The sequence below is a fragment of the Schistocerca serialis genome, chromosome 8 (genome assembly GCF_023864345.2).
Source record: "Schistocerca serialis cubense isolate TAMUIC-IGC-003099 chromosome 8, iqSchSeri2.2, whole genome shotgun sequence".
In the NCBI taxonomy this organism is placed as follows: Eukaryota; Metazoa; Arthropoda; class Insecta; order Orthoptera; family Acrididae; genus Schistocerca; species Schistocerca serialis.
In genome coordinates this window covers 263,509,201-263,797,558 of record NC_064645.1, presented here as the reverse complement: position 1 = coordinate 263,797,558, position 288,358 = coordinate 263,509,201, and positions in this window count along the sequence as shown.

Here is a 288,358-nt window from a genome sequence, read left to right as displayed (position 1 = left end):
CGGTGATCACATGGGGAAGACCGGAGATCTGCTGGTAAGACCGCGTTAGCCCATTTATTGAAAGTAATGAACTGGATACTGGATATCTTGTGCGTACAAAACGGCAGGTTCGTCCAGTGTAAATCAGACGTTCCCCACTGATCCCGTGCAACACAGCGTAGTAAGCAGACACCGTATTAAATTCCTTCTCATACAGAATCTCATCAAGATGGCGACTAGCTCAACAATACATACATACACATCTTCGTTCTTTCACGGCTAATCGGCAAGATCTCAATCATTCTTTTCATAAGAGAAAACATAGAGAGGAGAGAAGCTATTCCATGGAGTAAATGCACGCTCCAAGGAATAATAGGGCTTGAAACTACTTTGCATTGAGAATCATCGTATATTAAAGTTTAGGAATCAGTAAGATAAGAAGAGATATTTTGAGATATGTACTGAGTTATATAATTTATAAAATTTCTGAAAATATCGCGGAGAGACCGCTGCAAGAGACATTACAAGCGCATTTTGACATTGGACTGTTTACTTGACCAGTGGAAGTGCTACTGAGAAATCGGTGTACGTAAACTGGATTTTAGGTTCCTATATAAACGTAGTAACAGACGATTGAGTGTTGTTTTTCGAGGTATCACTACCAAAATCAATGCAGTTGGCTGTTGTCTGCTTTAAACGTAAGCAAACACATATGACCCGCCAGGTAAGCCGAGAGCGCTAACGTGCTGCTTCCTGGACTCGGGTAGGCGCGCTGGCCCCGGATCGAATCCGCCCGGCGGATTAATGACGAGGGCCGGTGTGCCGGGCAGCCTGGATGTGGTATTTAGGGTGTTTTCCACATCCCCTCAGGTGAATACCGGGCTGGTCCCCACGTCCCGCCTCAGGTACACGGCTCGCAGTCATCTGAACACTTTCGCACTATTCCATGGATTACACTAGTCACAGACAGTTGGGGTACACTAATTCCTTCCCGGGTGGTACGGGGTGGCGGCGGGAAGGGATTCCGGCCACCCCTTCAACTAACATTGCCACATCCGCTTAACCATGCCGACCCTGCGTATTCGCGGGGAAACAGGCACAAGCAAAAGAAAAAAGAAAGAAAGAAGTTTACAAACACATACCGCAAACTGCGCTTATGCTTTTATTTGGTTATTGCAAAAATCTATATAGCATTCATGATAACTTCGTGTTATTCTATTTTTAGTCGACAATTAACGTTAAAAATTATGATTACCATCCCAGGGCATTCTTCGTCAGAAAATAGCACGAGTTTAATTGTGCACCAACTGGGATTTTGGGGAAAACTGTGGCACATTCACGACATACGTTTTGACTGCAGAAATGTTTGAAATGAAAAAATGGTTCAAATGGCTCTGAGCACTATGGGACTTAACATCTGTGGTCATCAGTCCCCTAGAACTTAGAACTATTTAAACCTAACTAACCTAAGGACATCACACATCCATGCCCGCGGCAGGATTCGAATCTGCGACCGTAGCGGTCACGCGGTTCCAGACTGAAGCGCCTAGAAGCGCACGGCCACACCGGCCGGCGTTTGAAATGAATACGAGTACTTTACATGAGCAGCATACACAGAATTTACGTCGTTACGAGCACTGGAACTGCCGGTTTACCCATCTTCAGCAGCGTATCATTCGTTTTTTCGTGATCTATACGCTCTGATGTTAGATTAAGGTAGAAAGAATGGTGCGGATGGGCTATGTAACTAAGAAGTTTCTAGTGGTTCTTTAGCTTTGCTCAGCCTTTCGTGTGTTGCATCTGCCTTCCTTATACGCAGCTCACGAGCATTTTTCAGTGTTTCTCTTCGTCCTTCGTTTGCAATTCGATTAAATGAATCACACACAACGTGACTAAAAAGTGAAGCGCACAGAAGCCATGGCAGAATGTCAGAGTGACTTCATACACTTGCACAACATTGGCGAGTATGTAAATGATTAGAATATCAATTGTCTGTGACAGTTACTACGGCCAGCAGAGTGCATTGGTTATTGTTCGTGTTTAGTGTTGTTACCAATCCTAATAGAATATATAACGGGCATGAAGAGCGGCAGTTATTGAATGATTGCCATGAAGAACACTGAGATGCCGCGTTCGCGTGTGAGGCAGCGTTCGAAATGGACCTCATTAGAAGTCTCTATTTGACAGACTGCTCGAATCGTGCAATATTTAGATTGATGAGGCATTAGGATGTTACAGTGGCACGGTGCTGGACGGTATGGTAACCAGGTCTAATTAACTTGAGGGAAATGGTTCAAATGGCTCTGAGCACTATGGGACTTAACATCTGAGGTCATCAGTCCCCTAGAACTTAGAACTACTTAAACCTAACTAACCTAAACACATCACATACATCCATGCCCGAGGCACGATTCGAACTTGCGACCGTACCAGTCGCGCTGTTTCGGACTGAAGCGTCTAGAACCGCACGGCCACCAGCATCCGGCTAACTTGAGAGAGGATCACAGTATTGTGCCCCAAGTGCATGGTTGTCTCTTCACATCGGCGTTTGCCATTCTAGAATAAGTAATGAACTACCTGCAACACCGAGCGAGGTGGCGCAGTGGTTAGACACTGGACTCGCATTCGGGAGGACGACGGTTCAATCCCGCGTCCGGCCATCCTAATTTAGGTTTTCCGTGATTATCCTAAATCGCTTCAGGCAAATGCCGGGATGGTTCCTTTCAAAGGGCACGGCCGACTTCCTTCCCCGTCCTTCCCTAATCCGATGAGACCGATGACCTCGCTGTCTGGTCTCCTTCCCCAAACCAACCAACCAACCAACCTGCAACATTCTGTGTCATCTGCCCCATTCGCCAGCCTGGGGAATTATCGCCACATGCGTAGGCTGCCATCAACACCATATCTCAAACGACTACGTTTGGAGTGGTGCTGTGAGCGCGAAGCGTGCACTGATGACGAATGGTATGGAGTTTTACTCAGTGGATCATCGCCGCAAGTACTGCGGCCATCTAGAGAAAGGTCTTATTCTTCCAATGTTTTGCTGAGGCACAGCGGTCTTACTTCTGGCGTCATGGTGTGGAGAACTGTCTCTCACGCAGTAATACTGCGGTGCCATTTTTCAGCAGGATAATCCTCGTTCACAGATAACACGTGTCTCTGTTGAGGTACTACATCGGCAGGAAGATCAGCACATCTGTCCCTGACAGACATAGGTTGTCCGGTCCAGTGTCTATATCCTGGAAATCTAGGAACAGTTACGAAACTTACAGGCCAAGTTGCCTTAGGAGAGAATATAAAGGCTTAATGACACCCTTCCCAACGGAATCATGCACGCGTTCAGGCCAGAGAGGGCTGCAACGTCAAACTGAAAAGTGGGCTCATATTGCAAAGATCTTCGTAAATTTCACGATCTAAATTTTGTGATCACTGAAGTAACATCACATGCCCTCTCAACCTGCGAAGTTTCAATTCGTTACCTGCTCCAGTTCTGGATACTTCAGGGTTTGTTTGTCAGGTACTGTATGTAGCAAGTGTCTTTTTTTGTGACGTGGATAGACATATTAAAATTTTCGTTAAAACAATCTCTGTAAGTCCATCCCTTAATGACCCACAACTCTCTCTCTCTCTCTCTCTCTCTCTCTCTCTCTCTCTCTCTCTCTCTCTCTCTCTCTATATATATATATATATATATATATATATATATATATATATATATATATAGCTTGAAGGCTTGAAGGGGGAGGGGGGGGGGGGGAAACCAGATGGCGCTGTGGTTGGTCCTCCAGGTGGCGCTGCCATAGGTCAAACGGATATCAACAGCGTTTTTTTAAAATAGGAACCCCCATCTTTTATTACATATTCATGTAGTACGTAAAGAAATATGAATGTTTTAGTTGGACCACTTATTTCGCTTTGTGATAGATGGCGCTGTAATAGTCACAAACGTGTAAGTACGTGGTATCACGTAACATTCCGCCAGTGCGGACGGTATTTGCTTCGTGATACATTACCCGTGTTAAAATGTACCGTTTACCAATTGCGGTAAAGGTCGATATCGTGTTGATGTCTAGCTATTGTGAACAAAATGCCCAACGGGCGTGTGCTATATATATGCTGCTCGGTATCCTGGACGACATCATCCAAGTGTCCGGACCTTTCGCCTGATAGTTACGTTATTTAAGGAAACAGGAAGTGTGCAACCACATGTGAAACGTCAACCACGACCTGCAACGAATGATGATGCCCAAGCAGATGTTTTAGCTGCTGTCGCGGCTAATCCACATCAGTAGCAGACAAATTGCGCGAGAATCTGGAATCTCAAATACGTCGGTGTTGAGAATCCTACATCTACATCGATTGCACCCGTACCATATTTCTATGCACCAGGAATTGCACGGCGACGACTTTGAACGTCGTGTACAGTTCTGCCACTGGCCACAAGAGAAATTACGGAACGATGACAGATTTTTTGCACGTGTTCTATTTAGCCACGAAGCGTCATTCACCGACAGCGGTAAAGTAAACCGGTATAATATGCACTATTGGGCAACGGAAAATCCACGATGGCTGCGACAAGTGGAACATCAGCGACCTTGGCGGGTTAGTGTATGGTGCGGCATTATGGGAGGAAGGATAATTGGCTCCCATTTTATCGATGGCAATCGAAATGGTGCAATGTACGCTGATTTCCTACGTAACGTTCTACCGATATTACTACAAGATGTTTCACTGCATGACAGAATGGGATGTACTTCCAACATGATGGATGTCCGGCACATAGCTCGCGTGCGGTTGAAGCGGTATTGAATAGTACATTTCATGACAGATGGATTGGTCTTCGAAGCACCATACCATGGCCCGCACGTTCACCGGATATGACGTCTCCGGATTTCTTTCTGTGGGGAAAGTTGGAGGATATTTGCTATCGTGATCCACCAACAACGCCTGACAACATGCGTCAGCGCATTGTCAATGCATGTGTGAACATTACGGAAGGCGAACTACTCGCTGTTGAGAGGAATGCCGTTACACGTATTGCCAAATGCATTGAGGCTGATGGACATAATTTTGAGCATTTATTGCATTAATGTGATATTTACAGGTGAAATCTCCAGGACCTGACGGATTGCCCATTGAATTCTATAAACGATTTTGGACCCCTATTGGAGAAAAGTTCACCAAAATTGTCAGTGAAGTCTTACGGGGAAAGCCAGTGCAGGCAGAGTTCAAACAACGCAAAATTGTGTTGATCCCGGAGAACAGGGGCTGCAGAAAAATAAATAACTTACGGCCGATCTCGCTTTTAAATTCGGATTATAAAATTATAGCTCGAGAAATTAATCAGCGCTCTATACCATGCACTGCTGACATCATAGGCCAACAGCAGACCTGTACTTTTAGAAGGACGTTTCTACAAACTGCTGCTTCGTACCGCGATGTCATTGCGCCAACACAGACAAGTAACATAAAATGTGGACTGCTTTTCATAGACTTCCGTAAGGCATTTGATCAAATTAATCGCAAATACCTGATAGAGACAATGCGCCGAATGGACTTCCTGCCAAAGACCATCCACATCATTAAGAATATGGCAATGGGTGTTACTGCAGAAATCACCGTTAACTGTCAACTGACAAAACAAATTGAAATAAAGAAGGGCGTTACGCAAGGAAACCCCTTATCAATGCGTATGTTTGTTATATCTCTGGAACCTTTCCTGAGACAGCTACAGCTTAGACGGACAGGCATAACCGTTCACGGAACAAAGACCGTGGTAGGCGCCGATTCTAACGATGTAGGTGTAATCACCAGAGACCTTGCAGATGTGTTAGATCTAGAGACGGCACTTGCAAAATGTTGTCCCGCATTAGGTGCGACGGTAGATGAAAACAACCGTAAATTTCTGAATATAAAGAGGTTTGCTAACTTGTGCACTGAGTGGGCGAATCATATTAATGAACACAATGCTCTTGGAATAGCATTGACTACTTCCCTTTTAAAAATGATAGCAATAAACTGGCGGGAGGTGGCAAGGAAAATCAAGGGAGCTTTGACTGAAAATTGTCAACGTAGCATAGACCAATTCCAGAGAATACAATCAACACATATATTTTACCCAAGGTCTAGTACATAGCACAGATTCTCCCCAACTATCACTGGTGGAGAAGACGATCATGTCCACCTTAGCGAAGTTCTTATGGAAAGGAGAACCGTTTCGAGTGCCGATGAAAACGGCAGTGTTGGATCCAATCAATGGAGGAATGGGACTAACAGACATCAAGTCTAAGGCGGTGGCTCTGTATGTCAAACGAACATTGAGCATTACAGCAAAACCATACAACACTGTCAGGCCAGAAAGTGTAGAACCGCCGATGAATATACAAAAAATAAGTTTTAAATTGAAACGTATCAGGGAGCTTTATCTTGAACGAAGCTTCCTCAGCAAAAAGCTTTTAATATCCAAAAACATTACAGCAAAGGCGATTTTAGTACAAAGAAGGAAATATGAAAGGAAAAATAACATAGAAACTAAATATGCTGGAATAGCATGGAATGTAGTCTGGAAAAACGTCAGCAGTGATGTTCCTTCGTCTGACGTGAAACAGCGTAGTACAAGGTTGTCAGTAACATCATCAACGCTAATGAGCGCCTCTTTGCCGTCGGTTTAAGTGATACTAACCTCTGCAGTAAATGCAACCTTGTTGATACTGTGTCTCATCGGTACACACGTGGAGATCGGATAATCAACTGGAGGTGGACCAGCGAGAAAATTGCTCAAATAAAAAGTACTTCCGCGAACAATGTACCGACTAACATTTTCTTAGACCAGAACAAAGTCACTACCCTCAGGCAAAAAATAACGCAGTGGCTTGGTGAATGGGAAAATATACAAGTTGCATTTTTAACATTATTGAGAGTGATGCACGTATTGAATACAAGATGTACATGGAAAGTGTGTTCGAAAAAACACAAGTATCCGAACCAAAAAATAAATATGGCAATATGCTCCGAATTGTCTTCAGCAGAATAGGTATAGCTTTGGGACACGTGGTTTCCTCTTGGAAAGGGGATGGGTTGGTCCACGAGGCCCTAGCAGTATCGCGGAGAAGTCCCACTATTTCTGCGGCGCATTCCAGATCCTAACCTCCCCCCACAAGTCACACATGAAAAATAAATCAGTATTACGGCAGATACAACAATATGACGGCAGATATCTGGTGTCTGTTACAAAGGAAGATTTTAAACTCCCTAAGGAAACTGACAAAAATAACAAGGCAGTGAAGGGCTTTGCGATTTTGCTCTTCGGGACTGCCCTTCCATCCACATAATTTATCCTGGAGGAGACTTAGGGGCACACATCAAGGATTTACTGAATGGTTATGTTGGGTCTCGGAAGTGACGAAGAGGAACCTCAGGTTGGAGAAGAAGAAAATGTGCGTGGTGAACTGAAACCAGTTGAAGGTGACAGTGAAGATGCTAAATGTGTGCTGCTGTTAAAGACTGAATGTCATTCCTCATTCTGTGAGTGCTGTAATTTGTGACTGCAATTAGCTGTCACCTTATTTATGTCATTCCACTATAAGCTGGTCATTTTTATTATTGTTTTTCGGGAATAAAAAAAAGATTGTTTACTGAAAAGAAGTGGTTAACGTTCGAACTACGTAACACGAAGTTGTAAGAGGCGATGGTTCGCCTCCCGCTCGAACCTAATTTTTAATCAGTATTTCTTTCATCATTGGTCATATTGTTTAATTTATATGACATTTGAGAGGTATTATAGTTTTAAAAAACACATGTGTTTGCATGAAGTTTTAGTGAATTTCATGTTGTTTGACAACTTATTATTTTTAATTAAATTTAATTATTAGATCAAACATATTTACAACAATTGAAAAGTAAATAAATAAGTGCATAGAGTTTTTCGGAAAATGTATGCCTGTCGTGATTTGCGAAATCCCTCATACATGCAATCTGGTAAGGTATCCGGAACTACTTTGCACCTCGACGCTTCGAGCTGCAGACGCTGAAGCAGACCCCATTTGGTAGTTAACCTGCGTAGCAGTGAGACGTTGCTAATGTAGCAAGAACGAATAGTGTATTTTAGAATTTTTTGAATATCATAGAATTTAGACTTGTACTACAAAAATGAAGGTTTGAGTGGAAGTCCAACAGTTGCTTCAGACACGTTCGTCTTAAGAAGTTCGCACGCTAACAGCTTTTTTCTTTAATCACCTATACAACTGTATCCCGAACGTTACTCTTTTTTTTAGTATCAAAGTGACTTGGCACTATTGTGAACCTTCAGTATTCCATAGTCAAATCATCATGTAACATATAAGCTGCAAACGGGAGAAAAGATTAGTTACGGTAACAGAATAATAAATAAAAAGAGAAAGGAAAAAAACCCGAGAACATACCCGACAAACGTCTACCAAGCTCTCATGATATGTATCAACAATTTTTTATATTTTATTAATTTTTTATTTATTTTTTGTTTTTACACTTCTTTTTTCAGTTTTATTATAGAATCTAAAAGCAGAAGGATAGCGATATCAGATTATATTCTAAATCGCAAACTAAACCTTCCGTGTAGCGAAAAATTCCAATTTGATTGCAAGGATTGTGTACGCTCACGTGTATATATAGATCCAAACACATTTTACAATAGAAGTGGAGTGATAGTGAGACAAAACAAAATGTGCAGGGACAGAAAAAGCCGAAGCAAAACAGATGGGAACATACGTAACAACGAATACACCTATCATCAGGAAAATGCAATTAACCAACACCTTGGCGGCGGAAAACAAGATTCAACATGTTGGCGAAGAGGTCTCGATATCGAAGCATTTACAAGCATGTCCAATGAGCATTGATCATTTACTGCTTGAGGGCCAGGTGATCTTCCCCCTCACCTTCTACTGCAGAATGAACAAAGTGTCCCAGCAACCACATTACTGTATGGGTTTTCGACAGTGGAAAGAAGGAAGAATCTGGGCGTGATATGATGTCCGTAGTGTATACAGTCTCAGAACATCGAGTAAGGAAGGCCAGTTGTGTCCTTAATCCAAGACTAGTTTACCGTATGACGTCCACAAGTAAAGCGATGTGTCGTATCTGCAGACTACATAAATCCGTGTCGCTAAGCCCAATACGGAAAAGTCGCTCGTTCATTGGAATCAAGTTATTTACTGCCTTACACCACGAGGACGCTACGCGCATCGGCGAAATCGGAAGACTGATATTGAACCAAACTGTCATTCAGGTTGTTTGTGGCGATTCTCTTTCAGCGAGATTCGGGAAAGGGACTACTTCCGAACGAGTCTTTAGGAATTTCATGGTGAGGATGGGTCCCATTAAAATGTCAACCCCTAAACAGCTCACCGCAAGACAGAAGTCACGAATGTGTTTTAACGTATAATTTATACGAATAACATCAATAGGGGCTTCGACTAGCCGGACGGACACAGAGAAATTAACGAGACGTGAATGTGTGAATTTCTTGAGTCATCGTCAAAACAGTACGTCGCACATATAGTATCTGCATCTCCCTTCGCCGGCCGGTGTGGCCGAGCGGTTCTAGGCGCTACAGCCTGGAACCGCGCGACCGCTACGGTCGCAGGTTCGAATCCTGCCTTGGGCATGGATGTGTGTGATGTCCTTAGGTTAGTTAGCTTTAAGTAGTTCTAAGTTCTAGGGGACTGATGACCACAGCAGTTAAGTCCCATAGTGCTCAGAGCCATTTGAACCATCTTCCTTCGGATATCAGTCAGGCGCAACACCACTTCCCCACCATGAACTCTAAATTCTGGCACTAATGCACAGATTCATCAGTTACACAAAAGACGCGTAAAACTTCTCTTGTGATTTGCATCTTACTGCTTGCACATTATGTTGTTTTAAAGGCCTGCTGAAGATGTATAAAGTTTGGGGTAAATCCGTGATACCAATTTCGTGGCTTCCTTTGTCGTATTACATTTATCGCTTAAGCTGTCTCTGTTGAGACATCGCTGACATGTTTGCCAGTTGATAGTTACCCATCTCTTGTTAATCAAATAATCCAATTTTTTAAAAGTAAACTTTAAAAATCTCGATTACCTGAATTAAAGTCAGCATTTCGCCACACAGTTATTATCATCTCTATAGATCGTTAATGAACAATTTAGTGAGTTCGACAGTAGTCTTAATATATTAATTTATCAGTACAGTTGACAACAGACAGAAATTTTTTTGCAGCACCAAAATGATTTCTTAGACGCTTTTTCATTTGAAGTGTTTCTCTTGCCCTGATCTCGGAACTGATTACCCAACAAGTCAGTGGATGATACATAATTTAGTAGCGAAGCCGACTCACTGTGAATTCAGGAATTTTTCACATACGCAACGCATTGCCAGTCCATAAAAAGTCCTAAGAGCCACCAGAAATGCACCTCTGAGCTTAAAATTTAATGACTGGGAACTGCTTTGCGAAGCATAAAACCACCCATATCACTTGTAGTTAGTTTACTTAACTATGTGATGCAATTTCTAACAATTTACATTCAGATATTCTGGATACTAAATTTTGGAATACTGCGGACAGAATTTGTTGAAGATCCGGTTAAGAATATTGCCTGGATACTTAGTTCACCTCTGGCAATGATTTGTTAATTTGATAAAAGGCAAGTGGGTGGTTCAGAGTGCACGCACAACTAACCATAATGGCTACTAAAGCTGGCTCTGTAGAGCCCACCAATGTAGGATGCAGTAAACGAGAGAGAGAGAGAGAGAGAGAGAGAATAGCAGCACAAGGCTATCAGCAGGAAACGGCAAATGTGGCGCTGTGGGTGGCGGCCTCGGGAAGCACTTGAGGCCCTGGCTCCTGTAACAGTTCTCTGAATGACCACCCGACAGCGCTGCAATGATGAACTGCATGGAGCTGCTGAAACTGCCTGGCCACTTATTTATTGTTGTAGCACACTCGAACCCCTGTACTGTGACTGATACTCGTGCTTCTGTTTACTGGAAAACTGATAGTACCCCACTTCTTCTTTTTGGAAGAAACGAAGATCCCTTCTGTCCGTACAGGAATATATTTCTATGTTATTTATGACGAATCTGTGTAAAGGATAAAATAGTTTACAACATTACCGATGGGAGCGAATGCCTTTTATGAGGGAATAATTTCTATCTGCTGTATATATTGTCTGTTAAATAAGGTTTCACCCCTTTTCGCTTATCGACGTTGGAGCACTAATTTCTGTGGAGTCAGCATGTGGACTGCACATGCTGCCAACAGAAAATCGAATTAGTGACGTTGATATGACGTTGTTGTTTACATTTCGCGCTAAGACATACTTTAATATTAAATGACTACGCCCCTTTTTCAAACATTTATTTATTAGTAACAGCAATGGCGTTGAATTATGGCAGCTACAGATACAACAGGAAATTCGTCAAAGGAGGTAAAGTTACTTTTCACAGGTAAATGCTAAGAAGACTTAACTTAGATGTCATAATAGTAAGTGGAGCTTTACTTATTGATTAACATCGTGCACTGAAGGAATAAAATCTTAGGGCAGATTGTTATGGCTGTTGGGTTATTTATGAGACGAGTGATACATAAATTCGATTGCGTTTGTGAGTGCTGGCAGGCTACTCATCGAATGTATATGCATTTCAAGCAGTCTTCATCTGCAGCTAAGATTTCAGTATGACAATCTGAAGCATTTTCTCCATATTGTGCGTATTTCCAAACCAATACGCTTCTTTGAATGCATCAGTTACAGTAGGACGCTATCGTACTATAATTGTATGTTTGACGTGATGAACAATTAATGTTCTAGTTTCCTTACGAATGCATAAACATTGAAAATATCGTTCCGGAAACTAAAAATGGAAGTATTTCATCTCTGAAAATGTTTCAAATTGTAATAAATTACTAATTTTCTCCATGTTTTATTTCAAAATTCGGTTTTTTTTTGGGGGGGGGGGGGATAATTTGTTTGGAATATTAGAGAGCCATTTCGTGATATCACTGTAGCATTATATATCAAATACAAATTATAAGATGCCGATGAAAGGCATGTACCAAATCCAAAGTACTTTTGAACGGGGCGTGCCTGAAGTGACATTCAACATCTATAGAGAGCTTACAGAAAAACTTTTGGAGTCAATGAGTGTTAGCGAAAAACTTCCGTTCTGCGCGTCTGGATGCTCTCTCCACTGATATTTCTACTCCAGGTAACCAGCCTAAGGCACCGTCTCCGCTTCCAACGCGAACTTCTCGGACTTTCGTGATACTGAAAAGTACAGCGACTGTTTTTTACGAACGAAGATAAAAATAAGCTGCGACTGTTTCACAATATTCACTTTTCTCGATAGCACGTGGTCAGCTTAAAACATATCCTCAGATAAGACACAGTCATCTTAAAAACTGAACAGAGTTAAAAGTTTGTTTGCCCATCAATAAATGCGAAATTGTTCTACCAAGCCTTAAGTTCAGCTAGTGCTAATTCTGCATTTGTACTTTTATTAAAGAATAAACTTATTTACGGGTGTTACGGTTTGCAACTTGACTTAACTTCATCTACAGAGATAAACTTTTCTGACACTGAAATACGGAAAAGTAATACAGTAGAAGGCGAATGGATAGTTTTGAGGGATGAAATAGTGAAGTTATCAGAGGATGAAGTACTGGTACATAAAAATAAAAATGCCTAGTAGAAATGCGTGGGTAACATGTGCAGGGGGGCTTAATTAAATATAATGCAAATAATTTTAATTTTAGTAGCTGTTCAAATGGTTCAAATGGCTCTGAGCACTATGGGACTCAACTGCTGTGGTCATAAGTCCCCTTTAGTAGCTGTCTGTCCGGTTACGCAGTCTCGTAACCGGTTGACCCTTACTAGTATTACTCCGCAATCTGACTGCATAGAATAACAACAAAGAATGAAAGAAAATTTCCGTTAACACAATTAATTAATTAAGTCCCCAGCAACTATAAAAGCTACGAAACAAAAACTACGAAACAACAAAGCACAAGTGTAACTGTTCTGTGTGTGGAAGTGTGATTCAACGTACACATCTGGCACGGTTCTTCCTCAATAAGACAAGATATTTTAAGCTTCATTTACTCTGAAGTAATTAAAAAAACAGAAATACTATAATTCAAAAATAAAAGATAATATTAATAAGTAAACATCACATAACTGGATAAATTTTGGCTTTGCACTGACCCTTCAATAACCTAATATATAAAATACAGTAAGGAATACAAATGCTTGCATACATGTGATTTTACATAACAGTTTACACAAGTATCATGTGGTTAAACAGTTCAATCAATAGCGTCAGAAATGACGAATATGTGCAGGTAAGAGTCTCATAACATTTCATAAACAGTAAATACACTAGTTCAATAAACAAGTAGCACTCCTCAGAGTAGTTGACAGTTCCAGCAGTAGCACCCAGCAATGGTCAACAGGTGCAAATAGCAGTCTCATAACATTTCATCAGCAGTATTTAAACAGCTCCAACAATGGCACCCAGCAATGGCGAGCAGGCGCAGACACCAACAAGTGACATCATCTCAGTAGAAGCAGTTCCATCAGTGGCACCCAGCAATGTTGAACAGGTGCAGACACCAACAAGTGACATTATGTCAGTAGAAACAGTTCCATCAGTGGCACCCAGCAATGTTGAGCAGATGCAGACACCAACAAGTGACATTGTTTCAGTAGAAGCAGTTCCATCAGTGGCACCCTTAATGTTGACAGGTGCAGACACCAACAAGTGACATTATTTCAGTAGAAGCAGTTCCATCAGTGGCATCCAGCAATGTTGAACAGGTGCAGACACCAACAAGTGACATTATTTCAGTAGAAGCAGTTCCATCAGTGGCACCCAGCAATGTTGAACAGGTGCAGGTAACAGTCCATAATATTCACTATCACTAATCAGACAGTTCATCAGAGTTTATCAGCAGAAATTAAACATTTCCAAGTGGCACCCATCGTGTTGAACAAGTGCAGGTAACAGTCCATAATATTCACTATCACTAATTAGACAGTTAACCAGAGTTCATCAGCAGAAATTAAACATTTCCAAGTGGCACCCATCATGTTGAACAAGTGCAGGTAACAGTCCATAATATTCACTATCACTAATCAGACAGTTCATCAGAGTTCATTAGCAGAAATTAAACATTTCCATGTGGTACCCACCAATGTTAATACGTGTAAGCACGAACAACAGTTTGAATGCACACACAATTACTTTTACAAAATTATCTTCAATGCTCTTACACTAGACATACAAATAATAATGAACACACAATTGATATCAGATAATTGTCATATTAACTATTACAAATAAACAAATATCAGTAAACCTATAATATTTGTGGGTGTAAGTGCAAGCCACAACAAACAAGTAAAATAATATTTAGGATATAGGTCGGTACCAATTATTTGGGATTAGGAAATGAAAACACACAAAACACACTCACTCATCTTTCTAATTGAATAGTGTTAACTGTGTAAATGCAATTCTGTCTAAATTTGATGGTCAACATGTGTATCAAATAGTAGTGGCAGCAGTGTATAATAGTTAGTCAACGTCATAGTCATCATGTCAAGACCAATGTTTGCAAAGCAAAATCAAAATGTACGGTTGCTGAACAACTGTCAGTGTGCCAAGATACGCAAATACTTCCTCTCTCCAAAAAAAAAAAAAGAAAAAAAAAAAAAAAATCTTCCTTCTACTTGAGTGCTCTAGTCTGCCATCTTCATCCTCATTGTTGCATATAAACCAACAAAAAAATATGCTCCTCACTTAATTTACCTCTTATCCACCAAAACTCCAATAATCATCAGCATCACATAATCTTAATACTTCAATAATACCTCTTATGTCGATACATATAAACCTTATCATCAATACAATTTTCCTTACCTCCTGTCCACCAAAACTCCAATAATCATCAACTTCACACAATCTCAATACTTCAATAATACCTCTTCAATACGTCGACACATATAAACCTTATCGCCAATATCATCTCACTTCCATAACAACTCTTTCCTCTAGTCAGTCTCCTCGAACAATTACAGATAAAATCCTAGTGCAAACTTCAATTCATCATCCCATACAATCCGAAGACACAATGTCCACACACAACCTCTGTGTATTCCATCTGACCCAAATCTTCTACTCATTATGAATTATAAAATACATTTTGGTAACCTTGTCCATCATTAAATAAAAGAAATGCATACATGACCTCTAACAGCCTTTAGTTTGAATAACTCTCAGTAAGTAAATACGAGTACGGAGTGTGAATGATCGTAATATTTCACAGTGTGTACACCACTACAAGAATCATGGCAAAACGGAAGCAAACATGTGGAGTATTTCTTGTGTCAAGTGTCACTCGCTATTTCAATTGCTCACGATGAATGCAGTGTAATAACTGTCAATGGTCTAAACCTAGTGTTGGTATGTCATGTAGTTAGCTTCCTTCCTATTAGCATACATTTATACAGCTTCCATAAAACCTCCAGCTCATGTGACTTCAATGAAGTTTCTTGTACCAATGTCGTTCGTAGTATTACAGCAGTTCATTTTCTTATCTTAAAATATAAGGCACTGAGCGTAAGCAAAACATGCAATAGCCAGTAAATATACCAGTAGAGAACAGAATGTCAACAAGTGGATGCAGCACAATTCCTACAACGAGGCTCTGCCAAGCGAACAATCTATAATTAATACCATAGTGTGACCTAAACTCTATGTTCGTACACCGCATATCAGCATTTCTACATACCAAATTAAAGAGTAGTTATGACAACAACCAGAAATGTATAAATATGCAATCCATACGCAAAGCAGCAAATATGTATCTTACATAATAAACAGGTCATTAGCATCATATCAGCATAAGCAAATAAATGTTCATATGTAATCTTAATAAGTAAACATGAAGGCGCAAGCAGATAAATCACAAAGTATAACTTACATACATAACCACAGTCAGCACAGTTAATCAGGTGACAATTGTAATTTAAATAAATAAACACAGCAGGCACATAATAAAAAAATGTGACATCAGTGAAAAAGCAGTGCAGTCAAGCGATGCATAATATACATAAGTAACAACCCTGTTCATTAATCAATCAGTTTCAAAATCAGTAAACACAAAGTATAAATCACGTAATCGCGAGCAGCAAATTACGTCTAAAGTACGTATCTAAGTGAAAATTTGTTACCTGAAAAATAAACTCAATAAACAGTTACCTTTTTAGTTTATTACGTACATTCTTCCTGAAATATTCTCAATAGCAAGTCCTCCTAACGTCGGACACACACAGAATTTACCTGAAGTTCTTAAATATTTTATACAACCGTATCCTGAAAAATACTGAACGTTAATAACATAATTCATCAAGTCACTATAGCTTTATACTGAATTTAATCAGAGAAATTAAACTGTGTATTTGTTTACGGCTGTCAGTGCATTCGCACTGAGCGCTCGATCAGCTGTAGGTACGCGTGACGTAAGAAGGAATTGTTTGCGGTCAACGACTGCCTTGTGCGGCGCGCAGACTTGACTGTTGCTTTGAGTATGTGCCGCCGCCAGAACACGGCGCGGTATCCTTGCATTCTCCGTGTGTTTACGTATAACTGTTAGTTTCTCAAAAGTATGTCATTCCACAAAAATTTTAACGTTCGATATATGATATATTCCCGCAGAGCGTCGAGATTTAAGAGTTTCTACTTCGACAGTGTTATCATGAATAATTTTGCGAATCCTATATGGACCGTTATAAAGCAGAAAAAATTTGCGACACAAGCCTTTTCCTTTGTGAGACAAACGATGAGACTTAATTAACACCTTTTGCCCAACTGACAAGGTTTTTAAACGACCAGGACGTTTAGCTGATTTCTCTCTTCTAGCAGCCGCAGATGCAATATTTTGTAGAGCCAGGTTGACAACTTCAGAATGCCGCAGTTTTCGTGAAGGCGGAAAAGGAACGATTTCAGAAATGCGATTTGTCGGTGCTTTATTTTTTAATATCAATATAGGCGGTAAAGAAGTTGAATCATTAGGGAGTTCATTCAGAATGTTTTGAAAAGTATGAAGATACTGATCCCAAGTTCTGTGATTCTGATGACAATAAAGTCGACACAATTTATTGATTTCCTTCATCCATCTCTCTGAAGCGTTAGATTGAGGGTGAAAAAGTGAAATGAAAATTGGTTTAATCTTACGACGCCGTAGAGTACGAAGCCAAATTTTAGAGCGAAACTGTGATCCATTATCTGATATAACCTTATCAACATGACCCACTTCTTTAAGAAAATGTTTCATGAAAACATTAGATACTGAATGAGCTGTTGGTTTGCGTAAAGGTGTAAGACACACATATTTTGATGTCAATTCCACTGCTACCAAAATGTACGCAAAACCATTAGTAGAACGAACCACTGGACAGAACAAATCGACTATCGACTGCAGCCATCTCCTTTAATTTCGCTGGAATGATAGGAAACAACGGTGCTCTGTGAGAAATAGTTGGCGGCTTAGCCTTTTGACATAATTTGCATTTGGCAAGAACAGATCGAATACATTTTTCCATATTACTGAAGTAGCAATTTTCTCGTAATTTATGAAAGCATTTTCTGGGACCAAAGTGTGTATAACTGAAATGTGTATACCAAATCAATTTATTAACCCACTCATCAGGAATACAAACTAACCAAACAGAGTTGTCGACCGATTTTCGTTTAAAAAGAATATCATTGCGAACTAAATAATACTGTCTAATCGCTACGCTTTCCTTTCTCCTCCACTTCTCCTTAATGTCCTTCCAGATTGGATCCTTGTTTTCTCCTTAGCGATGTCCTGGAGCGAAGACGAAATAAAATTTTCAAACACAACACCTTGAATATACATAAAACAATAATTGTTTTCTTTGCAGTTCTCCTCAGCACTCTGTTTCAAACCCATAGGTGCACGTGATAAAGCATCGGCGATAATATTTGAAGAACCCTGTATGTAAACAATACTAAAATCAAATTCCTGTAGATACAGCGTCCATCGTGACAATCTTCCATGTGTTAATTTTGTTGACATAAGAAATTCCAGAGCTCGGTGATCGGTGTAAACCTTAGTATGTCTCCCATACAAAAATGTCCGAAATTTTGTGAAAGCCCAAACAACAGCCAAGGCTTCAAGTTCCGTAATCGAATAATTCTTTTCTGATTTCAGAGAACACGACTTCCAAATGCAATAGTTTTCTGTACTACAACGCCGTTTTCTTCTCTCTCTTGAAATAAGTGTGCACCTAGGCCTTTGTATGATGAGTCCGTCGCCAAACAAAAATCTTTAGATAAATCCGGATGTGAAAGAAGTGGAGCAGCAATTAAAGCATCACGAAGTTGTTGAAATTCTAATTGAGCTTCCTCATCCCAACACCAATTAGAATTCTTTCCAGATGGCTCACATAAATGAGGTGTGGCCAAATTGTCCAATCTAACAAAGCGTCTAAGAAAATTACAGACACCAAGGAAACTACGAACATCACGTTTTGTGGTAGGAACAGCATAATTACGAATAGCGTCTAGTTTCTCTGGATCAGGAAGAATACCTTCTGTAGAAATAATATGACCAAGAAATTTCACCTGAGAACGACCAAATTCAGATTTTTCAAATGGCTCTGAGCACTATGGGACTTAACATCTGTGGTCATCAGTCCCCGAGAACTTAGAACTACTTAAACCTAACTAACCTAAGGACATCACACACATCCATGCCCGAGGCAGGATTCGAACCTGCGACCGTAGCAGTCGCGCGGTTCCGAACTGAGCGCCTAGAAACGCTAGACCACCGCGGCCGGCTCAGATTTTTCCAAGTTCACTGTAAGGAATAGAAAAGCAACTGGAATCACTCACTGGAGGAAAGTCCACTGGACCTGACGGGATACCAATTCGATTCTACACAGAGTACGCGAAAGAACTTGCCCCCCTTCTAACAGCCGTGTACTGCAAGTCTCTAGAGCAACGGAGGGTTCCAAATGACTGGAAAAGAGCACAGGTAGTCCCAGTCTTCAAGAAGGGTCGTCGAGCAGATGCGCAAAACTATAGACCTATATCTCTGACGTCGATCTGTTGTAGAATTTTAGAACATGTTATTTGCTCGAGTATCATGTCGTTTTTGGAAACCCAGAATCTACTATGTAGGAATCAACATGGATTCCGGAAACAGCGATCGTGTGAGACCCAACTCGCTTTATTTGTTCATGAGACCCAGAAAATATTTGATACAGGCTCCCACGTAGATGCTATTTTTCTTGACTTCCGGAAGGCGTTCGATACAGTTCCGCACTGTCGCCTGATAAACAAAGTAAGAGCCTACGGAATATCAGACCAGCTGTGTGGCTGGATTGAAGAGTTTTTAGCAAACAGAACACAGCATGTTGTTATCAATGGAGAGACGTCTACAGACGTTAAAGTAACCTCTGGCGTGCCGCAGGGGAGTGTTATGGGACCATTGCTTTTCACAATATATATAAATGACCTAGTAGATAGTGTCGGAAGTTTCATGCGGCTTTTCGCGGATGATGCTGTAGTATACAGAGAAGTTGCAGCATTAGAAAATTGTAGCGAAATGCAGGAAGATCTGCAGCGGATAGGTACTTGGTGCAGGGAGTGGCAACTGTCCCTTAACATAGACAAATGTAATGTATTGCGAATACATAGAAAGAAGGATCCTTTATTGTATGATTATATGATAGCGGAACAAACACTGGTAGCAGTTACTTCTGTAAAATATCTGGGAGTATGCGTGCGGAACGATTTGAAGTGGAATGATCATATAAAATTAATTGTTGGTAAGGCGGGTACCAGGTTGAGATTCATTGGGAGAGTGCTTAGAAAATGTAGTCCATCAACAAAGGAGGTGGCTTACAAAACACTCGTTCGACCTATACTTGAGTATTGCTCATCAGTGTGGGATCCGTACCAGATCGGTTTGACGGAGGAGATAGAGAAGATCCAAAGAAGAGCGGCGCGTTTCGTCACGGGGTTATTTGGTAACCGTGATAGAGTTACGGAGATGTTTAATAAACTCAAGTGGCAGACTCTGCAAGAGAGGCGCTCTGCATCGCGGTGTAGATTGCTCGCCAGGTTTCGAGAGGGTGCGTTTCTGGATGAGGTAGAATATATTGCTCCCCCCTACTTATACCTCCCGAGGAGATCACGAATGTAAAATTAGAGAGATTAGAGCGCGCACGGAGGCTTTCAGACAGTCATTCTTCCCGCGAACCATACGCGACTGGAACAGGAAAGGGAGATAATGACAGTGGCACGCAAAGTGCCCTCCGCCACACACCGTTGGGTGGCTTGCGGAGTATAAATGTAGATGTAGATGTAGAATGCCAACTCTGGCAAAAACACGTAATAATGAATCCAAAATTTTGTTATGCTCACTCCAAGAACGTTTAGCAATAAGAATATCGTCAACATATGAAGTAATATTGTCACGAAGACAAACAGGTAAAATTTCGTTTAAACTACGAATGAATGCTGCAGAAGATACAGTAAGTCCAAACGGTAATTTCCGAAATCACTTTTGGGTAAAATAGTCATATCGGGTTATTCTTTACCGACTCTCTAGATAGATTGATAGTTGAAGAGTTGTTTTTATAGATACAAAGAATAGTAAAAGAGTAGGCAGCGGTGCAGAAAACTAAAAGGGAAATAGCACCACTACAGCTCGGGGCCCTGTGAACGCTACGGCACATATTCACTTAGTGTAGTGAGTCCCCTGAGGACTTCAATAGCCGCACATAAATTCCAGTTTGTGACTTAGTGGCCAATTTGGTGGAAGTGCGTACATAAATTGATCTAACCATGAACATGAATGTATGTCATTCTTAGAATTGCGAAAGATCTTAACTTTCCGAACAGTTAAAAAGTGTTTATAGTCAAAGTTTTCACCTCGTGGCGACAAAGACCTACCGCGTCTGTCCCATTCCCAATGTCGATTATTGTCAAGTTAGCGCGCCCGGCGCTATCTTGTTACTTCTCGTAAATGAAATAAATTATTTTCTTCAAAGCCCCCTGCTATCTGTGATTCTAATTTTCTTCTATTGTCCTGTCCTACGATTTCGGTTTCAATTTGTTTGACTTGCTTTCGTAATGCCTCAAATTCCCTTTTAACACGTTCATTAAATTTTCCCTGATTTTCAACATGCTTATTTATGTTCTGGTACTCTTCGGTTTCTGCAAATGGCAATGGAGCTGTAGCATCTGAATCTCTGTCCCCATTTCAACTAAGACTTGTCAGTTTATCTGAAATCTCCTCAACTCTTTCCGATAAGTCACCTATTTTTTCTTTCTGTTTATTTACGTCTTCCGTAAGTGTCGCGACTCGGGTTTCAGCATTGACACATTTAGTAGTTAACTGTTCATACTGTTGTGTTAGGTTATTTATTCTGTCATTTGGTACGGATTCCTCGATTCTTTCAAATATTTCTTCCTTATCGTGCGCACGTTGTAAATTTAGCTCTGAAAATTTTTATACTATCACGTGATCTCTTTCTTCCTGTTCTCTATCCTGTTCCTTTTGTCTGATTTCTATTGAAATTAATCTATTATTGTGAGCATTCAAAATCGGTTGCACTTCTTCTCTAATTTCTTTCTTTAATTCATCTTTCATGTTTTTAAAACATGTCCCTATTCGTGAGTCTAACCGTGTTTCCATTGTTCCCATATCAGTTTCTAAACGTGTTGCCAAAGTTCCCATCTCTGTTTTTAATTCAGATCCTATCTGTGATCCCAGTGAGTCTAACCGTGTTTCCATTGTTCCCATATCAGTTTATAACCGTGTTGCCAATTTTCCCATATCTGTTTTAATTGTTCCTATTTGTGAGTTAACCGTGATCCCAAATTTAATATTGCACTCATCAACTGCTCCATGTTAACTTGTTCGAAATTCTTTTCGCCCCTAACATTTCCCGTAAAACTAACTTCCTTCGTCATAGCAGTAAAGCTATCTGTGTTCGAAACTATTCCAGAATATTCTGTCGTTAATCTCGTATTCTGAAAATTTTTTGATCGTGAAAAATTTTGAACTGGTTCCGAACTATTTTCCCCGACTTATTAAATTGTTTTCTACTTCATTAATCATCATACTATTCTCCTGTGTTGGCGAGTTCGCCATGTTAACAATTTCGTCATTCTCACTATTCATCATTTTTGCCTTTTTCATCGATCGCGTAATCATTTACAAAACATACAAAACTCGTCACTATACGAAAATTACACACAATATAACACTTTATCACCAACAATACCATTCACACGAAATGCTTCTCGACAAACACGCCTAACGAACAATTAAAACCTTCACAATTGCACAAAATTGTCAAACCCGTATACGACTCATCAAAAATTAAATTCTGCAAAAATACCATTAGAAGAATGACAAGACGACTATAAATGTTCAATTACCAAATCTACACATGCAATATAGACTACAATTACTAAACTACAAATTACTACAACAATACTACTGTCTGCTGTTTTTACTATCAAAAGAATTCCAAGGAACGATCCGAAGCAGCGGTCGCCACGTGCATGGGGGCTTAATTATCTACAATGCAAATATTTTTAAATTTTAGTGACTGTCTGTCCAGTTACGCAGTCACGTAACCGGTTGGCCCTGACTGGTATTACTCCGCAATCTGACTGCATAGAATAACAACAAAGAATGAGAGAAAATTTCCGTTAACACAATTAATTAATTATGTCCCCAGCAACTATAAAAGCTGCGAAACAAAAACTAAGAAACAACAAAGCACAAGTGTAACTGTTCTGTGTGTGGAAGTGTGATTCAACGTACACATCTGGCACGGTTCTTCCTCAATAAGACAAGGTATTTTACGCATCATTTACTCTGAAGTAATTAAAAAAAACAGAAATACTATAATTGCACATAGAAAACAGAATTACACTCTAATACATGAACACAAGCCAGATGCTTTGTTGACTGAACCTGTGACCAAGAGACATTGTTAGTTAGGAAATTTGATATAAAAAAAACGTTTTTTTTACCTTCATATATATTGACGAAAAATACACTCTGATCATTACAACATCCCCATTCGAACAGCATCGGCTGTCTAGCCCATCAGAACAACTGCACACGACATGCTCACAACTAGTCACGGCAACTTCAGAACTGCTACTTCCCACAGCAACTTCTGAACAAGCACTGCCAGTGGAGGCGGCGGAATAAAACTCTTTGGCGCAATCTCTGGCGCTGTGACTCAGTGTAGCCACCTTTCATATGGCAGTATCTTACTCACAGGAATGAGAAGATAAAAATGCAGTAAATGAAGCAGGCGAAAGGGAAATGAGATTGACGTACAGTGCACAATGGCGACGTAATAATGGATAAAGGACAAATGCAATTCTGTAGACGTATACATAACTAGGGAAACGATAGCTGCCCCTTACAGGAAAATTAAATAATCTCGTAGAAAAGAGAAACAGCTGTATGAATGTTAACAGCTCAGATGATAAGCCAGTACTAAACAAAGAAAATAAAGCCGAAAGACAGAAGAACTTGAAGATAATATTACACAAAAGGAAGACTAGCTCGTGAGATAGGAGATATACTGCGAGAAGAATTTGACAAAGCACTGAAAGACCTCGGTCGGAACAAGGCCCTGGAGTAGACATTTCCTCAGAGGTATTGAGGTGCTTAGGACAAAGCTGTTCCACCTAGATATATGAGACTGGTGAAATACCATCAGATTTGAAGAAGACTATAGTAATTCCAATTCCAAAGAAGGCAGGCACTGACAAGTGTGAACATTACCAAACTATCAGTTGCAAGGTTGCAAAATACTGACAGGAATTGCTCTAAGAAAAATCGAGAATCTGACTGAAGCAGACCTTCGGGAAAATCAGTTTGTGTTCTGTTGGGCCAAACTGGCCCAACGAGTTACCTTAGAAGATAGGTTAAGGAAAAGCAAACCTACTTTCATAATATTTGTAGATTCAGTGAAAGGTTTTGACAATGTTGACTAGAATACCCTATTTGAAACTCGGGAGGTAGCTAGGTTTAAATACAAGAAGCGAAAGTTTATTTGCACCTCGTACAGAAGCAGACTGCATTTGAAGAGTCGAATAACGTGAAAGTGAGGCAGTGGTTGCGAAGGTAGTGAGATACAGTTGCAATCTATCCCCGATGTCATTCACTCTGTATGTAGACCACGCAATAATGGAAACGAAGGAAGACTCTGGAAAGGGAATTAAAGTTCAGAAGCAATATACAAAAATGTTGAATTTTGCCGATGACACTAATTCTGTCTTAAACAGCAAAGGACTTGAAAGAGCAGTTGAACGTAATGAATAGTGTATTGAAAACATGTTATAAAATATGAAAGTCAGCAAAAGTAAAACAAGGTAATGGAAAGTAATAGGATGTAGTTAAATCAGGCGATGCTGAGGAAATTAGACGAGGAAATGAGATAATAAAAGAAGATGAATTTTGCTATTTTGGCAGGAAAATAACTAATGATAGCTAAGATAGAGAGTGTATAACATAGAGTCTGACTATAGCAAAAAAGGCGTTTCTGAAAAAGAGAAATTCGTTAACATATGATTCACATTTAAGTGTCAGAAAATCTTGTCTGACGATATATATTTGAAATGTAGCCTGGTACTGAAAAGAAAAGTGAGCGATAAGCGGTTCAGATAAGAAGAGAAATAAAACTTTTGAAATGTGGTGCTACAGAAGAATGCTGAAGATTAGATGAGTAAACTGAGTACTAGTGAGAAGATACTAAATCAAATGAGGGAAAACGAAATTTATGACACAACTTGACGAAAAGAAGGGATTGGTTAACAGGATCCATCTTGAGATATCGAGGATTCTTCAGTTCGGTAATGGAGGAAACTATCGGAGATAAAAATTGAGGAGGGAGACTGAGGGATTAATACAGTAAGCAGGTTCAAATGGATTTAAGGTGCCGCAGTTAAGCAGAGAGAATGAGGATTGCACTGGGTTGACTAGCGTGGAGAGCTACATCAAACGAATCTACGGACTGAAGACTACAACTTGTACGTGTACCATCGATTTCAAGACAATATTGAGTCATCTTCAGGTACGTGTTGGGACAGCTTCATGAATCGAAAGCCGTAAATACTGTAAATGACCTTCCATCAAGGGAAGCGCCTATAATGCATCTGCCACATAGTTGGATAATTCCTAATGAATTGGAAAATTCCTAATTAATCGCAAGTCGTTAATGTTAATGAGACTTTGATTATTATTTCCAAAATATTGACCCAAAATTATACTTTTCTTTTAGACAATTTATTTCATATCCTTAGCTGATAGGTGAAGCAGCAATTTACAAGCGACTATAATTTTTATGTTTTATATTCTTTTTGATACATGTTTTCAGTCTCTTACAGCTTTAGGACTACATGCAATTTGAAATTTTGCATCAAGTTTTGTAAGCGTAGACCAGCAAAATAGACGTTTTAGGAAATCGAAACTCTCTGAACATAGCTGATTTCTAATTCGGCTGAGAAAGCTACCTAGAAGTAGTCTTTCCTTTTTGTATCAGTAACGATATTGTGAAATTCCGAGACTTACTTGTAGTCTATTTTACTAGGTTACTAGGTTTTCTGTGATGTGTTGGTCACCCATCGCCGTTCCCCAACTTGTAGAAAAGAAGTTTTTGATTTTGGGTTAACTTTCCTCTACATGACTTCCTTTCTCTAAAAACGTGAAAGGGTGAAGGTTAGATAGTGGGAAGATAGGTGTGAGACATACTTCGTCTGGTTCATCAACTAAGGCGTGTCCAACTTGGGTCCCTGCTAATACGTATGCTAACGCCGGCACAGCTCTTAGTGCCATGTGAACACGCAAATCTCTCGTCACGCACGGACAGTGCTACTTTAAGACACTTCCTCCCGGAGAGCAGAGAACATCACACATCTCCCATTTAACGACAGTATGGTCATGTTGTACAGATCTAACAAGAATAATGCGAATGAGCGGCAGCAAGCATGGTCGGTCTCCTTGTGAATGAATCGAAGACAGAGTATCTGGTGATGAGCAGGAATCAAGGCTATTTAAGAGATTCGCACCAGCCTCCAGTGGTCGGAGCACGATCCTATAAAAGGTTTCATAATTTTAAATGTCTGAAGTTAATCTTTACAATGGACGCATCGTGTCAGGCAGAAATTAAAGTGAGGATCCAAGTCGCAAACCGATCGCACTTCAGTGTGGGTCAGCTTTTTAAATCGTGCACTCTCTCAAGTAATTTCAAACTCCAACTGTACGAAACACTCATCCATTCCGCAGGCTATGTGCTTGCCAAACGTGGAGTGTCCAGGAAAAAGACTTAAATAATCATCTAGTTTTCGAGCGGAAAGTGATAAGGAAGGTCTACGATCCGTACAAGATGAGATCTCTGGGGAATTGATGAAAAAAAAAAAAAAAATGGTTCAAATGGCTCTGAGCTCTATGGGACTCAACATCTTAGGTCATAAGTCCCCTAGAACTTAGAACTACTGAAACCTAGCTAACCTAAGGACATCACACACACCCATGCCCGAGGCAGGATTCGAACCTGCGACCGTAGCAGTCCCGCGGTTCCGGACTGCAGCGCCAGAACCGCTAGACCACCGCGGCCGGCGGAATTGATGATCCGGCATAACTTAAGCTGGATGAGATCAACAACAGACCAAACATTGTCGGCCTCATGAGACCCAAATGGTAAAATGTAAATGTCGGGTGACGAGGGCCTCCCGTCGGGTAGACCGTTCGCTGGTTGCAAGTCTTTTGATTTGACGCCACTTCGGCGACTTGCGCGTTGATGGGGATGAAATGATGGTGATTAGGACAACACAACAACCAGTCCATGAGCGGAAAAAATCTCCGACCCAGCCGGGAATCGATCCCGGGCCCTTAGGATTGACATTCTGTCACGCTGACCACTCTTTTTTTTTGTTTCTTTTTTCCCGGCCTTTTTTCCCATTTTTGTTCGTTGTTGATCGTTGGGTTTGTTCGTTGCGGACATCACATGACATCCGTTCAAGTTCGTTGTGTTGATCCTTCCATCCAGTTTTTGTATTACAGAGGCCAACCATGTCTCTGACCGAACGCGCTAAGCTACCGTGCCGGCACCACTCAGCTACCGGGGGCGGACACCAAATGGTTTGTATGGGCAGGTTATGTCGTTCGGGTGGATAACCACCGATGGCCTTTGTAATCCACGAATTTTTCTCGAAGCGGAAGAAGAAGCGATGGAATCCAGAGGACTTGCTGAAGATTGGCGTAGGGAGTGACTGACGACAGAAAGTACGAAATAGAATCCAATGGAAGAGGAGCCTTCTAGCTGCACGCGGTCCTCTGGGCCTGATTGCGTAAGTAAGCAAGTAAATCAACATTAGTAACATTTACAGAAATTTCTTTCTTGTTCCAGTTTCAGTCGGTGCATCGTGCGGTAACATCGGGCTGCCCACAGTTTTTCGGAATCTTTCATCGCACTCATATCTGTAGTTACAGCCCCTGTAAATACCATGCTCATTCTTCAAAATGTATGGCCCACAACAGTAATAAAAGTTTAATTTTGTATGGTCATATGTTTTTGTAAACATTTATACTATCTGCTCCTGGCAGCAACGCATCAGAAACTGTTATTTCTTGTGAGACAGCTGCCTCCTGAAATCCGTATGCGTAAAAAATAAAATAAAATAAAATAAAAATTTAGACGTCCATGCTACAAATAGAAGCAATGTTTTTAAAAGTGCTACTACTATAATACTCTTAGAGGGACAACAGCCACCAAAGTTGAACGAGGTCATCCAGGAAACTATGGGAGTACTGGTACTACACTACTGGCCATTAAAATTGCTGCACCACGAAGATGGCGTGCTACAGACGCGAAACTTAACCGACAAATGATTAGCTTTTCAGAGCATTCACACAAGGTTGGCGCTGGTTGCGACACCTACAACGTGCTGACATGAGGAAAGTTTCCAACCGATTTCTCATACACAAACAGCAGTTGACCGGCGTTGCCTGGTGAAACGTTGTTGTGATGCCTCGTGTAAGGAGGAGAAATGCGCACCATCACATTTCAGACTTTGATAAAGGTCGAATTGTAGCCTATCGCGATTGCGGTTTATCGTAACGCGACATTGCTGCTCGCGTTGGTCGAGATCCAGTGACTATTAGCAGAAAATGGAATCGGTGGATTCAGGAGGGTAATACGGAACGCCGTGCTGGATCCCAACGGCGTCATATCACTAGCAGTCGAGATGACAGGCATGTTATCTGCATGGCTGTAATGGATCGTGCAGCCACGTCTCGATCCCAGAGTCAACAGATGGGGACGTTTGCAAGACAACAGGCATCTGAACGAACAGTTCGACGACGTTTGCAGGAGCATGGACTATCAGCTCGGAGACCATGGCTACGGTTACCCTTGACGCTGCATCACAGACAGGAGCGCAAGGGCGTACCCATGATCTGAACTACGGGAGGGGGGGGGGGGGGGCAGGTCATACTAGTCTCAGGAAACAAGGACTTGAGACAACATACAGCACTTCTTATTAAATCAAACAGTAAACCAGTGAAAAACTGCTTTTAATAATCATTTTAAATACAAGAATGCACTTGTACAATCCGAGAAAACATGCAGCATTTCTTATTGAAAAAAACAGTAAACTAGTGAAAAACTGCGAATATCTTCTAGGGGGAAGCTGCCCCTCGCTGGGTACGCCCATGCAGGTGAATGCCTGGAGAAAGTTACCTGCCATCGTGTATAGTGCCTACACAGGAAGTACGTATGAAGCGGTGTTACAGTATGGAGATGTTTTCCTCGGTTATGGTGTGGACTCCTTGTTGAGATCATGCCGAAGTATATGAAAGCATTTGGTGCAGCCCGTCACAAAAAAAAAAAAAAAAAAAAAAAAAAAAAAAAAAAAAAAAAAAAAAAAAAAAAAAAACGAAACTTTGAGGCACTCGTAGGCAATAACATTCCTCAAATGTACTGGCCGCCCACGGTCCCAACCTAAGCCCAGTGGAACAACTTTGGGATGAGTCAGAAAGTCGACTTCGCTCCAGATCTCGGCGTACAACATCGTTACCTGGTTTCAACTCTTGAGGGAGAATGGGCTGTCATTCCTTCACAGATACTGAAAGTGTCCGCAGTAGAGTCAAGCCGTCATAAAGGCGAATGGTGGTCACACCGCATGTTAATGTCCACTAGTAGGTGTCCAAATTCCTTTGCTCAGACAGACAATGTGAAACGTCACCTTAGAAAAATTATAAAAGACTGTGCTGATAAACCTCTTACGTTATTTGATTTTCAAACAGATGAGCAAAACTGAACATACTCAGACATTTCTCTGTTTGCTTATTCTGACCATCACTAAAGTGACACACAATATTTTTAGCGCAACGCAATCTGACTTTCAATAAGCCCTACAAAAGAATGGCCCCCCCTACAAAAGAATGGCCCTGACTAACAATAATATATACCTGTCATGAACCACTTACCTCACAAAAATCTTCGTTACTCGAACTACTGCAATACAGCGAGCGCCAATACTGCCAGCTAAATAAAAGATTCTAACTACTGAAGGCACTAACTACTGATAGGCATAGCTAGCAAATGAAAGATCTTGATAGAGAACAAAGAATGTATTTACCTCAATAGTGTTCAAAAGCCATACTATAAATATATATCAGTTCATGACATCCAGTATTACAAATTTACTCTTTCTGATGGACACACGTCCAGATCATCCACTCTCAAAACACTGCCATGTCTCTCCCCACATCCACCACTGCTGGCGGCTCACCTCCAACTGCGCAACGCTACGCGCTATTCACATCCAACTGCCCAACACCACAATAGCAAATATTCCAACAATGCAAACCAGCCACAGATTGCACACAGCACAGTCAGTGATTTTCATACAGGGCGCTACGTTGCGTTACCAACATAAAACCTAAACAGCTTACTTACAAATGTATCGTCAATGAATGAAATTCATTTTGATATAACTGTAATCAATAGACAGAGATCAGAATGATTAAATTCTGTATTTAAAAGGTATGCACGAATGGGGATACGACCATACCACTGTCTGACCACTGCGCACATTCGATATTCATTTTTCTTGCTTTATTTGTTTACTAGCATTTGGTCTCATTTCCTTGTAGCCAAACCATATTCGGTATTGAAACACAGTGAGTTGCTTAAAGTCAACGAGGTGCCAGACTTTACGGAATTTCCGTTTAATTTTGCACTGAATACGCTGAGGTATTAGCCTTTTTTTCTATTTCTTATCTGCCGTGAAACTTTTGCTTAGCAAATTGTCTCGCTTAACTGGAAAACAGCACCCCTGCGGAAATGGTAAAACAATGAATGCCCAGAATTACAGACCACTATAGTTCACATCCGCCTGTTACACAGTCCTATAGCATATTTGATGGTGGAACGTTATGATGCCCCTGAAGGAAAAGAAACCTTTGCCGAAGATTCAGTATGGATTCAGGAAAAAAAAAAAAATTGTGAAACGCAGTTTGCTTTATTCATGCATGAGGTTTTGCAAGCAGTAGATGCAGGTGACTTTTTGAATAATAGAATATGTTATGCTTTAATAAATGGTGATTGTTCATGATAAAAAAATTGGTAGGAATCTAATACAGGATGTCGATAAAGTCCTACAATCATTCCAACAATCATTTTACAAAATCATTACTTGGAAACTGTCTATATTACTAAATGGATAACTCGGTTCATAGTGCGCAGACCCAGCTGCAGATTGCATGTCTAAATGCTTCCGGGGGCAAGAAAAACTTCATTTAATACTTCGCCGAATTTAAAAATTTAAAATGCCTTCGTAATCTGCTCATTAAAGGGTATAACCGAAATTTTTGACCTTTTCAATGACCCATAAGGTAGGATACAAGGATATGGATGTAGAAAGCCACTGGGTTGGACTCATAAAATAACATTAAACACTTTCATTAGCCAACAACAATTCCAGATACAACACACGTTGGTACTTCTAGCACAAAACCAAACAACGTAAACTGATATTTTATAATTAAAATATTCAAGGAAGCAACAGCCATGCCTTTTAAAATTTTAAAAACTAAAATTCGGTCCGAACTGGCCATGAAGGCCCAATGGTACCGACGGGCCGCCGTGTCGTCCTAAGTCCACAGGTGGCACTGGATGTGGATATGGAGGGGCATGTGGTCAGTACACCGCTCTCCCGGCCGTATGTGAGTTTACCAGAGCGAAGCTGCTACTTCTCGATCAAGTAGCTCCTCAGTTTGCCTCACAAGTGCTAAGTGCAGCCCGCTTACCAACAGAGTTCGGCAGACCGGATGGTCACCTATCTAAGTGCTAGCCCAGCCCGACAGCGCTTAACTTCGGTGGTTTGACGGGAACTAGTGTTACCACTGCAGCAAGGCCGTGCACGTATGAAAAGATGCATCTTTGTGACAGTTAAGTGCACGTAAACTTGGCAGTAATTGACTCGTTAACAAACTCCACACAACTGACTGCAGAATGAAAAACCCTTAACAGGAAACGCAGCCGTCTTGGCCTGGCCTCACTAAACCCAAACGTGACAGGCATACGCCTACAGTCACACACAGATTTTTAAAACTATCGTACACTACCGTAGACCATCATAAGTAAGCCTTGTTCATTTAAAATCGTAACGCATTACCTTGTGTTAGTTGTTTTGCGTACCTATCAGGCATTACTTCATTTCGATTGCTTTGTTTGCATACGCTATAAGTCTCTTTTCCCCTAGAAACCTGAAGCGCGGAACCGTCTAGAAACTGAACAGGATATATGCAGAGCCGTGTAATCTACGGAACATTTTGGTTCCTCATAGTTATCTTCCTGTCTGTTGTTTAAACATAAACAGTGCTCATTATTCGAAAATTGTTCGTTTGTAGCATTAAACAGAGGAATGCTATACTAAAAATAAAAAAAAATACAGTTTTATCATATAGCGGTATAAAAACAAAATTTCCTAAAAAAAAGAACGCAAAACAAAAACATATCAAACATCGCTTTAATACTTTGTCGAGCTTATATAAAACATGTCTGTGGAAGTCATAAACGACTTTCGCACTTACCGATAATAACAGGAAACGCTTGCCTTTATTCATGATGAAGGACGTTCTATTGAGAACAAAATGAAAACAATAATTACATAATTTTTTGTGTTTGTGCATGTAAGTGTGGACTAACGATGTTTGGGTCTAATTATGTGCAAAACAAACAAACAACAAAGAGAAATTGTTGGCTCCCAGTTTTTGTTCACGCATTGATTTGTTCCTTTGTCTTCAAGCTACTGGTAATCTTACCATTTACTGCGTCATTTAAGAACTATACTAAGACTACCAAACCGTAGTTTTAGTAGAACACAACTCTATTCTCAGTACATGTGTTTAAATGCACATACGTTACTTTAGCAGAGCACGCACTGACATGTAATTTCTCAAAACACTACCAAGGTTCAAACAATACAATTCAGTACATTAGTTAAGAAAAAGGTTCCAGTAACAGTCGCAGTTAAGCTGATACAGTATCAATGACACCCTTTTGAGCTTAGCAAAATATACTGTAGCTCCTTTTAAAACAATCAGAAGCGGAAGTTCACCTGGGAAGGTGAAGGCAACAATGACAGATTCGCTGCACGATGCGGTACTTGCTCCCCCACCGCACTACCTTCCAGGGCAGCAGCAACACACCACGTCCTCCCACGTAACTAGTGCGCACCTCTCGCCCGTTCCATGTGGCGTCACAGCCATATTCAAAAATTTTTTCTGTTTTATCCAGATGAATATCTATGGAATGACAGCCTTGAGTACACGTAATTGAAATAATATTAATTTACTGCTAATTCGTTGTCTGTGAAATGCATCGATACGTGAAGTTTGTAACCATTGCCATTACAGTTTGTAAAAAACGAAGATATTAGTGTTAATTAATTAATTATACATACAGCGCATCAATACAGAAAGAAGAACTTCTTCTAGGGTCGTTTGGTCGATGCCTGCTGTCCCTGAGCTGTGTTATTTAATGTGAGTCCTATTTTCGACTGTAAATCAAATATGCGTTAAATAGTCTATTAAATATATCTTGCATTACAGTTACGTCATTTAAAAGACTTTTCATTTCCGATCAGAATAAAGTTAACTGTTTGCTGTAGAAGTGAAATAATTAAATACGGAAGCTTTTCGTTTGGTTCACGATCATTTCAAATGACATTTTGTGCACGCTGATCATTTGCTTGTTACATTCATTAGAAACTGCAATCATATATTTTCGCGAAGTTCGATAATATTTCTGAGTATAATTCTTCCGAAAGGAAACTTCATTTCTTTTCGCGGTCATTCAAAATACCAAATGAATTGTTTCCAATCTAACTGTGGGCCATAGCTACAGTTTTCAGTTTTAAAGTATATTGATATTTATTTTACGAAAACAATTAAAAATGAATCATAGATATATTTTGGTCCCAGTTTCCTTATAACGTTTCCCCTCATTGGAAGAGTTTCGATAATTAATTTTACGTGGTAGTAAATGCTTGTTATTACCAGATTTTCAAGTTAAAGCAATTTCAATACAGTCACAAGCGGTAATGTTCTATCCAGACTGCTAGTTTCGCTGTCTGTTCATACTCGTCAATGTCAACATGCACATGGCAGCGTTCACGTGGTCACGGATTCTCTCACCTCCCTTGATTGACATTCTCCAAGAGCCAAGTGCCTCCTTTTCGCCCACGGCCGTAAAATCGTCCCTTGCCGTGGCGCGCGTTCTTCCGCCACGCTAGCAGGATGCGCAGCCGCCGTGTCAGGTAATTCACAGCTCGCCATTCGCTCTGACTATTTCAGACAGCCTGTAGTGATCAAGAATACCAATGACACTTACATACGCTGGGAGCAAAAATGTTATGCATTAAGACACAAATGAGTTACAGGCATTGGTTGGGAGTAGGCATTGATTAAATCAACGGAGAAAGTTGAAAATTTGTGCCGGACCAGTATCTGATCCCGGGTCTTCTGCTTGCTCGGCAATTGCGCTGACCACTAAGCCATCGTGACACATTGGTCGTCGCACCTGCACGGGCTACCCAAGCACGCCTCCCGTCAGACCCAAATTCTCAACTTACCCACACACTATGAATGTAGTGTCCGCTGCCCATTCTGTAATTCATTTGTTTCTTAACTCATAGTCGCTGCTGGATCAAAAATCGTGGCACCAGATATATGTGGTGAATTGGTAATTCTTCTCTGCTCTCTGGTATGAAATGACATGTGAGGAACTAACGAGGTTTCCCCACGTTGGGCGCCAAATTATAGTGAACTGAGAATTTCTTTTCTCTGACATGAAATGACATTTAGATGACTAATGAGACTTTCGCACGTTGGCAGCCAGTAATTAAGTGACATCACTAATTATGTGAAACTAAAAAGCAAAAGTTTATGAGATTAATGTATTGATAAGTGAATGGAACAGATTGTCTGGATGAATAAAATAAGAAATGGATGCATTTATTGGACAAGGGAACCTCCCCATCGCACCCCCCTCAGATTTAGTTATAAGTTGGCACAGTGGATAGCCCTTGAAAAACTGAACACAGATCAATTGAGAAAACAGGAAGAAGTTGTGTGGAACTGTGAAAAAATAAGCAAAATATACAAACTGAGTAGTTCATGGGAAGATATGTAACATCAAGGACATTGAGAACGAAGGAGCGCCTTGGTCTCGTGGTAACGTGAGCAGCTGCGGAACGAAAGGTCCTTGCTTCAAATCTTCCATCGAGTGAGAAGTTTACTTTTTTATTTTCAGTTTATGTGACAAACTCTTATGTTTTCATCACTTTTTTGGGAGTGATTATCACATCTACAAGAAAACCTAAATCGGGCAAGGTAGAAGAATCTTTTTACACATTCGCCAAGTGTACGAGTTAGGTGGGTCGACAACATATTCCTGTCATGTGACGCACATGCCGTCACCAGTGTCGTATAGAATATATCAGATGTGTTTTCCTGTGGAGAAATCGGTTGACCTATGACCTTGCGATCAAATGTTTTCGGTTCCCATTGGAGAGGCACGTCCTTTCGTCTACTAATCGCACGGTTTTGCGATGCGGTCGCAAAACACAGACACTAAACTTATTACAGTGAACAAAGACGTCACTGAACGAACGGACAGATAATAACTATGCAAAAATAAAGAAAATAAAATTTTCACTCGAGAGAAGACTTGAACCAAGGACCTCTCGCTCAGCAGCTGCTCACGCTACCACGGGACCACGACCTCCTAAGCTCATCTGTCCATGATGTTGCCTATGCGACCCGTGGACTACTCAGTTTGTATATTTTGCTTATTTTTTCACAGTTCCACACAATTTCTTCCTGTTTTCTCAATTGATCTGTGTTCAGTTTATCAAGGCCTATCCACTGTGCCAACTTATAACTAAATCTGAGAGGGGTGCGATGGGGAGGTTCCCTTGTCAGTATCTTTTATACACGAGAAAATAATTACAAAATATCAGCGCCGATTTTACTGGTTGTGGACACGACTCAGTCGTTGAGTGGAAGGAGGCGGAATGAATCATCTCACCTTTATTCTTGATCATTCGCCATATAGTTCATCATGTAGTGCTGGTGGCGGCAGGTGTTGCGTGCGTACGGTGAGTCGCCTCGGAGCTGTGCGGCGCGAGTCAGCGGCTCTCATAGGCGCTCCCGGCTTTACGACGAGGCCCAGGTACAACCTCCGAGTTGTCTGCTCGTTGCTGGCTGCGTGGGCGAATCTGCGACATCGCTGTGTCAGAAGGAGGATGTTGGCGATGGATGGGGTAGCCCCCATGTTCTCCTGTCTCCACGCTGTCCCACCGACTCCCCTTCACCCCTCCTCTCTCTGTCTCTGCTCAACGACTTATCGAACATTTTCGCCTCTCTCGACATCACTACTGGCGGACCAAATTTGCAGTGCCGCCCAGTGACTGATGAGCGTTTCATGACCACGCCTCTCTGTGCAGGGTGGAAATTTCCTATCTTGCGTGGACTCGTATGTGACTCTGGTATTGGTGTCTTTCTCAGGATCTCATCAGCCTGGGTGGCACATTTGTAAGTAGGCTGTTTAGGTTTTTGTGTTGCTAACGCCACGTAGTGCTCTGTATGAAAATCGCTGACTGCGCTGCGTGCAGTCTGTGGCTAGTTGGGCTCATTGTTGGAATATTCACTAGTGTAGCGTTGGGCGGTTGGAGTTGAGACGCCAGCAGTGGTGGATGTGGGGAGAGAAAGGCCAGAGTTTTGAGAGTTTACTATGAGCGGACGATCTGGACGTGTGTCCGTCAGAAAAAGGAAATTTGTTTAATTGCATGTCACAAAATTATATATATATATATATATATATATATATATATATATATATAACGACTTTTGAACGCCATTAAGGTAAATTCATTGTTTGTTCTCTATCAAAATCTTTCATTTGCTAACTATGCCTATCAGTAGTTAGTGGCTTCAGTAGTTAGAATCTTTTATTTAGCTGGCAGTATTGGCGCTCGCTGTATTGCAGTAGTTCGAGTAACGAAGATTTTTGTGAGGTAAATGATTGATGAAAGGTATAGGTTATTGTTAGTCAGGGCCATTCTTTTGTAGGGATTCTTCGAAGTCAGACTGCGTTGCTCTAAAAATATTGTGTGTCAGTTTAGTTGGTTCAAATGGCTCTGAGCGCTATGGGACTTAACTTCTGAGGTTATCAGTCCCCTAGAACGTAGAACTACTTAAACCTAACTAATCTAAGAACATCACACACATCCTAGCGCCTAGAACCGCTCGGCCACCCCGGCCGGCGTCAGTTTAGTGATGATCAGAATAAGTAAAGCGAAAACTGTCTGAGTACGTTCAGTTTTGCTCAACTGTTTGAAAATCAAGTAACATAAGAGTTTTTCCAGCACTGTCATTATTTACATAGAAAGGGTAAGTTTCACATTCTTCCGATGTTTTTCTACATTTCTACGTTGCTGTGAAAGTCGACACGCAACTCTTCTTTGCAATGGCTCTCTCTGCATGAGACCTGGACAGTCTCATATTTGTATCTCGTCAAAGAACCAGCTGCTTTCGCGATTTATAAGGAACGTCCTAATGTTCATAAAACATCATTTTCAGCTGGCTGACGTTTTCCACGCGCCTCTCTGTGCGAATTCTTCTTGCTTTGTGTACACTCTTTCCAGTGCCTGTGGGGTGCTGCAATTATTGACACATTCTAGCTTTGTAAGGCAGGTATAACGGCTGCTGCCAGGGCAGAAGAGTTCACATACCATCACGTATGTATTCCTGATGTTCTGTTCTAATGGCTGCAGGAGTATATCAGTTCAAATGGTTCAAATGGATCTGAGCACTATGGGACTTAACATATGAGGTCATCAGTCCCTTGGAACTACTTAAACCCAACTAACCTAAGTACATCACATATATCCATGCCCGAGGCAGGATTCGAACCTGCGACCGTAGCGGTCGCGTGGCTTCAGACTGAAGCGCCTAGAAGCACTCGGCAACAACGGCCGGCAGTACATCAGTTTTCGGCACGCTTCTCATTGTCCGTCAGGGGCTTTGCAACGTGTCTATTCTTAGGCGAGGCGCTCTGTTACCCTCTGCATGGCTGCATAATGGCTCCATTGTACGCGTCTCGGGCGCTCGCTGCTTGGCGTCCGACCAGCTTTTTCATGCGCTGCTGGCGGTGTGAGTCAGCGAAGGTGGCCCCTGGTGGAGTTACCTGAAGTCTTTGACAATGAAAGCACTTAGCGACTTCCAACAAACTTTAAACATAATTTCAAACCTTTTATAAACTTCTCCTCCTTGCATGTTTAACGCCAGGTATTTCACACAGCAACTTATTTGTAAAGTAATCAGACACGTAAAGCTGTTTTACACATGGGAGTGCAATGATTTATGGAATCGGAGTAGGAAGAGGGGTTTACTAGTTAGAGACAGTGATCATGCTTTGTTATGAAACATTTAGCAGCTCTCAATTTTTTTTTTCTGTTACGCCAGAATGTCGATGTAGCACATCAGAATATATGTGAGTTCTGCCCATATACAGGGTGTTTCAAAAATGACCGGTATATTTGAAACGGCAATAAAAACTAAACGAGCAGCGATAGAAATACACCGTTTGTTGCAATATGCTTGGGACAACAGTACATTTTCAGGCAGACAAACTTTCGAAATTACAGTAGTTACAATTTTCAACAACAGATGGCGCTGCGGTCTGGGAAACTCTGTAGTACGATATTTTCCACATATCCACCATGCGTAGCAATAATATGGCGTAGTCTCTGAATGAAATTACCCGAAACCTTTGACAACGTGTCTGGCGGACTGGCTTCACGTGCAGATGAGATGTACTGCTTCAGCTGTTCAATTGTTTCTGGATTCTGGCGGTACACCTGGTCTTTCAAGTGTCCCCACAGAAAGAAGTCACAGGGGTTCATGTCTGGCGAATAGGGAGGCCAATCCACGCCGCCTCCTGTATGTTTCGGATAGCCCAAAGCAATCACACGATCATCGAAATATTCATTCAGGAAATTAAAGACGTCGGCCGTGCGATGTGGCTGGGCACCATCTTGCATAAACCACGAGGTGTTCGCAGTGTCGTCTAAGGCAGTTTGTACCGCCACAAATTCACGAAGAATGTCCAGATAGCGTGATGCAGTAATCGTTTCGGATCTGAAAAATGGGCTAATGATTCCTTTGGAAGAAATGGCGGCCCAGACCAGTACTTTTTGAGGATGCAGGGACGATGGGACTGCAACATGGGGCTTTTCGGTTCCCCATATGCGCCAGTTCTGTTTATTGATGAAGCCGTCCAGGTAAAAATAAGCTTCGTCAGTAAACCAAATGCTGCCCACACGCATATCGCCGTCATCAATCCTGTGCACTATATCGTTAGCGAATGTCTCTCGTGCAGCAATGGTAGCGGCGCTGAGGGGTTGCCGCGTTTGAATTTTGTATGGATAGAGGTGTAAACTCTGGCGCATGAGACGATACGTGGACGTTGGCGTCATTTGGACCGCAGCTGCAACACGACGAACGGAAACCCGAGGCCGCTGTTGGATCACCTGCTGCACTAGCTGCGCGTTGCCCTCTGTGGTTGCCGTACGCGGTCGCCCTACCTTTCCAGCACGTTCATCCGTCACGTTCCCAGTCCGTTGAAATTTTTCAAACAGATCCTTTATTGTATCGCTTTTTGGTCCTTTGGTTACATTAAACTTCGTCTTGTTGCAACAACACTGTGTTCTAGGCGGTGGAATTCCAACACCAGAAAAATCCTCTGTTCTAAGGAATAAACCATGTTGTCTACAGCACACTTGCACGTTGTGAACAGCACACGCTTACAGCAGAAAGACGACGTACAGAATGGCGCACCCACAGACTGCGTTGTCTTCTATATCTTTCACATCACTTACAGCGTCATCTGTTGTTAAAAATTGTAACTACTGTAATTTCGAAAGTTTGTCCGCCTGAAAATGTACTGTTGTCCCAAGCATATTGCAACAAACGGTGTATTTCTATCGCTGCTCGTTTAGTTTTTATTGCCGTTTCAAATATACCGGTCATTTTTGAAACACCCTGTATATGTCAGCATTGCAGCGTCAACAGTTCTGATTACTTCATGCTTTCATGCACGAAGCGTAGCAATGTGTAGACTCGATCCTTGATGTAATCCCTCAATTAGAACTTCAATGGCGTGGCATCAGGAGAGGGTGAGGACCATGTGCTGGTACCATCACTGCCCATCTGTCTCTCAGGAAATATGTTCGTCAGCGCGTCCCGTACATTCTAACTCCAATGCGTGGGTGCACTACCATGCTGGAAGACGCATCTCTTTGGTCTGTGCTAGCTGGAAGGGTTTGAGGATGTCCCCGTATAAGGAGACCTGGACATCATGAGAGTTCAAAATATTTACGGGGTTAGACAAAAATAAGGGGACTTCGGGAGAAATGCACAGTTAAACATAAATGCATATGCTAGCCAAGCCTGATGGTTGCGCTGTTGTATTTGTCCACGGACGGCATCTGCGCGATACCCTCAGTACGTTGCGAGTGCGGGTCGTGGCCAGAACACGTTCTGTGTGGTTGTGAGTTCATTATGTCGGAGCTAAGTGAATTTTAAGGTGGACAAATTTGTGTGGTGGGTGTTTTCGTAACCAAGGTAACTGAAATGCGCGGTGTTTGAGGGCGCGATATGTCGAGGATTTATACCGCATACAGGGAAAGCGAAAAAATAATGTCGCCAAGTCACAATACGGATACAAGTCTGTGTTAGGTGATCGTGACAGAAGGTCATGGAAAAGGAATGCGACGGAAAATAGTTGTACGACAGCTGCAAAGGTCACTACAGAACTGAATGTCACACTCTCAAACCCTGTGAGCACTAAAACAACACGAAGGGAGTTCCAGGAGCAGGGAAAACTAGAATTCCAAGATCACTCATCAGTGATTGAAATGCCAGTAAAAGGAAAACGTTGTGCCGAAGTCATGAAACCTGGACTATAGAGCAAAGGAGGAAAGTCATTTGGTCGGATGGGTCTACTTTCACAGTCTGGACAAGTGTATGTCCTAAGCGTTACATGGCGCGAGTTCGATGATGATCTGGGCAGCTATGTCGCGGTATTCCATGGGCAGCATGGTTACTCTGCAACGTCTCATTTCTGCCAAGGATTATGTGACCATTTTGATTTTTTGTTTCCGACGATGAGCCTGTGTTCCAAGGCGTCAGAGCTTCTGTTCACATAGCTCGCATAGGCCACTACTGATTTTATCAGCACTGGGATGAAGTGTCGCATCTCCCCTGGCCATGACGGTCGCGATATGTGAATGTTATTGAACTTCTGTCGTCTACTTTGGAGAGAAGGGTGCGTGATCGGTATTTACCTCCATGACCGTTACCTGAACTTTCCGCTATTTTGCAGAAATAATGGTGAAAGATTCTCTTGGAAACCGCACAGTACCTGTATTTACCAAATTCAAATGATTCAAATGGTTCTGAGCATTATGGGACTTAACATCTGAGGTCATCAGTCCCCTAGAACTTAGAACTACTTAAACCTAACTAACCTAAGGACGTCACAACACCCATGCCCGAGGCAGGATTCGAACCTGCGACCGTAGCAGTCGCGTGGTTCCGTCTGAAGGGCCTAGAACCGCTCGGCTACCGCGGCCGTCTGTATTTACCCATTCTGAGACGACTGTGTTTTTTGTGTTTCCATATTTCTGTCCATACCCTGCACATGTATACTAGCTGCAATACGAAATGGAAGAAACATGTAAAATCCGTAAGATGGAAGGCAAATGAAAACTTCAGTTGGTTAGAAGGGTTCTGGGAGAAACCAATAGGTCTGTACAGGAAACAGCATACAAAACGTTACTGTGGCTAGTTGTAGAATGTAGCTTCATGTTTACAATCTTTATCAAGTAGGCATGACAGCAGACATTGATAAAATGCGGAGATACACTGTTAGATTCGCAAAACTTTGAAATGGCCCATATGAAAGTGGAGTTATCTTTGTACTAACTGCATGCAGAACTCTGGTCCTGTAGCACAGAACTTCACGTAATTGCCGACTGTTATCGTCTGCGCCTTCTGCCGTGTTGCACTTAGGGAAAAATTTTCGATTGGTTTGCACCTAATTCAGAATGATTTACTTATTCCTTGTTCTGAACTGTACATTATTCGCTATACCAGTCTCTGAAAGAAGGAATGATCATCCAATGTAGCAACAACAGATTAGAAGTCACCCACATAACCAGTATAATTTAGTCCTTTACATAAGCTAAGAATTTTACAATCTGTCTTGTGCTTTGATCCTTTACTGTGAATATTCGGTAAGAAACTATCAACGCTGTTCCCAAAATCTGTTACATATCACGTTTTTAAATTTACCTCTGTTGTCAAAACATATCACTTGTAGTATCCAGAAGAACTGATAATCGTTCCTGACACCTTTGTTCAAAAAAATGTTCATATGTGTGTGAAATCTTATGGGACTTAACTGCTTAGGTCATCAGTCCCTAAGCTTACACACTACTTAACCGAAATTATCCTAAGGACAAACACACACACCCATGCCCGAGGGAGGACACGAACCTCCGCCGGGACCAGCTGCACAGTCCATGACTGCAGCGCCTAAAACCGCTCGGCTAATCCCGCGCGGTCTTAACACCTTTATAAAGGTCGCTTTTGCAGTACGTGTTTATAGGATGTTGAGTGGTAACATAAACGTCGGTGGACAGCGCCTCAATTCAAACACCAAGTATTAAAAAAAAACTGTAGATTGGAAAGTTTCTTGTTAACCTCATACAAGAGGCCACAATTGGCTGAAATACCACCTGAGCCATATTTAACTTCAACAGAATTGGAAGTTGCTATCAGTTCCTTGAAACCTACGAAGGTTGCGGGTCCCGATGACGTCATTAACGAATTTATACAGAACATAGGGCCCATAGCTAAGGAATGGCTCTTACAATTCTATAATTTCTGCTGGTCTGACAAGACGGTACCGAAGCTATGGTTTAAGGCCAAGGTAGTAGCTATCCCAAAGCCAGGTAAATTAAGAGATGATGACAAGAACTATCGTCCAATATCGCTGCTGTGTTGCCCCTTCAAACTATATGAACGTCTTACCTTGAATAAAATAGCGCCACAACTAGAAAGCCAAATCATTCCACAACAGGCAGGATTCAGACCTGGTAAGTCTTGCACTGCCGAGGTCCTCTGCCTAACACAATACACAGAGGACGGTTTTGAGAAGGGGGAAAAAACTGGTGTGGTGTTTGTCGACTTATCAGCAGCATACGACACGATAAACTACAAAATCCTCCTGGGAAAGCCAGTCGGAGTGGCCGAGCGGTACTAGGTGCTTCAGTCCGGAACCGCGTGACTGCTACGGTCGCAGGTTCGAATCCTGCCTCGGGCATGGATGTGTATGATGTCCTTAGATTAGTTAGGTTTAAGTAGTTCTAGGTTTTAGGGGACTGATGACCTTAGATGTTAAGTCCCATAGTGCTCAGACCCATTTGAACCATTTGAACCTCCTGGGAAAATGTTTCAAAATGGTGGGAAATTGCCATCTTACTGAAGTTGTGAGATCACTGATCTCCAACAGAAGATATTACGTGGAATTTCAAGAGCAAAGAAGTCGCTGGAGGAACCAGAAGAATGGGCTCCCACAACGTAATGTTTTTCCCCTCTACTTTTCAATCCGTATACATATAACCAACCAGTTGGACCAACGACAAGAAGTTTTACCTATGCTGATGATGTAGCCATTGCCTGCCAATCCAGATCAATCAAACAGATTGAGAGAAACCTAGCAGATGCCTTAGAAATACTGACTGAATATTATATATTACAACGGGAACCAACTCCGGACGAATCTAGCAAAGACGCAGACTTGTTTACTTCATCTGGACAATAAAGAAGCAAACAGGAAATTACAATTGGAATGGAACTCAGTTAAACTTAAACACTGCCCAAACTCAGTTTATCTTGGAGTCACGTTACATCGAACATTGTCTTACAAGAAAAAACTAGAGCGAAAGTCAACACACGGGACGGTATAATCCGCAAATTTACCAACTCACACTAGGGAGCAAATCCTGAAATTCTACGTGTATCACCCCTGGCATTGTGCTTTGCTCCAGCTGAATATGCTTCGCCCGTATGGAGAAGATCGTCACATGCCCAAAAGCTACATGCAGCACTGAATGACTCATGTCGATTAATTACGGGATGCCTGAAGCCTACAAACCCTGATCTCCCTTATATGCGTTCTGGAATAGCCCCCCCCTCCCCCCCCCCCCCCCCCCCCCGTCCAGTGGGGGCAAGACTTAAATCTAGAAAAGATTTCATAAAAGTTGAACGGCCACTAAACGAAAGTTAATCTACAACCAGAGAATCAATGTGGAAACAGAAATCGGATAAAGGCAGCCGGAAAAGTTGGAACATTAAAGAAAAACTTCCTTTGGGATCACAGCTAGAATGGAGAGTCTGTAAGAGCCTAAATAGACTTTGGTGTCAAATGGGAAGATCAGAGGATAACCTGGTTAAGTGCGGATACGCCGAAGAAGAGCCCTGCCGATGTGGAGGAAAACAAACGATGACACACCTATTGACCTGTCCATCCTTGCTGATCACATGCACTTTCCAAGACCTGTGGTTATCCATCGACGCTGCAGTGAAGTAGCCGAACACTGGAGAGAGATATGAGCCTTGATATACACAATAATGTCGACTTACGATATGTGAAGGCCATGAATATATATGTAAATGTGTAACTATTGTGTAGTTGAATTTGTAACCTAGTATATATAGCTTATTAATTAATTACAGATGTAGCTCAGACACGATTAAATAAATAAAGTGCGTCGTACCAGAATTTCGTGCCGGTCAGGATGCGCATCCAAAAAGCCATTAACAACTATGGGTGATAAAACAAGGAGAATATGTGTCTCTTGCCGTTACGAGTTTTGTACAGTAAACGTTTAGCATAGCATTGTCAACGCACAAGCTGATATTTGACTAAAACGCAATGTATGCAGCTAACGTGTAAACGAAAATTGTTAGCGAGATTGATGTGGGCGTGATTTAAAGAAGAGTTAGTAAATACAGAGTGTTTCACAATTTCTACTACATGCTTCTCGGGGGCTATGGAGAGGACTTAGCAGGTAAAGTTTTGGCAAGGAACTCTTGTCCGGAAATGTACCGTTTCGATACAAAATAAGTATGAAGATCGAATCATTTTCAAATCTCTCTGTTTATGGTACACACACAGCGGGGACAGTGAGCTCTGACCTGTGTGCTCTGCAGGAGTCTATGGAACGGGCAACGTTTCGAGTACTCGTCGTCAGGTTCTCTTTCACGTGACGAAGAACGTCCTCTTCAAGTTAGAAAGTAGCACGTCCATGTAGCACCACAGTCAGCCGTCCTAGTTGTGAACGTACCAGTTTCTCGTAACCATTGCTATACGCGCACAAAAATGTCTTGTGACGTCAGAATTACTACGGAAATCGGCGTTGGCGCTCCCTCCTCGGTTTTGTGCGATTTGTGAAGCTTGGCATTTGAAAGTGATCCGATCTTCAAACTTAATTTATATCCAAACAGTACATTTCTACAAAGTCCCCTCTACAGCCCCTAGAGGCTTTAAGTAGGAGTTGTAAAGCACAATGTACAGGGCTATTACAAATGATTGAAGCGATTTCATAAATTCACTGTAGCTCCGTTCATTGACATATGGTCACGACACACTACAGATACGTAGAAAAACTCATAAAGTTTTGTTCGGCTGAAGCCGCACTTCAGGTTTCTGCCGCCAGAGCGCTCGAGAGCGCAGTGAGACAAAATGGCGACAGGAGCCGAGAAAGCGTATGTCGTGCTTGAAATGCACTCACATCAGTCAGTCATAACAGTGCAACGACACTTCAGGACGAAGTTCAACAAAGATCCACCAACTGCTAACTCCATTCGGCGATGGTATGCGCAGTTTAAAGCTTCTGGATGCCTCTGTAAGGGGAAATCAAGGGGTTGGCCTGCAGTGAGCGAAGAAACGGTTGAACGCGTGCGGGCAAGTTTCACGCGTAGCCTGCGGAAGTCGACGAATAAAGCAAGCAGGGAGCTAAACGTTCCACAGCTGACGGTTTGGAAAATCTTACGGAAAAGGCTAAAGGAGAAGCCTTACCGTTTACAATTGCTACAAGCCCTGACACCCGATGACAAAGTCAAACGCTTTGAATTTTCGGCGCGGTTGCAACAGCTCATGGAAGAGGATGCGTTCAGTGCGAAACTTGTTTTCAGTGATGAAGCAACATTTTTTCTTAATGGTGAAGTGAACAGACACAATGTGCGAATCTGGGCGGTAGAGAATCCTCACGAATTCATGCAGCAAATTTGCAATTCACCAAAAGTTAACGTGTTTTGTGCAATCTCACGGTTTAAAGTTTATGGCCCCTTTTTCTTCTGCGAAAAAAAACGTTACAGGACACGTGTATCAGGACATGCTGGAAAATTGGCTCATGCCACAACTGGAGACCGACAGCGCCGACTTCATCTTTCAACAGGATGGTGCTCCACCGCACTTCCATCATGATGTTCGGCATTTCTTAAACAGGAGATTGGAAAATCGATGGATCGGTCGTAGTGGAGATCATGATCAGCAATTCATGTCATGGTCTCCACGCTCTCCCGACTTATCCCCATGCGATATCTTTCTGTAGGGTAATGTGAAAGATTCAGTGTTTAAACTCCTCTACCAAGAAACGTGCCAGAACTGCGAGCTCACATCAACGATGCTTTCGAACTCATTGATGGGGACAAGCTGCGCCGAGTGTGGGAGGAACTTGATTATTGGCTTGATGTCTGCCGAATCACTAAAGGGGCACATATCGAACATTTGTGAATGCCTAAAAAAACTTTTTGAGTTTTTGTATGTGTGTGCAAAGCATTGTGAAAATATCTCAAATAATAAAGTTATTGTAGAGCTGTGAAATCGCTTCAATAATTTGTAATAACCCTGTATATACAGGGTGATCATTGACCGTGACCAGGCCAAATATCTCACGAAATAAGCATCCAACGAAAAAACTACAAAGAATGAAAATTGTCTAGCTTGAAGGGGGAAACCAGGTGGCGCTATGGTTGGCCCGCGAGATGGCGCTGCCATAGGTCAAACGAATATCAACTGTGTTTTTTTAAAAATATGAACCCCCATTTTTTATTACATATTCGTGTAGTACGTAAAGAAATACGAATGTTTTAGTAGGACCACTTTTTTCGCTTTGTGATAGATGGCGCTGTAATAGTCGCAAACGTATAAGTACGTGGTATCACGTAACATTCCGCCAGTGCGGACGGTATTTACTTCGTGATACATTACCCGTGTTAAAATGGACCGTTTACCAGTTGTGGAAAAGGTCGATATCGTGCTGATGTATGGCTTTTGTGATCAAAATGCCCAACTGGCGTGTGCTGTTTATGCTGCTCGGTATACTCGACGACATCATCCAAGTGTCCGGACCTTTCGCCGGTTAGTTACGCTATTTAAGGAAACAGGAAGTGTTCAGCCACTTGTGAAACGCCAACCACGACCTGCAACAAATGATGATGCCCTAGTAGGTGTTTTAGCTGCTGTCGCGGCTAATCCGCACATCAGCAGCAGACAAATTGCGCGAGAATCGGAAATCTAAAAAACGTCGGTGTTGAGAATGCTACATCAACATCGATTGCACCCGTACCATATTTCTATGCACCAGGAATTGCATGGCGACGACTCTGAACGTCGTGTACAGTTCTGCCACTGACCACAAGAGAAATTACGGGACGATGACAGACATTTGCACGCGTTATATTAAGCGGCGAAGCGTCATTCACCAACAGCGGTAAGCCGGCATAATATGCACTATTGGGCAACGGAAAATCCACTATGGCTGCGACAAGTGGAACATCGGCGACCGTGTCGGGTTAATGTATGGTGCGGCATTATGGGAGGAAGGATAATTGGCCCCCATTTTATGGATAACAATCTAAATGGTGCAATGTATGCTGATTTCCTACGTAATGTTCTACAGATGTTACTACAAGATGTTCCACTGCATGACACAATGGCGATGTACTTCCAACATGATGGATGTCCAGCACATAGCTCTCGCACGTTCACCGGATCTGACGTCCCCGGATTTCTTTCTGTGGGGAAAGTTGAAAGATATTTGCTATCGTGATCCACCCACAACGCCTGACAATATGCGTCAGCGCATTGTCAATGCATGTTCGAACATTACGGAAGGCGAACTACTCGCTGTTGAGAGGAATGCCGTTACACGTATTGCCAAATGCATTGAGGTTGTCGGACATCATTTTGAGCATTTATTGCATTGATGTAGTATTTACAGGTATTCACGCCGTAACAACATGCGTTCTCAGAATTGATAAGTTCACAAAGGTACATGTATCACATTGGAACAACCGAAATAAAATGTTCAAACGTACCTACGTTCTGTATTTTAATATAAAAAAACCTACCTGTTACCAGCTGTTCGTCTAAAATTGTAAGCCATATCTGTTACTATTACAGAACCATCTACCACAAAGCGAAAAAAGTGGTCCAACTAAAACATTCATATTTCTTTTCGTACTACACGAACATGTAACAAAAAATGAGGGTTGCTATTTAAAAAAACGCAGTTGACATCCGTTTGACCTATGGCAGCGCCATCTAGCGGGCCAACCATAGCGCTATCTGGTTTCCCCCTTCAAGCTAGACAAGTTTCAGTCCTTGTAGTTTTCTCGTTTGACACTTATGTCGTGAGATATTTGGCCGGGTCACTATCAATAGACCACCCTGTATATGTACAGGAAGTCACACCAAAAACACAACACATTATTATGTCTGATACGGTGTAGAAATGCCGTTGGCACTCAAAACAGTTTCCACTCGAGTCGGAATGGATAGATAAAAGACGTGTGTGATTTTAAAGGGTATCTCACACCCATGTTGTTGCAAAACAGGGGCAAGTTACTTAACGATGATTGACGTGGGTAGCGATCACGCACACTTCGCTTCAAAACAGACCACAGAGGCTCAATAATATACAGATCTGGTGATGGGCGGTCAGGGGAGATGCTGCAATTCGTACTCGTGCTCACAAAACCAATCCTGTATGATACCACACGTGTGAACAGGGGACCTGTCGTCTTGGAACACAGCGTCAGTGTTGGGAAAGAAATATTGGACCGTGGCATGAACCTAAAAAGTCAAAATGGTAACGTAGTGCTCGGTAATAATGCGATCTTGCAGAGTAAAGATGGGACCCCTGGAATACCAAGACACAACATTGCTGCCCAAATCATCGCGGAACTCCCGCCAGGTTTCACTCTTGGAGTACAAACTCAGCCACAAGTTGACAACGGTGTGAAACAAGACTGATCCGACTTTCGATTGCTCCATAGGCGAGAATTATGGTTTCAGCACCGCGTTTTCTTGTTAAAGGCATTTGCATCACCGAGGTGTAGTTTTAGAATTTCAGCTCACCATGCAATTCCCTGCTTCTGGAGCCCTCTTCGTGTTGTTTTGATGCTGACAGGGTTCGCGAGTGCAACATTCAGTTCTGGAGTAACTTTTACAGTTGTCGTTCTCTTATTTTTCGTCAAAATCCTGTTCAATGATCCTTCTGTCACGATCGCTCAACACATACTTTCGTCCGCGTTGTGAGTTATCGTATGATGTTTTACCGCTTTTCCTGTATACGCTACAAATCTTCGATATGGTGCCTCCTGAAACACCAGACAGTTGGGCTACATTGGTCACAGAAAGACCCACCATATGAGCACCAACAGTCTGTCCACGTGCGAATTCACTTAGCTCCGACATACTGCCGTCACGACCACACAGAACACTGTTCTGTCCGCGACTGACGCTTGCAACGCACTGATGACACCGCACATTTGCCTTTCGTGGTCCAATACAACAGCGCAATCTGCAGCGTTGTCTAGCATCTGCACTTATGTTCAAGCATACAATACATGTGGTGTTTCCATGTTTTTGTCCAACATTTTATCCTGTTGGGCGATAGAAGCTTGGCTTGAGGACACTGCAGAACACAGTTTAGGTCAGAGCAAGTTGGCCACAGTTTAATAAAAAAATTATTATTGTAAATATAAAGAAAGCCGCGCTCCCATTAACGCATTGAGCAAAACCGAGGCAACGTAAAGAAACAAAATTTGTTCCAGCAGAAAAATTGTGGTCGTCATTAAGCAGAGTGGACAAGAGTTTGTAAGACGAATATAAAAAAAAGTTAAGCAATGGAATGTTTTCGAATATTTCTTGCTCTGCTAAGGGCTTTAGATTAGGAAACGAGACACTAAAAGCAGTAGGTAAGCAGCATAATAAATGCCGACGGCCAAAAGAGAGAGTATATGAAATTTTATTTACTCGAGTCAAAGGCATGCTAAATATATACAATTAAATGTAACGGGTATTCCAAAAATATAGGGAAATATATCAGCTCGAGTTTCAGCACATGTAGGAAGTGCAAAAAAAGTCATATTAACATAGGTCTGGAAATGGATATTTATTGAGATCTCAGACATGGACTTCGGTTTCTGCGTACGTCGGTTACTGCGTACTCGCTCGAGCGGTCTCGCAGTCGTGCAGGTACGTGGTTATACTGCAGTGCAAAAGAGGTCTCTATGGACCGTTGCAGACTGCTCTGGGAGAGAACATTGCACAGTCCTCTCAGAAAGTACGTCGCTACTGCTGTTGTAAGATGTGTTTTTCAGTACAAGTTATCCGTTACTGTAATGTTGTACTGTGACCGCTGATTACACAATAATCGTAGATTACAAAAAAATAAATTAACAAGACAAAGGAGTTGACCACTCCTACATTTCTCCAAAACTGAGCTACACTTTGGGCATTATCCCTGGCAGGGTAATAAATCTTGTTCTGAGAATGAAAATGGACAGAGAGGGCATCGGAACGCTGGACTGGCATTTGTTCTTGGGCACACTCGCACTTGCTGCGCTCTTATGTGAAGCTCCATGACTTAAGCGAAAACTTAGCCCTGCAGACGCCAGTGCTTATTTGGTTGAGAGACCACCAAACACCGCAGTTCTAGTTGTAGTCAGCCAGAAGATACTCACGGGGCTCCATCCAGCCTGGGTGCTTAGAGTTCCACAATGAAAGTCTTTCCTTATCTGGAGGTACTTCCAAAAATTTTGATGTTTGGAGAAAACGTTCCCTTGGTTTCAGCCTAGGTTGAGACTAGAATTATATATTAATACCGTCAGCATTGATATACATCAACGGGGACAGGTGAAAAAGTGTGCCACGACCAGGTCAGGAACCCAGGCTCTACTACTTACATGGCAGACGCTCTATCCAGCTGAGCCACCGAGGGCGGAGAGGACAGGGCAACTGTAGGGACTATCTCGCGCACGCCTCCCGCGAGACTCACATTCTCACCATATATATCCACACACTACAGTCGTAGTGTCCCTACCCAACACCCTCATTACTCGTGGAAGACATTCTTACTAAGTCCCGTAAGAGTTCGGGTAATATGTGTGCATCCGCACAGAAGAGAAAGGTCATGGCCATAGTGCTCAGCAGAAGCCGAGAGTCATAAGGCAGTTGTGTAACAGCACGGAAGTGGGCGCTCTCTCGTAGACACAGCGCTTGCAAGTGGAGATGGAGGCCGCGCCTGCCCCAGGGATCGGACCGGCCGACCTGTTGACTCGCACGTGCGCTGCCCGTGTCAGCCGCTCGATAACAGTACCGGACGCCCCGCACAACGGAAGAGCCTGTAGCCAGAGGTCTGCGCAGACGAGGGAAATGCTATCCATATGTGCACCTCATCTGCAAGTCCCTTACGTGCCGCGCCAAGTCTTTTATCCGCATACAGTGATATTAAAGTTTTATTAACCACGCTGTGCAACACAATTAAAGGATCACTTTACCGAAACCCCATAATTGTCTCCCACTGTTACGCAGAAGTTTGAAATTTGGCTTTAAGGTGCCTACGAGCTTCCTCTCCAACGGTGCTAGAGCGTGGCGCCCTGAGACGTCACTGTCGGGATGGGCGACGCTTCAAACAGCAAAGTCTACACTTGCGAAAAGTAAGGCCAGATCTCAGTGTGATTGTGAAGTGGATTAATGACGTCACATTGGCAACAAAATTCACGACAATTCTGCCCAACGCCACCATGGAGGTGTCACACGATGGAAAGGTGGCCCTCCCCCCCCATACAACAAAAACAGCAATAACAACAAGATTCACTCTCACCGTTCTCAGCAACCAACTCACGCTGGAGGCTGCTGATTATTTCTGCCCTCTAGGGTTGTCTTGCTGTCTCTTGTGCCAGAAAAATTTTGCCGTAGAAGCGCTCTAGCGCCCTCCTGGTAGTCCCTGCACCCACATTTGACGCCTCTGCGATGGAGATTAGAACCGCGACACACAGACTTGAAATGGGACTGTTTTTTATGGATGGCTGTGAACATATAACAGGGCATCGCGTCTCAGAATCAAATGGTTCAACTGGCTCTGAGCACTATGCGACTTAACTACTGAGGTCATCAGTCGCCTAGAACTTAGAACTAATTAAACCTAACTAACCTAAGGACATCACACACATCCATGCCCGAGGCAGGATTCGAACCTGCGACCGTAGCTGTCGCTCGGCTCCAGACTGCAGCGCCTAGAACCGCTTGGCCACTCCGGCCGGGAGGCATTTACACTGAAGCGCCATAGAAACTGGTATAGTCATGCATATTCAAATACAGAGATATGTAAACAGGCAGAATACGGCGCTGCGGTCGGCAACGCCTATATAAGACAACAAGTGTGTGGCGCAGTTGTTAGATCGATTACTGCTGATACAATGGCAGGTTATCAAGATTTAAGTGAGTCTGAACGTGGTGTTATAGTCGGCGCACAAGCGAGAGGACACAGCATCTCCGAGGTGGCGATGAAGTGGAGATTTTCCTGTACAACCATTTCGCGAGTGTACCATGAATATCAGGAGTCTTGTAAAACATCAAATATCCGACATCACTGTGGCCGGATAAAGATCCTGCGAGAACGGGACCAACGACGACTGAAGAGAATCGTTCAACGTGACAGAAGTGGAACCCTTCCACAAACTGCTGCAGATTTCAATGCTGGGCCATCAGCAAGTGTCATCGTGCGAACCACTCAACGAAACATCATCGATATAGGCTTTCGGAGCCAAAGACCCAATCGTGTACCCTTGATGACTGCACGACACAAAACTTTACGTCTCACCTGGGGCTGTCAACACCGACGTTGGACTGTTGATGACTGGAAACATGTTGCCTGGTCTCGTTTCAAATTGAATCTATCGGATGGACGTGTACGGGCGTGAAGACAACCTCAGGAATCCATGGACCCAGCATGTGAGCAGGGGATTGTTCAAGCTGGTAGAGGCTCTGCAATCGTGTGGTGAGTGTGCAGCTGGAGTGGTATGGAATCCCTGACAGCTATAGAAACAACTCTGACAGGTGACACGTACTTAAGGATCCTGTCTGATCACATGCATTCATTCACGTCCATTGGGCATTCCGACGGACTTGAGCAATTCCAGCAGGACAATGCAACACCCCACACGTCCAGCATTGCTACAAACTGGCTCCAGGAGCAGTCTTCTAAGTTTAAACACTTCCGCTGGCCACCAAACACCCCAACATCATTGAGCATATCTAAGATGCCTAGCAACGTACTGTTCAGAAGAGACCTCCACCCCGTTGTACTCTTACTAGTATATGGAGAGCACTGCAGGATTCATGGTGTCAGTTCCCTACAGCGTAACTTCAGACATTATTCGAGTCCATGCCACGTCGTGTTGCGGCACTTCTGTGTGCTCGCGGGGGCCCTACACGATGATAGCCAGGTGTACCAGTTTTCTTGGTTCCTCAGTGTATTTCGACACCCCTGAGCCGAGTGGCACTATGTATCTGAACCAACGCCTGCAGGCGGCGTGCGAAATCTAAAGACTGTCGACAGCACTTAGTAGTCAGTGGCTGTCTGTCTCTGTACATGTATATTTATAAAGTGCTCAATAAGGGTGCCCGGATGGCGCCGAGGGCGTTGCCGAATTGGGGAGCGAGACGGGGGGGGGGGGGGGGGGGGGAAGTGTAACAAGTGGAGGCAACAACACTGGGATCACGGATTTGTTTCAAACTTTGTACACCTTTAGCAGGTCATTAAAGCAACATAATGAGCAAGTAGTAAGATGCACTAGCCCGGCAATTCCGAAAAAATCACAAGAGAAGTTTTACGCATCTATTACGTGGCTGATGTATCTGTACGTAGGGACCGGACGTTAGAACTCACGTTGGTCAAATGATTGGCGTTCGAACTTTGTAAGACTAACGCGTGTGAGGCGAAAGTTCGACTGTCGCTCAGATTTAATTGTTTACGTCAGTGGTCATATTATTTATTTTATTTGTTATTTGACTATTTACTTTTTACAATTAAATTTTCTAGGACGAGGGAGAGACTTGAAAGCGCAATTCAAACCTCGATAAATAATGATGCAAAAGACTTTATTCACAGTCAGTAACATACTAAATCACAATGTGCAGACCACAAAAGCAATGTACAAATCAATCGTCGGATGTGCTTTCAACATCACACGTTGCAGGGGGCATTCGTCATACAAACATGGGAATCTTCATGCAAATACTTCATGCAAACACACTTGTTTTTTTTTATTATATTACCTCTCAAGTGTCATATAAATTAAACAATATGACCAGTGACGAAGAGAAATAGATTAATAATTAAGAGAGGGAGTCGAACTTCTCCTCGTGCATAATTGGCTTACAAAGTTCGAACGCTTATCACTTGACCGCCATGAACTCACAGCGTCCGGCACCTACGCACCTACGCACAGATACATAGCCTATATAATACACGCGTAAAAATTCTCTTGCGATTTTCCCGGAATTATTAGGATAGTGTACCTAAATATTTGCACGTTATGTTGTTTTAATAGCCTACTGAAGGTGTTCAACGTTTGAAGTAATTTAGTGATCCCAGCTTCGTGGCCTCCCCTTGTAAGAGGAAACTTTTGCTGTTTTATTCATGCATGTGTGACGCAACCGGAAAAGGTGGGCTGAAAAAGTATAAAAACCCTTCGCTACTTCAGATTCTTTCTAATACCGTCCAATGATTTTAACAGTTTCTAGCGGTCCCATGCTCAGTGGGGTTTCAGACCTGTGACGTTCTTAGAGAAGAGCCGAATCGAGTGGGTGTGCCAGCAGTGTCAAAGATTGTAGACAGCGCCGTTCAGTTGCTTACTGCATTGCGACAGGGCGTTTTCGACTGCTAAATGTGAGGGAATCAACGCCACAAGGGAAGGAGTGTTTTCATTGACGGCATTTATGTTACCCCGTGAGCTCTTTTCGTGTCGATAGAGTGGCGGTGTGTCTGAAATGCTTTATTCAGCCACTCATAAGAAAATAGTGTGATTTCAACGCTGGGTATCGCGATTGTGACCTATATTGCAGAGGAATCAAGAGAAGGGTTGTAACGACCTCCTCACCGTATGACAAGTCGGCGGTTACTTTGGCTAGAATTTTGGTGAAATTTGGTGCCAGTGTGACGTCATTAACCCACCTTAGACCTCACATGAACTTCTAAGCTCTTGCCTTGCTGTCTGAAGCATCGCCGAGCTCGAGAGAGAGATCCCAGGGCGCTTTTGCACCATTACAGAGGAATATCGTAGGCTCTTTTGATCCCGATTTGATACTTCAGCGTCGCAGTGAGGGACAATAAGTGTATTTTGAAAAAGTGACCGTTTAATTATGTTGAACTGTGTAAGAAGGCGCGCTGAAAAATGATTCTGTTCTCAACGTCACAACATATTACTCGGTTGAATTTCTCATTTCGATGACGCAAGTTGCAATCCTATTTCGCTAGAGGATTCCCGTGTAACATGGCGGTGTTTAAACTAATTGTGTCGATGCGTGAGAAACGGCATGTCGTTCGAGTTTCTAACTGCGGAAGAGGGGAACAATGACACTGTGGTATGATCAGATACAGAAAAGACCTTGATATCCGTGTGTAGCTGTTGTCGTTTATGTTATTTTATACTGCAGAGCTGTGTTTAAATTTTGACATGCAGTAGTTTTGTAATCGTATTAGTTGAAAACAGTCTTGGTTGCCATTTTAATTTTTTTATTTATCAACTACGCGTTTCACCTTATTTAGGCGTCTTCAGGCTGATCTTAATTCGGTATTTATTGGGATGATCCTCTATACAGTGTAGCTAAAGTGCATCGTCAAGTACATCAGGCCAACATAGCCTTCGTTAACCTCAGTAAATGGGCGCGAGTGACTCCAAGACCTTCACAGGAGGACATCATACTAACTACTTAAGCCCCGTCTTATTCTGTTACGTGCTCCTGTGGACGTGAATGCGTTATGCAGGTCTTGGAGTCACTCGCGCCCATCTAGAAAGTATTTACTGAGGTTAACGAAGGCGATGTTGGCCTGATGTACTCGACGATGCCCTTTAGCTATACTGTCTAAAGGACCGTCCTAAGAAATACCAACTTAAGATCAGCCTGAAAATGCCTAAATAAGGTGAAACGCGTAGTTGATAAATCCAAAAACAAAAACTGCAACCAAGACTGTTTTCAACTAAAGTTTTGCAATCTTTATGTATCTATTACCATAAGATAAATAAATAAAATAAATAAAGAGTCACAGAAGAATTTTCCCACACATGGAACACACTCTCCTTCAGCGTGACAAGGCCAGACCACAGACGAGCGCTGCAACATCGGCAACAATCGTTTAATGTGACTGGGTGTTGTGTGCTGTCCTTAGGTTAGTTAGGTTTAAGTAGTTCTAAGTTCTAGGGGACTGGTGACCATAGATGTTAAGTCCCAGGCCGGCCGGGGTGGCCGATCGGTTCTAGGCGCTTCAGTCCGGAACCGCGCGACCGCTACGGTCGCAGGTTCGAATCCTGCCTCGGGCATGGATGTGTGAGATGTCCTTAGGTTAGTTAGGTTTAAGTAGTTCTAAGTTCTAGGGGACTGATGACCTCAGACGTTAAGTCCCATAGTGCTCAGACCCATTTGAACCGTTTGAAGTGACGGTATCAACAAATTGGTCTCCCGGTGAGAAAAATGTGTTCGTCGGTAAGGTGACTATGTTGAGAAATAAATATGTAGGCATGAAGAATAAAGAAGTAGAATGTTAATAAAGTTGGTTTTATTTAAAAACTTTTAAGACTTTTCACATAAAAAATTCGGAGGCCATACTTTTCAGCATGTTCTCGTACTTAACATTGTATACTCCGCAGACCTCCTTATGGTGTGTAGCTGAGGACTCTTTGATTAACACTGTCACTTCACCCTTTCCTGTGTCCGTCGCGGAATAGTCTGCGGGAAGAACGATTGTTGGTAAGCCTCCGTACGACCTCGAATCTTAATTTTGCCCTCGTAGTCTTTTCGCGAGAAATACACAGGAGGAGGCAGAAGACAAAGTACTGGTTGACGGTTTTACGAACATATCAACGGCTTTGCCGCAGTTGTAACACCGGTTGCCGTCAGATCACTGAAGTTAAACGCTGTCGGGCTTGGCTAGCACTTGGTTGGATCGCTGTCAACCGAGTTCTGTTGGCGAGCTGGGCGCACTAGGCCTTTGAGGTTGATTAAGGAGCTACTTGGCTGAGAAGTAGCGACACCGGTCACCAAAAGTGCCCCCCCCCCCCCCCATGTATCCGCATCTCGTGACGTCTCAGGACTAAGGATGACAAGGCGGACGGTCGGTACCGTTGGGCCTTCAAGGCCTTTTCGGATAGTGTTTGTTGGCTTTCTCGTATTGTTTTTGTTTTACGAACGTACGCTCTCAGAACTTTAACAGTAAACCACACTTTGAGGCAGAACACCACTCTTGTAGCAACTAGAGTCTGCTGAGCATATCCGTGACGCTTTCTCGCTTAGTAAATGAACCTGTGACGAAACACGCTACTGTTGCGACTGCACTGTTCTGTCCTTTAATTAATATGTGCACTGGCTAACTTGAAAATATAAACGTAAAGTCGAAGTACTGAACTGAAGAAATGTCCTGGAAAGTCTACGTCTAATAGATCACTGAAAGAGCTCCGAGCCCCTAGCTGTTAGGCGCAGCTAGTTGCACACCATCACAGGCCACAGCGAAAGGCTGGATTTTTCTAAAGTATGGCTGCGTTAACTTCGAGGGACAACCATTCACTCGTCACACTTGCCCAAATTATTCAACAGAATGCAGGCAGGGATTTGTGTAAAGAAGTTCACATCTCACAATGGCTTGATTTTCACAAAGTTGTCAGATTTATTTTCCTTATGGCCCACAGAAAACCAGTTTAATCAGCTTCCAAGGATTAATGTTTATCCTACGCGAGAACGTAAATAACGAGACACTGTCTCAGCTATGTCACGACTTACTCCAAAGCCTCGAAAAATTCTAAGTCCAACTTGGTTCAGATTCAAGTTAAAGTTCTCAGATGGTAACTGGGAAAATCCACAAGTCCGAATTCACACTCTACGACGGCGGTAAAATTTCAGTTCGGAATGGTCCCCTGACGGAAAAAGGTCCACAGCTGGAAAACGTAAGTCCACACCTCGGCACTTAGGAAAATCTCAATACTTTCACGAGACGATCAACACGCTGCCCTTCATCTCACACAGAGGCTCCTCGCGAATACCGCCCAAACCTGCCTGACTGAACCAAGCTGACAGGTATTTGTATTCTCGTATAGGTCACATGTGTCGATTCAAGTATGTTTGACTCGTGATCATCTAATACTACAACTCTATTGATATACACAAGTATCACATACGAAATCACCTCCAGTTTTATCAGCTTTTCAGTGCTAAAATAGGTTTTTAGTACACACACTAGTTTTCTCATAAATTACATTTTAAATGTGAAAAGCGTTACCATTGGTGCTATTATTGTTAACAAGATATTTCTGCTTTCCTAGCTATTGTTATTCTTCAATGCTGCCGCTACTTTTACGACAAAAATCGATCTTGTTGCTAGATTTGCCGATTTTTCAGCACAGAATACACGTTCCGACCTGCGGGTCAATAACATTAATCTTTATCACAGTTTTAGTTTAATTCTCTGATAGGTCTCTATAAGACTTATCCATTGACACTCCGTTTATGGCCGGCCGGTGTGGCCGAGCGGTTCTAGGCGCTTCAGTCCGGAACCGTGCTGCTGCTACGGTCGCAGGTTCGAATCCTGCCTTGGGCATGGATGTGTGTGATGTCCTTAGATTAGTTAGGTTTAAGTAGTTCTAAGTTCTAGGGGACTGATGACCTCAGATGTTAAGTCCCATAGTGCTCAGAGCCATTTGCCAACTTCGTTTATGAAAATCGGCGTAATTGTCACCGAGTTACTATTTTTTGAAGTTCATACAACTAACAAGTTGTCTAACATAGAATAACTCAAAAATTATTCATCGCATCGAGAGCGCTCTTATATCCTCGTACTTGCTATAATATTCTCTCTATTCCTGTTGTAATGGTTTTCCAGTAGCTACCTTGGTTCACATTTTATTAGAACATATCTGATTTTTCGGTCTTTAACAAGATCCTTTAGTCTCTCACGGGGGCCCTTTCCACCATTTTTATCCCCAACGGTTTTCGAGCACAGAGTGTTTTCAGAGTGAGCCAGTCATCTGATACCATCAAAATTTCCCGTAAATGGTGTCCGCTCCAATAGCGCGCTCAAAGAGCGCCGACATCTAGCGGACGTAGTACAAAGCTGTTGCCGCTGTGGGCAGCCACACTCAGCGACCACGTGGACTCTTTTTACCCGTCAAAAGAGAGTTCGCGCGTCGACAACCGCCACAAAGAGGACATCAGACTCCGCGCTGTCGACTGCGTCCACTCTCAAATTTTATAAAGTGGCTTCTTGCAGGCTGCACCGTCACACTGCACTCTGAATCCTTTCAAAATCATATTTCAATCCTATCTGCTACAGATCGTAGAGTGAGGGGCAGTACTGAGATATCGGTCACACGAGGTTTTTGTAAGCTAACTCTTTCGTGGGTGGACTACATTGCCCGAGGATTATTCAAAAAAAAAAAAAAAATGGTTCAATGGCTCTGAGGACTATGGGACTTAACTTCTGAGGTCATCAGTCCCCTAGAACTTAGAACTACTTAAACCTAACTAACCTAAGGACATCACACACATCCATGCCCGAGGCAGGATTCGAACCTGCGACCGTAGCGGTCGCGCGGTTCCAGACTGTAGCGCCTAGAACCGCTCGGCCACCCCAGCCGGAAAGGATTATTCCAATGAATCTCAGTCTGGGATCTGCCTCCATTTTAAATCGCTCCGTACTCGTACTCTGAGGTATTTAATGGAGGCAACTGCTTTTACTGCTTGTTCGGTCATTGTCTGTAACTGGTCTTCTTGTCTTTTTATGCGCAATACATTCCATTTTCTTGTTTTGATGGTCAACTGCCAAGCCCTGTTCGAAGAGTCTGCATGTATTCTTGCATTTCATTACAAGTTTCTAGTCTTATGAGTTCTCTGTATAAGTAAGTTTGACTGTTATAAGCACAAAGGAAAGGGGTGAGTGGAAGACTACGAAAGAAGCAAATGACTCTAATAAACATAGGTCCACAAACCGCTGGTTTCCCAGCCAACTTATTACGCCTGAATACAGGAATAATAGAGTCCCTTAGAATCGAAACTGCAGTCGTACATTTGAGCACAAACACATACAAGAAGTATTTCACGTGACCACGGTTTATGAGGAGGTAGCTTCAACACCTCTCATATTGATGCCTGTACACGTTCAAAAATACAATATCCCTCCCACATCGCCGGCAATGCTCGAAGCTTGAGCTGTGGTTCATTACTTCAAAGTCACTCTTCGCTTCACACGAATGATACCAATTTACTCAACTAACCGACAGCCAGCAGCGAATCTGCAGCGTAAACGTAGCTTTAGACATTAACAGTGCTGTAACGTTGGCATGGTAGCATTTGTGCATACGTCATATCGGCTAAACCATTGGTTTCTGGATGTATGTTTATCCAGATTATTTGCTTGTTTCATTTCTCTATACTCGCCTCATTCCTTTGTCCCTATAATAGTCAAACATACTGAATGGCAGCAAGATGTGCAGACAGCGTGACGAACTTGCGACGCCATCCATTAGGTCATTCATATTTTATGAACAGTAGTGGTCTATTCGCTGCAGCAGGGTCTTGCCTTTAGGCTCACCATGGCTTCAATTTCGGTCTGCTGAAGTCTGATCGTCCCATAGACTAAGAAAACATATTACGATCATAACCACATTTCAGTGGGAAATTGCCTTTCATTTTCTTCATACATTCCTTTTCTGTGGAAAATTTCATCAAATGAGGTCGTTTTACAAGTCGTTTCATATTTTCCTTATTGTTACATGCAAGTCATTAGTTAGTTCGCCACTGTGTCCAATAAAGTTAGCGTCTACACGTATCAGCGTAATCGGCTATGCCTTGTACATTTACAAATAAATTCGAGAGAGTCATTTAGAGATTCACTGACTTTGTACTGAGTGTTATTTATTTCACATGTAATAGTCGAAAATGATTCGGATCACGAAGTAAACATTCCAGTGGAGAGCGCGTCCTAGAAAAACCTCTGTTTACTTTATTTGTTGGGTATAATTCAATCTTTGTCTTGACCTATAGTTTTTGCTCTCTACGGCTCCCGGTAGTTATTACCACATGTCATAACTAATGTCCTGTCATCCTGTGTCTTCTTCTAGTCAGTGTTTTATATTCCTTTTGTAACCGATTCTGCGGAGAAACTCTGCGTTTATTACATTACGAGCGTTTTAGCCACAGCTTCACTCGCATGTGGTTTCTATAGATATATTTCAAACAGCTACTTCTCCTCTCTCTCTGTGTGCACCTCTTCCTCCCACCGTTTCCGTCCACCTCACCCTCCCACTTATATCTGTCTATCTCCTCCTCTCCTTTCTCTTTGTCCATTTCCTCTGCCCCCGGTCGCTGACCATACCTTCCTTCCCCTTCCCTCTGCCAATCTCCTCCTCCCACTCGCTCTGTTTGTCTCCTCCTTCCCCTTCTTCCTTTTACACTGCCCCTCTTTGTGCATCACATTCTTCCCCCTATTTCTGTCCATCCACTCCTCCCCATCTCTTCATCCATCCACTCCTCGACTTTCTTTGTCTACCTTATCCTCCCTTCTCTCTCACGATCCATCTCCCTCCCCACTGTCTCTGCTCAGCCATGCTCGTCAGCATGTATGCCCCTGCAAGTCATGTCGATACTACAAACAAAACGCCCCCTCTCCACTCTCTCTCTTCTATCCATATCCTCCTCCCCTCTCACTTTACATCGCCTCCTGCCCCCTCTCTCTGTCCACTCACTCATGCTCCCATCTCTCCTTATCGGTCCATTCCTGCTCCTCTCTCCATACACCTTCTTCTCTGCCCATATCACCCTTTCCCAAGATCTGTCCATCCACACATGTAGCTCCTGCAAAACAGATCTTCAAGGCAGGCCAATACTTCTCCCGCAATGCACCTGTTGTGCAGGGCTGCCTACATACCAGCCCCTGAAAACAGTTTCTCTCCCCTGACATACAGACTGATAAACAAATCAAGTCGATAAAGCAGGTCTATACTGCTCTCACACAAGATGGCTCTGGCTCTAAGCACTATGGGACTTAACATCTGAGGTCATCATTCCCCTAGACTTAGGACTACTTAAGCCTAAATAACCTAAGGAAATTACACACACCCATGCCCGAGGCAGGATTAGAACCTGCGATCATAGCAGCAGCGCAGTTCCGGACTCAAGCGCCTAGACCCGCTCGACCACAGCGGCCGGTTCACACAACATGCCTGTCGTGCAGAGCACCCTATGTAGCAAGGGAGTGAAAAAAAAACGTGTTTCTGCCCAATCTCCACTCCACTAGCAGTTTATAAAAACCTGACAGTGTTCATAATAGAGAAGTTTGCGGTTTGTGTGCCAAATTTGGCTGAAATCGATCCATTGGCTAAGGAAAAGACTGTGGACGTACAACTTTATTTGCAGTATCCTTCTATGTATCACATGTCAAAAGTTTCTTTTTTGGTTTGCAGCAGTCCATGATTGACTTCAGTTATTCTGCACAGGAAGTAATGGATTGACGAGCAGTTAAAGTAGGGGAAGAGTCCTTTTTTACCAACGACTTCTAATTCTTTTAGTCGTTGCAGATCCAGACCATGCAGACTTTACTGACAAACCTCCTGTGATTTATATCTTTCTATTTAGCGTTGGCCACCAGTCAACATTGGTGACGATTCGTTCATCGTCATCATAACAATTGGCGGCGAAGTTAAAGGTACAGATTTTTTGGAAAGCGGAACAGTGGAAGCAGAGCTATTTGTATGTGTTTGTAGACTACATACCTGGTTGCGCCACCCTTTCTCTCCGCATGGTGTGATTCACGATTGCATGACATCGCTTTGAAATTTATAGAAAGCTTTCGCACTGCTTTATAGGCGATGTCTCTTGCCAACCCGCAAGCTGCTTGTGTTCTCATTGTTTACTACATGACTTGGCACCTTAGTTGGGGGTGGCTATAATTAAACTTGTACTACTTGAGTCATGTAGACAGGACCCAGCTTTATAGGAATAATGTTTGGACCGTGTGCTGCAGGGTTTGCGTTGTTAGAAGCGTTAGCGCCATGACTTGGACTTTTGCACCAATACTGGTGTGCGACCTACAGTTGAAGCGCAAGCATCAGTGGGCATTACAGTTGCGGACAATCAACACAGCCATGTATGAGGTGAGCAGAGCTTTATTCGTAAAGCTGTTTTGTCAACACAACAGCAATAGTGCTGAAGCTCTTCGCGAGAATCGACACATTAAAGCAATACGGAGAGGTCCTCTTTTCGCACCGAGGTTGAAAAACATGATTCGAAAGTACAAAATAAATTGCGATTTGGGAGTTGCTCCAAGAAGAGGCCGACGGTCAATTGCACCACAAACTGTTCAAGAAATTACTGTTGCCGTGGCTGAGAAAGCTGGACGCAGTGCGCTATCTTCTAGCACTGCACGAGGTGTGTCAAGACAGCCAACATTCCACCTGAGATGTTTCGGGGAGCGGTAGAGCTCTCTCTAGTGCTGTTACAGTCAGCCGTGGCTGCAGATGGTCGTCGTATTGAGCAATATTTGTAGCCCGTGACGTAAACATGGTAAAACTAAACTAAACCCCTCCCGATCAGGCCATGAAGGCCCAACGGCACCGACCGGCCACCGTGTCATCCTCAGCCCATAGGCGTCACTGGATGCGGATATGGAGGGGTATATGCTCAGCACACCGCTCTCCCGGCAGTACGTCAGTTTCCGAGACCGGAGACGCTACTTCTCAATCAAGTAGCTCCTCAGTTTGCCTCACAAGGGTTGACGTAAACATCGTACGCAATTAAAAAATATTACCCTCCATGTGGTATTTAAAATGTTTTCCTTTCAGTTACGCATTCGTTATTTGTCATCCACAGTCAGTTTAAATTTTTCCGCAAAGTTTCAGTGTCCTACGATCATTCGGTTTCATTTGGGGCCCTCGCAAGTAGTGAAACTTTAATTATAACCATCCTGTATTTGTGAACCGCAGATGCAAGGAAGGTTCTTCGTAGTCAGGCACATGTGATTAAATGAAGCTGCATTGAATTTTTGTTGTAAGATGTAAACAAGCAAGCAAAAATCTCATCAGAAACAGAGACTGACCGGGTGGCAGGAACTGCTGGCTTTCCTATTGTTCAATAAAGATGTCAAAGTAGGAGAGGGGAAAACATAACTACAAGTATTTTCCAAGACTTCACTACTTCGGAAAGAAAGAGACGAAAATTTTATTTGTAGATAATGTTGCTGAACACGTTACCAAGGGACTGATGCATAAGTTCTACATGGCATGTGTTCCTTATTTTACATTGTAAGTATTGTAGGAGCGACAAACTCTGCTGCATTACATTTGCTACCAGTTTGTTGTTTTATGAAGTTTTCTTCTGGTAGTGCTTGGAAGATCTTATTTTTTTGATTGATCCTTTGCTTGTGCGACAGTTTTTTCTGTATTCTTATGAGATACTGTTTTCTTGGAACGTTTACTTTTGTCGAATTATTGGTCGCACTGACATAACATCTTAATACGATCTTTGCAGGCTCGCTAACTGTTGCTTATAAGTTATGCGAATTTGTGCACAGGCTTCCGAGCAGTAGGCGCTCACAACGGAGCCCTGAGAACTAGCGTTGTCGCCTCTTCTACTGTGCCATATGCGCAGCTACTGGCAAGCTATTTCGTGCTTTTTCTACTTGTGCGAACACTACAGAAATGAGACGGTTCTTCGCACATGCAGATCAGCTGCTGCCTCTCTGGTCTTCCACCATTACTACAGTAGGTGGCTCACCCACTCACTCAGACACACGGTTTTAATTATGTATTGCATAACGCACAGCATTGTTCCAGAAGTAAATTAAATCTAGTTCAGATCGTCCGGCTCCGGCCAAGTTGTTGGAAAGTTTTCCTTCCTGGAAGTGCTAACCGCCGGTCACTTACTTCTAACTGGGAAACCCGCCGCCCACTCGCTAGCTCGCCTGGTAACCGGCTAAAAGAGAAGCAAAGCTCTACAATGGACAGCATGCCAAGTAGCCCGCTCTGACGCTTGGAGAAGAGCATGAAAATAATATAATTTAGGTGGAAGTTCTCTATTTCTGGTGATTTTATTAGCAGTTTCGCACTCAGAAATAGTGATGATAACCGAGACGTCAAGAATTAAAGAAAGGATGAATACTGTTATAGAGACGGAACTAGTGCTTATTGAATAACAATATAAGTGAATGATTGAAGCACTATGCTGTAAGACCGTAGCTGTGTACAAAATAAGGGCCGCTTGTCACGCGGAATAGAAACGCAACCAGTCGCTTACAATAATACCATATATTCAGATAAACAACGCCATTATCGGTTTCCAACCAAGTTCATCGTCAGACGGCTGGTGACGTTAAGATCCGTATTTATTGCTTACATTAAATGGATTCGCAATTGTGGCTGTGCGGTTCTAGGCGCTTCAGTCTGGAACTGCGAGACCGCTACGGTCGCAGTTTCGAATCCTGCCTCGGGCATGGATGTAGGTTTAAGTAGTTATAAGTTCTAGGAGACTGATGACCTCAGATGTTACCTCTCATAGTGCTCAGAGCCATTTTTTTTATTTGCAATTGCAAATATGGACAACCATCAGCTATAGAATGGAATCGTCAACCATGTGTCTTCAACCTCCACTCGCGCTTCCATTATGTATGTTCCAGTAAAGGCGAGACATTTTGTTTGAAAGTCGCTTGCCGGATGTCGGCGGATAAATGCGATATTGCAGTGCCTGTGCATATCCAAAGCGACATTGCATCGTAATTCGGAATAACACGGGCACTACAACATCGTATTTAATGCTGTTTACAATGCATGTATATCTTAACATGAACAGCCTTCTGATGATGAGTTGTCGTTTCGAAACAGGTATCGGCGCTATTTATGTGGGTAAATACAGTAGCATTATTATAAGTGGCTGGTTGTTGTTTTCTTTTCTGCTAAAATCAAACTGTAGATTGAACCACTACTGACAAAAAACTATTAACTTGAATTCTGTTTCCGATGTTACTACAGAATACTAGAGGAAAGAAGCTACCAGCCCCCAAGCTGTTAACTTGATGGACATGACGGGATTGCGTATTATTTTTATATAAACTATTATTGTTATTTTCTTAACTGAATGATCTTGTACATGAAATTAATCGGTGACAGATTCTATAGCACAGCTACTAAATTTCTGGGACGGGTGTATTGCAATGAAGTATTATCTGATCATTATGTTGATGCGATTTTGGGGCAGCAAACTGTTATGGAGGATGTCAGCGCTGTAACTCCTGTGGGTTTCAGCAAATTTTCTTGTAATGAATAGGTTCGCCCCGTAATCGGTTCGAATAGATCGTGGACGCTATCGTAACCAGGTGGTTGCAAAGTGTATGTACAACGTCCCCGACTTAGGAGTAACACACTTGATTACTTTGCGCTGCCTCAAAGCAATGTTACACAAATTCTCACAAATTTGCAGCTGCGTATACACTCCATGAGACACTTAAGTGTCTAGTAGAGTATTCATTGAATCATCTTCAAGCTATATCTCTATTGTTTCGTTCTCGAACAGCGTGTGGGAAACACGAACACTTAAAAGTTTCCGTGCAATCTGTGATTTTTATCATTATATTATGATGTTCATTTCTCCCTATGTAGGTGGGCGCCAAAAAATTATTTCTGAATTCAGAGGAGAAAGTTGATGATTGGAATTTAAAGACAAGTTCTTTCGCAACGAAAAACGCCTTAGTTTTAATGACTGCCACCCCAACTCGCGTATCAAATCCCTGGCGCTCTCTCCCCTATTTCGCAATAATACAAAATGAGCTGCCCTTCTTTGAACTTCGTCGATGTCCTCCATCAGTTCTATCTGATGTAGATCCCACACCGCGCAGCAATACTCCAGAAGAGGACGGACAAGCATAGTGTAGGTCGTCTAAGTGTTCCGCCAATAGCTGCGGGGGATTAGCCGAACGGTCTCAGGCGCTGGAGTCATGGACTGTGCGGTTGGTCCCGGCGGAGGTTCGAGTCCTCCCTCGGGCATCGGTGTGTTTGTTTGTCCTTAGGATAATTTAGGTTAATTAGTGTGTAAGCTTCGGGACTGATGACCTTAGCTGTTAAGTCCCACAAGATTTCACACACATTTGAACATTTTTTGTTCCGCCAATAAAGCAGTCTTTGCCTTCACTTTCCCCACAACATTATCTACGTGATCGTTTCAGTTTAAGTTATTCGTAACTGTGATTCCTAAGTATTTAGCTGAATTCACAGCCTGCTTTGCGTAATTTATCGTGTAACTGAGGTTTAGCGCACTCATTTTATTACTTATGTAGATCAGACTTTTCAATATTTAGAGTCAACTGCCACTTTTCTAAATTATTTTGCAATTAGTTTGGACTATCTAATGACTTAAGAAAACAGTAAATGACCGAATGAACTGCAAATAATCGCCGGCCGCTGTGGACGAGCGGTTCTAGGCGCTTCAGTCCGGTCGCAGGTTCGAACCCTGCCTCGGGCATGGATGTGTGTGATGTCCTTAGGTTAGTTGGGTTTAAGTAGTTCTAAGTTATAGGGGACTGATGACCTCAGATGTTAAGTCCCATAGTGCTTAGAGCCATTTGAACCATTTTTTTTGCAAACAATCTGAGAGGGCTTCTCAGATTGTCTCCTAAATTATTTATGTAAATCAGGAACTGCAGGGGGCCTGTAACACTTTCTTGGGGAACGCCAGTGTTACTTCGATGATTATAAATGGTGACCTTTCTGAAAGGAAATCACGCCTACTTGATGAACACCCCAAACATTGAAACAATACTCTACAATAAGCCACACTAATGTCTTATAAGCGATTTCCTTTAGAAATGAGTTGTTATACCCAGAACCCTTCCAATAAATTTAAGTTTTTTTAATCACCTTCTCTAATATTGTCCGCTCCGATAGCTAGTGGTCAGCGCGGCGGTCTGTCACGCCAAGGAGCCCGTGTACGATTCCGGGCTGGGTCGGAGATTTTCTCCTCTCAGGGACTGGGTGTTGTGTTGTCCTAATTATCATTTCATCATCATCAGTGGAAGGCAACGGGAAACCACAAACTGGAATCACTTCCCTAGACGCTCATGCGGAGGACCTCTCTGACGAGGCTTCACCCTTGACAAGACCTGCCGTAAGGCCTAACACAAAGTTTATCTGTAATATTGATCTTATGTGATCGTCACACTTCATACCGCTTCCTAGTATTATGTAATATAACATGCTAAATATGTTATTTTAGTTATAGGCATTATGTTATATTTATCGACATTTATTGAGCGATCCCATTCAACACACCCAGTGGAATTTTTTTCCAAGTGATACTGCTTTGTCTTTTAATTGTCACAGGACGATACTTTCCTGTACACAATCCAAGCCGGCCGGAGTGGCGGTGCGGTTCTAGGCGCTACAGTCCAGAACCGCGAGACCGCTACGGTCGCAGGTTCGAATCCTGCCTCGGGCATGGATGTGTGTGATGTCCTTAGGTTAGTTAGGTTTAAGTAGTTCTATGTTCTAGAGGACTGATGACCTCAGAAGTTGAGTCCCATAGTGCTCAGAGCCATTTGAATAATTTTGAACACAATCCAATAATCAGCAACCAGTCTTACAGTACAGCTGATACGTTTGAAAAATCGTTTACATCTGAAACTGGATTAGTGAATTTCTGTCAGAGAGATAACAGTTTGTTGTAACTGACGGAAAGTCATAGAGTAAAACAGAAGTGATTTCTGGGGTTCCCCAAGGTAGTGTTATAGGCCTTTTGAGTTCCTTATCTAGATAAACGATTTGGAAGACAATATGAGCAGCAGTCTTAAGTTGTCGTTTATCGACTAATAAAGTCATCAGAACATGAAAACGATTTAGGAAAGATATCCATACGGTGCAAAAATTGGCAACTGACCCTAAATAACGAAAAGTATGACGTCATCCACATGGGTACTAAAAGGAATCCGTTAAACTTCGATTACACTAAAACCAGTCAAATCTAAAGGCCGTAAATTCAATCAAATACTTAGGAAATACAGTTACGAACAATTTAAACGGGAAGGAACGCATATAAAATGTTGTGGGATAGGGGAGCCAAAGACTGCGTTTTTCGATAGCACACCTAGAAGATGGAACAGATCTACTAAAGAGACTGCCTACACTACGCTTGTCTGTCACTACGCTTGTCCGTCGTCTTTTGGACTACTGCTGCGCTGTGTGGGATCCTTACCAGATATGACTGAAGGAGTACATCGAGAAAGTCCAAAGAAGGACAGCACGTTTCGTATTAGCGCAAAATAGGGGAGAGAGTGTCATTGAAATGATACAGGGTTTGAGGTGGACATCATTAAAACAAAGGCGTTTTTCGTAGTGGCGGAATAGTCTCACGAAATTTCAATCACCAACTTTCTCCTGCGAATGTGAAAATATTTTGTTGACGTCGACCTAGAAAGGGAGAAACGATCATAATAAAATAAGGGAAATCAGCGCTCGCACGGAAAGATATAGGTGTTCCTTTTTTCCGTGGCCTGTACGAGATTGGAATAATAGAGAATTATTGTGGAGGTAGTTCGATGAACCCTGTAGCAGTCACTTAAGTGTGATTTTCAGAGTATCGACGTGGATGTAGATGCAGATGTCTGTTGAGTATAGAGTGGTTATAACTAAACTTCCTTTACTTGACAGTGCGCCTATGAAAAACGAGTCATCGTTGGTGAATGGAACTTCGTGTAAACTTTCTTAAGGACATGTGGAAGAGAAATAACAAACAAGCGATTACAGAGACTGATCTTAATTTGTAATTTTTGACAACATTTCTCTCAGAGAACATCGGTTTTTTATTACTTAGAAATAAAGATAAGCAGTCACAAGCGCAAGAAGCTTATTTTTTAATGAGGCTTCGGTCTATTTTAGACCATCTTCAGTGTGAGGTCTGAAGATAGTGTAAACAGACCGAAACCGGTAACGTCATCTAAAACAAAGTTTTTGTAGAACATTCGTCGTCCAGTATCACGTGCTGTTAGTGAAAAATTCCTCGAGCCGATCACTTATTTTCGGATATACTTAGTACGATTGTAGCACGCGTGAGGTATGACTGACAGTGACAGTCGTTCATCATCTACTTACCGTGTTCGATGTTAAATGATGCTTCTCAATATTACTCTCCACGAGCATGTGTATGACCAAATTTTTAAAACAAACGCCGCCGTTTGGATAGCAGTCCATTCCCCGAACTTTTGAAGCGCACCTTGTGTTTTACTTTGATAGCAATCTATTTTTTTTTTTTAAAGATGCGCCTCGCCGCAACAGGGGAAAGCTATTACGCAGCTGGTGTAATGCGCCTTCCCATCAGGCGACCCCCCCACAAAAGGCCATATTCACGTGAAAAATAAGTCCGGCGCCCGCTCTCGCTCGCGCGTGTGCGTAATTTGGAGAGGGGCGGCGGCAGAAGCGCCAAACACTGGCGGGAACCGCGCGCGCGCCCGGAATTTATTTCGCCATCGACGGCCTCATTACGACTGTGAATGGCCCGCAAATTGCGCGCGCCGTGGCCGCCTGCGGCCGCGCCGGCAATAACTCCTCGCGGCGAGGCGGGCCGCTCCGCGATCAAACGCGACGCGGCGCTGCCCGCTGCCTCGCTGCCACGCTATCGCTGCCGGCTCTCGCCTATCGATTCCCTCCTGGCAGATGGGCCGCCCCGAATAAACAACGCCCGCCCGCAAACCGGCGAGCCAGTCCTCCAGCCCATATGGACGAGTTTCGGCAGCCGTGCCGTTTATTGCAGTCGCTTCCTGCCACACATGAAACCGACCAGGGCTGCTCAGGCACATGACGCGCAGATTTTTCAATTATTCTGTTAATGGTTACTGTTATTATTATTGTCGTACGGTATTAAATAACATGTATATTTTTAAAGGTACTATTCAAAAGTTCCCGCAATACACTAACTAAAATTAATACATTTTGACTAAAGTTCAGTCTTGATCACACCATTTATGTTTCAATGACATAGGTAACCGGTTTCGGTTATTTTTACATAAACATCATCAGACCTATGGCTCCCTTAGGATGGTAGGCGGAGCCCTCCTCAGCTGCTACGAAGTCAACTGAGGAGGGCTCCGCCTACCATTCTAAGGGAGCCATAGGTATGATGATGGTTATGTAAAAATAACCGAAACCGGTTACCTATGTCATTGAAACATAAATGGTGTGATCAAGACTCAACTTTAGTCAAAATATAATAATCTATTGATCACTGTATTCCAAAAATGTTTACGAAAATTGTATAAAATTAATATGTCTTACCTAAATCGTATTCTGCACCATCAAAAAAATGGCTCTGAGCACTATGGGACTCAACAGCTGTGGTCATCAGTCCCCTAGAACTTAGAACTACTTAAACCTAACTAACCTAACGACATCACACACATCCATGCCCGAGGCAGGATTCGAACCTGCGACCGTAGCGGTCACGCAGTTCCAGACTGACGCGCCTAGAACCGCACGGCCACACCGGCCGGCTCTGCACCATCATATTCAAAGCAGTAGCCTGTAGAGAAAATTAAAACTAAACTAAAACTATATTCCTCCCGAACAGGTCATAAATACTCAACGGTACTGACCGACCGCCGTGTCATCCTCACCTCATAGGCGTCACTGGATTCGGATACGGAGGAGCATGTGGCCAGCACACCGCTCTCCCGGCTGTATGTCAGTTTCCGAGACCGGAGCCGCTACTTTTCAATCAAGTAGCTCCTCTGTTTGCCTCACAAGGGCTGAGTGTACCCCGCTTGCCAACAGCTCTGGGCAGACCGGATAGGCACCCATCCAAGTGCTAGCCCAGCCCAACAGCGCTTAAGTTCGGTGATCTGACGGGAACCGTTGTTACCACTGCGGCAAGGCCGTTGGTCGTAGAAACACTACATATACAAAAATAATCTGCGAGCCACTGTACAGTGAATGGCGGAGGATACATCATTCTGATATCTGCTCTCTTCCTTTTCCATACCGATGAGGAAATAGAAAACTGTTTTGAGAAAAAAAGATCAAATGTTTTGTGAAACAATTGTTTAAAAACAGGAAATTATAGGGATCCTGTCCCAGACTCCTACAATCATCAGGAGGGAGCCGGGTGGGACGCAGTGGTGAGGACACTGTTATGCTCGAGAGCGCTAAGAAAACATTATTGACAATAGTGCATTTATATATACTAAGATGGTATCTGTTCTTTCGGAAATGTCCGAAAGAACAGATACCATCTTAGTAAATATATAGTTAAGACTCACAGGCCACTTGACCATCTTCTTCTTCTGTGCACAACCAATGCCCGAACTCTTACGGGAATTGGCAACGCGCCGCGAATAATGAGTATAATGGGCGGGGCACTACGAATGTAATGTGGGACAATACGTTGAGAATGTGGGTTTCGCGGGAGGCGTGCCAGAGATAAATCCTTGCAGTCGCGCTATCCTCAGTGTCCTCGGCGGCTCAGATGGATAGAGCGTCTGCCATGTAAGCAGGAGATCCCGGTTTCTAGTCCCGGTCGGGGCACACATTTTCATCTGTCCCCGTTGACGTATGTCAACGCCTGTAAGCAGTTAAGGGTGTTCATTTCATTGTAATTTCAATAGTACATTTGTTAGGCAATGGACCCTAATACAGGATTGTCTTCCAAAGCATCGCGCCTCACCCAGTCAGGCGGAATAGCATCTTTTAGCAGTGGAAGGCCAGCTTATGCTCATCTTGCAGTACCTCCAGCACAGTGAACCGGCGGGCTGCAGCTGCTACGTCACGGGTGGTCGTCGGGCGGTGGAATCCGGTGACCTCGAACTCTGCATATCGATCTCCAAAGTTCTCTTGTGGAGGTCGAAGGCGAATGACGGACAGCATCTAGGTCACGCGGGTCAAGCTTTCAGCGGGCATGCAACGTAATGGCGGCCTCCACGCCCATTAGTATGGCCTCAAACGTTTGCAGTGCAGCTGTCAGAAGTAGCGTCTTTCCAGCCGGACGCTGGAAGACAGTTAGGCGTGCCGAGAGACACAAGGAGTATGTCCTGGGCAGTTGGCAATCAGCAATCAGCAGCGAAACATTTGTTAGGAAGGGTGGGGGTGTTTACGTAGGCGCTTCCCATGCACTCTGTGGAGGTGAGTGTGGCTATGACATCATGTGTCCTGGTTTTAACTCGCTTTCAGCTCTCCTACTAACTTCAGGCTCTCGCAACTTCACCTTTCAGAGGCTCTTCTCTGCTGGCTCGACACTTGAACACTTAAAGTTGCATCGTACCTACGCTTTCCGATGAAACTGTGCTTGGTTACTAGTATGACGGCAGCTCTCGGGGCTCCCACGATGTCATTATGCTTTCATTGGAGGCCTGAGTGCTCGGTCCCCCCCCCCCCCCCCCCCCCTCCGCCGTTGCAATAGCTTCAGTGTCTACCGCAACACGCTCCTTGCAGGAGCTGCCATGGTAGAATTTGAACAAAGTTTTAGTGTCCACTGAGGATGTTATCCCGGGGTGTAACAAAGTGAAATAGATTACAGAAACACTTGATGTGCATTTACATAACGCGCGAAATCATGTGCAGCAGCTGAGATGCTTACACGTTACAGACGTAAGGAAATCACTGACTGAAACTGCACAAGAAAAATATTTCCTAGTATTCTTTAAAATTCTAAGTTAAACATACAAATTTAAATTCTGGATCAGCACTTTATTTTCTGTACAAGATTTCGAGCACCATCCAAAAGCGTGTCAAATGTTTCTCTAATCTGTTTTAGTTTTTACTCCTAGAGAAGTCATTTCACAAAACTAACAAATTTCTCTTCAAAAGGTGTTTTTATTCTGAAACCTTGAAGTATAGAAATGAAATATAGATCAATATTTTATTGTTATTGAGAGTATTTGGGTCAGGATAAAGTGGAGGAGTTGCAATTTATGCTGTGATTAGATATATTGTTATACTTCATTTACACAGGTAGTAGTAGCTGTTCGAGAAATATTTTAATTTTCCCTTAAATCATTAAGTAAGTGTTTCTTAATTACTCTTATTACTTTTGAGCAATTATGCCCTTTTTTTCAGTTACGAAAAGCTGCATCTCTGTGTTAAACTCTCTTTAATCCGAGAGCTTCGTTCTTGGTGTTCCATTGTTATTGTCCGTCTTTCTCTACATTGTAAATTGTAAATTTGTGGTAAGACCTTATGGGGTCAAATTGCTTAGGTCATCGGTCCCTAAGCTTACACACTACTTAATCTCACTTAAACTAACTTACGCTATGGAAAACGCGTACACCCATGCCCGAGGGAGGACTCTCTGGCGTTAGGAACTTGCTTATTCTGTATAAGAAATAGTAGTAAATAATAATAGTGATGCTGTCACTGTTGGTTGGTAATATTTACTGGCAAAATGTAACCTAATACCAGATTGCGTACTTACGGCTATCCTGTGTGGCCGTTTTTCAGTACGACTTGAAAAGAGAAAGAGATTATTAATTGATCACCGATGAGTCGGTTCTCGATTGTGTTCTGGAGACATACAGACTGATTGCACGAATAATTGACCTTTTGACCCGGATTGGCTTCACGCAATCAGAATCTTCGATGAAACTACCTAAGGGACCTATTTGAATATAAAAATGGAAATGAAAGGAAATTAGTGGAATTTCGTAAGAGAAAGATTAATAGATCGGAAATTGAACACATTAGTGGTCACTCAAATACAATCGAGACACCGCGATAAAGAGCGAACCTGTAGCAAAGCTCATATACAATTTGAACATCATTTTTGGTTAGTGAAAGAAAAGAATAAGAAGAAAATTACTGCATCGTAAAATATTAATATATTTTGAACAAATTGGCTTTAAACTTCCAGACATTGACAAATAAACAATAAATGCATGACGTACATCTGATATTTCTTTTGTACATGGCGCAGTTCAATAATCGCTGCTTTGTCAGTCCTTTCCTTCTTAAAATTAAATATACTTGCGTGTGCGTAAGTACATTGTATCCACACCCGATTTACCGAAATGTTTGTTCGTCGTTTCATATAATTTTTACACAAAATAAAAATACAACTTGTAGCAATGCTATGTAGTACGTCTTAACATGTTGGCGACCAAAAGTACAAGGGATAATGAAGTCTCTAGAATATTTCTTAACAAAAGATAGATTGTTCGTTCTTCTGTTTCGCAGCTTCTTGCTATCAAGCGCTGCGACAGTGATTTTAAATATCTGCCCCCAGCGGGTCATAGTGTTTATTTAGAGTACTTAAACGCTGGCTGCGCGTCTTGGCATAGGCGCACATAAAAAAAAAATATTTCGACTCTTTATTCTCGCGCTGTGATGCTTAGCATTTTTACGAACTACAGCTCGTTGGCTGTCCTTTTCTTTTACGACAAATATCTCACATGCAAAGCATCCGAAATCCAATAATATTACAACTCGAACATCCGACGGGGACTTACTCTACAGCTTATGGCTCATTTTCTAACAGTTTCGAGTCTATTGCACCATTTTACATTGTCCAATGCTTTTTGTAGGTCGACAAATCCTCTGTTAGTCTCTTCATTTTTCTTTAGTCTTATCTCCGTTTTCAAATGAAACGGTCGCTACAGTACCTAGAGCTTTCTAAAGCCAAAGTGATCGTCATCTATCAGTTTCTCAGTTTTGTTTTCCATTTTTCTGTACGCAATTCTTGTCGGTAACTTTGGTGCTTGAGATGTTAAGATTGTATAGTACGAAAGTTTTCGCTTTTATTCGTCCTCGTTATTTTCTCGATTGCGTGGACAATATTTTTACTGTTAATGGTTTCTATTTTTCTGGTTATTATTCTTATTATTTTTATTATTATTATTACTGTTACGGAAGTCATTTACAGATCACGCTGTTGCAACTGTAATTTTCGTTTTCCTTGCAATTGAGCTTTAACTTTAGCCCAATGCTGGGGTAGCAGCACTTGATGTGAACTTAACTGTACCTCGATATAACCGAATGTGATGTATTATGCTTAAATACACGGAAAGATAAATCGCGTGAATCTGTGACAACCGTTTGATTTCAAGCCATCTGCAGAGATGTAAAGAGGAACTGTCTCTTAAACCTACACTGCGCAACACAATTAAATGATCACTTTTTGGAAACTCCGTAATTGCCTACCATTGCGACGTAGAAGTTTAAAACTTAGCTCAAAGGTGCCTGCAACCTTCCCCCGTAACGGTGCAAAGATGTGGTGCCCTCCGACGTTACTCTCGGGCTCGGTGATGCTTCCAACACAAAAGGAGAGGACATACGCCAAGGAAAGGCCAGAGCTCAGAAGTTCATGTGAAGTACATGGTGAGTTAATGGTATCACATTGGGACCAAATTTCAGCACAATTTTGCTCAGTGCCACCGTGGACGTTTCACACGATTACAAGGTTGTTACAGCCCCTCTTACCCGCATTCCACCAGTTTTTTTACGCCTTTGCGATGGAGGTCAGAAACGCTACACACAGCGTTGAAATCACGTGGTTTTCTTATAGGTGGCCGAGGTAAACATTCCAGAGATACCGAAGCTCACAATAGACACGAAAAGGCTGCAGGGAGTGGCGTAAAGGGTATCAGTGAAGCCAGATCTTTTTCTTTGGGCATTGATTCCCACACATACCGCGATTGAAAATGATAGTTCGCAGTACGATGAGCAAATGGACGATGCTCTTGACAAACTTGGCCCTACCGACACGACGATTAAAACCTTCTAGATACAAATTGTGGGCCAGCATCCCCACTCAACGTGATCGCACCTCTTTGGAATACAGTGGGACCGCCGTTTGCTCTAGTGTAGAGGTTGGAATCGCAAGGGACCAATCGAAACCATTCGCTAAAATTTGAGCCCGATCTGAAGCGTCACAGGTTGCTTACCTTCAGCTCTCCCGATTCGTGGCGTCCTGTGACCTTATCAAGCTGGGGTGGTGGAGGGTGGCGGGGTGTCTTTCGCACATGCATGATTAAAACGGCAAAGGACTCCTCTAGTTCCGTACCTCGGTGCCAGCCGCCTGCCTTTATTGAGCATTTAAAAAGTGTGTGGAGACAAACTGTGGTCCTAGGCGCCTGCAAGCTGAATACTCTGCTGCCTTTGCGCCCTCTACCAGCCATGAGGAATCGGGGTAGGGGGAATGCCAAGGGGTCGTCACGAATGTTGCCCTGTTGTTCACCGAACTCCGAACTATAGTTTTCGACCGCGAAATGTGTAGGAACCAACTCCATAAGGAAAGGGATGGTTTTATTTATGCCCTTTATGCTACTCGCTAAGGCCTTACCGTGACGATTATGAGCGGCTGATAGTCTGAAATGTTTTCTCTAGGGACCGATAAGAAAACCTCGTGATTTCAACGCTAGAGATCGTTTTTCTGACCTCAACCACAGAGAAATCAAAAGAAGCGTAACAGGGTGTAAAAGGACCTTCTCATCGTGTGACACGTGCATGGTAGCGTCGGGCAGAACTGTAGCGGAATTTGGTGCCAGTCTAACATCATTAATCCACCTTACAGCTCACGTGAACTTCTGAGCCCTTGCCGTTTGAAGCGTTGCCGAGACCCTGAGTAAAGTCGCAGCGCCCCATGCTTTTACACAAATACACAGGAACATTACAGGAACCTTAGAGCCAGATTTCTTCCAAATGCCCCCCCCCCCCCCCCCCCGCCGAACCGAGGACCTTGCCGTTGGTGGGGAGGCTTGCGTGCCTCAGCGAAACAGATGGCCGTACCGTAGGTGCAACCACAACGGAGGGGTATCTGTTGAGAGGCCAGACAAACGTGTGGTTCCTGAAGACGGGCAGCAGCCTTTTCAGTAGTTGCAGGGGCAACAATCTGGATGATTGACTGATCTGGCCTTGTAACACTAACCAAAACGGCCTTGCTGTGCTGGTACTGAGAACGGCTGAAAGCAAGGGGAAAGTACAGCTCTAATTTTTCCCGAGGGCATGCAGCTTTACTGTATGGTTAAATGATGATGGCGCCCTCTTGGGTAAAATATTCCGGAGGTAAAATAGTCCCCCATTCGGATCTCCGGGCGGGGACTACTCAAGAGGGTGTCGTTATCAGGAGAAAGAAAACTGGCGTTCTACGGATCGGAGCGTGGAATGTCAGATCCATTAATCGAGCAGAGGAGGAACAAGACTTTTGGTCAGGTGAATACATGATTATAAATACAAAATCAAATAGGGGTAATGCAGGAGTAGGTTTAATAATGAATAAAAAAATAGGAGTGCGGGTAAGCTACTACAAACAGCATAGTGAACGCATTATTGTGGCCAAGATAGACACGAAGCCCATGCCTACTACAGTAGTACAAATTTATATGCCAACCAGCTCTGCAGATGATGAAATTGATGAAGTGTATGATGAGATAAAAGAAATTATTCAGGTAGTGAAGGGAGACGACAATTTAATAGTCATGGGTGACTGGACTTCGAGAGTAGGAAAAGGGGAGAAGGAAACATAGTAGGTGAATATGGATTGGGGGTAAGAAATGAAAGAGGAAGTAGTTTGGTAGAATTTTGCGCAGAGTATAACTTAATCATAGCTAACATTTGGTTTAAGAATCATAAAAAAAGGTTGTATACGCGGAAGAATCCGTGATGCTAGAAGGTCTCAGATAGATTATAGAATGGTAAGACAGAGATTCAGGAACCAGGTTTTAAATTGGAAGACATTTTCAGGGGCGGATGTGGACTCTGACCACAATCTATTGGTTATGAACTGAAGACACTGCAAAAAGGTGGGAATTTAAGGAGATGGGACCTGGCTAAACTGACTAAACCAGAGGTTGTACAGAGTTTCAGGGCGTAATGGAACAAGTGACAGAAAAGGGGAAAGAAACAGAGTAGAAGAAGAATGGGTGGCTCTGAGGGATGAAGTAGTGAGGTAGCAGAAGATCAAGTAGGTAAAAAGACGAGGGCTAGTAAAAATCCTTGGGTAACAGAAGAAATATTGAATTTGATTGATGAAAGGAGAAAATATAAAAATGCAGTAAATGAAGCAGGCAAAAAGGAATACAAACGTCTCAAAAATGAGATCGACAGGAAGTGCAAAATAGCTAAGCAGGGATCGCTAGATGACAAATGTAAAGATGTAGAGGCTTATCTCACTAGGGGTAAGATAGATACTGCCTTCAGGAAAATTAAAGAGACCTTTGGAGAAAAGAGAGCCACTTGTATGAATATCAAGAGCTCAGATGGAAACTCAGTTCTAAGCAAAGAAGGGAAAGCAGAAAGGTGGAAGGAGTATGTAGAGGGTCTGTACAAGGGCGATCTACTTGAGGACAACATTATGGAAATGGAAGAGGATGTAGATGAAGATGAAATGGGAGATACGATACTGCGTGAAGAGTTTGACAGAGCACTGAAAGACCTGAGTCGAAACAAGGCCCCGGGAGTAGACAACATTCCATTAGAACTACTGACGGCCTTGGGAGAGCCAGTCCTGACAAAACTCTACCATCTGGTGAGCAAGATGTACGAGACAGGCGAAATACTCTCAGACTTCAAGGAGAATATTATAATTCCAATCCCAAAGAAAGCAGGTGCTGACAGATGTGAAAATTACCGAACTATCAGTTTAATAACTAACGCGAATTCTTTATAGACGAATGGAAAACTGGTAGAAGCCGACCTCGGGGAAGATCAGTTTGCTTTCAATAGAAATGTTGAAACACGTGGGGCAATACTAATCTTACGACTTATCTTAGAAGAAAGATTAAGGAAAGACAAACCTACGTTTCTAGCATTTGTAGACTTAGAGAAAGCTTTTGACAATGTTGACTGGAATACTCTCTTTCAAATTCTAAAGGTGGCAGGGGTAAAATACAGGGAGCGAAAGGCTATTTACAATTTGTGCAGAAACCAGATGGCAGTTATTAGAGTCGAGGGGCATGAAAGGGAAGCAGTGGTTGGGAAGGGAGTGAGACAGGGTTGTAGCCTCTCCCCGATGTTATTCGATCTGTATATTGAGCTAGCAGTAAAGGGAACAAAAGAAAAATTCGGAGTAGGTATTAAAATCCATGGAGAAGAAATAAAAACTTCGAAGTTCGTCGATGACATTGTAAATCTATCAGAGACAGCAAAGGACTTGGAAGAGCAGTTGAACGTAATCAGCGTTGTGGGTAAAATCTTCTCAGGTATTGTTGAAAGGAAAGTGCGAGTATTAGTTGAGGACCAATTGGATGAAAATCAGTGTGGGTTTAGGCCTCTTAGAGGCTGTCAGGACCAGATCTTTAGCTTACGGCAAATAATGGAGAAGTGTTATGAGTGGAACAGGGAATTGTATCTATGCTTTATAGATCTAGAAAAGGCATATGACCGGGTTCCTAGGTGGAAGTTATTGTCTGTTCTACAAGATTATGGAATAGGAGGCAAACTTTTGCAAGCAATTAAAGGTCTTTACATGGATAGTCAGGCAGCAGTTATAGTTGACGGTAAATTGAGTTCATGGTTCAGAGTAGTTTCAGGGGTAAGACAAGGCTGCAACCTGTCTCCACTGTTGTTCATATTATTTATGGATCATATGTTGAAAACAATAGACTGGCTGGGTGAGATTAAGATATGTGAACACAAAATACGCAGTCTTGCATATGCGGATGACTTAGTTGTGATGGCAGATTCGATTGAAAGTTTGAAAAGTAATATTTCAGAGCTAGATCAGAAATGTAAGGACTATGGTATGAAGATTAGCATCTCCAAAACGAAAGTAATGTCAGTGGGAAAGAAATATAAACGGATTGAGTGCCAAATAGGAGGAACAAAGTTAGAACAGGTGGACGGTTTCAAGTACTTAGGATGCATATTCTCACAGGGTGGCAACATAGTGAAGGGACTGGAAGCGAGGTGTAGCAAAGCTAATGCAGTGAGCGCTCAGCTACGATCTATTCTCTTCTGCAAGAAGGAAGTCAGTACCAAGACTAAGTTATCTGTGCACCGTTCAATCTTTCGACCAATTTTGTTGTATGGGAGCGAAAGCTGGGTGGATTCAGGTTACCTTATCAACAAGGTTGAGGTTACGGATATGAAAGTAGCTAGGATGATTGCAGGTACTAGTAGATGGGAACAATGGCAGGAGGGTGTCCACAATGAGGAAATCAAAGAAAAACTGGGAATGAACTCTATAGATGTAGCAGTCAGGGCGAACAGGCTTAGATGGTGAGGTCATGTTACACGCATGGGAGAAGCAAGGTTACCCAAGAGACTCATGGATTCAGCAGTAGAGGGTAAGAGGAGTTGGGGCAGACCGAGCAGAAGGTACCTGTATTCGGTTAAGAATGATTTTGAAGTAATAGGTTTAACATCAGAAGAGGCACCAATGTTAGCACTGAATAGGGGATCATGGAGGAACTGTATAAGGGGGGCTATGCTCCAGACTGAACGCTGAAAGGCATAATCAGTCTTAAATGATGATGATGATGATGATGATGATGAATGAGACACTTAAAGTAGTAAAGGAGTTTTGCTATTTGGGGAGCAAAATAACTGATGATGGTCGAAGTATAGAGGATATAAAATGTAGACTGGCAATGGCAAGGAAAGCGTTTCTGAAGAAGAGAAATTTGTTAACATCGTGTGTAGATTTAAGTGTCAGGAAGTCGTTCTGAAAGTATTTGTATGGAGTGTAGCCATGTATGGAAGTGAAACATTGACGATAAATAGTTTGGACAAGAAGAGAATAGAAGCTTTCGAAATGTGGTGCTATAGAACAATGCTGAAGATTAGATGGGTAGATCACATAACTAATGAGGAGGTATTGCATAGAATTGGGGAGAAGAGGAGTTTGTGGCACAACTTGACCAGAAAAAGGGACCGGTTGGTTGTACATGTTCTGAGGCATCAAGGGATCACAAATTTAGGATTGGAGGGCAGCGTGGAGGGTAAAAATCGTAGAGGAAGACCAAGAGATGAATATACTAAGCAGATTCAGAAGGATGGAGGTTGCAGTAAGTACTGGGAGATGAAGAAGTTTGCACAGGATAGAGTGGCATGGAGAGCTGCAGCAAACCAGTCTCAGGACTGAAGACCACAGCATCAACAACAACAGCTTCCAAATGGGAGGCAATTACGGCGTTGCGAAAAAGTAATCTTTTCATTGTTGTGCTCGGTGTAGTTGAAATAATCATAAAATAATCACAAGGGCGTGTAAAGCACCAACGTTGATGTTCCCAAAGAAAATTCTCGTCAAGTCGATTTTATAATGTGGTTCGTCATTCCCGGATATTGACCGTGTTGTATTAACGGTATAACCCTCCTCCAAAGTCAAGGTCGCTAACGCACGTCTGTACGTTGGCGCTCGATTCAGAAATACGCCGGTGCGAATCCTGATGGTGAAAAACATTGACTGCCAGTGAGGGGAGATGATGATGACGAGATGACGGTTGGTTTGTGGGGCGCTCAACTGCTCGGTCAACAGCGCCCGCACAAAGTCCCGTTTTTTGCACAGTCCAATTTTTTCTCAGTGCTATCTAGCCACTGTCACGAATGATGGTGATGAAGAAATGATGAGGACAACACAAACACCCAGACCCCCCTGGGAGGTGAGGTTGTAGCTTAAAGTACCTCATCACCAATCTTTGCACCAATGTCCCTGATTCCTCACCTATCCGCAGTGACTCGAGAAGTGAAGCCATGTGACACTTTTAATGGCGATCCATCCGTCGGATGCGAACTTGAAGCTCGGCTGTCTCCCTAGTGCTGTTGGAGTGGAGTGCGTTATGGACGGGCAACGGGTTCGCCATATCCCTTCTCCTTATCCGTAACAACATACACCCGATACTACGCATTCATCACAGTAATCCATACAAGAAAGACACACACTTGACAGCTCGCAACCATTCAGAGGAAGGCAACGACAAAACTATCTTCACTAGACCTTGCCCTGACTGGTGATGCAGGACCCCTGTATTGGTTGCCCTATGCTCATTTCCTGAGTGTGGGAATACTTTGACTTTGTCAAACGGAAGAGATGGATAATATTCAGAGAAAGGCTACGAAAGTGATCAGGGCTAGAGGGTCACACCTGTCAAAAGCCTTAATAACCACCTTTTGCAGTGCGGATCGCTTCGAGACGTGCAGGAACAGCGCCAGTGAGGTTCTAGAAGGTACCGAAAGTGTTTTGGAGCCATACTGATTATAGCGCCGTGGGCATCTGCGCTAGGTTTCTCGGGTGAGAATCCACGGCGCGAACAGCACGATCCAAAAGGGTCCGTAGATTAGGTTTAAATATGGGGAGTCTGGTGGCCAGGGGAGTACGGTGCACTCCTAGGGCTCTTCGAACCACGAGCTCTGTGACACGTTGCATCGTCCTGTTGGTAGATGACACCGTCCTGAGGATATACAAACTAAATATGCATGTGGACACAGCACCAAGGGTACATGCATATTTGATTTGATCCATTCCGCCTTACAGAATTACGAGATCACCCAGGAAACACCACAAAAATATCCACAGACCATAACGCTCCCTCCTCCGGCCTAGATCTACATCTACATCTACATACATACTCCGCAATCCACCATACGGTGCGTGGCGGAGGGTACCTCGTATCACAACTAGCATCTTCTCTCCCTGTTCCACTCCCAAACAGAACGAGGGAAAAATGACTGCCTATATGCCTCTGTACGAGCCCTAATCTCTCTTATCTTTGTGGTCTTCCCGCGAAACATATGTTGGCGGCAGTAAAGTTGTACTGCAGTCAGCCTCAAATGCTTGTTCTCTAAATTTCCTCAGTATCGATTCACGAAAAGAACGCCTCCTTTCCTCTAGAGACTCTCACCCGAGTTCCCGAAGCATTTCCGTAACACTCGCGTGATGATCAAACCTACCAGTAACAAATCTAGCAACCCACCTCTAACTGCTTCTATGTCCTCCCTCAATCCGACCTGGTAGGGAACAAAACGCTCGAGCAGTACTCAAGAATAGGTCCTATTAGTGTTTTATAAGCGGTCTCCTTTGTAGATGAACCACATCTTCTCAAAATTCTACCAATGAACCGAAGACGACTATCCGCCTTCCCCACAACTGCCAATACATGTTTGTCCTACTTCATATCACTCTGTAATGTTACGCCCAAATATTTAATCGACGTGACTGTGTCAAGCGCTACACTACCAATGGAGTATTCAAACATTACAGGATTCTTTTTCCTATTCATCTGCATTAATTTACATTTATCTATATTTAGAGTTAGCTGCCATTCTTTACACCAGTCACAAATCCTGTCCAAGTCATCTTGTATCCTCCTATAGTCACTCAACGTCGACACCTTCCCGTACATCACAGCATCATCAGTAAACAGCTGCACATTGCTATCCAACCTATTCAAAAGATCATTTATGTAGATAGAAAACAACAGCGGACCTACCACACTTCCCTAGGGCACTCCAGATGATACCCTAACCTCCGATGAACACTCACCATCTTACTAACGGTTGTTGCAGGATGTTTGCCTTCAGACGTTTCACGCCGAAGGGCCATCAAACGTGATTCTTCGGAAAAGGCCACCTGTCTCCAATCAGTGAATGCCAGTTACACTTCTGTAGTACAAATTCCAGTCATTGTCACCGACAAATAGCAGTCAGCATGGGTGCATGAACCAAGTCTGCTGTGAAGGCCCATACGCAGCAACGTTCGCTCAACGATCATTGAGGTGACACCGTTGGTAGCCCCTTGGTTCATATGGGAGGTCAGTTGCTCAACAGTTGGACGTCTATTTGTCTGTACACATCTCAGCAACCGTCGTTCACGCCTGTCTTTTACGGCACGTGGTGCACCACAGTTGTCTCGGCGCCACTTTTGGATGGTGCACTTTCGTCACGAACGGCAGGAGAACGTGAACAGTTTACATACTTTGCGTTTTCGGGAAAGCTTCCATCTTTTACCGAAAAGCCAGTGATTATGGCCTTTTCGACATAAGGCTCTGAGCACTATGGGACTCAACATCTGAGGTCATCAGTCCCCTAGAACTTAGAACTACTTAAACCTAACTAACCTAAGGACATCACACACATCCATGCCCGAGGCAGGATTCGAACCTGCGAACGTAGTGGTCGCGCGGTTCCAGACTGAAGCGCCTAAAACCAATCGGCCACATCGGCCGGCTCGACATAAGGAAAATCACTCCTTTTCCGCGTTACTACAAACACCCCCGCCACCGACATGCTTTATGTACCATTCACAGCTAGAGCTGCTACCCGCCGTCTGCGAGACGATATTGGTCGTTGACGTCGAACACAGGGGGTGGTCACATTAATGTGACTGGGCAAACGTAGAAACGCTAAAAAAAAAAAAAAAGACACCAGTGGGAGCTGCTATAAGAAAGAAGTCATGTATCATGAAACGGTTTGTAATATTAGTGATTTTCGCCTCACAAACATTAATATACGCTCAATAGTAAACGCCTGATGGCCTAAAGTTATCGAACAATTGTAAAATAAAAGAAATGAATCATCGCATAGCAGCGACAGAATCTATTATTCTTTATCTTTGCCGTTCTTGCGCGGTGCCAGTAAATCTCTATGTACATATATCGATTAATGGTATAAAAAAGAATTCTGTTGTTTCAAGACAAATGAGGCTTTTGGCGCCTCACCTTTTACTGTTTGTATTCCATGAGAGGCGGACGCGGACTTGCTGCGTTCCACAACTGTATTTTATATTTGATGTGAAAATATTGAGTGAATATGCTAATTGTTATTTTTTCCAATCACAAAAGATGTAGTTTCTTGTAACTGATATCGAACAGACAGAATCAAGAGGACATTTTGACTGTTATGTATAAAGTATTTAACCACAATGGTCATCTATTGTAATTTAATATGAAAAGGTACGTAGCATTAAAAAAAAAAAAACGTGTGTTAAAGATAAGTGTGCTTATTTTCGTAAATTAACCTTGATGATTCCATCTCCTGATTTAACTGAATGATAATTATTTTTGTGTTACTTCATCAGAAATTACGATCACGCTGATGGGCCGAACGCAGCATGAGGCAGAAGGAACATTATCGTTTTCCTATTATTTCTGAACCAACTTTTTTTAATTGTGTAGTGTTGCATTTCTTTTAAAGTCTATAAATCTTCTGGTCCCTTAGTGTTGATCCGGGTATGACTACATCGCGACTATAAAAATGCACAGAAATGATAATGTTTCTTCCGAGCGATCTCAAATATATATATATCAATATGCTGCTCTTATTCAGGTATTTAATGGTCAACGTATGTTATTATAATAGCGTAATAAATCCCTGATTCTGTTGCCAAGTGGCCCACCAAAATATTCACTTTTTCGACATTAAAAAAAAAGTAACAATTCTTTTTTATTTTTTGTCCCCCAAGAGCAACGCTACACTTGGCGCCCGAACAGGGACACGATAAAAAAATCATTTCATGTATTGTGTTTAAAAAATTTTCAGTTCTTGTTCTAATAATTGTTTCATTTTTCATGTGGATGCAATTCAACCGAGAAAGAGAAGTGGGAAAACCTTTTAATTAATTCAGAAGAACGATTGATGAAATTACCAAAAAACGCGAGTATCCAGCTGTATCATTATCAAGACAGCCATAGTAAGTCAAATTTTTATACGCAGTAGCCAAGCTTTCGTAGTGACGTAGCATCTTTCGAGTTGATCAGAACGTAAACCTGTCTTTCCTTGCCTTGAAACAGCTTTATTTCAATTTGTCCATAGTCCATTCTTATGTAGTTAAATTCAGTGAAAGTGTACCATTGTTGTCAGTGCGTAAAAAAAAAATTACGATATGGCGGATAACTACGCTCAAAACTGGTAAAACGTGTGATATTTCATTTGTTTGTGATTAGTAGGAACCATCTTGTCTTCTTGGCGTAAATGAACGTCAGTTGTTACCCAGAGTTAAAATTTTATCTTAGGTCCCAGTAAGCCATAGCACTACGTCACAGACAAACGACTGACGGCAGTGACAAACAATATCTGTAGCATTTTGACGTTTGACAAATAATTCATGAACATGGCTGACGGTAAACAGCGGACACAAACAAAACCAGACGACAGCGGTGATGCGAATGGACCTCACTATCCATTACGATCACGCGCGATAGGTACACGAGCGGAGGCAGAAGCAGCCTCGACCGAAGTTTTAGAAGCTGGTCCTAGTGTGCAAACTATTCCCGCTTTTGAAAAAAATGACTTGGCTGCAATGATCGAAGCAATAATGGAACGCAAGTTCGAAAGTCAAAGACAGAGAGAGGCGCAAAGACAGGAACGTGAAAAGCAGGAAAAATTAGATGAAAAGGCCCGCGAAGAAAAAGAGAAGGCCGAAAGACGGCATAATAAAAATCAGGTCCTTACAAATCTGTGCAACTCAGTAAAAGAAGACATAAATTCAGTAAAAACAAAAATAAATTCGGTAAAAACAGACATAAATTCAGTAAAAACAGATCTGCAAACGGAGATAAATGACCTAAATACACGGTTAAATTCGGTAAAGGCCGAACTAAAGGCAGACATAACAGCTGATTTAAATACCCTGTTGGGTAATGTCCAAAGCCAAATCAGCAGTCAGATCACGATCATGAGGCTAGAAATTGACACACAAGTAGAGTCAAAAATAGAGGATATTTCAAAACGGTTAGATGAAAAAATCGAAGCAGCCAAGGGAGAGATAAATTCAAAAGTGATAGAATATCAAAAACAAGCTGCGACCTTAAAAGAAGATTATACTGCAATCTCTGATGAGGTCAAAGGAGTTAAAACCGCAGTAGACACGATCGAGAATGTTGTTGATGATCTTTCGAAACAGATTGAGACTCTTAATGTAGAGGACCAAATAAAGAATACTGTTAAGGCACATGCTGAAGCATTGTCTGATCACTACCAAGAGTGGATTAAAAACAAAGACGGATTCATAGAAAACAAGGTCAAGAACGAACTCAGGGAAACTGTCAAAAACATGACCTTTGAAATATTGGCAGCCCCTGGAAAAACAGGAGACACGGTGATGTCAGAATTAGGCCAGATAAGACGAGCGTTAGCTCAAGATTTACCTGAATGGCGTCAACAGATAGTTGATGAAGTTCGTACACTAAAATGTCAAGTTGAAAATTCCCCACCTCCCGTGTCAGGAAACTGGAATAATTCACCACGAAGTAATGAACAACAGCAGGTACATTACCGTTCACCATTTGTTAACGCTCAAACTCATAGTTCTATAGAAGCACAAGTTAACCAGAGTACCAGCCCACCCACTTTTGTCAGTTTGATGCAGGAGGAAAGCGTGATCAAACATCGTATTTTTCCGACCTTTCACCCACAGAAAAGAGAAATTCATCCTATAGTGTTCCTCCGAAATTTTTCAGGAATTTTCCCGAGTAGCTGGAGTGACCGCCAGCGAATTCAATTTGTTAGTGGATTTATCGTAGGCGATGCTGCCTTATGGGGAACCGAAATGGTCGACTCTTGTAAAAGTTACAAAGAGTTTGAACAGATGTTTTTAGCTAAATTCTGGAGTTCTGGTGTGCAGCAGCGCCTGAGAAAAGAGGTTTACAACGCCGAAGTGTTTAACAGTAAGCGCGGTAGTTTGAGAAGATATTTTGAAAAGTATTTAGCGAAAATCAAGTTCTGGGATTCGCCGATCACCGCCAAAGACGTTATTATGATTCTAAAAACTAAGCTACCGATTGCGATCAGAGAAAAGTTAGTAAACGTGTCTGAGGACGATACGGACATTTTCCTATCTGTGTTAGACTCGTTAGATCTGATTTACGAGGACGCTAGAGTTGATGTTGGCAACGCCCACTTCAGTGCAGGCGGCCAGCACAATACAGAATACGCAGGCAACAATGGTGGCCGAGCGAAAGCGCGTCACAGCGACAACCAGTACCAACCCCACAACGGTTTCAAAAATAAACACACTACGTACTCCAACAGCAAATACAAAAATAAGTACAATAACGGCCAGAGATACAATCCAATATATAATTCGTCACCACCTCAGTACGAAAATACACATTATAGCACACAGCCCCAGCAATATGGAAACACGCAACCGATCAACGGTAATTATCAAAACGATCAGTCTTACGATTCGAATCGTCAGTGGAAAAGAAATAAATGGCATAATCAAGGTGGAGACCAATGTACACCTTTCAGTAACGGTTACAATCAACACAAGCCACAGCAAAATACCTTTCAGCCACAAAATATACACTTCACGCAACAAGCGAACGGACCTTCGGGAACTCTGAAGCCTAAACGCCCGCATAATACGCAAATTTATTATGCGCAAGCGAATACGCCAGGACAACAAGATCTGTTTCCAACCGAGTTCGTACCACAAAACCAACACCAGTTCCAGACGGAAGAAACATTAAGAAATATAAATCAGCAGGAAAGTAAGCGTCGAGCGGAAAATTAAAAGCAGCACCTTTGAGCCTCCTAGAGGATGCTGCAGGTTTGAATGGGGGCACCCTGTCCCTTAGTCCACACGAAATTAAAGCAATTAGGTATGACAAAGAGACAAACTTACGGGATGATCTAGTAGCAGACACTGAGACGAAAGACAATGATGACGTATGGGACGAACAAGTTCAAGCTTCCATAAGGGTATCAATTGCCAACATACCTGTAACAGCTATTGTAGATACAGGAGCTAATATAAATGTCTTATCTTTATGTTTATTTAAGCAAATATCCTCTGTATGCAAAGTTTTATCACTTCCAATTCAAGGTTGCACCATATCGGGAGCAATTGGTCCACTAACACAACGTGTAAATCTTCAGACTCAGCTTCAAATCCAGATAGAGTCTATTTCAGTAACGTGCATTTTTCTTATTGTTAAAAACCTATCAGTGCCATGTATCCTGAGTATGGAATTCTTGAGGCAGACGAAAGCTAAAATTGACATCGAGTGTGGAATCTGTACTCTAGTAGCGAGCCAGCAACAAGTAACTGTAAATTTGTTAAGAAGTAAGGTGAAGACAAACTTTGGGGTGCTTCAAACAGCAGTACGGCCATGGACTAAAAGACAACAGTACAGTCAGACAGAAGACATGACAGATCTTGAAAGTGTTAATGACGATGAGTATAAAGACCTAATTCCCGGTCAGAATGAATTATACGGTAAAGCTAGTGAGTCCATTGAATTATCCAAACAACAGGAGAATGAGCTTTACAATTTGTTAACAGATTACGTTCAAGTATTTTCTAAGAAACCTGGACTAATAAAAGGCTTTGAATATCGAATGGATGTCCTGCCCCATTCAACCTACTGTAGAACAAGCTATTCCATTCCATATGCGAGACGCGAAGCTGTCAAGTGCGAGATCAAGAAAATGTTACGCTGGAATGTGATAGAAGTATCTCATTCACCTTATTCGAGTCCTTTATTGTCTGTGCTAAAATCAGATGGTAGCGTAAGGCTAGTCCTAGATGCAAGATTAATCAATAAAATTATAGTACCCATAAGAACGAGACCAGAGGCTCTTGAAGAGCATCTGCAGAAGTTTCATGGAGTTAAGTATTTGAGTACCCTTGATTTGAAAAGCAGTTACTGGCAAGTAAAACTTGCGCAGGAGTCTAGGAAGTACACTGCGTTTATATTTGCAGGTAGATCTTACCATTTCAAAGTTGTACCGTTTGGACTAAATGTGAGTTCCGGAATTTTTATTTCTGCCCTTGACTATGTACTAGGTCCTGAACTTTTAGATGAGGTAACAGTCTATGTGGATGACGTTCTTGTAGCATCGAAAAATTGGGAAGATCATGTGGCCCTTCTGCAAAAGATATTTCAACGATTCAGAGAGTATGGTGTTACAGCAAATCTTAAGAAATCCAAGTTTGGAAAAAGTGAAATTAAATTTTTAGGGCACATCATCACCCCTGAAGGAATTAAACCCGACCCGGAAAAATTATCTGCTATAAAAAACTTTCCAACCCCTGTTACAAAAAGGCAACTGAGAGGATTTATCGGTCTTACGTCATTTTTCAGACGTTTTGTTCCCAATCAGGTATTGAACAATCCCGCTCTTCACAACCTTTTAAAAAAGAATTCACATTGGAATTGGATGCCGGAATGCCAAGACGGATTTAAGAAAATTAAAGACAGTCTGGTTAACAGTAACATTCTCCATCATCCTCAGATGGATAAGGAATTTTGTATTACTGCAGACGCTTCCTTTGTGGGTATCGGCGCTTGTCTTTTCCAGATTCAATTAGTAAATGGACACGAGCAAATCCAAGTGATTAGCTTTGCGAGTCGAGTGTTATCAGAGTGTGAGAAGTCTTATTCGGTTACGGAGTTGGAGGCACTTGCCGTAATATGGGCTTTTAGGCGATTTAACTATTATATCTATGGAAGAAAAATTAAAGTCTATTCAGACCATCAAGCCTTATCATTCCTCCTTACATGCAAGTTGCAACACCCTCGTCTTACTCGATGGTGCTTATTCCCGCAGGAATATGACTTTGACATTGTATACATAAAAGGTAAAGATAATGTTATAGCAGACGCACTTTCTCGCTCACCTGAGGGCTTACTAGAAACCAGCGAACTGGTGGAACAAATGTCTAATTATAAAGTCTTGTTAATGAAAGATCCAATTCACAGAAAGTATTTTCTTCAGTTATGTAGGCAGATTCAGATTCTTCAAAATACAGATCCAAAATGGAAAAAGGTTATACAAATTCTTCACGAAAATCCAGCCCACAAGTTGTCCAAGTTTTATAAAGTTCATAACCAAGTGCTATTTCATAAGACGTCTGAGTCATCTGAAAGGTGGTGTGTTTGCATCCCTCGAAATTTCATTGAACATCTTCTGTGGTACACTCACATTTCATGGGGTCACTACGGACCAGAAAAATGTAAAAGGAAAATCTCGACTTACTGTTATGTTCCGAATCTACACCAGAGAATTCATAAATTATTGAGAAACTGTGTCATCTGTCAAAAGGCAAAATCCTTAAACATTTCCACTTCAATTCCACTAAATCCAATAGTTGCTGAAAGGCCAAACCAGCTTCTTAGTATTGATTTAGCAGGTCCACTACCCACCGGTAGGGGAGGCGCTAAATACTTAGTAGCAATCCTGGACAATTTTTCTAAGCACATAAGACTGTACGCAGTAAAATCTTCTTGTGCAAATCCAATAATTCGTCGCATTGAAAATGATTATTTCCCACGATTCGGGGTTCCAGAATCAATTTTGTCTGATAATGCTTCAAATTTCACATCACGCCCGTGGCGTGCATTTCTTGCTCGCCATAGAATCAAACAAATTTTGATATCCCTGTTTCGACCGCAATCGAATCCGACAGAAAGAATCTTCAAAGAATTTAACAGATTTATAAGGACGTACATTCCGAATAAGCAGTCTAAGTGGGTAGACTTCGTAACACCATTCGAACAGATTGTAAACCACCTTCCTCATCTGTCGACCGGATTCACGCCACATGAGTTAATGTCAAGATCAAAAGAGAGGAATGAATGGATAGACCCCCTTCCAAAGTTACAAGACAACGAATTGGACCTAGACGCAAAAATCAGGCAAGCTCTCATATCATTGACAACGTATGCTAACCTCCGAAAAAAAGGCATTTGATAAGAAGGTAAACAGAGTTATAGATTTCAAAGAAGGAGAAAAGGTATTAGTCAGGACTCACTTTAAACCATCCCTGTTGTTAAAGAAGAATCGTAAGTGGCAACACATTTATGAAGGTCCCTTTGTGATAATGAGGAAACCACACATTGGTAGCTATTTGTTATCTGACCCTGCCACGAATAAAATCAAAGGGTTGTTCCACCATCAGGATTTAAGAAAATTTTATAACGCCAGGAATTAAGTTAATTTAAGCTGTAAGAAAATTCTAAGGTATTGGAGATCAGGATTAACCAATGGGTAACAAGAACGGAACTGAACTGACTACGGACGTTAGCCGGTGCTAAAAGGAAACCTTATGTATCAAAACAACGTGTCTGGAAAATAAAATACAGAATAAGTTGTAGACAAGTATTTACATGAATAATCTTTATGTAAACAGGAGGACATGTCCTAGAGGCGATTTTCAATTTTAGTTATAAGTTAGTATGTAAGGAAAATGATGTACTCGAGAGGTATTAATTAGCCCCGAGGTACTAAAATGAGGAAAGAGGAAGGAGCGAATAATGCACTTCTCTCGCTAAATAGTAATTTGAGAATGAGCAGGAAGGAGCGAATAATGCACTTCTCTCCCTAAATAGTAATATGAAAATGATGATTATATGTGCTTAGTATTAGTAAGTGAAATTTAATCGAGGACAAATTAATTACCTGTTTTAAAAGGAAATACTTAAACGTCCAAACAAAAGAGGAAAGTTGTGAGAAAGATTCGATTCCATGAGGTTATTCCCTATTTTCAAATGTGACGTAAATAAGGCACCACCTGTTAGCGTAAAACAGTCGGTAGATTTAACTTGTAAATTCCAGCACAGTGCTGTGCCAGCGATAAAATAACATCTCTTTGAAGTGAACAGATACCTAGGATTAAGCAGGAACAGATTGATAACGCAGTGCAATTGTTCTAAAAAGGCCTGACGTTAACCTTAAGTAAAAGCGTGATGGAATAAAAAGGAAGTTTATTGTATAACGCAAAGTAAGATGAGTCCAGACTATAAACAAGCTGAGTCAAAGAAGATATGAGTAACATGGTTTATTATGCCAACTTCACGGTACTATTGAGCATTAGCGATACTGCAAATTCACAAGCTAGCAGCACATATAATAAGGATCTCGCCCAAGCTTCACAGGTAGCGACAGCAGCAAAAAAAAAAAAAAAAAAAACAACACTCTAGTGAGAGGCTTATATATATATACAAATGATAATTAATACCCAAATGCGTAATGCATAAACTTGACTTAGTCTAAGAAATGAGCAAAGAGTAGTAAGCAAGCTGCAGCAAGATACATATTATATATACATGCTTGAAGTGATAGATTTTATTTTAAGTGTGCACTGCAATATTTATTGTTTTCTCTGTGATTATGTGATTATTGAATCCCTTTCCTAAGTGCAAATCCTTTAAGATCCTTGATCCTATCCACTCCTCAGGATCAACTTGTAAAGATGCACGTGTGCTTAGGAAGTGAGGCACTACATATAAAAATGAGTAGGTTCGCGACGCGCATATTGCTTTTGTAATGCGCAATGTAAATTAAATTTTCGACCTGGTTGAGGAGTAATTTAGATTCTGTCGACGATCCGCGAGTAGGCCCGCTTTTCCCATTTTTTTTTGACTGTTTGTATTTCTACACGAAACTCAGAGGCGGAATTGCTATTTTCAAATCTGTCCTCGAACTTTCTTTAAGTACAAGCACATACGAGAAAAACTTTTGACATAAATGAAGCTCCCCGCACAAGTCACTAAATAAGACGAGCACTAAAAAAAAATGTATTGGTCCTACGAAATGAATAAGCAAGCGTGATAAAGATTACTATGAATGAAATTAATTTGTAAAGGAGATTGGAATGGAGTTGGTCAAAGAAAAAGTACTTAAATAAAAAAAAGACTAATTAAGAAACAATTGTTTTGATTCAAAGTGGTCAATTAGATTATTTATCGATTTAAATGAACTCTTGTAAATATTAGTATGTAAATCAACTTGTAAACACCGTGTGATGTTATGACGCGAGAATTTCTGTTAATACACCGTTCACGCAGACGCTCACCACAGTGCAAGTGAAGTTTTAAAGTTCGACGATTTTCAGTGGCAGTATTCTACTGCACCATATGTGTGAACAATTTCGTTGATGTGTGCAGTGTGTAATAATCAGTGTCATTCCACACATGCAGTTGCAGCGGTAGCTACCACTTACCTGTGAATCCGTAACTGGATAGTGGACAGGAAGTGATGTGAGGCAGTTTCGGTAGCAGAAGCTCCCTCCAGCAATCTAAAAAGCACAAAGCCACGATCCGCCGAACAAAAGCGACGCACGGCACCTCAAGCGCGAAATCAACGCTCTGCAAGAAAGCTCCGGTCACGTGCGCGCGCACAGACTGAATTTCAAGATTGCTCGCAACAGTGGAGGCGGACAGCCACCACGTGACGAAATAATGTAAACGTTCAACCGACAACACAGTTGCTGTGCGCTACATTCTGTAGCAAAAACATTCACACCCAGTACTGAAAACATTTTGTATGTATCATAAACCTTCCGAGAGACTCTAAAATAGAGAAGTTAACGTAATTATTATAATGACTGATTGTACACAGAGACAAGTCACAAGGTCACCTCTGAACACTGTTGAAATGTAAACTTTGACGAGAGGTCACGATACGAATGAAAATAAGCACACGAAAATACGTCAAAGGATCCGATCCTTCCTATATCCCATCCCAATTGTATATCAAATTAGTTTTGTAAGCTATTCTAATATAAGACATTTTATCTGTTTCATATGTGAAATAATTCGGAGAGCCACACTCGAACCCTGAAAGTGAAAGATATGGACTTCCTTTTCGAAGCCATCACCAGTAGCCGCTCTACAATCCAAGTCTATCATAAATAGTGTATGTGCGACGAAAATAAATGTATAATTAAGTGCGACGACGGACAAGGCAATCAATCGACAAGACGATGACAATGTAATGAATACTGTCAAAACAGAAAGTTGTGTACCAGTTGTGATAGTCAAATTACTTTTGCAACGATGAAAAATGAAGTGTGACTCTATTTCCTTATAAATTTTGTAAATATGTGTACTTATAGCCTTAATTTTAAGAATCATCAAGATAGAATGAATCCATACAAACACTGATAGAAACACACAACAAATTCACAATGATCCACCGTCAGTAATTACAAATTGAGACGTTAATTCTTTTATTATGGAATGAATATGAAATGAGACTTTTAATAACCTGTATGTTACATCCGAAAATTACAAATATTTCAATGGGCATGAGGATGAAAGTAATACCTTCGGTATTCCTTCCCTCCTCATGGGAGGCAGTGTAATATTAGTAATTTTCGCCTCACAAACATTAATATACGCTCAATAGTAAACGCCTGATGGCCTAAAGTTATCGAACAATTGTAAAATAAAAGAAATGAATCATCGCATAGCAGCGACAGAATCTATTATTCTTTATCTTTGCCGTTCTTGCGCGGTGCCAGTAAATCTCTATGTACATATATCGATTAATGGTATAAAAAAGAATTCTGTTGTTTCAAGACAAATGAGGCTTTTGGCGCCTCACCTTTTACTGTTTGTATTCCATGAGAGGCGGACGCGGACTTGCTGCGTTCCACAACTGTATTTTATATTTGATGTGAAAATATTGAGTGAATATGCTAATTGTTATTTTTTCCAATCACAAAAGATGTAGTTTCTTGTAACTGATATCGAACAGACAGAATCAAGAGGACATTTTGACTGTTATGTATAAAGTATTTAACCACAATGGTCATCTATTGTAATTTAATATGAAAAGGTACGTAGCATTAAAAAAAAACGTGTGTTAAAGATAAGTGTGCTTATTTTCGTAAATTAACCTTGATGATTCCATCTCCTGATTTAACTGAATGATAATTATTTTTGTGTTACTTCATCAGAAATTACGATCACGCTGATGGGCCGAACGCAGCATGAGGCAGAAGGAACATTATCGTTTTCCTATTATTTCTGAACCAACTTTTTTTAATTGTGTAGTGTTGCATTTCTTTTAAAGTCTATAAATCTTCTGGTCCCTTAGTGTTGATCCGGGTATGACTACATCGCGACTATAAAAATGCACAGAAATGATAATGTTTCTTCCGAGCGATCTCAAATATATATATATCAATATGCTGCTCTTATTCAGGTATTTAATGGTCAACGTATGTTATTATAATAGCGTAATAAATCCCTGATTCTGTTGCCAAGTGGCCCACCAAAATATTCACTTTTTCGACATTAAAAAAAAAGTAACAATTCTTTTTTATTTTTTGTCCCCCAAGAGCAACGCTACAGGTTTACTCTTAAAAACACGGCGAGGAACCATTAAACATATTTGCTCTCATACATCTATCATTATTATTTTTGCCAACAGGACACTGAGTAGCCAAAAGTCATGGAAAGACACAGTGACAGGAATCGGCCTTCGGTTGCTAGAGCTTATGTGGTGCATTTCTCTCCATACAGTTCTAGTAGAAGCAGGTTCCTGACGCCCCATTGAAATCGCCGGCGTTCTAATTCGCAACAGATTGTCAATCCCTCTGTATGGCTCCGCGGAGGATATGTAACAGCCTATCATCAAATCTAGCTTCGAGAACCCAGCTTCGATTAATGCAAGGGCTGGTATGGTGTGCATTCAGCCTCGTGATGCCAATTGAGGAGCTGCTTGTTGCGAAGTAGTGGGTCCACATTCTGGAAAGTCTGCAATATGGCCGGGAGAGAGGTGTGCTGGCCACATCTGTCCCCATATGACATCCACATGATGCTGCAAGACAGAGGAGGACACAGCGACCGATAGACCACACTTGGGTCTACACGACCTGGAGAGGAGTTCGCCTTTTTTGCGAAGTGATTCATATGTGTGAAAACAGGGTCTCTGAGATACTGAAGATTGAGCCGTGTTACGGCTCGCGTTGGTGCCGTTGGCAGGTTGGCATCGTGTAATAGGGACAGTGGTGTTTCGTTTTCTTCTTGTGTTCACTGGCGCCACTATGTTTGCTAGCATTATCTGTCCACGAGTGGAAGTAGCAGCGGTTATCGATATCTAGTATGGTGGTACTATCTTTGGAGGGAGTGTGTCAGTTAGTGTCAGGTAGTTCGGTTGGGACGGAACAGCAGTGAGGTCCTGCGGCGCGAGAACATGCCAGGACCGGTGGCGGCACGTAGCCACTACCAGATCGAGGTCTGTGACAACGCTGACCCGTTGCCATATAGACTTTTAATAAATCACGTTACGTTTTTAGTAGAGGCAGGGATCAACTTACGCTGACTCAGCTATGGTTACAACATTATGGCGTCATACATGGCACATTTTCAAATGAGAAAACACTTTCGTTACTATTGGCCATCAGATTTCTCTTCTTTTCGTTTTTCCAGCTATGAACCATGCTACTTCAACTCTACTTTTCCTAGAGTATTCCTGCATTATTTACTTACACTATTATCACCTCGCTTGAATCCACATTTTTCCAGTGCGTAGTTTTGGATTTTCTTGTAATTTAAAATGCTTTGGGAATGTGTTTATGGATATCCTCCCATGTTACTCTCACTTCTTGCAGGTGTTTTTATACCTCGGTGAACTATGCATTCTTGATTTTCTTGTTGAGAAGGTAGTTGAAGATCCGATTATTCAAACTCGGCCAAAGAAAAGTACCTTATGCCACGAATGAGTTTGTGATCTTTTCTACATTGGTATAGCCTTCATGGTTGTGTCGTGTCTTGAATGAACAATTTTCTTTGATTGCCCTCAGGATTTTCCATAAGTTCTGTCTTACTCTTATTTACGCGTATAATTCCTTGATCAGACCTTTTCTTTTCACAGCAAGGCTATCTTCGGGTCTCTGGTCGTGATACTGTGCAGTATGCAAATGAAGAGACTATCCTACATGCTAATCGATGATTGCTTCAAATGAATCTGAGCGCTATGGGACTTAACTTCTGAGATCATCAGTCCCCTATAACTTAGAACTACTTAAACCTAACTTAACCTAATGACATCACACACATCCATGCCTGAGGCAGGATTCGGACCTGCGACCGTAGCGGTTGCGCGGTTCCAGACTGTAACGCCTAGAACCGCTCGTCCACCTCAGCCGGCGCTAATCGATCACTCTAGAACTCAGCCAGCCTATACTTTCTAAACTCCCTCCGGTCAGTTGGCCTTATGTCATCAATATCCTCTTCGATGTGATTGACAATTAGCCTATCCAGTAATTTATATGTAATACTGAGTTTAGCGTTTCTGAAGAAGAGAAATTTGTTAACATCCAGTATAGATTTAGGTGTCAGGAAGTCATTTCTGAAAGTATTCGTATGGAGTGTAGCCATGTATGGAAGTGAAACATGGACGATAAATAATTTGGACAAGAATAGAATAGAAGCTTTCGAAATGTGGTGCTACAGAAGAATGCTGAAGATTAGATGGGTAGATCACATAACTAATGAGGAAGTATTGAATAGGATTGGGGAGAAGAGAAGTTTGTGGCACAACTTGACCAGAAGAAGGGATCGGTTGGTAGGACATGTTCTGAGGCATCAAGGGATCACCAATTTAGTATTGGAGGGCAGCGTGGAGGGTAAAAATCGTAGAGGGAGACCAAGAGATGAATACACTAAGCAGATTCAGAAGGATGTAGGTTGCAGTAGGTACTGGGAGATGAAAAAGCTTGCACAGGATAGAGTAGCATGGAGAGCTGCATCAAACCAGTCTCAGGACTGAAGACAACAACAACAACAACTGAGTTTTCTGGTTTCAAAACCGGCGATTGTTCTAGCTTACTTATTGTGATGATGATGGAACTATCCTACTTGCTAATCGATGATTCTAGCATTCAGCCTAAAGTGATATTATATGTGTTGTGAATGTAGTAACTGAAGGCTACCATTAATTCAGCCGAAACATCCATATCAAATGGTTCAAATGGCTCTGAGCACTACGGGACTTAACTTCTGAGGTCATCAGTCCTCTGGAACTTAGAACTACTTAAACCTAACTAACCTAAGGACATCACACACATCCATGCCCGAGGCAGGATTCGAACCTGCGACCGTGGCGGTCACGCGGTTCCAGACTGTAGCGCCTAGAACCGCTCGGCCACCTCGGCCGGCCCATGGTATCATTTCCTTAACGATAACCATTGCACACTATGATTATTAAACACTTGCCTCACGGAGGTGGCACTGTAACATGAATGTGGCAACGCAATAAGAAGTAACAAGTAACATTTATTGAGAACACGTTTCAAAATGACACGTAACTTTGATACAATCTGACGTGTGACATTAGATGTCTTTTATTTAATACAATGATATGGCAAATAACTTTCCTGTCCCTTGGCAGCCTAAGAGATAGTCGCTACAACTCAGTATAAGTCTGCAAAACTCTGTTACCAGTCCTGCTGCTCCGCAAATAACGACTGCTAAGTTGGAAGATGGTCTTCAGAGCACTGTACTGAGCTGGCTGTAGGCGCCAAACTGAAATGTTTAATTTCTGGTGCCAAGTGTCTGCAGCGCGTCATATACTGTATCTGTCGGCGGAAGGACTTCCATGTCCACCAGTAAGACGCAGAAGCTTTGTTGTTCATAGTCGGAAGCACTATTTTTGGTGGCTGTCCACACTATCGGCGGACGTGTACGAAGGCTGGTGGAAGTGGTGTAGAATCAGGCAGAGATCTGGGTTTGTAAGAGCCATCTGGAGGCTGCTGTCCAAAACTAAGTGCCGCCTTGCGAGTGGTCGTGGTTGTCTGGTGGCGATCACTCTTGGTATCTGTTGTATACCTGTTGCTTGGTACAAAATAAGATGAGTGTGGTTAAATAAAAATATAAAAAATGGTGAACATTTCATCTAAGAGAGAGAGACGTAAAATACACACACACACACACACACACACACACACACACACACACTTACAACACCCCACATACGATATACTTGATACACTGGATGACTTACCCTCAATATTCCGTAAATAATTCATGATATGGAAACAAGAATGTGGAGAATTATAGTACCTTTGCATCTATATGTACTCGCCACCAGGAACTGTACTACATGGCGGAGAGTATTCATTTCAATATTTTCGATTTACTGTTCTATTCCAATCGCATATTAAATGAATAAGAATAATCTCTCTTATCGTATTCTCACGATCCTACACAAGATACAGAATCTGCTGAAATGATTCAGACGCCTTATATAATGCGGAATTGACCATTACATGCCTGGAGTGGGCGCTCAGTCCGGAACCGCGCTGCTGCTACGGTCGCAGGTTCGAATACTGCCTCGGGCATGGATATGTGTGATGTCCTTAGTTAGGTTTAAGTGTTTCTAAGTCTAGGGGACTGATGACCTCAGATGTTAAGTCTCATAGAGCTTAGAGCCCTCGAGTGGGAACCCACGCCGGCCACTGTGGTCGAGTGGCTCTAGGCGCTTCAGTCGGGAACCACGCGGCTGCTACGGTCGGAGGTTCGAATCCTGCCTCGGGCATGGATGTGTGTGATGTCCTTAGGTTAGTTAGGTTTAAGTAGTTCTAAGTCTAGGAGACTGATGACCTCAGATGTTAAGTCCCATAGTGCTTAGAGCCATTTTTTTTGGGAACCCACCAGTATAAAAATAGGCGGGGAGTATTGTTTGTACAGAAGTAGTAACATCAGAATGGGATGGTCAGCAGAGCACAGTGATTGGATTCGTCTGGGCAACAAACCCGTAAGTGATATTTCAACGCTTTTTAAGGTGTGCAAGTCGATGCCCAAGTCGACTGCGACTACTGTGATGTGACTGTGAAGTGGAATCGCGAGTGAAGAACCATAGCTAAACCAAGACTAGACAGACACTTTACACAGACGGAGAAGAAAATCGCATGAAATCAGCGGAAGGAATCACTCGTGACTTCAGAAGTGCCACCAGCAGCCAAACTACCACAATAATGGTGCGTATGGAGTTAATGACTGGAATATAATGATCGAGACCCTCTAATCCGCCTGTTTAGCTGGGTGGTAACGTGCTCGCCTCCCATGCAAGCGGACCCGGGTTCCATTCCCGGCCGGGTTGACGATTTTCTCTGCTCGTGGACTGTGTGTTGTGTTGTTCTCATCGTCATTGCATCCTCATCACTGGCGCGCAAGTCGCCGAAAGTGGCGTCGAAAGAAATAAGATTTACACTTGGCAGCCGAACTTCCCCGGATTGGGTCTCACGGTCAACGATGCCACACGGTCATTTAATTTTTTTCTGTAGGCTATCCTGAGTGATACCTGAGCTAAAGAGAGGCGTCACTAGACACTGGATGACTTGAAACTAACGATTCGGAGTGGTGAATCACACTACAAACTGAGACAATCCCATGGAAGAGTTTGGGCTTGGCGAACACTTCTGAACGATAGCTGGCATCTCGTATAGTGCCGACACTGTAGTACAGAGGACGTGGTGTAATGGCATGAGGGTGTTTTTTGTGGTTGTGGTGTAGTCCTATTATCGCACTTAAGAAAGTGCTAAATGCTGAAGGATATGAACACATATTATGTGCTGGGTACTAGAGGAAAAGTTCGGAGATGATAACTGCGCCAGCATGACAGTTCACTCTGTCATAATGTAGCAGTGTGCAGCAAAGGTTTGTGCATAATAATATTACTTTGGGATGTCTTAGAAAGTCGACCTCGCTCCAGACCAGAGTGTCCAACCTTCTTTAGTTTCGCCTCTTGAAGAAGAGTGGGCTGCCATTCCTCCAGAGACACTGAGCCGCCTCATTGGAAGCGTCCTCAATACAAATTGTCACTAAGTGAAGGGTGGATACACCCCACATTCATGTCTGTTACCAGGTGTCCGGATACATTAGATCAGGTGCAATCTGTATTAACGACGTGGAAGGGAGTGAAAGAGTGTCTGAGAAGTCCGAAAAATGCTACGCGCAGATGCTACGCATTGTTTTTTTAGGTTTTTACGAGTTATTGAGAATAGTTTTTCGTTTCATGATACAAAAAAGCTTGTCATCTGCTGCTAGGCAGCCTGTTATAAACAGATCTGTACCTTAATTTTCTACTTCTTAACAAAATTGTTCTGGCGTAACGATAAGCGACGGCACGGAGATGAAGAACGCAAGAGCAAAGAAGGCTGTGAGACGTCAGCCAATAGCCCGCTGACAAGGACCGCACCACGACACGAGCGCCCTCTAACCGAAGAGACTATAAGCGCCGCTCCTGCCAGCCTTGGCTGCACAGTGACCGAGACGCGCAGACCAGCGCAGTACCAGACAAGTCGGCTGCTCGTGATCTAGTGGCTAGCGTTGCTGCCTCTGGATCACGGAGTCCCTGGTTCGATTCCCGGCCAGGTTGGGGATTTCCTTTGCCGGGGGACTGGATGTTTGCGTTTTCCTCAACATTTCATCATCATCATTATCATCATTCGTGACAGTGGCTGGATTGGACTATGTAAGAAATTGGACTGCGAAAATGTTGGGCCTTTGTAGGGGCGCTGATGACAGCGCAGTTGAGCGCCCCACAAACCAAACATCATCAACAGTACCAGACCGGGACTCGCAGACCAGCACAGTATTAGCATAGTACTTTATTTCTGCCCCCCGTGGGGCAGTCCATTCGCCGGGTGTCGGTCTTTCAATGTGACGCCACTTCGGCGACCTGCAGTCGATGGGGATGAAAGGATGATAGTGAGAACAGCACAACATCGAGTTCCTGGGCGGAGAAAATTCCCCGACCCAGCCGGGAATCGAACCCAGGCCCAGAGGATTGACAATCTGTCACGCTGACCATTCCGCTACCGCTGGCGGACGCGCAGTACTAGATAGGCAGTACGATAGCAGTGACGTGTGATCCATATCCATTGCTTACATGGACATTGTCTATATCGAAGAACATTAATTGAGCCGCCTGCAGTGGCCGTGCGGTTCTAGGCACTTCAGTCCGGAACCGCGTGACTGCTACGGTCGCAGGTTCGAATCCTGTCTCGGGCATGGATGTGTGTGATGTTCTTAGGTTAGTTAGGTTTAAGTAGTTCTAAGTTATCGGGGACTGATGACCTCAGATGTTGAGTCCCATAGTGCTCAGAGCCATTTGACCCATTTGAACATTAATTGTTTGCATGTCGCCCATCTCTTGCGACACCGTTGTAAATTCAAAGTTTAGTATTGTCAATCTTCCTATTTGTAATAAAAATTATTAATGTGATTTGCTTGACTTGTTGTGTAGCTAGCAGCACCCTTTAGGCACCCTACAGGCGAAGAGTGGGCAGGACCCCACAAAAATGAAGAACGCAGTTCTTCTTATGTGTCGTAAGTGTACAGCCTGCAAGTACTGTATCACTTGATAGTTAACAGAATATGAAACTAACGATGAAATGAAGAGATGTTCCTACAGCCGAGATAAAGTTACTGGTATTTACTTTTATTTCTACTATCTTCGAAACCGTTGAAACAACGTGAATGAAAAGGAAGCATCATATTTTGTCGCGCAGTGAATTATCTTTGGAGAAAGGCAACTGAATCTCTGCGAAACAACTCACGTTAACAAGATTATTGGTCGTAAAACATCGGGGCTTAAACCTGTTTTCAAATCGCTGCGGAGATAAAAGGACTTCGACGCAAAGTAATGTAATAGTATCGCCGATTTATTGTCGCCCACTGGCGACAACATCTGGATTACACAGCAGAGTTCGACACGCGATACACATCGGGCAGTCTGCTGTTTGGCACTGACTAACAGCGCAAGCGCGGAAGTAAACAGCGGGAAAAAAACGGGAGTCGTTGATTTAGTGTATCTGCCGCGTCGTTGTTGCCGCGAGTGTCGGCACGGAACACATCAGGCAGACAAATTGACTGTTAAAGTTACGGCGCAGTGCTACAGAACTCGTCCGAAAATAATACGCGTAAAATTCCGAGGCACGCGAAAAGTGGTTTATGGGTACTGTTAAGGGCAATAAAGCGCATCAGTAGAGTGGATTGCCGTATTTGTAAGCAAGAAAGCTGAAACGGAGGGTAATACTTTAGGCGTAACAGATTGCGCTTGTAGCAGAATGTAACACACAAGTAAGTCACTGATGAATCGACAGTAGCGGCGTACGCGACGGCAGATATAGCACTAGCAGCGAAAAGGAGAGTCTGACAATATGAGGGTAATGTTTTTCGCTCCTAGAAACGTTATGAAGCTCGAATATAATAACTTTATTTGAGACAGGAAAGACACTATCTACAAATCAATGCCGATTTAGAGAACATCATCCGTGCAAAAAACAGCTTGTCTTTTCCTCGGACGATAATCTCCACACCATGGATCAAGGAAAAAAGGCGGATTCCACATTCCAAGTTTTCCGGAAAGCGTCTGTCCCAGTGCTAACGAAGGTCCAAGCATAAGGAATAGGTTGTCAGATATGTTAGCCACTCGAAGACTTAAAGTAATAGACTGCGAGCGTTTATCAGAGACAGACATATCGTCGGGAATGTTTAGGACCGTTCTTGTTTTCTATACTCATAAGCAATCTGAGAGATAAGTTGAGTAGCTGCTAAAAGGTCAAGGTGATTCTGGAGAAGGCATTGGGACCGTTGAAGGGTAGGAGTGAGGGCAAGGAGTGCGGTGTCATCGGCATACTGCAGGAGGTGTACTGGAGGGTGTACAGAAGGTAGAGGAGAGGGGAGAGGACAGAGCCCTGGGGCACACCTGCAGAGGGGTAGATGACACAGTCATGTCGTTTAAATATGTAGGCGCAAAAAGCGATATGAAATGGAACGAGCAGACTCACGAGTCCTTGTGGGGAAGGCGAGCGATTGCCTTCAGTTATTGACAGAATTTCAGGAAACGTAATTCATCTACAAAGGACACCACATATAGAACACTTGGGCGAACCATTCTTGCGTACTGCCTTAGTTGTTTGGGATCACCACCAGGTCGGATTAAAGCAGTGGTATTCAGCCTGTGCGTCCTGGTGTGCCATGAATGATCGCCTGCAGCGCCGTGGATTTGTTTCGTAGTGGCAAAGAAGGCAGTTGTGTGAAATTTCGTTTCTGGTGTCAGTCTACGTGGCCTCGGACGAAATTCATTTTAGATACAGGCCATTCTGCGTAAGTAGTTATAACCACCAAGCGGAACTACCGCGCGTTACACTTAGCACCAGCACTGACAGTTGTGTTTTCTAGCAATTTTTATTATTTTGTGTTTTTGTCATAAAGTTGCTAAAGGTGATACATTACGGAAATTTTTTTAAATTCATCAAGTGTAAGTAAAAAGCGAGAACTTTCTGAGAACACCAGAGAAGATGGTAATGAAGACAGGAAACGCAGAATAGAAAATACGACAATAGCTGCTCAGATTTTGGTTTCGCGTGCATAGTTGCGGACAATGAAGAGCGTCTGCAGTGTCTTTTGTGTATGGAAGTATTTTCTGTTGAATGGATGCTACCTAGCAATTTAAAAAGTCATTAAAAAGTGTTTATAAGAATTACCTGGTCAAACCGAAAGAACATTTTTGTGGAAAACTGAGTCAGAGGAGAAGACAAAAATCATAATTTTCTAAGCAGGCAAAAATCGCAGATAAAGAATTTCTAACGTCCTACAGTGTTGCTTACAGAGTAGCAAAATCTAAGAAAACACATAAGACTGCACAAGAGCTAATTCAATTATGTGATACTGACGTGATGCCCATTATGCTTGGAGAGTCTATTGTGTAACAGCTTATGACCATTTCTTTGCCCGATGCTATAGTTGGTCGTCGAACTTAGGGTTTAGGAGGGCATCTTCATGAAAAAGTTACAGGAAAATCTAGTGGGAGGGATTTCGGTTTACAGCTTGATGAGGCCATTGACAGCAATAGGGGTGCTTATTTAATTTGCCATGTGCGATTTTTTGATGAAAAAATTAGTGAAATTATATATGATCTTCTTTCTTGTATGGAAATAACTGCAAGTACGACAGGCAAATATTTGCTAGAAATAGTTGACAACTCCCCTACAGAAAATCATATTATCTGGACTCACTGCGTTAGTGTGTGCAATGATGGTGCGATATGTACGTCAGGGCGTTACAGTGCTCTACAAGCAGGTTTTTTCCTTCCTTTTTTCCTTTTTTTTCTTTTGAGACATCAGTCTGCTGACTGGTTTGATGCGGCCCGCCACGGATTCCTCTCCTGTGTCAACCTCTACATCTCAGAGCAGTACTTGCAACCTACGTCCTCAATTATTTCCTGGATGTATCCCAGTCTCTGTCTTCCTAACAGCTTTTGCCTTCTGCAGCTCCCTCTAGTACCATGGAAGACGTTCCCTGACGTCTTAACAGAGGTCCTATCATTCTGTTCCTTCTCCCTATCAGTGTTTTCCACATATTTCTTTCCTCTCAGATTCTGCGCAGAACCTCCTCATTCCTTACATTATCAATCCAGCTGAATTTCAACATTCGGGTGTAGCACCACATCTCAAATGCTTCGATTCTCTTCTGTTCCAGTCTTCAAATGGCTCTGAGCACTATGGGATTCAACTGCTGTGGTCATAAGTCCCCTAGAACTTAGAACTACTTAAACCTAACTAACCTAAGGACATCATACACATCCTTGCCCGAGGCAGGATTCGAACCTGCGACCGTAGCGGTCGTGCGGTTCCAGACTGCAGTGCCTTTAACCGCTCGGTCACTCCGGCCGGCTGTTCCAGTCTTCCCACAGTCCGTGTTTCACTATCATACAATGCTGTGCTCCAAACATGCATTCTGAGAAATTCCCTTGCTCCGCCCGTCATTGGTTACTTTGCAGCCTAGGTAGTAGAATTCCTTAACTTCATCTACTTCCTGACCATCAACCCTGATGTTAAGTTTCTCGCTGTTCTTATTTCTGCTGCTTCTCACTACTTTCGTCTTTCTTCGATTTTATCTCAAAACGTATTCTGTACTCATTAGACTGTTCATTCCATGTTCATGTAATTCTTATTCACTTTCTCTGATGATAGCAACGTAATTAGCGAATCTTGTCGTTAATATCCTTTCACCTTTAATCTTATTTCTACTCATGAACCTTTCTTCTGTTTCCGTCATTGCATCTTCGATGTAAAGACTGAACAGTAGGGGTGAAAGACTACAGCACAGTCTTACAACCTTTTCAATCCGAGCACTTCGTTCTTGGTCGTCCACTCTTACTATGGCCTCTTGGTTCTTGTAAATGTTGTACATTATTCGTCTCTCCCTATAGCTAACCCCTATTTTTCTCAGAATTTCGAACATATCGCACCACTTTACATTGCGAACCTTTTTCCCAGGTCGACAAGTACTATGAACGTATCTTGTTTTTTTTCTTTAGCCTTGCCTGCATTATCAACCACAACGTCAGAATTGCCTCTCTAGTTCCCTAACCTTACCTACAGCGAAACTAAGCATAACGTAACACATCCTCTTCTGTATATAATTCTTGTTAACAACCTGGATGCATGAGTTGTTAAGCTGATTGTGCGATAATTCTCACACTTGTCAGCACTTTTAGTCTTCGGAATTGTGTGGATAATATTTTTCCGAATGTCAAATGGTATGGCGCCAGACACGTGCATTCCATCCACCAACGTCAATAGTCGTTTTACTGCCACTTCTCACAATGATTTTAGAAATTCTGATGGAATTTTATACATCCCTTCTGCCTTATTTGATCTTAAGTCCTCCAACGCTCTTTTGGATTGTGTTTCTATTACTGGATCCCCTATCTCTTCTAATGGCTCTGAGCACTATGGGACTCAACATCTTAGGTCATAAGTCCCCTAGAACTTAGAACTACTTAAACCTAACTAACCTAAGGACATCACACACACCCATGCCTGAGGCAGGATTCGAACCTGGGACTGTAGCAGTCCCGCGGTTCCGGACTGCAGCGCCAGAACCGCTAGACCACCGCGGCCGGCCCTATCTCTTCTAAACCGACTCCTGTTTCTTCTTCTATCTCAACAGGCAAATCTTCCCTCTCATAAAGGCCGTCAACGTACTCTTTCCACGTACTCGCTCTCCTCTCGGCTTTTAACAGTGGAATTCCCGTTGTACTCTCAATTTTACCACCATTGCTTTTAATCTCACTGAATGTTGTTTTGACTTTCCTGTATGCTGAGTCAGTCCTTTCGACAATCATTTTTTTCGATTTCTTCATACACTCCTGGAAATGGAAAAAAGAACACATTGACACCGGTGTGTCAGACCCACCATACTTGCTCCGGACACTGCGAGACGGCTGTACAAGCAATGATCACACGCACGGCACAGCGGACACACCAGGAACCGCGGTGTTGGCCGTCGAATGGCGCTAGCTGCGCAGCATTTGTGCACCGCCACTGTCAGTGTCAGCCAGTTTGCCGTGTCATACGGAGCTCCATCGCAGTCTTTAACACTGGTAGCATGCCTCGACAGCGTGGACGTGAACCGTATATGCAGTTGACGGACTTTGAGCGAGGGCGTATAGTGGGCACGCGAGAGGCCAGGTGGACGTACCGCCGAATTGCTCAACACGTGGGGCGTGAGGTCTCCACAGTACATCGATGTTGTCGCCAGTGGTCGGCGGAAGGTGCACGTGCCCGTCGACCTGGGACCGGACCGCAGCGACGCACGGATGCACGCCAAGACCGTAGGATCCTACGCAGTGCCGTAGGGGACCGCACCGCCACTTCCCAGCAAATAAGGGACACTGTTGCTCCTGGGGTATCGGCGAGGACCATTCGCAACCGTCTCCATGAAGCTGGGCTACGGTCCCGCACACCGTTAGGCCGTCTTCCGCTCACGCCCCAACATCGTGCAGCCCGCCTCCAGTGGTGTCGCGACAGGCGTGAATGGAGGGACGAATGGAGACGTGTCGTCTTCAGCGATGAGAGTCGCTTCTGCCTTGGTGCCAATGATGGTCGTATGTGTGTTTGGCGCCGTGGAGGTGAGCGCCACAATCAGGACTGCATACGACCGAGGCACACAGGGCCAACACCCGGCATCATGGTGTGGGGAGCGATCTCCTACACTGGCCGTACACCACTGGTGATCGTCGAGGGGACACTGAATAGTGCACGGTACATCCAAACCGTCATCGAACCCATCGTTCTACCATTCCTAGACCGGCAAGGGAACTTGCTGTTCCAACAGGACAATGCACGTCCGCATGTATCCCGTGCCACCCAACGTGCTCTAGAAGGTGTAAGTCAACTACCCTGGCCAGCAAGATCTCCAGATCTGTGCCCCATTGAGCATGTTTGGGACTGGATGAAGCGTCGTCTCACGCGGTCTACACGTCCAGCACGAACGCTGGTCCAACTGAGGCGCCAGGTGGAAATGGCATGGCAAGCCGTTCCACAGGACTACATCCAGCATCTCTACGATCGTCTCCATGGGAGAATAGCAGCCTGCATTGCTGCGAAAGGTGGATATACACTGTACTAGTGCCGACATTGTGCATGCTCTGTTGCCTGTGTCTATGTGCCTGTGGTTCTGTCAGTGTGATCATGTGTTGTATCTGACCCCAGGAATGTGTCAATAAAGTTTCCCCTTCCTGGGACAATGAATTCACGGTGTTCTTATTTCAATTTCCAGGAGTGTATTTTTCCTGCATTATTTCGTCTTAGCTTCCCTGAGGTTTTTATTTATTTCATTCATCTACTGGTGTTTCTGTATTTCTGAATTTCCCTTAACGATCAATTGTAGTATTTCCTCTGTTGCCCTTGGTTTCTATGCAGTTACCTTTTTTGCGTCTATGATTTTCTCTCCAGTTTCTGTGACTGTCCTTTTTAGAGATATCCATTCCTCTTCAGCTGTATTGCCTACTGAGCTATTACTTATTGCTGTATCTATAGTCTTAGAGACCTTCAAGCATATTTCGTCATTCCTCACTATTTCCGTATCCCTCTTCTTTGCGTATTGATTCTTCCTGACTAATCTCTTATTAAACTTCAGCCTACTCTCCATCACTAGCAAATTGTGATCTGAGTCTATATCTGCTCCTGGCTACGCCTTAAAATCCTGCATCTGGTTTCTGAATCTCTGTCTGTCCATGACGTAATATAACTGAAATCTTTCCGTGTCGCCCGGCATTTTCCAAATATACCTCCACCTCTTGTGAATCTTGAAAGAGTATCTTCTTTTACTAGCTGAAATTTATGACAGAACTCTATTGTTCTTTCTTCTCACTCACTCCATGTCTTAAGCCCATATTCTCCTATAACGGTTTCTTCTACTCCTTCCCCTACAAATGAATTCCAGTCTCCCCTGACTATGAGATTTTCATTTCCCTTTACATACTGTATTACCCTTTCAGTACCCTCATATACTTTCTCTGTCTCTTCATCTTCAGCTTGCGATGTCGGCATGTATACCTGGACTATCGTTGTCGGTGTTGGTTTGCTGTCGATTCTGATAAGAACAACCCCACGACTGAACTGGCACAGTAACACCCTCTTTGTCCCATCTTCCTATTCATAACGAATCCTACTGCCGTTATACCATTTTCTGTTGCTGTTGATATTACCCTATACTCATCTGACCACAAATCCTTGTCTTATTTCCATTTCACTTCTGTGACCACTACTGTTCCTAGATTGAGCGTTTACATTTCCCTTTTCAGATTTTCTAGCTTCCCTACCACGTTCAAACTTCTGACATTCCACGCTTAGAGTCCCAGAGTGTTATCCTTTTCTTTAAAGTCAGTACCGCCATTAGACTGTTGTTTATTTACAGTGTTACATTCACACTTACAGAATCATGATTTGGGCTTCAAACTACCATTATCAAGTGTTTTTAAGTGTTATAAATTGCTTGAGATAAAGACACATACGACAGTATGCCATCTTAGCCAATTTATAACACTTAAAACTCTTGATAATGGCACTTCAAAGCCGAAATTATGATTGTGTAAGTGTACCTGCAACACTGTAGATAAACAAGTCTAACGGCGGTACTGACTTTAAAGAGATATATTATGACTGAAAAAATCGTTATCCTTTTGTTGCTTATTCAATATTTTTCTCATGGTCACCTCCCCCTTGACAGTACCATCCCGAAAAACCTAATATGGGTCTAGACTGGAATAATTTAGCAAAGGAGAGATCATAATGATACTTTTTCAATTACAGGCCACATATCCTGTGGATACACGTTATGTGTCTTTAATGCAGTGGTTTCCGTTGCCTTCTGTATGCTCATGTCGTCTATCTTCCGCCTTTAGGGGCAGACTCCCGCCCCGAGGACAAAAGAGTGCCCTGAACTCTATCCTCTGCTCCGCCGTCTTTGACAAGGCCGTTGACAAAATGAAGGTGACTTCTTAAGCCGGAAGTCTTCAGCCGCCAATGACGATTATTAATCAAGATTTAATCTGCGGCGGGATTGGAATCCGGGCTCGATGAGGTTTGAATACTAATGAAAGACGCCAGCCACAGATCACGGATACAATTTACAAGTACGTTTCATCAGACAATTTCTCGATATTATGTGTACCCGTTGCTTTGTCCGTGGAGAAGTACTTGCTTCGCGTCATCTGAGTGTTGATCTGAATCAAATACTGGAAACTGTCATAAATGTGGTGAATTTTATGAAAACTCATCCTCAGCTTTTTTGGGGGCTGAACATACATATCTCTCATCTTGTAGCAGTACTCGTTGGCTTTCCAGGGATAAAGTATTATCACACATTGTTTTAACCTAGGCGAGAAGTCTGTTCTTATCGGGAAGAAGAAAAAGAAGCTCCTTCTTTGGAAGGAAAAAAAAAAACGACGGAGGAGAAATGGATTACTTTCCATGTTTGCAGCATTTTATAAACGACAATGAGATCGGCCTTACTGCAGATATTTTTTCTACAACTGAAGGACATTTAACTGATTTTCATGTTGATTTTGAAAATAGTTTCCTGAAACTGTGATATGTTTTATTTGGTTAAAAATCCTTTCATTATTGATTCTCCTTCTGAGTTCAGTACTGCAGAAGAGAAAGAGATGATAGAACTTTTATCAGATTTTTCACTAAAAGTCAAACTTTTGTCAATGAAATTGTCAACATTTAGGTATTCAGTAAGAAAAGAGTTTCCAAGCTTGAGCAAGAAAACTCAGAAGGTATTAGTTCCTTTTGTAACGTCATATCTTAGCGAGAGTGGGTTTTCGGCGGTGGTTGTCATTAACAAGGGATTTGACAAGGGATTTCAGATTGATTCCGTATTTCTGGATTTTCGGAAGGCTTTTGACACTGCACCAAACAAGCGGCTCGTATCGAAATTGCTTGCTTATGGAATATCGTCTGAGTTCTGTGAATGGATTTGGGATTTCATGTCAGAGAGGTCGGAGTTCGTAGTAACTGACGGAAAGTCATCGAGTAAAACAGAAGTGATTTCTGGCGTTCCCCAAGGTAGTGTTATAAGACCTTTGCTGTTCCTTATCGTTATATAAACGATTTTGGAGACAATCTGAGCAGCCGTATTTGGTTGTTTGCAGATGACGCTGTCGTTTATCGACTAATAAAGTCATCAGAAGATCAAAACAAACTGCAAAACGATTTAGAAAAGATATCGGAATGGTGCGAAAAGTGGCAGTCTAATCTAAAAGCCGCAAACTCAACTAAATACCTAAGTATTACAATTACGAACAACTTAAATTGGAAGAAACACATAGAAAATGTTGTGGGGAAGGCTAACCAAGGACTGCGTTTTATTGGCAGGACACTTAGAAAATCTAACAGACCTACTAAGGAGACTGCCTACACTACGCTTTTCCGTCCTCTTTTAGAATACTGCTGCGTGGTGTGGGATTCTTACCAGATAGGACTGACGGAGTACCTCGAAAAAGTTCAAAGAAAAGCAGCACGTTTTGTATTATCGCGAAATATGGGAGAGAGCGTCACAGAAACGATACAGGATTTGGGCTGGACATCATTAAAAGAAAGCCCCTTTTCGTTGCAACGGAATCTTCTCAAGAAATTCGGCGGCCGGAATGTCCGAGCGGTTCTAGGCGCATCAGTCTGGAACCGCGCGACCGCTACGGTCGCAGGTTAGAATCCTGCCTCGTGCATGGATGCGTGTGATGTCCTTAGGTTAGTTAGGTTTAAGTAGTTCTAAGTTCTAGGGGACTGATGACCTGAGATGTTAAGTCCCATAGTGCTCAGAGCCATTTGAACCATTTTTTTCTCAAGAAATTCCAATCACCAACTTTCTCCTCCGAATGCGAAAATATTTTGTTGACACCGCCCTACATAGGGAGGAACGATTACCATGATAAAATAAGGGAAATCATAGCTTGTTCGGAAAGATATAGATGTTCATTCTTTACGCGTGCTATACGATATTGGAATAACAGAGAATTGTGAAGGTGGTTCGATGAAACCTCTGCCAGGCCCTTGAATGTGATTTGCAGAGTATCCATGTAGATGTAGATGTAGAAAACCATGTACAGGTCAAGATTGCGTGTGGAGAAAAAAATGAGGGTAACTGCACCTCAGTCAGTGTCAAGATTTGACAAATTGTGCGACAAGAAGCAAGGTGAAGTGTCTCACTGAGGTGACTGGTATTTCACTTAAGTTTCTACAAGTATCCCGCAGCGGAGCCACGGAAACGACACAGTTGGTTAGGGGAGCCACGAACTCAAAAGGGTTGGAAACCATGCTGTATGATTTATTACCGATAGATTCTATCAATTTGCGAGTATTACGGGACCGCTCCGTGTACTCAGATTGGAAAACTGTCGGGGGAGAAGGCGTCCTTTTGCGAAACATCATTAGGACGATTTAGAGAACAGTCTGTGACAAACCAAAGAACGATTCTACTGCCACTGACGTACGCCTCCCGCAAGGACCTCGGAAACGAGTTAAGAGAAGTTTAGGTTCTTGTTGTTGTTGTTGTTGTGGTCTTCAGTCCTGAGACTGGTTTTATGCAGCTCTCCATGCTACTCTATCCTGTGCAAGCATTTTCATCTCCCAGTACCTACTGCAGCCTACATCCTTCTGAATCTGCTTAGTGTATTCATCTCTTGGTCTCTCTCTACGAGTTTTACCCTCCACGCTGCCCTCCCGTACTAAATTGGTGATCCCTTGATGGCTCAGAACATGTCCTACCAACCGATCCCTTCTTCTGGTCAAGTTGTGCCACAAACTCCTCTTCTCCCCAATACTGTTCAATACCTCCTCATTAGTTATGTGATCTACCCATCTAATCTTCAGCATTCTTCTGTAGCACCACGTTTCGAAAGCTTCTATTCTCTTCTTGTCTAAACTATTTATCGTCCATGTTTCACTTCCATACATGGCTACACTCCATACAAATACTTTCAGAAACGACTTCCTGACACTTAAATAAATACTCGATGTTAACAAATTTCTCTTCTTCAGAAACGCTTTCCTTGCCATTGTCAGTCTACATTTTATATCCTCTATACTTCGACCATCATCAGTTATTTTGCTCCTCAAATAGCAAAACTCCTTTGCTACTTTAAGTGTTTCATTTACTAATCTTATTCCCTCAGCATCAGCCGACTTAATTCCACTACATTCCATTATCCTCCTTTTGCTTTTGTTGATGTTCATCTTATACCCTCCTTTGAAGACACTGTCCATTCCGTTCAACTGCTCTTTGCTGTCTCTGACAGAATTACAATGTCATCGGCGAACCTCAAAGTTTATATTACTTCTCCATGGATTTTAATACCTACTCGGAACTTTTCTTTTGTTTCCTTTACTGCTTGCTCAATATACAGATTGAATAGCATCGGGGAGGGTCTACAACCCTGTCTCGCTCCCTTCCCAACCACTGCTTCACTTTCATGTCCCTCGACTCTTATAACTACCATCTGCTTTTTGTACTAATTGTAAATGGCCTTTCGTTCCCTGTATTTTACCCCTCCACCTTCAGAATTGAAAGAGAGTATTCCAGTCAACATTGTCAAAAGGTTTCTCTAAGTCTACAAATCATAGAAACGTAGGTTTGCCTTTCCTTAATCTTTCTTCTAAGATAAGTCGTAGGGTCAGTATTTCTAAGCAATCCAAACTGATCTTCCCCGAGGTCGGCTTCTACTAGTTTTTCCATTCGTCTGTAAAGAATTCGCGTTAGTATTTTGCAGCTGTGACTTATTAAACTGATAGTTCAGTAATTTTCACATCTGTCAACACCTGCTTTCTTTGGGATTGGAATTATTATATTCTTCTTCAAGTCTGAGGGAATTTCGCCTGCCTCATACATCTTGCTCATTAGATGGTAGAGTTTTGTCAGGACTGGCTCTCCCAAGGCTGTCAGTAGTTCTAATGGAATGTTATCTACTCCCGGGGCCTTGTTTCGACTCAGGACTTTCAGTGCTCTGTCAAACTCTTCACGCAGTATCATATCTCCCATTTCATCTTCACCTACCTCTTCTTCCATTTCCATAATATTGTCCTCAAGAACATCGCCCCTGTATAGACCCTCTATATACTCCTTCCACCTTTCTGATTTCCCGTCTTTGCTTATAGCTGGGTTTCCATCTGAGCTCTTGATATTCATGCAAGTGGTTCACTTTTATCCAAAGGTCTCTTTAATTTTTCTGTAGGCAGTATCTATCTTATCCCTCGTGAGATAAGCCTCTACATCCTTACATTTGTCCTCTAGCCATCCCTGCTTAGCCATTTTGCACTTCTTGTCGATCTCTTTTTTGAGACGTTTGTATTCCTTCTTGCCTGCTTCACTTGTTGCATTTTTCTATTTTCTCCTTTCATCAATTAAATTCAGTATCTCTCCTGTTACCCAAGGATTTCTACTAGCCCTCGTCTTTTTACCTACTTTATCGTCTTCTGTCTTCACAATTTCATTCCTCAAAGCTACCCATTCTTCTTCTACTGTATTTCTTTCCCCCATTCCTGTCAATTGTTCCCTTAAGCTCTCCCTGAAACTCTGTACAACCTCTGGTTCTTTCAGTTTACCCAGGACCCATCTCCTTAAATTCCCACCTTTTTGCAGTTTCTTCAGTTTTATTCTACAGTCCATAACCAATAGATTGTGGTCAGAGTCCACATCTGCCCCTGGAAATGTCTTACAATTTAAAATCTGGTTCCTGAATCTCTGTCTTACCATTATGTAATCTATTTGAAACCTTCTAGTATCCCCAGGGTTCTTCCATGTATACAACCTTCTTTCATGATTCTTGAACCAAGTGTTAGCTATGATTAAGTTATTTTCTGTGCAAAATTCTACCAGGCGGCTTCCTCTTTCATTTCTTAGCCCCAATCCATATTCACCTACTACGTTTCCTTCTCTTCCTTTTCCTACTGTCGAATTCCAGTCACCCATGATTATTAAATTTTCGTCTTCCTTCAGTATCTGAATAATTTATTATAATTTATCATCTGCAGACCAATTGGCATATAAACTTGTACTACTCTAGTAGGCTCGGGCTTCGTGACTATCTTGGCCACAATAATGCGTTCACTATGCTGTTTGTAGTAGCTTACCCGCACTCCTATTTTTTTTATTCGTTATTAAATCTACTCCTGCATGACACCTATTTGATTTTGTGTTTATAGCCCTGTATTCACCTGACCAAAAGTCTTGTTCCTCCTGCCACCGAACGTCACTAATTCCCACTATATCTAACTTTAACCTATCCATTTCCCCTTTCAAATTTTCTAACCTACCTGCCCGATTAGTGGATGTGACATTCCACGCTCCGATCCTTAGAACGCCAGTTTTCTTTCTCCTGATAACGACGTCCTATTGAGTAGTCCCCGCCCGGGGATCAGAATGGGGGACTATTTTACCTCCGGAATATTTTACCCAAGAGGACGCCATCATCATTTAATCACAGTAATGCTGCATGCCCTCGCGAAAAATTACGGCTGTAGTTTCCCCTTGCTTTCAGCCGTTCGCAGTACCACAACAGCAAGGCCGTTTTGGTTAGTGTTACAAGGCCAGATCAGTCAATCATCCAGACTGTTACCCCTGCAGCTACTGAAAAGGCTGCTGCCCGTCTTCAGGAACCACACGTTTGTCTGGCCTCTCAACAGATACCCCTCCGATGTGGTTGCACCTACGGTACGGCTATCTGTTTCGTTGAGGCACGCAAGCCTCCCCACCAACGGCAAGGTCCATGGTTCATGGGGGGGGGGGGGGGGGGTTGGTTCTTACGGAGACGTATACGGAGTTTTTCAGTATTCTTCTCACAGCCTCTAGGGGTTGTAGAGAGGAGGATTTGGTAGATATTCTGACAAGCCACCTATGTCCAGAAATTTACCGTTTGAATGTACGAGCAAAATAAGTCTGGAGATCGCATCAGTTTCAGATATCTCACTTCATGTTACACACAGTACGCCTGCTTAGCTAGGTGGTAACGTGCTCGCCTCCCTTGCAAGTGGGCCCGGGTTAGATTCCTGGCCGGGTTGGAGATTTTCTCCGCTCGGGGACTGGGTGTTGTCCTCATCATCATTTCATCCTCATCATCATTTCATCCTCATCACCGGCGCGCAAGTCGCCCCATTGGGTCGTCGAATGAAATAAGACTTGCATTTGGCGGCCGAACTTCCCCAAATAGGGGCCTCCCGGCAAACGATGCCATTCGCTCACTTCACTTCGTGGTATGCGCAGAGGAGACCTGTGTGCTCTACAGAAGACCATGACATGAGCAATGTTTCGAGTACTAATCGTCGCGTTATCTCTTAAGTGACGAAGGAAGTCCTCTTCAAAGTCGATCGTGCGGCGCGCCCGTGGAGTAACAAGGTTCAAGTGTGTATGAATTCCTAAGGGACGAAATTGCCGAGGTCATCGTCCATAGACTTACACACTACTTAAACTAACTTATGCTAAGAACAACACACAGGCACCCATGCCCTAGGGAGAACTCGAATCTACGGCGGGAAGGACCGCGCAATCCGTGACATGGGGCCTCAAACCACGAGGCCACTCCGAGCGCCGAGTAACACAGTCATATCTACAGGTTGTAGTGGGACGAAAATGGTATGTGATGTCATAACTACAAAATGCACTGACCAATGCGTTCTCTTTCCAGTTTGTGTGTGTACCGTGAACCGGAGATTTGTAAGTAATCCGATCTTCAAACTCATTTTATATCCAAACAGTACATTTCCGGATATGGAGTTCTTATCAAAACTTTATCTACTAACCCTCTCCAAAGCCTAGGAAGCCTGTAATAGGAATTGTGAAATATCCTGAGACAATCATATCTCCCTCGCTGCATTCAAAAGTCGAACAGGAAATGGGTCCAGCTTACTTTCCGCCATGTGCCGTATGGTGACTTGTTGATGATGCTTTGGTAGATGTAGATAATCTGGTAGGTGTCGAGTATTACTCTTTGAACAGTTTAGCAAATTTTTGCCTCAGTAGTGGTTTTATTAGCCACTTGTACGTCGGCATAAAGCCATCCATCGAAGCTGAACTGGTAGCAAGTAGCCGTTTGGCAATAATATAATGTCGCTTCGAAACGGTGTACAGGCTGTGAAGCACAATTTAAGGAAGATTGTCATATATTTCACCCTAAGGTTGTTGTTTTGTCTCATCAGTCCTAAGGTCAGTTTGGTGCAGCTCTCCAATCCTGTCACTTGCCTGTGATTACCTTCACATTGTCGACGATCTGCCGAAGGCTCTCATATCAAGGACTGCCAGTTCTAGCAATCCCGTTCCCTCAGTTCTATAATCAGGAAGATATAAAATACAGATAACTGAATTTTTTAAAATATTTCTATCAGCATCAACTGACGTATAAATGTAATTGTAGGTAGGTTGTTCCTAATGCAGTAAATAAATATACTCATCTTGATTGGTCGTAAATATTGTTGGCTCGGCTCGTTGTCCAGTAGAATTCGGGGTATGGCTCCTCCAGAGGCCCTGCCTAATCAGGTTTACGAAAAATTATTAACTTGCCAACCACGGATCGTCGAAGTATATTCTTGAACTCAGTTCTGGCAATAATAAGACTCCGTTCATTTACGTAATAAATGATATGAGTTGAATATGATCAGTTTAAAATTAAAAACTGCTCTTAAATTGATTAGTTATGTGTTTCTTATCATTCTGATGCATTAAAAATGTTAAGATTCTTCGTAAAGACGTATTTGACGGTAGTTCGCTTACAAGACAAATTTCACATCATTTAACTTGGAAGACTGACCTCCTCCAACACTTCCAAGAGACTCTTTAGTCGAAGATTTAATACTGTAAACAGGAGTAGCACATCTCGTTGGTGCAAAAAGTTTGTGAGGTAGCATCACAGCAAGTCAAGTTAACATACACTCCTGGAAATTGAAATAAGAACACCGTGAATTCATTGTCCCAGGAAGGGGAAACTTTATTGACACATTCCTGGGGTCAGATACATCACATGATTACACTGACAGAACCACAGGCACATAGACACAGGCAACAGAGCATGCACAATGTCGGCACTAGTACAGTGTATATCCACCTTTCGCAGCAATGCAGGCTGCTATTCTCCCATGGAGACGATCGTAGAGATGCTGGATGTAGTCCTGTGGAACGGCTTGCCATGCAATTTCCACCTGGCGCCTCAGTTGGACCAGCGTTCGTGCTGGACGTGCAGATCGCGTGAGACGACGCTTCATCCAGTCCCAAACATGCTCAATGGGGGACAGATCCGAAGATCTTGCTGGCCAGGGTAGTTGACTTACACCTTCTAGAGCACGTTGGGTGGCACGGGATACATGTGGACGTGCATTGTCCTGTTGGAACAGCAAGTTCCCTTGCCGGTCTAGGAATGGTAGAACGATGGGTTCGATGACGGTTTGGATGTACCGTACACTATTCAGTGTCCCCTCGACGATCACCAGTGCTGTACGGCCAGTGTAGGAGATCGCTCCCCACACCATGATGCGGGGTGTTGGCCCTGTGTGCCTCGGTCGTATGCAGTCCTGATTGTGGCGCTCACCTGCACGGCGCCAAACACGCATACGACCATCATTGGCACCAAGGCAGAAGCGACTCTCATCGCTGAAGACGACACGTCTCCATTCGTCCCTCCATTCACGCCTGTCGCGACACCACTGGAGGCGGGCTGCACGATGTTGGGACGTGAGCGGAAGACGGCCTAACGGTGTGCGGGACCGTAGCCCAGCTTCATGGAGACGGTTGCGGATGGTCCTCGCCGATACCCCAGGAGCAACAGTGTCCCTAATTTGCTGGGAAGTGGCGGTGCGGTCCCCTACGGCACTGCGTAGGATCCTACGGTCTTGGCGTGCATCCGTGCGTCGCTGCGGTCCGGTCCCTGGTCGACGGGCACGTGCACCTTCCGCCGACCACTGGCGACAACATCGATGTACTGTGGAGACCTCACGCCCCACGTGTTGAGCAATTCGGAGGTACGTCCACCCGGCCTCCCGCATACCCACTATACACCCTCGCTCAAAGTCCGTCAACTGCACATACGGTTCACGTCCACGCTGTCGCGGCATGCTACCAGTGTTAAAGACTGCGATGGAGCTCCGTATGCCACGGCAAACTGGCTGACACTGACGGCGGCGGTGCACAAATGCTGCGCAGCTAGCGCCATTCGACGGCCAACACCGCGGTTCCTGGTGTGTCCGCTGTGCCGTGCGTGTGATCATTGCTTGTACAGCCCTCTCGCAGTGTCCGGAGCAAGTATGGTGGGTCTGACACACCGGTGTCAATGTGTTCTTTTTTCCATTTCCAGGAGTGTATATAATGGAAGTAATAATCAGAGCACAAACGTGTATCATAAAGAAAAAAACAATTATATATTCTTAATCACAATTTTTGATATCAAAGTTTCGTGATTTGTGTTATGTTAAATATGTAATTATTTGACGGTTACTGACGAAAGAAACAAGATAAATGAAATTTCAGAGAATAGTTGGCAAAGATCATAATAATCCTGAAAGCTCCACTAATGACCTTAAGACACGCAGTTTTCAAACAAACATCGTCAAAGTATGAACGTTATCGAACGATTCCTGAAACAGAGACGTATCCTCTTCTATTACGGAAAAGGCGACACTATGGTGCAGGGTCGTTTCACCATCTGACTCTTTCCCTCCACGCTCCGTTGAATGACTGTTACCAGTGTAACGGTGTCTGCAGTGGTTGGTAGTGTCGACCACAGGAACAGCCAGTGCGAGTTTGTTAGGGTGACACTCCAAAGAGTACGTGTTTTATTCTGGCTAGCAGGAACAAATTCTGCAAAACTCATGGTTGTAACCATACTTATTTATTAGCAAATTTAAGACAGAGTGATGCTCAAGATTCACGTCTAGTGGGCAAGTTGGTCGTCGATCTCACTGACCTTGGTGGAGGCCCGCTGTGAGGGTCTTTGTCACGGCTGTAAACGGCGCACTGTGACATGCAGTGGCGATTTCTTGCTGAGTAGGTAATGGGCGACGGATGACCACTGAGTCAGTGTATGGCTACGCAGTCATGCCTCACGGCAAACGGCGACCGAGTGATGTTGGCCCGCACGGCAGCGGCTTGCTGCGAAAGCGGTGTCAACCAGAGAATGAACTCAAGACCCGACGTCATCTGCTTGTGGACGGTGACCGCTATTGCTAAGTGTGTGGTGGCTAGTTAAATTCGATCGACACCAGCGGCCCTGTTAAAAGATGCTGAATGGCGCTGATGGCTGCAGCAGCGGACGGCGTTTGTGGAGTGACGATGCTCCTCTGTATCCCATGGCGGTTGCCCACTCAACAGCTGTCGCCCACCCGGTGGCCTTTCACGGCTGTGCAAGCGTTGTTTAATGCTACCCCTGACCGGTGTGTTGTCGTGTGGACGCCCCAGGTGTCACCTAGCCCCACCGAGTCATTGAAGTAGCCCTGGGTTCCGGTTACACCGCTGGTCGTACTGACGCTCTAGGGCCTGTTGAGTGGCGTAAGGTGAGGGCAGAGGCTTTCAGGAACCGGAGGCGATTATACAATGCTAGTGGCTAGTGATGCTACATGAACTACTACTCATGTAGTGGTATACACCCAACTTTCTATCCATTCGATCCACACATTTCTCATTAGGAATTTTTCTCTTCTCCTCGTTGCAGGAGTTCTTATTCTCCCCCTATCAGTCCTTCCGATCGTCATGAAACAGGAGTTCTAACCGTTTCAGTCCTGTCTTTCACAGAGTCAATGTTTCACATGCGTACAGAGCTGAGTTCTATACGTAGCTTTTCATGAGTATTTTTGTGGTCTCAATTGTTATATTTACGGATGTTAGTAGCTGTATATTACCTTTAAACTACAGCAATGAATATAAACTTTATCAATTACAGCATTTCCTGGACATCAACCATTAATACAACCTAAATCGCCGGAACTGTATATCCAGGACAAATTGAAGTCCACAATAAAATAAACGAAAAAGAAGCAACTGATACCTAAAGTTCCAGAATGTCTGTTGTCTATTACAGGATACAATCAGTGACTCTTTCAATAATGAAATCAAGTTTCAGGGAGTTCCACATTTCATAACACATGGTAGCACAGATGTCAAGAGGAAATGTTTCCGAGTGTCTCATCTGTAGCTGAGCGCCGCTGGCAAGATCCCACACCAGTACATCGGGGTGAGAAGACGAAGTCTGCAGAGTCCAGCAGAGCAGAGCGATGACGTGCTCAGACTCCACCGGCAGTGGTGGTGAGAAGGTGGAGGTGTAGCGCAGCCGGCGATAATCTGCTTGATGAGGTTGTCCAGTGTGAACTCACATCCGCTAACTCTGTGACTGGTTGCATTGCCTCTTTCGAAGTTCTTCACGCGGCCAATTCACATGGCTGTCAGTCTCGTGGCGTAGTTATCGCCACTTCTGGAGAAGCCTTCATCCATCGATGGCAAAGATATAAGACCATTTTTAAAGAACAATCTTGTTATGTCTTTCTAGTACTTCTCTTCTGATCTATTTTAATTACTCTCAAAGAGTTTCTAATCGAATTATTCAGGCTTCATTTTTAGCCAAATGACATGAAATAACTATTCTATTCTATTCTCAAATAACTATAAATTGCAATTTATAGTCATGTTTTTAGTTTACATCTAATTTAGAGTTAGATGAACTTTTCTTCTGTATCTAACTGTGAACTGGACATATTATGCGTTTGGGGAAATGATTAGTTAAAGGTGAAGCACTGGACGAAAAACCACTTGAGGCATTCGTGGGTTCTAGCAAGCCTAAATTTATTTCTTGAGGGGGTCGATTGGATACCACTGCACACACACAAATTATTGGATTACTTCATTAAAATTTGAACAAGCACACAATTCACAGGAACGTCACATATGTATCTGATACAGCTACAGAACACTATACCTTATCACCTGATACAGTACAGAATGGTAGTCCCATCTCAGTGTTCAATTGACTATAAACTTCGATAGACAGTTCTGGCTTCTAAAATAACTGCTGAGTATGGAGCAAGACGATTCTGTCTTCGTAAAGTTTGGTTGCAGAGTGGGCTGGGCGGCGCTGTAAGTAAACGTTTGGCGGTGGCGACGTATGGAACTTGTTGAGGATGTGTCTACGCTGACGTCTCTCACTCGTCGATGCGCCAGGCAGGGACTGTCCTGCCTTGTGGTTCCTTCCTGAGGTATCAACTTTGACGTGGAACATAGTTCTTCTGACGACATCACAAAATGAATTGCTTTACGCAGGGCACCTGCAGAATTCAAAATGTAGTCGACATAAAGTTAACAATGATGAAGAAACGAGCGTACTATGCTAACTGAAAACTGATGAAAACCCGAAATGCGTCTTGGTACAAATAAAGCTCTATAAAAGTGACTGGTTTTAGTATTTGCTCAATTAGTACACGAAATGTGTAGAGAAAGTGGACAGTGCAAACTTGCCACTCGAAGATGTGAGGACGTGGGCTGGTGGCTGCAGCCTCACTGTTCACGTTGGAGCGTCTTCGGGACGGATACACTTCAGGCACACGTCGCAAAGGTACTGCCAACCGATGTATACCTCTCGCAAAAGATCTAGTGTGGTCGTATGTTGATTACACTCGTCATGACTGTAGTAAGGGTCGAGGATTCTCTCAACGATTTCGCAAGTCTTATGGATGCCACAATAATTTATTGCCATTGTGCAGTATGAGCCTCTTCACTTTGTAAAAACCACAACACAGAGATGACGAATGAATTGAAAATACACTGTGAAAACTATGTACATGCCAAAGCGATCAGCTGTCGAGAATGATTGACAAACTAAACTTGCATAAATGAAGTGACAAACTCAGCTCCCTAAACAGAAATGCCTAGCCCAGCTTCCAGAACTGAAGTGAAGCTACGAAGCCGGTGTCCAGCTATTGTGTCGTATCTGTTTTCGACTCAGCCAATTAGACGCCAGGAGATACAACACTTCCCATGTGGTAGAACACGATCACCCACGCACCTTCTCACCCATTTGACGTATCGTCGACACTCTCAACACATGTCACGAACCATCACGAAGCAATATATGTCGCCGAGATGGGTTTGAAGCGTCATTCCACCAGCCTACGTTTCCAGCTTGCGCTAATCAGTAAAAAATATTAAAAGAAACGATGTGAAAGAGGAGCCAAAGAAGCGAAATTGCTCGCATTATTATGTAACTACACTACTGGCCATTAAAATTGCTATACCAGGAAGATGTGCTACAACCTCGAAATTTAACCGACAGGAAGAAGATGCTGTGATATGAAAATGATTAGTTTTTCAGAGCATTCACACAAGGTTGGCGCCGGTGGCGACAACTACAACGTGCTGACATGAGGAAAGTTACCAACTGATTTATCATACACAAACAGCAGTTGACCGGCGTTGCCTGGTGAAACGTTGTTGTGATGCCTCGTGTAAGGAGGAGAAATGCGTACCATCACGTTTCCGACTTTGATAAAGGTCGGATTGTAGCCTATCGCGATTGCGGTTTATCGTATCGCGATACTGTTGCCCGCGTTGGTCGAGATCCAGTGACTGCTAGCAGAATATGGAATCATTGGGTTCAGGAGGGTAATACGGAACGCCGTGATGGATTCCAGCGGCCTCGTGTCACTAGCAGTCGAGATGACAGGCATGTTATCCGCACGGCTGTAACGGATCGTGCAGCCACGTCTCGATCCCTGAGTCAACAGATGGGGACGTTTACAAGACAACAACCATCTGCACGAACAGTTCGACGATGTTTGCAGCAGCATGGACTATCAACTCGGAGACCATGGCTACGGTTACCCTTGACGCTGCATCACACACAGGAGTGCCTGCAATGGTGTACTCAACGACGAACCTGGGTGCACGAATGGCAAAACGTCATTTTTTCGGATGAATCTAGTCTCTGTTTACAGCATCATGATGGTCTCGTCTGTGTTTGGCGACATCGCGGTGAATGCACATTAGAAGCATGTGTTCGTCATCGCCATAGTGGCATATCACCCGGCGTGATGGTATGGGGCGCCATTGGTTACACGTCTCGGTCACCTCTTGTTCGCATTGACGGTACTTTGAACAGCGGACGCTACATTTCAGATGTGTTGCGACCCGTGGCTATACCCTTCATTAGATCCCTGCGAAACCCTACATTTCAGCAGGATAAAGCACGACCGCATGTTGCAGGTCCTGTACGGGCCTTTCTGGATACAGAAAATGTTCGACTGCTGCCCTGGCCAGCACATTCTCCAGATCTCTCACCAATTGAAAACGTCTGGTCAATGGTGGCCGAGCAACTGGCTCGTCACAATACGCCAGTCACTACTCTTGATGATCTGTGGCATCGTGTTGAAGCTGCACGGGCAGCTGTACCTGTACACGCCATCCAAGCTCTGTTCGACTCAATGCCCAGGCGTATCAAGGCCGTTATTACGGCCAGAGCTGATTGTTCTGGGTACTGATTTCTCAGGATGTATGCACCCAAATTGCGTGAAAATGTACTCACATGTCAGTTCTGGTGTAATATATTTGTCCAATGAATACCCGTTTATCATCTGCATTTCTTCTTGGTGTAGCAATTTTAATGGCCAGTAGTGTATTTCTCGTAGCGTTTTCAATCGTAGATTTTTATCAAAATAAATAGAGACATTGAGTGGGCGTGTGTGATCGAGTAATTGCAGAATGCTCTCGCGCTCCGGCAGAAGGCAAAAACAAATTCTCATAGAATGTGAATGGGAGAAATCTTTTGAGGAATAGTTAGTTAAAACGGAAGGGAAAAGTTTTCATATCCCTGTAAGCTATGTGGAGAGCCTGGAATTTCCGGTACTGCCAGGCATTTTTTTCTTGGTGGGAGGACTGGAATGGGATGATCTCAGTCTCCTCATGCCAATTTAGGAGCTACTTGAATGGAAAGTTACGGCTCCAAGCTCTGGTAAGCTGACAATGGCCGGGACAGCGGTGCACTTTCCTATGTTGTTCAATACCGCATTTGAATGATGCCGTTTGTGGAGTATGACACGGTCGCCGTTCAGTACCGATCGAATCATACTTTTGAGGCGACCGCAGAAAAATACATATATCTGGTAAGAACGCAAATTCATGGCATCATTCTCGTACTTCGTGAGAGATTTCGTGCATGACATTTTTCGACGCAGTGTTACAACACATGTGATAGTGAACTGCTTGCCCACTACCGTGAACGTGACTAATTTTGACGAAACACGTAGAACATATCAGCTTGTGACACCAAAATAACTTTATAACAAAACCCACGATTGGAGGGTCGCACTGAAGAGGTCTGTTCGAAAATGTCGAAAAGTTAGGTTTATTACGAGGGTGAGTCAAATGAAAACCTTAAATTTGTAATAACAAATCGAAATTTCGCACCGTTAAGTTGGTAAGCGTGCTACAAATAGCGTGATGAATGGCCTGTATGTGGCAGCATAGTGCAGGTGCACGCATACCGTCCAGTATGAGTATAAAGATGGCCACCCCACTTGCGACTTGCACCAGGGAAGAACAGAGTTCTGTTATTCGGTTTTTGCGTAGCGAAGATGAGAAACGTATTGAAATTCATCGACGAATGAAGATTCAGTACGGTGATGCATGTTTGTCACAGCAGCAAGTCTGAGAATGGAGAAGGAAGTTCGCAAATGGTGTGACTTTGTAAGACGTATGCTTTGCCGGCGATGGGCGAGGCATGACAGAATCTCTGACCAGAGAGTAGTATGTCTTTAGTTGTTGCTTGTACTAGTCTGCGCTTGTTTGCGCGAGTCGACAGTAGTAGTCGGCCGGCTTCAGTAGCGAGTGAGTAGCGAGTCGGTAGTAGTCTGGCGTAGTCTGCGTGAGTCGGCGGGAGTCGGCATGCGTCGGCTGTGTGCTCTGCTCGCGACTCTGGTCAGGATTCTGGACGATGAGTATTGTTGTAGAAGGTAAAGAAGCAGCCTTGCGCATATTTAATAATGTATGTTAATTGTAATTTAATTTGTTCAAAGAAATGCCCCAATAATAATTTTTATAATATAAAGTAACTCTTTTAAAGAAAAGCATTCATTTCAATTTAATGAATTTTTCCAATGCATTATCATTGCTTCCAAGAATAAAAAAAAAAATATACGCCAGCATTGCACGAAGCTGTTTCGAAAAATGACTAATTAAGAGCAGATATAATTGCAGTTTTATTGAGGTAAGAAATTTTTTTTTTTGTTTTTTGTTTTTTTTGTTCAGAATACAAGGCCGAAGGTCGGCGCCGCTGTCCTTATAAATTCATCAGGTTATAAAACTCTTTTATTATTTTGGTGTTTAGGAATTTTTCTATTTTGAACTTGACATTAAATGAGAAAAGAATTTTGTGGTAACATTAAATGTGAATGCATTTCTGCACACAGACAATAAATGGGAGGCAATTTTGTTCAGAGGTTACAATATTTAAAATTTCCATTTAACAATATTCTTTGGGCAGGCTACACTTGGCTCACATTTTTCATTTAAAATATTTCTGCGGGGAGGTTACACTTCGCTCATTTTTATTTAACAATTTTTGTGCGGAGGTTACACTTGGCTTATTTTCATTTATCATTTAACATTTCGTGTGGGGAGGTTACACTTGGCGACATCCGGCCAGGATTGTATTTCTTTGTGAATCTTCTGAGAAGTAGTCATATATCTGCTCTCATTTACTTAATGTAGTTTGCATCTGGCGCAACGCATTTACTAATTTGTCACTCTTTCTTTCACAGATCATCGGCAATTTGTTGCTCTTTGTTGTATTTGTGTTTGTTGCATTTTGCATTGTACTTGTTTCATTTGTGAATAATTTTGATTTGTGTAAAAATGCCGCGAAAAACTGTTAAAAGTACATCGCGATGTGTAATGAGTGAAATAGCGGACTCAAATAATTTGACCTATAGTACTTGCGACACTCAGTGTAATGATGACAATCCTCCTTTTACAGACAATCAGTGCGTACCGACCACTAATATTGATTTTGATCCTAGTGATGAGCAAATAAATTCAATTGTCTCGTCTGTTAATTTAACGACAATTGATGACGTGGGACGTTCTGTTACAATGAACGCTGCCCAGCTTGACACACCCGGTTTGCAAAATTTACGTAATGAACAGACAAAGTTTTCTAACGAAAATGAACAGTGTACTTAAGATACGGCAAATTTATTTAATTCCGGTATAGTGAACAACAGTGCACATCCGATTGGAAAACCTTTTCGGGAATCACAGAATGACCAAATGGTTACAGATAACGTGACAAATGCAAGTACACCAACACACAGCATAGAAAATAGAGTCGCTAATTTTGGCTTGGATCAAATTATGGCAGTATTCCTACAGTTTAAGAAAGAACATGACAACAATCACAAACAACTTAGTGAAAGTCTCAAACAGCAAATTAATGAAATTGATGAAAAACAAGACAACCTCAATGAGAAACTAGACAACAATTACAAACAGTTGAATGAAAAACAAGACAACCTTAATGAAAAACTAGACAACAATTACAAACAGTTGAATGAAAAACAAGACAACCTTAATGAAAAACTAGACAACAATTACAAACAGTTGAATGAAAAACAAGACAACCTTAATGAAAATTTCAAACAACTTAATGAACACAACAAACAACTTAGTGAACAGATTACAGCTGTTGCTGCGCAATGTCACGATAGTAAAGAACAATTACGGGAGGAAATTGAGGCTTGTGCTAGGAAAGTAGTGAAGAAATTAGATCTGTTGCCCAAGAATTAAGGGATATGCAAACAGCTGCAACAGAATCTCTTAGAGACGAAATTAGTGCAGTCGGTAAACAATGCTCTGAAAAAAGCAACACAGTTACGCGACGAGTTAAAATTAATGACAGCAGAACTTTCGCGTACACTGGATGCAAAAGTAGACGCGAAATTCGACCAACAGAACAGTCAAGTTGACGTACGTTTTAATCACAACCTACAAAACAGTGAAACGCGTTTCCGTAAATTTATACAGGAGCAGAATAAAGTAAAGCGACAAGTTATGGAAACAATTACCGCACAGAGACAGGAAGATAAACGCAAATTGTTTACGAAAGCAAAAACATACGTAGACAACAATATTGCTACTGTATTAGACGAAATTAATACAATCAAACAGTTGAACACAGAATTGTGTGATGAAATTTCCGATCTTAAATCAAAAACAGACACACACACAGTAGACTTTCAGACAGTGACCAACAGACTTGGACAATTAGAACTAATTCAGGATCCCGATGTCATCAAAGCTGACGTTAAAAAATTGAGCGAAACCACACGTAAAATACAAAAACAATTTAATGCTTGTGACACTAAAAACGATGATCAGGTAAAAATACTGACTGAAAAATATGATGAATTGGCCAGTCGTATTGATGTTATCGAAAGTAATAATGACAGCAAATCAGACGATACTTCTCCGATTTCGTTTAATCAAACACCTGAATTCCAAAATCTACAGCAGACGATCAGTGAGATGCATTCGTCCAATAATACATTACGTAGAAAATTGTCAACTTTACAGCAAGAGGTAACAGAGATGAAAAATGTTTCAGCGTTTAATACATCACAGCAGACACCACTTTGCAAACATTTGTCAGACTCACACAGCCAGTATAATTTAGGTAATTTACAGAGAGTACGTGACCTAGATTTCGAACAGTCACAGACAAATAGATTCTCATACAATCGTGAACCTGTTCAGACGTACAGAGACGATAATTTTGATTACAAACATTTTCTATCAGTGAGAAAATTTAAAGTATTTAAAAATGACAGAACACAGATCCACCCCTTGGATTGGATACAACAATTTAGCTTTGCTTTACCACCGACTTAGCCTGTAACGCACAAACTTGAATTTATTTGCAGTATTTTGGAAGGCGATCCGGCAACTCGTATGAGACCGATCGCGAGACAATGCTATTCGGTAGAAGAATTTCAGAATGCTTTTCTGTCAGCGTATTGGTCGAAGACGACACAGCGCGGAATTACGGATCAATTAATTAGTTTACCGAACTATGAGAACTCAAATTTTTCCACTGTCACGCAATTTTTTGAGCACATGGTCCAACAAAACCAGTACTTAAGTGAACCATACAGTGAATCTGCACTTACACAATTATGCATTTCTAAATTACCACAGTCATTAAGAGTGTCACTTTTAACGGGTCAGCAGAAGGAAAATATTTCGGCATTCAGAGATCTGTTACAGCTTTTGGAAGTGCAGCAATCGGATTATTCCTTTACAAACAAAAATTTTTCATATAGTAACCAAGGTCAACAAACATATAGCAATTACGATCAGCCACGCAATTTCAATAGCAAAGCTAATAGACGCTTCAGGAACGACAACCACCAGAATTTTAATAACAGGCAAAATTTTAATTATCAGTATCGTCAAAATTATCAGCAACAGGAACCACATTTTGGTAACAATAGAGGTTTTTCCCAACAACAGCAACAAAACCAACCGGTTAACATACCAAACCAACAATGTAATGCACAAGGTCAACCAAGCTTCAATGTTTCGCCGCGTACGCGTACAGCGTCAGCTCCAACAAATAAACTCCTGGAAATTGAAATAAGAACACCGTGAATTCATTGTCCTAGGAAGGGGAAACTTTATTGACACATTCCTGGGGTCAGATACATCACATGATCACACTGACAGAACCACAGGAACATAGACACAGGCAACAGAGCATGCACAATGTCGGCACTAGTACAGTGTATATCCACCTTTCGCAGCAATGCAGGCTGCTATTCTCCCATGGAGACGATCGTAGAGATGCTGGATGTAGTCCTGTGGAACGGCTTGCCATGCCATTTCCACCTGGCGCCTCAGTTGGACCAGCGTTCGTGCTGGACGTGCAGACCGCGTGAGACGACGCTTCATCCAGTCCCAAACATGCTCAATGGGGGACAGATCCGGAGATCTTGCTGGCCAGGGTAGTTGACTTACACCTTCTAGAGCACGTTGGGTGGCACGGGATACATGCGGACGTGCATTGTCCTGTTGGAACAGCAAGTTCCCTTGCCGGTCTAGGAATGGTAGAACGATGGGTTCGATGACGGTTTGGATGTACCGTGCACTATACAGTGTCCCCTCGACGATCACCAGTGGTGTACAGCCAGTGTAGGAGATTGCTCCCCACACCATGATGCCGGGTGTTGGCCCTGTGTGCCTCGGTCGTATGCAGTCCTGATTATGGCGCTCACCTGCACGGCGCCAAACACGCATACGACCATCATTGGCACCAAGGCAGAAGCGACTCTCATCGCTGAAGACGACACGTCTCCATTCGTCCCTCCATTCACGCCTGTCGCGACACCACTGGAGGCGGGCTGCACGATGTTGGGGCGTGAGCGGAAGACGGCCTAACGGTGTGCGGGACCGTAGCCCAGCTTCATGGAGACGGTTGCGAATGGTCCTCGCCGATACCCCAGGAGCAACAGTGTCCCTAATTTGCTGGGAAGTGGCGGTGCGGTCCCCTACGGCACTGCGTAGGATCCTACGGTCTTGGCGTGCATCCGTGCGTCGCTGCGATCCGGTCCCAGGTCGACGGGCACGTGCACCTTCCGCCGACCACTGGCGACAACATCGATGTACTGTGGAGACCTCACGCCCCACGTGTTGAGCAATTCGGCGGTACGTCCACCCGGCCTCCCGCATGCCCACTATACGCCCTCGCTCAAAGTCCGTCAACTGCACATCCGGTTCACGTCCACGCTGTCGCGGCATGCTACCAGTGTTAAAGACTGCGATGGAGCTCCGTATGCCACGGCAAACTGGCTGACACTGACGGCGGCGGTGCACAAATGCTGCGCAGCTAGCGCCATTCGACGGCCAACACCGCGGTTCCTGGTGTGTCCGCTGTGCCGTGCGTGTGATCATTGCTTGTACAGCCCTCTCGCAGTGTCCGGAGCATGTATGGTGGGTCTGACACACCGGTGTCAATGTGTCCTTTTTTCCATTTCCAGGAGTGTAGTATCCACAGCAACAAGGAAACCAGTATGTACATAGGACACACTACTTCAATTCCTATCGCAATGCACCGTATAGAAATGATTATCACGACAGACGTAAAAATAATGAGCACAATTTTCAGCGTACATTTAATAACAGTCGATCTTATCAGCAGCAAGAAGATCAGCAACAACATATTATCATGAATGAACCAGACAGTAGGTATCATCCAGAGCGTAATAAGTCTGAAGATATAACAGAACAGTACAGATAGTCGAAATGCCACAGCATCCTCCCGAAAATAATATGTCAGATAGAATTTGACTAGATACTGTACAGGTTGCATCTTCCAGCAACGTAAGCAACACTTCAGATACACAAAATCTTGTTCACGAAAATGTTATTACTTTTGACGACATTCGAGACACTCTTTTGCAGGAAAGACCAATTGTTCAAAAAACCATTTCACACCCTGTCATCGAAGTTAAAATTGGATCATCGAAATTTTCAGCAGTAATCGATTCTGGAACACCTATGTCAGTTATAAATGAAGAAACTTTCAACGAGTGTAACAAAGAGAATACCTATCCTACGTTACCATTAGGCAAAACTAAAGTAAAAGGAGCAGTATCTAGTAAAGGAGTAGATGTAAAATTACAGACACATTTATCGTTTAGTATTGCAGGTCATACATTTCACTCAAATTTTTGGATTATTCCGTTATTGACGACAGACATTATTTTAGGTACGAATTTTCTGGTACAACACGATGCTATTATTGACTTTCAAAATTCATATTTAATGTTGAAGGATGAAAATGTACAACTAGCTTTAGAATTTCAGCACTCTTTATCTTCAGAAGAGCAAACAATTAATCGGACAGAGGTCACTTCCGCATCACGTAATATAGACTGTAATTTCACATTGTACACAGATACGTAAAAAAATGGTTCAAATGGCTCTGAGCACTATGGGACTTAACATCTATGGTCATCAGTCCCCTAGAATTTAGAACTACTTAAACCTAACTAACCTAAGGACAGCACACAACACCCAGCCATCACGAGGCAGAGAAAACGCAGATACGTACGTACACAACTATAATACTCCAGACGAAGCCGACTATAACGTTATACAGATGATTTCTGATAAAGTTAAACAGAGCAGTGCAAATACAGACGACGAACGCACGCAACTACACAAAATTCTTTTACAGCAAGCTTCAGTTTTTGACAACGTTCCTGGTACTATGTTAGGTTTTATGTATGAATTTCAAGTTAAACAGCACGACACATTTAAAGCCAAGCATTATCCCATTCCGTATATTCACAGAGAACAAGTTAAGAAAGAATTGCAAGCTATGCTTGATCAAGGAATTATTGAACCGGCAGCTAGTCCGTACATAAACCCGCTCCATATTGTTAAGAAAAAGGATGGTTCACTTCGCCTCGTACTTGATTCGCGTCACATCAATGACATTATTATTAATGAAACAGATCGCCCACAGACACTAGAAGAACTTCTACAAAAATTTCATGCTACTGTAATTTATTCCACATTAGATTTGAAATCGGGATTTTGGCAAATTCAGCTCCATCCGAACTGCAGAAAGTACACGGCTTTTCTTTGTTTTGGTGACTGTTATCAATTTTGTAAATTACCGTTCGGTTTAACTATTTCTTCAGCAGCTTTTATTCGCGGTTTGAATACAATACTTCCGACAGAACTTAAAGACAGAATCACAACGTACGTAGACGACATTCTTATTGCAGAAGCTAACTGGTCTGAACACAATCTGATTCTTGAACAACTGTTGCAAACTTTTCGTGCACAAGGACTCACAGTTAATCTCAGTAAATCGCACTTTGGTAAAACTTCTATAAAATTTCTTGGACATGTAATTTCAGCAAAAGGCATTACGCCTGACCCGGAAAAACTTCAAGCTCTACGTGACATTACTGTTCCTACGACGAAGAAACAACTACGCAGTTTTTTGGGTTTAATTAACTTTTTTCGTAAATTTATTCATTACTCTGCTTTAGACACCCCTAGATTATGTCAATTGACAGGTAAAAACACTGTTTGGTCCTGGGATAGGCAAGCACATTCTGAATTTGTGAACCTGAAAGAAGCCTTGTTGAATGCACCACTTTTATCGCACCCAGATCTTACTAGAAATGTTTCTATTGCCACCGACAGTTCTAACACCGCTTTAGGCGTACATATTTTTCAGGAAATTTAAGAAGATGGTTGTACAGTAATTAAAAACATCGCCTTTGCAAGTCGCATTCTGTCACCTGCTGAACGAAATTATTCTGTTACAGAACTTGAAACATTATGTGTTGTATGGCCTTTTACCAGATTTAGGCATTTTCTTTATGGAAGAAACACTACCGTTTACACAATCATAGAGCGATACAATTTTTACTTTCGGCTAAATTTACACACGACAGATTAAGATGATGGAAACTTTATTTGCAGGAATTTGGTTTTACAATTGTTCACATTCGCGGTACACAAAATATTGTAGCAGACGCACTATCCCGTTCTCTCAATAACAATGAGCAAGACATCGCAACCAACTTCTGCAAAGCTAATTTCAGCGTCATGTACATTCAACAAGTTGCATTTGAAAATTTCATTTCGTCGTCATTACAAGACATAGCACAAGAGCAGAGTAAAGACAACGTATGGAAATAAATTAAACACCTTTGGCGAGATAATAATAATGTTACCATTAGAAACCATTACACTGTACGCAATGACATTCTGTTTCGCCGCTCTCATCCTGAGAGCAGCAATTTGTTATTATGCATTGCTGACGAACTCGTTAACAAATTAATCTGGTATACTCATTTAAATTACGCACATTACGGAGCCAGAAAATGTTTTCTTATACTGAGACAGAACTGTTATTTTACCAACATGGAGAAACATATACAACGAGTTTTAGCGTCATGTAAAATCTGCCAGAAAGCTAAATCAGACACGACTTCACACATTCCTCCATTACATCCCATTGTACCTGTTAAATTGAGATATATGGCCGCTGTAGACATTTTTGGTCCGATTCCCAGAACTAATAGAGGTTTTTGCTACATCTTTGTCGCTGTTGGACTCACTTCAAAATTTCTTACCTTCACTCCGTTACGTAAAGCTACTGCTAAAACTGTTTCGAAAGCATTTGTAAAACATTTTCTATTTCATGTAGGGCATGTGTTGAAAGTAATTTCCGACAATGGACCACAGTTTCGATCTGCTATATGGACACGTATGTTACGAGCCAGAAACATTTTTCCGATCTATATATCCAGGTACCATGCTTCTTCGAACCCTTGTGAACGATTAATGAAAGAAATTGGTAAACTGTGTAGAATATACTGCCATAAAAAACATATTGATTGGGACACACACATACTCTCATTCCAGGATGTAATTAATTCCATACCAAATGAATCTACTATGCTATCTCCGTCTGTTATACTGAAAAATGTTGAACCACCTAACAAATTAAAGAATTAGTAACCTTTCCTACATCTCGTCGACTACGACACCATGAAATAATTGACATTGCGCTGAACAACATCAAACGTGCTGCAGAGCGCCGGAGAAGACAGCAAAAACAGGTTTGTACACGCCGTGACTTTCACATTGGACAGAAGATATTTGTACGTACACACTATTTATCCAATAGAGGAAAAGGTAGGTGTAGTAAATTTGAGCTTTTATACGCAGGTCCATATCGAATTCGCAGCATTCCTCACCCCAATGTAGTATACGTCTAAACTTTGAGAACCAGAAAAACCAAAGGGAACCACCACATTTCGAACATCAAACCTTTTATTGAGTGAACATACTTAATGATTTATCACACTGTAATGCCATTTCCTAATTTTTACGACCACTTATGCAATTATATTCACATGAACACTTACTGATGATTATTGTATTTTATTTTGGCAAGTGCCCGGCAAGGTAAGGTTAGCAGGTCGCTTTTTTGTCGTTACACGTCATACCGTGCATATTTTCCATTTTTTATGTATGTATGATTGTTTTCCTGTTTTGTTTGTATGCACTATGAAATATTTAAGATGTAACAAACACCAGTTGACTTTAACATTTTTGCCATATGATATCTCAACGTCGTGACTACTTTACTTTTTTCTTTTTTTTTTGCTGCTACATTGTGATACACTGAGTACATTTTTGCTTCTGAACACTGTCGATGTTTTGACATATTACGTTTTCTGTCATGCTATGCTGTATGCTCAATTATGTTACTATAAACCAGTTTTTATTTAATGGGTATATGAATTAAATGCAAGACATTAATCTTTGTTCATCATTTTCAGAAAGAAATAACGTGTAAACGAAATAAATTAAACAGAAATGGGAATTTCACCTTCGGAATGAACGAAAGACGATGCAATACCTCATGACGAAGAGTAAATGGATCAGAATTAACAGGCATTAACAAGAATATACTATACACATCGTATGATAGCTGTCTTAACTAATTTTTTCTTTCAGAATACGAGGCGATTGATGCAGGCTGTCAGACAGAACTACACATTTTAGTTTTAGTGATGAAATATGCTAGAAATAAGGAATAGTTGTATAATGAATAATGAAGTGACTTTTTTGCAGATGATAATGAATGGTGATGAATAATGATGACGAATATGCTACTATAGATAATGAAGTTTTTCTTTACAGGTGATGATAATAATGGAGTTATGGTAATATGGATAATGAAGTTTTTTCTTTGCAGATGAAAGTAATGATGAAGTTTATATATTTACTGTTGGTTAAGAGATGCTATGTAGTTATTTAAGTATTTGTTGCAGTTCATTTTGACAGTATGTCTTATATCGCATGGTATGATGACTGAAGGTTTTGGAAAGGACAGCTAGAGAACATATATGTTTTTCATACACATTTCACTACCTGTTAATTCGAAGTTCACTCCTTTTCAGCATAATATGTGTTTCTTCTTTCAGTTTAATAATCCGTTTTGTATATTTTTTGCAGGAGAAATTATTCATGAAATTAATGTGCTATAAGCAGTTGTTCATTAAACCTATGTCATTTATGAATGTGATCACATATACTCCACTTGTTTCATAACCTTGCTACAGCTGACTCATGACGAATGACGTTACACATCTTCATTTGCAGCAATAACTCAAAAGCAAATATTGTTATCCCCCAGTAATTAATTATGGATCCCAACGCAATGCATTGCTAACACAAAAAAAAAAAAAATGGATCACCAGTCCCAAATAATGCTACCAGTTTAAGAGAGTTCTGAGTAATACTATTCAGCTCTGAATAGTATGTCACTTCAATAATGACTTCTGAATAATACTGAATGATGTTTTGTAATAATGCATAAATACTATGCTCATAATTTCTGTAAATAATGTTTTTCTTATACTCTATAAATTCTATGCCAATAATTAACGCTTGTTTTGAATGATCACTTCTGAATAACGCATAAAAAAATGCTTTGTAGCTGGCCAATGAATGCCAATGATTACTGTAATAAGATGACCTATGATGTCAATGATTACTATAATTAGATTAATTATGTACAAATGCTATGCCAATAATTAACTCGTTTTGAATGATCACTTCTGAATAATGCACACAAAAAATAAATGTTTTGTAGCTGGCCAATGAATGCCACTGATTACTGTAATAGGATGACCTATGATGCCAATGATTACTATAATTAAGTGAATTATGTTGATACCATGCCATTCATTAGCTCCTGTTTTGAATGATGACTTCTGATGTTTTGTAACTGGACAATGAGTGCCAATGATTACTATAACTAAGCGAATTACGTTAATACTATGCCATTTATTAGCTCCTGTTTTGAATGATGACTTCTGATGGTTTGTAACTGGCCAATGAGTGCCAATATTCTCTGTAAACAGATAATTTATGAACATTATTCTGTAATACTACATACATGGTACAGAAATGTTCAGTAACTGGGCGATGAGTGCCACCAATTACTCAAATCAGTTGTTAGACTAGTGTAATTCTCAATGAAGAGTAGTATGTGACTTAATGTCCTTCACCTTCTGACCTAATTACCAGAAATTACTGCAATATCCGTTTGTCCTGTCTATCCTCATGATCATGGAGCACTATATTTGATTTTTGCACTAATTCTACGTTGGTGTACTTCACAAGAACGTGGTGTTGACACGACATGCTGTCCACCACCTTGAGCGATGGAAATGTTATTATGGTCCCACTGTTTGGTGTACCTAGTGTACTACCAAAATGATAGCATGGAATATTATTACGACATTTCAGTGTCCTGGCTACACTGATTAATACTTCAAGGAAAAGAACTACAGATTGTCTCACTTGGTGTTGTGCTTCTATAGAAAGATATGGACTTTCAGTGCAACTGCGTGCAACCTAAAGTGCTACAACCTGACGCAATCCTTCCCATTCCTTTCCTAAATCTTGTAAAATGATAAAGACATATACAGTGCGTGTGCACTTCATTTCATTTGTTAACAAGATTAGTTGTCCTAAAAATGCTAGAGAATTCTACAGTGTGTGTGCACTTTATGCCATTTGTTAATATGATTTGTACTCATGACGTATACATTTTGTGATATGTTCTGTATTACAGTGCGTGTGCACTTTTGTCATTTTTGTCATTTGTTAATATGATTTGTACTCATTGCCTATACATTTGTGATATTGTGATATGTTCAGTACTACAGTGCGTATGCACTTTATGCCGTTTGTTAATATGCCATTTGTACTCATTACGTATACATTTTGTGATTCCCAGATATGTTCTGTAATACAGTGCGTGTGCACTTTTGTCATTTTGTTAACATGATTTCTATTCATTGCATATACATTTTTGTGATTTGCTGATATGTTCTGTACTACAGTGCATGTGCACTTTCGTCATTTTGTTAACATAATTTGTATTCATTGCATATACATTTTTAAGATTTGCTGATATGTTCTATACTACAGTGCGTGTGCACTTTCGTCGTTTTGTTAACATGATTTGTATTCATTGCATATACATTTTTGTGATTAGCTCATATATTCTAAACTACAGTGCGTGTGCACTTTATGTCATTTCATTTGTACTCATTATGTATACATTTTGTCTTTGCTTGATATATTCTGTACTCAGTGCATGTGCACTATATTTTATTTCATGTTCTGCACTTATATATATGTATATATTTTGTGATTGTCAACTTAGTTAATTAAGAAAAATTTGTTGCTCTTGGCAAGTCCAATGACTCACCATCGCTGCCAAATTTCCCCCCCCCCCCTCCCCCCCCCCTCAGTGGAGGGTTATGTAAGACGTATGCTTTGCCGGCGATGGGCGAGGCATGACAGAATCTCTGACCAGAGAGTAGTATGTCGTTAGTTGTTGCTTGTACTAGTCTGCACTTGTCTGCGCGAGTCGACAGTAGTAGTCGGTCGGCTTCAGTAGCGAGTCGGTGGTAGTCTGGCGTAGTCTGCGTGAGTCGGCGGGAGTCGGCATGCGTCGGCTGTGTGCTCTGCTCGCGACTCTGGTCAGGATTCTGGACGATGAGTATTGTTGTAGAAGGTAAAGAAGCAGACTTGTGCATATTTAATAATGTATGTTAATTGTAATTTAATTTGTTCAAAGAAATGCCCCAATAATAATTTTTATAATATAAAGTAACTATTTTAAAGAAAAGCATTCATTTCAATTTAAAGAATTTTTCCAATGCATTATCATTGCATCCAAGAATAAAAAAAAAAATATACGCCAGCATTGCACGAAGCTGTGTCGAAAAATGACTAATTAAGAGCAGATATAATTGCAGGTAAGAATTTTTTTGTTTTTTTTTTATTCAGAATACAGGGCCGAAGGTCAGCGCCGCTGTCCTTATAAATTTATCAGGTTATAAAACTCTGTTATTATTTTGGTGTTTAGGAATTTTTCTATTTCGAACTTGACATTAAATGAGAAAAGAATTTTGTGGTAACATTAAATGTGAATGCATTTCTGCACACATACAATAAATGGGAGGCAATTTTGTTCAGAGGTTACAATATTTAAAATTTCCATTTAACAATATTCTTTGGGCAGGCTACACTTGGCTCACATTTTTCATTTAAAATTTTTCTGTGGGGAGGTTACACTTCGCTCATTTTTATTTAACAATTTTTGTGCAGAGGTTACACTTGGCTCATTTTTATTTATCATTTAACAATTCGTGTGGGGAGGTTACAACTTCAGTGGAAGATGCTCCTCGTGCAGGTCGGGCACGAGTTGTCACTCCACAGAACATTGTAGCAGTTGAAGCCATAGTGAAGGGCCGGCTGGGGTGGCCAAGTGATTTTAGGCGCTACAGTCTAGAACCGCGCGACCGCTACGGTCGCAGGTTCGAATCCTGCCTCGGGCATGGATGTGTGTGATGTCCTTAGGTTGGTTAGGTTTAAGTAGTTCTAAGTCCTAGGGGACTGATGACCTCAGATGTTAAGTCCCATAGTGCTGAGAGCCATTTGAACCATAGTGAAGGAAAACCGCAGAGTGATACTGAATGACATTGCAGCATGTTTACAGATTAATCATCGGTCAGCACACCACATTGGGCATGGTGTGCTCCTGTTTCACAATGTGGCTGCAAAATGGGTGTTACGGCAGCTGACTCTTGAAATGAGAGAACGACGTGTTGATGCTTGTGAAGAATCTCTTCGGCGCTTTGAACGAGAAGGTGATGGCTTCCTTGCAAAAATCGTTACTGGGACGAAACCTGGGTTCACTTCCACGAACTGGAAACGAAGAGAGCGAGCAAGGAATGGCGCCATTCCTCATCACCAAAACCAAAGAAGTTTCGAACAGAACCATCAGCAGGGAAGGTTATGCTCTCTTTTGGGAAGAAAAAGGCGTCATTTTGGAGCATTACGTGACTAGAGGGACCATTGTCACCAGTGTATCATACACAGATCTCCTAAAAAATCATCTGCGGTCTGCTGTCAAATCAAATCGACGTGGATTGCTGTCAGCAGATGTCCTTTTGCAACATGACAATACAAGGTCCCACACTGATCGTACAACAATTGCAACAATCACAGGCCTGCATTCTGAGTGTCTTCCCCATCCACCATACTCACTAGACCTTGCCCCAAGTGATTTACATATGCTTGTACCACTCAAAGATGCAATGGGAGGAAAGAAGTTCCGTTCTGATGAAGAATTACGCCACGCGGTGCATGCGTGGTTGCGCGGACTACCAAAAGAATTTTTTTCTAAGGGAAAGCGCTGGAGGACTTGCGTTAAGCTTGGGGGAGATTATGTGAAAAGTGATACAGCTTTGTACCACTTCTGCACAATAAATAATATTTAGAACATATTTAAGGTTTACATTTGACCCACCCTCGTATACGAGGCGATTTGTCAACCACATGGATTTTATTCAAATAGACGTTGGCTGTGATGGTCTACATACTGTAAGGGTCTAGGCTGGGACCTTTATGGTGCAGGATGGCGAAGCATGGATTACAGTGGTGAAGGGCAGTTGGCACTCCGTGCGATAATGATTTAGCATTAGCAAGACATACATTTATGCAGTTTAAGTTTTACAGTTGAATCATCTTCCCTGCTGCCATGGCAAGGGCAGTGGATACAGTATACAGCCATGGAGCATCATACATCTCAAATATTATTGAAGTTATTGTCTCAGTCGTGGCCGTGCATCTAACATCTCTGTGTCGTGCAGGGGTAGTGGGCGATAGGCATAGCTCGTACAGTGGCCTTGACCTTCAGATCACTGACTGATTTTTACTAGGGCTCTCTCACCAGTATTGCAGGAGTGTGCCCGGGTGAAGTCCAGCAGCTCTGCGCGTGGTGTAGACGGTTGTATAGTTACGGCACAACCTCTCCGCCAGTGGTAGATAGTGGACACCAGTGTCTGCTGACAGATGCAAGTCGGGGGCAGCAACCTTTAGCACGACTTCCAGATACGGTGAAAGGTTGACACCACGGTTCAGCTCTCGGAAAGCTGGATTTCCTGAGACTTCAAATCAGTGATGAGACGGCAGCCCACAGCGGCCAGGTTGGCAGACCAGGCAGGCATCAGTCTCAAAGGTAGAAGTCATTTGGCGAATGGTAGGCTGCATGTTGCAGGGTCTGCATCGTAGCTGACTTACGGCAACTGAATAGAATTTGGGCTCTTGAAGCCTGATTATTTATCAGTCTCCATTTGAGACAAAGACGTTATGTCTTGCCGAGGAAGACCACATCCGTCCTCATTTTCTGGGCTCCTCAGCATTCTTTGCCACACCGCTGAGTCACAACAGTGGCTTTCAGGCCTTCAAATTTGTGTTCTTCCTCAGCTTGATAGGTGCCCTACTGAAACATCTACTCGTTCTTGTGGCATTGTGCCATGCTATGAGGATGACGTTATTATCTCTCCTCACTGATGTTATGTTGCTTGAGCGAGATGAAACAATGGTCTCCGGCGTGTGCCATACTACTTGCTGGATCGGCATTCTGCCTTTTTCTCATTCTTATTACTACACTGCATGCTGGCTGGAGAAAACGTTAAGAAAATTATGCATTCGCCTACGATATCTCTATGTGGCGCAAAAATATTTACATCACTATAAAAACACGTTTTTAGTGAACTTCTTGTTCATGATCTTGAGCTGGTCGATGTCAATGAGAAATGTTACAGTGTAACGGCATGGTCAAGGTCGGAAAATGCAGTCGCAAACTTACATGCGGGGCAAAAATAGTTTAACAGGAATGTGAATTTTGACCTGATGAACTTGGTTTAGGGAATTCTAAGTGCCGGGAGACAAAATTTTGATTATTTATACAATTACATGTTAGTACGTAATAAAATTCTGTATTATTCTCACTTTAAAGAGAGCGACGCAGTGCTCCTAGTCATTAATATATGACGTCACACTGTCGACAACGGACAGCTTCCGATCCGCCAGCCAGATAGTCTATCTTTGTCGTTTCTATGGACAGGTTTTGCTTTTCCCTGCACCGAGCTGCCCTGCCTCACATAGGTAAGGCACTGCTACCTCATACATTCCACATAGTAATTTGCATAGTGCCCATACGAATCATGTTGGCATTGACAATTTTTTAGCGCCAGTCCGGCTCCTTTTTGAAAACTTTTAGTGTCCACTCACTACAAAATATTTGTCTTTTTTTTCAGATGCAGGCGAATTTTAAAGAATGGATGCGTTCTTCGTTACATTTCGCTCGCCATAGTATTGATGGTATTCAAAAATGGTTCAAATGGCTCTGAGCACTATGGGACTTAACATCTGTGGCCATCAGTCCCATAGAACTTAGAACTACTTAAACCTAACTAACCTAAGGACATCACACACATCCAGGCCCGAGGTAGGATTCGAACCTCTGACCGTAGCGGTCGCGCGGCTGCAGACTGAAGCGCCTAGAACCGCACGGCCACACCGGCCGGCCTTGACGGTATTCACTGAATAGCAAATTTTGACCAGGAGCTTTGGGTATGCCTATGATCTTTTAACGTAGTGGGTATATTTTAGACATCCTTTTATTAATTTTAATGTCCACAAAATGTGGTGACACTGTACTTTGCTTTTTACCATGCGGGTTGTACCTGATGATGCGGCGTTAAGCTGCGAAACCGGTTGTGTTTTAATAAACAACAGTTTCACCAGCTGTCTGAGTTTTTCCTAACATCAAGAAATTCATATATGGAATAATTACCAAACCTACAATGGAATTAAAATGATATTAGTAGGAATTTAAAACTTTATTGTGTAGAAAGTTATGTAACTGACTTACGTGTAAACATTTATTCGTTGACATAGTAGGCCGGAAGCAGTTTTCAGGAGGCATCTACACTACGAGGAGTGACACATCATGTGCCTCTTGTTTGGCATATTCGCAATGTAAAATTAAGACTAGCATCAGTACGGAATATGTGCAAGTACAGTAAACTGTTTGGTCCAGTTAATACTAAACAGAATATATCACTGAGTGACAACCTTTTATCCATCCTGGAATACTATCATCAGTTAACGTAACACAGCACGAAATGAGGAACCTCTAAATCAACCACTTAGTAAATGAGTTCATATGGGAGGTAGCGTCCTCAACGAAAGAGATAAGTAAACAGAATAGAGGAGTTTCATTTGAATGTAGAGGAAGTGGTTTTTGAATCCAAGTTACTATATTGCTGGCAAGTGGAAATTGGGTTTCCTACTAACCCCATTTTACTGCTGGAATTGGTTTCGCCAACTGTGAAGCACTGTTTGTTTGAAACAGTGGTAAACAATGTAAATATGGTAGCTTACAAGCGGTTACCTGCTGCTGATGATGATATCCTATAGATATTTGCTGCCTGGAGCGTACAGGCAGTCTTTGTACTGCTGAACGCATCGAGCGTCCCTGGGAGTCCACCTCTGAGAGGAGATACTCCGGGCCGATCCACCCAGTCCTCCCCACTGTGATATTTATCGCGGCTGGAAGAATGGATCGCCTTGAGTCACGCGGCAGGGCTCTCCGGTGGGCATCCCGACTTCTCGGGGGCTCCTGTCGATACGCAGTCGGAAATTAGGGGCTCCGAGGCGCAGCGAAAATGCTGAGAACAGAAGTCAGCCACACGAGATTACTAACGGAATCGCGAAGGCAGCAGATGCAGCAGCTGCTAACACAGCAGGAACCTGACGATGGTGGGTTTTGTTCATCTATGTGGACTTTATCGTTCTTTATTAACTGTTCTTATTCATGTACTTGCAGTAAATATGCGTCTGTAACAGCCTTCTGATCAACAGCCGAACCCTACTTCAACCATACGAAGGAACTTCGCTATATTTTTCGACTTTGTTACATGAAAACAATAGCAACACAAAATTTGACCTCGGAGAATATCAGTCACTGCTCGCATTATTGTTTACTTGGTAAACTAGTTTCGACAGATTTGGGAGCAAAGTTTTGCCTCAACCTTAATATATTCCTAATGTGATATCCTATGACTTCTTCGTCTTTCCTTGGATGAAGAAACCATTGTATAGCAGGCATTTTCAGAATGACGATGACATCTCCTGAACAGCCAAAATTCAGATTTGACAACAAAACTTTCTGGCAAATCATGCATGCAAAGCGTGTCGCATTGAAAGATTAACAGGTAAGGGAGGACTGCCACCGCTACCAAGTGACATGGTCGCTGCTTGAGTTTTCGAGCCCAGTATTCTTAGATGTAGCTGTCTCCTTAAATTTTCTTTCCCCAGAACTCTCTACATCAGAAAACATCTATTTTTTACGCTATAAATTCTTTTTATATCTGCCAATATCATTACTGTTATTAGTGTCAATATAACTGTCATCATTGTTATTACTATTACTAATAGCATCATCAGCGGCGGCAGCAGCGGATCAGTAGTACAAATACTGCTACCATTAAATTTCTTAGTTCATTTCATTATTTGCTCCCGTTGCCACTATAGACACTAAAATCATTTTAATTCTATTTGTCATATTAAAACTGTTATTTCTTAGGTAAAGATGATGTAAAAAAAAGCACTGTATGTGTGAAACTCTGTTCCTGATGGCCCTAATCAGATCATGTTACATAAATAAACACATAAATAAAATTAAAACGATATTATTACCCCCGTACATTTTCATCCCTATCAGAAAATAGTTCACTAGCAAAATTAGAACTTTAACAGTGATTTATTTGTGTCTGTCAAACTATAACTTGGAGCATGTCAGTAGAATGCTACTGACTTATTCTGATTATATCTGTAGTTCAGCAGTTGCAAATATGTCAACAAAGATTAAAAAGTCAGTCGTCAGCTACACAAGAGAAACCTTTATTTGATTCAGTTTACCGGTTTCGACAGTTTAAACTGTCATCTTCAGATGTGAAATATGCTCAAATCATTGGTAAGCCAACGTCAAAATAAGAATCGGACGGTAGTGTCCAACAAAAGAGTGACAAAAAAGGCATACATGAAGGAAGAATGTACAATGAAGTAAAACAGGATTGTTGAAACAGACGTAAAATAGTTAAGCTTAAGAGCCACAACATACCTTGGCTACAAAATCAATAAAACAGAGTGTAATCGCTTAAAAATATATGATATGTGGGATGAGTGTCAAACAGTTGGCTGTCAAATATCGCATAGTACATAGTATGTGCGACAGAAGTCAACCAACAAACTCTTAACATTAAGGGCGTTGAACAAGTGTACATACAAAGTGGGAGCGCTAGTGTACAAACAAACTGTAATAAATTCTGCTACAGTTGAAGCGCAAATATACATTAAACAGAGGAATAAGTTTTTAACTAGACAGACATATGAAAAATAAATAGCATCACTGTGTAAAGGGATAAACGAAGGAAGGTAAACCCTTTATATTTTATTATTATTGTATGGTGGAGCCATGAGCCAATGGAACAGCGGCGATACGTGGAACTGTTCAGTATCCTGGTGACGAGGCCGGCCGCTGGACGCGTGTTAGCAGGGAACACAAGTGAGCTGAGCTGCAGTCGGCTTCGATAGTAGGAAGTGGTCACCGTCGATTCGAAGGCGTGTAAGGGGGCATGACGCGCGTTTGCAAGTTGACTTTCTGTGTGGAAACGTGCCTGTAGCGTACCTAAATGCTAAGTAAAAATTGGTGGGTGGGAACTAATAAACCTTGGTGGGCGTTTAAAAATTCAGCGCGTGACAGTTACAAATTAAAAATAAGTAGTAGTTCTTGGTTATACCTATGAAGACATCATCAGAAGATAAAAAAATCTATTTTAAATAAACGCCATTAGTATGTGTTGGATAGAAAACAAAATAATAAAATTACTTTAAAATCTGTGAAAAAACCAGCTTCGACTGTGTAGTCAGACACAATAAGAGTTGGACATGAAGTAAGTCACTGTAAACCATTTGAACAGAAAATAAAAAAAAACAATCCGTTTTTCAGCAAATCCTTTGAATTAAGGCAAAAATGTATGTAAATTTCAAGTTCTTGTAAAAGATTCATTTCGCACTATTTGTCGAAAATATGCAAAGTTTCTGTATCGAGTAAAGATGGTGGGGGCTGGGGGAGAGGGGTGGGGAGGCGGGAGGGTAGTATGTTTTTCAGTTTTAACATGTTATCCGAAAGTTGACTATAAGAATTCTCACCATCTCTGTTGAGGAAGTGCTCGCGAAAACGGGTATTAAAAGCCCTCTTATATAAAAACTCGAGAACGCGTTGCACTGAATTCTAAACTTGAGATATTTGTCGATTGTACATCTCTCGTTGTGCTTAAACAGCAACTTGGTGACATTATCAGTGGAAAACGCTACTTTGAGGTCATATTTCCTTAATACCTTGGCAATCCGATACCACGTGTCCCCTAGGAAAATAATTGTAAACTTCTTTTTCCAAGTGCCGCCATGCATATTAAGTGAAGAAGAATTGGTGTGCTTACTAGTTTTAGCCTTGTGTAGGTTTTGAGCATAATTAGCGGGATAGCCGTTATTGACACTAATGTGCTTAAGGTTGTTAAGTTATGTTGTAATAGCAGAGGGCCTAAGAGGAACCTCAAATATCCGGTCAATCATAATATGAAAAGATGACATTTAATGCCAGAAAGGGTGACGGGAAGAAGATTTTCTATGGATGTTAAAACCAATTTTTCCGTCTACCAGCCGCAATCTGAAGTCGAGGAAACTAAGTTCATGGAACTGATTTTTTATTTCGTATGTAAATTTCATTTTCTGGTAGTAGCGGTTCAGAGAGGCACTAAGAGATGTGAAATCATTCATATCACCTTTGAATATGACGACGTTATCATCCACATAGCATCGGTAAAATGAAATATTACTAGCCAAGACACCGTCAGATTTGAAAAAGTTACAAATGATTAATAAAAACGTCAGCCAGAAAAACAGCGAGACAGTTCCCCATAGCCAGGCCTTCATGTTGTTGAAATATCTGACCATTGGAGATGAAATAATTACATTCGAGGGTAATACCCAAAATTTTATCATTTAGTTAACTTCGTCAGAATTCAATGTCTTGTACTTTGTGAGATTTTCTCTAATAATGAGAACCGTTTCATACATCGGAATAGGTGGTGTAGAGGTCAGTGATGTTAAGCGATGCGAGAAGATGACCAAAGGAGACGTCAACATCTTTTAAAGAGTTAACTAGGTCTTCCTTTTTTCACTGCAAAAGAAGTATCGTGTATGTAGTATTTTTATAGCTATGAAAAAAATCATAAACTCACTGGGCAGTATGATAAAATAAGCTGTTTATCCCTTTTAATAGAAATGATGTTATTTTTATGTCTGTGAAATTTGACAGTTAACTTTTGGGCACTCATCGCACTTGTTATACGTTTTTGGCGATGTCACTCTGTATTACTGATTCTGTAACATAGTTTCGTTGTGGCCCTTAAGCTTAACCATTTTACATCTGTTTTGACAAATCTGTTTTACTTCTACTGTTAAGTCTTCGTACATTTGTTTTTAAAATATTTGCTTTTTATATGTATTTCTTGCCGATCATTTGTAGGATGCTACCGTCCGACTCTTATTTTTCCATTGGGTTACCAATGATTTGAACCTATTTCACTTCTGAAGAAGACGGTTCAAACTGTCGAAGCCGGTAAAGTGAACCAAATGAAGGTTTTCTTGTGTAGCTGATGACTGACTTTTTATCTTTGTTGAAATACTCACGACTAATTGCCTCACCCATTTAGTGATCTTTCGAACCTGCTTTGTTTCCATATCATCATGATAAAGTATTTGTTTACTGGCATGAAGGAATCAGATTATACATATTTCAGAATGGTCCCTTAGTGAAGTATGATAAGTAAAAGGGTGATTTTTCATGCCACATTTTCAGATTTTTCAATTTTACTATCACATTCTCCTAATGGACTGCTTACATGTCGGTACAATCAGTTACCTATAAGCATGCAACGATGAACCAAATCATTACGACCACCTACTTATAGCTTGTAGGGACGCCTTTGGCACCGAATATAGCAGCAGTTGTTTGTGGTGTTCTCCAAGTGCTTGGTAGATTTCTGCTGGTATGTAGCGTCAGAAATCTAAGCACACGACATGCAGTTCACATAAATCACAAAGCGGCGGTTTTTGAACGTGGAGCTGGCTCTCGATAGCATCCCAGGCACATTTTGTATCAAGATATCAGTGTCAGTCTACTGTTATGCGCCTCAAACCTTTGTAATAGGATTCTTGCCCTATGACACAGACAGTTATCATGTTGGAAACCATCTCAGTCAGGGCAGACATCAAGCACGAATGGAACAAGTGGTCTACAGTAATCGGGTAATCCGTGTATGTGATGGTGCCTTCGACTACTGTCAGAACTCCCATGGAAGATCAGGTGAAGGTCCCCTATAGAATAATACTGTTACTGGCGACTTATACCTAAACTGTCACACATGTCTTATAGTCTTACAAGCACATCCTCATTGGCAAGTAATCGAGCATTTAACCCTGCATCATAACTGCAGACAATATTCAGTACAACCAGTAAGTACATAGCTAATCGCTTCTTTTCTTCCTTTCTTTTTATTACGGTGAGGGCTGTTATTTTCTGCAGTCTTGCAAAGCTTTTTCTACCTGGATCGGACAAAACAGAAGTTTATGTTAAAGGACCATGAGGGTAATAAACGTGTTCAGTTATTGGGTGGTAAAGGTTTGTATACCTTGTTTGTTCATTTAATTAGTTATATCCAGGGGTGACACGACTCAAATTTTTTTATCTTTTAACTTCTATTTTTTGAATATTTGTTTTAGTAGTATTATTCTTCTTATACCTTAATGAAATTCTTGTAAGTAGAGCATGGATCTGTTCTTTAGCGCTGGTAGAAAGCGATGAATTCTCTTCGTCCCATCTCCGCACTGCGGCCGGCCCAACGGCTGGATGTATGCCATAAAACTCCATTGTACGACTCCTAAATCAATGCTTTTGGAAACATGACTTGGGAAGCCGGATGCAGGTGCCATAACAAGGGAAGCAAGGGATCCCCATTTCTCTTGGAACTCACCATGAAAAATATTAGTTTAAAATTCTTGCAATGTCCGCTCCCACTGGCTCACAATAATTATTTCTGTAGAATATGCACTTACTTATGTGTGCTTATATGTCAGCCGCTCGATAGGTTAGGGTTAGAAATCTGCCGTGGAGTGGAAGAGATGTTCTGTCTTCCTATCTTATCAGGCCCTCATTGGTTAACCACGACAAAAACAATGAGAGTAGGTGTTTGTTAAATGATTTTAAAAAAACTATTGTTGGTTGGAACTCGCAGGTTCTGCTGCAGTTGGCCTGCGAGATTCATGTACTGGCTGAAACTGCCATGTTTCACTTGCTGATGGGAGACTGGCGAATGAAGACTTATTGCCAGGCAACTGATGAGATGACACTTGCTCTCGTGCAGAACAATATATTCTACATCTACATGGATACTCTGCAAATCACATTCAAGTGTCTGGCAGAGGGTTCATAGAACCACCTTCACAATTCTCTATTATTCCAATCTAGCATAGTGCGTGGAAAGAATGAACACCTATATCTTTCTGTACGAGATCTGATTCATGTTAGTACTGAGTGCAAAGGACTCACTGGGCCAGAATTTCCGACTGTTGCTGCCACCGTATTCCACATTCACAGGCCGAGCGGTTCTGGGCGCTACAGTCTGGAACCGTGCGACCGCTGCGGTCGCAGGTTCGAATCCTGCCTCGGGCATGGAGGTGTGTGATGTCCTTAGGTTAGTTAGGTTTCAGTAGTTCTAAGCTCTAGGGGACTGATGACCTCAGAAGTTGTCCCATAGTGCTCAGAGCCATTTTTGAACCACATTCACACATTTGCCCCAGAAGTGGCAAGAATGCAATCACGAAAGAGAGCGAATCCCATGCCCATTCATTAACTGTTTTCATACATATCTCAGTGAGTAATACATTTGTGATGTTTTATGGTTATAAACCAAATTTTTGCTGTGACCACTTTTTTCTGTTGCAGATAGATGAGCCACGTCATTAATATATTGCTGTGTAGCCCGTATTTTCAGCCTTGACTGGCCTACAAGTAGTAAGTACACTGATCAGCCGCAATATTATGACCACTGACCTACTATCTATGCGATGGCAGATTCATCCGGCGAGGAATGTCTGCTAGTCAGACACTTGCGTGGTGCATGTATTATAAGTGAGCAAACTGTCCATGTGCAGAATTGGGAAGGCACGTGATCATTCTGAGTTTGACTGAGAGCAGAGTGTGACGGTCCAGAAGCTCAGCACAAGCATTTCGGAAACTGCACAACTTCCAGGCGTTCGAGGAGTACTGTGGTGAGTGTGGCGAAACCAAGGTGAAGTCATGTTGAGACGCCGTGGGGTTGGGTGGCCATCCTTCATTAGAGATGTCGGACGCGTAGGCTGGGCAGACTGATAGGGACATGCGGTGAAATGTGGCGGACTAACATCAGACTTTAATGCCAGCCAGAGCGCAAGTGTGTCTGAACACACAGTGCACCGACCATTGATAACGATGGGCCTCCGCAGCCGACGACACATGCATGTTCCAATGTTAACACTACGACATCGACTATTAAAACTGAAATGGGCACATGACCATCGCACTGGACGTTGGCTCAGTGGCATGGCATTGCATGGTCTGATGGCTCCTGGTATCTTCTTGATCATGCCGATGGGAGGGTGTGAATCGTCGTCTTATGCGGGATGAGACCATCTCGGATCGGCTCCGTTCCAGTGTCGGTGTCCAGGATATCATGGACCACTTAAACAATGGTGCGCCAGCTCGCCTCACGAGAGGCTACTACGCCTGTAGGACATCCTTCCCAAATGAATCAGTACAAGCATCCAGGACAAACCAGGTGCAATTTGATACTGATAAGTATGTGACTCCATGTAATAATTACCGAAACAATAGAACATACTTTCTCAACCTGTGAAATTTACGTTTCGTGCCCTTTCCCCCTTCTATGTCCTTTTTTTTATCAGACACTGTATTTTAGCCAAGAACAGCACAGAATTTTGTGTGTAAGTCGGTCACTCCAGCTAAGGCCGCATGTTGTCCCTTTCTGCACTATCTAATCAAAAGTATCCGGAGACCTGTTAGTGGACATTCACCTTCACCTTTATGCCGCTTTGAACTCATCAGTTAACACTTTCAATGAACTGTCTGAATGTCATACAAATACAAGAAGACACTGCACATTATTTCCGAACTCACAACTGAAAATTAGCTAGCTGCTTGTAAAATTTGGATTCTACTGTCTACTGTCCAAATGATGAAGCTTTTTAATGACCCACTACTGTGTATCATAATAGATATTTCCTACCACTCCTTAACAAATGTTTTCCCTGATGCCTGGAAACAGGGACTAACTAAGCCACTATTAAACAAGTACGTTGCCACAGTACCCCTTGATTATCTACTTACATTCTTACTGCACTGTTCAAGGCCTGAGAATATATAGTCCATGGCCAGATAGCAAACAACATAATTACTACAAACAGCCTACTAGACGAATATCACTCAGGTTTCCATAAACACATTAGCTCAACATCTGCCTTAATAAAGGTAACAGATGACCTGAAACTTGCCGTGGATGCACAAGAGACGACTATCATGTTCTTCTTGGACTTCACCAAAACGTTTGACACTGTCAACTCCGGTATTTTGCTTACCAAACTTAGCAGCCTAAATTACTCGCAAAATGCAGTGCAATGGTTTCGCTCATACCTGATGTCTCTCCAGCAAGGCGTCATATAAGGCACCATAAAGTCTCAAAGGTGGCAAGTGGTTTCAGACATTCCCCAGGATTAGGTATTAGGTCCTATACTCTTTCCATTGTACGAGTATGTCAATGATATCATCTATTTTGGCCTACTGCAAATACCATTGATGATCTCCAGTTGTTTCTAAGTGCAAAATCAGTAAACCAGAAGACAGCTATCGAGAATGCAATACCGACTTGTGTGCACTATCAAAATGGTCGCAGGATATAAGGTTAATGTTCAACTCATCCAAAACCCAAGTGGTACTGGTTTATTAGCCCGAAATACCGGGAATCCCTATAATCTTTAAACCTAGGTGGGGCAAATATCAATTTTTGTCTCACAGCGAAGAGTCTAGGAGTAATAATGGATGAAAATCTAAATTGAACTGAACATGTAACTTCAATTTACCAGAAAGCTTTAGGATCTCTCCATGTCCTGCAAAAATAGAGAAACCTCTTCCCTCTCGACCTGAAAGGAAATTTATGCAAATACTTATATTTCCAATTATTGATTACAGCGACGTTATTCTGCAAGGTCCTTCTCAGGAAAGCTCACGGCGCTTGAAACTGGTTATTAATGACTGTATTCGTTATATGTATGATTTACGAGTCTTTGATCATATTTCACCATCATATGGCTGCGTGCGGAGAAGTGCAGAGATTTCCATACCCTCTATCTTCTCTATTGTCTTATCAGCGTACACTGTCCTCATATCTCTTATAGCCCTTAACGGTCTTATTTGAAAAATATGGCTGAAACACCCATTCCTATCAGAGCAAAATCCTTTCTGTCCCACCCACTCGTCCAGCCACTGTTTCGAAGTCCTTCTCAGTTGCAGGAACCCAGTTCTGGAAAAACCTCCAACATTATACTAGAAAACTAAATAACATCTCCAGCTTCAGAAGAAAGTTAACGACAAATCTACTAAAGCGACAATAATGATTACCATTGTACCTGTACGCACCTTCTTTTCAACCAGATCTTCTTAATTTCACAGTATTCTTAACTGAGGCAGTCTCCAACATCTATTTTGTAGACTTATAAATGCTTTTTATATCTGTTACTATCATTATTGTTATTACTATTATTATTATTATTATTATCACTGTTATCGCTATTAGTGGCAGCAGCAGCGGCAGTAGTTGAAGGACTTTATTAGTTCACAGTCAGCATTATTTACTCATATTATCACAATAGACACTCATATCATTTCAATACTATATGTATATTTAATACAGATATTGTCTGTAATATTGAAATTATTATTTCTTCGGTAAGCATTATGGAGAAATGGTACTGCATGTGTGAAGCTCAGACCCGATGTAAGAGTGGACATGATGATCCTAATCAGATCAGGTTAAATAAATAAATAAAACAATAAATATATGCACAATACAGTCGATGAGTTGCTCGATGTACCAGTGTGTCTATGCATGACCTGGTCGACATGAAGTAGCGTGCTACTTTTTTGTGTGTTCTCTTAGCTACGGAAAGTTTAGTTTACGAATTATTGCTTATAGATTTCAAATGCTTTAAATTTCTTATTTACAGGATTTTTCGTGGTACATGTTTGATTTTAAAGGCACAGGAGAAACTGTTCTTCGAGAGCTTAACTTTTAGTGGCAAGAATTTGTCTAAAGTTTCTGAAATCATTGGCACCTTTTCTTATCTACCGAACAAAGTGGTGCACTTGTCTCGTAATGGGGACGACCGCGTCTCACATCCTTTCTGGCAATCAGATGTGGATTTCTCAGTGACTTTCCTACGTCGATTAAGACGAATGCCTGGTTGACTCTTTTAAAAGAGAATGGCAGATTTCCTTCCCTTATCTACCTCGCTCCGAACCTGTACACCATCTTTAAACACCTTGTCATAGACTGTGCGTTAAACCCCTATTTTTCTCCCTCTTCTTTTCCTTAGACAAAATACCAGGGCGAGAGACTTCTAGAACACTTCATCCCTTCCGAAAGATGACATTCGAGGCTACACAATTTGCCAAGCACGATTTCATTCTCCATGGACTCCTAGACTCTGACATACTCCAATTGTGCTCAGATGTAATATCAATATATTAATACCATTCTTGACTCATTCCGTACTTACATTCTAGGAGCTCTGCGTAAATTTGACTTTGCATTACGTTTAATTCACCAAATGCACTGGGCGGCAAACATATAAATGTAGCAGAACCAGAACCCTCAACCACCGAAGTCGTTACCGTTACGAGATGGCTTGCTGCACGCAGCAACTATACGGAGACGTCACAGGGCTAAATATGATTAGGCAACAGCTACGGCAACGCCAGAAATGGCAACACACATTAGCAATAGTTCACAATTATTTATTGAAAGAAGTTTTACAGTACTTAACTGGATTAAAAACATTGTGTGCGGCAATATATTCTAGTATTCATCAACAGTGATCTGTCTTTAAACACTGGTATAGTCCTAAATCCAGTGAACGATGACTAACATCACTTCGTCTCTTCTTGGCGGTGACTGTAGATGAGACAGTTTCCTGATATTGTCTAGGTTTTGTCCGATTACTCAACAGGGCAGTACCTTAATACATTAATCGGACATCTCCTCCTGCCCCGACTCTGCCCCTGCGTATATCCATCACCTCCTCCACCCTTTCAGTATCCATCTTCTTCTCCCATTCTCTCTCCACCTCCTCCTCCCCCTCTCCCTGCCAGTCTCCTCCTTTCCGTTTTTTAGGTCCACTTCCTCCCACCCCTCTATCCGTCTCCTCCCCCCCCCTCTCTATGACTTTGATCCTCGTTTATTGTTATTCTAATTTCAGATTCTGTAATAATTAATTATCAGCCGATAACCATAAATACAACTTCCCCGCTTACTATTATATGTACGTTTATGTATTACACATATTAAAAATATGCATCCAAGTTCCATTCAAATGTTCATCAGAGTACTGTGTAAAAATTAGAAATAAATTGTTCAAGAAGTTTTCTAGAATTTTGGTAATAACATTTCCATTAAGCGTGTACTCAAATGCAACGTTGTTCCAAAATTTCGACAGGGCAGTACCTTAATACATTAGAGTTGTGTGTGTGCTTGTATTCATGTTTGGTGGATGCGATTTTTGCGACGTAAGTTGGATGCGTAACATAGTCCTTGTCATATGCGCCATCTCTAAGTTACACTTGAGTCGTAGGCAGCTCGACACTCTTCTACGCAGGATATGTCCTGTATCTCCTGCAGAACACAGCTCACTGCCAGTACGTATATAAATAAAAATGTTAATGTTTCCTTGTTCAGAATCGTAAACCTCCGAAATTTCTTCGCCGATTGCTTCGAAATTTTGGAACAACGTTGCATTTGAGTACACGCTTAATGGAAATGTTATTACCAAAATTCTAGAAAACTTCTTGAACAATTTATTTCTAATTTTTACACAGTACTCTGATGAACATTTGAATGGAATTTGTATGCATATTTTTAATATGTGTAATACATAAACGTACATATAATAGTGAGCGGGGAAGTTGTATTTATGGTTATCGGCTGATAATTAATTATTACAGAATCTGAAATTAGAATAACAATAAACGAGGATCAAAGTCATAGAGAGGGGGGGGGAGGAGACGGATAGAGGGGTGGGAGGAAGTGGACCTAAAAAACGGAAAGGAGGAGACTGGCAGGGAGAGGGGGAGGAGGAGGTGGAGAGAGAATGGGAGAAGAAGATGGATACTGAAAGGGTGGAGGAGGTGATGGATATACGCAGGGGCAGAGACGGGGCAGGAGGAGATGGTGGGAGAGGGGGAAGATAAGATGGACACAGAGAGGGGGGAAGAGGTAATGGATACTGAGAGGGGGAAGGAGGAGGTGATGAAGAAGGAGGTCATGGATAAATAGAGCGGGAGGAGGAGATTGACGGAGATGGGGGCGAGAAGGCGATAAGGAAGCATATCCAGTTTCCATACATATTAGTAGAGTGTGCTTTCTCTTTAATTCTTTTCCATTTAACCAGACTGACACACAGCAACATGTTGCTGGGAACAGTTAGTTACAACATAAAGATATTAAGTATTGAAGTGTTCAGCTATAACGGACCCATTTCAGATGCCAAATTGTGTAGTGATTACATTTGCAGGCAACACGGTCGAAAAACATTATAAGAACGACAAAACTTATGTAGATTGGAACTGGTTACGTGAGTAGTAACTAGCCTGACAGGGATCCTCGCAGTTTAAAACAAAAAAGTGCATTACTGATTATAGGTTTCAACGAAACTAGGAAATTAAACGATTTTCTGGCACATCGCAGAATAGCTTGTACCATGTGGTAAATAAACTGTACATCGACTACTCTATGTGGGCCGCTCAGTGCATCTCGGTGATGTATTGCAAGTGTTAGTAAGGTATCTGAGTGCAGAAGTCCGTCGTGAAAATCGAGAACTGCAGCAGGTGATCTTCATCGTCTACCATCTCTCCGGAGACCGTGGGATATTGTAGGAATATTAGGCTACTGCTCTGTCTCTGAATGATTTGCTACCAAAACTCTGCCGCTAAAACCACTATAGTCAGTTTTTGTCGTTTCCCAGATGTCTTATAAATTACTGTGCGGAATACATGGTTTGCATCTAGGACTAAAATTGATCTGTAGGCCACAGCATCTGGTATCCTGATATCTACTCTCACTCAAAGCAGTTCTAAGAGAACGAGGAATGCAATAGACTTTACTTTGCTGCAGGAAGTCGTGAGATCCAGCAGGTGTCGAGAAAGGAACATAAGTGGATGATGATTTTACGTCTGTCTTGTCGGAACATTTATGAGAAGAGCACAAAAGCGGGTCTCAAAACAGGCAGGCATCGTTGAGGATGCATGTATTGCCTTTCAAGCCTTTAGCTAATTTTCAAAAACATGTACCACGGGAGATGAAAGGTGGCAAATTCGATGACGGAAAGCCCTGCTATGGAGTAAACGAATAAATAAGCCAAAATAATGTGCGAATCAGTTTGAATTGGCGTTGTGTGGATACGGTTGGAAGGTGTGTCGGGAACTGCCGACAGGCTTCAAAATGGTGCTCTAACCTCTAGCAACCTTGAGGTACCAATGGCGAAAGCTGCAGTAGCCCTGGCGCCGTTGCAATCTCCTCGAACCCCCAATCTCGCTATGTTTTTCAGTGAGCGCTCGAGATTGAATCGCGGACTGTATTGAGTTCGCGGAAGGTAGAAACGGAACTGTCCCACGACTGCCCCTTACGCCTTGAAACAAATCCGAGGAACTTCTCGGTGTTGTTAACACATGCGAGCCAGCACGTGATGTATCGTCTGTTGAACCAAAGTTCGATTTTCCAGCCCAGTCTGGACAAGTTTAAAGGATGGATACGCTGCTAACTGAGAGCTTCAACGGTAGGCGGGTAGTGGAATTCCTCAGTAAAGAAGCAGACAATTCAGTAAAATAGACCGATCGTATTCAGCGTGACGGATCGTATTCAGCGTGACGGCCGGGAAATTTCATCATCTAGATCTACATACCTATTCCGCATCCGCACCGAACGGTGCATGGCGGAGGGTACCACGAAACGCTGCTAGTCACCTCCTTTCCTGTTCCACTTGCAAAAAAGAGCGAGGAAAAACGACTTCCTGTAAGCCTCCGTACGACTCATAATGTCTTTCATCTTCGTGGTAGTTACGCGAAATGTACGTTGGCGGCGGTAGAATCGTCCTGCGGGCGGCCCCAAATGCCTGTTCCTTAAATTTCTGCAATAGTGCCACGCGAAAAGAGAAACGTCTCCGTAATACACTGCTGGACATTAAAATTGCTACACCACGAAGATGACGTGCTACACACGCGAAATTTAACCGACAGGAAGAAGATGCTGTGATATGCAAATGATTAGTTTTTCAGAGCATTCACACAAGGTTGGCGCCGGTGGCGACACCTACAACGAGCTGACATGTGGAAAGTTTGCAACCGATTTCTCATACACAAACAGCAGTTGACCGGCGTTGCCTGGTGAAACGTTGTTCTGATGCCTCGTGTAAGGAGGAGAAATGTGTACCATCACGTTCCCGACTTTGATAAAGGTCCGATCGTAGCCTATCGCGATTACGGTTTATCGTATCGCGACATTGCTGCTCGCGTTGGTCGAGATCCAATGACTGCTAGCAGAATATGGAATCGGTGGGTTCCGGAGGGTAATACGGAACGCTGTGCTGGATCCCAACGGTCTCGTATCACTGGCAGTCGACATAACAGGTATCTTATCGGCATGGCTGTAACGGATCGTGCAGCCACGTCTCGATCCCTGAGTCAACAGATGGGGACGTTTGCAAGACAACAACCATCTGCACGAACAATTCGACGACGTTTGCAGCAGCATGGGCTATCAGCGCGGAGACCATGGCTGCGGTTACCCTTAACGCTGCATCACAGACAGGAGCGCCTGTGATGGTGTACTCAATAACGAACCTGGGTAAACGTAAGGCAAAACGTCAGTTTTTCGGATGAATCCAGGATATGTTTGCAGCATTGTGATGATCGCATCCGTGTTTGGCGACATCGCGGTGAACGCACATTGGAAGCGTGTATTCGTCATCGCCATACTGACGTATCGCCCGGCGTGATGGTATGGAGTCCCATTGGTTACACGCCTCGGTCACCTCTTGTTCCTCATTGACGACACTTTGCACAGAGGACGTTACATTTCAGATGTGTTACGACCCCTGGCTCTACCCTTCATTCGATCCCTGCGAAACCCTACATTTCAGCAGGATAATGCGCGACCGCATGTTGCAGGTCCTGTACGGGCCCTTCTGGATACAGAAAATGTTCGACTGCTGCCCTGGCCAGCACATTCTCCAGATCTCTCACCAACTGGAAACGTCTGGTCTATGGTGGCCAAGCAACTGGCTCGTCACAATACGCCAGTCACTACTCTTGATGAACTGTGTTGAAGCTGCACGGGAAGCTGTACCTTACACGCCATCCAAGCTCTGTTTGACTCAATCCCCAGGCGTATCAAGGCCGTTATTACGGCCGGATGTGGTTGTTCTGGGTACTGATCTCTCATGATCTATGCACCCAAATTGCGTGAAAATGTAATCACATGTCAGTTCTAGTATAATATATTTGTCCAATGAATACCCGTTCATCATCTGCATTTCTTCTTGATGTAGCAATTTCAATGGCTAGTAGTGTACTTCTGTGCTGATCAAACCTACCGGTAACAAATCCAGAAGCACGCCTCTGAATTGCTTCGATGTCTTCCCAACACTCGAGCAGTACTGGGACCAGCACTACCACTAGCGTTCTATATCCCCATCTCCTTTACAGGTGAGATACACTTTCCCAACATTCTCCCAATAAAACTAAGTCGAGCATTCACCTTCCCTACTATCGACCTTACGTGCTCATTCCATTTCACATCGCATTGCAACGTTTACTCCAGATATTTAATCAGTGTGACTGTGTCAATTAGGACACCACTAATGTTGTATTCGAACGTTAGGCGATTGTTTTTCCTAATTAGCCGCCTTAAGTTATATTTTTATAAATTTAGAGCAAGCTGCCGTTCATCAAAGCAACTAAGCAGGAACCCTTTGAGTGTGAGGTCGCAAACGGCCAGTGATGTTTATGGAATTCGACTTCCCATATATTATCTATCACCCAACCACCGTATTGGCTGCTTATGGTAACAGGGGGCTGGACTGGAGGTATCGAATAGTGTGCACAGCATGAGGCAACGAAGCGTAGTTGTACTGCTTAATCGACGAGTAATTCACAACAGTGCTACAATAGTAGGGGAGTTGATACATAGCAGAGCAATGGCAACGATAAACAAAGCAAACTTTATATTATATCTACAACAACAGCTACCGAAGTTCAAAGGAACCCAAGAAATTTCGCAGAGTGAGAATGGGGTGGCAGATGACTATTAGCGTTTCTGCAAGATGATTCAGTGGAATGTGTGATGTCGTGTACGCTCGTCTGTGTGGACAGTGTACATGAGGAGCACAGTGATGAAGACACGTGCTCAGCAGGTGAAATTTATATTGTAACAGGCATCGAGCCAGGTAGTTCATCATCCCTGTCGGCCAGGGAGCCACAAATGCCGCCTCCAGTGAAACTTAGTAAAGGAAAATCTGTGTTCAAGGACTAAACGTAATTATGTACGTGGAAGATCATCTGCAGCATAGGAAAAAAGATAAACATTTATAAACAGATTTCCGATAAGTCCATCGGCCAGGGTGGCCGAGTGGTTCTAGGCGTTTCAGTCTGGAACCGTGCGACCGCTACGGTCGCAGGTTCGAATCCTGCCTCGGGCATGGATGTTTGTGGTGTCCTTAGGTTAGTTAGGTTTAAGTAGTTCTGAGTTCTAGGGGACTGATGACCACAGATGTTAAGTCCCAGAGTGCTCAGAGCCATTTGAACCATTCGTATACTCAGACTTTCCTCAACAGTCTGCAGTGGGATACTGTGTCAAACATTTTCCAGAAATCTAGAATTATGGAATCTGTCTGTTGCTCTACATCCGTCGGAGAAAGATCATTCACCTTCGTCTTGGGTTAGAACTTGTAACTAAAGAAAAAGACATTACTATGGTATTAGTCAACAGCAGGAACATTCATTGTAAAGTCTGAAAATTAGTCCACTTATTATCGTTAATAATGTCCACTTAGTATTAGGGACAGATAGCTGACCGAAAGAAGAAGTGAAAAGCAGTGAAATACTACTTTCAGGTTGGCACATACATCACAAGAACAGGCTAAGCGCTCTTTGTGCGGTGTGTTTATTATCAGTGCGCACTCAGTTTATTTTCGGAGGGCCTCGTCTGAGACGTGGAGGAGGCTCTGCTGGCAGCTATTGAGTACACTGGGTGCAACCGGCTGAAAACCCTGTATCATGTTGGCAGAAATGACATGTACCGCTTGGATTCTGAGGCCATTCTCGGTTCCTTTGGGCAAATGGCTGATTTTGTGAAGGCAGCTAGCATTGCACACGGTGTGAAGGACGGGGATCGCTGTCTTGTCTACCAACCAGCCTTCCTGTCCTACGGACGTCCACCTTCTCCTCCTATTGAGGGCGAAATGCTCTCCACTACTATTTGCGATTCCCTCCGCGTTCGTGGCAGACGATAGACCAAATGTACCCCGTACAATAGGAAAAGGAGAATAAATCTCCATTTTTTTGGCAACTCTGTTTTTCGTTCCATATGCTACAGTGAACAGGATCAGTCCTGGATGCCCACTTACGGTTCTTAACCCATCCTGAGACGTGCAGATGACTTGATCTTTACAAACACTGATATCATTACCGTTCTTAGCAACCAGTCGAAGTCGAGCTGTAGAAAAATGACCGTGATTGTGATAAATGGAACTTACGCAATAAAAATGAGATATGTGGGGCCGGGAACAGATTGACACCTCTCAAATGTTATTCTTAAAGCGACGAAATCGACACATACGTAAATAACTTGTGCAGTACCCTGAGGGAAGATTATATACCAATCGCTGCTGGTACACATTGCTGGAGTGAGGTTGCCTGAGTGGAAAGTCCGGGCAAAGTAGTGATCGAACATCGTTTGTATCAAACTTTTTATTAACACCCCTCAGGAAAAGCATCTTTACCAATTAGGTCAACAGGAACTTGGCATAGCACGGCAAAGGCATTCAATTAGATAAGACAATTTAAGAATAGTTGCTCATAATCGATAAGACAATGCCTTCAAAGGTTCGTGACGTTTAAGTACAAAACTCTACAATACCTCAAATAATAGTGTTTTACAATAAGTATGACACAACGCAGAAACAATCTTCAAAACAGGTAGGAAATAAACATCTCTAGAATGCGTGTGACAGAAATACAACAAATAGTTCAGGTTTGCCTAAAAGAGAGCTCATTAAAAAGAAAGAAAAACAATTAAAGCTGCTTGATATGAAATCACCATACATCGGGCAATCTGGCCCAGGCGATCGGCCACGAAATTTCTTAGAGCAGGCTCGATACGCTGCTCACCACACTCCACCTTTTCTAAGCAACCAGTGGGCACACACTCCAAGGTACGAACAGAGGAGCAACTTTCAAGTAAAACAAGTAAAAACTTAAGTCATCAGACTACACCTTGGCAACGTGGACAGAACAGTTGTGTTAAATCGTTGAAAGATAATAAGGTGACTGGCCAAGACAATCCGCCCCACTTATGCCTGATTGTAAACAAGTTCAGTGGCCTACCGACATTCAGCGTCAAATCTTACCACGAAGCAGAAACGGTAAATACTGAACCGTCGGTTGACACGGAAAACATAGGTTGAAGGCAGATGCCAACAGTTGCCTGATGAACCTCACCTACGTTAAACAAAAGCTTGACTTGCAAGTATAACTCACCAAAATACATGGAAAAAGATTTACCACCTTTAAGATGCACGAACGTGCGGGCTCCAAATACCTAAATGAAATGACTTTGCGATTTAGTGCTCAACATAGCAGGCAAAAATATTTGAACGTCACGAATAATGACACATTGAACATAAAAAATTTACAAAACCCCAATAATTTAAAACACAGTCAAATCACCACTCTAGTACAAATACCAAACTGAAGCTATTATGTTTTTAGATGAGACACGCTCCTCGTGTAGCCCGGTCAGCCACAGGAACAGGAAACAACAGGAGGCTGAACCGAGTCCGATATAGGAGAAGCAAGACAAGAGCAGGAAACGAACCAGTCAAAGTTATCATGCTCATAACCAGCAGCAAGATCAGTCTTTACTAATGCTGCGTGGTCTCGGCATCGAAGCAACGAATTAAAACTAAGTAACCGAGAATCCAAAGCCGGCAGTTGTGGATGACGACGATTTACCGTTTGCCTCCAAAAATGGTCAGCCAAAGGAATAATGTGGCTGCTCTCGTTTCGGATGCATATCCGTTGTGTCCGGAAGATCCTCAGCCAAATTTGCCAGTCACACGGGTGGTAGAACAAACAGCCAGCCTGCTGCCCCGCAGACCAGCGCTGTCCGTGCTGCGCCGGCCGAAGTCGCCGTGCGGTTAAAGGCGCTGCAGTCTGGAACCGCAAGACCGCTACGGTCGCAGGTTCGAATCCTGCCTCGGGCATGGATGTTTGTGATGTCCTTAGGTTAGTTAGGTTTAACTAGTTCTAAGTTCTAGGGGACTAATGACCTCCGCAGTTGAGTCCCATAGTGCTCAGAGCCATTTGAACCATTTTTTTGTACGTGCTGCTTTACTCCCTGCCTCTACCAGAAAACAGCCTCAGCGCCACTCATGGCAGACGTGCCTCGCCTCCTTCACGCCAAAGATCGTGCTCCAGAAGACGTGGTGCGAACTATCGACCGCACAGCAGTGCATCTGCTTTCAGTATATGTACAGCGTATCCAGTAAAAGAGTCCCTGATTTTAAAATTAAATATCTCGAAAACTAAGATAGATAAATGAGTGAAACAAACGATATGTTTATTGTGAAAGCTGTAAGAATTTTATACGGAGCTTATACAGATGTCTCGAAATAGTTCGAAAATATGATAACCGATGGCGCTGTAATCGCTATACACAATGCCTATAAAAAGTGCACCGCAGCTCAGAGTGACGTTTCCATCGTTGAAACGAGAAACGAGACTAGCTATAGATATCAAATATTATATTTAACAAGGTGTTTTTCTCGTATTGGACTGGCAGAGGTTAAAGCATAGTCGCACAGCAACAAGGCTCAGTTTTCAAACACGATTTAATGTTCCAAAAGGACCCGATGAGAAAACAGTCCGCAGATTCCTCGCCAAATTCCAAAAGACAAGTAGTATGGCTTATCATGTAGTAGGAAAATTTGGCTGCAGGCAAACTGTAGCTACTCCTGAAAATGTAGCCACAGTTTCTGGAATTATTCAGCAAAATCCAAGTAAATCCACCCGAAGAAATGCAACAGCGATGCGTTCGAAGAGTTCCAGCACGCAGAATATACTGAGACAGAACCTACACATGTTTCCATTCAAAATCCAACGCCACCAGGCCATACCAGTACGAGCTGTGTGGCAGAGGGCAGACTTTGGGAACCAGATCCTCACAATGATCGATAATCAAGGATTTGTTGTTGGCTGCGTCCAGTTCACAGGCGAAACACTCTTACAACTGAATGGAGTCGTGATACACAAAACTGGTGATTTTGGCGCTCCGAAAATCTTAATTTGTTTGAAGTGAAACCACTATTTTCTCCAAAAGTTACTACTTGAGCTACAATGTGGAGCAGAGGCTTTATTGACCCTTTTTTCATGCCACAGACGACCCGATCACTAGTGGATATTACGTTACGGTTTTGGAACAATTTGTCGCCACACAGCTACCGTTGCAGGATCGACCAGACACCGACGGGTTTATACAAGAAGGGGCCATACCACATCGTACCGAGCAGGTGTTTCACTTTCTCGATGAATGCTTTGGGAATAGAGCCATTGCGTTAGATTATTGCGTTAGATTATTGCAAGTTTACTGGGAGAGTGAAGGGTTGGACTACATAGTCGAACGATCTGACTCCTCGTGAGTACTTTTTGTGGGGCACATTGAAAGATGCTGTCCATCGGAACGATCCTACCACCCTGGACGACCTTAAATCGGCGATGTTATGGAATGTGAATACATTTCCGTAGAGATGTGATGTGATGGCAAATTTCATTGTTTGCGTAATGCTAGTAGCTGACATTTCTAAAAAATCGTTATGTGGTAACAAAGACTGCTTGCAAGGGTCGAGTTAAATTTTGCTCGCTGATACTGTATGAAGTGTACAACGTACTGCGCCGTCTGTTAGCAGCTTCTCCAACTATTTCGAAACTTCTGTATACAATTCGTACAGCTTTCACAATAAACTTACATTTTGTTGCACTCGTCTATAAATCTTAGTTTTCAAGATATTTAATCTTCAAATGAGGGACTCCTTCTCCGGACAGGTTCTATAAGTGGTGTAGTGTGTAACGTCAGAAGCTCCACCGAGGCTGTTAGGAGATGATTCCATTGTTTATAGGAAAGTGGAAAGACCTACAGAGGAACAATGATTGGTGTAGAGACTGATGGCTGCCTCACAACGTGCGTAAACGTAACGTATTGCTCACATATAGATGACGATGAAGGTTCGATTACGGCATTGGTGGAAACTCACTGTATGGTAACGAACGTGAAATATCCAGAGGTAACTGTATGGAATGACCTAAAGTGGAAATACCACATAAAAAGTAGGAATAGCATATATTCATTGGCTGACATTCATTGGAAGTATTTTACACAAACGTAATTCGCTCTCGAAAGAAATGACTTACAAAACACTTGTAAGACCAATGGTTGATTATTGCTCATCAGTATGAGATCTTTATCGAGTTGGATTAATAGAAAATGTAAAGGAAATCCAATGATAGCCGGCATGTTTCTGCACGGGATAATTTAGTAACTGCGATGGCGTACGGTGATCCTCAAGAATCTCCAGTAACAGACGGTGCAAGAGAGTCTTTGCCAATCACGGAGAAGTTCCAAAGAGCACGTTCAAAGAAGATTCAGGAGTCATATTACTTCATCCCACATATGTCTCATGAAACTACCACGATGAGAAAATAAGAGCAATTTGGGCTAATGCGGAGCTTTATCGACGTTCGTTCTTTCCACCCTACACTTGCAAATGGAAAAGGGAAGAGGAAAATGGTAGTAGTACTAGAAGTATCCCCCACCACATACCATAAGGTAGCTTGCCTAGTGTGGGTTAGCTCAAAATACAGCCAGAAATTTAGTGAGGTTCAGCACACTTTATATGAGATACGTCAATGTTCTGGACACTTCAAGTAAACCGGCAGAAGTTTTTATACGAAGAAAAAAACCGGACGTAGGTATTGAGGTATGATAATCTGCGGTGAAGACATTAATTCAAAAACAAAGTTTTCCTTTTCTCTGGAGAAAGTTGTAATGGCTGGAGTCGTTATGAAATGCGATGCAGATTAACTCAGGGGTCTAATCAAAAGGATTGTATGGCTTGATTTTCTGTATGATGCCGGAATTACACGTTCTTTGGTTTTCAACAATTATTAAATGCTACTTTCAGAATGGAACCCTGACCAGGCAGCTGCCGACTTGGGCGACAGAGCGTACTGGGGCTCGGTAACTAAAATCACATCGCTGTCGACTGAATTCAGCCCTGAGAAATAAGCCACCCTGCTGCCAAAGTAAATGGTGCGCGAGTGCGAGGGGGTGAAGTATTAAGTGGCACGATGCGGTAATTAAAACAAACAGCGGAGAAGGGGAAGGGGTTCATTAGAGCAAGCCCGGCGGGACAGGGCGCCTTAGCGGTAGGCCGCACCGCACAGCGCCGCATCGTCAATACTGCTTAGCGACGGGTCGGGCCGTGTCAAAGCGAGCGACGAATACCAGCATCACACAAAGGGGCCGGGCGAAGTAAACAACCGCCTAATACGGCGCAGGAATACCCGAACCCTAAACAGTCTCAATCCTACACAGGACAGACGCGCAATAATACATAGTGGCAGCCATTCACTTTTGCAAGTAAATCAAATTCACAGAGAAACTATGTCAGTTCACTGAGAAATACAGAAGCTTTCATCGATATTCGGCCACTTCATTACGATAGTTCGACGGAAGTTTTAATTATCAACTGGAGAAACTGAAGTTATGTATTAATTTTTTGTTTATTTACAGATAAATGTCGTGACGCCTGAAATCCTCGCGCCACAGCAGCGGTAGCGCATTGCTACAAACACCAAAACAAAGTGGCACAAGTAACTGATAAAGTGTAGATAGGCTATGTCATTTTGTTTTGGTACCTCTAGCGGGATGCTACGGTAATGTAGCGCTTGGGATTTGACGAGTACCATAACTACAGACATCTAACTGCAAACAAACATAAACAGAATTAAGTTTCTGTACGTCGTTCTTGTGGCTGGAGGTTTGGGGGACTATGGCTGTTCACTATTGTTAGAAAATGAAAGAATTACAGCCGTCCTTGAGATGTCGATTATTGTGTAGGTACCAGTTTCGGCGCTTCGATGCACCATCTTCAGGCTTTAGTTGGTGCTAAAGGGGCTATTACGATCCAGATATATGATGCATCGGTTTCCAACATTACTAGTTTACGAAGCCTACCTGTAACTGTGATGTCGTCTCTCCAACCATCAACTGTCAGTTTTCAACTTAAGTCCGAAAACTGGATAGTTATACACTGAATGACATATTAAGGACGTGTGTAGCGGTTTCATTTCTTACACAATTGAATTGTGTAAATGTATTTTTTCAGTGTGATGACTGAAAATTTCTGAATAGTCATCATATTTTCGGTACTATGTATTTTTATTGTCGCATTAGCCTTTTCCCCTCAAATTCACTTGGGAATGCATTTGACGCTTACACAGAGCACACCTCCACCCCTGCCTATCTGTGTCAAATTCTTCTTCCCTCTGTCCGTCTCTTCCTTCCACTTCTGTCTATCTCCTTCTACCCACTCTCTCTATCTCATCTCTTCCTCTTTTGTCTATCCCCCATGCCTACTCTCTGACAGTATCTCCCCCCCCCCCCTCTTTCCATCTGCACCTCCCCTTCTTCCTTTTCCACCTGCCCACTACCCCTCTACGTGTTCCACCTACCTCATCCATTTACCCCCTCTTCCCCTCTCTCTGTCCATTTTCTCCTTCCACTCACTGTGTCCAACCCCTCCTATATCCACCACAACTTGTCCACAGCCATGCTCATCATCATATGTACCCTCGACCATATAGTTCAGTAAAGGAGACCAATACTACTCTCACAACACACCTTTCATGTGCGGCAGGCTGCACATCAGATGCATGAAAATCTATTATTTTGCTCCTGACGTACACAGCACACCTGTCATGCAGGGCAGCTTACATGTTGGGGCCTGGAAAATTAGTTCTTACCCTTGACATGCACGCTGTCCTGCAATGCATGTTGATTTGGGAGCTCAATACTGTTCCTACACAACATACCTGTCCTGCAGGGCAGCCTATATGACAGGGGATGGATAAAAACATTTTTGCCCATCTCTACTTCTGTTGGACCTAGGAGTTTATCCCATAGTGCTAATACTCGTGAGAGTATTTGATTGAAGTTCTTTTGAGCTTTGAGTTTGTGAAGAGATCCCAGACCCCCTCCCCCACTCTCTCTCTCACACACACACACACACACACACACACACACACATATATATATATATATATATATATATATATATATATATATATATATATATATATATATATACTAATTGCACTGAAAATATTGTGGAAATGAGAAGTGCTGTTAATGTGCTGTTTTCAGAGAATGGATTGGTAGTCAAATTCTCTAATTTTTAGGTTATAAACAGATTGTAATAATACTTAGAAAGTGTGTTTTTCGTGGAAACATAAACTTTTTTAAAAGGAACAATGCCTATCGACATTTCCTGACTAAAAGTAGGATAAATTAAAATGTCATTGGTGTTTGTTGCAGGATTATAGCGCGAGTCGTTTACGAGGTACTGTACTTTGAAAAGCTCCCACATCTGCACCTGTAGAATACCTGTGATAGTGCACACTAAAGAACAAAACAAGAGTATACATTAGTCATGTGGATTCTGATCAGTAACGAGTCAGTTGACCATCACCGGTTGTGTTGAAAATCACCAATGGCAGCAGCAGTCTGGTATGGAACGACTGCTGCACCCATGCTAGCATTTCAGCGGAGACATCCAAGCAGGAGCCTAATACATCGTTGCACGTAATAGGATGTAATAAGTATGTCATTTTAGACAGCGTCTTTCAGCTTTCCCTACAGAAAAAAGTCTACAGGCGTCAAATCCAGGGAATGGGCCAGCCAAGGTACAGGTCCTTTGTGTCCATCCCAACGATTTGGAAACAATTCGTTAAGAAATACTGTAGTACTTCGTGCACTATGGGCTGGACAGCTACCATGTTGGTACCACAGCTTTGTCCTGGTCTATAGAGAACATCTTCTAGCATCTGTGCAAGGTTATGATATCTGAGTTCTTCCAGTGTTCTGTCTATAAAAAGCGGACTTGTGAGCTGACGGTTCAGTATCCCACACCACACGTTTACACTCCACTGACGCTGATGCTCCACCTGACGAAGCCAACAGGGACTGTAAACAGACCAATAGTGCACGTTTCTGTGGCTTACCTGGACATGATTGGGAAATGTGTTTTCATCAGTAAACAAGATATATGAAACATCCTGTCTTAATGTCCACATACAGAAGTTAACACGATTTACAAAATCATTTCCATGCAGCTCTTGATGGAGCAGATGTGACAGGGATGGATCCTATGTTGATGGACAATGCGTAGACACTTGCCTTACTCACGACACTTCACTCGTGTGACTGCTTGGGAGCTAACGTGAGGATCAACTGCAACAGCAGCAAGAACATTAATTTCCCCTTCTCCTGTACTCACTAGTTCCCTTCTGTTACGTTGTCTGGGTGTTACACTACCGCTTTAACTTAACTGGTTGAAGTGGTTGGCCGGGATATTTGACGTCTGTTGGGATATTTTGCCGTACAACAACGAACTGCATTCTTCCTTCGCTCTCCCTACATACTGAGCGTGTCAGCTTTTTCTGCATTAGTAGATCCCATGGTCCAATCGCGACGTATTGCTTGGACTGTCATACACTAACTGTCTAGAAAGTTGCAATGCACTCAAGGAACACACGAGTACACTGTAAGCAACTGTAACATCGCACCTAGCAGCCATGCAGGTTTAATAGCTTCAACAAGTGCAGGTGTAGAAACGTTTTTCAATACGATACCTTGAAAACGAGTCGCACTAGACTCCTGTAACAAACACCATTTCCGCAATATTTGTGGTGCAAGGTTAGGTGATTCACTTACAAGGAAATAAGGACTATACTACCTTAATAAATGTCAACTATGGCATATATTTGCTTAGGTAGTATAATAAACAATATTTTCAAAAATAATGTTTCACAACTTAATACTGTAGTGTCTTCAACATTTGGTCGAAACATAATTGTTTTATAGTACAGGAATGATTGAATTTTTCCTGGGAGGTCCCTTCTGCTTTATAACTGGTTTCAAACAGTTTGTAGCGGTGTACTTATATCTAATTACTTCCCACTCCCCGTTCAGCATCTTTTTCAGCTCTTTTTGCAAGATGATTCTATTTCTTCTTATTCTTCTGTTGTGTTCATCCTATTAACGCCTCTACTGGATTAATGTGTGATGACTGACATGAGGTCTGAATAACTTTTAAGCCGTTCTTTTATTATCTTAAAAAAAAGTAATGTACTTCGTAGCTCCAACTTTCTCTACTCTTGCACAAAGTTTGTTTCACTGTTTTGTGATATTCTTCCTTGTTCAACGTGCTACCAATGGAAGTAATCTCTCCCACAGCAGATGATGAAATATCCTCTCACTCAAGTACTCTCTCCACCTTTTTTATAATAAAGTTTACATGAATGGCGTCATTGACTTTTACGCAGTTCTACCCTCTGTTGACAGTGTGTTAAATTTTCTGTCATCCACAAATGCAGCATCATCAAATGAATTCACAATTGCCAAAAAGGACTACCATCAGCTGTAGAATGGAATGACGACAGTGAAAATTTGTGATGGACCCGGATTCGAACGCGAATTTGCCACTTATTGCAAGCAGTGGAGACCCAAACCTTCATATGTCATCATCGTAATCAGAATAACACAGGCAGTTCAATATCGTATTTATCTGCTTATACCGGGCAAGCGACTTCCAAGTACAACGCCTGCCCTGTACGGGAATATCCATAGTGGATGTACGAATGCAGGACATAGATTCATAGTTGACGACATATGGTGGTTTGAGTCTAACCGTGAGTTCTGCACGGATAGCCAACCGGTAAGGCGAGCTCTCGCGATAAGCGGCAAATCGGGGTTCGAATCCCGGTCCGGCATAAATTTCCATTGTTGTCATTCCATTCTACAGCTGATGGTAGTCCTCATCCGCAATTGCGAATTCAATTGATGTGTTTCGTAACGGTTGTGATCGCCGCAGTGCCTGTTCCTTTGAACATGCATCGTAATCAATTAACACTAGCACTGCAATATCGTATCAAATGTAACATCATTCCGCCACTTTGATCTTTTGTTCTGGTTGTCCCTTGGGAACTGGCGACTTTTTCCTTGATAAATTACGTCCATGTATGGCTTTTCCCTTGCAACCCTTTCATTACGCCATTCTTCTCTTATAGCCCTCGGGGCAACTGTTTTACTACTCACTTAAGAAACTGTTGCAGCAAATGGACTGCAATTTTACGACCACTTAATCTAAGACTGCTCTAAACTTTCCAGTGATTGAGTACTTTTTTATTTTATTTATCTCTAGCGGTTGCAGTTTTTGAGGAATGGAGTGTACAGAATCCTGCTCCTAGATAGTTTTGTAATATCTCTACCTGTGCTCCTAGATATATTCACTAAACTAGCAATAAGTCTATTACTGTGGCCGATCCCAAGGGATAAGATGAGTTGTCACTGTTCGAACATTGTATTTGTGGGATCCTGCCCACTCGTGCCTAGGAAGCTGTTTTCTCGGGTAGCTAGACAGCATACAAGCAAATCATATTAATGGAGTTTATTACAGTAATTGAAAATACTTAACCTGCGTATGAAAAAGGTGGTGTCGCAAGCAATTGGCGACATTCAAATAATCAGTGCCCTTCAAAATATACAGTTTCCATGGAAACTAATCACACAAGTTCATAAGTCACTGCTGTCGTTGATAACACAGCTCGTCGCCTAGTGCGGCCGAAGCTAGGCGGCGCGTCGCTTTTATTTTCTACTTGTAGAGGCCGCTCCTGTCTTGGTGACCTCCTAGTCAGCGTGCTATTGGCTGACATCGTCTCACAGCCCTCTCTGCTGTATCGTTCCTAATCTTCGAGCTTGCCGTTAATCCGGAACAGTAGTAGTTCTCTTGCCTCCCATTGGGAGCTTGTAGACTCCAACACACAATAGCAGGGGGAAACAGGACGTATCACGTCACATACAACTCTCATTTATACAGGGTAACTCATGTCACGCTCTTCAGTGAACAAATGTTAGAGGTTCATTCAATTAGAATCCTTCCATATTATTTTCCAAATTTTCTTTTCATGTTACAGTGATTCAATCACGCGTCGTTATTTAAAAGAAATGTCTCTACTGATCCGCAGCATATTTGAGTACGTTTGATACGTAATCACCCAACTAGTCATCGAAAATGACTAAAATCTCTGTCTGACCCAATATTGATGGCATTCTCAGTACTAAAGAAAAGTAAGATACGCTTAATCATTTGGACAGAATCCACAGTGGCTCGGCAGGTCATCGAGGCCCAGACATTTAATTTCAAATATGTAATGACGCAAGGAAAGTTCAGGAAGGGAAAAAGTACACATGGGATGCCTTCTAAAAGGAATTCCCACCTTAGCGCGTGGGACGACATACTACACACGTTATAGGAAATGATGCACTTCAAGTTAAGCTACTGTAGAAAATTGTGCAGGAAGAGCACATTGGAGGATGTAAAGCAGAACGCTAGAGGAAGAGTGTCTGCGAGAGAGAGAGTTCTTTTTTTCAGAAAGTGTAAGTCTCGACCTTAGATGAATGTGTGTTTCGGAGGCATATGGAACGGAATAAAATCTTCTACAGTACCGTTACTATGGTCTCATTTTGAATAAAAACTCTCGATTTGTAATGAATGACACATTTTTTAAGAAGTAAGAGAACCTCTCTTCAAATGGGGCACTACTATCATTTCTGGCCGCAAACTGCGTCTACTTAACGCTTAGTACTGCACTTTAGTTAACAGTATATGAGAAACCTTCTACAACAGAGGAAAATATTTTGAAATTGTTTCCTGAAAAATATTTTAACTAAGTAATATGATTTATTTTGATCATAAGTGGTCTGATGATGGTACTTGGTACTGAAACGTATAGCCGTTAGAAAGAACTGTACGCCAGTATCTCTAACGCCGGCCCATTGTAGAATTTTGGAACATGTTTTATACTCGCGTATCATGATATTTCTGGAGATCATAAATCTCTTCTGAAGGGGTCAATATGGGTTCCGAAACAACGACCATGTGAAATACACTTCACTCTGTTCGTTCACGAGATCCAAAAGCATTGGATACTGGTATCCAAATTGATGTCTTAACTTCTGGAATACATTCGACGCAGTGCCGCACTGCCATCTATTGAACAACATATGAGCGTCTGGAATATCAGAACAGCTGTGTTGAGTGGATTGAAGAGTTTCTAGCAAATAGAACACATCATGTCATCCTTGTTGTTGTTGTTGTAGTCTTCAGTCCTGAGACTGGTTTGATACAGCTCTCCATGCTACCCTATCCTGTGCAAGCTTCTTATCTCCCTGTACCTACTGCAACCTACATCCTTCTGAATCTGCTTAGTGTATTCATCTCTTGGTCCCCCTCTACGATTTTTACCCTCCACGCTGCCCTCCAATGCTAAATTTGTGATCCCTTGATGCCTCACAACATGCCCTACCAACCGGTCCCTTCTTCTAGACAAGTTGTGCCACAAACTCCTCTTCTCCCCAATTCTGTTCAGTACCTCCACATTAATTATGTGATCTACCCATCGAATCTTCAGCATTCTTCTGTAGCCCCACATTTCTGGTCCAAACTATTTATTGTCCATGTTTCACTTCCATACATGGCTACACTCCATACAAATACTTTCAGAAACGACTTCCTGACACTTAAATCTATACACGATGTTAACAAAATTCTCTTCATCAGAAACGCTTTCGTTGCCATTGCCAGTCTACATTTTATATCCTCTCTACTTCGACCATCATCAGTTATTTTGCTCCCCAAATAGCAAAATTCCTTTACTACCTTAAGTGTCTCATTTCCTAATCTAATTCCCGCAGCATCACCCGATTTAATTTGACTACATTCCATGATCCTCGTTTTGCTTTTGTTGATGTTCATCTTATACCCTCCTTTCAAGACACTGTCCATTCCGTTCAACTGCTCTTCCAAGTCCTTTGCTGTCTCTGACAGAATTACAATGTCATCGGCGAACCTCAAAGTTTTTATTTCTTCTCCATGTATTTTCATACCTACTCCGAATTTTTCTTTTGTTTCCTTTACTGCTTGCTCAATATACAGATTTAATAACATGGGGGAGAGGCTACAACCCTTTCTCACTCCCTTCCCAACCACTGCTTCCCTTTCATGTCCCTCGACTCTTATAACTGCCATCTACTTTCTGTACAAATTGTAAATAGCCTTTCGCTCCCTGTATTTTACCCCTGCCACTTTATATTTGAAAGAGAGTATTCCAGTCAACATTGTCAAAGGCTTTCTCTATGTCTACATCCTTAGCGGAGAGAAGTCTTTAGACGTAATAGCAGCCTCGGGCATACCCCAAGGAAGTGTTACAGGTCCATTGCTTTCTACACATATACAAATGGCCTTTTGGATAAAGTGGGAAGTTTCAAGAGCCGTGTTGCGGCTGGCGTTGGTGCCGTTGGCAGGTTGGCATCGGTAATAGGGATAGTGGCGTCTCGTTTCCTTCTTGTGTTTACTGGCGCCACTACGTTTGCTAGCATTGTCTGTCGATGAGTGGCAGCACCAGCGGTTATCGATACCTAGTACCATGGTACTATCTTTGGAAGGACGTCAAGTGTTTTCTGGGTCGGAGTGTGTTGGCGAGTTCGGTTGAGACGGAGCAGCAGTGAGGTTCGGCAACGCAGGACATGCCAGGACTGCTGGTGGCACACAGGCACTGCCCGATCGAGGGGCTGTAGTGTTGAGGGCCACAACCTTGTTGTCCACTGGACCCAGGACTGAGTTGAGTGAACATTAACCCAGTAGTGAAATCATCACAGATCACGCCGTTTCGTCGCCCATTGCTGCTCGCAGAGTCGCTGAGACGAAGAGCAACGCGTGGGGTGTTTGGAGTTGATGAAAATAGTTAGCCATCCTCCACTTCTTATTATTAATCATTGAATTCCTTGTGTTTACTGGTGAAGTTCAACCAGTGATATTTTTCTGCCTAGTGGCTGCTAACGCCCCAGCTACCTGCCCTGGAGGCTAGCGTATTTTCGCGGCAGTGTACCTTTCCTCGTCTTGCCACTGCTGTCCGGTAAGGCGTGTATTTAGGCAGCCTCCTTCATTGTGGTTCACATATGTTGTTTCTGTTCGACGCCTTTGGTTGTAGTGGTTACTTCTTATTCTGGGTGTTCTAAACGCCAGATTCAAAAGACGGGGTACTGTCCGCTGGTTCCGCCTTTTCTGGGTTATTCCATCATTGCGTTGGTTATCAGATGATATGGAGATTTTGCGAGAGTGTGGGTCTGCGTTTAAACTGTCACTAGATTGAGCTGCCATCCTTAAGTGAATACTACTCTTGGCTGCCTGTCTCATCAGCTACGAAGTTGAGCAACTTTCCCAGGCCAATCCTCGGAGCACTGACTGAGACCCACTTCCCTCTTGGTTTGTTTAGATTGTGATGATTGTGTTTAAAAAAAATATTTTAATTTTGAGTTATTACAATTGGGGCCATCAGCCAAAAAGTAATTTGAATTTCTTGTCAATAAGGCCTTCAGATATGAATGCAATTTGTCTTACGAATTTTTAATCAGATGTTGTCTCTTAATAGTGAAATTCTTAAAAAATATTTTAGTATCTCTTGGAGAAGTTTAACTGTTGTTATGAATTGCTGTCCAGGCCTTCAGCTGTCAAATTGTTTTTTGAGTTATTACTATTGCTGCCTTCAGCCGACAAATAATTGGAATTTCTGGTCTATAAGGCCTTCGGCTGTGAGTGCAACTTGCTTAAGAATTTTTTATTAGACATTGTATCTTAACAGTGAAATTTGTTAATTATTCCTTATTGTCAATCTTGTTTGTAATTGGTTCCAAATAAAGTGTTCGTGATTTAAAAAAAAATACTTAGGAACCTACGGTAAATGAGTAATGCCCCGTCCACACCGAATCCTGCCTTTCCCTAAGTCCCATGTTTCATTTCATTAGAGTTTTTGGCGGCTGATGATGTTGTATATAGAGAAATCGCAACGCTGGAAAATTGTTGCGAAGCGCAGGAAAACCTACAGAAGATTGGTACTTGGTGCAGGGATTAGCAATTGACGCTCAACGTGAACAAATGTTGCGTATTGTGCACAAACAGGCAGAAATATCTAGTACTGCATGTTTACACGTCGGCTGAACGCTCACTGACAACAGTTAAATCAGTAAAACATCAGGGATTATCGCGTCAGTCTAGAAGGTTTCGAGACTGGATTAATAAAAAAATAGAGAGAAGTTAAAATGGTCGTTTTAAGCTTCAGGTGTTCTATATAGTATCCTATCCATCACCTCCGCCTCAACTCCGCCCACCGTTTGAGTACAACTCACCGCACGTTCGTACAACCATGTAAAACTCTCAGAAAAGTCCTTCTTTGGGATGTTGTTCAACTCGTGGGTCACATTCGAACCTTTTTTGGTCTTGGCGAGCCACCAGAGACACACTATGCACTTTCTAGTTTTGTGGTGTGTTCGTATTGATTTTTAATACCAAGTCTAGACACCTGTGGTGATGTTCTTCAAAAAAGATTTATCCACCTTTGGCATCTAAGTCAAGTCACGGCAGGCGTCCACACGTCGTTGTTTTTGTTCGGAAGTCAAGGCGTGCGGGACAGTCTCTGCAAATACTTATTTCTTCTTCAAAACATTCCGGAGAATGTCTTGGATACTGGATTTATGTATTTTCATTTCGTTGCCCCACTGCTACACGTCGACACACTGTGGCACCACGTCCACTGCTTAGCACTGCCTCATTACACTTGAGTGGTGGAATGCACATCTGTTATTTGCATTTGGCAGTTCAACCCACCACAGTAGCTACTACGTGACGTCGTCGCTTGTACTCCGGGAATAAAATCAGTCTCGGAACTTTTTGAATGGGCGCTGTGCAAATGGTTCAAATGGCTCTAAGCACTATGGGACTTAACATCTGAGGTCATCAGTCCCATAGACTTAGAACCTAATTAACCTAAGGACATCACACACATCCATGCCCGAGGCAGGATTCGAACCTGCGGCCGTAGCAGCAGCGCGGTTACGGACTGAAGCGCCTAGAACCGTTCGGCCACAGCCGCCGGCGATGGACGGCGTGGTTCCACAGAGAAATTTACTATTGAACGATCACGTACAACTAATCGCAGGTAAGGCAGATTCCAGACTGAGATTCACGGGGAAAATCCTCAGAACGTAAAGTCCATTCTAACGGAGACAGCTTACAAAAACCTCGTTCGTCAAATATTTCAGTAGCAGACCGCGATACGTACCAAGTATGATTGATAGAGGAAACAGAGAAGACCCAAGGAATAACAACGCATTTCACTGCAGACTTATTTAATCGGCGCGAAAGCCAATTCCAGTGGAAGACGCTGCAAGAGGCGTTCTGCATCAAGAAATGGTCTTCTGTTAAAGTTCCGAGAGCGTACGTTCTTAGGTGAGTCAACCAGTATAGTGCTTCCTCCTACGCGCATCTCGAGAAATGAACTGAAAGTTAAATTTGGTGCTCAAACGGACGCTTAGCAAGAATCGGCCGTTCTGTGAAGCATTGGCGACTGGAATAGAAAAGGAGGAAGCGGTAGTGCTGCACGAAGCACCCTCCGCCTTACACCGTAAGATGGGTCACGGAATGTAGATCAAATATAAAATGAAACTGCTGCTATGCAGAAAAGCAAATAAATATTTTTCGATTGTGCTGGTCGCGGAGAGAGACAGTCCTGGATTCTTTTTGATCCTGGCCAGGTCTTCAGTTCAATCTGTAGGTTAATGCAGGGTGGTTGTAATTAAACTTTCTTTACGTGAGAGGGGCCCCATGAGAAACGAGTGATCGTAGAAAAATGAAACTTCGTGGAAACATTTTTAAGGACATGTGGAAGAGAAATAACGAATAAACCACAGTTCTTCAACAATTTGTGCCTCAATTGGCCGTCGCCCTGTCTCAGAAGCAGTCTCCAATTCGCCAGCTAATTTGAACTTCCGATTCATGTTCTTCTACCCTGCTTACGGTCTACCCGATGACATATGCGGTTGGACAGAAAGTTTTCTGACAGACAGAGAGCAGTATGTCGTCCTGAATGGGTTGACTTCAACAGAAACAAGCGTAACTTCAGGTGCGTAATAGGTCTGCTGCTTTTTACGATTTACATAAACTATCTGGGCGATGGCACTGACAGCGGCATTAGACTGTTTGTCGATGATGCTGTACTCTACAGAAAAGTAGTATCACACGAAACTTGTGACAAATCAATGAGGATTTGGAGAAAATAAATGCTTGGTGTAATTACTGGCAGTTATCTCTCAGTATTAGTAAGTGTGACGTACTGCGTAAAACAAGGCGAAAATCCTCATTAATGTACGAGTACAAAATAAATGCCCAGTCTTTGGAAGAGGTAACATCCGTCAAGTACCTGGATGTGACTATTCGAAATGATCTCAAATGGAATGATCAGATTACACAAGTAACGGGCAAGGTGAACTCTAGATTGCAGTTTATTGGTAGAATCCTGAAGCGATGCAGTCATCCAACAAAGGAAACTGCTTACAACACTTTACTTCGTCCAGTCTTAGAGTGTTGTTCCTCTGTAAGGGACCCTTACCAATTGGGTCTGATTCAAGAGATTGAGAAGGTCCAAAGAAGAGCGGCAAGCTTCGTGATTGGTACATTAAGCCATCGCGAAGTGGGACGCACTTTCAGGTAGACGACGCGCTAAACGGATGGGGTTGCTCACTAAATTCCGAAATCCAATCTTCACCGAGGATGTAGAGCATATATTACTACCAACAACTTTCAAATCGCGCAATGATCACCATTCAAAGATAAAGGAAATTAGAGCTCCTACTGACGCGTTTAGACAGTCGTTTTTCCATCGCGCGATCCGAGAGTGGAACAGAGAGAGGGGAGGGGGGAGGGGGGAGGAGTATGACTTTGGCGCGAATTGTGCCCTCCGCCGCACAGCACTTGGTGGCTAGTGGAGTATATATGTAGATGTAGATGCAGAACCCTGGTGTGGAAAGAAGAAATCTACGTATTCCTTTAATGCATCGATACTCAGGAAGGGCAGTAATACTCAGGGTGATGTTTTGATAAAACATCTCTACGAGTAGCTTTGCTCGTTTTGTCCTGACCCATGTTGACTGACTGCAGCAGTAAAGCACATTGTTGCTTCTGTTTCAGTCCTGTGTCGCCGTAGCAGTACCGGCGCCTACGTCTAATCATGACACTAACACCACTAACAAAGCAAATCCTGCAGTGTACAGTCTGACCATCATTCCTGTCGTGTACTGCTTCATACAAAACGGTAAGAAGAGGTATGCTATACAATAGTGCAGCAGCTGTCATCGTAGGAAAGTTGGAGAGGAGCAGACGGGATCAGCAAACAAGTAAGTACCGTAAATACACTCATGCTCATAAATTAAGGACAATGCTGATAAATGGTGAAACAACGCTCTGGTGGCCGGTTTGCGGGCTTAAATAACTTCGGGGTATGACCATGTGGTGCATTTGACCGGCGGTCGTCGCACGGTGACGCTGGCAGCGGCCTACATACGCAGAGATGTGTTGGTGCATGTCAGAGTACGGTGCAGCGAGTAAGTGTGTAGACATTTCCAGACGTGCTAATGGTGACTGTGTGTTGAAAATGGCTCAAAGAAGACATATTGATGACGTTATGAGGGGTAGAAAAATAGGGCAACTGGAGGCTGGTCAAACACAGCAGGTTGTAGCATGGGCCCTCCATGTGCCACAAAGTGTGATCTCAAGATTATGACAACAATTCCAACAGACAGGAAACGTGTCCAGGCGCTATAGTACGGGACGTCCACAGAGTACACCACAAGAAGACCGATATCTCACCATCAGTGCCCGCAGACGGCCACGGAGTACTGCAGGTAGCCTTGCTCGGGACCTTATCGCAGCCATTGGAACAGTTTTCTCCAAACACACAGTCTACAGGCGACTGAACAGACATTGTTTATTCGCCTGGAGACCTGCAAGGTGCGTTCCACTGACCCCTGGAGAGCCCGTAAAGCCTGGAGTCAAGAACACAGTACATGGCCACTGGAAAGTGGTCCCACGTTATGTTCACGAACGAGTCCAGGTATTGTCTGAACAGCGATTCTCGCCTGGTTTTCATTTGGCGTGAACCAGGAATCAGATACCAACCCCTTAATTTCCTTGAAAGGGACCTGTATGGGGGTTGTGATTTGATGGTATGGGGTGGAATTATGATTGGTGCACGTACACCCCTGCATGTCTTTGACAGAGGAACTGTAACAGGTCAGGTGTATTGGGACGTCATTTTGCACCAGTATGTCCGCTCTTTTCAGGGGTGCAGTGGGTCCCACTTTGCTCCTGATGGATGATAACGCACGGCCCCACCGAGCTGCCATCGTGGAGGAGTACCTCGAAACTTGACTGATGACCATAGATGTTAAGTCCCATAGTGCTCAGAGCCATTTGACCCATTTTGAGTACCTCGAAACAGAAAAAAATGGTTCTGAGCACTATGGGACTTAACATCTATGGTCATCAGTCCCCTAGAACTTAGAACTACTTAAACCTAACTAACCTAAGGACAGCACACAACACCCAGCCATCACGAGGCAGAGAAAATCCCTGACCCCGCCGGGAATCGAACCCGGGAACCCGGGCGTGGGAAGCGAGAACGCTACCGCACGACCACGAGATGCGGGCCCTCGAAACAGAAGATATCAGGCGAATGGAGTGGCCTGTCTCTTCTCCAGACCTAAACCCCCTCGAGCAAGTTTGGGATGCTATCGCTCGGCGTATCGCTGCACGTCTTGAAACCCCTAAGAGACTTCAGGAGGTCCGAAAGGAGCTGCTCGACCACCCGATCCAGAGTATGCCAAATCGTTGAGCGGCCTGTGTACGTGTGCGTGGTGATCATATCCCATATTGATGTCGGGGTACATGCGCAGGAAACAGTGGCGTTTTGTAGCACGTGTGTTTCGGGACGGTTTTCTCAACTTATCACCAATACCGTGGATTTACAGATCTGTGTCGTGTGTGTTCTCTATATGCCTATGCTATTAGCGCCAGTTTTGTGTAGTGCCACGTTGTGTGGCACCACATTCTGGAATTATCCTCAATTTATGAGCATAAGCGTAGGAGGTTTACCTAAGTTGTAGCTTTCTCCAAGCGTACAAGGACTCTTTACAAGCCGGCCTCTGGTGGCCGAGCGGTTCTAGGCGCTTCAGTCCGGAACCGCGCGACTGCTACGGTCGCAGGTTCGAATCCTGTCTCGGGCATGGATGTGTGTGATGTCCTTAGGTTAGTTAGATTTAAGTAGTTCTAAGTTCTAGGGGACTGATGACCACAGATGTTAAGTCCCATAGTGCTCAGAGCCATTTTTGAACTCTTTACAAACGAAAATACACTCCTGGAAATTGAAATAAGAACACCGTGAATTCATTGTCCCAGGAAGGGGAAACTTTATTGACACATTCCTGGGGTCAGATACATCACATGATCACACTGACAGAACCACAGGCACATAGACACAGGCAACAGAGCATGCACAATGTCGGCACTAGTACAGTGTATATCCACCTTTCGCAGCAATGCAGGCTGCTATTCTCCCATGGAGACGATCGTAGAGATGCTGGATGTAGTCCTGTGGAACGGCTTGCCATGCCATTTCCACCTGGCGCCTCAGTTGGACCAGCGTTCGTGCTGGACGTGCAGACCGCGTGAGACGACGCTTCATCCAGTCCCAAACATGCTCAATGGGGGACAGAACCGGAGATCTTGCTGGCCAGGGTAGTTGACTTACACCTTCTAGAGCACGTTGGGTGGCACGGGATACATGCGGACGTGCATTGTCCTGTTGGAACAGCAAGTTCCCTTGCCGGTCTAGGAATGGTAGAACGATGGGTTCGATGACGGTTTGGATGTACCATGCACTATTCAGTGTCCCCTCGACGATCACCAGTGGTGTACGGCCAGTGTAGGAGATCGCTCCCCACACCATGATGCCAGGTGTTGGCCCTGTGTGCCTTGGTCGTATGCAGTCCTGATTGTGGCGCTCACCTGCACGGCGCCAAACACGCATACGACCATCATTGGCACCAAGGCAGAAGCGACTCTCATCGCTGAAGACGACACGTCTCCATTCGTCCCTCCATTCACGCCTGTCGCGACACCACTGGAGGCGGGCTGCACGATGTTGGGGCGTGAGTGGAAGACGGCCTAACGGTGTGCGGGACCGTAGCCCAGCTTCATGGAGACGGTTGCGAATGGTCCTCGCCGATACACCAGGAGCAACAGTGTCCCTAATTTGCTGGGAAGTGGCGGTGCGGTCCCCTACGGCACTGCGTAGGATCCTACGGTATTGGCGTACATCCGTGCGTCGCTGCGGTCCGGTCCCAGGTCGACGGGCACGTGCACCTTCCGCCGACCACTGGCGACAACATCAATGTACTGTGGAGACTTCACGCCCCACGTGTTGAGCAATTCGGCGGTACGTCCACCCGGCCTCCCGCATGCCCACTATACGCCCTCGCTCAAAGTCCGTCAACTGCACATACGGTTCACGTCCACGCTGTCGCGGCATGCTACCAGTGTTAAAGACTGCGATGGAGCTCCGTATGCCACGGCAAACTGGCTGACACTGACGGCGGCGGTGCACAAATGCTGCGCAGCTAGCGCCATTCGACGGCCAACACCGCGGTTCCTGGTGTGTCCGCTGTGCCGTGCGTGTGATCATTGCTTGTACAGCCCTCTCGCAGTGTCCGGAGCAAGTATGGTGGGTCTGACACACCGGTGTCAATGTGTTCTTTTTTCCATTTCCAGGAGTGTATATCAATAAAGTCTAGGTAATACAACAGCAACAACAGTATTCATTCCAGGGCGAGGCTCTCTTAAATAATTCTGGTGAGCCTGGAGTCTGCCATCCGTACGGCCTTTGCCCGCCGTCAGCACCTCTTCGCTGTCTTTTTGGACATGCGGAAGGCATACGATACGACATGGCGACATCACATCCTCTCTACGCTTCATGGTTGGGGTCTTTGGGGTCTACTGCCGATATTCGTACGAAATTTTCTGTCGCATCGTACCTTCCGCGTGCAAGTTGCTGCCTCCCATAGTTCCCCCAGAGTTCAGGAGAACGGGGTATCGCAGGGATCTGTCTTAAGTGTCTGCCTGTTTTTAATTGCAATCAATGAGCTCGCTGCGGCGGTGGGAACGTCTGTCTCAGCTTCCTTGTATGCTGACGACTTCTGCCACTACTACAGCGCCATTGGCATTGCAGCTGCTGAACGTCAGCTGCAGGGCGCTATCCGCAAGGCGCAGTCTGGGGCTGTAGCTCATGGCTTCCAGTTTTCGGCTGCCAAGACCTGCGTTATGCATTTCTGCCGGCGACGCACTGTTCACCCCGAGCCATGGCTTTATCTTGATGGCGAACCCCTTCCTGTGGTGGAGACACATCGGTTTTTGGGTGTGGTTTTTGACGCCCAGTTGACTTGGCTCCCTCACATTCGGCTGCTTAAACAGATGTGTTGGCGGCATTTTAATGCTCTGCGTTGCTTGAGCCACACCAGCTGGGGAGCCTATCGGTCTACCCTCTTACGGCTCTACCAGGCGTTAATTCAGTCCTGTCTGTATTATGGGAGCCTGGCTTATGGTTATGAGCGACAGTGACAGGGCCGCTATTGGGCTGCATCTCAGTGGCCACGCCTCGTTGCGAACGAGCTGTCTGGCTAGTGCCGACAATGCTGTATCGTGGCGTCAGAGGGCGCGCGTGGTACAGAGCCGCAGAAGTTATAGCTCAGTGAGCCGGCTATATTGGGTCCGCCGCAACCTTCTCGACGGCTATCAGAGTCGAACGGAAAGCTGGTTTGGTATAGATCTATAAAACCACAATACCTATAAAGATGTTTTCCCAGACTGTAGATAGTACGTACACTGGCTCAAGCGCGAAATCTTAATAATAACCGCCTAATACTTTGGCCAGCTGGTGTAAATAGAGAGAAAGCAGTTTGCGCTGGCTGTAGCCCGCTACACACGTGGTCGTCGGGCGTGCCCCCGGAGCGGCCGATGTGCGCTGGCCGCCTAATTACAGAGCGCCATTAAACACGCCGCGCGGCTAATTATTCAGCGGCGTTGCAGCAGAGCAGCCCTATCGGCGCACACTTCCTGCCCCTCCCTTTCCCTTGTCGCCCGCCCGTGTCCCGACACAACGCGGCGCGCTGCATTATAAATGTCGCTGATAATGGTTTTAACCTTTCAGGCACGCTCGTCACCGGGGCTCTACAAACCGGAATTAACTGCCGCCATAAGGCCGACGCCCGGCGCGATCGCGGACAATGGACGGCGGATGTCCACCGTCGGAGCCCTGGTGCCGCCTCGCCGGCGAGGGCGGAAGAACTGACAGCATTTGCAATTAATAAAAATTGGCCCGTTAGCGTTAGTAACAGGGTCGTGGTTTGAGTCGTGTATATTGCGGTGAAGTACAGTCGTTTTCGCCGATACGTTCACTGCTGGAGAAGGTCCAGCTGTATCCCATCTGGTCCGCACTGCACAAACCGTTATACCGTGCGTATCGAAGAGTACAAATGTTGGAACACGTGAGGCAATACTGACCCTACGAGTTATCTTAGAAGAAAGATTAAGGAAAGGTAAACCTACGTTCCTAGCATTTGAAGACTTAGAGAAAGCTTTTCACAATGTTGACTGGAATACTCTCTTTCAAATTCTGAAGGTGGCGGGGGTAAAATACAGGGAGCGAAAGGCTATTTACAATTTGTACAGAAAGCAGATGGAAATTATAAGAGTCGAGGGACATGAAAGGGAAGCAGTGGTTGGGAAGGGAGTGAGACAGGGTTGTAGCCTCTCCCCGATGCTGTTCAATCTGTATATTGAGCAAGCAGTAAAGGGAACAAAAGAAAAGTTCGGAGTAGGCATTAAAATCCATGGAGAAGAAATAAAAACTTTGAAGTTCGCCGATGACATTGTAATTCTGTCAGAGACATCAAAGGACTTGGAAGAGCAGTTGAACGGAATGGACTATGTTGAAAGGAGGTTATAAGATGAACATCAACAGAAGCAAAACGAGGATAACGGAATGTAGTCGAATTAAGTCGGCTTATGCTGAGGGAATTAGATTAGGAAATGAGACACTTAAAGTAGTAAAGGAGTTTTGCTATTTGGGGAGCAAAATAACTGATCATCGTCGAAGTAGAGAGGATATAAAATGTGGACTGGCAATAGCGAGGAAAGCGTTTCTGAAGAAGAGAAATTTGTTAACATCGAGTATAGATTTAAGTGTCAGGAAATCGTTTCTCAAAGTATTTGTATGGAGTGTAGCCATGTATGCAAGTGAAACATGGACGATAAATAGTTCGGACAAGAAGAGAATAGAAGCTTTCGAAATGTGGTGCTACAGAAGAATGCTAAAGATTAGATGGGTAGATCACATAACTAATCAGGAGGTATTGAATAGAATTGGGGAGAAGAGGAGTTTGTGGCACAACTTGAGTAGAAGAACGGATCGGTTGGTAGGACATGTTCTGAGGTATCAAGCGATCATCAATTTAGTACTGGAGAGCAGCGTGGAGGGTAAAAATCGTAGAGGGAGACCAAGAGATGAATACACTAAGCAGATTCAGAAGGATGTAGGCTGCAATAGGTACTGGGAGATGAAGAAGCTTGCACAGGATAGAGTAGTTTGGAGAGCTGCATCCAACCAGTCTCAGGACTGAAGACCACAACAACAACAATCGAAGAGTATGAAGAGTAGTCAGAAAGTTATAATTATCACCCTGAAAAAATAATGACCAATTTTCTTCTGGTTAAAAGCATTCTGGGTATACTGCTGCGGCGTCTTATAAAGTAATTTAAAGTAATAATATGTTGCGGCGTTGACGCCGATCCGCAGCCGTCTTCCTGATTAGTTGGGATGTGGGGTATGGGTGCCACTAGACCATTGAACTCACAGTTATAGATTTTATTGGCCCTAAAATAACACTGATAAGTATAAGGAGAGAGTGAGGGACTGTGTGGCCAACTATTTGTGGGCTACATGTGGTATTGGGAACTGGAAGCGTGCTGGTTTTCTTGTTTGTTTACTCGTACATGCCTACAGTCCAGCTAAATATCAAATCCTTGTGTTACAGTACCATACCACGCCCCTACCTGAGGCAAAACAAAGTGAGGTGACTGTAGCGAGTTCGCTGCAATGTCAAGCAAAACCTGACGATATCTTTAGCTACCTAATAACTATTTACGAGTACTGGATGTACTGACAGTGAATCTTCATGACAAGGTTGTGGGAGACTCTTAAAACAAAATGTTATGAGACGTTGTCCACAGTGGTGCCCAAGACAACGCCCAGCTCATTTTGCCCAGGACACAAACACGTATGATGCTTCTTTGGGCTAAAATACTGAGCGTCTTTCCAACTACCCATATTATCCTACAATGACGCACAGTGACTTCTTCCTGTTTCCTCAGTTGGAGGAAACACTGCATGTCAGGCATTTCCAGATTGGATGGTATCATTTTCGAAGTCAACATTTTATTGAGCTATGTTGTGTGTAGAGAAGGAATATTCCTCCACATTCCATTTGCCGTACACTAGGAGAGAACCATTGATATAATTTACATGTTCCTCAAGGAGATTTCTCTATCTGTAAGTGTCTTTCAAAATGAGTTGTCGAAAGACATAGGAGAGATCCTTCCATTTGAAGGCATGCCATGCACGACCTGTGAAGATGTCTCTAGATGCGGTGTATGGCGTGAGTGTAGACACAATGTCTGAGAGGTTTGTTACAGACAGAAATTTGAACGTGGAGCGATAACTGGCACAAGATGCGTGATCGTAATTCATCGGAGATTATGGAAGATTTCGAGTTTCTGAGGTAAGCAGTGCCTAGAGTGGATCATTAGCGTCGTAGACACAATATTTCCACATGTGTACACGGGACAGGACAACGGCAAGTGTTTGATGAAAGAACGTCACGTCGACTCTGCAGAGCCATTTGGGGCAATCGACGCTCTACTGCGAGTCAGACTGCAACTGATTTGAATGACAGCAAGTCATGTCTACCCACACTGTATGTAGTCAAATGCACCGCATAGGCTACACCAGCCGGCGATCCTCGTGTGTCTCTTTGCTGACATCTAGACGCAGAGCTCAACGACGGGCATGGTCCCACGAAAATCGCCATTGGACAACGGAGCAGTGGTAGCGTGTAACGTGAATCCCGACTTCAGTTTTCTGGAGCTGATGAGAGTGGTGGGTGGAAAATGAAACTATGGATCCTGGATATCATCAAGAGTATGTGCGGGCAGGAGATCTTGGGGTGTTCTGTCAAGGTCAGTACCAGGCAGCACTGTCCGACAGCAAGGATCGACGACAGGTGCCCTATATGTGCACATGGTTAAGGACCAACTTAATCCCTTTCTGGCATTTGAATTCCCTGGCGTTTGAACAGGACAATGGAACATGTCACCGGTCCTTACTTGCACGCAGATGTCTTCAAGCACACTACAGTGAATTCACTATCCTGCTTTGGCACATCAAATCTCTTGTTCTTATCGCAGTCGACCACTTATGAGTTGCTGTCGATACCCATGTACGGTCGATGAACCCAGCACCAAATATACAACAGCTGTGTGCGGCACTGCAGGATGAGTGGAGCAAAATCTCTTGCGAATGAATCTAACACCTCCTAGAATCCATTCCCCATTGTGTCAATGCAGTTTTGAGTACTCGTGAAGGAGCGAGTTGCTCTGAATATCAGATCCAGTGGCTCCTCATGACTAATGGCTACCTAGTCTAATGTCATCCATATTACTCACCATAATATTACTCACCAGAGGTAGTTATTTTTAAGGTAGTCGACATATTCATTCACTACACAAAACACAACGAAGCAATGCTAACGCGCCGTTTCGCATTTTGAGGGACGATGCCATCTGACCCCTGTGCTTAAATCATCAGCCATATGTAGGTGAAAATGAAAAGCTGCAACAATTACTTAAAGCCACTTGGAAGAAAACATTCATTTTCATTTCAAATCATCAATAAGACGAGTATCTAAACAGTATCTTGAGACCCTACCATGGATGTTCAGGTACTTACGACTGACAATTTAAAAATGGACGTCAGATTATGAGAAATCACTCTTGAAACGCGCAGCTGTATGTTGACAGCGCTTTTTGTTCGTTCTGTTTCGATTCAAGTGGCACGTTCTCAGGCTACTCACGCTGTAGGTGCACTGCAGGCATGAAAGGCCAGTCATCAGTCTCACTACAAAATACAAACATATACGCTTAACAAACAAGTCCTCCGTGTTTTTGTTGAGAGTTATTCTTCTAGACTCAAAATAAAAACCGTTTCCCCCTGACTCCTACCTAAGTTTCCCGGAGATTTCTGCTGGAATTTGTACCACTTCCAAGATATTTTAATTGAGAACTCTCTTGTTCCACATAAAGTTAGCTGCGATTTACCTGAAAACAACCTATCTCTACAATCGGTCATATCTTAAATATTCCGGCCTTCTATTTACGTTCAGCGAGAAAAAAACTTGTACCCTTGGTGATATACTGCGAATGTCGCTGCTACTGCCGGGAGTGGTTATTGTACGACGATATGCATTAGTCAGCCAGAATATTATGGCCACCTTTGTCAGAGATAGCAGCGGCGACGCCTCGTGGCGTGGAAGTAATGAGGCCTTGGTAAGTCTCTGGAGGGAGTTGGCACCACATGTGCATCCACAAGTCACCTAATTCCTGTAAATTCTGGGGAGAAGCGCGATGAGCTCTGATGCATTATGTGTTCGATCGGGTTGAGATCTGGCGAGTTCGGGGCCACCACATCAACTGGAACTTTCCACTGTGTTCCTCGAACCACGCCACCGTACCCCTGGCCTTGTGAGATGGCCCATTATCTTGTTGAAAAGCGCTACTCTTATCGGGAAACATAATCGTCGAGAAGAACGTGGTCTGCAACCAGTGTACGATACTCCTTGGCCGTCATGGTGCCTTGCGCAAGCTCCACTAGACCGATGGATGCCCACATGAATGTTCCCCAGAACATAATGGAGCCGCCGCCTGCTTGTCTCCGCCCGGCAGTACAGGTGTCAAGGAGCTGTTCCCCTGGAACATTTTTGGCGCCCTTCCCTCGGCATGACGAAGGAGGTATCGGGATTCATCAGACCATGCAACACTTTGCCACTGCGCCACTTCCGATAGTCAAATGACAATTTCAGTCGTAGTTGCTCATGTCAAGGTGTTAACGTTGGCACATGACGGGTCGTCGACTGTGGAGGCCCTTCGTTTGGTGTGAACACTTGTACTCTGCCTAGCATTAAAGTCTGTTAGTTCGCTTCTTGTCCTGTTTTACCAGTATGCCCAGCCTACGACGTGTAATGGTGGGTGGCCGTCCAACCCCACGACATCTGGACATGTTTTAACCTTGGTTAAAAAATGGTTCAAATGGCTGTAAGAACTGCGGGACTTAACATCTGAGGTCATCACTCCCCTAGACTTAGAACTGCTTAAACCTAACTAACCTAAGGACATCACACACATCCATGTCCGAGGCAGGATTCGAATCTGCGACCATAGCGGCAGTGCGGTTCCGCACTGAAGCGCCTAGAACCGCTCGGCCACAGCGGCCAGCACCTTGGTTTTGCCACCCATTGAACACACTAACCACTCTCCTCGAACACCCGACTACTCATGCAGTTCCCATCATGCTCGTGCCGATCCTTCGGGTCATCACAATCTGTCCTCGTTCAGATCAGGCGCCTTCCCCATTCCACAAACAGGCAGCACGCTCGTTGAAGCTACATCCACCGTGCGTGTGTCTGACTAGCAGCCATCCTCTCCAGATGACGCTGCTATTGGCTGGCCGGGTTCATATCGATCGTACGTCGGTGGTCATAATTTTGTGGCTGATAAGTGCCCTTCAAGACTCTGAACATCCTTACAAGTGATTGTCCTAGTGCCACCGACGACGGTCTGCTGTACCAACAGAGTGTATCACTGAACTTCACAGTTTCGTTGTAGTGTCCAGAGTTATGTATACGTGTTGTAACCAGTCGGTTTACTTCCTTTCCGTACTTGAGAGTTTAAAAAAAAGCTGACTGTACCGGTTGAAACGATAAAAGTGGAATAATGATAATATAGGAGTAAGATGTGGTTGAGCACCATCAAAATTTTAAAACTTGAAGCATATCAGATGTAGCAGTGATCTGCATTTGAACGTACACAGTCAAGCCGTGAAATACTATGTGATATCGGTTCTACAGTTTGGGAACGATGTGTGAAAATTAAGGCTTTTATAAATAGGCTAGTCCCTTTTGTATGTCACTGGTCCGCTGAATCATCAAAATCTCATTACTGGATCGGGTGAACTATGCTTCATCATGTCGGTAAAAACTTCACCTTCAACCAAACATAAAACAAAGATTATTTAGCCAGAAACTTCTAAACGGCAAGTTACTATTAATGTTTCATCGAAGTAAAGATAGATGGAAAACATGGAGCAAAATAGAGAAGAGTTTCATGGTTACAGAATCCCAGACGGTAACTCGACAACAAAGACCGAAAGTCGCCAAGTGTAAGGGAACAGCACTCAAACAGGAAGTTCGTGAATAAAATAAAGTAATAATGACTTAGTCAACTCATCGTAATCTGATTAAACTAGTTAGTGCTGATTTTGTAATGAAATTTCCTCAAAACTGACTGAGATACTTGACATTATTCTAGCACGCCTCGTAACAAGAGTTTCAGCTACACCTACAACTTTCGGTGCCATAACCACCTTCACGCTGTTCATCATTGCTTTTGTATGTCATTAACCAATCAGTCGATAGCATAATTGATAGTTTAAATGATTTTGTGTCCTACAGCTATCATTTTGTTCTGTGTTAATTGTGCGATAATTTCTCTCTTAGACCTTTTTAATGCATTTTTACAAAAATTCATCGATTTCACGTTATGCAATACAAGTCTCTGCACTTGTGTATACTTAAATACACTCCTGGAAATGGAAAAAAGAACACATTGACACCGGTGTGTCAGACCCACCATACTTGCTCCGGACACTGCGAGAGGGCTGTACAAGCAATGATCACACGCACGGCACAGCGGACACACCAGGAACCGCGGTGTTGGCCGTCGAATGGCGCTAGCTGCGCAGCATTTGTCCACCGCCGCCGTCAGTGTCAGCCAGTTTGCCGTGGCATACGGAGCTCCATCGCAGTCTTTAACACTGGTAGCATGCCGCGACAGCGTGGACGTGAACCGTATGTGCAGTTGACGGACTTTGAGCGAGGGCGTATAGTGGGCATGCGGGAGGCCGGGTGGACGTACCGCCGAATTGCTCAACACGTGGGGCGTGAGGTCTCCACAGTACATCGATGTTGTCGCCAGTGGTCGGCGGAAGGTGCACGTGCCCGTCGACCTGGGACCGGACCGCAGCGACGCACGGATGCACGCCAAGACCGTAGGATCCTACGCAGTGCCGTAGGGGACCGCACCGCCACTTCCCAGCAAATTAGGGACACTGTTGCTCCTGGGGTATCGGCGAGGACCATTCGCAACCGTCTCCATGAAGCTGGGCTACGGTCCCGCACACCGTTAGGCCGTCTTCCGCTCACGCCCCAACATCGTGCAGCCCGCCTCCAGTGGTGTCGCGACAGGCGTGAATGGAGGGACGAATGGAGACGTGTCGTCTTCAGCGATGAGAGTCGCTTCTGCCTTGGTGCCAATGATGGTCGTATGCGTGTTTGGCGCCGTGCAGGTGAGCGCCACAATCAGGACTGCATACGACCGAGGCACACAGGGCCAACACCCGGCATCATGGTGTGGGGAGCGATCTCCTACACTGGGCGTACACCACTGGTGATCGTCGAGGGGACACTGAATAGTGCACGGTACATCCAAACCGTCATCGAACCCATTGTTCTACCATTCCTAGACCGGCAAGGGAACTTGCTGTTCCAACACCACAATGCACGTCCGCATGTATCCCGTGCCACCCAACGTGCTCTAGAAGGTGTAAGTCAACTACCCTGGCCAGCAAGATCTCCGGATCTGTCCCCCATTGAGCATGTTTGGGACTGGATGAAGCGTCGTCTCACGCGGTCTGCACGTCCAGCACGAACGCTGGTCCAACTGCGGCGCCAGGTGGAAATGGCATGGCAAGCAGTTCCACAGGACTACATCCAGCATCTCTACGATCGTCTCCATGGGAGAATAGCAGCCTGCATTGCTGCGAAAGGTGGATATACACTGTACTAGTGCCGACATTGTGCATGCTCTGTTGCCTGTGTCTATGTGCCTGTGGTTCTGTCAGTGTGATCATGTGATGTATCTGACCCCAGGAATGTGTCAATAAAGTTTCCCCTTCCTGGGACAATGAATTCACGGTGTTCTTATTTCAATTTCCAGGAGTGTAGCAATCGTCGTTATTGTGCTTGTGAGAGTAAGTGTCGTAGTTATCCTAAAATTAGAACCGCTTGCAGAGATTTGTGTGGCATAACGTGACATCAATGAATGTTATGTAAAAATACTTGATAATGGTCTAAGACACAAATTACCATAAAAATAATTAAGGAAAAAATCAAGGAGATATTCGAAGCTGATAAACGGCCATGTTGTGCTGGTGGATGTAACGGCCACTCTACATTCCATTTTTATAAAGAAAATATTGACGATCATCGATTACTGACAGTATTTTTGCATTACTGGTGTAGTTAAGATTTCTTTTCAGAAAATTTACTGCTACACACTTTATTCGCGACCAACCACTAAAGTGAATATTAAGGTCAAGTCAAAGAAAGAAGAAAGCGATAGGCACAGAAGTTCACTTCGGGAAAGGATCTAGTTTTTCCAGAAAGTGATGGTATTCCTTGCTTTTGCGTTATTTAAATCCATGAAACGGTGTGCAAAACCTAAGTTTCTTTTCCACTTAGCATCCTGAGTAGATGTTACTATACTATCTGCCCTGATCGTCTTTATTAAGTAAACAAAGAGTCTAGAGACATTTCATTACACCAGTACAACCCGACGTATCACTGTGTCAAAGCCAGGTTTAGTAGAATTAGTCCTTCATGATCGTGTTTACTTGGGTAGTAACGACTATAAAAATATCAAGATATTGGTGACCCCAAGAAGCTGCAACTAAAGTTTGGGGTAAACTTGTTTATAATTTATTTACAAGGGAAAGAAATTTCCGAACCAGCAACGGTGAAAATTCGATCCATCGAATTACTGATGAACCACTTAATTGAATTACTCACATCACTAGAACAAACGTAAACTTTGATTGTGATTTATTAAAACAAGAACTGTAAGCCATGTGAAAAAATATCTCCATGTTCTTTTTTCCGCAGTAGTTTTTCTGATACCACATTTTCAACGAATTTACTAACAAAATTGCATTGATTATTAAAAAGTCTGTGGTAGAACTTTAGATGGTGCCTCATAAATCATGTTTCTGAACGCACTTGTCATACACATCCACTTTCCGTTTCATAGCAACAACGACTCCCACACGAATGGTGCAGTTTTCGAGCTGGCTGTAATTATTCCAGAAACCAATTACTCTGACGAGAATTGTGTTTTTCATTAATTAAGGGCCAGAGGGGAACATATTTGAATAACAGAGAGGTGAAATTGTTTCCTCGTAGTTTGTAGATTGATACATGTCCATGTCAACTACGCATAATATTTTGGAAGATAATTGCATGTCTTTTTTCATATTATCCCTTTCGGCTTGATTAAATCTGACACGACTTTGTCTCTACAGAAGATGAAACAATAATTACTGTAGAAAATTAGTATTATAGAGAAACCGAATAAAACACGTACGAAGTTCGCAATATTTTATGTAAATTCTCCGTCTCGTCCAACACCGTTTAGCTGAATCGTGTGGCTTTAAAAACTAAACATACGTGGTTTGAAAGGAACAAGGACAAAACTGAAGGTTATGGACGCCGTTATGTTACTGTCAAACTATTATTGCCTACAAAATAATGTTATTTAACAGAGGTAGGGGCGGAGTTAAGTAAGGATCATTATTTCTTTGAGACTACATCACATAAAATGTACGACTAAAAATGAAAGGCACAATCAGGTGGATACACACGGTGATTTTAAAAATGCATACTATTCCTGGATGGACCATTTCTGCCTAGAACTGCATTGTTTCTAGGCTACAAGGAATCGTATTCTCACCACGCAGCAGGCAGTAAATTCCAGGCAATATTCGCAACATCCACACCACTAGTATGTGAGCTATGCACGTAACAAGGCTTGTGTGTGTGAAATCTTATGGGACTTAACTGCTAAGGTCATCAGTCCCTAAGCTTACACACTAGTTAACCTAAATTATCCTAAGGTCAAACACACACACCCATGCCCGAGGGAGGACTCGAACCTCCGCCGGGACCAGCCGCACAGTCTATGACTGCAGCGCCTGAGACCGCTCGGCTAATTCCGCGCGGCTATCACGGCTTGGTGACCACCAAACGTTAGTACCGGTTCAGCCTCGATTTTGAATAATGGATTATTGTTAACAGTCTCATAGGACCAGTAGTCCTTCCACTTCCGTTCTTAACACAGGCACTCAGATTCCACTGCTGGATGCTTTTGCTAGAACGATATGTCATGTGACTGTTATTTGGAGATTTTTCCGGTCTACGTCCTCGATACAGTGCTGATGCACTTTGACAACCTCTTCCTTGGTTGATGGATGGACCGAGACGGTCCAGTTACAAGATCTAAACGCTACAAACTTACACCTGTAAGACCACGTGAATTATATTAGTGTTTGTGGACCCTGTCTGACATATATATGAACAACATATAGAATCATCTGTAACGCCATTAGGAAGATTGCAAGTAAATTTGGCTTCGAAGCAGTCTATGTTGCGATGCGTGTTTGGATGTCTGCTGGTCTCACGTCGTCGATCACGTCTGCTGTAAGAAGTGATTCCGTGATGATTATACAAACTTCCAGGGACGATGGAGAAGAAAACCTGCATCCGTTTGAGGTAAGAGACGCTGGTCCGGAGAGGACCGAGTCGAAAGTTATAAGCGATAATCGTCCTCAGATCTCTCACAGTGGAAATCTTCTACTCAAAGCTCTTTGTTTTCCATATATTGGAAGGAGGTAGTCTGAAACAAAACATGAAAAACGTGCATACCTTAAGAGCTATGAGTACTTGCTCATCTTTGATACAGTGAAGCACACCTCTTCTACTGCATTTTAGAGACCATATTTCCGGGACATTATTTTCTTGTTTTGGCCCACACTATCTCCTCCCAGAATGTGGAATGGAAACCGCTTGCAGTAGAACTCCATCGTCACATGTATCGGAATGAATTTTGCTTATAACTTTCGGCTCGGTGGTTTTGGGACCAGGGTCCTCTTGATACGTTTATCCTTTAGCATCGTCTTTGAAGGTTTGAAACATCATCAAGGAGTCACACTGTACTGCGCTTGGTATAAACGAATAGAATGGTCTTTAACATGGAACCCATGCGTTTATAATATGTGTTCACTAGATGCTTTCTTACAGATTTAATAATCTGTCTCCTGCAGTTTGTACCCATTGCGATGAGCATTATTTGTTAGCTTCGCCATCATCGTCACTGCAGCTTTTACCAGATCTGAAAACAACTCCAAAGTTATCGTGGTGTTCATTCAGTAACATAGCCAATAAAAATATCCAACGTTAGAATAAGTTCCACAAACCCCAGCTAAATCTACATGTGTGACCGATCCCGATCTGAATTAATGTTTGTACTTATATTTATTTTAAACCTAAAATTCTGCCACCAATGTTTGTGTTCTGTCACATTTTTCATTTCCCAGTATTTCCTATCAACATAAAAATGAATTTGTTTCGAATGAAAAATATCCCACAGTTGCAATAATTATGTTTTTACTAAATCTTGACCATGGTTTCAACTATAATAATATAGCCTTCTTCAGAAGTCATAAGCTTTTAAACATGAAAAACCTCTTAGTCCAGCGGCTGCATCACTATCAAAACAATAAAATAACTTCAACAGACATGAGCCTGTTTCGATCATAAATAAAATTACTTATGGCACCGTATGTCCTCCGCCACTACATTTGTTATACTATCCGCAGTCTGAAAGGAGGCGAAGTCTGAGCTAAGTTGTAGGAAGAAGGCACACGGATTAATAAAACGGCTACCGAACATTAAGTAAGCAACATTCATTGTACATAAAAGGAGTGCTCAGGTGGCAGCTTATTTAAATTTTTGGTGCTTGAGTTGAAGTTTTTGGTACTTGCATTGTTTAATTCATAAATTTCTGGCGTATTATAGTATTTGAGAGTTGTAGCATCGCATTTTAGTACCTGAATAGTGTAAAATCGCGTAGTCTCCTTCCGCCGCCGAGCAGTGTGTCAGCAGTGCGCAAGTAGCAGCATTACTGCATTTACTAGGCAATCTTGTATTTTAATAACCGTTTAAATTTTGTGTCGATATGTTTGCGCTCTCTGTAGATTAGTTCAGACGTTCTTTGCACAACAGTTTTTAGCATGGATAGGGACTACAACTGCTGTGTTCGGATGCAGGCTGAGTTGGCATCCCTTCGCTCCCAGCTTCAGGCAGTGTTGGCTTCGGTCACACAGCTTGAGGCTGTTGCCAATGGGCATCACTGTGGGGTTCCGGACGGGGGTTTGTCGGGGACGGCCAGCTCGTCCCACGCATCCCCCGATCGGACTACGACTGTGGTTGCCCGGGATACTGCCCGCATTGAGGCTGATCCCTCACCTGTGGTAGAGTGGGAGGTCGTCTCAAGGTGTGGCAGGTGGCGAAAGACATTCCGGAGGGCTGAACGGAAGGCCTCTCCAGTTCGTCTGACGAACCGGTTTCAGGCTCTGTCTCAGGCTGATACTGATCTTCGGCCTGACATGGCTGCTTGTCCTGTTCCAGAGGTTGCCCCTCAGTCTGCAAGATCCGGGCGGTTGCGGAGAGTGGGCTTACTGGTAGTTGGGAGCTCCAACGTCAGGCGCGTAGTGGGGGCCCTTAGGGATATGGCAGCAAGAGAGGGGAAGAAAACCAATGTGCACTCCGTGTGCATACCGGGGGGAGTCATTCCAGATGTGGAAAGGGTCCTTCCGGATGCCATGAAGGGTACAGGGTGCACCCATCTGCAGGTGGTCGCTCATGTCGGCACCAATGATGTGTGTCGCTATGGATCCGAGGAAATCCTCTCTGGCTTCCGGCGGCTATCTGATTCGGTGAAGACTGCCAGTCTCGCTAGTGGGATGAAAGCAGAGCTCACTATCTGCAGCATCGTCGACAGGACTGACTGCGGACCTTTGGTACAGAGCCGAGAGGCTCAGACGGTTCTGCGACCGTGTCGGCTGCAGATTCCTCGACTTGCGCCATAGGGTGGTGGGGATTCGGGTTCCGCTGGATAGGTCAGGAGTCCACTACACGCAACAAGCGGCTACACGGGTAGCAGGGGTTGTGTGGCGTGGGGTGGGCGGTTTTTTAGGTTAGATGGCCTTGGGCAAGTACAGAAAGGGCAACAGCCTCAACGGGTGCAGGGCAAAGTCAGGACATGCGGGGACCAAGCAGCAATCGGTATTGTAATTGTAAACTGTCGAAGCTGCGTTGGTAAAGTATCGGAACTTCAAGCGCTGATAGAAAGCACCGAAGCCGAAATCGTTATAGGTACAGAAAGCTGGTTGAAGCCAGAGATAAATTCTGCCGAAATTTTTACAAAGGTGCAGACGGTGTTTAGAAAGGATAGATTGCATGCAACCGGTGGTGGAGTTTTCGTCGCTGTTAGTAGTAGTTTATCCTGTAGTGAAATAGAAGTGGATAGTTACTGTGAATTATTATGGGTGGAGGTTACACTCAACAACCGAGCTAGGTTAACAATTGGCTCCTTTTACCGACCTCCCGACTCAGCAGCATTAGTGGCAGAACAACTGAGAGAAAATTTGGAATACATTTCACATAAATTTTCTCAGCATGTTATAGTCTTAGGTGGAGATTTCAATTTACCAGATATAGACTGGGACACTCAGATGTTTTGGACGGGTGGTAGGGACAGAGCATCGAGTGGCATTATACTGAGCACACTATCCGAAAATTACCTCGAGCAATTAAACAGAGAACCGACTCGTGGAGATAACATCTTGGACCTACTGATAACAAACAGACCCGAACTTTTCGACTCTGTATGTACAGAACAGGGAATCAGTGATCATAAGGCCGTTGCAGCATCCCTGAATATGGAAGTTAGTAGGAATATAAAAAAAGGGAGGAAGGTTTATCTGTTTAGCAAGAGTAATAGAAGGCAGATTTCAGACTATCTAACAGATCAAAACGAAAATTTCTGTTCCGACTCTGACAATGTTGAGTGTTTATGAAAAAGTTCAAGGCAATAGTAAAATGCGTTTTAGACAGGTACGTGCGGAGTAAAACTGTGAGGGACGGGAAAAACCCACCGTGGTACAACAACAAAGTTAGGAAACGACTGCGAAAGCAAAGAGAGCTTCACTCTAAGTGAAGCTCTCTGACAAACAGAAGCTAAACGATGTCAAAGTAGGCGTAAGGAGGGCTATGCGTGAAGCGTTCAGTGAATTCGAAAGTAAAATTCCATGTACCGACTTGACAGAAAACCCTACATTAAATCAGTAAGTGGCTCGAAACAGCATATCCAGACACTCCGGGATGATGATGGCATTGAAACAGAGGATGACACGCGTAAAGCTGAAATACTAAACACCTTTTTCCAAAGCTGTTTCACAGAGGAAGACCGCACTGCAGTTCCTTCTCTAAATCCTCGCACAAACGAAAAAATGGCTAACGTCGAAATAAGTGTCCAAGGAATACAAAAGCAACTGGAATCACTCAACAGAGGAAAGTCCACTCGACCTGACGGGACACCAATTCGATTCTACACAGAGTACGCGAAAGAACTTGCCCCCCTTCTAACAGCCGTGTACCGCAAGTCTCTATAGGAACGGAAGGTTCCAAATGATTGGAAAAGAGCACAGGTAGTCCCAGTCTTCATGAAGGGTCGTCGAGGAGATGCGCAAAACTGTAGACCTATATCTCTGACGTCGATCTGTTGTAGAATTTTAGAACATGTTTTTTGCTCGAGTATCATGTCGTTTTTGGAAACCCAGAATCTACTATGTAGGAATCAACATGGATTCCGGAAACAGCGATCGTGTGAGACCCAACTCGCTTTATTTGTTCATGAGACCCAGAAAATATTAGATACAGGCTCCAAGGTAGATGCTATTTTTCTTGACTTCCGGAAGGCGTTCGATACAGTTCCGCACTGTCGCCTGATAAAGTAAGAGCCTACGGAATATCAGACCAGCTGTGTGGCTGGATTGAAGAGTTTTTAGCAAACAGAACACAGCGTGTTGTTATCAATGGAGAGACGTCTACAGACGTTAAAGTAACCTCTGGCGTGCCACAGGAGAGTGTTATGGGACCATTGCTTTTCACAATATATATAAATGACCTAGTAGATAGTGTGGGAAGTCCAATGCGGCTTTTCGCGGATGATGCTGTAGTATACAGAGAAGTTGCAGCATTAGAAAATTGTAGCGAAATGCAGGAAGATCTGCAGCGGATAGGCACTTGGTGCAGGGAGTGGCAACTGACCCTTAACATAGACAAATGTAATGTATTGCGAATACATAGAAAGAAGGATCCTTTATTGTATGATTATATGATAGCGGAACAAACACTGGTAGCAGTTACTTCTGTAAAATATCTGGGAGTATGCGTGCGGAAAGATTTGAAGTGGAATGATCATATAAAATTAATTGTTGGTAAGGCGGGTACCAGGTTGAGATTCATTGGGAGAGTCCTTAGAAAATGTAGTCCATCAACAAAGGAGGTGGCTTACAAAACTCTCTTTCGACCTATACTTGAGTATTGCTCATCAGTGTGGGATCCGTGCCAGACCGGCTTGACGGAGGAGATAGAGAAGATCCAAAGAAGAGCGGCGCGTTTCGTCACAGGGTTATTTGGTAACCGTGATAGCGTTACGGAGATGTTTAACAAACTCAAGTGGCAGACTCTGCAAGAGAGGCGCTCTGTATCGCGGTGTAGCTTGCTCGCCAGGTTTCGAGAGGGTGCGTTTCTGGATGAGGTATCGAATATATTGCTTCCCCCTACTTATACCTCCCGAGGAGATCACGAATGTAAAATTAGAGGGATTAGAGCGCGCACGGAGGCTTTCAGACAGTCGTTCTTCCCGCGAACCATACGCGACTGGAACATGAAAGGGAGGTAATGACAGTGGCACGTAAAGTGCCCTCCGCCACACCGTTGGGTGGCTTGCGGAGTATAAATGTAGATGAGATGTAGATGTAGATAACAAACCACCACGTAGCCCAAGCCAACCTCAAACACTTCAGCTTTGAAGGAAAATTATGTTGGAATACAAGGTTTGTAGCCAAAAGAGTGGGGAATAATATTGTGTATCGGAGTGAAACCAACTTGACTCTAGAAAATGAAATGTGTTGCATTACTTATTGAACACGCTTTGAACTGCTTTGCAGTTACATCTGTCAAGAGTTTTAAAATCGTATGCGTTGACTTTTTCCTCTATCACAGTTAGCCTTAAGGATTTTTGAGTGAGTTATCACTTTTCAGGGGTGAGAGTTTTTTCTGGAAGTTCTTGTGTTCAGGTAAGTATCTACCCAGTATTGATACGAGGTAAGTTGAATTTGTTGTACAGTTGAATGCTTGCGAGCCCAGGGCTTTGGAGGAGCTCAGCAGATCCGGCTTCTTGACTGGTTTGGGAGAGTCCAGATCTAAAGATGATCAGCGTCGCCAGAGAGGGGAAATCCCAAAGCTGGGAACCTGGTCAGCTGTTACACACGATCTTTGTGTGGGAGGTCAGAAAAGCTGAAAGATGGCTTCTTTGAGAATCTACGATGATAATTTACAGTCAAGTATTATAAAAAATCTGAATGCATTTCCACTCTCAGAAAAATGAGGGGTATCCAATGAAACAACAATATTTTCAGTATCTCTGAAACTACTTAATACTGCATAGTGACGAGACATTTTCACCATGAACCCCTGAATTAACAACTTTTAAACGCTTTATGTGATTTCAACAAACAATGTCTTAGATGATAGCGTTCATGGCAGGAAGTTACTCTTATGTATCTATTTTTTTATTGACATCTTTTATGTCATTTTTATTACACAAATATTTGGAAGAATATCTATTCTCTGAAGTTAACCAGCATATGAATACGGCATGAGTACCTTACATATTGTCATGCTTGAGTAGTTGTTCAATAAACAGTTTATTATTTCTCCAGTAATACTTAAATTTTGAGCGCAAGTGCTTTTAAAAGTGGTAAATTACATGTGTTAGCGAACATCACAATTGAAAAGGAAACAAAAAGACGTTTCTGTCAAGAAGACATAAATAATTGTCTGAACAATATTTAGCAACAATTCGTTGTCATTTATCATGAGGACACTTGCACATGAATGCTGGCTTATTTATTTATGAATAAACCTTTATTTATGGTTATTGTAAATGGTCTGTGTATAACCAAATGTGTATAACATTTCTTTATTTAAAGATTGTTGTAATATATTTGTTTGGTAAGGGAAGTGGTTAAGTTGAGCCAAATCATGTCTGTAGAGCTTAAGAATGATGAATGTTTGGTGAGGATGGTCTTCAGCCAATGGAAAAACAGATAGTAGTTGGACACTGCGAGGGCGAAATGGAGACTGGGAATTTTCGAGCGAAGAGCTCAAGGGAGCGATTTTGGACACTTGCAGGCCCATTCTAGAAGAAAGCAGATCCTCCTATTGTATTGTGTGGTTTTGAATGGAGTGGGTGATGGATTCCGCCTGGTGAACGGTCGCTACCATCCTTTAATTTCTTAAGAACTTTGTATTTCGAGAGGTCTGAATGTACTCCAGAGTGGGACTAAGTTTTCCCACTTGTGTTATGGAACTGAGGATAAACAGATTGTGAGTTTGTATCACGTACTTTAAATTGTGAAACTTACGTTAATCTAGGAACTGTTTTGAGCTGGTGACTATTTCGTATATTGTGATTAAAAAATTGTCTTAGTTTTCGCACATTTTTCACGATTATTTAGTGGGGGATTTTGCTACCATTTTCTTAATGCTCTCAACAGAACTTCACTGTACTTAATACGGGTATTTTCTGTCTGTATTTAACTGAATATCGGACACTTTCCAATTATTTGAGATGTTCTTTCTTGAATAAACATTATTCAGTGCAATTCTCTGTCATCAACATCAATTACAGACGTTAGAAAAGAACCATTGTTATAAAATTACTTAATTAATTTTTATTTTATGTTTCTGTGTATTTTATTAACTCGCAATTCTAGCTAATACATAGACTATTTGACAGCAGGAACACAGTTACGGATTATTATTCGCAGCAGAATAGGTGCGGGGCACTAAAGCAACGTGCGCGGCTCGCCCCTATGACTACAATGAGCTATTCTTTTTAAACAGGACATGCATAGCCCAAGAGCCTGAAGTAAGAATTACTGCAGTAAAGACACAACTGATATGCTCATATGAGATGCTGTTCGGAAGAGCAACTACAATGGCGATAATCATAAGGGGAGTTACATAAACCAGGATTTTGAACTGGTGGGGAGCTAGGGCCTGGGAGTACTAACATGCTGACCGGAAAAAAGTGTAGAGTCATTGTTTATTTACCACAGAGGCCTATTTTACAAGTAATCTCAAAACTGATTCGCCTCACAGGCAGTCTTTTGATAATAAGAATTAAAAAACTAAAAAGAAATATAAATCTGTTCGATGTAAACGATTTCAAGAAAGATTTTCAAAACAGTTTGTAATCCCTGACACAGTACGCGCTAAAGCCTGTGCTATGGTAAGTGAGCGGGATTCACCTTATGAGAAAGGATTTTCACTTAGATATCGACCGCGTGTACCTGAATGGTTGCAAATCAGACTTACATCTGCTCTATAATAACAATGATCCATCAAGTAAGTCCGAAATGCAATTACACGTCAGGATAGATCAAAAGCAAACCAGAAGATGCTACCAATGTGACAATAATACGGTCGCCAGCCTAATTAGGCATTAACTGAATTTCTTCCCTGTACAAGTTGGTATATATTCATGCAAAACAACAAGTTGTAACACTGCATAATATAGTAGAATTTTAGAACCAGAAAATCTATTGAACTAATAGTTTCACGGTCTGTACTGATATGGAAAATAATGAATACATAACACTACACTATAAAGTTTACTACAAAACTTTATACTGTCTATTAATCTGATTAAAAGCGGGAATAGGTTACCCTAGAAATTGTATTTTCATGCCACACACAAAACGTCAATTTTGATAAAGATAAAACACTGATAAATTTTGACTTTTATATTGACTTTAACTCTTGCTGGTCAAACCAATTTAGAACACTTCAGAAATCAAATGAAAGAGGGGGAGGACGACGGTTCAATCCCGCGTCCGGCCATCCTGATTTAGGTTTTCCGTGATTTCCCTAAATCACTCCAGGCAAATGCCGGGATGGTTCCTCTGAAAGGGCACGGCCGACTTCCTTCCCAATCCTTCCCTAATCCGATGAGACCGATGACCACGCTCTCTGGTCTCCTTCCCCAACACCAACCAACCAAAGAGGGGGCCGGGGGGGGGGGGGGGCTGAAACTGTTATGATCGCTGTATTTAAAAATATGATTACTGTACTTATTATTCATTCAAGATTTCTAGTATATAAGTTACTACTCTTTTCATCTTATTTACTGCTCATTTAAATGCCTTTGAATCTGTCTCGAAATCAATACTAAAGTTATCTTTCGACTTCGTTAGACCTTCGTTATTCATTTACTGGTTCATTAATAAAACATTTCTTTAAACACCTTTCTAATATACCTAGTTCTGCAAATAATTATTATTAACACAATTTTTAACTTTCATTTCGGGACACTCGGATTGCACAACGTTTGGAAAGGACCCTGTCTAGGTTAGTTGTGAGGATAATTGAATGATGGAAAAGTTCTGGTAAAATTTAGGTTATTATTGCACCAAACAAACACAGTTCACTCTCTGATCCATACGAATACAGTACTAAAAGTTTCAACCTGCTAGTATCGATGCGGCGGTTGGCGGACGGCAAGATCACGAGGCACAGAGCACACATACAACCACAGCTATGGCGCTTGACGTATCGCCACTTTAATTCTTCTTAGCGTAGCAATACTTTTCCATTTAGTGCCATGGAATTTTGCCATGCTGTGTGGGCGTTGGAACGGCATACCCGAGGCTCAATGAAGCTATGTCTTCCAGGAGAGCCTCCACGCTCCAGAAGGTGTTGCTCAAACCAGTGGCAAACTGCAACTACTACTGTTCCCGTTGTGCCGTGCAGTGACCGCGCATTTTCCCGCGCTCGCCTGCTATCCACCTTTTACCGTTCCCTGACAGACCGGGTATTCACCCGAGGTTTTGCATTCTACATATCTTAACACATTGCTTACGTATGGACCAGACTCACAGTTACAATTTTAAACATCTTACAACAGTTTCAACATTTGTTACATTTCAATTCTATTACAATATTACTTGACATCTGACATAAACATTAATATTCACATTGAAAATTAATTACAGTTTTCTTAACATAATGGCATGAAACAAAAAGAAATGAAATCAGAACATCAGTTACACAGTTGCACAAGTTTATCGGGAAATCAGATGAAAAGAATTACTTATGTGTACAATGGTACAGAGTCGTCGTTGTTACAAGGTCTAGTAACAAACAATACAAACTAGCTGCCTCTCTTAAGGTGCTACACACGTCTGTAAAGCAGACAGTGAATGCATAAATGGCAAATAATTTTTAAGGGCAACAAATAACAGCTTTCTGTGAAACAGACACAACATTACGTTCAGAACTTATCAGTGTATATAAGTGACACCATTAATGCACAAAAGTTGAATAGAATGACAAATATACGCGTCTGTGAAGCAGACAGTGAAGCCATTAATCCACTTTTTTTTTAAACAGATCATTTTGAACACGTCTTTAAAGCAGACGAAGTAGAATTTTTTTGAACACTATTTAAACAAGCAGGGAAATCAATCAAATGTGAAGTAGACAAAGCAGGATGTTTACAAGAAATATTTCAATGAAATATAAATTACGTATGTTCGTGTGGCAGACCGAGCAGAAAGCTGTAATAGAATTTAAACTTATTAAGAGGAGCTTTCCTTTTAGGAGCCTAGGCGGTTTCCCCGTTCAGAATATACTCTAAAACATACAGCAACGAAAATCAGGTAACAAGTGGAAGACCACACAGATCTTCCCTCAACCACCGCGCAAACAGAGCACAAGTGTTAAACTTGAGTGGATGTGTTTAACTTTAGGAACACAATATACCAAATTTACAAAGGCACGCACGAACACTGGAAAGTGTAAATTATAATCAAATGACGTTCAGAGTGCTGATCCACAGTTGATGAATCGGCAACAATACGGCCAGTAAAATCATCGAGCGAGAAACACAAACGGCGCTTGATGGTGACAAAACAGGATTGTCTCACGAACGGCCACTACCACATTAACGGCCGTCATATGTTGAGTTCACCAGCCAGAATCAATCATGGGCGATGTAAGCTGCACGTCCACCAACCAAGGCAGCAGGGAACATATTGCAGCGTTTGACTCCGAAACCATGCAGACAGAGTAAGGTCGCAACCTAAAAATGTTCTGGCATTCTTCAAAGGGCAGGAATGGGCTGAAATTGTAATGCCTACTAAGGGTCAGCAAGAGATCACCCGAGATTTAACGCCTAGGAAAACACCGTTCCACCGACTCGTTTCCGGCCAAGTGGATGGTGCAAAGATGGCAACTAATGCTAAACAGTACAATGTGTGACGTCCTCGACGTAAGTACTAAAATACTTCCGTTGCATATCGGTTACACGATGAATCACAAAAGAACTGTTGTCGATCAAACAGTTTACGTAGGGATTACACTTATGAACCACTTATATTGAAACTATCACGTGGAAAATGTTTGGGAAGGCGAACCAAAAACTGTATTTTACTGGCTGAACAATAGGTGGAACAAATCTGCTAAAGGCACTGCCTACACTACGGTTCACCGTCATCTTTCGGAGTACTGATGTGCGGTGTGAGGTCCTTATGATACAGGATCGACGGAGTACATCTAAAAAGTTCAAAGAAGGGCAGCTCGTTTTGTGTTTTCGAGAAATCCGGGAGAGATTGTCTCGAATATGGTAGGGGAGCTGTGGTAGAAGTAGTCAAAAGAAAGAGCACTGATGACGACCTCGTTGAATGCTCATATACCCAAAACACACACAAATAAAAACGGTTTTTGCTGTGACGAGATATTTTCACGAAATTTTAATCACCAATATTCTCCTCCGAATGAGAAAATAATTTTTTACTCCCACCTACATATGGAGGAGTTAACCAACCAGGCTGTTGTGGGCACAAATTCAAGCGGACCGCCAGATATAAATTCGGTGAATAAGTTCGTAATGTTTTTGTTTTGCATGTTGGTGTCCCGGTTGCTATGCGTTTGTTTGTCGCTTGACGTTGTTAATTTGAGTCTACATATTTTGTCATTTTGCCATTTAGAGGTAGTGAGTAGAGCTGTGAACGCTAGAACGTGGAGTTTCAAGTGGAGAAATCGTAAGATGTTCGAGATATTTCTCTGAGTTCAACAGAGGGGTGACAGCAGCGGAGACAGAAACATTTACGCCGTTTATGCGGATAATGCTATTAGATAGAGCACGACAAGAAAATGGTTTTCTGGATTTGACATTTGTGACTCTCCACGTTTAGGAAGACCTTTGAGGTTGGATGAAGATAATCTAAACGCATTAATTCACAATGATCCACCAAGTGTACTCGAGAGCTGGCAAATGTGATGAACTGTGATCATTCCGCCATCGTGTGACGCTCGCATCCAATGAGGAAGATCCAAAAATCGGGTGTAAATGGCTCTGAGCACTATGGGACTTAACATCTGAGGTCATCAGTCCCCTAGAACTTAGAACTACTTAAACCTAACGACCCTAAGGACATCACACACATCCATGCCCGAGGCAGAATTCGAACCTGCGACCGTAGCAGTCGCGCGGTTCCGGACTGAAGCGTCTAGAACCGCGGCCGGCAAAATCGGGTGTACAGATATCGCGTGCTGTAAGCTAAAATCACACAAATCGGCGGTTGGCCGTGCATCCCTGCTTGCTCGTCATCAATTGGCTCGTGACCGACCATTCCTATCCTGTATCGTTCCAGTTGTAACGTCCCCTTAGAAAAATTATTGAATTACTGTGCTGATAAATCTCTTATACGTTATTTGATTTTCAAACAGCTGAGCAGAACTGAACGTACTCAGACATTTCGTTCTTAACCTATTCCGTTCAACACTAAACTGACACACAATATTTTTAGCGCAACGCAATCTGACTTTCAAAAATCCCTACAAAAGAATGGCCCTGACTAACATTAACCTATACGTTTCACAAATCACTTACCTCACAAAAATCTTCGTTACTCGAACTGCTGCAATACAGCGAGCGCCACTGCTGCCAGCTAAATAAAAGATTCAAACTACTGAAGGCACTAACTACTGATAGGCATAGTTTGCAAATGAAAGATTTTGATAGAGAACGAACAATGTATTTGCCTAAATAGCGTTCAAAAATCATAATATATATAGCAGTTCATGACATCCATTCTTACAAATATACTGTTTCTGATGGACACACGTCCAGATCATCCGCTCTCAAAAATCCGCCATCTCACTTCCCCACATCCACCACTGCTGGCGGCTGACCTCCAACTGCGCAACGCTACGCGCTGTTAACATCTAACTGCCCAACACTACAATAGCAATACTGCAACAATGCAGACCAGCCACAGACTTCACACAGCACAGCCAGTGATTTTCATATAGAGCGCTATGTGGCGTTACCAACATAAAAACCTAAACAGTCTACTTACACAGTGACGGGAAATGGCGTCTTTATGCCAACACAAGGGGAAAAAAGTGTGGTTGACCACAAACAAAGCAGCAACTCCCCATACAATTATCTGCACTCTTCTACAAAAGATGTTATGCATCTGGCGGAACAGCGACGGTGTGATGTAGTATGAATTGCTTCCCCAATGTGGAACCATCACTGCTGACTTTATTGCAACAACTGAGATGTCTAGCAGACACAACCAAAAACAGCGATCAGGAAGTCTGCATGAAATTACGCTACTCTACGATAACGTCCGCCCGTGTTCTGCAATACTGACAAAAACACCATACATAACGTAGATAAGAGTACACGATGCAGGCCACTGTGGCCGAGCGGTTCTAGGAGCTTCAGTCAGTTTCGAATCCTGCCTCTGGCATGGCTGTGTGTGATGTCCTTATGTTAGTTAGGTTTAACTAGTTTTAAGTTTAGGGGACTGATGACCTCAGATATTAAGTCCCATAGTGCTCAGTGCCATTTGAACCATTTGAAGGGTACATGAGACTACATCTACATCTACATCTACATACATACTCCACAATCCACCATACGGTGCGTGGCGAAGGGTACCTCGTACCACAACTAGCATCTTCTCTCCCTGTTCCATTCCCAAAAAGAACGGTGGAGAAATGACTGCCTATATGCCTCTGTACGAGCCCTAATCTCTCTTATCTTTCTGGTCTTTCCGCGAAATGTAAGTTGGGGGCAGTAAAATTGTACTGCAGTCTGCCTCAAATGCTTGTTCTCTGAATTTCCTCAGTAGCGATTCACGAAAAGAACGCCTCCTTTCCTCTAAGTCTTTAATAATAAAAGAGTCTTTCTACTAAGTGTTTGGCTCGTTAACGATTCTTACTGCCATCCATCCTACAATTTTTGTATTGCTTTCTTGTTCGGTTTTAGGAAATTCAATGAAGAACACGTTTGGCAACACGTGGGCCGCTTGACTTTGCGTGCACAGCGGCCCGATTGGCTAACTTCAATGCTAAAAGACTCGTAACAATGCAACGTATCGATTTGTCTTTCCAACTATTATTTCTCAGCACAACCGAGTTTGCAACAGCCTTACAAACTTTTCGTAGTGTTTCCGACCACCATGCAGTTTAAAAGTACCTGCACTGTTGCCTCTGGCGCGATACAGGAAGATTGCCGAGCGAAATTCGCGCGACGCAGGGAGAGGCAGAGAGGGTCCAGAGCGACGCTTCCGACCCCGCACCGACGGACGGCGCGGCGGAAGCCTTCCAGAGCAGCGTTGTCGGAAGCGGCGGCCACACACGGTGGTTAATCAATACGCAGTACGGGGCAGTGCGGAGCGAGTAGGTAGCGGCGAGTAGGCAACCCGCCCACCGCCCACCGCGCGCCTCGTCAATAATAAAAGAGCCCCGCCCGCTGCAGAGCACACTGGCTGGATAGCCGGCCTCGGCCGCACTACAGCCGCAGCCGCCTCCCTCCTGGAAACACCCACTGTAGCCACCGCGGATACACATCTGCCTCAGCCTCGGGTCAGCATTGTTCCCTGAAACAAACCGAAACGTCTTGGGGATAAGTTGTGAGCGGCGGTTAATAGGATTTATACAGCAATTTTCCGAGAAAGAACTTGGTCCGTTTTCTCAAGACCTTGCAGAAGATGGTGATAATAGGGTTATTGGTCTGCGTGACATCGAGATGTTTCACATCAATTCTAAAATGTGATGAAACTAGAGTGATCAAAACCGCTTCAGATTAACACACACACACACACACACACACACGCACAAGCTGTAAAACCTCTACCTCTTTAACTGAAAAGAGAGATTAATACAGGGTGGGCAAAATAAAACTGCCACTGCAAATACATTTTTATGCAACTTAAGGGGGGTAGGACGTCAAACGGGCCGACTTGGAGCAGGAGAGGCATCACAGGACATTTTAATTTCCACTGTCTATACTTTTACAAATAAATTCATAAAAGTTTGTCAACATCACCAGGAAGGATTCAGGATTCACACTCATTGCGGTGGAAGATCGAAAACATAACAAAATAATTTTTTTTACATGTGAAATTTCATCATTTTTTTCACTTATTAATGGCAGCATTTGTTGCTATACGTACACTTTTCTTCATAAGTAAGAGAGATTCTTCGATGAAATTTGCACAGCATACAAACCAAACTTACAAGTGTATGAAACTCTAGAAATTATTTAACTTATGGGAAAACGAATGAGCTGTTATATTTTAAACTTCATGTTTAGAAAAAAACACAAATTTTCTAGTTAATTACCTCAATTTTTACCACAGTTTTTAATAGATTTGTAAAATTCTAGAGTTTCATACACCTTTGAGTATGGTTTGTATGCTGTGCAAAATTCATTGAAGACTCTCTCTTACTTATGAAGAAAAGTGTATGTACACTTATTTAACTCCTCTCTGTCAAACACCAACATCTTGGCAACTGAATATATTTCGTATCACGTCCTTCCTCCCCAGCAGCCCAGCACAGAGTGATGTCTTTTCCCCATCAATTTTAAGCAGTTGTGTTTATTTGAATTTGAAGCCACAAGGCTACAGAGTAATTGTCAGTTCAGTTTCCCTGCCAAAATTTAAGAAATTCTTCCAGCAGGATAACTTCCTCAAACATTAATAAAATAAATATGTAAAGACTTTAACTTATGTCCTTCCTCTCCAGCAGTTCAGCACAGATTGTTTTTCTCCTGACAATTCTCAAATGGGGGAGAGGAGGGGGCAAGTGGGGGATAGGAGAGGAAGTGGGGCAGGAGGGAGGAGTGGGGGCGGTGACCTTCAATTTCCACATCTACCCCACAGAGAGGTGGGGGGAACACCTAGGGATAGCTACCATCTGGAATAAATTTGGCAACAATGCAGACTGGTGTCATCTCGGTTGTATGTCACTGCTTCAGAAGTTCATATAAAATGCGTTACTGATATCTCTGCCACTCAGTATCGACACAAAAAGGCCACAGATACTGGTATAAATGGTTTCAATGAACACCTCTTGTCTTGGGGCGTTGATTCCGACACATTTAGAGATCGGAAACAATAATGCCCTGTGCGATGAGCACCAGTAAGACGTTCATGATAACCTATGACACTGCTGGCCCCCTCTCTCCCCCTACCCAGACGACTCAACCCTTCTCTAAGGACGTCGTGGGTCTGCAGCCTCACTGAACTTGATCACACCACTCTGCATTTTAGTGCGATCACAATGATTGCTCAGGTATACAGCATGGAACCAGTAGCGACCATTGGACGAAATCTGAAAGTGGTTCGAAACAGCAAAGGATACTTTTGCAGGACTCCTGTTTCGCACGCTCCTGTGGCGTGATAACAAGAAGGGGGGCGGGCCGGGGGGGGGGGGGGGGGGGGAGGGTGCGATATTGAAACAGGCTTGGCTTCAATAAAGCGGCAAAGAATCCCTTTAAGATCCCTTAGTTCGGCATGATCCTCGGTGCACCTGCGCACTGTTGGTACCTCCCAAATGTATGTTTACTAGGGGCTAGTGTGGTAGGCATCCCTTTCGACACCACTTAGATTTTGCATGTGGTCAACTGGTGCTACGTCAACCAAATAGCGCCACTCATCTCGGGGTGCCAGGATGGTTGCAATCATGATCAACGAGGTTAGAGCCCCACTATGGCCTTAAAGTAAGGTTGAATCGTCGGGGAGGGGGGGGGGGGGGCGGGAGCTGTTGGCAGTGTCAATGTCAAGAACGTCGTCCTGTTGCCCATCCCACTGCGAAATGACGTTTCTGATCACGAAATGTGTGTGAATCAACACCTCAAGGGACGGCGTGTTTTTATTGACGCCGTTTATGTCACACCCTAGGGCCTTTCCGTGTCGATACTGACCGGAGGCGTATATGAAATGGTCGAAATGCTTTCCTCGGCCACCAATAAGAAATCCACGTGATTGCAACGCTGGCCATTGCGGTTCTGGTCTCCATCGCAATGGAGTCGAAAATCGGGGCGAAATGTGAGAGCGGTTGTGACGATCTCCCAATTGTGTGCCACGTCCATGGTGTCGTAGAGCAGAATTGTGGTAAAATTTGGTGCCAGTATGAGGTCAGTAACCAGCTTCACGTGAACTTCTACGCACTGGACTTTTTTTCCGCACTTGTCGACACCATGTTGTCTGAAGCGTAGCCGAGTTCTATGGTGACGATGCAGCACTCCATGTATTTGCTCTGTTACAGAGGAAGCTTGTAGGAACCTTTGAGCCAGATTTCAGAATTCCGGGTTACAAAGAGAGACAATTATGGGGTTTCAAAAAAGAAATGATCATTTGATTGTGCTGAGAAAGGTAATTCGAATCAGTATTCTCTACCACGAATTATTAAACATCCATTAGGGCCTGATTTTTTTGTAATTAGAGTTGCAAAGAAGAATGAACACTAAAAACATCAAAGTCGAAAACAAACGAGGACAGGTGTTCACGAACAGTCTCTAACCTTGTGCGCCGTCTTCTGCAAATAAGCCCCTGATCATGACTAAGGCTGATGCAACATCCTAGTTCAAGACATTGTCATGTCGAAATATCTGGAAATCCGACGAATATATGAAGCAACGCGTAAAGCTGAAAATCAGGGATGAGCTACCACAATTAAGTTTTGTAGACATACTTTGCACTGGATATATGCTAGAAAACGGCGGCTTGTTTTCATAAAAAGTGCCGAAATACGTATTTTCATTCGTTGTGGGAGCGAAACCCTTTCCATTCAGTGCCGGCGCCAAAGACCTTTGGTTGCCAAATGTCGTTCTCTTGCCAAAGAGTTGTCGATAGGCCTTTTGGCAATGTTACAGCTTTGAGGAGTGTTCCTGCCAAAAAAATATGCATATAACTTCACCCTCACGCAGTGATTCCGAAGAGAATTCTGCACTTTACCTCTTACCTTTTAATTGCTGAAAGTTTTCGTATTTTGGAGGAAATTTTTAAGAATAAAGTATCCCATATTCATTTGTATTTCATATTGTGTCCAAGTGTGATGACGTAATCCAGAGGGTACTCATATTACCAGCCTAACAATTTTCCTGGATTCTTTTCAGTTTGATTCTGATGAAGTTAAAATAATATCGAGGGAGAAATTTCTTGTAGCTGCGTGGTATTTCGGCAAAAAGTGACTTAGCGTGCGTTTTAATGTGGTACTCTTCCACGAAAAACTTTCTTAGGAAAGACGCGGGACTCATTGTGGAGGGGATGAAAGGGGCAAAATGAGGGGCGAGGATGCAGTGCTGCTTTTCTAAACGAAAATAAAGTTGCGAACATTTGAAATTTTCGAACACGAGTTATTTTCTTAAAAAAAGAAAACATACGTATTGGCCCACTTATATTTACGTAGCTCTGATACAAGGATAAGGTGTAATCACCTAGTTTACTGAGAACCTAATGAATTAGTGTGTGCCGGCCGTTGTGACCGAGCGGTTCTAGGCGCTTCAGTTCGGAACCGCACTGGTACTACGGTCGCAGGTTCTAATCCTGCCTCGGGCATGGATGTGTGTGATGTCCTTAGGTTAGGTTTAAGTATTTCTAAGTCTAGGGGACTGATGAGCTCAGATGTTAAGTCCCATAGTGCTCAGAGCCATTTGAACCATTTTTGAATTATTGTGCAGATGTTTAAGGTAGGTGACTTCTGCAATTGCTAACAGAGCGAAGGATGCAGTTTTAGGTCCTGCAGACTCTGCAATTTGGGATAATATCACTATTCAATATTATCACGATTTCCTGAAGGCTTTCGCCTCAGCTACCAGATTATAGTTTTACGCTATCTTCTCATCGCAAGTGATTTGCAAATTGGGGCGTTGGACAATACAGTGTCATTACTGCTACAAATTCTATTGAAATTTCTCTCTAAGTAGACTGAGTTAATTTTAACGTCCACATTTCTGAATTAAAGAAAAATGTATCTCCGTTGCAAAGCATGGATATCACGTACTGTTTATATTGTCCATAAGCTAGTATTACAATAAAATGCACTGGAAAATACGAGAGATGATTATCTGAAAGGAATACGCACTTCTTAACGTGACCCAGATATGCAGTTTTGGTTTTCCATCGTTTTCCTACACCACTCTACACTCATACTCTGGGATAGTTACCGTACTATTAATTATCTGTCCGAATCTTCCCAAGTTGAAGACAGAAGCAACATTAGAATTGGTTCAAATGGCTCTGAGCACTATGGGACTTAACATTTGAGGTCATCAGTCCCCTAGAACATAGAACTACTTAAACCTAACTAACCTAAGGACATCACACACATCCATGCCCTAGGCAGGATTCGAACCTGCGACCGTAGCGGTCACGCGGTTCCAGACTGTAGCGCCTAGAACCGCTCGACCACATTAGAATTTCACGACCTTTTCAGCAAACCTATAATTACATAGGGGAACGAAGGAAAGCTAAAGCTAGATGGCCTGACGGTGACACGAATCACCGTTGTCGCGATTACGAGCACAGTGTGCGGAGGTATTGAGTTTTTTTTTTTTTTTTTCACTGTATATACGTTCTGCAGTTGTTATATGCGGAATTGGTATTTTTCATTTTCTGCTGTTGTGTACTTACACATTTATTAACGTGTTGTTAAAATATTTGTACGTGCATAAAACTGTATATATGTATATAACTCTCAAATTATAATCAATTTAATAAGTTACGTGAGAAGCGACCTCTGAAATGTGATGGCTATTGTCGTGCATGAAAGAGGGATCGGCGTGTTTATGGCAGCCGCTTTAGACTGTTTTTCTGGGCGCGTAACGCTGAAGGTTTTGATGGAAAATCATGGACTATGAGATACAAATGTGTTTCTTGACATTGACTAATATTTCACAAAGTTAATGGAAAGCTACGATGTTTGGACAGTGCAGTAACGTGTTTAATGTTTGGACAGTGGAGTAACGTGTTTACTAACAACGGGACTACATGTCAATCGGAGTTAAGAAAGTTTTTTAAATTTGTGGTACTTATAGTTGAGTATTCAAGTATAAATATTTCACAGCCTTTGATGCAACTCTCAAGATTTTCGAGAAAATATTCTTTATTTCGTTGAAGCTAGGTGAATTTTTCGATGGGCAACGTGGGAGTGGTAGAGTGCTCGCTTGTCACGTGGGTGGACAGGTTCGATTGCTGGATATGCAAATTTTTAAGCAAAGGTGCACATTTTATGACGATTCCCATTAAGCATAAAATATACAGAGATTAAGAAAATTGATGTAGCCGGAGACTGGTAATCGCTGGGTTGCTGGTTCTTCTTTTGCTGAGTCTTCTTTTGGTCATTATTTTTTTCCTTTTTCCCGTTCTATTCGAATACTTACGTCGATTGAATGAAAAATTGCTACGCTGTGCTAATCAACACATATCTAATTGTCATTTTACAATAAAAATGCACATCTTCTTATTTCTAATTACATATCGCACACAAAATTCCAGTTTTCATTGAAATTTTAGTTCTTGGTTAGTGATCTTTTATAAAAGAAAGTTTTATTTAAAAAAATTAAAAGTCACTGCAGATCATTATTGTTTTTTTGTGTGTTTTTGCTTCATGGAAAATCTCGTAGGATATGCACATTTTTTAGAAATATTCTTAAATCGCAAATCGAATCGGGACACCCTCAGGGCAGCGGACCGTTCGGCAGGGAGCTATATGGTCCATCGAAAAATCGGCACAGATTTAGCGATATAAAAATGCTCACAAAACATCAAAGTCGGTTTTCTCGAGAATATTTGAGAGTTGTGTAGAACAAATTGATATTTGAGTTCTCAACCTCACTTATGTTAAATATAAAAAAACTACAAAAATCCGCTTATCATCTGATCTCTTCGTAAGTTGGCTGTTTTTGACAATGAGGCCGTGCTGTGAAATATAAGTATTGATATGGAGCACGTTTCGTCTGCATTACCGACTACAGTTACTTCAATCAACAAAGAGACTGCAAGTGTCTCACTTACTACTGCATGGCAACTTTTTTTTTTTTTTTGGTCATCAGTCTACTGACTGGTTTGATGCGGCCCGCCACGAATTCCTTTCCTGTGCTAACCTCTTCATCTCAGAGTAGCACTTGCAACCTACGTCCTCAATTATTTATGTCATCAGCGAATCGTATCATTGATATCCTTTCACCTTGTATTTTAATTCCACTCCTGAACCTTTCTTTTATTTCCATCATTGCTTCCTCGATGTACAGATTGAAGAGTAGGGGCGAAAGGCTACAGCCTTGTCTTACACCCTTCTTAATACGAGCACTTCGTTCTTGATCGTCCACTCTTATTATTCCCTCTTGGTTGTTGTACATATTGTATATGACCCGTCTCTCCCTATAACTTACCCCTACTTTTTTCAGAATCTCGAACAGCTTGCACCATTTTATATTGTCGAACGCTTTTTCCAGGTCGACAAATCCTATGAAAGTGTCTTGATTTTTCTTTAGCCTTGCTTCCATTATTAGCCGTAACGTCAGAATTGCCTCTCTCGTCCCTTTACTTTTCCTAAAGGCAAACTGATCGTCACCTAGCGCATTATCAATTTTCTTTTCCATTCTGTATATTATTCTTGTAAGCAGCTTCGATGCATGAGCTGTTAAGCTGATTGTGCGATAATTCTCGCACTTGTCAGCTCTTGCCGTCTTCGGAATTGTGTGGATGATACTTTTCCGTAAGTCAGATGGTATATCGCCAGACTCATATATTCTACACACCAACGTGAATAGTCGTTTTGTTGCCACTTCCCCCAATGATTTTAGAAATTCTGATGGAATGTTATCTATCCCTTCTGCCTTATTTGACCGTAAGTCCTCCAAAGCTCTTTTAAATTCCGATTCTAATACTGGATCGCCTATCTCTTCTACATCGATTCCTGTTTCTTCTTCTATCACATCAGACAAATCTTCACCCTCATAGAGGCTTTCAATGTATTCTTTACACCTATCTGCTCTCTCCTCTGCATTTAACAGTGGAATTCCCGTTGCACTCTTAATGTTACCACCGTTGCTTTTAATGTCACCAAAGGTTGATTTGACTGGACGTGATCAAGTGGACGATGAAGAACGAAGTGGACGCCCATCTATGATTGCTGATGAACTGGTTCACGCAATTGAAGAGAAGATTAAGCGCAACCGTAAGTTTACACTTAGTGCCCTTGCTATGGAAGTTCCAGAGATATCACGATCACTAATTCATGAAACTGTTACTGAAAAACTGAAATTTCGAAAATTTTGCTCACGTTGGGCACACAAAATTCTTGCTGAACAACACAAAAAACAACGGATGGGCAGTGCACTTCAGTTTTTGACACGTTACAATGAAGAAGGCGATGGTTCTATTTCTCTGATAGTCACGGGGAATGAAACTTGGGTATCGTACGACACCCCTGAAACGAAACGGCAGTCAGCGGAATGGAGGCACACTTCATCCACAACGAAGGTTAAGTCTAAGGAAATCTTGACACCTTTAAAAGTCATGTGCACCGATTTTCTGGACAGAAGAGGCATTTTGCTGATTGATTTCTTACTACGAGGCCAAACAATCAATGCACGTAGTTACTGTGAGACCATTAAGAAATTGCAATACAGAACAAGCGCCGAGGATTACTGCTAAAAGATTTTTTTTTTCGCGATAATGCCCGGCGAATGTGATCAAACAACTCTTATGAGAATTTCACTGGGACGCGTTTAATCATACTCCGTACATCTCGGACCTCGCTCCTAGTGACTTTCATCTCTTCTTACACCTACAATCTGTCGTTCGTGGTCGACACTTGAACGATGATGACGAACTGAAAGAACATGTTACCACATGGTTGAATACACAGGCAGCAACCTTCTATGAAGAAGGCATACAAAAACTTGTGCCACGTTAAGACAAGTGCCTACAAAATTTCGGGAGCTATGTAAGTACGTAGTTTAACAGTTGTAGATTTTTTGAACAATAAATATTTTTTTCTGTATCTGTACACGGTTCTTTTATATAACAAAGTGGAACTTACCTTGTGGGAGACCCTAGTAGAATGCTTTTTGATACATGAACACAACTTTTTCCTAAATATGTGATCTCTCGTCAGCGATAATAGGGTGGAGCTTCAAAAATAAAGTAGATGATGAGTAATTGTGAATAATTTACGAGACCTGTCTTTTTTTTTCAACTCACAACTTTTAATATTTTCCTTTTACGAACATTTCTTTATCATATCGCTTGCAAAAACGTATCTTAATTACGAACATGTCTACTACACGCAACAACACAGGAATAAGAACTGCTCTTCATATCTTTATTATTTGTTTTTGTAGAGACAGCCAGCGACAACGATATCTCCGGGTAAAAATTACGCAGTCGACGCACTGATTGAAACTACGTAACTACCAACGATATGAAAACGGTAAAATTAACAAATGAACAACAAATCGATTCCTGCTGCTAAAGAGGAAGGTGTCTGAGATATTACAACTAATATGGTTTACTGGCAGCTAACGTGGGAACGACACGCCATCGCCCACGGCTAGTTGTTTCTTTATCAGACTTTATGACTGTTACGAACCGCTCCAGTAGTAAATCTGTTTCAAAAAGACCTACGTAATAACCATTTAATTTTATGAGAACGCAGGCTTTCTCGGCGAATCTCGATGATAAAATCTTCTCGCGTTGACAGTCGATCTAGTGCGTCGTTCTCCAGCAACGTTTCAGCAAGTTTCTTACTCACCATCTTCAAGCTCTTCACCATTTAATTTGTTGTTTGTTGGAGTTACATTTAAAACTTCTCATTGGTGTTACCTATCACTCGCCACCAGTGCAGTGTAGTGCACTGCAGTGCGCGAGTGGTTCACGCTTGTGTCCTGCCGCGTGTGTTCGATTTCACGCTGTCAAAATAGTTGTGCGCCGGACGTTAGGAGCGCTTTTTTTTGTCTATCAACCCCTTACCGTTTACTCTTAGTTTACAGCAATTCATATCTTCATGTTTACTCTCTGTTGAGTTCTGCTTTGACTGACGTTGTGCGTGGCTTTTATGCAGCAGTCACCAAGACGTTTTCTGACAAGTATTTTCTTGGGACACATTGCTTGTAAAAGACGTCCTGTGTTACTTGACCTTACGTTGTCATCCCAGTAAAAGAGATATTGTGCGTTATTATTTTGTCGTATACTAAACAAGCTAACCGGCCGGACTGGCCATTACTCAGTTCTACGGCCAAATTGGTAATCCCGACATGATTTACGCCTACCTGACACACAAATTAGAGGAAGTTGTAACAGGATGAAGCAAAAGCGGGCAGCGACCAACTCTGCTATGTTCAGGCTCGCTAGGAATACTACTTTTCTGGCCACACAACCCGTCACTTAATTTATTCAAGTTGAAGCCAGTTTCTTTTATTCTGGAAAAACCACAGACGGTACCAACTTTGCGCTGGTTGTGAGCCAACTTGACCGTCAATATGCAGCTGAAGTGAAAAACACAAAAATGTTGCACATGCTTCTACATATTCGGACTCCGTTATAAAGGAAGCGGCCGAGATTCGTTTGAACATCAACAGTTTCAACAGAGACCATGGGTGCACACTCAGAAGGGCTGGGGCGGGGGGGTGGGGGGGGGGGGGGGGTGTCGGACGCCTGCCCCTGGCGCCATCTGACGTCACCAATGCTGCCACGGGCAATAGCTCCGCTAGCTGTCCGGGTCGACTTAAGCGCGCGCGCCACATCTGATTGGCTGCTGATGATGTCATCATGCCTATATAAGCGAGAAATCGTAGCAGCCCCTGTAGTCTGTGAACTGACGACGATGGCGGAGATGGTCATCGAAAGCTCGACGATTTTATTCGAATTAACGCGGCTCGAAAACCGAGAACGTTTCATTCAAGATGTGATAAATTCGCCACCAGACGATGGTTCGTTTGACCGTCTCAGTGCAGAGCTAATGCGTCGTGTATACGTTTCACAAGACGAACCCATCTGCCAAGTCCTGACGCAGGAAGATATCGGGTTTCACATACTGTCCCAGTACTTGCGGCACCTGTGAAGCAAGGTAGACGCTGGCACGGTACCGGACAGCCTGGTGGGAACCATCTGGAGTAGTCGATTGCCGCCAGCCATGAAAGCAGTAATCACGTTGCAAACTGATATACCTTTAGATGTAGTGTCAGAGCTGGCAGACAAGGTGCAAGATGCTTTATCACCAGCACCAATGTAGCAACTGCACAATGCACAAGCATGTCCGCCACGGTATCGCACGGCAACTACGACACTCTGACACATAAAGTGGACGTGCTGACGCAGCAGATCGGGCAGTTGTTATCTCGCCATGGCACCAGCATCGATCTTGGCCGATCTAGATTCCGCAAACTATCAAAATTTCATTCCCAGGTACTTGAAATTCTACTGTCAGTAATTTAAAAAGTTTAAGCTAATCAATTTCCTTTATTAAATGATTTTCCGTAGCAAAATATTATATATTTGAGTATAATTTCTCTTTTGACATTGCTTTATTCTATTAGCATCTGCCCACTCATTTGCAGTCAGGTAAAGTTTTCCATTTTATGTTTTCTTAAGTTTTAATGGATATTAAGGTTTTTGTAAGTGTTACTCTTCTGTTCTGCATATTTATCCAAACTGCATGACGAATTACGGATTATTTTATGCAGTGTTCTAGTAAAATTCGTTTGTCATTTAGTATCTATTAATAAGCCAGATAGCTTTGACCAATCAGGAAACGGTTGGTGGATTTTCTTTAGCAGAGCGTTTAGACGACGGGAGAAATTTAAATCTCACAAATGAGTGTTTGCTGGCGTTGGTTTACATCTCAGAACTCGTTATGCTATAGTGTACCAGAATCTTTCTGAGACCTCATTACATTCTTGGTGAATGTCAATAATTGTTTCAGTCTGAGTGAGTATAATATTCAGTGAATTCTGGGAGCAGCCAAAATTTAATTTTTTTTTGTTATTCCAAGATTGAATACTGTAGAACTTATAATCTTTTCACTACGAAAGCACGTATCAGGTTTCCTGTGTTGTTAATGTTTTTCAGTCAAATTCTGCTTCAGTTTTAAAGATCAGCTACTATCATTATTGTATTTTTCTTATGAACACATTCTCCATAAACTCTGAGGCACTAGTTTGGAATCGTCAGCAGACACTCTTCAAATATGGACACTCGGATTGGTATACTCACCAGCAGAGTATTGTGTTTAAAAGTACATACATAAAAAAGGTAGAATTACAACTCACCGAAGTCATGTGTAGTGTTAGTGGGGTCAATACGATGATCTACCCTCAGTACGATCTACCCCCCCCCCCCCCCCCCCACAAACTGGTTATCTACCTTGGCCCATATTCGAACTACTGATATCAGATGGCAGAGCGCGCTACTCTATAAATACCAGAAGATTATTGATAACCACGAAGTTCCAATATTGAACGATATATTCCTTGTAGAGCGAACAAGTTTAAGATCAAGACATTCCACACTTCTCACAGCCAGGACTCTCCCGGAAACTGAATCAATACCATCGATAAACTGAAACGCCGCTGGCAACAAAACTGTCTTGCACAATGTCTGAATCTGCCTTGGATCCAGAAGAAACCCCCCGGATTTGAACAGTCTCGGGCAATTTGGACTATCGTGAACTGCATCCGAACGGGCCAGGAAGATGTGCAGACACTCTACACAAGTGGGGCCAATCTTCACCATGTGACTGTTATGCGGAACGACAGGCAGTTGCTCATGTTGTATCAACATGTCGCACACGTGCCTACAAGGATCCTTTCGAAGATTTTTTGACAGCGACGATTGTTTTGATAAAATACATATTAGACCTCGATATCCGTATATTACTGTAGTCATTTGTGCCATTTTATGGTGAAGAGCTGTGTTTAAATGTTGAAATATCGTAGTTTTGTGATTTTTATCTGTGACAAATAAATACATAAATGTGAACACAAAGTCATTTCCGGTAAAAGTTATAATAGGGAGGCCACTGTGGGCACCAAGTGTCTTGCAACTTGATGCTAGTCATTCCCCTTCCAGCTATAAACGAAGTAAATGCTATCTGTCTTTACTGTTTCACCTTTATCTATCATCATTATCACCAACATCTGTCGTATGATATCCTCTAGACTATTCGATAAATTTTGGTCGTCAGCTAAACGCGCCCTCCGTATCGTTTCTGCCTAGTTTCTAGTATATTCTATTCGCTCATACTGGGTCGTCTTCTTAATCTTTTATGATCTCATAGAATACAGGAGAAAGTCCATTAGTTTCTGTATCATCTACCAAACTTCATTTCTCTTTCACAGAGGTAAAAATTACGACTTCTGCTCCAGCATGTTTTTTGATCGATTTCATACTTTTTCTCTCTCTGAACATGTACCATTCCACTCTTGATGATCAATACCCATTGATTATATAATTTTCACATTAAACGTTTCTGTATCAATGCCTTAAGTCAAAGCAATAATACATTCGAAATGCAAACTTTTCATTTCAGGCACATCAGAATCTTTATTTTGAAAACTGTCTAGTTTACGGAGATCACTCGAGGCCATATTTGCGCTTCAGTTTATTTATTTTCCCGTCCATGCAGTCATTAACTTCAACTTCCAAAAACACAAAACTTATTAACTGATCAATTATTCAAAAACAGTGTTAATCGCATTTATTATTATACCGCCAACCGGTCTCAACCCAACGTAGTTTCCTGCCGTTACGTAGACAGGAGTGACACCACCAGCAGTCGACCAATGGTGTAAACGCCCAGAAGATGACCCCTACGTTGGTTTGAAACCCGTTGGCGGTATAATAATAATAAATGCGATTAAGACTGTTTTTGAATAATTGATTAATCATACTAATCGCTGCTTCATCTCCACAACCTTGTCGTCCAAAAATTTATCACTGTTAGTTTTTAGTGTGTTCTCTTCTATACGTGAGTAGCAGATGATTTTAGTCTTAACATAATTTTTTCCGCCTACTTACAAAATTAGCTAATTAAGATTTTCCATTTCCTGGTGGAGTTCATGATACATTAACTTTTATTTTTAGTCGTTTTCCCAATTTTGTTTTATCTGTTTTTTATTTGATCGTTGCAACCGGTTATGGACTATAATTGCACAATTTCCTTCACTTACTAGAATTTTTTTCTTCTCGCCAGTATTCCTTCATTCTGTGACACACTTTCTTTCGCTCTTATTCCGATTGTACTCAACCTGGTCTCGCTTTCTCGTCACACTGATCCATCAATTCTGCTAAACCTCTGTCTGTCAAATATGGAATACAGACAGTTTACTGATCCCATACTTCCGTAGATCTTGACATACGTAAGTCAACGTCTTAATTGAAAACTTTTTTGTTTTATTCTTTTAATATCTCTAGAGAAAGCCAGTTTTTATCTTGTAACTGTGGCTGAGATCTTTTCAAACTCTCCACGTTATTCGTTATGTGAACTCAAGTGAAATGTAAACACCTCTGCTATTACATTTTTGAAACCGAGATTCTTCCTACAAATTTCCCTTGCTTTTCTCTTTCTCTCTGAGAGACCATTACTGACAATTGCCCGGTGCATATAAATATGAAGGTTTATTTAATTATGGTACTGTGTTGTGTGAACTTGGCATATCAGAAGATAGTGACCACAACCAGAACATGACATGTCATGTATCAAGGAAATAGTTATGTTAGCATTGAGTAAAACTGATATTGGGGAAACAGTTGAAGCCATATGAAGTCCTCATAGAGCTAGGAAGTGTTTGATTACGGTAGTATTATCCTTACTAAGGCCCCTGATTAGACACGTCGATAAGGAAGAGAGGATTTCAAATGAATGAAGAGACAGTGCAATTACCCCCTCCCCTTGTGCAAGGGGAAAGGTGATAAACAAGACTACATTAACTATAGAGGAATTAAGCTAATGTAACGTACTATGAAAGGCTGGGAGACGATAACACAAAAACGACTCATAGAGCAATAGGTCGGAGTATGCCAGCGAAAGAGACGACAGTTGCGAATTCGCATTCCGCCAGCTTACAAGAAAACGCTAAGAGAAGAATCAAAATTTACTTGTGGTCTTTATAGATCTAGAGAAAAATTTTGACAGTGTGCCACATGCCACGGCAAAGAATGCGGAGATGTATGAAAAAGAAGCTAATAACAGCGAATTATGTATGTCTTTTACAAGATACTTATGAAAGTCCAAGTAAAAGGTTATGAAGCAGTGTAGGCATGACAAAATGGATGCCAGTTCGCATCGGCTTGCATCAGGGACCTGTAGTCAGCCCCTACAGCTTTGGTGTCGTGATAGGCGTCCTGCCAGAAGGAATTTGAAATCAGTCCCCATAGCGCATGCTGTTTTGTGCAGCACCAACAAAGTTATAGATAACTGGAAGTCTGGAGACAGCACTGGAGGACGGAGGGCTTAAAAACAGCAGAAATGGAATAGGATATTTATGACTGATAGACGAGGAATGCGTCAGTTATAGTGAATGGGGGATGCCGAAATGCAGTAGTTCGTTTCAAATGCCTCGGATCAGCTGGAGCAACTAGTAGAAATCTGGTTCAAAAATGGCTCTGAGCACTACGGGACTTAACTTCTGAGATCATAAGTCCTCTAGAACTTAGAACTACTTAAACCTAACTAACCTAAGGACATCACACACATCCATGCCCGAGGTAGGATTCGAACCTGCCACCGTAGCGGTCGCGCGGTTCCAGACTGTAGTGCCTAGAACCGCTCGGCCACTCCGACCGGATAGAAATCTGGATAATGAGACAGATTATAGAGCGCATACTGGAGGAGGAACTGGAAAAGAATGTCTGCAATCCTGTACGACAAAAATATAAATGTCAAAATCAAGGGAAGTGCATATAAGTCAGTCGTAAGTGCAGCATTATTGTGTTGACCGTATACATGGGTGACAACTAAGATCCAGTGCAACAAGCCAGTTGGAGTTGAGGTTAACGTGTTGAAGTGGATATATAGAGTCACCAGAGTGGTGGGATTCCTAGTGAGAAAATCAGAGAAATCGTAAAAGTTGTTGAAATGTTGAAGAACGATGCAGGAGAGAAGATTCCAGTGGTACAGATGTATGATGAGAAGAGACCAAAGTCATGTTGCAAAAAGGGTAACAGATGTGGCTGTGAAAGGCTTCAGGAAAGAGGAATGCTTAAAAGAGGGTGGGCGAACTGCGTTCGAGACCATAGGGGAAAACAACTGACAGAGGACGACGCGAACGATCGAGAAAACTGAAACAAACTTACCGGAAACTTTGACTTTGTATAAGACAGGAAAAGACGCCGAAGAAGAAGGAAAAGAGGAACAAGATGAAGAAGAATATGGTCGAAATTTTGCGGATTTGAATTTCCAAGTGATCTGGCATATTTAGTGCTTCCTCTACTTTTCTAGCTCTTAATCCTAGTTTGAATTGAAATTGTTGTGATAGCTCTGCTAGGAATTCTGCTTGTGATAGTGTGCTCGTTAATGTTTGTTGTGTAAGTGCTTATGTCCTGTCGTTTGTCTCAAGCTCGTTCAGCACATAATCACTTCACTTTGGTCTGTAATGTTTTATTACTTTTATGTTATCACCATTGTTGTTATTTTCAGTACAATTATGATTATGGTATTCCGTAGTTCACAGTTGTATCACCCCACTGAGTTCTCTTAACATTTTTCGTGCACGTTAGAAGCATTCTGATGACTTGAAATATTATGACCGCTACCCACCGTGAGAGTGAACATCTTCTCCTGGTATTACTGACACGCGACGTGGAAAGGAAGGTATATATGCGGAGCAATCACCAATGGGGATCATTCTAGCTATGATGTTGATGTTTTGGTTTTCAGTCCGAAGTGTGGGTTGATGTAACTCTCCGCGCGACTCTATCCTACGCAAGCCTTGTTATCTCCGAGTAACTACTGCAACCTCCTTCCATTTTGATGCTGCTTGCTGTTACATCCCTTGGTCGCTCTCTACAGATTTTACTTCCCACACTTCCTTCCAAAACCAAATCAACTATTCCTCCATATATCATAATTTTTCCTATCAGTCGATTCCTTCTTTTAGTCAAGTTGTGCCATAAATTACTTTCTTCCCGATTCGATTCACTATCTGATAATAGCTACTCGATCTGCCCATTTAATCTTCAACATTCATCTGTAGAACCAGATTTCAAAAGCTTATATAGTTCTCGTCTGACTGCCTGTCACCCACTTTTCACTTCCGTACAACACTGCCCTCCGCTGTCCCTACCGAACAAGACACAGCCAGGGGAAAAGCACCACAGACGCCAAGATGCGAGCTGGTGACAGTGCCATAGAAACTCGTCACTTGCTCGAGTTCCACCAGCGTTACGAGAGGCGCTGTGGATGAAAATATCGACGTCGTCTCAGCTAATTGCCGGCCGAGTACAATCCGCCATTACTGGACGACAACTGAGAGAAGCCTACTCGGAAGACAGAAAAGCAGCTCTCGCCCACTTGGTTATAGATCATCGTCTAGGGTTGACTTAGACAGAGAACAGACAGTTGTCAATTGCACTGCTATGTGCCGTGAAGTTTACCTACGATTATTTGCACTTAGCCACAGATTGCCTTTTTTGTGTTATATTACATGCAGTTTTGCAGATTTCCTTATTCAGCAAGTCACAGAGATAAGTAAACCTTTTAACTCATTTGTGTGACTTTGTTACTAATTTGTTGAAGTGTTGTAGAACCTTCGTTGTCCTATCCTGTTACCTGACCCTGGGCATAGCCACGTAATAGTGGCAGGGAGAAATTGTCTTAGCGGCGTACTGCAGCAGAAGCCGTTTCACTAACTCACATACTGGGCCTCCACAGCAGTAATGACGAAGCGTTTACAAAACTCGAGAAGAGGATCTACAAAACACTCCATTTAAATACCTTCGGAAAATGCTATTCAACACTAAAATTTTTACTAGATGTTAACAAATTTCTCTTTTTCAGAAATGATTTTCGTGCGTATTGCACCCTGTCTCCTTACACCATTATCATTTACTTTCCTGTTCTGACAGCAAAACTTATTTACTACTTTTAGTGTTTCATTTCTTAATCTAATTTCTTGAGCATCATCTGGCTTAATCTGACAGCATTCCCTTACCTTTGTTTTACTTTTATTGATGATCATCTTACAACCTCTTTTAAACTCTCTATCCATTCAATTTTTCTTCCTGGCCTTTACCATCTCGGAGTGTATTACTATGTCATCGACAAGCCTAAAACCATTTATTTCTTCTCTCTGAATTTTAATTCTCTACCCAAATGTATTTATGGATTACTTTAATATTTGCTCAGTGTTCAGAGTGAATAATGGGGATACGCTACAGCCATGTCCCACTCAGTACTTTCTCTACCACAGCTCGCTTTCTTGTCCTTTGAGCGTTATAGCTGTAGTCCTCTTTCTCTACAAGTTGTAAATAACCTTTATCTCCCTGTATTTTGCCACTACTACCTATATAGTTTCAAAGAGTGTTTTCCAGTCAACATTTTCTACAGCTTTCTCTAAATATACAAACTCTATAAGCTTAGGCTTGTCTTTCTTCATTCTGTCATCTGAAATTAGTCACTAGGAAAGTATTACCTAGCGTATTCCTTCGTTTCATTGGAATCCATGCTGATCTTCCCCAAGGTCGACTGATACCAGTTTATCATTCTTCTGTAAATAATTCGAGTCGGTATTTTGCAACCATGACTTATTGGACTTTTAGTTGCATGCTGTTCACACCTGTCATCACCTACCTATTTTGGAATCCGGATCATTACATTCTACTTGAAGTCTGAGGGTATTTAACCTATCTCACAGATCTTACGTATTAGGTGAAATAGTTCTGTCATGGCTGGCATTGCCTAGGATGTTAATAATTCTGCGTAAATGTTGTCTACTTCAGGAGCATTGTTTCCACTTATGCATTTCAGGGCTCAGTCAAATTTTTCTCCCAGTATCACAGTTCTCATTTCATAGACATCAGCTTCTTATCTTTTTATAATATTGTCTTCAAGTTTTCTTATCTTGTGTAGCTCTTCCATATTTATTAACACATTTTGCTATTGGGCATGAGTTGCATATAAGAATAAATAATTTACTAGCCAGTATTCGAGCATATAACGCAGTACCCGTGACGTATGTTGTATACCTCATTGATATGGACACCGAGTGAGTTGGCGCAGTGGTTACACTGGACTCGCATTCGGAAGGACGACGGTTCAAACCTGCATCCGGCCATCTTGAGTTGCTTTTCTCGTTATAGCTGCAGCCCTGTTTAGTTACAAGAAATGCCGGGATGGCACCACCTTGAAACAATTCGTGCTTGTGCCCCGTGTCTAATGTTCACGATGTCGACGGGACGTTGAATCATAGTCTACGTCTCTTGATATAGACTTACAGGATATCTGCCATCACTACCGCGGACCTTATTTGATTCCATATGATTGATGCGCTTGAGAACGTGCCTCACTCAGGCGTCGCGAGGACAGATGAGGCGACGGTTTATCTCAACCACTAGACGCTGCGAACGGCAACTCTTCCGTAAACGACAGATCACTAACCATCCAGCAAGCAAGTGGCTTCTCAATTGGCTACTTCGTGACAATAAAGCGACCATAGATGGACATCGCAAACCTGACTGGACTGCTCTGGTGGCCGCATTCAGTCCAGTGCCTGGCGAAAGGCCTAACGGTTCCTGTGTCGCAAGTAATGGATGCTACAGCAGCAGACTGGTCAAGATGGCACCTAAGAGCCGAATCCCAGACCAGTGCCTTGTCTGTCGCGTTTTCTGCCAATTTTGCGCCTATGGCCTATCCGGAGCATAAGCACATTCAGCGTTTGGAAGATCAGCTCTCTAGGTTCCCGTGGCCACGGCTGAAGTGATGTGATCGAGGCAGTCACGCAGGAGGAGGCTACGCAACAGTTCAGCACCACGACTGGAAGAATGCGGCGGAGGTAACGACTGTCACGAGAAAGTCCTACTGAAAAAACTGCATCCTGAGGTTCACCAAACGCTGGTAGTCGTCTTCAGCATTTTATGGTCAACCAACTACCCTTCCATGTGGAAAGAGTGGAACCCAACCCAAAGAGCGGCCCGGGTTGCACAGAACTGTTGGCCGATCGGCCTCCTTACCTCCCTCTTGAAAGCGTTTCAGAGTTTTTATGCCAACCCTAACACCTTGATACAAAAGGCCTCATCCGGAAAGTGCAGTTTGATTTCAAGAGTGGTCACTTTAAATCCCAGCAGCTTCTGCAGGTATTGTCGCAGGCGCTGTAATCCCTGGAGCTTCGCGAGTACCTGTGGGCGTTGCTTTCAGACGTCTCCAGTGCGTTTGATTCCATTTGGCACGGCGGCCTCGCATACAGACTTTTTGTTGTGGGGTCCCGACGTCTCAGAGGCACGTACTTCACTCTTTCGTGCACTGAAGAATTTTTCACTTCTGTGTCAACGACAGGAGGTTGAGAGCAGGGATGCCACAGGGGTCGGTGCTCGCTCCTCTCCCCCTAGTCTCCCGTACCTTGAAAGACTGAGGGTGACTAAAATATCAAGGCACAACGCTTTAAGCAAAAGAGATGTGTCACACATCACCCTTAACTACCTGAATGATTTATTTTTTCTCATCATACATATCTTCAGTGCCATCACCATCTGCTGGGCTAGTTGACAGATGAACTTTTACTAGTGTGATGGATGTTGGCTTTGTGTCTATCTTGGCTACGATAATGCATTCACTGTTCTGTTCATAGCAGCTTACCCGAATTCCTGATTTCTTATTCGTTATTAGAACTACTCCTTCATCACCCCTGTTTGAGTTTGTACTTATAACCCCGTACTCACCTCACCAGGAACCCTGTTCCTCCTGCCACCGAACTTATCCCTACTATACTTCATAGCTAAATCCCTTTTAAAATTTTCTAACACACCTTCCCGATTAAGGATCTAATATTCCACGTTCCGACCCGTAAAACGCTAGTGCCGTTTCTCCTGATGACGACATCCTGCGTAGTCGTTGCCCGGAGATCCGAATGGGGGACTATTTTATCCCCGGAATATTTTACCGAAGAGGATGCCATCGTCATTTAATCATATAGGAGAGCCGCACCGCTTGAGGTGGGGCAGTGGTTAGCACACTGGACTCGCATTCGGGAGGACGATGTTTCAAATCCGCGTCCGGCCATTCTGATTTTGGTTTTCCGTGATTTCCCTAAATCGCTTCAGAAAAATGCTAGGATGACCACTATCAAAGAGCACGGCCAATTTCCTTCCCAATACTTCGCTAATCTGAGCGTGTGCTCCGTCTCTAATGACCTCGTTGTCGACGGGACGTTAAACACTAATCTCATCCTTCACCACAGTAGAGCTGTGTGCTCGTGGGAAAAATTATAGCTGTAGTTTCCCCTTGCTTTCAGCCGTTTGCAGTATTAGCACAGCACGGACATGTCGGCTAGTGTTACAAGGCCAGATCAGTCAATCATCCAGACTGTTGCCCCTGGAACTACTGGAAAGGCTGCTGCCCCTCACAGAAATGACTCGTTTGTCTGACCTCTCAACAAATACTCCTGCGTTGTGGTTACACCTAGGATACAAAATGGTTCAAATGGCTCTAAGCACTATGGGGCTTAACATTTGAGGTCGTCAGTCTCCTAGACTTAGAACTACTTAAATGTAACTAACCTCAGGACACCACACACATCCAGGCCCGAGGCAGGATTAGAACCTGCGACCGTAGCAGCAGCGCGGTTCCTGACTGAAGCGCCTAGAAGTGCTCGGCCACAGCGGTCGGCACACCTACGATACAGCAATCTGTATTGTTGCGGAACGCAAGCCACCTAACCACGTAAGGTCTGTGGTTCGTGGCACAGTCGAGTGTTTTACATTACCACTATTTGAAGACACTGTATTCAATTTCAATTACTTCACATAACTAGATTTTTATTATTTTCTATTTTACACCTTTTGCAGTTTAAACAGCCATTGTTCTATACTCCTACTGTTTTAACGGTAGTTTTTGCATACTATTATTTTTTATAATAATTATTATAAGACACTCTCTTGTCACACTAGGCATTATAATACCTTAAAGATTGTAAATTCGTTATTGAAAATTAGATAGACCGGCAGGATAAGGAAAGAGGAGGTTCTCCGGAGTATCAGACAGGAAAGGAACATTTTGAAAACACTAACCTGATGGTAAGACAAAACAGCGACATAAGGGAATAACTTCCGTGGTACTTGAGGCAGCTGAAGCGTAAAAACTGTAAGGGAAGACAGAGTTAGGAATACATCCAGCGAATAATTGAGGACGCAGCTTAGAAGTGCTACTATGAGATGTATAGTTTGGCATAGGAGAGGAATTCTTGAGGGGTAGCCTCAAACAGAAGACTGATGACTCAGACTGCCCAGCGTTCTACACTCTCATATATTTTCGATACTTTAGTCTCTTATTAAACAAAGTACAGTTTTTTTTACGGACTGTAAATCCGGTATGGTCATGATATTCATCCCCCTGTTGTTCTACACTTATTATTTTTACGATGGATCGGTACCTGCTAGTGCGAGTAGGGAAGGATGTGCTCGACTGCGCTTACACGGTCTCTCGCTCGTGCCAGCAGTGTCTGGCGTGCGGCATACCAATGCCGAGGAGGGTAGAGGCTCGCCAGTAATCGCTGGTCACACGACTCGGGCCTCAGGGGCACGCCCTGGTCCCGCGGCTGCCTCATTGGGCCGCTATCGATTCTGCCGAGGTACCCACCACTCGTACCTACCCGCCGCTGCTCCCCGGCTTAAGCTCATTTCTCCTTCCGCTGATAAAACGCGGCCTCCTAATCCGCTCCCTCATTCACTCTTCTGTGTCTCTGTCTCTCGCTGTGTTTTCCTCGCTCTCTCTCTCTCTCTCTCTCTCTCTCTCTCCACTTTTTCTCCTCTTCCTTCCTGGCGACTCCTCTTCCTCCTCATCCGACGAGCAACCGCACGCGGGCGTCCTCCTGATACCGGGCTAATAATGTCATGATTAAATGAGGAAGTTACAAATAAAAAAAAAGAGGGAAGGAAAAAGGCAGAGGAACGGGGTAAGGAAGGCGGGCCCGGAGACGGCTTTGTACGAACAGATTCCGTTAACTAATTTACCGCGGGATGAACGTGGCCCAGCGACGCTGACAACCTTCCCCGCCCTACGCCCTCAGCCCTCCATCCCTTTCCCTTTGCCACCGCGGGATGGCGACGCCCACAGTGGACTCGCGGCCCTCAACCCCACAGCCGCCGCCACCGCCGTCTGAAACACAAAGCCGTTCCAGACTTGCGGGAATACAGACAGTTTCCTTCGTACTCTCCTTCACCGCGCCCTTTCGTGAGGCCATAGAGGCAGACCTCCTTGCTCAGCTGTGCATGCCAGCAAACTCTCCTCTGGTCGGAGACTACTCATTCTTTATGGTTGTCGCAGCCTTAGATAAGACTGCTGCTCTTCTGAACCAGCGGCCTTCATGGCAGCTGATAACGTCTTGAGAACATCTTGATAAGACACAAGCGTTCCGTACTCCTCACGAACAGGCCATGAAGGCACAACGGTACTCTCCGGCCGCCGTGTCATCCTCAGCTCAAAGGCGTCACTGGATGCGGATATGGATGGGCATGTGGCCAACACACCGCTCTCCCGGCCGTATGTCAGTTTCCGAGACCGCAGCCGCTACTTTTCAATCAGGTAGCTCCTCAGTTTGTCTCACAAGGGCTGAGTGCACTCTACTTGCCCACAGCGCTCGGCAAGCGTTCCGTACACAATATCCAAAATCCTAGACCTATGAATAAGAGCACGGAAGATACCTTAGCTACTCCAAAATCCGAACAAAATCGCTGAATATCCGCTACTTCGTGAAATACGCGTACAAGCGTCGGAGATCGCTTCTGGCATACTACGAGGTCGTGCTGGAGAGTAATGCCTCTGAATTACTTACCTGAAAACACTGAACACTTTTTAAATAAAAGAAACAGTATCAACATTCTACATCTTTATTCTTCATGCTTTCATACTCATTTCTCAACGTAGTCACCAGGGTGACGAACACATTTCTCCCGGCGAGAGACAGTTTGTTGATACTGTACTGTAGAATGTATGGCTTAGTTGACGGTGCCACAACCGCATCTCTGCTTGCACCGCATCATCACCATCAAACTGATATCGTCAAAGGTATTCTTTAAACTTTGGAAACAAATAAAAATCGGATGGGCTAAGTAGGGACAATATGGGGATGACTGATAGCAGTGAACCCAAATCATCGAATTGTTGCAGACGTCACAGCGTTTGTGAATGGGCTAGCATTTTCATGCTGAAGGAGAATATGCTCCATGTGTGGACTCTAGTGAGTGCAGAGTGCTATGGCCGCTAGATGCACTGACGGCAGGACATGCATGGAGAGAGTGGCAGTAGTGGGGGTTATGGGCAGGCACTGTAGGGGAAATGCTGTGTGCTGGAGCTGAAGTGTCTTTCTAAAGTGAAGGCTAAGATTTACTGTCAGCTCTGCTTTGGTGTTAGTATTTAAAAAGGATTTTGCCAAAAATATAGCGATTTATTTTCGCTTGTCTTGTTAACCGTTTGTAACTTTCAGAGAAGCTTTATGAGTGGCAAATTTAGAGTAAGATTTACACATTTCTCTGGTTGCCATGTTAAAATTTGCTTCCTTTACCAATACACAGCGAAGTTTACACAATCTCACATCACTAACATGTTGTGCAGACACAGTTGGAAATGAATTCTGAAAAAGAGGTTTATTAAGTGAGGAACTGAGGAAACGTAGGTCAGTAGCTTATGAAAAAGCACATTCTCGGTACAAAATAAACGTATAATCTCTTCACTCAAGTTGTTCCAAAACTCATAGCATTTCTCGTTTCATCAGGTATCGACGGCCCTTAAAATTGCATTCTTTCAGTGAAAAAGTCTGCAGTTAATGGAATAACACGATAGACAATGAAGTTTTGCAGAATAACAACATCGCAAAATATTCTCCACTTTGGATGCTGTTATTTGCCAGAATCTCATTTCGATATCTCAAAACGTTTATGAAATATGAGGAATGTTGTGGATATTGCACTCTTACTTTATCGCTGGCGCGGCGGGATCGCAAATGAGTGTGCCACGTCAGATCAATTTTCTCGAGATTGGTGACAGAGACTTCCCGCCAAGTCTAAAGGAAAATTCAAAATGCTTGCCAAATTGCATACACTGGAGTGTGCTGTGTGATATGCACTAAACGCAAAATCATGGCGAACTCTACTTTTCATTACAAACTTTTTCGACGTTTTCATAGTCTTACTTTCATGTAAATGTCACAATAACTATGACCATTAACGAAATAATGGCCACACCATCATGAACCTGACATACAAAGTTGTGATTAAGGCGAAGACAAATTTTTTTACAGAACAGTTTCTGTAAAATCGTTCGAGAAAGACTGCAGTGTGTGGGCCTCGATCCTGTCATCGACAACCGGCCGACAGGCTTCAGACACTGTCGGCCTTTCCTTCCAAACAAACGAATGAACGGGCCCAGCGAAAATTGGTAGCCGGCCAGAGTGGCCGAGCGATTCTAGGCGATACAGTCTGGAACCGCGAGACCACTGCGGTCGCAGGTTCGAATCCTGCCTCGGGCATGGATGTGTGTGATGTCCCTGGGTTAGTGAGGTTTAAGTAGTTCTAAGTTCTAGGGGAACGATGACCTCAGAAGTTGAGTCCTATAGTGCTCAGAGCCATTTATATCATTTTTGAAAATTGGTAACTGCGCTTCGGCCAACGTATCCTTCGCGGGCTATACCTCTTCCAATTCGAAACTCGATTACAGCACGCTGCTTCTCACACAACTATATGGTTACAGTATGTTGTGCACTGCAAGATTACACGTCACATTTCGGTGCCCTCCAGCGGCAGAGAAGTGAAAAATATGTAGAAATGAAGGTAGAGATGCAGACTGTTAAAGTTTGTTTTATTTAAAAAAGCTATAAAAGTTTTCGCATTAAAAATTTGGAGGCAATACTTTCCAGCACACATTAATACTTTTTATCAACGAAATCAGGCAACCATCTTGACACCCCTCCTATTCCGGCTGCCTACCTCCAGGAGTCTCGTACTACTTGACAGGTTGTCTCTGTACAGGTGCATTTATAAAAAGCTCAATAAATGTGGGTGGGTGAAACCGAGGGTGTTGCCGAATTGCGATGTCCTAGAGCGGCCATTTCCCGTTTTATTCACATATCGGTCAGTGTCAAAACTCCCATCGCCTCCCATGTTCACGCCATAGGAGGACGCAAAACAGGAGGGCTGGAAAAGCGTAAGCACCGTTTGCTGCTTCGGGTCAGGCTCAAATTTCGTCGAACTGTTTTGAACTGTCCCTAGTGATTCCAACCTGCGTACGAGATAAAAAACTGCGTTCCTGGTACACTCGAAAGGGGAGTGATTACTTTCAGTAGGGATGCAGCTCTACAATGCCAGACAAGGTTTGAAACCTCACCAGGCGTCAGCACTGTCAAAGGTTGTTAAGAGCGTCATCCTATTATTCAACGCACCACGAAATTTCGCTTTAGCCCACTAAATGTTTGGGAATCAGTGTCCCAAGGAGAGAAGCCACCCCCTAAATCTCCGTCTTGTCCATTTTGAGCGGCAGTGCTCCAGGATATAGCACGTTTTAACGCTTTGGTCGCGGTTCTGACCTCCATCGCAGTGAATCGAAAGTAGAGTTGACATGTGGGTATGAGGGATGTGACGACATTCCCATCGTGGTACACGTCCACTGTGGTGCTGGGCGGTAGTGTAATGTAATTTGGTGCCATTGTGACATCTTTAACGCACCTTACACGTCTAGTGAACTACTGAGCTCTGGCCTTTTCATCGCATATGTCAGCACCTTGCTGTTCGAAGCGTCTTCGCGCCCGAGGGTGAAGTCGAATGGCGACACAGTTTTGCATTATAGCAGAATAAGGTTGTAGGCACCTTTGAGCCAAATTTCAAACTTCTACGTCGCAGTGGGAGACGATTTCGGAGTTTCTAAAAAGTGATTCTTTAATTCTGTTGTGGAGTCTACGTAACTGATTTGTACCCAAAAAATTGAGAAAGTATTCTGATACCACAGAATTATGTTTCAGCTGGCCGGGGTGGCCGAGCGGTTCTAGGCGCTACAGTCTGGAACCGCGCGACCGCTACGGTCGCAGGTTCGAATCCTGCCTCGGACATGGATGTGTGTGATCTCCTTAGGTTAGTTAGGTTTAAGTAGTTCTAAGTTCTAGGGAACTGACGACCTCAGAAGTTAAGTCCCATAGTGCTCAGAGCCATTTGAACCAATTATGCTTCTCACAGCATTGGCGCAAAGCCGTACTAGGAAACTCACTGGTCCTAAGTATCAAAAAGAAAGTTTTTACGACTTTATTCTTGCAGAGGAAAAAACAGCAACCAGCTGCTGTTAATATATGCTATTTATGGACACGAGCAGCGCCGTCTTCGGTTTCAAATGGAGATTTGTGGTTTTTTAACATCAGTTTTTGTCTGTTTTTATTCCAAAAACTATCGTAAACAACAGCAAATGTAACACAAACGTGAACAGTCATCTTAAGACGAACCTCTCGATTCGAAACCTGCAACGAAAGTTTCTGTGCAAGTAAGCAGCATTATTAACAGTGGCTAGTAACTGTTTCCTTCCCTGCAAAGAGCAACCTGTATTTTGTATAACTGCTATCTAAAAAAGTTCAGTTTTCATTTGAATATTAGGAAGAAAGTTTTTGTCCCAAGTGCCATTAACAATGACGCACTGCTTTTCATTTGTGGTAATACAAGTACAGAAACTCAACATTTGGTTTTAAATTAGTACAAATATAATCAACAAAGTCCAATTCTCACATCTTTCTAATTTTAAAATTCTAGAGGGAAGCACAGCTTCGCACAAAGACCATGTGCCATTTAAGTTTGAAAAACTTTCTCTCTCTTCTGTCACGTGGATTAAGTCTAGGTTCATGAAACAGTGTATCCAGAACACAATACGCAGTGTGTCCCAGTTCAGTTAGCACTGCTTGAGTGAAATTCCAAACTGCATTGATATCTCGCTGTGAGTTGCGGCATTCCGATCCTTTTTTTGAATAACAGCCGTGTAGATGGCCAAAGCACTATCACTGCTCCAGTAGGCATCCTGGCCGGAAATTTAACACTACGTGTCTGACACTCGGGAACATTCAGGCAACATGAGGGCTTTGTGTTAAGGTAGGCAATTCAGCCAGTGAAATTTTGATAAGATGAGAAGTGGTTATGCTGGTGATTGTTCAAGTCATTCAAATGTTTTTCAGTGGTACGCTGTATTCCGTAATTGCAGGGAGCACAATGCGGACGCACTAAGAACTTCAAAGACGCAAACATGTCGCACAGACGAATATGTGCAAAAAAATAGCCGAAATCATTGCGTCAGAGAAATTGTTTCTGCTCGACTCATCGAGAAGCTGTCAGAAATACCTAACTATTGTGCACAGAATTCTGACCGAGAATTTGGGCAAAAGGAAAATCTGTATGCGGTTTGTTCCGCATCTAATTTCAGCCGATGAAAAACATGTCATAGTCGGACAATGCAGGCAGCCCAAAGTGATACTGATTTAACAAAATCGGTTGTAACTGGCGACGAGACCTCCTGTTTTCAATATGAGCCTCTGACAGGCGCAGGCTGCCGCGTGGTTGAGCCCACAGAAGTCGAAACCAAAGACAGGGCGCGAAGAACCGTGTGAAGACAATACTAACAGATTACTTCTATTTCAAGGGGATAGCTCTGAGTGTGATCTCTGCATTCCCCATCGTTTGTAGAGGGAGAATTCGCCTAATTCGACAGGAATACCGAGAGGCAGGTTCCTAGTCACTCCTCCATGACAACGCACCGGCCCAAGAGGCGAAGCCCATGCGCGAGTTTTTGGCCAACAAGTGGATCACACCGAGCGAGGTGGTGCAGTGGTTAGACACTGGACTCGCATTCGGGAGGACGACGGTTCAATCCCGCGTCCGGCCATCCTGATTTAGGTTTTCCGTGATTTCCCTAAATCGCTCCAGGCAAATGCCGGGACGGTTCCTTTCAAAGGGCACGGCCGAATTCCTTCCCCGTCATTCCCTAATCCGATGAGACCGATGACCTCGCTGTCTGGTCTCCTTCCCTGAAACAACCAACCAACCAACCAACCAACAAGTAGATCACAGTCCTGAACCACCCACCTTATTCGCCGGATTTGGCGTCAGCCGACTTCTGGTTCTTCCCAGAATTGAATCTGTTAGGACACAACTACGATGTAGTTAAGAACACCCGAGAAAATTGTACTAAATCCAGGTCCAAAAACAGTACACAGTCACTGTTTGGAAATTCTTTTAAGACAATTTCAGCTGTCTATTGATTCAGGGAGAGACAGTTTTGAATAAATATTATGATTTTGCAAACATAATCCATGAATTTTAGTTTTCGTAATCACAATCCTAACAGAACTGGGACACACTGTCGAGTAATGGAAACGCGTTTTGTGAAGAAGTGGCACTTAGAACGTGTTTCTAGTCTTGCGGAAACGGATGAATCTCTTTCAGAAACCCAGTATTAGCTATGTGTGATATTTTGTGACGAAGTGGTTACTTGTCAACGTTTCTGGAACTAATTTGGGCCTGAAAGGAGTGGTCCCCATGTAGCTGGCGCTGTGAGGCCCAGAATAGCGCGCCACGCCACGCAGTGAGAGTGGCCCAGCCTCATTCACACGGGTCGGACCCACATAAAGCCTGCAGCGGCCGGCCGTCTGCCGTCTAGCGAAGGTGAAGGGCGCGGCAGGCAGGCCCTTACAGGGACGCCCTTCAAAGGCATAAGGAGAAAGGGGCAGGGGGGAAGGAAACGCACGACGCCCGTCCACCCAAGGCGTGTACGATACGGTGCCACGCCGTCATGGCCGGTGTCGCTTCGCGAGGTTCTCTTGTAACGGCGAAAGAAGAAAATACAAGACGTGTAATATGTAATACGAGTATAAATATGCTAGAAGAAAAGATACACTACTCACCATTAAAATTGCTACACCACGAAGATGACGTGCTACAGACGCGAAATTTAACCGACAGGAAGAAGATGCTGTGATATGCAAATGATTAGCTTTTCAGAGCATTCGTACTAGGTTGGCGTCGGTGGCGACACCTACAACGTGCTGACATGAGGAAAATTTCCAACCGATTTCTCATATACAAACAGCAGTTGACCGGCGTTGCCTGGTGAAACGTTGTTGTGATGCCTCGTGTAAGGAGGAGAAATGCGTACCATAACATTTCCGACTGATAAAGGTCGGATTGTAGCCTATCGCGATTGCGGTTTATCGTATCGCGACATTGCTGCTCGCGTTGGTCGAGATACAATGTATGTTAGCAGGATATGGAATCGGTGGGTTCAGGAGGGTAATACGGAACGCCGTGCTGGATTCCAGAGGCCGCGTATCAGTAGCACTCGAGATGACAGGCATCTTATCCGGATGGCTGTAAAGGATCGTGCAGCCACTTCTCGATCATTGAGCAACAGATGGGGACGTTTGCAAGACAACAACCACCTGCACGAACAGTTCGACGACGTTTGCAGCAGCATGGTCATCAGCTCGGAGACCATGGAAGCGGTTACCCTTGACGCTGCATCACAGACAGGAGCCCCTGCGATGGTGTACTCAGCGACGAACCTGGGTGCACGATGGCAAAACGTCATTTTTTCGGACGAATCCAGGTTCTTTTTACAGCATTATGATGGTCGCATCCATGTTTGGCGACATCGCGGTGAACGCACATCGGAAGCGTGTATTCGTCGTCGCCATACGGGCGTATCACCATGCGTGATGGTATGGTGTGCCATTGGTTACCCGTCTCGGTCACCTCTTCTTCGCATTGACGGCACTTTGAACAGTGGACGTTACATTTCAGATGTGTTACGACCTGTGGCTCTACCCTTCATTCGATCCCTGCAAAACCCTACATTTCAGCAGGATAATGCACGACCGCATGTTGCAGGTCCTGTACGGGCCTTTCTGGATACAGAAAATGTTCGAATGCTGCCCTGGCCAGCATATTCTCCAGACATCTCACCAATTCAAAACGCCTGGTCAATGGTGGCCTAGCAACTGTCTCGTCACAATACGCCAGTCACTACTCTTGATGAACTGTGGTATCGTGTTGAAACTGTAATGGCAGCTGTACCTGTACACGCCATCCGAGCTCTGTTCGACTCAATGCCCAGGCGTATCAAGGCCGTTATTACGGCCAGAGGTGGTTGTTCTGGATACTGATTTCTCAGGGTCTATGCACCCAAATTACATGATAATGTAATAACATGTTGGTTCTAGTATAATATATTTGTCCAATGAATACCCGTTTATCATCTGCATTTCTTCTTGGTTTAGCAATTTTAATGGCCAGTAGTGTAAGTACAATTTTCTGGTAGATTAATGACTACCGCAGTCTCAAGATCGCGACTCGACTGTCGACAGGGAAGTTGGACTTGGCGATCGATTGGTGTTATGTTATGTATCAGCACTGGATTCTAATCTCGCTCTTCCATTTAGCATAGCTTTGGTTTTTAGTCCATCAATATTTCCAGTGTCTTGACTTACACTGAGCAACACAATTTAAAGTTCACCCAGTATTTGTCGCCCACTGCTACGGAGATGTTTGAAATTTGACTCAAAGGTGCCTACAGGCATTGAAAGGTATGTGCTAAGGTCTGATCAGGGTAGCTCCGGAAAGTAGTCGGTAGTTGCCAACCGCAAGGTTGAACGAGTATAATATCTTCGAGAAGGAGGTTCTTTGATGGTTAAGAGAGCCGGGCGCGTGCAGTAAAAAACCGAGGAGTCGTGCTACGTGCCCGGAGGAAGCAGACGTGTGGTGACAGCTGTAAGGTAGGTTGCGCTCGCTGCCCCAGACCAAACCTTAGCACGCAAATGAGAGAAGATATACAATGATTTCAAAATTGTTTTGTTAGATAATATTCAGAGTTAGGATTTGTATGTCCAAGGTTTGATACAGTAAGCGTTTGGTAAAATTTTTGTAAGAGTGTTTCGTGCTACGGTAGGTTTTGTGTATGACTTAAAATTTTAACAATATATATATATATATATATATATATATATATATATATATATATATATATATATATATATATAGAGAGAGAGAGAGATCAACATTGTGTTTCCAGCAGCCTGAATCATAACCAATAAGTTAATTTTCCAGTACCATCTTAATCCCATTACACAAACGGCATTATTCTCTCAAATTTTATTGCTGAGTCAAATACATGTTGCATTTCTGGCAAAATGGAGGAGTGCAAGAAACAAGTTCACAGGTGCAGTCAGATGCAGGTTTGCTGAATAATTAATTTAGAACAATCTCATCAATGACACTTTCACTGAACAAAAGGATATAATTTTGGTTAGATACTTTCAACATTCCTCACTAATGGTGTCGCGCCCTCTGACCTCTGACCTCTGACGTCACCCTCGGGCTCGGTGACGCTTCAAGTCGCAAGGTGTCGACAAAAGCGAAAGAAACGCTAGAGCTCAGAGGGTCATGTGAGGTGTCATGATGTCACATTGGCACCAAGTTTCACAAAAATTCTGCCCAACGCCACCGTGGACGCGTCAGACGATGGGAAGGTCGTCACACGCCCTTTACCCAAATTTCATCCCTTCCTTTGACGACTCTAGGATGGAGGTCAGAATAGCGGCACCTGGCGTTAAAACAATGCTGTTTTCTTATGGGTGGCCGAGGAAAATGTTTCATACATACCACCGCTGACAAACAAGCGTCGGGGGGTGGCATAGATGACGTAAATGAAGCCACCCCTTCACTCGGGAAATTGATTCTCACACATTTCGCGGTCGGAAACGACAGTTCACAATGTGATGAGCGACAGGACAACGTTTTGACAACGTTTCAACAGCTGACACTATCTCATCCCGGACGATGTAATCCTTCCCATGACCACACCACAGGAGGATGCTAAACAACAGGGATGAGAAAGTGCAAGCACACTTTACTACATCGAATCAATTTCAAATTCCGCCGAATGGTTTTTAATGGTCCCTTTTGCTTCCATCCTGTACACCAGAGCAAAAATTGCTGTCGCACTGCGTTACAAAGGGATACAATCAATTTGCTAACCCACGATGTCCTGTACACCAGACCAAAAATTGCAGTCGCGCTGCATTACAAAGGGATACAATCAACTTGCTGACCCACCATGTCCTTCTTTAAGGACATTGTGGGTCAGGAAGTTAATTGTATCCCTTTGTAATGCAGCGTGACTGCAACTTTTGAACTCGTGTACACGATGGAAGCACAAGGGACCATTCAAAACCATTGGGCGAAATTTGAAAAGGATTCGATGTAGTAAAGTGTGCTTACAGTGTCACATTCGAATTGACTTAGCTCCGACATAATAGACTCACAACTACACAGAACACTATTCTGACAGCGACTGACTCTTACAATGTATTGAAGACACTGCACAAGTGCCATTCGCGGTCAGATTCAACAGCACAACCTGAAGGCTCGGCTAGCATCTAAATATAGTCACGCTAGCATTTCTCGCTGGTTTTTCATATTTCTGTCCAACCCCTGCGTTAACAAATGCTGTGTATGCCTACATAGTGTTTGCCTATGGGTTTCGGAATGGAAATGATGGGTGATGATGATCATCCTTGGAAAGAATACGGTAAACAAGCTTCCAACTGCAGAGTACGAAATTCAGTTAGGTTTAATCGTATTGGACACATTGACAATGTGTCTAATAGTGTATTTTAAATACGACAGTATGCCATCTTAGGCACCGTATAACGTTAACACACTTGATAATGGCACTTTAAAGCCGAAATCATGATCGTGTAAATGTAACACTGCAAATAAAAAAGTCTAATGGCGTTACTGACTTCAAAGAAGGTTTACTAGTGTTTTAACTAAAGCGCATGAGATTGGTGCATTTCTCAGCAGTGCTATTTCATCTGAACGTGCAATTGAACAGCCTTTAAACATTATTCAGTTGGTAGAACGTAATCCTTCAACAAGCAAACTCAGAGTTTCTACACTAAAAATGGCTCTGAGCACTATGGGACTTAACTACTGAGGTCATCAGTCCCCTAGAACTTAGAACTACTTAAACCTAACTAACCTAATGACATCACACACATCCATGCCCGAGGCAGGATTCGAACCTGCCACCGTAGCGGTCACGCGGTTCCAAACTGACGCGCTTAGAACCGCACGGCCACACCGGCCGGCAGTTTCTACACTAATGGGTGTTGTAGATACGAGAATATGGGCCGGCCGAAGTGGCCGTGCGGTTAAAGGCGCTGCAGTCTGGAACCGCGAGACCGCTATGGTCGCAGGTTCGAAACCTGCCACGGGCATGGATGTTTGTGATGTCCTTAGGTTAGTTAGGTTTAACTAGTTCTAAGTTCTAGGGGACTAATGACCTCAGCAGTTGAGTCCCATAGTGCTCAGAGCCACGAGAATATGGCAGACATTACGAGCGCACGACTCCTGTCCTCGTCGTTTACAGCGGACTGAACACCTTCGAAAAGGAGATGAAGGCAGAAGACTGAAAGTTTGTCGTTGACTAATTGCAAACTGCCCCTTTAATACTGTTTGCTGCTGAAGCCATTTTCATTCGCGATGATATTTGTAACGCACGTAACTCACATTACTTGTCCGACTAAATCTCACGTCCTTCTGCGAAGACGGTAAATGAATGGAGTGGTATGACCGACAGTCAGTTGACTTGGTCTTTTGTGTTAACGCATCGTCTGACGTAGCCTCGTTACATAAACTTTCCTGCAAACGAGCTTCCAGTGCTGTTGGAAGAGGTCCTTTGACTGCAAGGACGGGTATGTTCTTCCACCATGACGGAGCCCCTGCACATTATAGTCGTCAGGTGATACATAATCTAAACGTAACATTCCATGGAAGATGGATCGGCATAAATGGTCACGTTTCTTGACCACCAAGTCCCCATGCCTTACCCCAATAGATTTTTGCCTTTGGGAATGGTCGATAGCCGGTCTACGAAACTGGTCGTTTTGATTATAAGTAGTGCCGCGCTCATTGAAGAACACCAAGACGACCTCAGAAGAACTGCACGTGGTGTTGTCAAGAAAATATGCAACTAAGTTAAGGTCTGACGGGGAACTTATGCAAATCAGAATTTAACTTCAAACCTACTCTTTCGTGAAGGGATAAAAATGGTGAACTTAAGAATTTTTATTCTATTTCTCTTTCAATGGAAGAAAGTATTCTCAACCATCTGGTCTAGCAATGGGAAGCCCTCTGGCAGGTATTTTATCTGAAATCTTTGTAAATTCCATGGAATGCATTTTCTTTCAAAATAATGCAGATTTAGGGATCAAATTGTTTTTTATGCGAGATATGTAGACGACTTACTCTTAATAATTAACAGCTCTCAAGATGATATAGATAAAATTTTCACAACTTTTAATAAACTCCACGACAAAATAAGGTTTGCGCTGGAAAATGAATCTCCCAATAGATCGTTAAATTATTTAGATCTAAATTTGGCGATAGAGGACAACTGTATTAGGTTTAATATTTTTTGGAAAAATACTTTTTCCGATAATATCATTCCAGCCGACTCTACACACCCCCAAGTCCACAAAACGGCCTTCTTCCATTCCTGGATACACCGAGCGCTCGCCATTCCTCTTTCAGCAGACGCAATGGAGAACTAGTTACAAACCCTAGAAGTTGTCGCCTATAATAATGGATATAAACCAGAACAAGGAAACAGGTAAAAAAACTGCGACCTCATCTACACTAGGTGTCCGACCAGAGTAGCTTCATTTCTATTCCCTTCATAGGCAAAGCATCTTATAAAATAGGGCGACTCTTAAAGAGCCACGGTTTAAAGATTGCGTATTCTACGAATAACAGCCACAAAAAGAACTTAGTCCACTCGTTAAAGAATACTAATGACAAATTATCTCGTTTTGGGGTGTACAAAATCACCTGTAGTGATTGCCCAAGTTATTACATCGGCCAGACGGAGAGCCCTCTCATCTAGATGTAAAGAACATACACCCACAAAAAGTGGGCTCGACTTTTGCCGAGCTCCTTGTTCAATTGGCCCGTGCTCCCAATCCACCAAATATCACTGAGCTATTAAAATGCGAGGTTAAAGGCACTAGGCTTGACATTCTTGAGGACTTGCAAATCTTTAAACACCTGTTGCCTGATAAAGAAAACCAACTTAATTACCAGCTACAATTGAGAAATAAGAACTTTTTCGAAGGTTTTCAACCTTTGCTTCACTGGCCCTGATGTTACGTTGCTTTTGCAGTCGCCGACGCCTAACTCCACTTTCTTTAGTCGATTACTAATGTATTCAAAACTGATTAATAATTTTGCCGAGTAATAGCTAGTCTTTCTTACGGGCTCCAATCCGTTTATAGGGTTCTCGTTCTCCTCAGAAGTAAGTTCGGTTACATATTATGCCATGTATAGTTTTAATGCTTATATTAATCCAATTCCTGACGTAAAGGTAGCTACTGTTGAGTATCTATATTTCCACGCTCGCATGTGCATGACCATCAGCGGTGCTCGGTACATTGCTGCTCACTGCGAGTAGTTGTAACTTAATACTATGTTTACGACGCTGCTCATCGAGCCATATACGTTATCTCGCACTTCTAGCTACTTCTCTCACACAAATAATAATAAAATTTCAGAAATTAAGGGTCGCCACCAGCCCAAGCCCTTCCTAAACATTTAGAGAAAAACAAAGCTGGAAAATTATTAGTTTAATTACTTTAATAATTTAACTACAAGTAAAGTGACCAGATAAATAGCCAGATAAATAGCACTCCATGTCGTGCATGAAGCAACTTGATTAATTCAGGATTGGAAATCGGAGTAAGTGGGTAAGATCAACACCACAGAATTTATCTTTCACGTAGATTATTTATTTGGTTGCACATCCTAACTACACTTAACTGGTGTCTGATTAGAAATATTTAAGTAAAAACTACGTGAGAATGAAACAGAGCACAATTTAACTACAGTAAGAAGAAACACAGAAGACGGGGGTGGGAGATAATTATACTATCATCTCCTTTGCATTAATGCCATAAAAATATCTCAGTGAGATTTGCATTACGATTCTATGCATGCACTATTCTGGACAGAGGTTTAACCAATACACAAGGCTGTACGATAATTATTTAACATACTAACTGCGTTTTCTGCTTGCAAACGGCCGAACTAGAGCACGTGGTGCATTCTGACTCAAACTGTTGTGCTGCTTTGTAGGAAGCGCATGAAAGAACAGATATTCTAGCGAAAATTGTAGCTCATTAAACAAGCAAACTGTTAAAATAAAGCCTATTGCGGTGCCGTAGTGGACCAGAAAGATCATTGATTACCAAACACGTGGCACAAAATCGACACACAAAGACAAAAGCTATTTCCACAAAATATATGATTGAAAATCATTTAAAAAAATAACTCGCTTCACATGCTTCAGTTAAGCTGAAGTTCTTAAGTATTTCACCAGTTAAACATAAAGAAGTCCTAACTCAACCTGATTCCTATCACCTGAAACTCCTCTTAAGAGCTACGATCCGTACTCACCAAGCGTTCACCGAAGAGTGCCGCTTCCTCTTTCGAGATTACCTAGCTCCCCGTGCAGCGGAAGCTACCTCCGTCACCAACCTCACACACAAAAACAGCCTTCGACACAGCCTTCGACTAACATGGGTAAACCTCCCTGTTCAGGTACTGGAAACCTAAGTTGGTCATCCTGTGCTCTCCTTCAAACGAGAAGCAACATAGTTTGCTCCCAGCATACGATGACCAACTCAGCGTTTCCCACAAAACAAAACCGAAACCCCACATTAAAACACACATATTATATTCAATAGGTCTTATTTGAGTGCTCAGACTTTCTGGAAGAGTTCATGAATTGAGTTAAAATCATTTATTGAAGTGAATAAGTTGTACCGAATTCGACGAGCGTCTTATTGAAACGACTTCACAGAGACGTTTCGTAGTTCTGGCGCAGCTCTCGCGGCCTACCGACCTCGTCCGCGAAGTGGGGCCTGCTGTTTCTATTCAGCTAATAATGTAGAATTATGACTGGGTACTACAGTGCTATAGTTTTATACTTGACATAGCCAAACTTTGCCATGCAATAGTTTAGTATCAATAGCTTCTGAAGAAGGCCAAATTACACTGTTCTACAAAAAAAATCTTTTTTTCTATTTCTGATAAAAAATATTGTGATCCTAGTTGTATTTTGAGTGCTGAATGGAAAACTGTTTTTGGTTTTTTTCTGTCAGGGATAGTTTATGAGTAATCACAATTTTATTTCGCTTTTCAGTTTCTGATATAGTGCAGCAAACGTGAGGTGAAATTCAACAAACTAATGCACACCTTTATGATGTTATAAGTTCATCACATTAATGGAGGGTGGGATCTAACATATAACACAGCAACCTTTGTGTATACACTTTGAAGCATTTATTTGACATGAGAAATTACAGAAAATTGACAAACAATGAGCCGCTGCCTTGTAATGCACATCACTTTTTTCTCTTGTATTGTGAATCTTTCTTCTCTCAAATGATATTCCAGCAATAATCTGCTAACATAGAAGGTACCCACTTCCCTTCATAGCGCCTTTCTATGGTAGAAATGTCTTTATGGAATCTTTCCCCATGTTCATCTGATACGTCACTACAACTCTCTGTGAAGTAGTCCAGATGAGAGTCCATCATATGTACCTTCAAAGACATATTGCACCTCAAACCCTGATATGCTTTGATCATATCCTTCACCATTGCTTTGTAGTTAGTAGCTCTTCTTCTTACGAGGAAGTTTTCCGACACCATCTTGAAACAGTCCCTTGCGGTTTTTTCTTTATCAGTTACACATGCTTCAAAATTTGCATCTTTCTGCAGCTCCCTGATTTGTGGGCCCACAAATACACCTTCCTTTATTTTTGCAGCTGAAAGAAGGGGGAATTTGGTAGCTAAATATGCAAACCCACAGCCTGTTGGATACATGGCCTTCATGGATTGTTTCATAAGGCCAAGTTTGATGTGAAGCGGTGGAAGTAGTATATATTCGGGAGCTACCAGACTTTCACGTTGTACATTCTTTTCGCCAACTTTCCATCTTTGCCTAGGCCATTTATTTTTCACGTAGTGAGAATTTCGGTCTCCACTATCCCACTCGCAAAGAAAACAGGCATACTTTGTGTAATCTTGTTGCATTCCCAGTACCATAGCAATTACCTTGAAATCTGCGCATATTTTCCATTCTCGATGAAGGCAGATCTGGGTAAACAATGTGCCTCTTCGACTTTTTGTTTGTAAAACCCTGAATTTTTGATAGACAGAAATAACAATCAGTAACATGGTCCTTAGGCTCCCTCCACACCATGGGAACAGCAAACAATGCCACATTCTCTTTACCTTTCCACCACTGAATTACTTTGCAGTAACATGTAGCACAACAGAAATGTGGTGCACATTCTTTTTATCGGTCTCCTACCTCTAATCCAAAAAACTGTTTGTATGCTTTCTTTATGAATGAAGAAATTTTCTTCCTATTTCTGGCAAAAGTGAACTTCCCACAGATGTAGCAGAAGTTGTCCGGCTTATATCGACATCCACGACGACGCGGCATTTCTGCAAATTTAAAAATACCACTTTGGTAATACACCTGTATTAAATTAATAGTAGGGAACTAGAGGAACGCTGATGTGTAAAAACAAGCAGTCGTTTTACCTTCAGCACCAGGCTCAATCAGTTTACACACAGAAACTAAAAAATTCAACCGTACTCGGAAATATGACAGAGAGTTACTTGTCAGCCAAAACACCCACTCGTTAAGACTGACACAAATTGCGGCTAACACCACTGTTGTAAACTCGATGCACCTGCACCTAGGAGGCGTGAAGCTTTATTGCCGAGGCAGCGACCGGCTGTCAACGTTCGAGTTAATGAGATGTTTCAGGTGGTCTTAATGACATAGGTGTGGCGGGGGATAACCTAATGATGTCTGATTCTTCCCACCTGCTGCTGCACAAGAAATTATCACGTTCTATCAGTACTGGATGCGGCAGCATACCCGTATTGATCTATAACGTCTCTGTGTTTGCCATTAATTGTGAATATACATACATATACATATTACATAAAAAGTATCCCTGACAACGACATTTTGTTTACATATTTGAATTTCCCACAGTAAAATGGTCTAGAAGCACATACTTTAATATCAGATATAGAACCCATGTCAAACAGTGTTATTTAGACTGAAACCTAGGTAAAGATTGGTTTCTATTTGAAACTGAGGCTGACGTATTGTATGTTCAATGGTGAACATTTGTGTGGTCAGCGTAAATAATTTTCAGTACCTTGGGAACGCACAGAAGAGCGTTGAATTAGCATTCTGTGGTAAAATAATCCAGCAAATGATAAAAATCTCTGTAGTTTTCTCAATCTTCTCATTGGCACGTTATATGTAGAACCATGCTTCCTGTTTGAAGACGAGAGATCCACGTTCATGATTTTGGTTATGCATAAACTTTAGAAATTATTTGTTGCGAAACTTTTTGTCATGATTATTTCTGTCATTTAATAGTTAGTTTTGAAGCACACATCACAACACACAAAATCAGCCAGCCTGAGTGGCCGAGCGGTTCTAGGCGCTACAGTCTGGAACCGCGCGACCGCTACGTTCGCAGGTTCGAATCCTGCCTCGAGCATGGATGTGTGTGATGTCCTTAGGTTAGTTAGGTTTAAGTAGTTCTACGTTCTAGGGGACTGATGACCACAGCAGTTAAGTCCCATAGTGCTCAGAGCCATTTGAACACACAAAATCTTGAAATACAGAAACGTTGCTGTAACAATGTCTACTTCCACATCAGATTGGCTCACAACACAGCCTTCTCAACAAGGAGAAACAAATGCGCCAAAAAGGCAACGAGATCAGTGATGTATTAGGTATTTGAAATCGATTTACACAAGTGAAGACATTTAAAAAATTATTAATGGCTTTTCCCCATCACAATACAGCCAGCTACAGAATCACAAGATTATCTAAGAAAAGTAATATGTCTACTAATAATGTATTATAATATAAAAAAAAACTTTCTTTTCCTGTATTCTTGTTTGATCTTCTGGTATACGAGTTTATATACACGTCTTCTGTTAATAAAAGAGTTTTGATGTTTGTTGGTAAAGCATTTCCTGAGGCCATCAGATTCTGTATTAGTTTCATCATTTCTTGTTGCTATCGGTGGCAGCTGAAGAAAATGTGATTAACATCTTCCTCACTGCCACATTCGCGCAAGAAGATGCGATCATTTTGTGTCGGTAGAGACATTGCCGGACTCCTCCATTGTCACTATAAATTTTCTGCTGTATCTGCAGTTTTGCTACCAAGGATGCGATGGGCGATTAGGTATCACTGTCGCATAGTGCTGTGTTCAATTTCTAAGACTTTACAGTCCAGCACACACCTCTTCAACCATACAAATCCTCCAGCCGAGTTTAGTTAAAAAAAAAAAAAAAAAAAAAAAAAAAAAACTCGTAATAAAAGTCACAATGAGAAATAACTTTGTGTAGAATACTGTTCTGAAATCCAAGTTTTTAAACATACTTTTTCATAATCACAACAACAAAACTACAAGATTTACACAAGAAACGAGTGCTACCATTTGTTCCCGTAGCAATGTCACTTTGCTCTCTAGTTCTCTTCGATACACATCGACACAAAGCGGTAGCCTTCGTCTCTTCGACGTCATGTTTACAAACGCTGTCAGCCGCAACATTCGAAGAGTTTACTCTACGTCGTTGCCCTTCGTATCACGTTGGTCACCAATTGCCACGTTCATTGGTGAGGGCGCAACGACAAATTGCACTTATCTTACCATTGAATACCTATGTACAATTTTTGATCTCATGTGCCTATTTGCTCCAGCGAGTTAAAAAATTGCTTGTGGGGTGACGGAACACCCTTCCGGCCGAAATTAAGCCGTGGCAGAGTGTCTCCCTCTATTTAAAATTTATGTGTAATTTATAATTTTGATAATTTACTTTATAAATGTTACAAGTGATAATGAAAATTTATAGCGATAATAATGATAACAGTAATGGGTTGGTGCGTAAGTTCGTAGGATTTTTCCGTAAGCATAATAAATACAACACTCCTTCTGTATCAGTCTGCTAACGTTTGGGGTAACCTTTCGATTCCGCAACTGTAGAAATCACTTGGTTTTGAGGGAAAGAGCTCGTCGAGCTATGTTCGGATCGTATTTTCATGCAGAAAGAAAGTTCCTTGAAGGATGCTCCATGGAGAGCGAAGAAGGTGAAAATCTGAGGGCACAAGATCAGGTGAACAAGGAGGGTGCGGAATGTTTTCCCAAACAAATTCCTGTAGAGTGTTTTTTGTCAGTGTAGCAGAATGCTGCCTGGAATTACCGTGGAATAGCATCACTCCATGGATTTATCCCTGTTTTTGTTCTTGGAATGCGTCTGCAATACGTCTCAGTCGCCGGCCGCAGTGGCCGAGCGGTTCTAGGCGCTTCAGTCCGGAACCGCGCTACCACTAAGGTCACAGGTTCGAATCCTGCCTCGGGCATGGATGTGTGTGATGGGCTTAGGTTAGTTAGGTTTAAGTAGTTCTAAGATCTAGGGGAATGATGACCTCAGATGTTAAGTCCCATAGTGCTCAGAGCCATTTGAACCATTTGATTTGACGTCTCAGTTGTTGACAATAAATATCGGCAGTGATTGTTACAACTCGGGGAAGGAATTCATAGTACGACATACCGCAACTGTTTCACAACATGCATGACAGTATCTTTTGTGGATGAGTACAGGTCTATGCACGGGGTGTTGCTGTTTTGCTTGGGCTCAACCTTTCGTTTCTTTTCCTTATGTTAGCATGGGATATCATTCCTCATGATCAATAACGATACAGGATAGGAATGCTCAGTGTTGTTCACGAGCCAATTTATGACGAGCAAGGAGAGGTGCACATTTGGTGACCTTCTGATTTTGGCTTGGAGCATACGGAACCCATACCCTCGATTTTGAACCGTCCCTTCATGTATGAAAATGTCACACGACAGTGGAATGATCACAGTTTATCACATTTGCTAGTTCTCGAATACACTAACGTGAATCATTGTGGATTAATGCATTGAACCCCAAACATCTTCCTGGATTTGGATACTCACTAATGTCAAAACGGTCCTTTTTAAAACGAGTAAACTATTTATTGTCGAGACCTGTCCAATGGCATTATCCCCACAGACGGCGCAAATGTTTCCTCTATTGAACTCAGACAGAAGAACATACGGAAATGTTCCGATTTCTCCACTTGGCATTCCGTTTTATAGCATCCATAGCTCCAGTCACTCTCAAAAAGCAGCTGAGAACTACAGATAAAAAATGGCAATTGATGAATAAACCGGAATACCAACATGTAAAACAAAAGCGATACGAACTTACGCACCAACCTAATAAAAATAATAATAATAATAATAATAATTCTTTTCTAATTGATAAAATGTTTGACAACTTTTTTAGTATTACAGTCTCGTATCTGAAACAAGTTTTCATTACATAATTTTACATTTAAATACAAACAAATTACGCATTCGCATCTGTTAGAATGTAAATGAAAACTAAAAAAGTAGAGTTCTTTAAAAATGTTATTGGATAGAGTGATGACTTTATTGTATTTATCGTGTTGTATACTAAAAATAAAATTGTTTCGCTGGCCATTCTGTTACATCTCTGTAACAAATATAAACTGGACACTTGTTATGGTGAATGATTTATTAGAGTCTTTATCAATTCCTTCTAAAATATTTTATCATTACTCCTGACACAGCCTGTATTCCATTCATAATCTGCTACAAGGTGGTGTCACAGTCACTACGTCGTCTCTACTGCAGTGGGGAGCAGAGAGGTATGTACAACGTTATCAGCATGCCGACACGGCTGCAGCCGCTGTCGACGCTCGTCAGCTGCAAAGCGACGCGCGGAGTTACGATCGGCAGGGCCCCTCGCTGTAGAACACGTAGGCTACCCGCGTGGCGTGTTTGAAAGCTGCGCTGCGCGTTGCGGGCCCTAAGCCGGCAGGGGCTGTGCGCGGGGAACTAATTACCCCGCTCGTCGCAGTCCCGGCCGGTCCCAGCGGGACGCAGCGGCCTAATACCACCTGCCCGGCGCATTGTTAGGCCGGCGCCGCGCCGCCTACCTGACATTTCTGGCCGTCCTGTCGCTTTCAATTACTGACACTGATACAAAAGCTACTCCCCCACCCACCAGCAGCACTCCGTTATACAACGTGAGCGTGCTGCCGATAGCGGGCAAAAAACGTCGCGCCGTCACTTGCGCGAACCAAGCGCCGCCCTGTACCCTCTGGATCTAGTTTGGTATTCGTAATTTTTTTACTCGACCATTGTAATGGCTCCACCAGCCGTTTCGGGGTACCCTCTGCTCAACACTACGCCTGCGCCTATAGGGTTAAAATTATGCGTACTGTATAGTGCCTTAAACTGTGCAATTTGAGAAGAGGAAACAATGGCTGGAATCGAATACTCGATCTACTTTAGAGTCTTCGAAGGATCTTCTCAACGACATAAACTCGTATGTATTTCTATACACAAATGTATTTGCAGTTCGCGAATACGATTTTACATTGCTTCGTTCACTATAGTCGACGTTTTGGAAAAGCTTACAACCGAGTCATTCATAATTTAAATAATGAAAACAGCAAGAATTACTTGTTTTTCATGCTTACCACAAAGCGTTTCGCGAATTTATTCTCATTTTCAAATGCATTTGCTTACGTGCGTATTTTGATTATGTATTCGCATACTTTATTTTCTATTTCTCTTGCATTGTAGATGTATTTTTGATGTTATTTGCAATCGGAAAATTGGTCAAAATGGATCTTTGAGTGTTTATGAATGCTAATTCTGGAAATGGTATTTTGGTTTGGCTACATAGGGTATTCTGCCTCCTCCATTAAGAAAGTCATAGTCACACAAATCATCACTTACAGTTTTTGTGTTAGTAATGAAACCATGCTACAAAGATATTACGACACTACACTTTCACAAAGAGTTTGTACATAGTACGAGGTGTTACAATGTTTTCGGATTACAGTCGTGGTTCCGTTGGCAACCACAAACATATTTCCACGAAGGCACTGACCGTCTTGTCTCACAGTGGAATAAATGTATTAACCGTTACAACTACTAACCTTCATGTAATAAACAGATTACTTTCTCTTCTCCATATGTCTTTTTTCATTTGACTGTCCCTTATAATTTAGAGAACCCATGGTACGATCAAGGCCCAGATACTGTTTACCTGTTTTGAGTTAGATTCCACCTCCCTATATCAGACGGAGGAGTACACTACTGCGTGAATGTGTGAAAGTTGTTGGTAACCATTATCTTCGAACACTTAATGACATATTTTCTGTGAAACGAGAAAGACCGAGATCAAGACAGCTAGGATTCTTGCTGTACACGAATTCAATGCTATTGATGAATGGAAATGCTGTTGGCAACGAAACTATCCTCCAGAAGACCTGAAACAGCGCTGCGACTAAGAGAAACCCCTTTCATCTAACCAGCCTCCGTCAATTTTGACTTCCCTAAGTCATATCCGAGAGGGTCACATTCTCCACAAGTGTGTGGAGGTGAGGGGGGGGGGGGGGGGGGGAGCAGCGGGTATCTTTCCCATCTTGCGACTGGCGCTCAGCGACAGACAGTTGCTCATGTTGTATCAACATATTCTGCGCGTGACAACCAGGATACTTTTGAATATTTCCTGTCAGTGACGAGTGGAGTTTCAAACCATATGAAATAAGCTGATATTCATCTATAACTATTGTAATTTGTACGTTGCCGGAAAATATCGCATCACCAAGAAATACTCAATGTAGAGTAATGAAATTTCGGGAGTTCGCTTGTCTAGGTAACGTAAGTCAATGTAAGCGCGAGAGAATTCATTGCAGAGGTGAAATGCTGGTACATTAGTAACTGGCATAAACGCCAGAATGTTGAATGCTAACATGCAAACGGATATGCATTGTGTCGTACAGGTATTGGATGTCACTTTCTGGGATGGGGTTGCACGCCTGTTGCACTTAGTAGGTCCAGACATGCACAGTTAATTCTGGTCGTGCGTAGCACTGGAGTTATCGTCCGATGATATCCCATACATGCTCGACTGGAGAGAGATCTGTGATTGTGCAGGGCTAGGCAACATGTTGACACTCTGTAGGGCATGACGCATTACAAGAGCGGTATGTGGGAAAACGTTACCCTGTGGGGAAACGGCATCTGGAATATTATTCATGAATGTCAGCACAACAGGTCGTATCACCAGAATGACGTCCAGATTTGTAGTCAGGGTGCGTAGGAAAACCACGAGAGTGCTCCTGCTGTCATAGAAAATTGCACACTACACCGTAACTCCAGGTGTAGTCTAATGTGTCTAGCCTGCAGGCAGTTTGGTTGCAGGAACTCACCTGGGTGCCTATTCTGTATCTTCCGCCATTGTGCCGGTCGTTTCGGTACTCAAGAGTACCGAACGGTCTAGTACTCGAATTAGAGTCCCGGCATTATTCAGTATCCATTTCGGTAGCGATACCGTTCGGGTCTAGAGAACCGAAGCGCTGTTGTCGGTTCGTGTAGCGCAAGCCAATCAAAAGCAAGCGGCCGCAGATCCGCGCATGTGCACTGCAACCCGCACAGCGCAACGAACACAAAGCGACTAGCAGACGACACAGGCACACTATTATTACAAGTAGAGAAAATTGCGTTTACGTCGCCATAACACATGGCGCCGCATTCCATCGAGTTGACGTGCCCGCCTTCATCGCCCTTGCCTTATCCTTAACGGTATCAGGCTCGGTATATATTCTCAGCTGAAATGCATAAAAATTTTTAGTTTCTCTGACCGCATGTCTCCATGCATGCATAATAAAGATAGCGTATTTGACTGTATTCTGCAGATTGTCGTAAATGCCGAATTATGACATCTTATTCTCATTGACTCTGACATCGTGTTTCGGATTTTACGTTTCGGAAAATGAGTTAGGAGTAGTGTGTAGTACCACGTTGTACTAATAAATCTACAAAAACACCCGAAAAATTATGAGGGTTTCAAAGAATAAGAAGATAAACAGAATGTGGTTATAACTCCCTCCTATAGATCCAGATGATTGAGTAGCCCACTTCCATGTATGATACGTCAACAAGTTGGGTCTTAAAAACAAAATTTAAAAAAAAACGCATTTTAGAGAGCTCCTGCAGTTTGTCGAAGTTTATAACACGCATCTCATGAATGAAAACGTTTCGTATATGGTGCTACAGTCTAAAAATATTACGGCAGAGATCTTTCATCTCTGTCTACTGTGGCTGAGGATTCGATCGCAGATAAATACTTGTGACAAGCAAGATTATGAAGATGACTGCTGCTAGTTACATTCCCAGAAATTTAAGTTGTACTCTTAGATTCCTGTCTAACCGCGTACTCAGAAATCGCTACATATTCGGAAAAAATGGTATATTATTTCTGACAAGAAAAAAATATAAAGGTCGCTGTCAGTTGCTTCACTCACAACAATTTCATCTCCAACAATTTCATATTTCGTATTTTAAACATACACAAATCACGAAAGAATTACTGAGGAAGTGCACTCTTACAAGTAAGTAATAACGAATATTGCAGAAAAATCTTAAGTTACACGAATAACAATGTCTCAGAACGTGTTGCATATATGGAGAGGAAAAAAAAATTGCATCTACCCGTGCGCGAACCACTGTCCTTTCGTCTCGCTCGTTGACCTTGTTCGTGGCGGGCGTCGGATGACTATCGTTCAGGTTGTTCGTTGATCCGTTCACTCAGTGTTTTTATTACACAGGGTAGTTAAACCCTCTGACCGAACACTGAGCTACCGTGACTGCGACCATTTGGCCACGCCAATCGACAGACACACATGGCTCAATTCTTGTAGTATTCTGTAGAGGCAATTAGGCTGACTTCGTTGCCAAACTGTGCTGGGTAAGTCATAAATGCATGATAATTTGGAAGGTTTCCAAAATCAGGCTTCACATAATTGCTTTCCATTGTTACTTGAAAGTTGTAAACACGTTTCGACAGTTACTAACTAACCCATTTGTGAGAAAAAGTACACAAAGGCACTAGTAACGTCAGTTCACACTCATGTAATATACGTAAGCAGAGCCGATGTCTTGATATTTAATGACCTTTAAACTCTTATTTGCATAAAAATAACACGTATTTTGAGAGAATCTTGACCGAAAACTTATTTATTTATTTATTTTTTTTTGATGTAATCATTCACAGTAACAACCTAACCTAACCATATTTCTAACAAGCGAAAATAGTCTATTATGAACTCACTTCCCAACCGGATGCGTCCTCTGGTGATTCTTCAGTAACATAGTCACTAAACCCAATACTAAAACCGCTAAATATGTTTAAAATAACGAATTATAGGTGTACATAAACCACAGCTCACCGATCGACAGGGCCTGACCGAAATCCTAAACCTCTCGGTACAATTTTCGTAAAATCGGTAACAAGTCTCAGAAGCTTACTGAATAGGATATTTCGATAAAGAACCGAAGGTGACGTCACTACCGAGACTAACCTACTACACCGATCGGTATGAACGATACAGCATAGGGTCCCTGGCCTCCTTTTAATCAACACAAGACCTTTAGTGGTACCAAGGGAGACCCACATTTCATCAGAAAACACACAGTCCTCCAATCAGTCCTCCAATGAGCTGTCACTCGACATCAGTGAAGTCGCAAACGGCGGTGGTTTGGGGTCAGTGAAATGCAATCTACAGGGCTTCTGGCTCGAAGCTGTCCTCGAAGTAATAGATTTGTAACAGTTCGGTGTACCCGTGGTCTAGGGGTAGCGTCTTTGATTCATAATCAAAACGTCTTTGGTCCCGGGTTCGATCCCCGCCACTGCCTAAATTTTGATAAATAATCAGCATTGGCGGCCGAAGACTTCCGGCATAAGAAGTCAGCCTCATTCTGCCAACGGCCTTGTCAAAGAGGGCGGAGGAGCGGATAGAGGTTCAGGGCACTCTCTTGTCCTAGGGGTGGGAAATTGGCCCTAAAGGCGGAAGAATCAGCAATGATCAACGACATGAGGATGCAGAAGGCAATGGAAACCACTGCATTAAAGACACGTAACGTGTATCCACAGGACATGTGGCCTGTAATTGAAGAAGTGTCATGATGACCTCTCCATTGGCAAAAGATTCCGGAATAGTCCCCCATTCGGATCTCCGGGAGGGGACTGCCATGGGGGAGGTTACCATGAGAAAAAGATTGAATAATCAACGAAAGGATAACGTTCTACGAGTGGTAGGGAAACTCGAAAATCTGAAAAGGGAAATGCAAAGGCTCAATCTAGATATAGTAGGGGTCAGTGAAGTGAAGTGGAAGGAAGACAAGGATTTCTGGTCAGATGAGTATCGGGTAATATCAACAGCTGCAGAAAATGGTATAACAGGTGTAGGATTCGTTATGAATAGGAAGGTAGGGCAGAGGGTGTGTTACTGTGAACAGTGACCGGGTTGTTCTAATCAGAATCGACAGCAGACCAACACCGACAACGATAGTTCAGGTATACATGACGACGTCGCAAGATGAAGATGAACAGACAGAGAAAGTGTATGAGGATATTGAAAGGGTAATGCAGTATGTAAAGGGGGACGAAAATCTAATAGTCATGGGCGACTGGAATGCAGTTGTAGGGGAAGGAGTAGAAGAAAAGGTTACAGGAGAATATGGGCTTGGGACAAGGAATGAAAGAGGAGAAAGACTAATTGAGTTCTGCAACAAGTTTCAGCTAGTAATAGCGAATACCCTGTTCAAGAATCACAAGAGGAGGAGGTATACTTGGAAAAGGCCGGGAGATACGGGAAGATTTCAATTAGATTACATCATGGTCAGACAGAGATTCCGAAATCAGATACTGGACTGTAAGGCGTACCCAGGAGCAGATATAGACTCAGATCACAATATAGTAGTGATGATGAGTAGGCTGAAGATCAAGACATTAGTCAGGAAGAATCAATACGCAAAGAAGTGGGATACGGAATTACTAAGGAATGACGAGATACGTTTGAAGTTCTCTAACGCTATAGATACAGCTATAAGGAATAGCGCAGTAGGCAGTACAGTTGAAGAGGAATGGACATCTCTAAAAAGGACCATCACAGAAGTTGGGAAGGAAAACATAGGTACAAAGAAGGTAGCTACGAAGAAACCGTGGGTAACAGAAGAAATACTTCAGTTGATTGATGAAAGGAGGAAGTACAAACATGTTCCGAGAAAATCAGGAATACAGAAATACAAGTCGCTGAGGAATGAAATAAATAGGAAGTGCAGGGAAGCTAAGACGAGATGGCTGCAGGAAAAATGTGAAGACATCGAAAAAGATATGATTGTCGGAAGGATAGACTCAGCATACAGGAAAGTTAAAACAACCTTTGGTGACATTAAATGCAACGGTGGTAACATTAAGAGTGCAACAGGAATTCCACTGTTAAATGCAGAGGAGAGAACAGATAGGTGGAAAGAATACATTGAAAGCCTCTATGAGAGTGAAGATTTGTCTGACGTGATAGAAGAAGAAACAGGAGTCGATTTAGAAGAGATAGGGGATACAGTATTAGAATCGGAATTTAAAAGAGCTTTGGAGGACTTACGGTCAAATAAGGCAGAAGGATAGATAACATTCCATCAGAATTTCCAAAAACATTGGGGGAAGTGGCAATAAAAAGACTATTCACGTTGGTGTATAGAATATACGAGTCTGGCGATATACCATCTGACTTTCGGAAAAGCATCATCCACACAATTCCGAAGACGGCAAGAGCTGACAAGTGCGAGAATTATCGCACAATCAGCTTAGCAGCTCATGCATCGAAGCTGCTTACAAGAATAATATACAGAAGAACGGAAAAGAAAATTGAGAATGTGCTAGGTGACGATCAGTTTGGCTTTATGAAAAGTAAAGGGACGAGAGAGGCAATTCTGACGTTACGGCTAATAATGGAAGCAAGGCTAAAGAAAAATCAAGACACTTTCATAGGATTTGTCGACCTGGAAAAAGCGTTGGACAATATAAAATGGTGCAAGCTGTTCGAGATTCTGAAAAAAGTAGGGGTAAGCTATAGGGAGAGACGGGTCATATACAATATGTACAACAACCAAGAGGGAATAATATGAGTGGACGATCAAGAAATAAGTGCTCGTATTAAGAAGGGTGTAAGACAAGGCTGTAGCCTTTCGCCCCTACTCTTCAATCTGTACATGCAATGATGGAAATAAAAGAAAGGTTCAGGAGTGGAATTAACATACAAGGTGAAAGGATATCAATGATACGATTGCTATCCTGAGTGGAAGTGAAGAAGAATTAAATGATCTGCTGAACGGAATGAACAGTCTAATGAGTACACAGTGTGGTTTGAGAGTAAATCGGAGAAAGACGAAGGTAATGAGAAGTAGCAGAAATGAGAACAGCGAGAAACTTAACAGCAGGATTGATGGTCACGAAGTCAATGAAGTTAAGGAATTCTGCTATCTAGGCAGTAAAATAACCAATGACGGACGGAGCAAGGAGAACATCAAAAGCAGACTCGCTATGGAAAAAAAGGCATTTCTGGCCAAGAGAAGTCTACTAATATCAAATACCGGCTTTAATTTGAGGAAGAAATTTCTGAGGATGTACGTCTGGAGTACAGCATTGTATGGTAGTGAAACATGGACTGTGGGAAAACCGGAACAGAAGAGAATCGAAGCATTTGAGATGTGGTGCTATAGACGAATGTTGAAAATTAGGTGGACTGTTAAGGTAAGGAATGAGGAAGTTCTACGCAGAATCGGAGAGGAAAGGAATATGTGGAAAACACTGATAATGAGAAGGGACAGAATGATAGGACATCTGCTAAGACATGAGGGAATGACTTCCATGGTACTAGAGGGAGCTGTAGAGGGCAAAAACTGTAGAGGAAGACAGAGATTGGAATACGTCAAGCAAATAATTGAGGACGTAGGTTGCAAGTGCTGCTCTGAGACGAAGAGCTTAGCACAGGAAAGGAATTCGTGGCGGGCCGCATCAAACCAGTCAGTAGACTGATGACCCAAAAAAAAAAAAAAACAAAAAAAAAAAAAACAGTTCGTTGCGTCAATGTGGAGCCAACTTCTGCACGAATAGTTACTGCAGATGCAATACAATGCACCACAGCCACACGTCTGAGTGACACGCGTCTGTAGCCCAGTCTTCTTGCGACAATACTTTCCCGCGGCCACAGAAGTTAGCAATTATGTACAGTGGCTACATTTCTGCCATGTATTTCTGTAATATCCGTGATATTGCATCCAGCATCAAGCAGCCTCTTTACCCGACGTCGTGCAAACTCAGTGAGCTGTTGATAATGACGTCTTTGTCGCACTAAAGGTATTCTTGACTAACATGGACCCAATAGGCCCTATCTCGAAGGTAACTAACGCTCGTGACCGCTACAGAGCGTATCTAAAGCAATCCTAATTGGCATCCCCATAGAGGCTGGGGAAAATTTTGTACAGACGTCTTCTGTTAGACATAGAAACACGCCTACCGAATTTTGTTTGCGTCGCACGACTCATTCTTGGTGTTGCTATTTTTTCCGTCAGTATATTACGTAATGCTGGATAGCAGTAGAAGTATCGATGAGTAAGAGTTTACTAAATTTTCAGAATGAGATTTTCACTCTGCAGCCGAGTGTGCGCTGATATGAAACTTCCTGGCAGATTAAAACTGTGTGCCGGACCGAGACTCGAACTCGGGGCCTTTGCCTTTTGCGGACAAATGCTCTACCATCTGAACTACCCAAGCACGGCTCACGTCCCGTCCTCACAGCTTTACTTCCGCCTCCGCAATATCCTTTCTTAGAGGAGTGATAGTTCTGCATGGTTCGCAGGAGAGATTCTGTGAAGTTTGGAAGGTAGGAGACGAGGTACTGGCGAAAGTAAAGCTGTGAGGACGGGTCGTGAGTTCTTTGGTAGCTCAGATGGTAGAGCACTTGCCCGTGTAATGCAACGATCCCGAGTTCGAGTCTCGGTCCGGCACACAGTTTTAATCTGCCAGGAAATTTCATTCTAAATTTTGTTTGCGTGCAATTATTCTTGTGATTAAAATTTTTTAAATGTGTTCCATATGATACATAAATAATAGTGCCCCCTTTTTCTTTACTGGTGCGCCTGATCTGGTCGACATCGGTGTATCGATTAGTGTGGCCTCAGCTTCTTCGGCGAAAAGATTAAAGATTACGGATATGGTTGATCAAATAACATTCAGATGATTGACAAAGTAGAGAATGATTCTTCCTCTTATGGGAGGAGGAATAAATATTGCCAGTTCAAACAGAAAATGAAATCAACATATTTAGAATTGTAGCTCTAATGAAACTTATGTTGTTTGATGGAAGGAGAAGAAGATGTGCATCTTGCACGAATTCTTGAATCCGACATAAAAAATACTACGAAATCGTAGCCAGTGTAAGGCATCCCAAGGGAGTACACGTGACAGAAAGCCTTTTCAGACACGACAGTTTATCTCTTACGTGTGACGAAGGACGCGCCGTCTCCAGCGACGAGTAGGCGCCTATCAGCGAAATGGAAAAGCGCCAGCAGGCATCCGTCTCTGCTGGCGCACTCGCGTTTATCTGGCGAAAACACTGCGGCGACAGCCCGTGGCTTACACCCTGAGGTATAAGGCCAAGCGCTGCGCTCGTTCCTCAAATAAACTAAGTGGTAACAGCAGGTAGAGCCTCATGGCGACACAGTCCATGTTCACTGTGCAAACACTGTGCGCTGACGGCGTCAGCCGTGAGCTATCCCAGGCAGCAGTGGTAAAGCATTACACGTAGCTCGTACATGTTCCTTGCGTTAACTATCATAAGTGGAGTTACTGGTTCACTTCTGAGTCACATTATCACGACCTCCTGACAACATTACGCGAAACCAGTGCATTCAACATTCACAACAGTTTGATAAGCTGATGGCAGATTAGCTATCACTCCTATCCCAAATTACATGCCTCCTGAGATACACTCTCCGACATCACTCATCCCCAAGTAACACCCTACCCATTACTATCTAGCTTCCGACAGCACTGCTTAACAATATTAATTCTAGTTTATCATCAGCAGGTCATACCTCATCATGCAGTGAAGTTTTACTATTATTAATCGTGTCAGAAGCATCACATACATTCCAGTATTTATTTCCATGTAGGAAGGGTCTTATCGATCATACGATTGCGCTACTAATCTCTTCAATTTCTTCTTGTCCAGTGCACCTTTCGTCCGTTCTGTCAGAAGAACTGAACTAGAGAAGGCTGGCTCTGAGCACTATGGGACTTAACATCTGAGGTCATGAGTCCCCTAGAACTTAGAACTACTTAAACCTAACTAACCTAAAGACATCACACATATCCATGCCCGAGGCAGGATTCGAACCTGCGACCGTAGCAGTCGCAGGGTTCCGGACTGAAGCGCCTAGAACCGCATGGCCACCGCGGCCGGCGAACTAGAGAAGGGTTGTGCCTAATTTTGTGCCATACCTGTTTTAAGGTAGAAGTCTGCAGAGAACTCAGACACGTTAAACGCATTCCAAATTTTCATTCAAAGTTTTAACTAGTGACGCTAGGCGTATATATACCATAAACCTAAAACTAATCAGAAATCATCCCACTGGAAAAATCTTTCATCTTTTTGATTTGCAACTCCTTGTATTGGCCGTGCTTGCAGTTAAAAATTTTGGGATTTGAGGTTCGCCAGTTACGCAAAACACCGTTTTTCTCAGTACCCAAACATATTTCGGTACCACTGTGCCATCAGTGGGTTTTCGTTTTTATTTATTCCTTACATTTCGTGAGCATGAATTTTCTGCATCACTTTTGTGTTAATTATTACAGGTAGCTTGTCATGTTTTCGTGTGGCAAGCACTTCCATTATCCGCATCATGCTGGGATGTTGTGATGCACACGTAGCTATAACAAGTATTTTCCACAAATAACGTAGTAAAACGCTTTTCACTACACCAGAACACAGTGTGATTGTGGTTTGTTATGTGTCCCCTGGCGCCACATAACAAACCACAACATCCGAGCATGATGCGGAGAATGGAAGTGCTTGCCACGCGAAAACATGACAAGCAACCTGTAATAATTAACACGAAAGTGATGCAGAAAATTCATGCTCACCAAATTAAAGAATAAATAAAAATGAAAACCCACTGAAGATGGCACAGTGGTGCCGAAACATGTTTGGCTACTGAGAAAAACGGTGTTTTGCGTAACTGGCGGACCTCAAATCCCAAAACGGAAAAAATCTTTATTCACCTCGGAAAAAAGAACTTGATAATTGAAATGTAACATTAATTTATTGTTGACTATGTATAAAAATTAACAGGCTGTTCATAAAGATAAGCCCCTATGGTCTGACGGTCGATCTTTTACGACGCTGAAGGAAGTGCGTGGGCAGAGAAAGTCCACAGAAGCTGCATATGAACGAAGGGGTTATGGCAGTTCATGACCGCATTCGGCCTACATATCTACAAATTTTTAACTAAATAGAAGATGAAAGAGGTGCCCCACCCGCTGTATCCATCATAAATAGTTTTGTGCGATTTCTATTTCTACAAGCTAAAAATCAGATGTAAGGATTGAAGATTTAAAAAAGTAGAACTGCACATGATACTAAATGCCCTAACAAAAGAAGAGAGTCAGGATCCATTTCAAAGGGTATGTGCAGAAGGACTGATTCAGCATCGAGAAAAATCAAGGCAACTGCCGATGAAATGAAAAGCAAAGGCGTCAACATTTAGAGTGAACGTGGAATTCCACTCTTAAAGGTAGAGGAGTAGAGGAGAAAGCAGATTGCTGGCAGGGCTGCACTGATGGCATCTACGAGGGTAAGAACATGTGAGATTATGACAGAAGAAGAAATAGGAGTTGATATGGAAGACGTAGGAAATCCGGTATTAGGCCAGATCAGTGCTTTGGAAAAAATCAGAAGGTATAGATGACATTCCTTTGGAATGTCTAAACTCATTGAGGGAATAGTAACCAAACAATTATTGAAATTGGTATGTAGAATCTACGAGACTGGCGACGTCATTGGCCTTATTGGCAATATATAGAAGAACGCAAATGGAAACTGATGATCTGGTAGATGACCATTGGTTTGGCTTTAGGAAAGGTAAAGGCATCAGTCAGGCATTTCCGACAAATGATTAATAACAAAGATAAGACTTAAGAAAAATCAAGGTTATTTTACAGAAGTTGTTAACCTACAAACTGTTCAACACGTAAAATGCTACAAGATGTTAGAATTTCTAAGAAAAATTAATATCTACGATAGAGGTCCGCAGTATACAGTGTTCTGAATAAACAATAGGGAATAATAAGAATGGAGGAGAGGAGGGCTCGGATTCAAAAGGACTTAGGGCAAGTATACAGTTTTTCACCCCTACTGCTCAATCCGTACATCTGAAAAACAATGCGAAAAATAAATGAACAGAAGTGAAACTGCATATCAGAATGAAATGATATGAATGTTAAGTATCGCTGAATACATTTATGTCTTCAGCAGGGGGAAAATTATGAGTCCATTTTAACGGGATAAAGAGCCTAATGAGCACAGAATGTGGATTTATAGTGAATAAAGGAAAGAGGAAAGTGATGAGTAGCAGCAGAAACTAGATCAGTAGTAAACTTACCATAGAAATGGTGGATCACGTAGTAGACAAATTGATGGTATTCTGCTATCTTGGAAGCAAAATTACGCGTGATGGATGAAATAAGGACATAAAAAGCGTACTAGCACAGACAAGATGGGCATTCCTTGTGAAAAGATGCGTCAGAAGTGCTTCTTTATTTTAGTGAAGTATCTGAGAATCTACACACAAAGACATTCCTGGCACAATTAGTGAGCAAAGGTACATGAAGGAAACACTAAATGGATGAAGGACTAGAATGATATGACATGTGTTGAAATATCGGTGCAATTACTTCCAGAGTTCTAGAGGTGGTCGTATAGGTCAAAAACTGCAGAAGAAGTCAGAGGTAGAAATCTATTCAACAAATAATCGAGGGTTTTTAATGCAAGAGCTACTGTAAGATGAAGAGGTTGGCACAGGAGTCTCTGGACTACTGCAGCAAACCAACGAGGAGGCTGAACGAAAAATAGGTGTCTTGTGGACATGAAAAGTATATCATTAATAGTGAAGAGAATCATAATACACGGTCCAGTCGCATTAATGTGACCACCCCCCATGTCCGATGTCAGCTTGCAATAAACACTCACAGACAGCACGTGGCAGCGATAGCTGTGGAGAGTATATAAAGCGTGTAGGAGCGACGCGGAAAAGGGTGCAGTCATTGTTCACTGCCAAGGGTGGGAGAATTTTCGAAACGGCTAGGTTTGTAAACTGTTTGAGTGTTGCCGTGATTAAAGTATACCGTGAATGGCAAAATGGCGCTATCCAAAAGCGTGAACGACGGGCAATAGATGAGTAGAGTAAATGACAGCTGCGGAAATGTGCCCGAACGATTCAAGGGGCTACCAGCAGTGTCTCCTCAACAATAGTTTAGTGACCGTTGCTCCTTATTGGCCTCCGCCTCAGAAACCTGGTTCACGTACCTATAATGAGCGCCGCTCATCAACGACGAAAGCTGGAATTTGCACGCCAGTACTGCAACTAGCCTTCCCGTAAGTAGCGATGGGTAATCTTTCCGTATGAATTACGATCTCCATTGGACAGATGGCCTTTGGCGGGTACGGCCCTACAACAATCATCGGAAGGGTCCAGGTCGAAGGACGGAGCGTTGTGGTCTGGGGAATGTTTTCGTGGCATTCCATGGTAATCTCGTCAATCTGGAATGCATAGTGGATCAACACAAATATGCATCTATCCTTGGGGACCATGTCCACCAATATACGCAGTTTCTTTTTCTTCCGCACAATGGCATCTAACAGAAGGACAATGCTACAAGGTGTTACATAGCTCACAGTGTGCGTGCAGAGTTCGGAGAGCAGCCGGATGAGTTTACACATCGTTTCGCATTCGTAGCATTGTTTTCGGCTGAGAAAAAAAGTGCGGTGCATTTTTCTGGGCAGCCCTCGTGTTGATAACATAGTGTTCATACTGTTTTGGCTCATTAATGTGCTAAAGCGAAAAGGAAACTGATCGTCGCTAGATAGTGCACAGTAACGTAATGATGTCATTCAGACTGCAATTGCGGGTGATGTAACAAAATAAAGGGTCACTTCTTTGAAAACCTGTAATTTTCTCTCACTGCTATGCAGAAGTTCGAAATTGGACTCGCAGCCTGCGGCGTCACCCTCGGGATCGGCGATACTTCAAACAAAAGGTGTCAACACAAAAAACAAATGAGTTTTAAGTTGGTTAATGATGTCACTTGGCAGCACATTTCACAGTAGTTCTGAACGTGTAATACTGTGAGATCGTCGTCACATCTCACCCATTCTCTTGATGCCGCTGTAATAGAGGTCATAAATTACTATGAAACCTCCCCTTTAAAAGATTATGAATGACAGTGATGGAAAAACTCTTACGTTACTTGATACAGAAACAGCTGAGTAAAACTCAACGTAGTCAAACAATTATCTCTTTACTTATTCTGATCATCACTAAACTGACACACAATATTTTTAGCGCAACGCAATCTGACTTTCAAAAATCCCTAAAAAAGGAATGGGACTGACTAAAAATAACCTATACCTTTCAGGAATCAATTACCTCACAAAAATCTTTGTTACTCGAAATACTGGAATACAGCGAGCGCCAATACTGCCAGCTAAATAAAAGTTTCTAACTACTGAAGGCGCTAACTACTGATAGGCAAAGTTTTGATAGAGAACAAACAATGTATTTACCTTAATAGTGTTCAAAAGTCATAATATATATATATCTCTATCAATTCATGATACCCATATTTACAAATTTCCTTTTTCTGGCGCACACACGTCCAGATCGTTCACTTTAGGAACTTCTCAAAACTCTGGCATCTCTATATCCACATCCACCACTGCTGGCGACTCACCTCCAACTGCCCAACGCTACGCGCTGTTCACATCCCACTGCCCAACAATACACAAGCGAATATTCCAGAAACGAGTCCAACCAGCCACAGACTGCACACAGCGCAGTCAGCGATTTTCATACAGAGCACTACGTGGCATTACCAACATAAAAACCTAAACAGACTACTTACATTACACCGTTTTCTTATAAATAGTCGAAGTAATATTTAAGACACACTGTTGATAAGAATGCGCACGAAAAGATGTCAGGAGCTGTCATAAACGACGTGAAAGTAACCATCGCGTCCGTTGTGGCGTTCATTTTCGCATGTTTCGAGGGTGAAAACGACGGTTTGCCAATGAACGTGGTTTTACACAGCTAATAATGACAGTACTGGCAGACACATACGCAAGATTCATCCCTTCTCTAAGGACATTGCAGGGCTGCAACACTATTCAACGTGACCTACCTTTGGAGTGCAGTGTGATCGTAATTTTTGCACGGGTACAAAGGGTGGAACCACTAAGCAACGTTCAAAACCATCTGTCGAAATTTGAACATTATATGAAGCAGAAGAATGACTATAAGTTTTTTTATTCCTCCTTTTTCGCGCCCGCTTGTGGCGTGTGCATGGAGGTGTGAGGTGTGAGGGAGAAGGTGATACATTGCAGTATGTGTGACTGCCCATACAACAAGCAATGGGGTGTGAGCAGGTGCATTAGCATGCCGCCAAAGCCATGAACTGTTTCGCCACAGCTCCTGGCGCGTTTTTCGAATTCCTACCCGCATATGGCGTTGAATTTGTGGGTAGCACTCCTCACTGATCGTCTGACTTTTTGGCAAGAACTAATGATCCACTATCTCGTTAAAAACGGAAAGAACAATGAGCAGAACCTTTTACATTCGACCATGATTGTCGAGTTTTTTCGGTGTTGGCGATGCAGAAAGCCTCCACTGGGACGACCGAGCCTTTGTTTTGACATCAGGCCTAGAGATAGGCGTTTAATCTCCTGGCGTGACATGTTTCAGTGGTTCTGTATCGCTGTTGACTTCATTTAGCGACTCCTGAGCAACTTCCACTCGCCGGTGTTTTTGCTAGAAATTCGCCTTTGGCCCAAATTTTGTCGTCACGCGTATCATATCTGAAATATCCGTAAATATTTCATGGTATGAGGCAGCTGATATACCAACATGATCAGCAACTTCTCAGGTTGTGATTAGTCGATCGTTTATAATTATTTCTTCCACTTTCTCCACGTTTTAGTCGGCCTTAGATGTGCTGTGGCGTCAAGAACGTTCATCATCTTCAGCTTCTTCACGTCCATCTCGGAAACGATTATACCACACATAACAGACTCACCAAAAGCAAAATGCAACATTTCTAAGACTTTGCCATTTATTATTCCGTTTTGTAGCAAGATTTAATACAAATTCTCCGACCCATTTTTAAAACAAATCAGCAATCGCCATACGCAAGCAAACACGTGCAACCTTCTTAATAGCTGACTATAATCGACACACTGAATATGGCTGCCAGGGTACGAATACGTTTCAGACATGTTTAACAAAACAACGATAAATCGTGCGGCTCGGACTAATACAACATACGAAATTACAAAATTCCCGATACACACCTCGTGCATAAATAGAAACTGAAATCTGGAAATCATTTTCCATTAAGGAAAGTACAAATTAATTATGAAGAAATTTTCGTATGAGATGTGGTACCAACGATAAACACGGTCATTTGTATTGACGAAAATAGGCGCTGAAAAACATTAATTAATTTTTAATACATCTTACAGAATACAGCGTCTTAGCATATACAGAATACGCGGGCTGGGCTGCATGGGTTACTGATGACAGAGAGGCATTCGATCATCCATGTTATACTAAGCGAGAGAGTACGCAACTGCTAATACAGGGACGGGACGTTTTCTGCGTCGTGCGGGTGCGGTATGTTATCAGGGCACAATTCTCCCGGCAGCCTTGCACACTTTGCAGATGGTGGAGCCGCTACTACTCGGTCGAGTAGCTCGTCATTAGGTATCACGAGAATGAATGCAGCCTGTAACAAGGACACGTTCTTGGCAATACCGGGAATCACACCCGGGTCCTCCGCATGGGGCCGTCTACGCTGCCTGCTCAGCTAAGGAGGCGAACTGTTTTGCTTCCAAGAGAGCTGAACTCTTTCACTTCGTCTACTTCGTTGTCACCCGTTTTGATGTTTAATTTGTTGGTAGTTTCATTTCGGCTAGTCCTCATTACCTTCGTGTTGGGCGGTCCGTTCTCAACAACACCGTCTCAGTCCCAATAACCACTCAGCATCACTTTGCCGGATGACGGTCGAGTCTCCACCGCTTTAGGCGGTTGTGACTCCACACGTTTACAACGCCTGCTTTACACCTTTGCCTCGGCGACATCCAGTATCCATTTTTGGTGATTAGGTGACTAAAGAAATCTTCGGGATTGGCGTGTCACAGCTGTATCACTTCTGCTAATGCCTTGGTGCGGTGGGCGCTTTGAATGGGTGTTATCAGTAGCGGACCACAGTGGGTGGCAATCAAAATTTGATACATATTTACTTGAGTAAAAGATCCTGCAATGTTTTTTAAGTGACAAAAATTTCCCTGTGGACTGTTATTAAAGTAATTTACGGAATATTCCATCTATACTTGGAGGAACATAGACGTATTTAAAACTGAAATACACAATGTTGATGTTCCACAATAATGTTTATTTTATAATTCGTTGTAAACCAGATTTCAGCTTTTGCAGGCCATCCTCCGACAAGGTGAAGCAGATAGTCCATACAACATTAGCGAGAGGCTACAACTGTACGAAGACTATTTTTTCAAAGACATGTGATCTTTAATAACTATATTACACGAAAAACACAAGCATAATGAAATGCGCAAAGCAACTACAAATGAATAAAAGTTATATTATAGCACACCCAGATATTAAAAGAATGGAATTTAGAGATCAAAGCACAACATAAAGACCATGGAATGTGTGTGGAGAATAGTTATACTATTTACAATAGTATATTACCTTATGATGAGAAAAGCATTGACTGGCTGCTGATTCTTTAGCAAAGATTGGGAATGGAACTGTTATTTGATGCACTTTGTAGTGATATCTCACTTGAGAATGTCATAGGCCGAAATCGCGAACACGGGAATAAATACATTTTATATCATTCCAGGCGGAAAATGTTGTCATTTCTAAAATAATCTGTGGCTGATTTTCAATTTTTCCACTGTCGCTGCTGGAAGGACAGCAACAGGTCCTCTGCCTCTCTTATGATTCCCAGTACCTTACAGTGAGATCGTGAGATCGTGTGCTTTATGGTTCTTCACTATTCAGGCTTGTCTGTCAATAGCTGAAGTATCTATACCAGTAGTAGGGTACCGGCGGCATCAGGACAATTTGTTAGTGATGGCAACCCACATTCAGGGACAAACCTACAGTTTTCTTTTGATTAACAGGTCCTTAACCTATTGCTCTGCTAAGGGAATTAAGACCCACTCAGGATAATCCATCCTTTGTTGACAGGCCGTTAACCACGTCCCCTGCCCCTCCTCCAGCCTCTCCCTATCCCTGTGCGAACTCACATCACTAATACAAGCACACTTTTGGTATCAATTTCATTGACTAATTAATTAACTCAATCAGTTAATTAATCCCCCATCTGGTAAATCTCCCAGTCCTCCTCCTCCCAGAAATTGATGGGAAAAAGACTCAGTTGATCAGCCATTTCGAGGGAAATCGATTGGAGTATATGGAATATTGTTTAAACAGTTTAGACAATGTGTGGAATACTGTTTATTTAAAGAATTTAGAGGATATAAGGTGATATATGGATTATTTAAATAATTGCGATGCATTTTCATTTCAATTGCATAAGGAATACCACAATGAAACACCCATCACATATAATTACACTGTTAAAATTTTTTTGATCACGAAGCATGCACTGTCTGCCATCCCATACCCATCGCAGGCTTACACCGGCAGTCTGAAGTTGGGCTGCATTGGGGGCCCCACAAAGTGACATGTCTATCAGTGCCTACACCATGACCCTGTCTCTAAGAGGGTGCCCTTGGGCCCCATGACTGACACATTGGATGTCATGCTAATCACTGAACAAAAGCACATGAGAAATTCCTATTGAAACGTGTGGTGTCTCTCCCTGTCTCCTCCTGCAGCATTCACTGCCAGGAATGCACACACTGTCAGTTGTGGTCGGACCGAACAGCACACATGTGAGAACTCATTTTAAGGTAAATACCTGACTGAGAATGCATTCTGTCATAGGCTCTAAGCTGTTGCCTGTGCTGGAGAGGAAGGATCTCATGATGGGAAGTTCAATTACATAGCACAGGATATACTGTTTGTTTATAAAGTTCAGTTTGCAGGGAGTGGATTTCACTTTTATTTGGTGGGAAAAACTCACATTCAGCAACTACATGCCCTAATTATGTAATTACATTGCTGCAGATTGGAGGTGTCATATTATTGGAAAATTTTCATGTAGGTACGAAAAGGGGTTACTATAGTTTCAACTACATAGTTTCAACTACTTTTGAAAGTGAACCGACTACCCACTATCCCCATCCAAAATACATGCACACGGGTCATTGTATATAGGAATATGTTACGGTTTTTGGTAGATTATGAATAAGACAAACAAATATTCTAGTACCAGAAGTTATCCCACGCTGCATAATCCCACTATTTCGATTGGGTATAGCACAACATATAGTGCTACACTAGTGCATCTGTCTCTCACACTGTAGCACCCCTCCTGCAATTGTGTCCAAGTACACTATCATACTCAACTGTACAAATACTGCACTGTACTAGCCTGTCTAACTAATGTGCTGGCTCTACCCCATACATTACGATTGTACTCGCGAGGAGGTGGTTTCCATCCCTGCTGTGGATACACTGCACACAAAATAGCACAACTGGGCTAGGAGTTAAGTAGAGTTTCTGGCCGTAAATCACATGACTGAAAGTGCCACCAGCTTGGATCTTTAAAGTATAAAAGGAGGCTCGAGAGCCGCAACTGATCAGTCTTCCACATTAGTTGAAAGTCTCAACATGGATTCCTCCAAAGTGCTAAACATCCCACAGCTATTTGGGAATAAAACAAGTCCAACAGACGAACGCATCGGTTTGTGGTTACTACAGCAAGACTTGGATAACCTTGTTACAGACATTGACAACGTAAGTTAATGCTGTACTACTTAGTATGAAGAATGTAAAGGTGCTTACACGTATCACATGGCCGTTTTGCGATAGCATTATGGTGGTTAAAATCTGTGATGAAGTGGACTGTCAAGAACAGTTAGCATGAGAACAATCTGTAATGTTAAAAATGGAGATGTGTAGTTCATTTGACTATTATCTACGCAGTAAATTCTCCAATTTCGTCACTGTGAGACATGACGTCAAAGCTAACCTGCTTATTTTGCTACACTAGAACGACAGTGTGACAGAAAGAGGGCGGATAAAAATCGGCATGGAAGCACTGGAAACTATTTCGAGGAAACATGAAATTCCTCTGCTTATACCATATAAGGAGGAATTAGCTGACGTTAAAATGGATGTTCTGATGGAAGAGCAGCCTGGAATATTGCAACACCTACGTGGTGACGACTATTACCTTTTTGATTTGGACATACCGCAAGACTTTGCCGCAATTTTTAACAAAATGGAGATGTGCAACTACTTAATATCAGCCAACGACTTCGACATGGAACGATATCGGCAGAGAAACAGCAATGTGATTGTGGACACGGGTAAGACAGTTGGAATAATCTGTATAACGTGGTTGAGCTCCAACTGTGAAGATACGTCAAATAACAATTCCGGGAGTGAACATAGATATTGACAACCACATTATAGATTTTATAAAGTGTCCAGACATGCGACTACGAGAAACTTCTACATCTTCCTTGACGAAGCAGCATGACATAACCTGGTTGGAGGCAACAATATACAACTACAGAATGGATCGTGTATGCGACCCTGTGCAAGAATGTTTTCGGGTACTGGACACCAACAAATAATATTTAAATGTGCTCCACTTTACTCTGTGCCACTTGTTTCCATGTGGCGTCAATTGACGGATAACGTACAGAACAAGTGTTTTGTCGTGTTTAATAACGTTCTGCACTTTGTATGCAGGGGTAATAAGAATACCCGAAAATCGACAGGTGTACAAGTAAGTCTTCCAGATACTCCAGACCGAGAAAAGCTTATCAGCTATGATCTATCTGCTTATAGTTTTAATTATCTGCGTATAAACTATGTGGAGTTTGTTAATTCTGTCCAATAAAGATCACATAACTATTATACAGAAGAGCTACGTTAAAGCAGGAGAAACTTATTTTTCTCAGTCTAGAACACTGTTCTCCACAATACCGTCCGATATAGATATTGCAGAGTTGGGACTGGTTGACAAGAGCAACGTTGTTTCGCAAGTCCTAAGAAAAAGGGAAAATGTATCACACAGACTTAAACCATTGCCCATTAAGGAAATTACACCGTTAAGTACAGTTAATGTGTGATATGTACGGAAGAGGAAACTAGAAATGGAGGTAATCGAAGTAAAGAAAAGAAAACTGGAGTACATGGGGAAGACAACTGCCATAAAGGAAGAATATAAGCTGAAAATGGTAACGAAGAAGCTATTGCGGATGTGCAGGCCAGGTTTACATATGGCTTCAACACAGTATATGAAGAAATCTGGCTACAGATAGGGAATGCAATGTAATAGCGTTTACTTTAAAGAGCAGTGGTAAGTGGCCATATGTTGGAGTCCTGGCCGAAAGCGGAGAACTGGAGCATGTTTACTATGTTAAAGGACACAGAAGAAATCTGTTTATCGAACTCCATTCCTCCTTGGATGTGTTAAAAAGGATGGATACATTATATCGATATGTTTGGGCTTGACGTCGTACACTTAGCAACAGATCATCCATTTTCAGAACTTACAACCAACAGAATAATGGCAAATCCTTTGAAAAAGGTGTAAACGTAAAGTTGTATACCGAAATTTCACAAGAATGTGCAGCAGAAGAACTGGCAGCCTACACCCATGCAGATATGGAGTGTTATTACTACAGTATCACACAGGAAATAAGAAGAAAAATTAAAATCCCCGAATGTTCTCTTCTAGAAGAACTTCCGAAAGGAACAAAACTGATTGTTAAAGTCATAAAGGAGGTAGTTTACAGGAAAAAGTTAGATATATACTGGAATTTAAGAACATACCTTCTCTATATTTGTCAAATTACTGGCTGGAGAAAGAAACAGATGATTCAGATGTGGATTTAAGTTATAAGTTAAAAATTAAATTAGACATTATTAAAACTACACCTAACAAAAATAAGGAAAGAGCTGTTTTCTCCATTTAAATGTATTGCAAAAGTTAATAAGGGTTTGGTACTAGAATATTTGCTTGTCTTATTCGCTAAACTACCAAAAATCCTAGTACATTTTCTATACAGAATGACTCATGACTCATGTGCATGTATTTCGAATGGGGAAAGTCGGTAATCGGATTACCTTGAAAAGTAGTTGAAACTTGGTAGTTCAAAGTTTAGAAACCCCCATTTCGTACCTATCTGAAGAAGGATCATTGTAACGTGGATGTGAGTGTTTTAAGCGATCTATTTGATTCCTGTAAATTGTTAGACAATTAATTTGACAGTGTAGTGCAGATGAATTATTTCACTCCATTTTTGATATCGAAATTGCGTCAGATTTCCCTTTGTCTCCGGCATTAGCCAGTGGGAATACAGTATTCTGAGGTGAGATGAAAATCTCCTTCGTCGTGTTTGGAGACGTTGGCTCACACAGACAAACAGGCAGTGGCCTCTAGACAGAGACAGGAGGAAGTGACTGGAATTTGCCGATCAATAGGAAGTCGTGATGCTTTATTTGGGAGCCGCGAGATCAAAGGAGGCCGATATCCGGTCCGCATAATATGTAGTGATCTGTAATTAGGACACTTGGCACTTTTGACCTTCGTTGCGGTGTCCTGAAGATAGACACTCACTCAGAAAACCCCGAACAGTGGCTACTATACAGTGGCCACAGTTTTCCACTCATCACCTCAGTGTTTGACGCCATATCTCCTGAATGATATATTTTCGTAAGTACGTTCAGTGGCAGATCTGGATACTATCTGAGAAATATGTTGTGACCGGAGTTAGTAGCAAAAAAGTAATAAAATTGTACTTATTACATGATGCGGCTGTTTTTCACCCACCGAACTGTTTATGACGTCGTATCTTCTCAACTGTGTCGTAAGATGATATAATTTTGCTGGCACATTCAGTGGTGAATGTGAATACCGGATACAGCTAGTAGTAAAGAAGTAATAAATTAAAACGGCAGTTTTTATGCGGCAGTTTTACTGCATGAACATCGAAATTATAGTAAGCTATAAACTTTTTTCCTTTCGTCATTTTGTGTTGTCGTCAGCGAGAAGAAGTTTCTTAGAGGTTCGAAATTATATGTAAGGTTTGTTGCAAGTGTCTAAGTGCTCTCACTTTCAAATACTGGATGACTAAAGTATGGGTATTTACGGGTAGTGAGCTATCCTGTTTTTGTACCCCCACCTGCAACCCTTTGATAGGTAAGTTGTTCTTACCTCCCAGCGATGATTTATAGATAGTAACCGATATGTATACCAAGTTTCGTTGAAGTCAGTCCAGTGGTTTAAGAGGAGAAGTCGAACATACATATATACAGACATTCATACACACATCCGTATATCCATTTTTAAAATATGTATGTATGTATGGATTCCATTTCCTTAACTTGGTTTCCGAGGATGTATTTCCATTTCCAAGTGTTCACTCATATACTTAGCTAAGCTGTCGAGATGGAACCTGAAATCATCGCTGATCACATTAGTTACTCAGTGACCAGTGATGATGCCAGTTTCCAGCTTGACATTACGATAATGTACGGAAGAGAACGGGTATCCGATACTGATATTAGTGGCAGGAAAATGGAATATAAATAAATAAAACAAAAAGTTGAAGTATAGGTCTGGAACTACTACTTCGAAAACAAATAGCTTGTTAGCTACATACCCACAAATAGTTTTCTTCAAAAAAAAAAAAAAAAAAAAAAAAAAAAAAAAAAAAAATGGAAAAGATAAAGAACAAATTTTCTGTGTCTGTCGCACGTTTTATTTAGTATTCTGCAAAGGTTACATTCCTTGAAGTCTTCACACATAAAAACATTTTATGGAGCCCCTGCCGAATGTTTTGGTCCCTATGCGAAAGTTAATCTCAGGAAGTACTGTGGTGGTTTTGGTACGGATTTCAGTAATATTTGTACACATAATTTATAATTTTTGTAATGATGATAGTATAAGTATTGTTATCTCTTCTACACTCCTGGAAATGGAAAAAAGAACACATTGACACCGGTGTGTCAGACCCACCATACTTGCTCCGGACACTGCGAGAGGGCTGTACAAGCAATGATCACACGCACGGCACAGCGGACACACCAGGAACCGCGGTGTTGGCCGTCGAATGGCGCTAGCTGCGCAGCATTTGTGCACCGCCGCCGTCAGTGTCAGCCAGTTTGCCGTGGCATACGGAGCTCCATCGCAGTCTTTAACACTGGTAGCATGCCGCGACAGCGTGGACGTGAACCGTATGTGCAGTTGACGGACTTTGAGCGAGGGCGTATAGTGGGCATGCGGGAGGCCGGGTGAACGTACCGCCGAATTGCTCAACACGTGGGGCGTGAGGTCTCCACAGTACATCGATGTCGTCGCCAGTGGTCGGCGGAAGGTGCACGTGCCCGTCGACCTGGGACCGGACCGCAGCGATGCACGGATGCACGCCAAGACCGTAGGATCCTACGCAGTGCCGTAGGGGACCGCACTGCCACTTCCCAGCAAATTAGGGACACTGTTGCTCCTGGGGTATCGGCGAGGACCATTCGCAACCGTCTCCATGAAGCTGGGCTACGGTCCCGCACACCGTTAGGCCGTCTTCCGCTCACGCCCCAACATCGTGCAGCCCGCCTCCAGTGGCGTCGCGACAGGCGTGAATGGAGGGACGAATGGAGACGTGTCGTCTTCAGCGATGAGAGTCGCTTCTTCCTTGGTGCCAATGATGGTCGTATGCGTGTTTGGCGCCGTGCAGGTGAGCGCCACAATCAGGACTGCATACGACCGAGGCACACAGGGCCAACACCCGGCATCATGGTGTGGGGAGCGATCTCCTACACTGGCCGTACACCACTGGTGATCGTCGAGGGGACACTGAATAGTGCACGGTACATCCAAACCGTCATCGAACCCATCGTTCTACCATTCCTAGACCGGCAAGGTAACTTGCTGTTCCAACAGGACAATGCACGTCCGCATGTATCCCGTGCCACCCAACGTGCTCTAGAAGTTGTAAGTCAACTACCCTGGTCAGCAAGATCGCCGGATCTGTCCCCCATTGAGCATTTTTGGGACTGGATGAAGCGTCGTCTCACGCGGTCTGCACGTCCAGCACGAACGCTGGTCCAACTGAGGCGCCAGGTGGAAATGGCATGGCAAGCCGTTCCACAGGACTACATCCAGCATCTCTACGATCGTCTCCATGGGAGAATAGCAGCCTGCATTGCTGCGAAAGGTGGATATACACTGTACTAGTGCCGACATTGTGCATGCTCTGTTGCCTGTGTCTATGTGCCTGTGGTTCTGTAAGTGTGATCATGTGATGTATCTGACCCCAGGAATGTGTCAATAAAGTTTTCCCTTCCTGGGACAATGAATTCACGGTGTTCTTATTTCAATTTCCAGGAGTGTATATAGACGTTTGTATCGAGATATCGTAACAATGAGGGGATCTACAGCTGCTCACCCACAGTGCTGGCGGTATCTGCTGGGAAAAGCAATAAAGTAAACAACCGCCTAATTCCAGAGAGCATCAATGCTTGATCATAATCTATATATCTATACATGTCTTCTGTACATTTTATAAATTGAAATTTCCCGACACATTTCCCGTCTGGACGTGATGGCTTATCTCGGCAACTACAGTAGTTATTTTGACACGATTTTCACTAACAGACTCATGAGAAGGTTTATGTATAAAATTCAACACTGCTACGACATACAGGTCGTCCGGCCGTAGACCCGCGCGAAGGTGGGGCGGCTCGCTAGCTCAGATTAACAGAAAACGATTATTTTGTTTCATCGAGAAATAATATGGTTATAAACTCGTTGCATGATTCCACAAAGCTAAGAGTGTAATATTTCTGTTGAGGACTTGGAGGAAACAGGTACGGAAGGGTATTGTTATCACCTGATAGTTGGAAACCACAGAAGTGCCACAATGGCTTTGCAATGAGTACCACTATGTCGCAGCCATACCATCAACCGAAATTATTTAATCTCGCTGCTAGCGTTAGTTCATCTTTAAACCGGTTCGCCATCCAAATACCAGCAACGTAACTCATCAAAATACTGTGTCGCTTCGCTGATGGCCGTTTGAAGCCTTCGTGAAAATGTTCCAGTGAGGCAGAAAGAAAGACGAGCGGCCAATGAATACCAGTAATTCCATCCCTGAATCTGCCTTTCTCCCGCTTCTAACAGGACTCTTTGTGTCCTTTTGGCCGACAAATCGTCGTTGTTGGCTTTGAAATACTACGACAAAAGCCTTCGTGAACGCTTTGTTTGCTGATTACAATCGCAAAGTTGTCTCCGAAAAGGAATGCGTTACTGTATTGGTTGTTTTCGTTCGGTTTTCAAAATCCAGAATGTAATTTGTGTACCTCTGTCTCTTATAACAGGTCGAACTCGCTTCGGTGATGATGTCCTGTTGTAATGGAGAATTTGGGTGAGAGCACCGACTGATTGCTGTTCCTATGTAAATACAATCATTCGTGTAAACCTGCTGTCATCTTCGTAGCTGGGTAGTCGGCAAGTCAGAGAGACCTGGCACAGTTTCTCCCGAAGATTACACAAAGTATTTGAGTATTTCATTCGTGTCACATAACAATAATCTCTGTGATCTGTCCTCCAAATCGCTTGGTGTCGCGTGTGTATGCCCATCGGTTACTAGTTTAGGTAAGTTGCAGCTTAACATGATCCAAAACGTCGGTCAGTTTTCTTAAATGTTCGCAACCACGTCTTAGTAACAGTCCTTCACTGAATAATTACAGCCTCACGTGGACGTCTAGTTAATCAGGGCATAAATCTATCCATTTACAAGAATTTTACAGTGTCGCATTATTTTGTATAAGAATATGATCCAAATTTTGTAATGGAGTAGGATGTGAAACTAGTATAATGTCGTATGAGGCAACTGAATGCATCTAAAATAATACCTAATGCGTAATAAACAATAATCCCATAACTTATGGTTACAAAATATGTGTATTCTTTGAGGATTTCACCCACTCAGTGTAATTTACCGATCTGCGATGTAACGTGAGAAGACAGTACTGATCCATACTGCACTTCGCAAATAAAGTATTAGTTTTTCGAAATATCGTGACTGTCTCCGGTTGCGGCACGCAAGTTTAAAACTTAGCTCAATGGTACCAACAACCTTCTTCTTTCATGGTGCAAAAGCATGGGACTGTGCAACGTGAACCTCGGGCTCGACGTCGCTTCAAACACCTACTTGTCGACACATGCAAAAAATGCTGCAGCTCAGAAGTTCAAGTGAGGTGTAAGTTGGGTTAATTTTGTCATACTGGTACGAAATTCCATCACAACTCTGGGCAACAAAAAATGGTTCAAATGGCTCTGAGCACTATGGGACTCAACTTCTGAGGTCATCAGTCCCTTAGAACTTAGAACTACTTAAACCTAATTAACCTAAGGACATCACACACATCCATGCCCGAGGCAGGATTCGAACCTGGACCGTAAAGGTTGTGCGGTTCCAGCCTGTAGCGCCTAGAACCGCTCGGCCACCTCGGTCGGCTTCTGGGCAACGCCATTGTATACGTCTCACACGATGTGAAGGTCGTCACATTCCATCTTACCTATTTCTCGTCCCTTCTTTTGTCATCTCTATACGGAGATCAGAACCACAACACCCATTATATAAACAGGTCGTCAATGAAACCAATCACCTTCCCTCGTGGCGTTGATTTCCACACCTTTCACTGTCGAAAGCGACAGTTCGCAGCGCGTTGATCAACAAGACGACGACGTTCTTGACAACTTTCGACGCGGCTGTCACCCCCTGGATGCTTCAACCATACTGTAAGGTGTTGGAGCTGCAACCTCACTGAAGGTGATCTGACCCCTTTGGCTCTAGGACGACCGCAGGTTTTATTCTGATATACAGGGTGGAAGGACTAGGGATCGTTCAGAACCGTTCCACGAAGTTTGACCGTGATCCGAAGTAAAAGACGGTATTTATGTTTTTTCAGCCCTCCTGTTTCGCATCATCATGGAGGGTGCAATACTGACATCATGTATGTGAATAAAACGACAATAGATCCCTCTAAGCCCCCTCCCCCTTCGGCGAAATGTCAAAAAGACTTTAAAAATGTCCTTGTAAGCGACTTCGACACCCATTCATTCGAGCGGTGCTTCGCGGCTGCTTTAGCGCCTGATGGTGGGCAACCTCTTCGACATCGTATACGCTAGTATTAACTATAAAATATATAACAGTCAAAATAATACGTTTGTCAGCATGTAAAATATGAACTGAGATAGTTTTAGACACCAAGACTAAGTGACAGTGTATAATATATTACAGTAAAACGTATAATAATAAAAACAGTAGTTAGTTTATTCTGATTATCATGATCTGGGAACGTCTTATGAACAGCACTACTACGGCTAGAAAGGGGTAAGGGGGAGGGGGGTGATACGTCAATTAAAGAGTCTAAGGTGTCTTCAGGCATGAAACGTCGCTTTCAAGCTGGTGCAAACCTTGTTTGTCACGTATTCGAGGTCCATTACGTTGTGCATGCTTTCTAGTGTTTTCAACTCTGTACTTTATAAATGGTTCGATGTCAGTACTTTGTGAGACTTTTTACCTTTATTTTCATGCGAAACAACTTCAGTGGTATGTTACCTTTTGTCCTGCCACTAAGAAGACAAGTACTCTCCCCTCCTTTTGGTTTGCACTGAGAATTTTTATATACAGATCAAACAACACACATAATGTGATGAAAATAATCAATCTATTTTAGCATCTCATGTCAGGAATAATAGAGTTCCAGATATTCATAAATCCTTAAAAATTCTACACCATGAAAAGGAAGCGAAGAAAATGAATATACTGTATCAGAAGTAACTGAAATATATAATCATTTCAAAAAATAACGAGAACACTTAATTAATGAAGAGGCTGATAACAAAGCAAAAAGGAATTGGAACACTTCTGTCATATCCTACAAACATTAAATTGAAACTGAAACATAATTTAACAATGACATACCGGTAAGGTTAAGGAAACACACAGGTATCAATGCACCACTCATTACATTCTAGACAGCCACCGAGTTTCCTTTCACACAAAGACTTGTTTCCTAGTTTGTGCCCCCTCCCCCTTGTTGTCACCTTTGGCCATTTGATTCACTTACATCTTATGCTCAACATAGTCAAATGCCTATGATGGTCTTTCTATCTCAAACTTCCCGCTTTATGGGGATGTTGGCATTTAGTTCAATTATCAGATGTCCATTATTTTATGTGTGCTGTTTAGTGTTTGTAACTGTGTACTTTGACGTTACTTACCTTTTCCAACTGCTTTAACCTGGCTAAACAGACTAAATAGAATATACCAGTAATTGGGCTATGACAAAGAATGGCTCAATGAAGTTGTATGGCCCAGCTATATGTGCCAGCTTTCATGCCCAGCAACAAGACTCCCTGCAAATAGAAACATGCGCCGGCCGGTGTGGCCGAGCGTTTCTAGGCACTTCAGTCTGGAAACGCGCGACCGCTATGGTCGCAGGTTCAAATCCTGCCTCGGGCATGGCTGTGTGTGATGTCCTTAGGTTAGTTAGGTTTAAGTAGTTCTAAGTTCTAGGGGACTGATGACCTCAGATGTTAAGTCCCATAGTGCTCAGAGCCAAATAAAAACATGCACCTGTGATCCTGCAGTCAAATAGGTTATGCATTGGCTAGAACAGTGAATGAAATAATCAGATTGAAATACGGAAAGTAAGTAAATAATTAATAAAAGGGTTTTATTTTGATGTCTAAAGTTGATGTAGCCTACATGAAAGCATTATGTCGAATAATTGTTTGTTTATTCAGTCAGATAATCGGAAATGTATTGCTACTTATAATATAGACAGAAATAAAAGATTATTCTGAAGCAGTACATTTGCGCCACAAGGATGGCAGCAGTAGCTCCGAAAATTATTTAGCCATCAAAGATGCACGAAGAATAAGTCCCATTTCGTGATCAAAAAACAAGAAATATTCGGCAGTTGCAAATAGATTTAGAGTTCAGTATGGCGATCTACATAACTCATTAGCGAGTTAAAGAGTAGAAGCTGATGTTCTGCCCAATCATAACTCCGTAACGCAAGTGGAAAAAATCTAGTTCAGAACTGGTTCACATATAGAGCTTGTGAATGTTAAGTGTGCTCGAAAGTTGAAGTACTCGAGTGAACGTTTACTACCATCACGATTAAATTCCACAAATTAACTCAGGCAGGTCTACCTTCTTACAACGTTCAGAACTCCACCAGTGCCCAATTCTCATTGGCTGAAGGCATACAACAAAAGCAAAGACTTACTTTTACTTAACTTGACCACCTTCCGTGTTAAACTAACATATTACTACAGTATTTAATAAATGGAATGTTATTAACATTCTTCCTAATTAAACAGTTTACAATAAATAAACGTACTGGTTTGATCAGGAATAAATAAGATAGAATTCTCGTACATGTGTGCTTCGTTAAATGATAGCGATATGTCGTTAAATATTTGTTAAACAGTAACTTTGGCTTACTTGACAGAAGCGTCCTTTGGCGCTCTGTTGATTGATGATGTCAGCTTGTTCATGTGATTGATCACTCTTAAAACACAATTTTTTAATATCGACAATAATCGATCATTAAATGAAGTTACTGACAAAAAATAATAAAATATTCATTAGATAACTACGCAAGTTGGATAAGACATAACACATGTTATGCTGCATTAGCCATTTCATTGTGGAGAATACGATGCCCTGCCAAGTGTTTGTATGATGACATGTAACAAATCAGTATATAAATATGTACAGATATGAAGATTTAATGGATTGTAACTATAGTACAATCTATCCCTGAGGACATTGTTTACTGAACCCAAGTGAAGTGTTTAGAAGTTATTAATTTTAGGGTTCATTGTGACAGTATTTAGACACTACAAATTATTGAATTTTGTAGTTTTTAAAGTATTGAAAATATTATTGTTCCATTGGATGTGCTTCACTTTTCCTGAGACCGCAGATGTGTACAGAATTGCTCTAATATGGAACTGTGATTTATTATTCAATTTCTAAGTGTTGTATGTAGTCATATTTTAGACTGTCTTAAACGCCGCCATTACTGGTGCATCTTCTGTATTCAAGACAAGCGAGTATCCGCTGTATAAGTTCCCGTGCTCAGGGATTACCCATATCCAGCCGCGCACAGGCTGCCTTGGTTGGTCCCTAAGCTCGCCTGGAGCTATTAAGGCAATTTTGAAACAAGAACTACAAAAATTCTTATTTATTTTCTCGATAAGAAACAAAAAAATACATGTAATATTTTTCATAATAAGTCATTACTACAGAATTACTGAAGCATTTTATAGCTACATCTATAAAAATTGGTATTCGGCTTTTCTGTTAGAAAATAGAAACATGTTTGTTTCAGTTTTTCTGGAAATTCAAATCCTATGTGGAAGGGAAGGAGGAAAGAGAGAATTGAAGTTTTTATGTAAGTATTTCGTTGTATTAACATTTTTTAAACCTCATCTATAATAAAACAGCATGTTCTCCATGCCAATACGCACACATCCAAGCAAGAAAATTCACCTCTCCTCAGTACTAAACCTAGATGACGGAACAGCTCGCATAAACACGTTAACATTATGATACGTTATAAATAGCCCTATAGTAATACGCTAAGTAACGTAGCTTTATAATTTTAACATTTAATATGTCTTGCCTGTAACCTTGGACTTGTCACTGTAAGATACCTGAATGCTTCCTCCTTTTTTGTGTTTGCCACTGGCTTACATTTTATGTTAGACTACTTCAGCCCATGATTCGAGATTAACTGTGCGTCGTTTTATCGTATATTCTATCGCTATTTGAGAATCACACTTGGTCACTTATATTTGCTGCAGCAACCAATTTTTGTTTTTTTTTTAAATGCTGTAAATATTTTAAATTGTTTAGAGCCCTATGTTTTAGCCTGCTACGTTTTTAATCGATGTGCCAATGCCTCCTTTTTAGTTGCCAGTAGCACTTTATGTAACACTTTTTCAAATCATGATACGAGAATAAATTGTCATTTTTATTATGCTGTTTATTACATATTTTACCATCATGTGGATGTTAGGTTTGGCTGTACCAAATTGTCTCCACTCAAATTTTAACTACTGTTAGCCTTATATTTAAGACTGTTAGATATATTTTACTTGATGCATCATTTGCCATGTTTTAGCTGCCAGGGGCGGATTTTACGTAAGGTGATCTTAGGTCGATAGAACTAAATTATAAATTAACTGGCATAGCGCCCGGTGCTTCAGTCTCTTTTACATAGTAATTACAACAAAAATTATTTTGTAAACATCCTGAAAAATTGATGTAAGCTGATGTGCCATGTTGACTGTTAAATACCTTTCTTTAATATAATTCACAAATTGCAACACCATCTAAACTTTTCATGCTAATTAAGGCCATTGAGCATGACCTTTTCTGAATGTACTCCTGAGCAGAAAACAGTTCTGGTAGCTGGTTCAGAAGTTTATTAATCCTAACTTTGAGTTCTTGTGGCAACAGTTACCTGGCAACTTTCGTACCCTGAAACGTATTTCTTCATTCCTAACGGAGACGTCAAATACGAACTTGAAAAATGTTTTA